Source organism: Phyllobates terribilis, unplaced genomic scaffold (genome assembly GCF_046119375.1).
Source record: "Phyllobates terribilis strain yellow unplaced genomic scaffold, ASM4611937v1 Scaffold_1__5_contigs__length_1240528914, whole genome shotgun sequence".
Taxonomy (NCBI): domain Eukaryota; kingdom Metazoa; phylum Chordata; class Amphibia; order Anura; family Dendrobatidae; genus Phyllobates; species Phyllobates terribilis.
The window spans coordinates 252,968,353-253,256,710 of record NW_027362761.1 but is presented as its reverse complement, the minus strand read 5'-3'; the positions used below and the strand labels follow the sequence as shown (position 1 = coordinate 253,256,710).

The 288,358-nt window shown below is 44.1% G+C and overlaps 4 protein-coding genes across 4 annotated transcripts; 2 read left to right on the top strand and 2 right to left on the bottom strand.

Annotated features, from left to right (window-relative positions):
* Window positions 1–122,867: 122,867 nt before the first annotated feature.
* POLE (DNA polymerase epsilon, catalytic subunit) lies at window positions 122,868–189,953 on the bottom strand. The gene is made up of 49 exons (XM_073671173.1): window positions 189,799–189,953; window positions 187,253–187,388; window positions 186,891–186,971; window positions 186,487–186,531; window positions 186,320–186,412; window positions 185,099–185,253; window positions 184,163–184,304; window positions 181,419–181,499; window positions 181,228–181,335; window positions 180,783–180,893; window positions 178,251–178,336; window positions 178,060–178,179; window positions 177,273–177,405; window positions 169,912–170,025; window positions 169,606–169,818; window positions 169,292–169,399; window positions 169,058–169,186; window positions 168,841–168,943; window positions 166,356–166,502; window positions 166,113–166,258; window positions 151,038–151,186; window positions 150,292–150,384; window positions 148,532–148,676; window positions 148,090–148,247; window positions 140,939–141,134; window positions 140,425–140,639; window positions 139,468–139,570; window positions 138,400–138,480; window positions 137,365–137,487; window positions 134,996–135,208; window positions 134,690–134,902; window positions 134,468–134,611; window positions 132,665–132,805; window positions 132,295–132,448; window positions 132,103–132,209; window positions 131,838–132,014; window positions 131,531–131,754; window positions 130,634–130,854; window positions 130,088–130,289; window positions 129,746–129,919; window positions 128,773–128,898; window positions 128,564–128,696; window positions 128,279–128,477; window positions 128,064–128,195; window positions 127,145–127,338; window positions 124,666–124,866; window positions 124,452–124,577; window positions 124,281–124,370; window positions 122,868–123,570 (listed from the first exon to the last, which is right to left on the bottom strand). Exons 1-49 carry the CDS (start codon window positions 189,861–189,863, stop codon window positions 123,457–123,459), a joined length of 6,864 nt encoding a protein of 2,287 aa, XP_073527274.1. The 5' UTR covers window positions 189,864–189,953; the 3' UTR covers window positions 122,868–123,456.
* A 357-nt stretch (window positions 189,954–190,310) lies between these two features.
* Window positions 190,311–199,794, top strand: PXMP2 (peroxisomal membrane protein 2). The gene is made up of 5 exons (XM_073671172.1): window positions 190,311–190,629; window positions 194,711–194,827; window positions 196,403–196,565; window positions 196,805–196,924; window positions 197,993–199,794. The coding sequence occupies exons 1-5, from the start codon at window positions 190,511–190,513 to the stop codon at window positions 198,059–198,061; spliced, it is 588 nt and encodes a 195-aa protein (XP_073527273.1). The 5' UTR covers window positions 190,311–190,510; the 3' UTR covers window positions 198,062–199,794.
* A 9,253-nt stretch (window positions 199,795–209,047) lies between these two features.
* On the bottom strand, window positions 209,048–224,091 carry TWNK (twinkle mtDNA helicase). Its single transcript, XM_073671170.1, has 5 exons — window positions 222,646–224,091; window positions 219,105–219,345; window positions 217,107–217,214; window positions 212,708–212,849; window positions 209,048–210,818 (listed from the first exon to the last, which is right to left on the bottom strand). The coding sequence occupies exons 1-5, from the start codon at window positions 223,910–223,912 to the stop codon at window positions 210,576–210,578; spliced, it is 2,001 nt and encodes a 666-aa protein (XP_073527271.1). The 5' UTR covers window positions 223,913–224,091; the 3' UTR covers window positions 209,048–210,575.
* Window positions 224,092–224,117: 26 nt separating this feature from the next.
* PES1 (pescadillo ribosomal biogenesis factor 1) lies at window positions 224,118–257,277 on the top strand. Its single transcript, XM_073671171.1, has 15 exons — window positions 224,118–224,304; window positions 228,999–229,078; window positions 230,159–230,312; window positions 231,354–231,463; window positions 232,348–232,519; window positions 237,988–238,077; window positions 244,093–244,209; window positions 244,713–244,790; window positions 244,909–244,998; window positions 245,733–245,863; window positions 246,351–246,476; window positions 252,015–252,199; window positions 253,893–254,029; window positions 254,104–254,271; window positions 256,892–257,277. Exons 1-15 carry the CDS (start codon window positions 224,281–224,283, stop codon window positions 256,967–256,969), a joined length of 1,740 nt encoding a protein of 579 aa, XP_073527272.1. The 5' UTR covers window positions 224,118–224,280; the 3' UTR covers window positions 256,970–257,277.
* Window positions 257,278–288,358: the final 31,081 nt, after the last annotated feature.

Sequence of the window (288,358 nt, the reverse complement as noted above, 5' to 3'; positions counted from 1 at the left end):
ACCTTTTCTGCGTCGCACAAAGACACGGTGGTTGGAACCAAAGATCTCAAATTTGGACTCATCAGACCAAAGCACAGATTTCCACTGGTCTAATGTCCATTCCTTGTGTTCTTTAGCCCAAACAAGTCTCTTATGCTTGTTGCCTGTCCTTAGCAGTGGTTTCCTAGCAGCTATTTTACCATGAAGGCCTGCTGCACAAAGTCTCCTCTTAACAGTTGTTGAAGAGATGTGTCTGCTGCTTGAACTCTGTGTGGCATTGACCTGGTCTCTAATCTGAGCTGCTGTTAACCTGCGATTTCTGAGGCTGGTGACGCGGATAAACTTATCCTCAAAAGCTGAGGTGACTCTTGGTCTTCCTTTCCTTGGGCAGTCCTCATGTGAGCCAGTTTCTTTGTAGCGCTTGATGGTTTTTGCTACTGCACTTGGGGACACTTTCAAAGTTTTCCCAATTTTTCGCACTGACTGACCTTCATTTCTTAAAGTAATGATGGCCACTCGTTTTTCTTTACTTAGCTGCTTTTTTCTTGCCATAATACAAATTCTAACAGTCTATTCAGTAGGACTATCAGCTGTGTATCCACCAGACTTCTGCACAACACAACTGATGTTCTCAACCCCATTTATAAGGCAAGAAATCCCACTTATTAAACCTGACAGGGCACACCTGTGGAGTGAAAGCCATTTCCGGTGACTACCTCTTGAAGCTCATCAAGAGAATGCCAAGAGTGTGAAAAGCAGTCATCAAGCAAAAGGTGGCTACTTTGAAGAACCTAGAATATAAGACATATTTTCAGTTGTTTCACACTTTTTTGTTAAGTATATAATTCCAGATGTGTTAATTCATAGTTTTGATGCATTCAGTGTGAATGTACAATTTTCATAGTCATGAAAATACAGAAAAATCTTTAAATGAGAAGGTGTGTCCAAACTTTTGGTCTGTACTGTATGTCTAGGTCTTATTCCAAGTCAGTAAAGCTTTGTTGCTTCAGACAAGGATGGATACCTGCCTGCCATACACAGGCAATTCCCGCATGTTTTTTTTGGGTGTCTAACAGCCAAAGAACATGCGGGGTGGATACTCGAGCATGTCACTTGAGCACTCGCTATACTCGGTACATACCCAGGACACAATGCAAACTCGAGTAGCGAGCACTTGCGCTCATCACTAATCATGACATATTTAAAATGACGACCTAATGTTATCAAATTCTGTGTAGTACCTTTGGGTGCAAAATGATCACTATACCCCAGGATAAAATCCTTGCGGGGTGTAGTTTCCAAAATGGGGTCATTTGTGGGGGATTTCTGCTGTTTGGGCACCTAAGGGGCCCTGTAAATGCAACATGGTGATCGAAATATTGCTCCTTCCATTCCAAGCCCGGACGTTTGTCCAAACAGAACTGTTTGACTACATGTGGGGTATCGCCGCACTCGTAAGAAAGTGGGCAACAAACTCTGTGGTCCACATTTTGGTGTTACCTCTTGCAAAAGTAAGAAAATTGGGGCTAAAGCAAGATTTTTGTGAAAAAAATAACTTTTTCAATATGACAACCTAATATTATCAAATTCTGATTCGTACCTATGGGTTCAAAATGCTCACTATACCCCTGGATAAAATCCGCAAGGGGTGTAGTTTCCAAAATGAGGTCACTTGTGAGGGGTTTCTGCTGTTTAGGCCCTGCAAATGGGATATGGTGCCCGCTGTCTCTTTCAGCCAAATTTGTGTTCCAAAATTCAAATATTGCTCCTTCCGTTCTGAGCTCGGCCATTTGTCCTAACAGAACTTATTGACTACATGTGGGGTATCGTTGTATGTTGGAAACATCTGTGGGGTCCACTTTTTGGTGTTACCTCTTGCAAAAGTGAGGAATTTGGGGCAAAATCAAGATTGAACTTTTTCAATATGATGACCCAATGTTATCAAATTCTGTGTCGTACCTGTGGGTTCAAAATGCTCACTATACCCATTGATAAAATCCTTGAGGGGTGTAATTTCCAAGATGGTGTCACTTGTGGGGGGTTTCCACTGTTTAGGCACATTAGGGGCTCTCCAACCGCGATATTGCGTCCGCTCTCAATTCCAGCCAATTTTGCGTTCAAAAAGTCAAACGGTGCGCCTTCCCTTCCGAGCCCTGCCTTGTACCAAACAGTAGTTTTACCCCACATATGGGGTTATCAGCAATCTCAGGAGAAATTGGACAAGACGCTTTGGGGTCCTTTTTCTCGTGTTACCCTTGTTAAAATAAAAAAATTGGGGTCTCAAGTAAATTTTTAGTGAAAAAAAGTTAAATGTTCATTTTTTCCTTCCACATATCTTCAGGTCCTGAGAAGCACCTGAAGAGTTAATAAACTTCTCGAATGTGGTTCTGAACACTTTGAGGGGTGCAATTTTTAGCATGGTGTCACTTTTGGGTATTTCTGTTATATATGTGGCGCCCTGCTGCGCATTGGCGCCACAGAACCCAGAAGGGTGCATGGATGGACTTCTCCACAAGAGGCCCTCACACATTCACACACCTTCCACCTCAGACCAGCAGAGGGAGCCCGTTAGGGATATATAAAGGGAGGGTGGAGAAAGGCAGCTCAGTCTAGTTTTCAGATTAGTATTCAGAGAGAAAGAAACACAGCTCAGAGGTGAGCAGAGAGTGTGCTGACGCTCAGAGATCAGTGAAGAAAGCAGCAAGCTGGCTGCTGTTCTTAGGCGAGCCAAGGCCTACAGCACGTGTGGAAGCCTAGTAAGGGCCTTGAGTGGGCCGAAGGCGAGAGGAAAAGGAAGAAGTAGTGAGGGGGCAGAGGAGCATATCAGGCTCACCCCAATATATATACCGGACACCGGGTCGCGCTTACAGGGACTCTTTACACCCAGTAGGAACCACCGGAACCCCTGGAGGACTACAGGTCCCAGGTTCACCAAACACTGACTAAAGTACCAGGGCTAGGAGTCACGGAGGTCCCAGCATCCAGGGAGACTGATCTCCAAAGAGAAGGCCCTACCACCAGGTCAGCAGGTGCAAAGAGAGACAGTAACCAAGCTAGGCCCAGCTCCAGGCAGGCCAGAAGCTGAGAGAGTAAAGCAACGGATCAGGAAGCCCTATACCCGCTCACTGGGGAGAGTCCAGAAGTGCGCCCTTCACCTGGAGTACCCTGGACCGTGCCTGCAGCATCACCAGTAAAGGTACTGAAGCTTACCCCTGTGTGAGTGTCCATCCTTCCTCCGGGACCTTCCTGCCGTCTCTCCCCTGCACCACCATCCAGTACATCCCCCACACTGCCCTGAGGCCCGCTCCACCTGTGGGGAGCCGTCCCATCACAAGCTGCCCTAACATCTGCCTCAGAGGACTGTAGCAGCGCTGGTGATTATCACCAGGTACCACAGGTGGCGTCACGAATAATTCCAAAAACCCCAAATAATAGAAGTTTCCCCATTTCACTGACCGCCCTGGATCACGGACCGGGCCAGCCACCGTGATATCCCCCAGCAACCAGGGGCCCAGCTGCCGAGTACCCCACGGCCCTGGGGGCGCGTCATATAGACCCCTCAAAGTCACTTCAAATGTGATATGGTCCCTAAAAAAATGGTTTTGTAAATTTTATTGGAAAATTTAGAAATCGGTGGTCAACATTTAACCCTTCTAACTTCCTAACAAAAAAAAAAAAAAGTTTCAAAAATTGTGCTGCTGTAAAGTAGACATGTGGGAAATGTTATTTATTAACTATTTTGTGTGACATAACTCATTAACTATTTTGTGTGACATACCTCTCTGGTTTAAGGGCATAAAAATTAAAAGTTTGAAAATTGTGACATTTTCCAAATTTTTGCCAAATTTACGATTTTTTCACAAATAAACGCAAGTCTTATCGAACAAATTTTACCACTATCATGAAATATAATATGTCACGAAAAGATAATCTCAGAATCAGGGGAATCTGTTGAAGCGTTCTAGAATTATTACCACATAAAGTGACAGTGGTCAGAATTGTAAAATTTGGCCTGGTCATTAAGGTCAAAATTGGCTCTGTCACTAAGTGGTTAAAGCATAGCACACCAATAAGAGACAAAAACTGCAGCGTCAAAAACGTGATAAAATGCACACAAAAATGCATTTAAAAATTTCAGGTTACCTAATTTAGCCCCTTCCCGACATTTGTAGTACATATACATCATCGTTGGGAAGGACTTCCCGACTGATGCAGTATATGTACGTCATGGCGATCGCCTCCACACAGGGAGCGGACACCCGTTACTCAGTGCCAGGAGCGGTGCCCACACCGTTCCCGGCACTTTAACCCGCTAAATGCTGCGATTGCAGAATCTAGCGTGCTGGCAGAGGGAAGAAAGCCCCTCTTGCCCTTGGATCAGAGACCCCGTGACGTCATTGTGGAGCCCAATTGTTGCCATGGTGACCCGATGTCGTCATGATGACATCCGGGTCACCAGAGCTAGCAAAGTTGCTAGATCATGCGCAGTGCATGATCTAATAACTTTGCCCGTCAGTGCAGTACTGACAGTTTATGAGGCATAAGAATGCTGCTGCATCCCTATGCTTTATAAGCGATCAGACTGAAAAAAGTGAAAGTCCCATAGTGGGACAAAGTAAAAATATTTTTTTATAAAAACACAAAATAATAATAATAATAATAATATTATATATATATATATATATATATATTGTACCCATAAATGAATCTTTTTATGAAAAAAAAAGTACACATATTTGGTATCGCCGCGTACGGAAATACCTGACCTATAAAACTGTCCTGCTAGTTAACACCTTCAGTGAACACCATAAAAAAAATGAATCAAAAACGAGGCAAAAAAATATGCTTTATCATGATACTGCCGAGTAAAAAGTGGAATAAAATGCGATAATAAAAGACAAATGTAAATAATAATGGTATCTCTAAAAACAACATATTGTCCCGCAAAAAACATGCTGCCATAATAGCTCCATCAGCGGAAAAATAAAAAAGTTATAGCTTTCAGAATAAAGCGATGCAAAAATAATTATTTTTTCTATAAAATAGTTTTTATTGTGTAAAAGTGCCAAAACATAAAAAAATATAAAAAAGTGGTATTGATGTAATTGTACTGACCCAAAGAATAAAAATGTCTTATCAATTTTACCACATGCGGAATGGCATAAAAAAAATCAATTCCTGAATTGTTGGTTTTTGTTTATTCTGCCTCCCAAAAATCAGAATAGAAAGCGATCAAAAAATGTCACGTGCCTGAAAATATAATCAATAAAAACTCGTCCTGCAAAAAACAAGCCCTCACATGACTCTGTCGTTAGAAATATGAAAAAATTATAGCTCTCAAAACTAGTTTTTGCAATAAAAGAGTCTTTTAGTGTGTGACAGCTGCCAATCATAAAAACCCGATATAAATCTGGTATCGCTATAATCGCACCGACCTGAAGAATAAAGTAGTCGAATCACTTATACCACATGAGGAACGGCGTAAAACATAAATAAAACCAATTCTTCACCTGCTGTTGATTTTTCATTCTGCTTGCCAAAGATCACAGTATGGCTTGGCTCACATTTATCCTGCCCTGAGCGTTTATACCGGGGTTTCCATGTGAATCTCTGAAATACGTGATTCAGATGGAACGCCGGCAGAACATTCCCTCTAATGAGGCAGATGGAGGCACTGTGGACACCGTCTGACCTGTGATCCTGCAATGTCCGTCTTTTTAGGCGTGCATAAAAGTGCCGTTGGCCACAGTTTTGTGCAATTCTGAAAAGGACAACGCTGAACAGTGGCCAGAGTCCAGAGTAACTGCTACCTCATTATAGTGAATGGATCCCTCGGGGGTTTAATCTGAATCAAGTCATTTGGAGATTTAGATGTAAGCCCTGATATAATGGCTCTGCATAGAGTGCCTGATAAATGTAATCCAAAATGTTATGTAAAATGTTCCTAACAAAAGCGTAAAATCAATCCACAAAAAAAGCAAGTTTCCACTCAGGTCCGTCATCTGTCAATGGAAATACAGGGGCTTTCACGTTACTGGTATCACAAAGGCTCTGGAAAAGTGCTATGGCTCCTCGCCCCCCAAAAGAAATTCAGCAAATTCTTCATTCCCAAATCCAAATGCCGCCCCTCTCTTCCGAGCTTCAGTGTGCCTAAACCACATTTAGCGTCCACATGTTTGGCATTTCTGTAGCGATGAGAGCCTGTCTAATTTACAGTGTACATGTCTCCAGAAGCATGAGCTGGGTACAATGTACTGGTCACTACAAAGGACCTGTCACTACAACAGCAGTTTTCAATTTTTACTCAGCAATATCCACTGCTGCTTGTTTCTGGAAAACACCCATGGAATCAAAATCATCACTACACCTGTAGTTAAATTCCCAAAGGGGTATAATTTCCAAAATGGGGTCATTTGAGGGGGAATTCTGCTATTCTAACACGTAGGAGCTGTGTATATGGAGTCCGCATACTATTCTAGGAAAATCAGGGCTCCAGGAAGCAAATAGCACTCTGTCCCTTCCGAGTCTCGCTAAGAAGTACTGTACAGCCACACATGGGGTATTTTTATGTTCAGCAGAAATTGTGGGACGAATTTTGGTGGCATCTTACCCATTTCCCAGTGTAAAAATGTAAAATCTGGGGCTAAAAAAGATTTTGGCTGTAAAAATGTAATTATGTTTTTATTCACTGCCAATGGTTTAAAATTCTGTGGTGTCAATAAGATCACTGCACCCCTAGATGGACTTATTGAGAGGTGTAGTTTGTAAAATGGGGTCTTTTATGGGGGGTCTGCTGTTTTGGCACCTCAGGGTCTCTGCCAATGTGACTTGGCACCCTCAAACCAGTCCAGCAAAATCTGAACTCCAATATGGTGCTTTTTCCCTTCTGAGCTTTGCACTGTGCATCAAAAGTAGTTTTTGAGTACATATGGGGTATCGGCGTACACAGGAAAAATTGCACAACAAATTTTGGGTTCCATTTTCTCCTACTATCCTTGTAAAAATTAAAAAATTTGGGGCTAAAAACATTTTTGTGGGGAAAATATATATTTTTTTCATTTTTACAGATCCACGTAGTAAAATTCTGTGAAGCACCTGTGGGTTCAAGGTGCTCAACATATATCTAATAAATTCCTTGAGGGGTCTTGTTTCCAAAATAGGGTCACTTGTTCCAATGTTTAGGCACATCAAGGGCTCTCCAAACGCGATATGACATCCCAGACCATTCCATCAAAGTCTGCGTTCCAAAATGTCACTCCTTCCTTTTTGAGCCTTGCCATGCGACCACATATGGGGTATCTGCGTGCTCAGGAGAAATTGCACAACAAATTTTGGGGCCCATTTTCTCCTTTTACCCTTTTGAAAATAAAAATAGTGGGGATAAAAAACATTTTTGTGGGAAAAAAAGTGATTTTTTTTTATTTTCACAGCTCTACGTTATAAACTTCTGTGAAGCACTTGGTTTCCTGAGGGTCTAGTTTCCCAAATGATGTCACTTATGTGGGTTTTCCACTGTTTAGGCCTATAACGGGCTCTCCAAACGTGACATGGCGTCCGCTAATTGTTCCAGCAAATTTTACATTCAAAAAGTCAAATGGCGCTCCTTCCCTTTCGAGCCCTGCCGTGCACCCAAACAGTGGTTTCCCCCAACATATGGGGTATCAGCTTACTCAGGAGAAATTGTACAACAAATTGTATGGTTACATTTCTCCTGTTACCATTATGAAAATGCAAAATTTGAGTCTGAAAAATATTTTTGTGTGAAAAATGTGAAAATTTTATTTTTACGACTCAATGTTAGAAACTTCTGTGAAGCACCTGAGGGTTCAGGGTGTTCACCACACATCTAGATAAGTTACCTGAGGGGTCTAGGTTCCAAAATGGTGTTACTTGTGGGGGGGGGGGTTTCCACTGTTTAGCCCTATCACAGGCTCATCAAACACGACATGGTGTCCGTTAATTATTCCAGCAAATTTTACATTCAAAAAGTCAAATGACTCTCCTTCCATTCTGAGCCATGCCGTGCGCCCAAACAGTGGATTCCCCCATATATGGTGCATTGGCATGCTCAGGAGAATTTGCACAACACATTTTTGGGTCCATTTTGTCCTGTTACCCTTGAGAAAATGAAAAAAATTAGGGCTAAAGTAAAATTTTTGTGAAAAAAGGTTAAATGTTCATTGTTTTCTTCAGCATTCCAAAAATTCCTGTGAAGCACCTGAAGGGTTAATAAACTTCTTGAATGTGGTTTTAAGCACCTTGAGGGGTGCAGTTTTTAGAATGGTGTAACTTATGAGGAATTTTATGTCAAAGGGCCCCTCAAAGTCACTTCAAATGTGATGTGGTGCCTAAAAAAATGTTTTTCTAAAATTTGGTTGGAAAAATGAGAAATCACTGGTCAACTTTTAATCCGTATAACTTCCTAATAAAAAAAAATTTTGGTTCCAAAATTGTGCTGATGTAAAGTACACATGTAGGAAATGCTATTTATTAACTATTTTTTGTGACATTTGTGACATTTCTCTTTGATTTAAGGGCATAAAAATTGGGAAATTTTCAAAATGTTTGCCAAAGTTCCGATTTTTATACAAATAAACACCAGTCATATCAAATAAATTTTACCACCATCATGAAGTACAATATGTCACCAAAAGCTAATCTCAGAATCACTGGGATCCGTTGAAGCGTTCCAGAGTTATTACCTCATAAAGTGACACTGGTCAGAATTGTAAAATTCGGCCCGGTCATGAAAGTGAAAACAGGCTTGGGGTTAAAGGGGTGAAACAATAGTTGCATAAATGGTGCAGAAATTCTGCAACAGTAAAAATGCACCAAAAGCTCACCGTGGGAACTTAGTCTTATTCTTTTTTGCAGGTTTACCTATTTGGACTACATTGGATTCGGAGAACATCATTGGACAAGTGTGAAATCCATTTCATTAATAAAATGGTCAAAGAGGGATGGTGTTGTAGAATGTTTTTTCTTAAAGTATTTACATTTTTTAAACACTTTATTATAACATTAGTAATGGAGGTTGCTGACAGGCACTTTTCCATTACTTTCGCCGTTGACTGATGTCAGCCAATGTTGTGCCACTCAAGGGTGACACTAACCCCGGTCACTATTACCGTAGTAATTATTTATTCAAAATCTAATATAATAGATTCTACTATATTGGTGTCGTTTTCTAGTATTAGAAATAGTTCTATATATTGAACACTCACTGTATAAAAAAGAACACCCACTGGACCAAAAAAATCACAGAAATAGCACAGGTTTAAATGATTAAAACACAAGTTATAGTGATTTTTTTTCTCATAAAACTATGATATATAGTTTTATGAGAAAAGATTCACTATAACTTGTGTTTTAATTATTTAAACTTTTGCTCTTTCTGGGATTTTTGGTCTAGTGGGCAGTCCTAGCAGTGATTGACAGCTATCTCTGTATGTACACAATTGTTTGTAACGGAAATTTTCTTGAGATAGCATTACTTCTTAGCAAGTGTGACAGCACACTGAAAAAAACAACATATAGTATTGATGAGGTTGTGGCAATTAGTGAAAAAACACACCTACAGAGCAAAGGAAGAGTGGCTTAGTGATATTTTTATGTAAAACTTCAGTCAGCTATCTGATTGTCATAATGGCAAACATGGCGAAAGACAAAATAAGTCAGGATGTTAGAAGTTCAGCTTTGAAATTGACAACACACAAGATATTGTTCAAGAACAGTGCAGTATAATTTTGTGTTATGCTAAGGACAAAGTTGTCCACTAAATTCTTTTTTTTTCCCAATGTCAGAAGTGTAACAGGGGACGGGGAGTGGCCATGGCCGAGTGGCACATCTGCTTCATCACCCCAGCCCACTACAGAAATAGGGGACCCTGTGAATCCCTGGGTGTGTGTGGGAAGCAGTGTTTCTGTGACAGTCATTTTCACACTCACCTCTGATTCACCATCTGCGGCGCCAATTTTTTCGATTTCCAGAATGAGATAGTCGTGCCAACTTGAAAATACAAAGTCATTTTTACTTACAAACACGCTTACATACAGGGTATGGTATGAAGTACATTTTCTTTCTTCTTTATACACAGTAAATGGCACTTTCCCAGTGGTCAGGGACACACACAGTTTGTGTAATAAAATAGTTGCAGAGTGTTTCAGATCTAAGGGAAACTCCATTCTCTGGAATTTAGACATAAGGGAGCTCCTACTACCACCCTACTGTTCCCGCTACCCAACTTTCCTGGATCCACCTTGCTGATAAGGCTGTCCTAGTCCTGGCACATTTGTGGAGTCCCCAAATTGGCTGACTTGAGGTATACTGTTCTGCTTGTCCCCATTGCTGCTGGTCCCTTGTATTTTATGTGATGCGCCCTCTGGGTCGTGGGGTACTCGGTGCCGGGCAGGTGGTTGCTTGGGGAGATGTCACAGTGGCAGTGACCCGGTCCGTGACCCAGGGCAGTCAGTAAAAGGGGGATTTTATAGTTTTTATGTATGCAATTTGTGACGCCACCTGTGGTATGTGGCTATAGGTAGCCGCCGCTGCAGCGCAGGTCCTCTGAAGCTGGTGTTAAATGCAGCAGAGTTGGTTTGGCTCTCCACAGGTAGGTCTTAGCTTCAGGGCAGTGTAGATGTTGTAGTGAAGTAGATGATGCTGGGCGGGGTAGTGCAGGGGTGATGGCGCAGTTAATAATCAAGCCACAACTCAATGGCGGTTTCCTCTTGTGTTTACTTGCGGTGGTTAGGCAGACCGGGACACGGGTGCTGGCTAGAAGTGGAAGTCCGGAAGCAAGTAAGGAATCCACCTCGCCAGGTGGAGTTTTAGGCCTTCCCTTTTGCACTAATCTCTCTGGCCCTGCTGCTTGTAGCTGTGCTGTGGCCCTCGTCCCTGAGTACAACGTCCTTGTGCTCACCCGTATGGCTGGCAACTCGGGCCTTGCTGATGTGTCGCTCCCACGTGGCAGTGCTGGGCCCTGCGGTGCTGCTGAGCCTCCGGGCGTTTGGTGGGGCCAGGAGACCTGCAGTCTCCTGCCCTCCGGTTTCTGCTGCTGGGCTTTCGGTGCCCCACAACCTCGGACTCCAGTGTCCAGTTCTTTTGCGCTTCCCTCTGGGTTGAACTGCCGTGCAGCTCCACTCCCTAGGTCTTTCCTCGTCGACGTCCTGACTTCAACTCCTCTCACTAAGTCTAACCCCGCCGCCAGATCCCAGTTGCTAAGGGGAGGAGCCCCCCTTGCTGGTCTGGAGCCAGGAACGTGTTGCATGTTAGTATACCTGACTAGGGGACCCCTGCTTGCTTCCAGGCATGGTATCACCTCTTGTGAGGGAGGCAATGCCACTGTGGCAACCGGACTCCTGGGGTGCCACATATGCCACACACACCCATCTCCTCTTGTTCTTGTCTAGTTCATCTAGCACAAGTGTCTCCTCTGAGACCCTCTCACTGTCTCCTGTAGTTGCTGAGTCTCACTACTAACTGAACTCAAGACGGCCGAACCCAACTCCCAGTAATAATTCAGTCCCTGTCACTGGGGGTGGCCCAAACTGCTTAACTCCATGTGTTCCAACTGACATACAGGTGACAGTAGTATGAATGTGCAATCCACTGCCATCTAATGGCTGAAACACTGATAACATCTTTTGTGTTTACACATGTAATACATATCTACTAAATTAGCTTTAGAGGGGAGTGGAGTGGGAATCTTCAATCACCCCCTCACATCCTCCTACTCTTTAAATATTGCCATCCTCGGCAATATGGGCCTGCAAAAAGAGGGTTAATACACAATCAAACATTTTAATACAGTCAGATTGAAGTCTTCCTCAGATGTCTTCTCACTGGATGTCATCACTCACAGGACATCTTCTCTCAATGGACATCCAGCCCTTCTCAGTTAAGGGCCCCGGAAAAACAACCGACATAGTCCATAACTTTACCAGCACCGGTCCTTCTTGGTAAGGACCCCGGAGCAAAGTGTCCATGTCCATAATTAATAGAGGCCCATGAGCCAACACAGTAGCAGCCCTTCCTGTCCAAGGGCACAGTCCTCAAGGTTCCTGACCTGGCTGGAACATCAGGTCGTCCATCCGCCTCCCCCAAACATTGGTCCTTATAACCAGGACACAGTCTATGGGGGGTACAGTCCCTTGTTCACCATCCTTAGTTGGGATTAGGTACAGTCCTTATTGAAGGGTGTTCAACCCTCTCGCAGCTGCAAAATCCTCCAATCAAGCAAGGGGATAAAACATAACATCAGCCATCCACAGCTATTACAGGCCCACCTGGCCTCGAGGATATCTTGAACAGTCCCTCCGATTCCTTTTAGGAAAAACACACAGGCCTTCTCGCCACGAAGGTTCCAACAGTCTTTCCAAAAATAACAAAGACCAAAGACGTGGCACCTTAAACTTTGTTTCTTGAGACTCAACTGGTCTCCAGCCTTTAGATAGGGGTTCCTCGGGACTTGAACCCTCAAAATAACCCGCTGGACCAACTGAGTACCTGCAACTGCCCAGAGGGCACCTTAGTCACTGCTCAGGTGTCTCCTGAACTCTCTCCATCTTCTTCAAGACTCCTCTCAGGCAAAGTCAAGCCACTTCCACAGTCATCACTGGAACTACTACCTGCACATCTGCATTAGGCTCCCATAGTGAAGTCAAGGCCCAAAATCCTTCATGGAGCTCCTGAACTATGTTCCTCCCCTCAACATACCACTGCTCAATGCTTCTGAGGAATTCACCACAGCTTCTTTGGGTTGACAACTGAGCACAATGCAATAGTTGCTGGCATGCGTCCGGCTTACGGGATGGAGCTGAGGCTTGTATACCTTTTGCAGTGGGCTCCACTTCTTGGTACTCTAGAGTGGTCACGGACTTTCCGGTCCCCCGAGCGATGTACACTGAGTGTCTCACTTCAGGCTGAACCACAATAACTGGTGAGGTGGCATCTCCAGAACTACTTGATCGTGGTAATCAGGGCCCCAGGACAGGCAAAAGACTCCAATCCTCTGCCAGTACTCGTCCACTCCATACGTTTCCCCATATTGACTGTCACCGGTCATGTCCTCTGCCTCCTCGTTGTCACTGCCAATGCTCATTCGCCATGCAGGCTGTGCTCTTGCCTCGTGGTCACTGTGTGCCATCACGACTGATGTCTTCCCCAGCTCCTCTCTCTCTCTGAAAGCTGCAGGGAAAATGGCGCCAGCCTCTCACTCACTATGCGTTTCCGGTGACCTTCGACTTGCCTCTTCCTGGGCGGGACTTCAGACGCGGCCGACGCGCCACCTTTCACTCTCGGCGACTCCGCCTTCGGCCACACCTCCTTTACTTGTTGTCTCTTACCCGGTGAGCCAGTCTTCATCTTGAACAGCGCCCTCCTCCGGCTCAACACTCCCTTCTGTGCCAAGCCTTGGCTTTTGGACATCCTCTTCTCCGGGTCAGCCTCCCAGTGGGTTGGGGATATTTTTGTGCCTCCATGCGTCGTCTCTGCCCACGACAGGCCAGTCTTCTCCACCTGAGACCGCTAGTCGCTGCCATCTTGGGATCACTGCTTTTGTTTGCCATCTTGATTCATATACCTTCCTTTATTTTCCATTTCCTATGTTCATCTTCAGACGCTTCTCCTGCGCCAGGGGCATTTTTCTCACGGTCCATATTCGTCTTTTTCTTGCGTACGCCACAGGTTCTATTCACTCTGTTTGGATGCAATGACTTGGCATCCTGCCGACTATGCCAAATGTAACGGGGAACAGGGTGGTAGCCATGGTCGAGTGGTCCGTCTGCTTCATCACCCCGGCCCGCTACAGAAATAGGGGACTCTGTGAATCCCTGGGTGTGTGTGGAAGGCAGTGTTTCTGTGACAGTCATTTTCACACTCATTTCTGATTCACCATCTGCGGCGCTGATTCTTTCGATTTCCAGAATGAGTTGAGCCAACTTGAAAGTGCGAAGTCCTTTTTACTTACAAACACGCTTACATACAGGGTATGGTAAGAAGTACATTTTCCATCTTCTTCACACACAGCCAACGGCACTTTCCTAGTGGTCATGGACACAGACACAGTTTGTGCAATAAAAATAGATGCAGAGTGTTTCAGCCCTAAGGGAAACTCCATTTTCTGGAACTTAGATGTAAGGGAGCTCCTACTACCACCCTACTGTTCCCACTACCCAACTATCCTGGATCCACCTTGCTGATGAGGCTGTCCTAGTCCTGGCACGTTTGTGGAGTCCCCAAATTGGCTGACTTGAGGTACACTGTTTTGCTTGTCCCCATTGCTGCTGGCCCCTTGTATTTTATGCCATACACACCCGTCTTTTCTTGTTCTTGTTTAGTTCATCTAGAACAAGTGTCTCCTCTGAGACCCTCTCATTGTCTCCTGTCCTCTCTGAGACTCACTACTAACTGAACTCAAGATAGCCGATCCCACCCCCCAGTAATCCTTCAGTCCCTGTCACTGGGGGTGGCCCAAACTGGTTAACTCCCTGTGTTCCAACTGACATACAGGTGACAGTAGTATGAATGTGCAAACGGACAAAACACCAATAACATCTTTGTGTTTACATATGTAATACATAGCTACTAAAAGAGCTTTAGAGGGGAGTGGAGTGGGAATCTTCAACCACTCCCTCACAGAAGCACAACTGGGCAAGATCTTTTCTCTTGTATGAACCAGCAATTAGAGAAGTGTCTATTGAGTGATACTGATAGTTGGTTGTTCTTTTGATGGGGTTGCAAATATAACTAGATGCTACAACAGTGTTCAGGCTCAAATAAAGTATATACTAAACCAGGTGATTGTTGATTAAATTGTTCTTTGACGAAAAGACAGCTGTCTTCTCAAAAATGCAGTCGCCTATAAAAGATCTGCTGTATGGACTCAACATTTAAGATCATAGACTGAAAGTTATGACAGATTAATTAGACTTATGAAAATTGGTGAGACTGGATTGTGGAGTAAACCAAGGGCCTTATGTACAATTTTTGGTTCCTTCCACGACCATTTGAATTCTACTGTACACTATTGTACTGCTTACATTACAACATGCCCTGCCTTTGATCACAAAATAATAACTGAGACAAATAATCAGCTTCATTGCTGGACACAGTGTGAAACCTTGCTTCTTACATTTTTGCTTATCCAAATCTTTGCAGTTGCTACCCCAATTTCAGATCATCTCCAAACAATGTGGACTGGATGTTTTGCAGGCAGGGCGCATGGTGGATAATGCCAAAAGCCAAATCCTGAGGCTTATTAATATCATTTCTGTTAATTTATTTATTAAAAAGGTAGATTCCTCAGTTGACGAAGACTCCATAAATGCTGTTATTTAAAAAGCCTAACCACACTAAAAAAATTTGTCTAGAAAAAAAAAAAAGACAATACCTGGTGAGTTAGCAAATGACGAGCCTTCTTCTGGCCCTCAGAAAACATGACTAGGGCATTGAAAAGTGTCCACAGCATCAATAAATAACAAAATAATGCTGAGCGATGTTGGAATACACATGACCACAGCAGCCTTTATTAAATACAGCATGTATATGAACAAAAATAAACATCATTCGTTTCCTGAGGAGATACTGGATGGCCCACCACCACTGGACAGTACCAGATAAAACAATCCCCAGTCGCACCACTTCACCTCGGGGTTGGCAAACCGTCATTGTACTGCTCGTACAACAATTTCCTGTTTCCCGGGAACCGTCATAGCGGGAACTAATGACACATAATAATGAGGGGTCACCATATCTCCGATGGGGACCCCGACCCATTATCCAAGGCCATCCCTGACTTCCTCACCTCTGACTGCCATAACATAATTCTAACATGACATGGAAAATCCTGCACCCATCACTAAAGTCTGGTCGGTACCAACCAAACCTAAAGAAGAGCAGGTGGGCGGGATGTACATTGGTCCTTTATCCAGAATGACAGCCGTTGCCCCTGGGATCCTTTTCTTCATATAAGGTACCCGGCGATACCCCACCCACTATAAGCGTATTAACCAATTCTGATCCATACCCACCCCCTCTAACTGGTGTATGTGCCAAACTATTGTTCCACCGTTACCTAGCCTCCTACTTTCAAATCCCTGTCATGTCCGGGCTGTTCCAGCCCTATATTGATGCTGAAAACTTTCCAATGTAGTCAGACTAAGCAACAATTCGTAACAAGTTTTCAAAAAAACTAAAACTTGAACCAAGATCTAACATACTTTGACCTCAGACAGTTTGTACAAATGGTCTACAATGACATTCCAACAGAGGTTTTAAAAACTGTAGCCGAACTGTCAGAAGTCAATATTATTTAGCTTAAAGTTGACCTAGCTAGTTTTAAAGAGAATTATGCATTTCTAAAAATTCCATGCCCTTGCTTGAAATGACAGAAGAAATAGAGGACGATGAAGAAAAAATTAATTGATGCCAAAATAATGGCATGTGCTAACTGCCTTACATACTGCTACCGACTTTATATGTCTAGAATTTACACTTTGCTACTTACGCAAACCTTTTTACAGTTTACAAGACGCTTATTACAGTTGTTTGTGTTACAGGTCCGGGTGGTGGAACATCTGTGCTTCGGTGCAAGGAGGGACCAGAGGGGCGTGACTAAGTGCCTACTCGGCCTGAGTACGGCGGCTCAATCGACTCCGTGAACCAGGGAGGGACCGAGCAGGGGGACCAGGTGCCACTCTGGGACCGACCTTGTGTGAGAGCAGGTGACTCCCACGGGTCAGATGGCAGGAACTGACCGGTACAGCGGATGCGCACGGCAGGAAGGCTGACGGGTGGTCCGGAGAGATAAGCAGGCTGGTTCGGCAGATAGCCAGGGTAGGCAAGCTGGCGGACACAACAGGTAACAGGCAGGTGCTTCCAGGTAAGCAGGCTGGCGGGCACGGCAGGTAACTGGCTGGTGCTTCCAGGTAGGCAGGCTGGTGAGCACGGCAGGTAACTGGCAGGCAGACTAGCGAGTGTGGCGCCCCTGAGGGTTCAGTCGCCACAGAGGTACTGCATCTCACCCAGAGGTGTGGTATCTCACTCTTAGGTAAGGAAGGAGTACTGCCCGGGACCCTGGAGAAAGGCTCCAGGAACGTGGAAGGGACCCCAGGGGTACGGGAAATGCTGGAGGCCACCCGTACGCCCGAATCTGCCAGGAAGTGGAGGGGTCAGGTCGCACAGAGGGGACCGGTCCCTAAACTAGCAGAGTTCTTTAAGCCTCAACTAGGAAACCGGAGGCTGCAGTATTTCAGGTACTGCAGCCACAAGCCACATCTGTCTCACCAAGAAGGTGGCCATAGAGGACCCAGGGGACAGAGAAGACGTCACCCGGCAAGGTCCGCGGTCACTGGATTGGGGCACTAGGTGTGAGGTGCAGGGAGACGGCCAGAGCACACACAGAAGGGGGTCCTGTTATGTACGCTGGAGGTACCTGAGGGTTGGCTGAGCCCCTGCCCGGTGAACGCAGCACGTCGTGGGAAGTTATGATCTGCAGTTGTAACCAGGAGCAGAGTGAGAACTGTGAGTAAATCCGGAAGACTGCACCCCACTGTCTCTGTCACTTATTACTGTTGCGCCATCACCCCCTGCACTACACTGCACCACGAGTGCTACTTCAATAACAGCAACATCTACACTGCCCTGGAGATAAGCTCTACCTGTGGAGAGCTGAACCAACTCTGCTGCATTTACACCAGCTCCAGAGGACCTGCTCCGCAGCGGCGGCTCCATATAGCTGCATACCACAGGTGGCGTCACGAACTGTATATAAGAACTATAAATCCCCTGTAAATAATATTCCCCTTTTGATTGACTGCCCTGGGTCACGGACCGGGTCACCGCCACTGTGACATCTCCCCTAGCAACGACCGGCCCGGCACTGAGTACCCCACGGCACAGGGGGTGCGTCATCTTTGGCGTCACGAACAGGATATGAACCCACCCGTTATCACCGGGTATTGTGCACCTAGAGACTGTGTTGTATACTGAATGTGGCGCTCGCCCCAGAAGAACGAGCGCCATTATGTGCGTTATCAAGGATGACAAAGAACCTCCCATCGTGGGCCAGGTCCCAGAACGGCGCCAAAAGCGCAACCCGCCCCATGCGCCTGTGGCCATATACCTGGATCTGTCAATCAGTCTGGGGAAGCCGCCTCCGGGTGTGGCCAACAGCAAGCAGCCATGCGACCGCCCCAGAAAGGGGAGAGGAGAGAAGAAACCTTGGAGACAGGTCGGAGTCTCCAGCAATCTAGACAGACCGCACCCGGCAGGCAGCATGGACAGGAGTCAGGACCGAGCTCCCGCCCATAGCCTGCAGCAGCCAGAGACACCCCTTACCTTGGAGGAGGTGGTCTCCAAGTTATCCCTGGAGGATGCGGAGTTCCTCCACGCTGAGATGCAAGAACTGGGTCGGCGGATGGAGAAGGCCCTGTAGGCAGCCATCGCTAGCTGGAAGGAGGAGATGCTGGAGAAGATGGTGACCAGGCAGCAGCCAATGCTGCGTGCTACCGGCAGCGCCCCAGCCCCGGCGGAGCCTGATCAGAACCAGGAGGCAGCGTACAGCACAGGAGCGGCCACGGGAGCAGGTAAGAGGAGTCTCCCTGTCCCAGGCGCTGAAAGCGCTGACCTGCTCCTGGGCCCTCTGGCGGAACCCCCAGTCCCTCAAAGCGCTGACCTGCTCCTGGGCCCCCTTCTGGAACCTCCGTCCCCTGAGTCATCGACCCCTGGCACTGCTGACGCAGACCTGCTCCTGCGTCCCCTGCAAGAGCCACCTACCCCTACACCCGAATGGGTGTACGGGCGCCTACCCTGGGACTGGTCCGCGGAGGTGGAAGACCAGAGTCTCCCACTGCTACCCGCTCCTGAGCCCTCAGCTTTCTACGGGAGTGAAAAGGACCAGTTCCTGTGGGATAACCCGGGGGAGGACCTCATGGGTTTTCCCCGGGAGACCCGAAGGGAAGCTGCCCGATGGGAGGAGCACTGTCGGAGGGAGCTCCGGCAGCTGGAAAAAGAGCGGCGCATCCGGCGGGTGCGCTGGGAGAAGATGGAGGCAAAAAATATGGAGGAGAAGGCCTGGGCCCACAAGGCAAAGTCAACCACGCCTGAGCCACATGCAGAGGGGACCGTGGTAAAGTTTGATTTAGAGGCCGGGTGGGGATTTATAAGAGAGCCCCACATGGCGCGGGACTTCTTCGTCAATCGGCGGGATGTGGAGTCCCATCTCCAACAGCGACACCTCGACCGAAATTTGTACCCCGGTGACCGAGTCACTTGCACCCGGCACAAGGGGGAACGGGGTTGGTACGCTCTCCGTGTACACAGGGTACTGGAGGAGGAGAGTGTACCCTCGCCGTCTAAGGCTGATGACCTGGCTGGGTCAGCCTGCAGGAACCAGGTGTTCCCCAGGAGGGGGCACCACTGTTGAACTGTTTGTTTGAAAGGACTGTAAATAGTTACCCGGAAGGGTATAGCAAGAATGCTACAAGTTTGAAAAGTATAAAGTGTGTGTTTTGAAAAGTGTGTTTATTTAGAGTACCCGGTAAAGGTACAAAGACATTTAGCTTGTGGACGGTGAGCAGCTAAAAACTTTTAACTATAAATAGTTGCACTTCTTAAGGTGCCCCTTATTGGTTTTATACAACAAGACTGACCTCAGAACAAAAACCCGTTTGGCGTGGCCGAAGACGTGGTCCAACACCTGGATCACCTATGCCCAGCAGCCATGCCCAGGGCCTACGTTGATAGTTTTCGGATGGGTCCCTCATGTTCATCAGAATTGCACCTTGTTTAGTGGAATGGACACCCGGTTACAGATCGCGCTGTAGCCTGCTAAAAATGTTTTATATGAGAAATGTGTTTTATATAGAGAAATGTTTTATATGTGTGAAGAAAAAAAAAAGTTTTATATAGTAACCTGTAACGTTTAAGTAATGTGCCTCCCATAAAGGGAAGAAACAGTTTGTTTATGATCTTATATGCGAATGCATTCTAAAAATTGTATGTCTAAAAACGTGTTTTACTCTGTTCCAGCCCGCGGACGTGCTGTGTTTTACCAGGGGAGTATGTGGCGCCCCTGAGGGTTCAGTCGCCACAGAGGTACTGCATCTCGCCCAGAGGTGTGGTATCTCACTCTCAGGTAAGGAAGGAGTACTGCCCGGGACCCTAACACCTGCATCCAACTCCACACTACTCCAGACCAGCAGGAGGGGCAAGATGCGTCGCTTCCCTGCTGAGCCCTGTCCCTGGCTGGAGTGGGGGGAACCAAGAGAGGGGGAACCATGTAGTGGGTGTGGGTGGAGGAAGGAAATCAGGGGAGCACTTGTTAGGAATAGTATAAAGAGGGAAGCCATCTTGGGAGTTCAGTTCAGTCAGAGGAGGACAGTGAGAGGAGCAGGAGCTCTGTAGGAGCTCTGCTCAGGAGGAGGGCATGGCCAGAGAGGCCCAAGACTGAAGAGAGAGAGGAGCAGGAGAAAGGCTCCAGGAACGTGGAAAGGACCCCAGGGGTACGGGTTGTGCTGGAGGCCACCCTTACGCCCGAATCTGCCAGGAGGTGGAGGGGTCAGGTCGCACAGAGGGGATCAGTCCGTAAACTAGCAGAGTTCTTTAAGTCTCAACTAGGAAACCGGTGGCTGCAGTATTTCAGGTACTGCAGCCACAAGCCACATCTGTCTCACCAAGAAGGTGGCCATAGAGGATCCAGGGGACAGAGAAGACGTCGCCCGGCAAGGTCCGCGGTCACTGGATTGGGGCACTAGGTGTGAGGTGTTGGGAGACGGCCAGAAGGAACACACAGAAGGGGGTCCTGTTATGTACTCCGGAGGTACCTAAGGGTTGGCTGAGCCACTGCCTGGTGAACGCAGCACGACGTGGGAAGTTATGATCTGCAGTTGTAGCCAGGAGCAAAGTGAGAACTGTGAGTAAATCCGGAAGACTGCACCCCACTGTCTCTGTCACTTATTACTGCTGCGCCATCACCCCCTGCACTACACTGCACCACGAGTGCTACTTCAATAACAGCAACATCTACACTGCCCTGGAGCTAAGCTCTACCTGTGGAGAGCTGAACCAACTCTGCTGCATTTACACCAGCTCCAGAGGACCAGCTCCGCAGTGGCGGCTCCATATAGCCGCATACGACAGGTGGCGTCACGAACTGTATATAAGAACTATAAATCCCCTGTAAATAATATTCCCCTTTTGATTGACTGCCCTGGGTCACGGACCGGGTCACCGCCACTGTGACATCTCCCCTAGCAAGGACCGGCCCGGCACTGAGTACCCCACGGCCCAGGGGGCGCATCACGAGCAGGACTGACAGGCAGACTGGTGGGCAGGACTGATAGGCAGACTGGACCTGAGGGCTGAAGCAAGTCTTAGCACACAGATCAACAACCTTGCATAGACACCTCCATATTGGAGGAGGTGCTTTAAATAGGGGAAGTCCTCCGGCCATTGGCTGGGGACTTTTTAGGACGGCGCGCGTGGCCCCTTTAAGAGGGAGGGAGCGCGCGCCCTAAGTACAGTGCCCGGGAAGCTGCGCGCATTGCGCGCCACAGTAGCTGCAGGACTGGAGCCAGTAAGACACCGGACCAGGGCCGTGGCGGTGAGGGGAACGGCGTCTCTGCCTGGCAGAGACGCCGATGCTACAGTTTTCATATGAAAGAGTTTTCTCAAACCTGAAAATGGTAAAAAATCATGTGAGGTCTTTGATTTGTCAGGAACTTTTAGACTACGTTCCCACAATGAGCTTTTGGTGAGTTTTTAAGTTGCAGATTTTTTGCACCATTTCTTCAATTAATAAGTAATTTAGGTTACCTGTGTTTTTTCATTGCTTTTTGGGTTAATTTTTTACATGCATTTTTATTGGGTTTTTGATGCTGCGGATTTTGTCTCTTGTTGGTGTGTCATGTTTTAAACAAAGCTGCCTTGTTTTTGATCCTTCCTGGTATTGGCTTTAACAAATCTTTATTGACATACTTAGGTTTGGATTACATGCATTTGTTTATGTGGTTTCACTGTGGAAACGCACTAAAAATGCATGTGCATTTTTTCTTGCTGATTATCCTCATCTAATGCAAGTCTATAGGGAAAATTTGCACAGAAAATTCAGCGTACCCACACGAGAAATTGATATGATGCAGATTTGAAACACGCATCTCTATAATTCCATCCACTTAGCTGAAACTTGTTGATGCTGTGTTTTTGATGCAGCGGAAATACAGTGTCAGAAACTCACCAAAAGCTCACTGTGGGCACACAGTCATAGAGTCACTTCTTCTGTTGAACATTGATCTTGACATTTCAAAGAGCTTTGACTAGGATGACATTATTAATACATTTGCAAAGCGATCTTCTGTTCTGAGAAAAATGCTTTTGTGACATTCCTATTAGTTTTGTAAGGCTATGTTCCCACGATCAGTCAGGAATGGTAGTGTTTCGAACACCTCGTATTTTTTCTGCGTCCAAAACGCAGCATTATATTAAAATGCATGTGTTTAGGTACTATGTGGATTTACCACATCTAATAACAGTGTGTTTGGGAAAATACGCAGCCGAGACTAGCGTCACCGCTACCGAAATTTACATGCTGTGTCTCGTAAACCCGCACTGTGGTTGAGTTTACGCAGCGTTAAAAAGAAGCACAGTGGGCATGGGATTTCTGTAAATCCCATCCACTATGCTTGCAATGTAGAACGCAGCATTTTGGACGCAGCGAAAATACATTGCATCCAAAACTCTGCTATTCCTGATCGTGGGCACGTGGATGTTTATTTGTTATTAGGTGCTTTCAAAGTGGACCCATCACTACCTATTGGCAGAGGGAAAGCATGTGCAAAAATAACTTCAAAAAAGCTTACAGTATATGCTTCTTTCACCTTTTCCAGTTGGGCAGTTTTTGACATACTGCTGCAAAAAGGGTGCTGGGTTGGCAGCACATATTCTCAAAGTCCTTTACGAAAAATTAAGTGCATTTACATTACACAGTGGATGCTGCGAATGTGCTTGGAGGCAAGTTTGTTTTCCAGTTTTCCAGATCAGGAAAGGTTCTATTTTAAATGGGAATTATACCGGTACATCATATCCCTGCTCCTGGACTTTGATGCAGGCTCGCACGCCGAGCCTGCATCTTTCCCCGCACATATTGGCTGATTTAGGCAGCTATCATGGGCCTCTAAGGCCCCCTTCACGCATACGTTTTTTTTTTTTTAAGCAGGAGGGCCATTTTTACTATTCGTGTGGTTTTCTGTTGGCCATCCATGTGTACTTGTATTCCATTTGTGTGCCGTCCATGTGACATGTACCGGAGTAGAATGCAAAATAGAAATTACAGATTTGTATGTGTTAAGGATGTGCAAAGATAATAGATAGATAGATATTTAAGTTGTGCCTTACTTGTGTTGCTTACTGTACATCTTAAATAAATAAATGAAAACAATGACGTGCAGTGTCCCCAATTTTTGGTAGCCAGCAATGGTAAAGCAGACAAATGTGAGCTAATATTATCAGGCTGGGAAGGTCCAAGGCTTTGTGGCCCTTTCCAGCCTAAAAATACCAGCCCTCAGCCGTCCCCGAAGTGGAGCGTCACATGAGATGCTCCAATTCTGGTGCTTCGTTATGGCTCTTCCTGATACCCTGGTGCGTTGGCAATCAGGGTAATGGGGCTTGGGGTTGATGTTAGCTGTGAATTGTCCAAAAACACAGCTGACATTAAGCTCTGGTGTTCTTAATGGAAAGGTGTCTATCAGACACCTCCATTACTAACCAAGGAAAAGAAAAGAATAACACACAAATAAATACTTCATGGAAATAAACACTCCTGCACACGTTCCCTGGTTCATCTCTTTATTTTAAAAAAAAAAATCTCTCGCAGGTCCGCAATAGTCCACCGAATCCGACGTAGTTCAGCGAATGGAAATCTAAAAAGAACATACACACAAAACACAGAGAAATAAAACAAAGACGGATTTTGGTAAGAACTTACCTGTAAAATCCTTTTCAGCGAAGGAAGGAAGGGAGACACAGATCCATTACTAGTGGGTAGGCGGAGCCCCACAGGATAGTTCACCTCAGATTAGAAAAAAGTGACGACCGGCCCCTCCAGCTTAGGCTCCTCCTACTCCCATGTCCTTCAGTCCGTACACAAGCTAAGGAAGAGCAGACAACACCAGCAAAACAGTACAACCCCTTGTAATGTGAGAAAACAGGTTATGCAAATAACAGCAAGAAAAAACACACAGTCCTAGGTACAACTCATTGGACCTGACAACTGCGATGAGCTGGCGATGCTGGAAAAGAGCCCTAGTGCGCCAACCCCAGACCAGATGACCGCCATCAGGAAAGGGTCGCGCCGCATCTAGAAACAAAAAAATACTTCTGCCATGGGAGGGAGCTGTGTCTCCCTTCCTTCCTTCGCTGAAAAGGATTTTACAGGTAAGTTCTTACCAAAATCCATCTTTCAGCAGCAGAAGGGAAGGAAGGGAGACACAGATCCATTACTAGAGGGACGTCCCAAAGCAGTCCAAAACTCTAGGGTGGGAAATAGTGGCAGAATCTCCAACACCCCAACAACTTAGGTAAGTGCGCAACCAGCGCCGAACAAAAAATAAAATAAAATAAAGAGGTAACTTAAACCACCGCCGCCAGCAGGACCCTGCGTCCCAAGGCCGCATCGGCGGAAGCACCCACGTCCACTTTATAAAATTTAGTAAAGGTGTGAACGGAGCGCCAGGTAGCCGCCCGGCAGAGCTGCGCTGCCGAGGCCCCCTGACGAAAAGCCCATGACGAACCAACAGCCCTCGTGGAATGAGCTCGAACTTTAACCGGACAAGGCTCGCCCTTGAGCCGGTACGCTTCCAGGATAGCCGAACGTATCCACCGAGCTATAGTGTCCTTGGAAGCATGCTGACCACGTCGATGACCAGCAGGAATCACAAAAAGAGAGTCGGATTTCCGAAAACCTTGCGTGATTGTAAGATAGAACTTCAATGCCCGCACCAAATCCAACGAGTGCAAGGCCCGCTCCTTTGGACTCTTCGGCTTCGGACAGAGAGAAGGTAACATGATGTCCTGATTGACGTGGAAATGCGACACCACTTTAGGTAAAAAATCTCCACGGGTACGAAGCACCACACGATCCAGAAGAAATTCCAGAAAAGGTGGCGAGCAAGACAGTGCCGCCAACTCCGAAACCCTTCTCAAAGAGGTGACCGCTACCAGGAAGGCCACCTTCCAAGAAAGCAAGTAAAGCGTAGCCGAATCCATAGGCTCAAAAGGCCCATGCTGAAGAGCTTCCAGGACTAGATTAAGCCGCCAAGGAGCCACAACCGCCCCCCGAGGCGGAAACTGACGAGCAACCCCACGAAAAAAAGAACGCAAGTCCCTACGTGAAGCAATAGCCCTTCGAAAAAGCGCGGATAGTGCAGATACCTGACCTCGTAAGGTACCAACTGCTAGACCCTTGGCCAAACCATATTGCAGAAAAGCCAAGAAGTTGGGGATGGAAAAAACCCTCGGGTTCCTTGACGATCCAGAACACCAAGAATAAAAAGACTCCCAAGTTCTGTGATAAATCCTAGTCGTAGCTGGACCTCTGGTCGCCCGCAAGGTAGAAATAACCTCGGACAAAAAACCACGACGGTTCAAGATCTCGGTCTCAAGTGCCACGCCGTCAAACAAAGTGACTTCAGGTCCGGATGACGAATGGGCCCTTGGATTAACAGGTCCGGGCGAAGAGGCAGTGGAAACGGAGGCGCCGCCAGAAGAGACACCAGCGTCGAATACCACGTCCTCCGTGGCCAATCCGGCGCTACCTAAATTGCTGATACTCGTTCCAGTTTGATCCGCCGAATCACCAAAGGAAGTAAGGATACTGGCGGAAACACATAGATCAGCTCGAACTGGTCCCACGGGGCCACTAGAGCATCTACCGCCACAGCCTCCGGGTCCCTGTACCTGGACATGAATGTCGGAACCCTGGCGTTCAGCCTGGATGCTATCAAATCCACCTGAGGAGTCCCCCACCGGGAGCACAGCAGTGCAAACACTTCCGGATGGAGACTCCATTCCCTCGGATCCACCTGCTCGCGACTGAGGAAGTCCGCCGAGATATTCAGCACACCTGGGATATGAATCGTGGAGATGGCTGGAACCCTGGACTCGGCCCAAACCAGGATCCGAGAGACCTCCATCATCAGTCTGGAACTCCTCATCCCACCCTGATGGTTGATATACGCGACAGCCGTCGCATTGTCCGACTGAATCCGGACCGGCAGACCGCTCAAAAGGACCGTCCAATGTCGGAGGCAGAGAAAAATTGCTCTCAACTCCAGAATGTTGATCGGTAGAGACGACTCCTCTGACGACCAGACCCCCTGAACCCAGAGGTCGTTCCAAACCCCCCCCAGCCAGTCAGGCTGGCATCGGTGGAAATCACCCCCGGGTACTAAAAGAATTAAGTAATGTGATAGACAGACCGCTGTATCTTATATTCAAGCACTCTTTATGGACAGGGACTGTCCCACTAGACTGGCGCCAAGCAAATGTGGTACCAATATTCAAAAAGGGGTCTAAAAGTGACCCTGGGAACTATAGACCAGTCAGCTTAACGTCTGTTGTGGGTAAATTGTTTGAAGGATTTCTTAGAGATGCTATTTTAGAATATCTTAATGATAATAACTGTCTAACTCCATATCAACATGGATTCATGAGGGATCGCTCCTGCCAAACAAACCTGATCACCTTCTACGAGGAGGTGAGCTCACAGCTGGACCGGGGAGAGTCAGTGGATGTTGTATACCTTGACTTCTCCAAAGCGTTTGATACCGTGCCACACAAAGGGTTGGTATATAAAATGAGAATGCTTGGTCTGGGGGATAATGTGTGCAAGTGGGTAAATAGCTGGCTGAGTGATAGAAAGCAGAGGGTGGTTATCAATGGAGTAAGCTCAGGGTGTGTCAGGGTTACTAGCGGGGTGCCTCAAGGGTCTGTCTTGGGCCCTATATTATTTAATATATTTATTAATGATCTAGTGGAAGGGTTGCATAGTAAAATAGCAATATTTGCAGATGATACTAAACTTTGTAAACTAGTTAATACAGATGAGGATAGGGCACAGCTACAGGAGGATTTAGATAAATTGGGGAGTTGGGCCAAAAAATGGCAAATGGGGTTCAATGCCGATAAATGTAAGGTCATGCACATGGGAAAGAAAAACAGCAGTCACCCATACATATTAAATGGGAAACCGTTGGGGAAATCTGACATGGAGAAGGACCTGGGCGTCTTGGTTAATAGCAAATTAAATTGGAGTGCCCAGTGTCAGGCAGCAGCTGCGAAGGCAAATAGAGTCATGGCATGCATCAGAAGAGGAATAGGGGCATATGATGAGAACATTGTTCTTCCTCTGTATAAAGCGCTGGTAAGGCCGCACTTAGAATATTGTGCACAGTTCTGGGCTCCGGTGTTCAGGAAAGACATATTGGAGCTAGAGAGGGTACGAAGGAGGGCGACTAAGGTAATAAAGGGAATGGAGGGACTAGAATACCCAGAGAGGTTGTCAAAATTAGGCCTATTTACGTTGGAAAAGAGAAGGCTTAGGGGAGACCTCATAAACATGTATAAATACATCAGGGGGCAGTACAGAGATCTCTCCCATGACCTGTTTATACCAAGGATGGTGACAAAGACGAGGGGGCACACTATGCGTCTGGAGGAAAGGAGGTTCCTGCACCAACATAGAAGGGGATTCTTTACGGTCAGAGCCGTGAGACTCTGGAACTCTCTGGGAGAGGAAGTGGTGATGTCCAACTCACTTAAAGAGTTCAAGAGAGGCCTGGACGCCTTTCTTGAGAACAATAAAATTACATCTTATGCTTAGTTAATTAATCCAGGGATTTAATCTGACTGCCAGATTGGAGTCGGGAAGTGAATTTTTCCTCAATGATGTAAATTGGCCTATACCGCATGGTTTTTTGTTGCCTTCCCCTGGATCAACGCTGCGGAATAGCTGCAGTGCACAAGAAATAGGCTGAACTGGATGGACGCTTGTCTTTTTTCGGCCTTATAAACTATGTAACTATGTAACCTTGGGAGAAGAAAGGATTTCCCCAGGGCTAGAGTTTCCAGACGTAACCACCATCCAAGAGACTCTCGCACCCTGCGGGAGATAACGACCGAGCGATCCAGTGAAGTCGGCGATCGATCCCAACTGGTCAGAATAAGATTTTGGAGATCCCGGGAATGAAATTGTGCAAATGGTACGGCTTCCATTGCCGCCACCATCAGACCCAGAAGGCGCATGCATTCCAAGGGACATTGCCATCGCCGACCTCATAGCCTGGACATGGCGACGAAGGTTCGTTTGTTTGTCCGGAGGCAGGGACACCACTGCCCGTACTGTGTCGAAATGCATCCCCAAGAACAGGATTGACTGCGTCGGTTTTAATGACGACTTCTTCCAATTGACCAGCCACCCGAAGTCCTCCAGGTGCTGGAGGGAGAGATCGCGAGCAGTCATCGCCTCCTCCGCTGTGGGCGACACAATCCACAGGTCGTCCAGGTAGGGTAGAATCGTAACTCCTTGTTTTCGAAGAAGCGCCATGAGCGGCGCCAGAATCTTTGTAAAAACCCTGGGTGCCGAGGCCAACCCGAATGGTAGGGCCACAAACTGGTAATGAGCCTGACCTATGGCGAAACGCAGGAAACGCTGGTGAGCCCTGCCGATAGGGACATGCAAATAGGCGTCGCGGATGTCGATCGACACCAAGAAATCGTACTGCGACAGGGCCGCTACGACGGAGCGGAGAGACTCCATGCGGAATTTCCGGGTCCGAACATGAAGATTTAAATCTGTGAGATCCTGAATGGGGCGAAACTTGTCCTCCTTTTTGGGGACCACAAAAAGGTTGGAGTAAAACCCCCTTCCCCGGTCCTCTGGCGGAACCGGGACCACCACACCCTGCTGCAGAAGAGTGTCTACCTCCCGCAGCAGTGCTGCAGCCAGCTTGGGCTCGGACGGGGTGCGTGACTGACGAAACCTGTCCGGGGGACGAGAGTGAAACTCTATGAAATAGCCTGCCAACATAACACGCGTCACCCAGGCGTCCGAAATGTGGGACGCCCAAATCGACCCGAATTGTAGCAGACGACCTCCCACCCGAGAGCCCTCGAGCGGAATCCTGGCGTCAGTCCGCCTTAGCGGGCTTCTTGTCAACCTCCCGTTTGTCCTGACGGAAATGTTGCTTCCAGGGAATACGGGATTTCTGGGTGGACTTCTTACCGGAAGCCGAGGGACGACCCGATCCCCAAGAAGGCTGACCGAACCGCCCCCTGGTCCGAAAGGACCGACGACCACCACTGGCACTTGACCTGCCAGACGTGGAAGCCGCCGCCTTCCGCTGAGGCAAGGCAGCATCCTTAGCCTTGGCCTTAGCAATCAGCTCCGTGAGTTCCGAACCAAAAAGATGACCGCCTTTGTACGCTAGACTAAGCAAACCTTGTTTGGATACTGCGTCTCCAGTCCACTGTTTAAGCCACAGTGCCCTCCTGACTGTGACGGCCGAAGATTGAGCCCTGGACAGAACGGAAGTAGTATCCAGTACTGCGTCCCTGCCATGACGTGTCGCCTCTTCCAACAGTTGGAAAAGCCTTTCTACTTCTGACAGCGGAGTTCCATCCTGCCATGCCGTCCGCAGCTGGTCCAACCACCGCAGAGAAGCCTCACCGGCCCACATTGCCCCCAAGGCTGCACGGAATCCATGACCCGCGGCCTCGTAGATGGACTTCGCCGCTAACTCCGTTCTTCTGTCCAGAGGTTCCTGAAGACTGGCCTTCCCTTTAACAGGAAGCAAGGAAGATTTGCTAAGCTGAGACAGAGGAACGTCCACTTCAGGGGAGGGAACCCAATTAGCGATCGTCTCCGTGGCGCAGGGATACAAGGCATCAAAAGCCTTAGTTACTTACCGGTAATGGGATTTTTCGGAGCCCATGACAGCACCACGTGAGAGAGAGGATCCGCCCATCAAGGACAGGAAACCTACAGATTAAAAAGGGCGGCCCTCTCTTCCCGCCTCAGTTTAGTTAACAGAGCATGAGAGTACCGCCAAGGTTAGTTACAACAAAACATAATCACATTAAGCACATTACTTTTCATCAATTTCCCGCAAGGGTGCACAAAAAGAAATCAACTCTACGGGAGTGCACAACACCAGTGAAGGGAGGGAATATACGGGTGCTGTCATGGGCTCCGAAAAATCCCGTTACCGGTAAGTAACTAAGGCTTTATTCGGTCTCCCATGACAGCACCACGTGAGAGAATTACAGAGACGAAGGAAATTAGGGAGGGACCACAGCTTGAAGCACCCTTCTACCGAAAGTGAGATCTGCAGAGCCACCCAGATCCAATCTATAGTGCCTATAGAAAGTAGAGGGAGAAGACCAGGTGACAGCCTTACAAATTTCCTCAATGGAAAGCCCTGTCTTCTCCGCCCAGGAGGTTGACACCGCTCTGGTAGAATGCGCCCTCAATCCCTCCGCTATCTCTTTATCCCCTGAGGAGTATGCGAGGGAAATGGCCTCCTTGATCCATCTAGCGATTGTAGCCTTTGAGGCCTTACAACCCTTTCTAGCCCCCTGATAGCATATAAATAGGGACTTATCCTTTCTAAAGCCACATGATACTTCTAAGTACTTTAGTACGCACCTCCTAACGTCTAAAGTGTGAAGCCTCTCCTCCTTTTGATTTTTGGGCAGGAAGCAAAAAGTCGGGAGAACTATCTCCTGGGTTCTATGGAATCGAGTGGCTACTTTAGGAAGAAAGGCTGGATCAGGATTTAATATAATCCTATCGTCCAGAATTTGCGTAAATGGAGGGCATATTGAAAGGGCCTGTAGGTCACTGGCTCTCCTGGCTGAAGTTAGGGCTACTAACAGGACCGTCTTTAGGAAAATAATTTTCGGGGAGACTAAATCTAGTGGCTCAAAAGGAGGACTGGTCAAGGCATCTAATACAAAATTCAAATCCCAGGGAGACATCCTTACTTTGGTAATGGGTCTACACCTAAAGGAAGCTTTTATAAAGCGGGCTATCCAGTAGTTATCTGCAATATTGGAAGAAAATAAAGCTCCCAACGCCGACACCTGTACTTTCAAGGTACTGGTAGTGAGACCCAATTCTAAGCCCCGCTGCAGAAATTCCAGAATTTTCCCAATAGGGGGCCCCTCCTCCACCTTAACTTCTGCAAAGGACAGAAATTTCCTCCAGGTCCTGGCATAAATACGAGTGGTAACAGGTTTTCTGCTAGCCAGGAGAGTATTCACTACATTTGCGGGGAATCCTTTGTTGGTCAATAACACCCTCTCAAATTCCACGCCGTCAAATGTAGACTCGGGGTTGGAGGATGGAAAAGTGGCCCCTGAGTGAGGAGGTCCGGAATCTCCGGAAGAACCCAGGGATCTGATATGGACATCTTCCGGAGACAAGGGAACCACGGTCTTTTGGGCCAAAAGGGGCATATGAGTATCACTCTGGCCCGGTCTGCCCTGATCTTTCTTATCACCGCTGGGAGCAGGATCATGGGAGGGAAGGCATATGCCAGAGGAAATCTCCAGGGAACCATGAAGGCGTCCACTGCCAGGGGTTCTTCTCTGGGGTCTAAGGAACAAAAATTTTCCACTTTCCGATTGGCTCTTGTTGCGAATAAGTCCACAGTCGGAAGGCCCCACATTTCTACGATTCTGGAGAATATTTGCGTATTTAGGGACCACTCTCCCTCTTTTACGGAAGTACGGCTGAGGAAATCCGCAGTGATGTTTTCCTTCCCTTTTAGATGAGTAGCTGAAAGAGAGGGACAATGATCTTCGGCTTTCAGCAGAAGTGTGTTCGCTACCCTCATCAAGTTTCTTGAGCGGGTTCCCCCTTGGTGGTTTATGTAAGCTACCGTGACTTGATTGTCCGAGAGTATACGGACATGCTGGCCCTGTAAATATATAAGGAACTCGTTGAACGCACGCTGCACCACCAGAAGCTCCTTAACATTTGATGACAACTGTCGCTCACTGCTTGACCAGGTTCCCTGCACTAATCTCCCTTCAAAGTGAGCTCCCCAACCTGTAGCACTTGCATCAGTGGACAAGACTGCAGTTGGACTACATTCCCAGGGAACCCCTTTAGCAAGATTGTCTTGTCGCAACCACCAACGAAGGGACCTTATGGCACGAGGACCTAGCGTAAACTCACGGTCTAGATGCCCCTCTAAAGCTGCGTTATTGTACAACACATCCCACTGAAAAGCTCTTGAATGTAATTGTGACCAACGAACCGCAGGAAAAGTGGAGGTGAAGGTTCCCAATAGTGACATGGCCTTACGGAGTGACATAGAAGGTTTACGTATACATTGTGCTACCAACCCCCGGATTCTATCAATTTTTTCTTCTGGAAGACAACATAGCTGTTTCCTGGAATCTAATATGACCCCCAGATATTGTTGTACCTTGAGTGGAGATAATGAAAAAACAGGGGGAAAGGGAAAGGGAAAACGTATGTCAGCTCACCATGTAATAGCCAGACTCATCCAGTCCCAACGGAGTCTTGCAGCGGAGACGCCCAGGTCACGGGCTACCAAGGTTCAAGTAATGAGAAAGCAAGCAAAGATGTCTCCAGCAGGACCAGGGTTGTATGTATCTTGTTAAAACTTCACTTTTAATTTCAAATTGTAAAAGCCAAGGATGAGTTACAGAATGAGCAATATAGCGGCTCTTAGGTACAGCACATTCCAACGCGTTTCGGCTAAACCTTATTCATGGAGACATCTTTGCTTGCTTTCTCATTACTTGAGTGGAGATAGTCTAGACTTTTCTAAATTTAGAAACCACCCCAAGCTCTTTAAGACCGACATGGTCTCCCGCAGGTGGGTCTCGCACTGAACCAACGAGTTCCCCACTATCAGGAGATCATCCAGGTAAGGGATAATTAGAATGTCCCTTTCTCTTACATGGGCCATAACTTCCGCCATTACTTTAGTAAAAACTCGCGGGGCTATAGCTAAACCGAAGGGGAGTGCAGTGTATTGAAAGTGTTTAACCACCCCGTCAATTTCAATGGCCAGCCTCAAGTATTTCTGATAGTCACTATGAATTGGGATATGGTAATACACATCTTTGAGATCGAGCACTACCATATAGCAGTGGGGAAAAAGTAACCTTATTACGGATTTTAAAGACTCCATTTTAAAGGTGTGTATTTTAAGGAAATTATTCAGGGATTTCAGATTTATGATTGTCCTGAAACTTCCATCCGGTTTCGGAACCAAGAAGAGCTGGGAGTAGAAACCAAGACCCTTTTCAGCCTCCGGAACCTCAATCAGGACGTGCTTTCTTATTAGGGTTTGTACTTCCGAAACGAGGGCAGCCTGGCGTTCTGAGGAAGAACTGGAGGGAACAACCATGAATCGTTTGTGAGGCAATGCTTTAAATTGAAATTTAAGACCATACTTAATCAGGCTTAAAATCCAATTACTATGAGAAATCTGTTCCCAAGCTGGGACAAAAAATGACAATCTCCCTCCCACCTGGGCTGATTGTGTATTCCCTGGCTTCTGCTCAATTTTTGGAGACGGACCAAAGAGTAGACCTCTACCTTTTCGACCCCTTTCGTCAGACTTGTCTTGCTCCCTGAAATATCTCTTCCGGAAAAATTTCCTCTTCCGGAATGATCTCTTAAATGAGGGTAGAGGTACTGATGGAAACCCCCTCTTAGGGTCCCCAGCTTTCTCCAATAAGTCATCCATGGTCTGACCAAAGAGGTATACTCCTTCGCACGGGATTGTGCACAGTCTGGATTTAGTCTGTAAATCCCCTGGCCAGCATTTAATCCACAAGGCTCGCCGAGCCGCATTTGACAGTGCTGCTGATTTTGCTGCCAACCTTACTGAGTCCACAGATGCATCCGCAAGAAAAGCTGCCGCCCCCTGAACCAGTGGAAGGGAAGAAATAATGTCTTTCCTAGAAGTCCCATCCTTCAACTGACTGTCTAGCTGTTCAAGCCACACCATCAGGGCTCTGGACGTGCAGGTAGCTGCTACTGTTGGTCTCAGTGCTCCCGCAGCTGTCTCCCATGCCCCTTTCAAGAAAGTATCAGCCCGTCTGTCTAGGGGGTCTCTCAATGCACCCATATCATCGAACGGGAGGGAAGTTCTTTTCGCTGCTTTAGTAACAGCAACATCCAGCTTGGGTGCTTTTAACCAGAAGGAACACATAGCATCCTCAAATGGATATTTCCTTTTAAAGGATGGAGGAACACTACCCTTCTTGTCAGGTTTCCTCCACTCCTTATCAATGAGGTCTTTCACATTTGAATTTACCCCAGACCACCAAACATAACATCCTCAGCTGACTTCTCTGCCCTCGTGTCCACTATCCCCATTGTAGATCGGACGGCTTTTACTAGGGCATCGACCTCCTTCAGGGGAAAGCACTGTCTATCTGGCTCACTGTCAGAGGAAGAGAAGGCGGAGGAGGAGGCGACCGACAGTTCAGAGTCTGAACCCGGCTGGGTTTCTTGAGGAATATGCCCAGACTCTGAACCCTGCAATGCTTTGCTTATTTCTTCCCTTATTAAAGTTCTTAGGCCTAGGGAAAAATCTGGGGTTTCCTGCGACATCATTTTGCTAATACAAAGCTGGCATAACCTCTTGCTATATGAATCAGGGAGTGGACAGCTGCATAAGGCACATTCTCTGTGCTTGGATTTCGAGGAACATTTCTTGCTCTAAAAGAAAGTTATAGAAAGAAAGAAGGAGGAAACATTAGTAGAACTTTCACGAAGATTCCACTCACCCCACAGAGCCTTCGGTACCGTAGAAGCAGAGGAATCCAACATGCATGGCGAGGAATCACGCCGCACCGGGCCATCCTTCCTGCTCTTAGTGACAGCTCTTCTAGCTGAACGACCAGACCCTAGCCGGGAATGGCGCTGCGCCACTAGTTGTGAGGGCTCCCCAGAGGGCTGCTCCTGCAGCAGATGTTGTTGCCTAGGTGACAGCTCTTGTGAATCTTCCATAACTTACAGTGTAAGAATGGGCTGGGAAGCACCTCCGTATGTTACCAGACCCTTTATATACTGGCCATACCGGTACCATGTGTGGGTGTGTGCTCTTTTTTTTTTTTTTACCTAGGAGGGCGTTACCTGCTCCTTGGTCTTCCTCCCCAGGTGGGCTCCTCGCCGCCACTTAATCCCCCGGCGTTCAGCTGCTCGCGCGAAAAATTCAAACGAGCTCCGCCCCTTCCGGTGACGTCACAGGGACTTCCTGCCCAGCGCACCGGAAGTCACGTCAGCAGGTCGCGCCTGTCACGTGCCCCGCCGGCGCGACCTGGATCTCCTGCAAATTGTAGCGGGGGGAGGAAGCCCGCTAGCGGCCCCACACCTGGCGGACATCTACCTCCCCATGAGGCGATGTCGCGCCCGCCGCAACGCTCACGGAGGCGCCCCACTGAGCCCTACCGTGGCGTCTCCAGAGGACCGGGACGGACCCGCTCCAACCACCTGCTGTGGCCCTCTCTGGGACAGGAGTCCATCTTCTGCAGGTAAGCCTGCGAGGTCTCCCATCATGGACAGGAAACCTAAACTGAGGCGGGAAGAGAGGGCCGCCCTTTTTAACCTGTAGGTTTCCTGTCCTTGATGGGCGGATCCTCTCTGTCACGTGGTGCTGTCATGGGAGACCGAATAAAAACCGCATCCCCTGGAGGCATTTATCCGGACACCGGCGTTCTTTCTCCACTGCCTCGTTAAGTTCATCATGCGCCGGTAATGTTGAACGAGCCCGACGCGACTCCTGATACAGCCGGGCCGACTTGCCAGGCTTTGTCGGCTCTTCAGACAGCTGTAACGCTTCCCGCATGGCTCCAATAAGAGCATCCACGCGGCCCGAAAGCGAAGCAGAACGACTCTGCCGATCCTCATCCTCAGAATTGGAGATTTCACCAACCGAGCTTGTTGGTGAATCCGAAACCTCCGATGCACTGCGCGGAGGAGACAGCGCCATCCTGTGGCGCTTCTTGCCTCGTGGTGTCGGTTGCGATTTAGCTGACACCCAATGACCCAGGAGGTTAGAAAGACTGTCAATGGAGCGGGTGAGAGCCTCCACTTTAACATCACTAAGGGTCGAACTCGACGCCGTCGAAGACCTGGGTGTATCAGAAACGCGAGACCGATCCTGAAACGGATCGGGAGAGAGGTCCGCGCCCCCTGGTCCCTGATCCGTCATGCCTCCCACATCAGATGCCAGCATGTTAGAATGAGTATGGTAACCTAGGGTGTGCGAAAATAGCTAACACAGCCTGCTTCCACAAAAAATTCCTTTTTTTTTTTTTTTTTTTTTTTTACTTTTAAGGCACTGAAGGGTTAAAACTCTCCCCTAGAGAGAGTTACCCCAGCCCTGCAGAGCAAAAGTTAACCTAACAAACTGGGGAGAAGCGCCCTCTGAAACAGAAGCGTGCACCCCCAGAAAGAGTTAACAGCCCTGTTGAGCAGACCCCTTCAGAAGGGGTTAATGCTGCTGACACACTAAATACCTCACTGCCTTAAGAGGTCAGAGAAGTGAGAGTGTCCAGAAAAGCGGTAGCGGCAAATAGCACCTTGCCTGCCTTAGCAGGTCAGCCAAGGTGCTCTGCAATGGAAAGAACAAAAAGGGAGCTTCTGCCTACAGGCAGAAACGACTCACCAGTGCCGCGGTGACTGCTCCCTCTGAGCTGTGTGGGCGGTAAACGGGGAGCAGAGAGCAGGAGGTGCACGTGGAGGGAAGCCGGAAGGAGGGAGAGGGGCGGAGAGCTCAGCGCGCGCTAAGCCAGGAGCTTCCTGTCAGAACTACAATGACAGGAAGCCGAACGACGCGAAGCCCCGCCCCCCGAGCTCACTCACAGAACCCGCGCTTAGAGAGAAAGCGCGCGCTCTCCTGAAGGCTTCCTGCCTAAAAGTGACGGCAGGAAGCCAAGATAATAAAGCCACGCCCCCCGTTCCAACGGAGCCGTGCTCCTCCGTCCCTGCTCCCCAGCCCCCAGGGTCAGAGAATGCAGCGGTGATCCTCATACACCGTCTGCAAATACAGAAAAGCAGAAAATCACCACATGAAATAACGGCGGCTGCCGCAGCAGCCGCTGGAGCACTCATACACAGAGCACTTACCCCGCTGTGCGCCACAGGGACCCCCAGGGATGTGTGGCGCTGTGGCCCTTACTCCCCCCACGGCGGAGCGCGCAGGGACCCCACAGGCGGTGTGCGTCTCCGCCAGGAAGCGCCCTATGTCCCCCTTAGCCGGCAGGTTACTGTGGGGACCTCCTTAAGGGGTACGCAGGCCTGCCAGGGGAGGGCAGGGGTCTCGGCCCTGAGACCTCTAGACCACGGGGGGTCCAGGTCTCCTTTGGTAAAAATAAAAAAATTTCTGAGGAGCTGCAAAGGCAGCGACTATCCTCTGCGACCTCAAATTTCAGACTGGAGAACATGGGAGTAGGAGGAGCTTAAGCTGGAGGGGCCGGTCGTCACTTTTTTATAAATCTGAGGTGATCTATCCCTGTGGGGCTCCGTCTACCCACTAGTAATGGATCTGTGTCTCCCTTCCTTCCCTTCTGCTGCTGAAAGACACTTTCCCTCGTTCACCACTTTATTAAAAAAAAAAGTTCCCACGCACGTCCAACATCAGCTCTATGCGCAAAAAAATAAGCCAGCGCAAAATTGCGGAAAGAGGCCCTAAGGACCAGACAAGTGGGCAATGAGCACCAGAGGCAGCATGGGTGCTGGGACAGGTGAGAGGTGACGTGAGTATTGTTTTTTTCTCTTTACATGTTAAGTGGTTATTGTACTCTGGGGTCTGGTCAGACTTCAAAGCCTAAAGCCCCCGTCTCACATAGCGAGATCGCTAGCGAGATCGCTGCTGTGTCACGGTTTTGGTGACGCAACAGCGACCTCACCAGCGATGTCGCTATGTGTGACACTTTGCAGCGATCAGGCCCCTGCTGTGAGGTCGCTGATCGCTGCAAAGTGTCCTGGACCATTTTTTGGTCGTTGCCCTCCCGCTGGTCAGCACACATCGCTGTGTGTGACCAGCGGGAGCAGCGATCAGGCTGGTAACCATGATAAACATCGGGTTACTAGGTGCGCGTGTGCCCCTAGTAACCCGATGTTTACCATAGTTACCAGCCTGCTCCTGCTTCAGCAGGCTCGTAACCAGGAGCAGGACATCGTGGAAAGATTCTTTCCACGATGTCGCTGCTCCCTGATCGTTGGTGAGCCTGCCTGTTTGACAGCTCACCAGCGACCACATAGCGACGCAGCAACGATCCCTGACAGGTCGTATCGTTGTCGGGATCGTTGCAGCGTCGCTAAGTGTGACGGGGCCTTAACAGGGAACATTCATCTCACAAACAATAACTTCACTGAAAATGGAATATTCCAAGAAAATTTGGGTGGTTTGGCGAATTTTAATTTTATCAGATCTTTTCATCTGTATTGGGCACCTCAACAGATAACAAAGCTGTTGCTGAATAAAAATCACTTTAGAAAGATTAAGACTAATATTATCATCATAAACTGACAGCATACTGGTAGATACCAGTTCTGCAGACTATATCAGAGATGACAGTATGATTATATTTGGTGACTCCAGGGGATTACATAACATTGGTGCCACCTGCGCAGTCGCACAGGGGACCAAGACGTAAAGGGGGCCACTTCCACCTCCAACTCTGCAAACAGCTTCTGTCGCAGAAATATTATGGTGGACTACATAGGGCCCATGTACTGTCTTTACATAGGGGCCCTCTTCTGCCTGTGTCCGCTTCTGAGTGACTCACAGTTGATGTTGTTTCTGATGGAATTCACTCTTTTGCCTTTTCCATCAGGTCTAGACCACCATGACAACTTTTTCCAACCATGACTTGTCTGCATAATTCAAAACTAAGTCACACTTGACTTTTTACATTTTCAGCACCATCCCCATCTATTTCCAACATTCCCACTTATTGTAATAATGCCCCTTGAGTTGCCAAATTTAGAAATAATGTCCCAGGTGCACCCAAAGAGCAATTTTTCCTTATCAATGCACCACAGAAAATAAAAAAGACCCCCCTGAGTTCAACACATATAGTAATAATGGCCCCTAGAGTCCCTTTAGAAAAAAAGATATGTGCCAGAATATTAATAAGAACATAATATGTTATTTTTATATATTCAACTAACCCCGGTTCCTGACCAGCCAATAGAACAGTCAGATTCCTGATGGAGGCACAGTGATACGGTGATGTTATCCACTTGCTTCAAGGACACATCCTGCGCATACCTCTGCCATTATGTAAGCCACCTGCGGGCTACAAAATGGAAAGTGGTAGGATATTGTGCCCATGGCTCCCTGCTTTTTTGAAGGGCTTAACTTTATCAGTATTCTATGCAGGATAATACAGTTAAGAGTGGAGGTCGATCCAGGTGGGCTCCAGTGTGTAAGTAGGCCTGTGGCCACTGTCCCTGGTACCTTCATTACCACTCTTTGGTATTGGGTTTCTCTACTACCATATCTGCCTTGGGATAGCCAGAGTTAAGTGGAGATTGTCACTATTCTAAAATCTTCTCTCCATCTGATACCAAAGAGTCATCCATCATCATAAACCATTTTTTACTGTTCATTCCAAGTTTCCTTTTCCTTCCTAATTTCATTTATCTAGTCATTTTCCACATTTCTTCTGGCGCGTTGCGAATTTCTTTTCTGATAGCAATAAATTCTCTTATTTAATTATACTCTTGTTACATAGACACTTGATGTTACATCCTAAATTATGACCAATTACTGAACACCGGTAATTGTTATGCATGTGATGGAAGACAAATGAGAATGAGATAAAGGAAAACAAATCATGTTTAATAGATATGAATATGGAGAGAAAAAGAGAGAGAGATGCACATTGATGTAATTGGTTTTGCTCAGACTTGGTTAGACTCTTCAAATGATTGGGCTTTATATCTTCCTGGTTTTCTCCTCTTTAGGAAAGAGAGGTCAAATAGAAAAGGAAGAGGAGCAAGTTAGGAGTGATCTGAAAGTGAGGGTGGGAGAAGCAATAGAGAGGGATGATTGTAATTTCAACAACAAGGTTTCAACTTCCTCACAAAGAGAGGTAAACGCTGAAAAAGTTTTTTGGTGTAATGTATAGACGCCGCCAACATCCCTAAGGAGTTGGTAGGTCGGCTGTATAATCAGCTGGTGTGGGATGCCCAGGCTGCTACAGTAGTGATGGGAGATGTTAACTACTCAGATACTGACTTCTACTTCTATCTTGAAGGATAATTTTATGGGCCAGTTTGTGGAAGACCCGATAAGAGGCGATTGTATCTGAATATCTCTAACCATACATAACTTGTTGGAAATGTATCATTTCATTTTGTATACACTGGAAAAAAACACTCTGGCAGAGAGGCAAAAACTCTTTATTTTAAACAAACCAATTTTCCAGGTTGAAGGTTGCACTTCAGAACATTGACTGGGAGCAGTTATTGTCAGATAGCGATAGTGATGAAAATGATAAATGGGAGTGCTCTAATTCTATGCTGTTCAATCAGACTGCAAAATATATTAGTAAAGGTAACAAGTGTAGACAACAAAAATTAAACCCCACATGGCTTATACCCAGCGTCGGACTGGACTACCTTGGGCCCACCAGAGAAAATCATTCTTGGGGCCCACCATGCAGTTATGTAAAAATACCATACAGGATAGATCCTATATACTACACCACACAGGAGAGCTGACAGATCCTCTGTATACTACACCACACAGGAGAGAGCTGACAGATCCTCCATATACTACACCACACAGGACAGATCATCTATATACTATAATACACCACACAGGAGAGCTGACAGATCCTCCATATACTACACCACACAGGAGAGCTGACAGATCCTCCATATACTACACCACACAGGAGAGCTGACAGATCCTCTATATACTACACCACACAGGAGAGAGCTGACAGATCCTCCATATACTACACCACACAGGACAGATCATCTATATACTATAATACACCACACAGGAGAGCTGACAGATCCTCCATATACTACACCACACAGGACAGATCATCTATATACTATAATACACCACACAGGAGAGCTGACAGATCCTCTATATACTACACCACACAGGAGAGAGCTGACAGATCCTCCATATACTACACCACACAGGACAGATCATCTATATACTATACTACACCACACAGGAGAGCTGACAGATCCTCCATATACTACACCACACAGGAGAGCTGACAGATCCTCCATATACTACACCACACAGGAGAGCTGACAGATCCTCTATATACTACACCACACAGGAGAGCTGACAGATCCTCTGTATACTACACCACACAGGAGAGAGCTGACAGATCCTCCATATACTACACCACACAAGACAGATCCTCCATATACTACACCACACAGGAGAGCTGACAGATCCTCCATATACTACACCACACAGAAGAGCTGATAGATCCTCTATATACTACACCACACAGAAGAGCTGATAGATCCTCTATATACTACACAACACAGGAGAGCCGACAGATCCTCCATATACTACACCACACAGGAGAGCCGACAGATCCTCTATATACTACACCACACAGGAGAGCTGACAGATCCTCTATATACTACACCACACAGGAGAGCTGACAGATCCTCTATGTACTACACCACACAGGAGAGCTGACAGATCCTCTATATACTACACCACACAGGAGAGCCGACAGATCATCTATATACAACACCACACGGGACACATCCTCTATATACTACACCACACAGGAGAGCTGACAGATCCTCTATATACTACACCACACAGGAGAGCTGACAGATCCTCTATATACTACACCACACAGGAGAGCTGACAGAACCTCTATATACTACACCACACAGGAGAGCTGACAGATCCTCTATATACTATACCACACAGGAGAGCTGACAGATCCTCTATATACTACACCACACAGGAGAGCTGACAGATCCTCTATATACTACACCACACAGGAGAGCTGACAGATCCTCTATATACTACACCACACAGGAGAGCTGACAGATCCTCCATATACTACACCACACAGGAGAGCTGACAGATCCTCCATATACTACACCACACAGGAGAGCTGACAGATCCTCCATATACTACACCACACAGGAGAGCTGACAGATCCTCCATATACTACACCACACAGAAGAGCTGATAGATCCTCTATATACTACACCACACAGGAGAGCTGACAGATCCTCTATATACTACACCACACAGGAGAGCCAACAGATCCTCCATATACTACACCACACAGGAGAGCCGACAGATCCTCTATGTACTACACCACACAGGAGAGCTGACAGATCCTCTATGTACTACACCACACAGGAGAGCTGACAGATCCTCTATGTACTACACCACACAGGAGAGCTGACAGATCCTCTATATACTACACCACACAGGAGAGCCGACAGATCATCTATATACAACACCACACGGGACACATCCTCTATATACTACACCACACAGGAGAGCTGACAGATCCTCTATATACTACACCACACAGGAGAGCTGACAGATCCTCCATATACTACACCACACAGGAGAGCTGACTGTTATGTTCTGCTACCAGAGCTAAGGAAAGAGAGGAGATCTGTCCCTATGATAGAACTCAGCTTAATCCCTACGAAGTAACAGGGAACCTGATCCTGCGATCAGACCTGCTAAAGTCCTAAGCTAGTCTGTACGGAGACCTATAGATGTGGGGAAGGAATCCCTACAAGTACTAAGGACTGGGAGGAAAAATGGGACACCTCCTAACAGAAATAGTAGCAGACAGACGAACAAACAAAATATATAGAACATAGAGGTCCGTAGACCAAGCAAACTAACAGAGTTAGATACAGAGCACAGGCTAGCTAGAAAGTAGTTATACAATGAAGTCCAGCAAAGCCAGAAGGGCGGAGCAGGATTAAATAGGCTAACAAGGTCATGTGACCAGCAAAGGAAAAAACCTAAGAGCAAGGGTCTAACAGTACCCCCCCTTCTAAGAGGATCCTCCGGATCCCCTAGGACCAGGCTTATCAGGAAATCTCCTGTGAAACGCTCTGATAAGTCTGGACGCGGAAACATCATCCGACCTCACCCAAGAGTTATCCTCGGGTCCGAAACCTTTCCAGGCCACAAGATACTGCAAACTACCTCTATACCATCTAGAGTTAAGGATGCGAGAAATTTCATATTCCCCGTCCTCCACCACCGGAGGAACAGAGGCAGAGGCGTCACAATCCGATACAACAGCTTTTTTCAACAGAGAGACATGAAATACCGGATTAATTCTCCAGGAGGTAGGAACCTCCAACCTAACAGCAGATTGGTTGACAACCTGAAGCACCTTAAAGGGCCCTACAAACTTGGGACCCAATTTCTTAGAAGGAATCCTCAACCGCAGATTCCTAGAGGACAACCAAACCATGTCACCAACAGCGAACAAAACCTCCTGTCGTTTCCTATCAAAGTAGTCTTTAGATTTTCTGTTGGCCTCCTGAAGTTTACCACGCACATCCGTCCAAACTGTCTCCAAATCACCGGAAAAATTCTCCTCCTCAGGCACGGCAGATCCCAACTTGGAGAACGACCCAAACGACCGATGTCTCCCAGAACAACAAAAAAAAGGCGAAGAACCAGCAGAAGAAGATGTATGATTGTTCAGAGCAAATTCAGCAAGTGGCAGAAACTCAGACCACCCCTCTTGATTGTCTGCCACAAAACAACGCAAGAACTGCTCAACATCCTGGTTTTTCCTTTCTGTCTGGCCATTAGATTCAGGATGATATCCGGACGAGAACGACAAATGAACTCCCAACCTGTCACAAAAGGCACGCCAAAAACGAGCCACGAACTGAGGACCCCTATCAGAAACAATGTCAGTAGGAACGCCATGAAGTCTGACAATTTCCTTGACAAAGGCCTTAGCGAGAGTTTTAGCGCAGGGCAGTTTGATGAAGGGAACCAAGTGACACATCTTGCTAAAACGGTCCACGACCACCCAGATGACAGTAAAACCCTCAGAGGGGGGAAGGTCAGTTATAAAGTCCATAGCCAAATGTGTCCAAGGAGCACTGGGAACCTCCAAAGGACAAAGCAACCCCGCAGCAGGAGTATGTGAGGACTTAGATCTAGCACATATAGTACATTGACGCACCCACTTAATGACTTCCTTCTGCCATCCAGGCCACCAAAAACTGCGACCCACCAGTCTCTTGGTCTCAGAGATTCCGGGATGACCTGCCAACCGAGATTCGTGACACTCAACAAACAAATCTCTCCTAAAGGTCCCAGGCACAAACAACCTCCCATGAGGAGTGTTAGATGGGGCATTCTCCTGTGCTTTAAGAATCTCATCTTCCAAAACGGAGTCCAAAGCAGCTATCACAACACCTTCTTGTAAAATGTTCTCCTCTTTCTCAGCACCGACTATGGGAGAAAAACTGCGAGACAAGGCATCCGCCTTAACATTCTTAGTACCAGGGATGTAAGTAACGGAGAAATTAAACCGCGAGAAAAACAGTGCCCACCTAGCCTGACGGGCATTCAGGCGCTTGGCAGCATCAAGATATATCAGATTTTTATGATCCGTAAGAACCTGAACGGGAAATTCCGCACCTTCCAAGAAGTGGCGCCAGTGTTCAAATGCGAGTTTAATAGCCAATAATTCCCGATTACCAATATCGTAATTCAGTTCAGTCTCCGAAAATTTTTTTGAAAAAAAGGCACAGGGATGTAATCCATCCCCGTTATCCTGAGACAATACTGCGCCAACCCCCACAGAGGAAGCATCAACCTCAACCAAAAACGGCTTAGTCACATCAGGCAGCATAAGGATGGGAGCAGAGGTGAACCTCTCCTTGAGATACACAACAGCTTCAATGGCCTCAGAAGTCCACTGAACCGCATCAGCACCTTTCCTGGTGAGATCGGTCAGAGGTTTGACAATACTAGAAAAATTTTTTATGAATTTTCTGTAATAATTGGCGAAAACTAAAAACCTCTGTATCGATTTCAAACCAATAGGCCTAGGCCATTCCTGTACAGCTTGAACTTTAACTGGGTCCATCTCAAAACCTTCGCTGGAGATAATGTAACCCAAAAAACTAATTCTCTGTACAGCGAACTCACATTTCTCCAGCTTAGCAAAAAGCGAATTGTCCATTAATAACTGTAATACCTCACGTACGCTCCGCCAATGAGACTCCAGATCCGGCGAATAAATCAAAATGTCATCCAAATACACAACCACATTTTTGCCGATCAAAGGTCTAAGGATGTCATTAATAAGATTCTGAAAAAATGCAGGAGCATTAGTAAGACCAAAAGGCATAACCAGATTCTCAAAATGACCCACAGGAGTGTTAAAAGCAGTCTTCCATTCGTCACCCTCCTTCATGCGCAACAGATTGTATGCCCCCCGAAGGTCAATTTTAGAGAACCACTTGGCCCCCATTAACTGGTTAAACAGATCAGGAATCAATGCAGTGGGTAAGGATTGCGTACAGTAATTTTGTTAATCTCACGAAAATCCAGACAAGGACGTAAACCGCCGTCCTTTTTTTTTACAAAAAAAAATCCAACAGCCACAGGAGACTTAGAGGGCCTAATGTGACCGGCGGCCAAACTTGTCTGTATGTATTCCTCCAAAGCCTTCCTCTCAGGAATAGTAAGGTTAAATAAACGACTTTTAGGAAGAGTCGCTCCAGGGACAAATTCAATAGAACAATCATAGTCTCTATGGGGAGGCAAAACCTGCGATTCCTTCTCAGAAAAAACTCTCCAAAAATCCTGAATAGGAACAGGCAATTCCCCCCTATCCACAGCTGCAATACGCCCGTTACAACACTTGTCATAACATTTATGGCTCCAGGATTTAATTTCACTGGTAGACCAATCCAGTACAGGATTGTGAAATTTTAACCAGGGCAATCCCAATATTACTGGAGAAGGCAAGTTATTCAAAACTACCAAATCCAATTTCTCATGGTGAACACCATTAATAGTGAGAGGAAATTCACAGACCTTGAGAGTAATATTCTTCAAAGGGGAACCATCCACAGAAACCACAGCAATGGGGGATGATAAAGGTTCGGGTTTTAAATTGAGTCTTTCCAAGAATCCCCCATCAATAACATTCAGAGTAGACCCACAATCCACAAACACCCGAAATTCCATTAATTTTTCCTGAGCAATCGTGGAAGCAGCTAAAAATACACCCTTGGAATTTAAACAGGCAATACGGGCATGACTGACCATTTTTTTTTCTTTCTTCATACGAAGCTCACAGCCTTTAATCAAATGACCAGATTTTCCGCAATAGAAACACAAGCCTTCAGAAAATCTACGGTCTTTTTCTTGAGAGCAAGGTGCCATCGCTCCAATCTCCATCGGCTCTCCACTGTCAGTACACACATTCTCATAACCAGAAACTGACATAGCAGAGGATTTGCTCTCATTAACCCTTGCACGCAGTCTCCTATCCACCCGTATAGCTAATTGCATAGCCTGTTGCAAATCTTCAGGTGTAGGATAAGCAATTAGCAGGTCTTTAACCCTTTCACTGAGCCCAGCAAGAAACAGACTTTTCAGAGCAGAATCGTTCCACCCTGTTTGAGTAGACCAACGACGGAAATGAGTACAATATTTTTCCACATTACCTGATCCCTGTCTCAAACGTCTTAACTCAGTCTCAGCTGATGAGACACGGTCAGGATCATCATATAATAGTCCCAAAGCAGAAAAAAAAACTATCCACTGATCTGAAGCATGTATCACTAGGTTGCAAAGAAAAGGCCCACTCCTGAGGCTCTTTGCGCAAAAGTGACATTATGAACCCTATGCGCTGGGATTCATCCCCAGAGGACTTGGGTCTCAAACGAAAATACAATAAGCAAGCATTTTTAAATGAAAAAAAAATTCTCGGTGTTCACCAAAAAATAAATCCGGCAAACGTACCTTTGGCTCCAAGAAATGTGCTCCAGGACAGTTACTCACGTGCTGACGGAGCTCGGCCACCTCCAGAGAGAGTCCCTGCAGGCGTTTAGCCAAATCCAGAACCGACACCATGATGGAACAGAAAAATCTTTCCTTAGAAAATTTGCGGGCTGGACTTACTGTTATGTTCTGCTACCAGAGCTAAGGAAAGAGAGGAGATCTGTCCCTATGATAGAACTCAGCTTAATCCCTACGAAGTAACAGGGAACCTGATCCTGCGATCAGACCTGCTAAAGTCCTAAGCTAGTCTGTACGGAGACCTATAGATGTGGGGAAGGAATCCCTACAAGTACTAAGGACTGGGAGGAAAAATGGGACACCTCCTAACAGAAATAGTAGCAGACAGACGAACAAACAAAATATATAGAACATAGAGGTCCGTAGACCAAGCAAACTAACAGAGTTAGATACAGAGCACAGGCTAGCTAGAAAGTAGTTATACAATGAAGTCCAGCAAAGCCAGAAGGGCGGAGCAGGATTAAATAGTCCAACAAGGTCATGTGACCAGCAAAGGAAAAAACCTAAGAGCAAGGTTCTAACACTGACAGATCCTCCATATACTACACCACACAGGAGAGCTGACAGATCCTCCATATACTACACCACACAGGAGAGCTGACAGATCCTCTATATACTACACCACACAGGAGAGCTGACAGATCCTCCATATAATACACCACACAGGAGAGCCGACAGATCCTCTATATACTACACCACACAGGAGAGCTGACAGATCCCCTATATACTACATCACAAAGGAGAGCTGACAGATCCTCTATATACTACACCACACAGGAGAGCTGACAGATCCTCTATATACTACACCACACAGGAGAGCTGACAGATCCTCTATATACTGCACCACACAGGAAAGTTGACAGATCCTCTATATACTACACCACACAGGAAAGTTGACAGATCCTCTATATACTACACCACACAGGAGAGCTGACAGATCCTCTATATACTACACCACACAGGAGAGCTGACAGATCCTCTGTATATTACACCACACAGGAGAGCTGACAGATCCTCTATATACTACACCACACAGGAGAGCTGATAGATCCTCTATATACTACACCACACAGGAGAGCTGACAGATCCTCTATATACTACACCACACAGGAGAGCTGATAGATCCTCTATATACTACACCACACAGGAGAGCTGACAGATCCTCTATATACTACACCACACAGGAGAGCTGACAGATCCTCTATATACACCACACAGGAGAGCTGATAGATCCTCTATATACTACACCACACAGGAGAGATGACAGATCCTCTATATACTACACCACACAGGAAAGCTGATAGATCCTCTATATACTACACCACACAGGAGAGCTGACAGATCCTCTATATACTACACCACACAGGAGAGCTGACAGATCCTCTATATACTACACCACACAGGAAAGTTGACAGATCCTCTATATACTACACCACACAGGAACGTTGACAGATCCTCTATACACTACACCACACGAGAGGTCCCCTATATACTACTGGCCATATTCAACTGCTTCCGGCAACGATGAGGACAAAAGCAATGTCACCGTGGCAAAAGACAGCGACTGCTACGTAATTTATTACACACAGGGAACTTACATTGCTGATACCACAGCGGTGATGAAATAAAAAATACCCCTGAGTAATACTTTTAAGGAAAATGATTTATAAAAATATTGACATTTGCCATAATTATGTGAGGCTCTAAAGTGCAAAGCTAATTAAAGTTAAGTGTCATTTACATAAACTATGATATCACTGGACATTTTTGTTTCTTTTACTTTGTTTTGAATTTTTTTTAAGTTTCACTGTTACTGTTTGCCACCTTAGGGGACTTGAAGCTGCGATTGTCCGATCTCTTGTACTATACACAGCGATACCACAGCATCGCTGTATATAGCAGAAATCACTGTCTCCTTTGGAGCCCATCCAAATACAGGGTTTTCAAGGTGCACTGTAATGACAGGCACAGGGGTAATCTTTAGACCCCCAGCTGTCATGATAACCCATCGGCGACTCGCAATCACGTAACGGGCGCGCGGGTGGGCAAGAGAATGATGTGCACGCATGTCGGAACGTGTTAAATGACACTGTCAGAGATTGACAGTGGCATTTAACATGCGCCATACATGCAAGGCGGATGTCAAGAAGAAGTGAAATACCTGTGGGCCCCTTTCCCCACTGTGTCACCTAGTTTCCTGTGGGCCCCCTTCCCCACTGTGTCATCTAGTTTCCTGTGGGCCCCCTTCCCCACTGTGTCATCTAGTTTCCTGTGGGTCCCCTCCCTATTGTATCGCCTAGTTTCCTGTGGGCCCCTTTCCCCACTGTGTCACTTAGTTTGGTGTGGGCCCCCTCCCCCACTGTGTCACCTAATTTGCTGTGGGCCTGCTCAGTAGGGATAAGGGGACCCACAATAAAATAGAGGTGATTGACACAACGGAGAAGGGGGCCCACAGGAAATTAGAGGTGAAACAGTGGGTGAGGGGGCCCACAGGCCAATCAGCGTTAGACCACTGCTGTCCAGGGTCCTGTAGTAGAGGAGCCGGAGACACTGGAAACAGGTGGTAACTATGCTCTGTGGATCAGCTGTTGCTTGTTGCTGTGCGCTGAGCAGTGCCTCCTCACACAGTCAGCTGTGCCTGTACTGGCTGCAGTTAGAGTCGGCACCCATTGCAGATCAAGAGAAGCAGGCAGCGGTGGCAGGTAATGTGATGGCTCTGCCACTGCACTTCACATCACTTGTGCAGGCTGCCCACCGCTGCCGGCTACCAAATAAAGTGTGCGCATGCTGTTACTGAAGGAGGCAGGAGCTGGAGCTGGGGGCGGGCCCACCGGAGGATTCTCTGGTATCCCGGTGCCCCAGTCCGACCCTGCTTATACCTATGGTATGGAAGGCTATTAGTGACAAAGGAATCTGAGAGGTCAGTTCTAGCCATTTAACAGTCTATGACTGATTAAAAGACTCCTACTATAAGCCATGGGAGGGCTCTGAGACCTTCTACTTGGATAGTCAACCTTCACATAACACCAGAGCCTTTTCTATTTAATCCTCCAGCCCAGAAATGAAAATATCATATAGAACTTTATCAATGCTATCAACAATGCCAACTTGACCTGTGCAAATCATTAAACTCGGCATGTATAACCAATACTAACAGGCCTTTACTGACTGTTACCACCTCTAGCAAGAGCTCTGGCCAACAAAGACCACAGAAACCTTTGAAGTATACCTCTGCATCTCCAAAGCCCAAGTTTTCACCCACCGGTCAGTGAATTGCCCTATTCGCTGCCCGTATACAAAGGAATGACCCACAATCCATATCAACAGTCGACCATCATCTAAAAAGAAATAAAATGTAATCAATAGCCAAAACTTGATGAACATATGCTTTAAAACAATCTCACTTCCACCTACCCAAACACTGAATCCCATTTTCATCAAGTCCGGGCACATCAGCCTCGGTAGCTGTCCAGATTTTGAGTGAGTGCGTAGAACTTTAACATGATCCATAAATACAAAGGATCACATGTACATAAAATCACCTCTCCAAATCTTTTCCTTAGTTTCTGTGGATAGGTAAGTACGCAGAAGCACAACCCCGCAAAATATTTTATCATGAAACATGAAGTCAGATACATCCGCCAATCGCTCCACTTGGGCCTTGATGACTCTATGTCCAATGGCATTTGTTGCAATCAGAGCCAACCGTCACAGAGAGGGTGCAGGACGAAACTCATGAATGCAACTCTGACCAGGAGCTATCTTTGGATGAAGAAGTTACCACACGTCTAGTTCTTCTTCAATGTTCCCAACAGTCACTCTTCTGACCATGCACCCTCCTCTTTTTTCCACCACCCCTTTCTGCCTCAGCTGCAAAAGAAGACAAAGAGCCAGAAGGGTATTTCGACCAGGAATTGGATGTTTCGCCCCCAGCAGTTCGCCCCAGGTACATTTCGCCCCCGCACATTTCGTCCCCAGCATTTTGCCCCCAGGATGTTTTGCCCCCGCACATGTCGCCCCCAGTTCGCCCCCCCGTTCTCCCAAATGTCCGGGGGCGAAAAGTGCAGGGGCGAATATTCCTGGGGGCAAAATGATAGGGGCGAAATGTACCTGAGGGCGAACTGATGGGGGCAAATTGGTAGGGGCGAACTGCTGGGGGGCGAAACTTCCTATAACCCAGCTGTTATTCCTCTTTTGAAGTTAAGGGGTGGTCCCACAGTACAGTAGAACTGGCTACTCCCTCCGAAGGCTGAGCATGCTGCCGAACACTTCCCAACTTCGCCCTAGTGGGCGGTGACACTGGATCCAGGCCCAAAGAATGCCTTACAGCCTTTGACTATAGATATCTGGTATGGAAGGAGGGTGGAGTGAGGAACGACGACGCTACCCGGAGATCTCAAGGATGCTCATCATGCACTAATCATCTTGGTCCCAGAACCTCTCCGATCTGGAAGGGGAGTCAGCAGTGGGTTAAATGTACAGTGCTGTAGAGCGGTAGTCATGAGTGAGCTGCTGTCTGGTACTTTACAAACAATGGGTGTCTCAATCCTAGTGTGCATCACACTCACTTGTAGGCCGCAGACCTCTGTAGCCTCCAGGCTTTCGTCCTCAGGAGCCGCCGCACACAATGCATGGGACACCAGGTGCTTGGACTGTTTAGTAAAAGTTTGACAGTTTCAAAGTTCATCAGGTGGGCACAAGTGGGATAGGGCACATCAATGCAGACTTCCTTCCTCCTTAGCACAACTCCTCTTCTGTTCTTCTACACTTTCATTCTGGTCTACCCCCAAGCCTGCTGACTCCATGAGCCCCATGGATTAGTTGTCCACTCCGGCAGTGCACCCGGGACTGGTCACCAGCCCCTCATGTAACTCCATGTCAACCGACCTCGTGATGTCGGAAGACGAGGCCTGCTCCATGATACCTGGCCCGAGCCCTAGGCTCCAGACCCTCTTGAAATATCCATCAGGGATCTCCATTTGGCCGTCCACTGCCTTGAACGTTTGGCCCATGCTGCCCCTAGCAACTCACCATCCCACCTGATCTTAACCGCTCTCCACACTTCACTGGCTGACACTCAACTCCCTCTAACCAGGAAGTGCCCCCCTTCTTATCAGCACTAGTGCCCTCCCACTGGGCTAATCCTAGCCTTAACCATTTCCTATCTTATACACTAAACCTATTACCCTATGCTGTCCTAAGCTTATCCTTATGCTATATTCAAATTATGCATTAACACCTTACATACTGTAAATCACCATAATACATCACATTACATTCACGTTACTTTCACATATAAAACCGCACAACTGTATTCACACAGTGAGTCTGTTGTCTTCAGGGGCAGGAACGGGGTAAGATACTCCACATCCCTACATAAACACAGCCAACATACCTAATCCCTAACTTTCCATTTTGCCAGACTTGCAGATTCAGAGGCATCCTGCACTGCATCTGGATCCCGACAACGAGTCAGCAAATCTTTCAGTCAGTCAGCACCTTCCTGTGCAACCCTCTCCCAGATCAACTGTTACAAATCTGTCATGATTGCCTCTGGAGCCAACAAGACAAGGGTTATGACTTCTCGCTAAGTTGCTTCTAAGAGAACCCAATGACCTCACCCCTTCCCTTTAAATACTCCTTGTCAAAAACCCACCTCTCCATCCAATTGGATGCACTAGGGTCTTTTCCCGCCTCAAATGCACCCTTATTTTTAATCCATTGCAGTCCATGGCATTCTGCTTTTGCAGTTCCGGGCCTACAATTCTACCAAACTTCACAAAGTTGTGACTTAGTTAAAAAGTAATTCCAGAAAGTGACCTTTAAATGATTAACTATTTTCTAACCCATTTCTCAGTATATATATATATATATATATATATATATATATATACACACACACATACATACATATACATATATATATATATATATATATATATACACACACACACACACATACATACATATACATATACATATATATATATATATATATATATATATATATATATATATATATATATATACACACACACACACACACACATACATACAGTACAGACCAAAAGTTTGGACACACCTTCTCATTTAAAGATTTTTCTGTATTTTCATGACTATGAAAATTGTACATTCACACTGAAGGCATCAAAACTATGAATTAACACATGTGGAATTATATACTTAACAAAAAAGTGTGAAACAACTGAAAATATGTCTTATATTCTAGGTTCTTCAAAGTAGCCACCTTTTGCTTTGATGACTGCTTTGCACACTCTTGGCATTCTCTTGATGAGCTTCAAGAGGTAGTCACCGGAAATGGTTTTCACTTCACAGGTGTGCCCTGTCAGGTTTAATAAGTGGGATTTCTTGCCTTATAAATGGGGTTGGGGCCATCAGTTGTGTTGTGCAGAAATCAGGTGAATACACAGCTGATAGTCCTACTGAATAGACTGTTAGAATTTGTATTATGGCAAGAAAAAAGCAGCTAAGTAAAGAAAAATGAGTGGTCATTACTTTAAGAAATGAAGGTCAGTCAGTGCGAAAAATTGGTAAAACTTTGAAAGTGTCCCCAAGTGCAGTTGCAAAAACCATCAAGCACTACAAAGAAACTGGCTCACATGAGGACCGCCCCAGGAAAGGAAGACCAAGAGTCACCTCTGCTTCTGAGGATAAGTTTATCCGAGTCACCAGCCTCAGAAATCGCAGGTTAACAGCAGCTCAGATTAGAGACCAGGTCAATGCCACACAGAGTTCTAGCAGCAGACACATCTCTTCAACAACTGTTAAGAGGAGACTTTGTGCAGCAGGCCTTCATGGTAAAATAGCTGCTAGGAAACCACTGCTAAGGACAGGCAACAAGCAGAAGAGACTTGTTTGGGCTAAAGAACACAAGGAATGGACATTAGACCAGTGGAAATCTGTCCTTTGGTCTGATGAGTCCAAATTTGAGATCTTTGGTTCCAACCACCGTGTCTTTGTGCGACGCAGAAAAGGTGAATGGATGGACTCTACATGCCTGGTTCCCACCGTGCAGCATGGAGGAGGAGGTGTGATGGGGTGGGGGTGGGGGTGCTTTGCCGGTGACACTGTTGGGGATTTATTCAAAATTGAAGGCATACTGAACCAGCATGGCTACCACAGCATCTTGCAGCGGCATGCTATTCCATCCGGTTTGCGTTTAGTTGGACCATCATTTATTTTTCAACAGGACAATGACCCCAAACACACCTCCAGGCTGTGTAAGGGATATTTGACCAACAAGGAGAGTGATGGGGTGCTACGCCAGATGACCTGGCCTGCACAGTCACCAGACCTGAACCCAATCGAGATGGTTTGGGGTGAGCTGGACCGCAGAGTGAAGGCAAAAGGTCCAACAAGTGCTAAGCATCTCTGGGAACTCCTTCAAGATTGTTGGAAGACCATTTCCGGTGACTACCTCTTGAAGCTCATCAAGAGAATGCCAAGAGTGTGCAAAGCAGTCATCAAAGCAAAAGGTGGCTACTTTGAAGAACCTAGAATATAAGACATATTTTCAGTTGTTTCACACTTTTTTGTTAAGTATATAATTCCACATGTGTTAATTCATAGTTTTGATGCCTTCAGTGTGAATGTACAATTTTCATAGTCATGAAAATACAGAAAAATCTTTAAATGAGAAGGTGCGTCCAAACCTTTGGTCTGTACTGTATATATATATTGTAAGGATTTGTACTCACTGAGCCGCGTTGGAGGTAGGCACGGGTTCACACAGTGATGCAGTCCACGGGTTCAAATAAACTGGTGGTTTATTTAGTGTCCATACACCAGCTAAGAAACAAAAGTAACAGCCTTTTCCTGACACAAAAAGGAATAACAGAACAAAGCTCAATCTAACAAGTCCACGCAGCACCGCCTCAGCCGTTTAAACAAGGAGCTTTTCTCTGCCTCCTGCAGAGTCTGAGCAGCACATGCAAGGTCTGCTCACCTTGCCCAACAAACACAGTGTAGCATCGGCGTCCCTGCCCTCTGCTAGGCAGGGACGCCGTCCCTCTCACCTCCGCGCTCCTCACGTGGGCCCCTCCAGCGCTCCGGTCTCTGTCGGCGCAGCGGTGTCCCTGCCCCATGTCAGACAGGGACACCGTCTCTCTCGCCCCCCGGCTCCTGGCGCGGCTTCTCCCTGCGCTCCGTTCCCTGCTGTGGCCGGCGCGCGTTCTTCCTCCAGCAGAGTGCTTAGGGCGCGCGCACCCCCCCCTCTTAAAGGGACAGCGCGCGTCTTCCTAAAGAGTCTCCAGCCAATGGCCAGAGGACTTCCCACATTTAAGGCACCTCCTCCAAAATGGAGGTGCCCGAGCAAAGTTGTTTGCACTGTGTCTGATCTGTGCGTCAGCCCTCAGGTCCCGCTGCTAGCCTGACTTCTCGTCCTGCCTGCCAGCCTGTTATCTGCCCGTTACCTGCCGAGCCTGCCAGCCTGCTCACCTGGTGCGCTCACCTGTTACCTGCCTGTTACCTGCCTCGTCTGTCTGCCTGCTCACCTGGGAGCGTCTACCAGTTACCTGCCTGTTACCTGCTGTGTCCGTCAGCCCGCTCACCTGGGAGCGCCCACCAGTTACCTGTCAGTTACCCGCCTCGTCTGTCTGCCCGCTCACCTGGGAGCACCTGCCTGTTTCCTGCCAGCCTGCCTGGAGACCCTGCCGTCACTTGCTGTGACCACCTTCCTGGTAAACCTAAAGACTGCTATTGCCCTGCTTTCTCGAACTGTGACCACCTGTCGGCTACCAGAGACTTCCGCCTGCTTGCCGTGTCCATCCGCCATACCAGTCAGTCCCAGCCATCTGACCCGTGGGAGCCACCTGCTCTCTTACAAGGTCGTCCCCAGAGTAGCACCTGGTCCCTCAGCCCGGATCCTCCCTGGTCACGGTGTCGTTAGCTGCCGTACGACCAGGGTCGGTTCGGGTGGATACTTAGTCACGCCCCTCTGGGTCCCTCCTTGCACCTTGGCACAGAGGTTCCACCACCCAGACCCGTGACAGTTTGCTCGGGCCATGGAACCCGGTGGCACCCAAGCTCCCTCGCTCTCGGACCTATGCCATGAACTATCCCGTCAGAGGTCCCAACAGGAGTCCATCTTGAGTCACCTGCGTAATGTTAACTCCCGCCTGGACACACTGACTGCTTCATCGGGACCTGCTTCCAGTCACACGACTCCTACCCCGGCAGCGTCGCTGCCCATCAATACCATGGCATCCCTTCACGGTCCCCGCCTATCCGCCCCGCCTCGTTTTGGTGGAGACCCCGGTCTGGCACGAGGCTTCATTAACCAGTACACCCTGCACTTCGAAATTTTGGCACACCAATTCACCTCCGACCGGGCCAAAGTGGCCTTCATCATGTCCCATCTCACTGGGGAGGCACTGGCTTGGCTAAATCCCCTATGGGAGAGAGGAGACCCCCTGGTGTCCAACCTGCCAGCCTTTCTCACGGCTTTCCGGAAAGTCTTCGACGAACCAGGACGAAAGACCTCATCCGCCTCCTCTCTGCTACGCCTCCGCCAGGGGAGTCTCACCGTGGGCCAATATGCCATACGGTTCCGTACCCTTGCTTCCGAGCTTGCCTGGGATAACAAGGCCCTAGTGTCCGTCTTCTGGGATGGCCTATCCGGCCGGATTAAAGATGAACTCGCCGGTCGGGACATTCCTACCTCCCTGGATGACTTAGTAACACTTGCCACCCGGATTGACATCCGGTTCCAGGAGCGTACCAAAGAGGTCACCCGTGAGAGGAGGTTTCTCCGCCTTGCTCCCACTTTCCAGAGACCCGTCTCTTCCTCTGTAACTCCCCGGGCGCACTCGCCAGAGCCCATGCAGCTCGACCAGACCAAGATGGTCAAAACCCGTCAAGAGTCACGCCGTGCCGAGGGGAGCTGTTTCTACTGTGGCAGTAAGGAGCACCGGATCCGTTCCTGCCCGGAGAGGCCGGGAAACGCCAGTGTCTAGGATCGTTCGGCGAGGTCGTCCTAGACAAAAGTAAACCCCCTACATCTCTAATGCTGTCGGTCTCTATCATCTGCGGGGAGAACCGCTACTTTGAACTAGCTCAACTCGATTCTGGAGTTGCCGGAAACCTCATTTCCCAGTCCCTGGTAGAGAAATACCGCATTCCCACTAAACCTTTGGCTGAACCCTTATCTGTTGTCTCCGTGGATGGAGGGCTCTTACCACTAACCATCCAACTCATCACCGAACCCATGACTCTGCAGGTGGGAATGCTGCACTCTGAGAGGATCTTCTTCCATGTTCTACCTGGACTCTCTCACGCCCTTTTGTTAGGCCTTCCTTGGCTCCAGAGACATGCACCCGTGCTGAATTGGCAGACCAGAGAGGTCCTTCGCTGGGGGCAGGACTGTCATAAGACTTGTTTAGTTCCTGTTCGTCCTGCTCGTCCTTCTCCTACTCCAGCCAATCTACCCGGCCTACCGGCTCCTTATTGGTCTTATGCTGATGTTTTCAACAAGAATGAAGCAGAGACATTACCCCCGCATAGACCATACGATTGCCCAATCGACCTGGTACCCGGCGCTACTCCACCCCGTGGGCGTATTTACCCGTTGTCCGCTGCCGAGACCCGGGCCATGTCTGAATATATCGAGGAAAATCTGGCCCGGGGATTTATCCGGAAATCTACCTCCCCGGCGGGAGCAGGCTTCTTCTTCGTTAAAAAGAAGGATGGCTCATTCCGTCCCTGTATAGACTATAGAGGCCTTAACCAGATCACGGTGAAGAATAAATACCCCCTTCCGCTCATTCCTGAATTATTTGACCGTCTGAGGGGTGCCAGAATCTTCACGAAGATGGATCTCCGTGGGGCGTATAACTTGGTCCGTATCCGCCAGGGGGATGAATGGAAGACGGCATTCAACACCCGGGATGGCCACTATGAATACCTCGTAATGCCCTTCGGCCTCTGTAATGCTCCCGCCGTCTTTCAAGAGTTGGTCAATGACATCTTCCGTGACCTTCTCTACTCCTGCGTGGTGGTGTACCTGGATGACATCTTGATCTTCTCTCCAGATCTTCCCACACACCGGAGGGACGTTCGTCAGGTCCTGCTCAGGCTCAGGCAGAACCACCTCTACGCAAAATTTGAGAAATGCCTCTTTGAGCAGTCCTCGCTTCCATTTCTGGGCTACGTCATCTCCCAGACCGGCCTACGAATGGATCCTGAGAAACTTTCTGCCGTCCTGAAGTGGCCCGACCGGAGGGGTTGAAGGCTATTCAGCGGTTCCTGGGCTTCGCCAATTACTACCGCCTCTTCATTCCGCACTTCTCTTCCCGGACTGCCCCTATCTCCGCGCTCACCCCTAAGGGCGCTAGTCCCAAAGAATGGCCGCCCGAGGCTGAAGAGGCCTTCCTTTCTTTGAAACAAGCTTTCTCCTCCGCTTCTGTGCTGCACCGTCCGGACTGCAACAAACAATTCTTCTTAGAAGTAGATGCTTCCTCCTCCGGAGCCGGACCGGCGCTCACCCAAAAGTCGCCATCCGGGAGAATGGTAACCTGCGGCTTCTTCTCCAAACTCTTCTCCTCATCTGAGCGCAATTATTCTATAGGGGACCGAGAATTGTTAGCCGTTAAATTGGCACTGGAGGAGTGGCGTTACCTGCTCGAGGGGGCTCTTCACCCGGTAATAATTTATATGGACCACAAAAACTTGGCTTACCTCCAGAGTGCCCAAAGACTTAACCCGCGCCAGGCCCGGTGGTCCTTGTTCTTCGCCCGCTTTGATTTCATTCTTCATTTCCGCCCGGCAGACAAAAATATCAAAGCCGATGCCTTGTCCCGATCCTTTCTGTTCTCCGATCTAGAGGAGGAGCCTAAGCACATCACCGACCCCGCCAAGGTAATGCAAGTGACTCCCTTGGATCTGAATCGTCTTCCACCTGGTAAGACGTTCGTGACAGTACCTGATCGAGAGAAGGTTCTGCACTGGGGACATTCGTCTAAGCTAGCCGGCCATGCTGGCCAAAAGAAGACCCTCCAGCTTATTGCCCAGCATTACTGGTGGCCTACCCTGCGCAAGGAGGTAATAGACTTTGTCTCGGCCTGTGCGTCCTGCGCCCGCAACAAGGTTCCTAGACATCTGCCAGCCGGCCGCCTTCTGCCTCTTCCCGTACCTGCTGCCCCGTCGCAACACATCGCTATGGACTTTATAACGGATCTCCCTGTCTCTGCTGGTTGTACGGTCATTTGGGTGGTCGCTGATCGCTTCTCTAAAATGGCCCACTTCATTCCCCTGCCGGGTCTTCCGTCTGCATCTGAGTTGGCTAAGGACTTTATTCATCATATTTTCCATCTCCATGGTCTTCCTCTCCACATCGTGTCCGATCGAGGGGTTCAGTTCACCTCTCGCTTCTGGAGAGCCACGTGTAAACTGCTGGGGGTCACCTTGGACTTCTCTTCTGCTTATCACCCACAGTCCAATGGTCAAGTAGAGCGGATCAACCAAATCTTAACCAGTTACCTCCGGCACTTTGTTAATGCCCACCATTCCGATTGGGTGGATCTTTTACCGTGGGCCGAATTCTCCTACAATAATCACGAGAGCGAATCCTCTTCCAAATCCCCATTTTTTACAGTCTACGGCCAACATCCCCGGATCCCGTTTCCCGTCTCCGCCTCGGTGGACAACCTGGCCGCGGAATCTCTTGTTAGCGAATTCTCCACCATTTGGGAGAGTACCAGATCCGCACTTCTTCTGTCCTCCGAGCGGATGAAGAGACAGGCTGACAAGAGACGTCTGGATCCACCCCAATTCCGTCCTGGAGATAAGGTCTGGCTCTCGTCCAAATTTGTCCGGCTCAAGATTCCTTCCTACAAGTTAGGGCCCCGGGTCATCGGCCCACTGGAAGTTATCAAGCAAATCAACCCGGTGGCCTATAAATTGAAACTTCCGGCCAACTTGCGGATCCCCAACTCCTTCCATGTATCTCTCCTCAAACCTGTGGTACTTAACTCTTTTTCCAAGTCTTCAGGTACGCCTCCTGCTCCGGTTTCCGCTGAAAACGAGTTTGAGGTAGAGAGCATTCTGGCCACCAAGAGGGTAAGAGGAAAGACCTTTTTTCTAGTGGATTGGAAGGGGTTTGGTCCTGAGGAGAGAACGTGGGAGCCTCGGGAGAACATCCATGCCCCGCTCATCCTTGATAAATTTCTTTCTGGCCTAAAGAGGAGGGGGCGTAAGGGGGGGGTACTGTAGCATCGGCGTCCCTGCCCTCTGTTAGGCAGGGACGCCGTCCCTCTCACCTCCGTGCTCCTCACGTGGGCCCCTCCAGCGCTCCTGTCTCTGTCGGCGCAGCGGCGTCCCTGCCCCATGTCAGACAGGGACACCGTCTCTCTCGCCCCCCGGCTCCTGGCGCGGCTTCTCCCTGCACTCCGTTCCCTGCTGTGGCCGGCGCGCGTTCTTCCTCCAGCAGAGTGCTTAGGGCGCGCGCACTCCCCCCCTCTTAAAGGGACAGCGCGCGTCTTCCTAAAGAGTCCCCAGCCAATGGCCAGAGGACTTCCCACATTTAAGGCACCTCCTCCAAAATGGAGGTGCCCGAGCAAAGTTGTTTGCACTGTGTCTGATCTGTGCTTCAGCCCTCAGGTCCCGCTGCTAACCTGACTTCTCGTCCTGCCTGCCAGCCTGTTATCTGCCCGCTACCTGCCGAGCCTGCCAGCCTGTTCACCTGGTGCGCTCACCTGTTACCTGCCTGTTACCTGCCTCATCTGTCAGACCGCTCACCTGGGAGCGTCCACCAGTTACCTGCCTGTTACCTGTCTCGTCTGTCTGCCTGCTCACCTGGGAGCGTCCACCAGTTACCTGCCTATTACCTGCTGTGTCCGTCAGCCCGCTCACCTGGGAGCACCCACCAGTTACCTGTCAGTTACCCGCCTCGTCTGCCTGCCTGCTCACCTGGGAGCACCTGCCTGTTTCCTGCCAGCCTGCCTGGAGACCCTGCCGTCACTTGCTGTGACCACCTTCCTGGTAAACCTAAAGACTGCTACTTGCCCTGCTTTCTCGAACTGTGACCACCTGTCGGCTACCAGAGACTTCCGCCTGCTTGCCGTGTCCATCCGCCATACCGGTCAGTCCCAGCCATCTGACCCGTGGGAGCCACCTGCTCTCTTACAATGTCGTCCCCAGAGTAGCACCTGGTCCCTCAGCCCGGATCCTCCCTGGTCACGGTGTCGTTAGCTGCCGTACCACCAGGGTCGGTTTGGGTGGATACTTAGTCACGCCCCTCTGGGTCCCTCCTTGCACCTTGGCACAGAGGTTCCACCACCCGGCCCCGTAACACACAGACAGACAGAGACAGGCGCAGCTGTCTTAAATCAGCCTTCCAAGACCTGGAGCTGTTCCCCTCCAGCTCTTTCAGCTGCTCATAAAACCCGGCCCTGTAATCCAGGCCCATTAAATTCCTCTCAGCACTATGTGTGCTGGAGCCTGCTTCTCCGGGTCCTACATCACCGAAGCTTGGCACTTCGGAGACACATACCTCCCGTCCACGACCTGTCCGGCAGCCACCTTAGAATATATATACACACACACACTGTATTAGATAAATTTATATTCATATTGACTGACTGAGTAAAACTTTAACTGACTGGTTCAGCTCCTTGGAGGATATTATTTGAAATGCAAAATAATACCATATCCTCTAAATAGACAGATGATCACTTTAAATTTAGATGAGTGGTATTATCTCAGCTTGAACTATTAATAGCATGATAATGTCATATAATTCTAAAAAGTAAAAAGAAATCCAGAAGATGTGGCGATATACTGGAAATACTGTACATGGAATAAGATAATTTAGTTATCATTGATATAACTTCATACATACTGATATGTTTCTAGTGCAGACTGACAGCACACATTTACCGAAAAGCCTTTGGAACAATGAGCATTTACAGAACACCTACCTAACAACATAAACTCTACTTAAATAAAAGCAAAACACAAATCTACTGTATATTCCAGCACATTCATGATTTTATTGAGAAATATGGTCATTCTACAAGAAGGAAATCGAAATCATGCACCGGATATTTCTCAATTTTCCTTTATTGCATCATCATTAAAAGTTACACATTTGGTTTGTTGACGTTTTGGCTAAAAACGGCCCTTCTCAATCCAAAATTGAAAGAAACAGACAATAATTTTGGCTTGAAAAAGGCAATTTCTGGCTGAAATGCCATATTTGTAAGCTTTTAATGATGATGCAATAAAGGAGGATTTGGAAATATTTTATCCCTTGGAAGTCCGCTCTCTGTTCCTGAGTTGAGCGACTGGGTAGAGAGTTGCTCTTAAGAAGCAGAGAGTTTACAGGAGAGGTGCAGGGATTCCAACTTTGAATCATATGGCAAATTATTCAACCCCATTCTAAATTAGAATTATTGGAAACATATTCAAACTTTCTGCTGTTTGCAATTAACAAATCAAATAAAGGCAATTTAAAAAATTCAACATAATAATATAAAAAAATTACATTTTTAAAGCAATACATGTTTCCTGGAAGCCACACATGTGGCACAGAAGAGCAGTAGACGGTGGTGGATGCCCCAGAATCGGTAATTGGCAAATAAGACATTGGGATATGCCAACCCTGGAATGATAGAAGATTTGTAAGGAGGATCTTAGATAAATACAGACAGTGTTAATGCTGGCTACTGATTAGGTACCTGTAATGCTGAGGACATAAGAAGGCTTCTCTCCCCATGATGGTGACCTGCATTCCGCACAGAACGCAGCTCTGCTTATTCACAGACAACTGTTAGTAAAGAAGAAACATATATTTGTAACATATATAGAACACAAAAATACCTGCTTGCTTAAAAAGGACCCGTCACCAAGTTAAAATAGCCAGTAATTGCTCTTATTTTATTCTTGCTGCTCCTATGGGTATTCTTTTTTGGGGAGGGTGGTTTCATTTTTTTTTATTTTGAAATCCGCCATGCTCTTCCAGATTTATGGGCCATTTTATTTAGTGCTTCTTTTTATAGCCTTAAGAAAGGGGGCATAGCTTACAGGGCAGTATTGAGAGCCTAAATACATGCCCCAGAGTATCATGTGAGCTGCACCCCCTTGTAAAGACCAGAAAAACTACTACTAAATAGAAAGGCTTATGTCTCTGGAACCATTTGAAAAATAACCCAACATTCCTTTCCCCCCAAAAAAAAATTCCCAGGGGAGCAGCAGGAATAAAATAGTGAAATATGGACACTTTTGACCCGGTGACGGGTCTTCTGTAAGTTAGCTATACATATAGACTCATATAATGGATCAATGACAGTCATTAGTGGCCAATTACTGCATACACACATAATTTCATCTAAAAGTTATCTATCATTATAAATTTTAAAACAATTCTGAGCAAAATTATTCAAAATTCAACATTTCATCCAACTTTCATCCTATGACCAGATTATATAGTTACTACATATATACAGGTTGGGCCATTTATATGGATACACCTAAATTAAATGGGAATGGTTGGTGATATCAACTTCCTGTTTGTGGCACATTAGTATATGGGAGGGGGAAAACTTTTCCAGATGGGTGGTGACCATGGTGGCTATTTTAAAGTTGGCCATTTTGGATCCAACTTTATTTTTTTCAATGGGAAGAGGGTCATGTGACACATCAAACTTATTGAGAATTTCATAAGAAAAACAATGGTGTGCTTGGTTTTAACGTAACTTTATTCTTTCATAAGTTTTTTTTTTACAAGTTTCTGACCACTTATAAAATGTGTTCAAAGTGCTGCCCATTGTGTTGGATTGTCAATGCAACTCTCTTCTCCCACTCTTGACACACTGATAGCAACACCGCAGAAGAAATGCTAGCACAGGCTTCCAGTATCCGTTGTTTCAGATGCTGCACATCTCGTATCTTCACAGCACAGACAATTGCCTTCAGATGACCCCAAAGATAAAAGTCTAAGGGGCCCAGATCGGGAGACCTTGGTGGCCATTCAACTTGGCCACGACGACCAATCCACTTTCCAGGAAACTGTTCATGTAGGAATGCTCGGACCTGACACCCATAATGAGGTGGTGCACCATCTTGTTGGAAAAACTCAAGGAACGTGCCATCTTCAGTGCATAAAGAGGTCAACACATCATCATGTAGCAATTTCAGATATCCAGTGACATTGAGGTTTCCAATGATGAAGAATGGCCCCACTATCTTTGTACCTCATATACCACACCATACCATCAAGATACGAGATGTGCAGCATCTGAAACAACAGATACTGAAAGCCTGTGCTAGCATTTAAGCATAAGTTTGATGTGTTACATGACCCTCTTCCCATTGAAAAAAATAACGTTGCATCCAAAATTGCCGACTTCAAAATGGCCACCATGGTCACCACCCATCTGGAAAAGTTTTCCCCCTCCCATATACTAATGTGCCACAAACAGGAAGTTGATCTCACCAACCATTCCCATTTAATTTAGGTGTATCCATATAAATGGCCCACTCTGTATATATACACTATATATTGGATTTCAAACGTGAAACCCAGAATAATCATAAGGAGAAGAAAGATTAAGAAAATGTCAACCAACATTTATAAGCTCTATATATTGTAGTCACCTGACCGAATGCTCCAATTTTCATTGAACACATGCCACAGATCATAGCTTGAGACCTGAGAAAGCCATCCCTGCATACATTAGTGCATCGTAGACCCTACAAAACACACACATGGAATAGTAAGCATATAACCAACAACACCATCAACTTTATAACATGCAGATTTGATGATTAATATTACGTGATCAAGATTGGCAATGCCTTCTGGTTTTTACCTTTAGGTACTGTGCTCTGGTATGGGCCTGGATGGCGTGAGCACGGGGATCTTTTCTCAGGAAATTGACCAGGCGACTGTTCAGCGTGGCTTCCCGCAGGAGTCGTGGCAACTGGTGCACCACTGTGGCATTGTCAGTGCAACTGTACTCATAGTAATCAGTCAGGCTTACTAAATATATATATTTTGAGTTGTCAGGACTTAGCAAACACTCATCCACAGCCTAAAATAAGAAAAAAAATGGACAATTATTGCAAAGTAGAAGCATGTAAGAAGTGTTATTTGGACAAAAACGGTCACACATGCTCCTATCTTTTTCTTTATATTACATACATATAAAGTATCTTCATATTAAAGGTTAGGTGTCTTCATAAAAGTAACTATTGTTTAAATCTAATTTTTTATGTTAAATGTATTTTTTAATTTTGATACGTTTTTTCTCACTTTATCATATCACAATCTATATAAAAAATACATCAACAAATCAGAAATGGCAATTAGACTTTTTACTAGATTTATACTTCCTGTTCTGTACAGATGACTTTTCAGTAGTCATTATCATCACAGACAGAATGACAATGACAGAGAAAACCTCTATATACAGTAGATAACACAGGGTCCACCATAGTTTATTGTGACAGTTCACCTCCCCTCTCCCTGCACAATGACCTTGAAAATTGAAAAAAATTTAATTTTCTGATGACACTTTTTATTTAAAAGGTAAATATATTTTATTAAAATTTTAGGAGTATTCTAGTGGCAGTAGGATTGGAATCTCCATTTTGTAACTAAGAGGACATCAATGCAACTGAAGAAAAGGTCGGCACTCCATCCTCCAGGATGAACTATTGTTCTTTATTTAAAAATCATGTGCATAGACAACATTTAAAAGTACATATCAGAACTAGGTAGGGATGTGCGTACTCGTGGATGTTCAGGGTTTGATGGGTTTGACCGAACTGTAATTGAAAGTTCGGTTCGGGTACAAGAACTCTACCTGAACTTGAACCCAAACACATTAGAAGTCAATGGGGACCCGAACTTTTGTGCTGTAAAATGGTCACAGTAAGGGCTATGGGGCTTCAAAATAGAGCAAAATGGATGTAAAAGCAGGACAATAGCCCTGCAAAGAAATATGGATAGGAAATGACTTAAAATAACCTAGAATAAAATAATAATAATAATAATAATCTTGAACCAGGAGGCGGAGGGTCCAAGTGGAGGAAGAGGATGAGGAGGAGGTGGCTTTTTTTTGAGGAGGTGGGGGGAGATAATTCTGCAAAAAAGCCTCGTTGGGGGTAATGTTCACCCGACTCTGTGGGGGTACTCTGAAAACAGGCTTTGTGAGATCCTTGTTAAAGGATTTAAAGTGTACTCATTCTAATTACAGAGCCTTGAAAGAGTGTTACTTTTCATCACTACCTCACTGGGTTGGGAGTGGGTAATTTGCGCACCTGCTGAGTTCCTTGTATGTGGTAGCCGTTTCTCAGGCTCCCTGTACAGACTTGAAGCCACAAACTGGAAAAATGTAGTGGCGGCTGGGCCTTAGGCGGAAAGCATTTTGGTGCATGTCCAACCACCACCGAGGATTGCTGGATGTTTCTCTGTCCATGTTGCCTCCTCTTCCTCTGCTTCCCCCACCGCCTCCTCATTCGGTCAGTGTAACATCTGCATGACCAACTTCAACACAGCCAGGTGGAAACGACAGCAGGCTGTTCTGAAACTCAACTGTTTAGGGGAAAAAATTCCACACCGCGCAGGAGCTGTGGAAGCGGATCAAACAACAGACTGATGAGTGGTTGGTGCCGCTGAACCTCAAGCCCGGCCTGGTGGTGTGCGATAACGGGCAAAATCTCGTAGCAGCTCTGGGCCTAGCTGGTTTGGCGTACATCCCTTGCCTGGCGCATGTGCTCAATTTGGTGGTGCAGAGCTTCCTGAAAAATGACCCGAGATGTCAGAGCTGCTGCAGAAAGTGCGGACCATCTGTGCTCACTTTTGGCGTTCTCACCCTGCTGCTGCTTGCCTGTCTGCGCTGCAGTGTCACTTCTGCCTTCCCACTCATGGCCTCATATGTGACATACCCACAAAGTGGAACTCCACCTTGTGCATATTGGAGAGACTGTGCGAGCAGCAGCAGGCAATAGTGGAGTTTCAGCTGCATTCACTCTGTGGAATAACACTACTTCACGACCAACGAGTGGGCCTCCATGTGTGTGCTGTTTTGCGCTACTTCGAGTACTCCACGAACATGACCAGTGCAGATGACGCCATCAATGCTTCAGGCGATGATACATGTATTGGTGGCATAGGAGGAAGAGGAGGAGGAACAGGGAACATTCACACCATTATCAGGCCAATCGTCCACACTTGGCTCGGAAGATGTGTTCCTGTACCAACAGTGGCCAGGTACACAACTGTCCAGCCAGAGGACAGTTTTGGAGGATGAGAAGGAACCGTGTTCACAGCAGGGTGGCACTTAAAGCAGCTCACAGGCATCACTGGAGCATGACTGGGGGGATACAGAGGACACATACGATACACCTCCCACCGAGGACAGCTTGTCGTTGCCTCTGGGCAGCCTGGCACACATGAGTGAATACATGCTGGTGTGCCTGTGCGACACTTGCCGAGTTGCCTTGATTGTTACCAGTGCTGATTACTGGGTGGTCACCCTGCTGGATCCCCGTTACAAGGACAACGTACCATCCTTACTTCCGTCTCTGGAGCGTGATCGGAAAATGCAGGAATACAAGCGCACGCTGGTAGTCGCACTACTGACGGCATCCCCACCTGACAATGGGGGCTCACTAAAAGAACAAGGCAGAGGAGGAGGAAGTTGCCAACGCCGCTGGGGCACCGGCACCGCCTTGGAAGGGAGGATTAGCATTGTCGAAATGTGGAAAACGTTCCTCAGCACGCAACAACATCCAGCATCACCATCTGATACACTCCGTATTAGAAGGCAGCAGCGTTTCAATAACATGGTGGAAGAGTACGTGTCACTGTCCACACTTCTCCATGTATAGTGATAGGTCTGCCCTATTTAACTTCTATGTCTCCAAATTGGACACATGGCCTGAGCTTGTCCTTTATGCCTTGGAGGTGCTGGCCTGTCTTGCGGCAAGTGTAGTGTTGGAACGTGTGTTTAACACATCAGGCGGTGTGATCACAGACAGGCGTATCTGCCTGTCCACAGCTAACGTGGGCAAACTCACATTCATTAAAATGAACCAGGCGTGTCTCCCTCAGGACTTGTCCGTACCTTTGGCTGAATAGAGAAGTATACCAGCCGCACCCAGCCATTGTTATACTTCACCACAGTTTGTTCGTTCTATTTGCCATTCCCAATGTTTTGGGGCCTCCTCAAATAAAAAAAAAATCCCCCCCAAAAAACCAACAAGGCTGTTTTGCAGAGTACACCCACAGAAGCTGTTTTCAGAGTACCCCCAACAAAACTATTTTGCAGAGTACCATCAACAAGGCTGTTTTGCAGAGTACACCCACAGAGGCTGTTTTTTAGAGTACACACACAGAACCTAACACTGTCCTTCACTCGAGCTGCATCCTGTCCCTACGCTAGTCAATGCAGAATGGCGGCACCATCTGTGATCCGGCGGTTATACAGGCCAGGCCAGGTCACGTAGTGTGCCAGCCAGTCACATCTATGCCCATACTTAGCATGGTTGTAATGGCTGTGGAAGTGCCCACAGCCGAAAAACTTGTTGACTGGCTGCTCTGCAGCATTTCAACAAGCTTTATTGAGCATCCAAATTCCAAACATTAAAACGGACTTCCAGGAGAAGTCAGTGTTCGGAGTTCAGCACCGGGCACATACAACCCCAAACTTTATAGTTCGAGTTTGCTCATCTCTAATCAGAACATCATCTTAATCGTTTTGGAATTAAATTCCTTAATCATAGCTATGATTAAAGAATTTTATTCCGAAACGAATAACAAGATGTTACATTGAATTTATCTTTATTTTATGTCTGCTCAGGATGGCGAGCACCCGGAATGTTAATGATGCAGGTGTGTTGAGTTGTTCTGTTGACTTGTGGATTAAGAAGACATCAGTGCTTAGAGCAAGGGTCCTCAACCTGTGGCTTGGGAACCACAGGTAGCTTGCAGGCATATGATGTATGGCTTACAGGTCTATGATGCGTGGCTCGCGACGACTGTCTGCCAGCTTGCTGCATTAGCACCTGGTCTAGCAACCAGCTAGACCAGTAAGTCTCCAGATGTGATCCAGAGTAGCCCAGCACAGAAGAGAAAATCTGGATGTGCATATACTTGCAAGTGGGGGGGGGGGGTTAAATATGGTAAGTTGGTGATAGGATGATCTTGCTAGATGGGAGCTTGAAGCCGGATGCAATAGTGTGGAGGGTGTGCTTGAAACGAGAATACCAAATGAGGGCAAAGTGGGAACCTCTAAATGTAATTATACTGCCTATATGGGAGGGTGGCACAAGATCGCATTGTGCTTTGCGGGTCTAATTTTCATATGAATAAAATACGAAATTCTGCAAACGGGACACCAGATAGCGGTGAAATAGGTATGCAAAGAAATGTTTTACACTACCCTATCATGTACTCTCATAGTCTAGGGTAAATGTTAAGGATTTTAACTGTTGGCTTATGATACAAACTTGACAAATCATGATTAGCCCTATCCCACAGGGACATATTTCTAAATATATCTAAATTTGTCACAATAGGCAATAATAAGATGTATATAGGTCTTTCTAGAAAGAAATTGACAATATAAATCTAAATGACGGCACTTGCAACTAGTCCTGCTTAATTGTTCAACATAGATGACCCTATTGGGCGGCCATTCTTCTGTCTGACAGCTCAGGTTGATAATACTGCAAACTGTATTGATACTACACATATGACATGCATACTTCTAATTGTATAACTGTTCATAACCAAAATCTTGATAAAGGACAGGATTGATTTAGTTGGATAGAACATGGAGCACTCGATTTTGGATGACATACTACAAAATATCTGCCATTAAGCTTCACCCATAGTCAAAGTTACCTTTGCTACATTGCCATGAATGAAATGAAGCATGTCTCTCCCTCTATCGTCCCGGCCTACTCGTAGAAGAGAGCTCAAAGCTCTGCGAAGTGATGCCCAATCTATGGTGGGTGTTTCTGAGACACCGTCTAGAGAAGACATTGCTCCTTTCAAGTCTTGCTCAGCTATACCTCCGTGACAGCAATGCAGCAGACAAAGTAGCTAAAAAGAAAAAATGCATAACATTGAACTTTGTGTGGGTTGGTCTAACATCAGATCCTCAATTTCAGGTCCAAAAAATATTATTCATTACTACTGCTACTAATTCCTGTCACCTTTTTCACCCTACTACTGTGGTCTTCCTGCACTAGTCTTTGAATGATACTTTCCAGCAGACCTTGTAGTGTGTCAGGTAATTCAATAATCTTTTTGGTTAGCATCTCAAAACATCCATACACCCGGAGTTCCTCACAGGCAAGCGATATCCACGAAGGGTTTGTAGAAGAGGATTTTCGCAGAAGTTCATGAAGTTGCTCAGTGCTTAATATCTGCATGATATGGAAAAGGGGTAGACAGACACAAACACAAATATCCATAACCAATCAGCAGTAAAACAGGTGAGCAACAACATCTGCCGTCAGCAATGTAATGGATACCCTAAAGGATTTCCACCCGGTTTGCTTTTTTTATACTGTCAATACATTATACCTCTGCCGTCACCTTACTATATTGAGACAAGTATAAGACCGCAAGGCTTCGTGCCGCATCCAGAGACAAAAGATCCAGTTCCAGACAGTTAGATGATGGCATACTGTGGAGAACAGAGGTGGGGGTACAGCTGATGACACACTTGTAAGAAGGAGGAAGAAATCCTTGGGTGTTCAGCCAAGAAAACAGATCAGTGACATCAGACGGAAATGAAAGCTAAATGAAGAAATGTTAAAATTTAGACATTTATACATAACTGTGTTCATCGACAGAAAGTAATGTCAACCTATCTTCATGAGGACAGAGAGTAGGTCTGCTTAATTTCTGTGCTTTTTAACAAGTCTAGACTACTGAATCTTTAAATGGTCACTGTCATGTTAACAAATTTTGGATAAATCAATATAGGTGAACATGCAGGACTTTCTAATATATTTTACCATACAAATATGCTTTTTTCTCCACTTATGAGACTCTGTCACTCCACCCTTTCTTCTAAACTCATTGTCCAAATTTTAAAAAAATATAGTTCAGCTTTGTGTTTCTCAATGCAAGCTGGACTGCCAACATACAGAAGTATCAATTTACAGCTCCTATTAAAGTTTATGGAGGGGAGGGTGAAAAAAGAGTGCTCAGCACATACTGGGTCACCAGGCAGAAACAGGAAGATCGAGATGCAGCATCTAGCAAATTTACTTCAGTGCTGGAATAACAGCCACCCTGCTCAGTAATGTTGTGCAATGTCTTCCATGTTGCTTCTAGTCTGCATCCAAAATAGTATGAATAAAAATATCAATAAGCTATGCAAAAAACTAGTCCCCACTCGGGTCCATAGATGAAAAAATGAAAAGTTATACGTCTCAGAAAATGGCGACATAATTAAAATTTTAGGTTTTTAACCACTCCACCCCCGAGCCTGTTTTCACCTTCTTTACCAGGCCAATTTTTACAATGCTGACCAGTGTCACTTCATGAGGTAATAACTCTGGAATGCTTCATCGGATCCCACTGATTCTGAGATTGTTTTTTTCATGACACATTGTCCTTTATGGTAAAGGATGATATTTTTTTGTTTGTGAAAATATTGGATATTTGGTGAAAATTTAGCAAATTTTAAACTTTTAATATTTATGCCATTAAACCAGAGAGTTATATCAAACACCGTTTTTGAAACAATTTTTCTTTCTTAAGAAGTTAGAATGGTTAAAAGTTAACCATTTTTTCAACAAAATTCCCAAAACCAAGTTTTTTTTAGGGTCCGCAACACGTTTGAAGTGACTTTGAGGGGCCTATATGACAGGAAATACCCAAAAGTGACACCATTTTAAAAACTGCACCCCTCAAAGTGCTCAAAACCACATTGAATAAGTTTGTTATCCCTTCAGGTGCTTCACAGGAATTAAAGCAATGTGTAAGGAAAAAATGAAAATTTAACTTTTTCCCACAAATATGTTGCTTTAGCCCAAAATTTTCCATTTTCACAAGGGTAACAGGAGAAAATGGATCACACATTTTGTTGTGCAATTTCTCCGGAGTACGTCGATGCCCCATATGTGGTGGAAAACTACTCTTTGGGCGCACGGAAGGGCTCAGAAGGGAAGGAGCACCAATTGAAATCTGGAGTGCAATTTTGGCTGGAATAGATTGCGGATGCCATGTCACATTTGAAGAGCCCCTGACATGCCAAAACAGCAGTAACCTCCACAAGTGACCCCATTTTGGAAACTACACCTCTTCAGGAATTTATCTAAGTGTGTAGTGAGCATTTTTAACCCTCATTTGATTTACAGAATAGTATATTAGGCTGAATAAATGGAAAATTACCATTTTTTTCCACTAAAATGTTGCTCTGGCCCCAAGTTTTTAATTTTCAAAAGGGATAATAGGAGAAAATGAACAGTACAATTTGTAACGCAAGTTTTACGGATTATGCCAATACCCCATATGTGGTCAAAAACTACTTCTGAGGTTAAGTGCTAGGCTCAGAAAGGAAGAATCGCAATATTGGAGTTCCGATTTTGCTGGACTGATTAGAAGGTGCCATGTCAAATTGGCAGAGCCCCCGAGGTGACTTAACCACAGAATTTTCTATAAGTGACCCCATTTTACAAAATACACCCCGACAAATTAATCTAGGGGTAGGGGGCATGGCCTGGACATGGCACTGAGAGGACACACACAGAGCTCTCTCTTCAGACCATGATCCTGGGGAAATTATAAGCAATTTACAGCCTCCAACATGACGTCTGTTATGGGAAAGAAAGACAAGAGATCAGAGGTTAATCTGAGGTCCTCCACCTCTGTCAGCATGTCTGATTTCTTATCAGAGGGCTCATTTTTCCGCTCCAGCTCCATTACTGCATCACCTCAGCATGGAACATGAAGCAGTCTTAACTAGTGTTGAGCGAGCACTAAAATGCTCGGGTGCTCGAAGCTCGGGCCGAGCTCACTGTGATACTCGGGTGCTCGACCCGAGCAACGAGCCCAATGTTAGTCTATGGGAGACCCGAGCATTTTTGCAGCGGCACCCCCGGCAGTCTGTAGAAAGCCTAAAAAGTGCCCAAAACAATAGTGACAGTGCTCAAATGACATGGGGACAGCATGGGGATCGCCCCAGGAAGCATTTCTGACCCCCAGGTCACTGCTGTCAACAACGTGGTCAGAGGTATTAAGCCACTTTTACGGGCTCACAATAAAACGTTCAAAAACGAAATTGAAACGGTTTTCCTGTGAAATATGTTAAGGAACATCCTTTCCAGGGTAAAGAATTGTGTATAAAGTAAAATAAATAACCAAAAACAAAAATACTCCTCCACATCTATGTTCACAAGTAGCATTTCTTATGCGTTTTTGCACTTTTGTATTGCTTTCAACCTTGACAAATGCATTCACCGGGAAATGTCATTTTAACATTTTACAACCTTATCTGGCCATGTGCTGTGTGACACATGCATAAAGTGCTGAAAAGACATGGGAACAGCATGGGGAAGACCCCTGGAAGCATCTCTGACACCCAGGTCACTGCCTAAAAGTGTGCCCATCAGAAGTGATCCTTGCCGCATCAGAAGATGCAGACTTGCAACTATCCCCGTGCAAGTCCTTGTCCCGGGGCAGTGCTCAATTGTACCTCCCCCATTCCTTGCAATGCAAGCGCAAGTATGCAGCCTGCCACCCACCCACCCCCAGGCTGCAATACCATACAGCTTGTTTGCTTGCACTTGAAATTGGGCCTTTTAGGCATGTGGAGGCGGAATCTGGCCACCATGTCATGGCTGCGTCGGCGGCCTGGTATCCATACACAGTCCCCAGCAGCCCCGCGGTTGGGTGCCCACACACGGTTCCCAGGCGCCTGGGGGCAGGCGGGTGTCCATAAACGGTCCCCAGCTGCCCCTATTTGTCCCGGTGCGCCTTATACACAAACGCGCATACCAAAACATTACCTGTGCCCTCCCCAGTGCATTTAGTGGGAAGGACAGCCTAACCACAAACACGTGGACAAGTGAATGTGGCCAGGGATGGTCAATCTCACTGATGCCTTCACACTGGGTTAATATTGTGGAAGCCGGGACACAGTTGGACACTGGGATGCAACACATCTTCCAGACATAGAGGATTGTGGGTCCTGGGTCAATCAGGCTTCAACACAAAGTTCAGAAGGTAGATAGCAGCAGTGGTCGGCCTCCTACACAAAGAGTAAATTATTCATGATCATGAGACCATCCATCTCCTTAGCTTTCTGTTCCTTTGAATGCAAGCGTATGTATGTAGTAGCGGCTAGGCCTGAGGTGGTCAGCGTTTTGGCGCATATCCTACCTCCTCCGAGGATTGCTGGATGTTTTCCTGCTACTATCCCAGTTCTATGACTCCCGTTAAAACAAAGCTTCAGGTGATGAATGATGGATGAGGTGGTGGCAAAGGAGAAAGAGCAGGAGGAACAGGGACCATTCACATCAATATCAGGCCAGTCAACCACACATGTCTTGTAGGATATGTTTCTGTACCAAAAAGAGCGGTTCGGCTACACAGTTATAGGGCATACAGTGAGTGCAATGCCTACCAAAAATTTTGAGGCACTCCAATGCCCCTTGGAAATGACATGGAGGTCAGAGGGCCTTAACTAAACCGTTTTTTCCATTTACAGCAACTGGGTCTCCTGTATACTGTTGGCCTAAGCAGTGAATGGAAGGCTTTCCAAACATTATGAGGAACTGCAATGCCCCTTGAAACAGACGTGGATTACAGCGTACTAAAAACCTTCTACCCATTTTTGGGGAGTGGGTCTCCCTTAGTGTTCGCCTATGCATTGAAAAGCAAAAGCTGACTAAAATTAGGAGGAAATGCAATGCCCGTTGGAAGAGTCGTGGAGGTTAGAGTTAATTAAAAACAACATTTCAATGCCCCTTGGAAGAGCTGTGGAGTTCAGAGTGGTTTAACAAGACGGTTTTAATGCCCCTTGGAAGAGACGTGGAGTTCAGAGTGGTTTAACAAGACGGTTTTAATGCCCCTTGGAAGAGACGTGGAGGTCAGAGTGGTTTAAAAAGACGGTTTTAATGCCCCTTGGAAGAGACATGAAGGTCACAGTAGCTTAACGAGACGGTTTTAATGCCCCTTGGAAGAGACGTGGAGGTCAGAGTGGTTTAACAAAACGGTTTTAATGCCCCTTGGAAGGGACGTGGAGGTCACAGTAGCTTAACAAGACGGTTTTAATGCCCCTTGGAAGAGACGTGGAGGTCACAGTAGCTTAACAAGATGGATTTAATGGCCCTTGGAAGAGACGTGGAGGTCAGAGTGGTTTAACAAGACGGTTTTAATGCCCCTTGGAAGAGACGTGGAGTTCAGAGTGGTTTAACAAGACGGTTTTAATGCCCCTTGGAAAAGACGTGGAGGTCACAGTAGCTTAACAAGACGGTTTTAATGCCCCTTACAAGAGCCATGCAGTACAACATATTAAAAACATTATTCCCATTATTGGGGGGTGAGTCTCCCATAGTCTTTGCCTATGCCTTCCAAGCAAAAGCTGCCAAAAATTAGGAAGGAGGAACTTGCAATGCTGGCAACACGGATCACGGTCACCCTGGTGGTATAGTGGTGGTGGAGGCTGAGGATAAGGAGAAGAGCAAAAAACATCCGAAATGAGGAAGCGTATACCTATGTGTGGGTGTGAAGCAGTGCATGGGAATACACCTCCCGAAATAACACAGTGGATTTGACTTTATGTTACTCTGCTGTCATTTGGTGGTGATGAGAAGTCTGGCCCAATCCAGCCTTTGTTCATTTTGATAAGGGTCAGCTTGTCAGCATTGTCAGTTGACAGGCGAGTGCGCTTATCAGTTATAATTCCCCCAGTGGCACTAAAAACACGCTCCAATAACACGCAGCAGGGCAGGGCAGGACCTCCAAGGCGTACAGAGCGAGTTCATTCCAAGTGTCCAGCTTGGATACCCAATAATTAAAAGGCACAGAGGAATCAAGGAGGACGCTGGTACGGTCGGCAAGGTACTCTTTCACCATCTTTTGAAACGTTCCACTCCTTGTGAGAGGCCTCAGGGCCTGTAAGCTGGGCAGGTCTCAGAAAACTGTCCCAGAACGTTGACAGTGTTCCCCTGCCTCTGCTGGATTGGAGTTGCGTCTCTCTCGCCTGTACGCCTTGGTTGGGCAACGAACTGTGACCTCTGCCGCTAGCGTGTTCAGATAGGAATTTTTTTAACAGTTCTGCAGCAAGGGCCTTCTGGTACTGCCCCATTTTTGTAGACCTCTCCACCTCAGGAATAAGAGAGTGAAAGTTCTCCTTGTAGCAGGGGTCTAAAAGTGTCACAAACCAGTAATGACTGTCACCCAACATTTTGACAACACGAGGGTCACGGTTAAGGCAGCGTAACAAAGTCAGCCATGCGTGCCAGACTGGTAACGGGCAAGACTTCAGTCAAGATGACGACTGACCATGCTCTCCTCCTCATCCTCCCTGTCCTCAGGCCACCCACGCTGAACCGACGGTATGACAGTTGTACAGGTACTACCGTCTACAGCGCATGATACCAGCTCCTGTTCTTCCTCCTCCTCTTCTTCCTCTCCCTCATTGTCCCCCAATGCACGTTGGGATGAGATGAGGCTGGGCTGTGTGTAATCGCCCGCTATGGCTTCTTGATCCATCTCATCATACTCTGGCTGCAATACCTCCTCTTTAATTCTCTGCAGAGAGCGTTGCAAAAGACAGACAAGTGGGATGCTGACGCTAATGACAGCGTCATCGCCACTCACCATCTTGGTGGCCTCCTCAAAGTTTGTCAGGATGGTACATATGTCAGACATCCAGGTCCACTCCTGAGGTCTTATGTGTGGCGTCTGACCTGAATATCAACGGCCTTGTTGCAGCTGGTACTCCACAACTGCTCTCTTCTGCTCACAAATCCTTTGCAACATGTGGAGGGTAGAGTTCCAACATGTGGGGACATCACACACCAGTCGGTGTGCCGGAAGCTGCAAACGCTGCTGCAACACAGCAAGGGCGGCGGAAGCTGTAGCCGACTTCCGAAAATGAGCTGACAGGTGGCGTACTTTCACGAGCAGATCTGGCAACTCGGGGTACGATTTAAGAAACTGCTGAACCGCCACGAGGTTAAGTACATGAGCCAGGCATGGTACGTGTGTGATCTCGCCTCGCCTCGGAGCTGCCACCAGGTAACGGCCATTGTCACACACGACCATGCCTGGATGTAGGTTCAGCAGTCTCAGCCACAGATCTGCCTGCTCTTTCACAGCTGTCCACAACAAAGTGTGAGGTTTATCACCTAAGCTTATGAGTTTCAGCACAGCCTGTTGCCGCTTGGCTGAGGCAGTACTGCAATGCTTCCAGCTTGTAACTGATGTAGTGATATCTGAGATGGAGGCTGAACATGAGGAGGAGGAGGATGATGATGCGCAGGAGCTGTACGCTGTGGGGGCAACTCTGACTGACATATGGCCCGCAATCCTCGGTGTGGGGAGGATGTGTTCCGTTCCAAGGTCCGACTGGGTCCCGGCTTCCACTATGCTTACCCAGTGTGCCGTCAAGGAGATGCACCGTCCCTGGCCACAAACACTTGTCCACGTGTCCGTTGTCAGGTGGACTCTCCCAGTAACTGCGTTGTTGAGGGCACGGCAGATGTTTTGGGACACGTGCTTGTGTAGTGCGGGGATGGCACACCGGGCAAAATAGTATCGGCTGGGGACCGAGTACCGAGAACGGCCACCGCCATAAGGTTACGGAAGGATTCCGTCTCCACCAGCCTAAAAGGCAGCATTTCCAACGCAAGCAGTCGTGAAATGTGCAAATTTAGGACTGTGGCCTGTGGGGCATTGGCTGCGAATTTGCACTTTCGTTCAAAGGTCTGGGATATGGACAATTGAACGCTGCGGTGGGACGTGGACGTTGATGCTGTTTCTTGAGAAACTGCCATAACAAGTGAAGACCGAGAGCAGGGGGCATGCAGTATGGACAGGGGATTGCCTTGCGCGCACAACAGGGGGTTCTCTTACACGCACAACAGCGGAAGAAGCAGTGGTGACACCCGCTGACACTGGTCGTGGACCCTAGGGTTCGCCCCACAAAATCGGGTGCTTTGCTGCCATGTGCCTGATCATGCTGGTGGTGGTCAGGCTGGTAGTTTTGTCACCCCTGCTGATGCTGGCCTGGCAGGTGGTACAAATGGCCTTTTTGGGGTTATCAGCAGAGTCTTTAAAAAAATTCCAGACTCTGGAAGACCTACCGGTTGTACTGGCAACGTCCCTCGTGTTGGTGTTACGGGGAACGGTTGCCCGCCTTCTGTGTGCGGCCACCACACTGCTTCTTCCTCCCTGTTGGGATACTCTGCCTCCCTCCCCCTGTGTGCTGCTGGCCTCGCTCTGCATGTCCTCCTGCCACGTTGGGTCAGTTACTAGATCATCCATCACCTCCTTCTCTTCCACTTGCACACCACAGTCCTCCTCCTCACTTCGTGGCAATTGTGTCTTGTCATCGTCCACCTCTTGTGACAAATTGCCAGCGTCGCCTTCCTGTGGCCGTGGCTGTTCAAATATTTGGCCATCGCTACATGGGATCTCCTCTTCCACCACTTCAAGCGGAGCAGGCGAGGGGCCCAAATATGGAAATGGAGCAGTGAACAGCTCTTCAGAGTGTCCAACTGTGGGATCAGTTGCTGTCTGACGACACTCGGCATGGTGGGAGGAAGGAGTATCAGGGTGAGGAGGAGTATGCAGTCGAGACTCACGGCTACTAACACTTGACCGTATGGAAGAAAGACCAGGTGACTAGAAGTATTGTCTGCTATCCAATTAATAACCTGTTCACACTGATCAGTTCGCAATAGTGGTGCTGTTGTGTGCTTCCCTAGTAATTCGGTCAAGAACTGGGAGCGAGAAGATGTGGCTGTTGGTTGTGGCACCTTTTCACCTTGGCCACGTCCCCATCCTCTGCACGCACCATCACCAGAACGTCAAGTTCCACGTCCCTTGCCACGCGCCTTGCCCATTGTAAATGAAGTAAAATAGCTTACACTCGCACTATCAATGGCAAAAGGGTAATATAAAGGAGATTTGAACTGTGGAAGAGGAAAACCACAGTTCTAGTTCTCTGGCCTACACCAGAATCTTTTTAACAGATATATTTGTCTCTGAACAGTCAGCGAGACACTCAAAATGTTCTTTTTATGCAAAAAGGTGGATTACACCCAGATTTGAACCGTGGGAGAGGAAAACCACAGTTCTAGTTATCTGGCCTACACCAGAATCTTTTAAACAGATATATTTGTGTCTGAACAGTCAGCGAGACACTCAAAATGTTTTTTTTTAGGCAAAAAAGTGGATAATACAGAGATTTGAACGTTGGAAGAGGAAAACCACAGTTCTAGTTATCTGGCCTACACCAGACTCTTTTAAACAGATATATTTGTGTCTGAACACTCACAGACACACTCAATTTTTTTTTTTTTTTTGGGGGGGGAGGGACGAAGACAAATACCAAAAGGTTAATAAGACGGATATTTGTACAGTCTGACTGAGAAAAAAAAAAAGAGGATTTAGATGAAAAAGTAAGGATTTTTCCTGGCCCCTGAGACCTGGGGCTAAGTCTAGCAATTTGAAAAGCAGCACACAGGACTGTAATGCAGTGTTTGTTGGTATAACCACTGCGTCTCCTATACAGCCTGCCTGATATCTGGGATGGATATTAGTCCTGAGAAGGACTGTTTGTTTGATTTTGCAGACTTTAGAGACCCTACACTACCTATTTCGCAGTATAAATCTCTCCCTAACTCAGCAGCACTCTCCCTACACCGTCTGATCCGGAGCGACTGTGTCCAAGATGGCGGCGCCCGGTTTTAAATACTCGAGGTGACACTGTGCGGCCAGCCAATCACTGTAATGCCCACAACCAACATGGCTGCGGCATTACAGTGACTGGCTGGCAATCCCTGCATGTTTATTGGCTCTGTAAAGAGAGCCAAACATGCAGGGCGGAGACCCGAGCTCCCGCCCGAGTAACCCGGAAATGCTCGGTGCTCGCCGAACATCCCGAGTAGTGAGATGCTCAGGCGAGTACCGAGCAGTGTCGAGCATGCTCGCTCAACACTAGTCTTAACCCTCATGATGCCAGACAGCTCAAGACTAAGTCTTGCACCAACTTTTCCTCTCGTCGGCCTCACAAGAAAACAGCTCCACAAGTCTCCCTGTACTCTCACCAAAGCCCACATATTCAGCAGCTCTTCCTGCCCAGAGGAATTTATCCCCCAGCCACAGGGGATTCTGATGTGGGGAACGCCATTAATTGATTTGAAACATCATATTGCATCTATCCCTACTAAACAAGACATGGAGCAATATGTACAGATGCTGGAGACCACATACAAAACGGAAATACATTCCCTCACTTCTAGCCTGTCACAGCTTACTGACAAGGTACAGAGATTAGAGGATGATGTCACACAATTTGTGGGCCATCATAATGCTCATAAACAAACACTGGATCTTCACAGCCAGCAAATAAAAAGTCTGTTTAATACGGTTGATGACCAAAAAAATCACAATTACCGCAATAATATCTAGATAAGGGGTATACCTAAAAGCATCAACGCACAAGTGATTATGCCAACACTGCAGACATTCAATAATATCCTTGCTGACCCTATTGATAAGGAGCTGGAGATTGACAGGGCACACCGTACACTAGGCCCTCGTGGGCCAGATCCTGAACGTCCAAGGGACATTATCTGTCTCATACATTTTTTCAATGTCAAAGAAACCATTATGAGGAAAGCAAGGGAGTTGGGCCCTGTTTATTTCAATGGAAAATGCTTACAATTGCTGACAGATCTATCCCGAATTACACTTGCTTAAAGAAGAGTATTGAAACCACTGTAGCATCGGCGTCTTTGCCTCCTGCCGGGCAGAGACGCCGTTCCTTTCACCGCCGCGGCCCCGGTCCGGCGTCTTCCTGTGATCCTGCTGCTGAGGCGCGCACTGCGCACAGCCTCCCGGGCCCTGTGCTTAGGGCGCGCGCGCGCTCCCTCTTATAGGGGCCGCGCGCGCCGCCCTAAAGAGTCCCCGGCCAATGGCTGGAGGACTGCCCCTGTATTAATCACCTCCTCCAAAATGGAGGTGCCTGTGCAAGGTTGTTGTTTGTGTGCTAACACTCTCCTCAGCCCTCAGGTCCCTTGCCCGCCAGTCAGTCTAACAGTCCTGCCCGCCAGTCAGTCTAACAGTCCTGCCCACCAGTCTGTCTAACAGTCCTGCCCGCTAGTCAGTCTACCAGTCCTGCCCGCCAGTCAGTCTAACAGTCCTGCCCGCCAGTCAGTCTAACAGTCCTGCCCGCCAGTCAGTCTAACAGTCCTGCCCGCCAGTCTAACAGTCCTGCCCGCCAGTCTGTCTAAGAGTCCTACCCGCCAGTCTGTCTAAGAGTCCTGCCCGCCAGTCTGTCTAAGAGTCCTGCCCGCCAGTCTACCTGCCGTGCTCGCCAGCCTGCTTACCTGGAGCACCTGCCAGTTACCTGCCGTGCCTGCCAGCCTGCCTACCCAGAGCACCTGCCAGTTACCTGCCGTGCCCGCCAGCCTGCCTACCCGGAGCACCAGCCAAGTTACCTGCTGTACCCGCCTGCTTGTCTACCCGGATCAACCACCAGCCTACCTGCTGTGTTTATCCGCTGTACCGGTCAGCTCCTGTCACCTGACCGTGGGAGTCACCTGCTCTCACACAAGGTCGGTCCCAGAGTGGCACCTGGTCCACCTGCCCGGTCCCTCCCTGGTTCACGGAGCCGACTAAGCCGCCGTGTGATCTGGGTCAGTCCGAGTAGGCACTTAGTTACGCCCCTCTGGTCCCTCCTTGCATCAAAGCGCAGAGGTTCCACCACCCGGATCCGTAACAACCACTACTTGATGCCCTCTGAGAAAATGGCCTGATGACTTGTGGGGGTACCCATTCCAGCTCCATGTCCAGAAAAGTGGAACTTTGTATACTTTGAAAGTTCCAAGCGACATGAGACCATTCTGCAATGTCCTGAACATTCCCAGAATCCATATAATTGACTGGCCACTTGCTATGCCATTGCCACAGAGAGTTTCAGCATGTCGCAGAAAGGCATTCAGTGGATCAGTAACTTGATGGTGATGCACCTAGATGGGAAAGGTACCTGCCAATCATATGAGCTAGATCACTAGCAACTTGCTAATTGTCACTTTATCAGTGGCCGTAACCATGGATACTTAAGGTCCTGCAATGCCTGCACATGAGGAAAGAGACATAGTGAATCAGAAAAACTATAGTACATTTCTAATTAGAGGTATTTGCTATTATTATTATTACACCTACTACATATTGGGATAGGATCTTGGAGATGGGAATACCAGTTTAAATGATAATCTGCTTAAAGACTCACTCTGTGTCTCAGACCTTCATGAGACTATAGAATCTTTTAAAAATATTCATGAGCATGATGAAACTGCCTTACCCTTTCAATGGAAAGCATTCAAATGCATCCTCAGAGGGATACTAATAAAACATGGATCTAGGCTAAAAAAAAAGAGAAAGCAGCTAAAGTCTCCCGTTTGCTTGAGCAGATTGATCTCCTTGACAAACAACATAACATAAACAATCTGCTTCCTGTAGAGAGAAGGACAAGAGAGACTAACTATAAGCGAACCCCACCCTCTGCTAGAATAAACTGTTTTACTTTCACTTTCGTGAAAGTAAAGAACTAAAGAATTGTGTTAGCAGGAACCAAATGGTGCTAGCAGATTTGCAGGGAAGCGATTTTGTGTGCTGGACCTGATCAGGTGACCCAGAGGATTTCCTGGGTATAAAAACCCTGTATGCCAGATTGCACAGGGCTTTTGGCACCAAGAGAGCGCAAGATGTGGATGTGCACCGGAGGAGACGCTGCAGCCAGAGATTTGGTGCCAGGCTGCAGAGTGGAGCAGATGTGCTCCAGAGATACCGCAGAGCCCAGCGCGACAAGCCTCAGCCGGAGGCCTGCGTTGCACAAGAGCCGGACACCGCCTGATAAGCTCCGGACCCCTCACAGAAGTGCCTTGATTTCTGCGCATGTTAGTCAGAGTTAGGACCTGCGCTCTGCATTGAGTAAATTCCCGGAACCCGACGTCGCCTGTCAAGAGCGGAGGTCTGGACCCCCTTACCCCAAGCCTGAGAGAGTACCGTTGGCGGTCAAGCCGAGAAGAGCTGAGAGAAGACTGCGACAGGAGAGATGCGCCAACAGTAGCGGAGGAACAGCGCGAGTGAGCAGGGCCGTCACTTCCAACTTTCACCTACGGTAACGGAGACAGTTGGGATTAGGATTTCAGGTTGGGAGGGGGCCAGTTGGGAGGCTCAACGAGATCTGATTGACTTTATCCTGAAGAGACTTGTGGCCTAGCGGGAAGAACCGGTGACCCCCGCTAGGGACATATAGATAGAAAGAGAACTCACGTGGTGACTCCCACGACTGGGTGCATCACATTTTTGCAAAGAACTCTACTGTTATTCACTGAAAAGACTTCCCATTGTTATTCCAAGTTACTGTTTATTACCATTGCTACTAACCACTTTCAGAATAATTGTTATACATATAAAGTGGTTATATTAACCTCTGACTGTTCCCGCCTCATGGTCTCTGTGCGTTGTATTCCGGCACCTGTGTTACATTCCCTCCAGGTAAATGCAGACCTGCTTAACACGAGAAAGGAGCTAAAGTCTTTAATAGATCAATAGTATACAAAATACCGAGATCACATGTGGAGGTACTCTTATGAATTCGTAGATAAATGTGGTTGCTTATTGGCAAGGAGGATATATCCACGCATGCAAAGGTTATATGCATCCAAATTAAAAGGGGCACCTGGGGCAGAAATTCCAAACCCCACTGACATAGCTGACATGCCACCTAATAATCTTGAAACAAAAAATGACAAATATATTATGGAAGCTGCCCTTCCTTAGAGACACCTGAGCAGGAGGTAGTAGACAAAGCTTTCACTGAACAAGAGATAGGAGAGGTCATTAAATCATTCCCTATCGCGAAGAGCCCTGAGCCAAATGGATTCAATAATAGACTTTATAAAGATGCTTTCACATTGCGTTCTGTGTCCCCGTCAGGGCATACGTCTGAAGTCCCCCTCCAAATGGGGTCCGGACTTTTGCGCCGATGGGGCCATAGAGAAATTTTCAGGAGTGTCCACCTATTGGAGATGGACACTAAGATGTAGTAGACTGCGTACGGGTGTCCGCCTCCAGTAGGCAGACACTCTCAAAATTGATGCACATCAGAGAGCACATTCGCTGTCTGCATCATTATAGGCTATGGCCCGTTTTGCGGGGGACTTCGGACGTATACCTTGCCGGGGACACAGAACAAAATACTCACTACTTCCCTAGATGAATTCCCTGAGAGATGTAGTTTACAAAATGGGGTCACTTGTGGGGGTTTCTGCTGTTTCGGCTTGTCAGCGACTGTTCAAATGTGACATGGTGTCTGCAACCAATCCCAGCCAACATAGGGCTCCTTTCTCTTCCGAACCCTGCCGTACACCAAAGCAGTGGTTTTCCTCCATAAATGGGGTATCCGCGTACTCAGGAGAAATTGCACAACAAATTTCATGGTGCAATTTCTCCTGTTATCCTTATGATAATGCAAAATTAGGAAATGAAAAACATTTTGTGTGGCAAAAATGTGAAAATTTTATTTTTACGGCTCAATATTATAAACTTCTGTGAAGCACCTGGGGGTGCAAGGTGCTCACCACACATCTAGATAAGTTCCCTAAGGGGTCTAGTTTCCAAAATGGTGTCACTTGTGGGGGGTTTCCACTGTTTAGGCACATTAGGGGCTCCCCAAATTTCAACATGACGTCCGCTAATTATTCAAACAAATTTTACATTCAAAAAGTCAAATGGCGCTCCTTCCCTTCCGAACCCCGCAGTGTACCCAAATAGTGGTTTTCCCCCTCATATGGGGTATCGGCATACTCAGGAGAAATTGCACAGCAAATTTCATGGTGCAATTTCTCCTGTTACCCTTATGATAATGCAAAATTAGGGAATGAAAAACATTTTGTGTGGGAAAAATGTGAAAATTTTATTTTTACGGCTCAATATTATAAACTTCTGTGAAGCACCTGGGGGTGCAAGGTGCTCACCACACATCTAGATAAGTTCCCTAAGGGGTCTAGTTTCCAAAATGGTGTCACTTGTGGGGGTTTTCCACTGTTTAGGCACATCAGGGGCTCCCCAAATGCAACATGGAGTCCGCTAAATATTCAAGCAAATTTTACATTCAAAAAGTCAAATGGCGCTCCTTCCCTTCCAAACCCTGCCGTGCGCCCAAACAGAAGTTTGCCTCCACATATGGGGTATCGGCGTGTTCAGGAGAAATTCCACAACAAATTTCATGGTGCAATTTATCCTATTACCCTTATGATAATGCAAAATTAAGGGATGAAAAACGTTTTTGTGGGAAAAATGTGAAAATTTTATTTTTACAGCTCAATATTATAAACTTCTGTGAAGCACCTTGGGGTTCAAGGTGCTCACCACACATCTAAATAAGTTTCCTGAGGGGTCTAGTTTCCAAAATGGTGTCACTTGTGGGGGGTTTCCACTGTTTAGGCACATCAGGAGCTCTCCAAACGCAACATGGTGTCTGCTAATTATTCAAACAAATTTTACATTCATAAAGTCTAATGGCGCTCCTTCCCTTCCGAACCCTGCAGTGCGCCCAAACAGTGGTTTTTCCTCACATATGGGGTATCAGCACGCTCATGAGAAATTGCACTACAAATTGTGTATTCCATTTTTTCCTGTTACCCTTGTGAAAATAAAAAAATTGGGTCTAAAGTAACATTTTTGTGAAAAAAAGTTAAATGTTCATTGTTTTCTTCCACATTCCAAAAATTCCTGTGAAACACCTGAAGGGTTAATTTACTTCTTGAATGTGGTTTTGAGCACCTTGAGGGGTGCAGTTTTTAGAATGGTGTCACTTTTGGGTATTTTCTGTCATAAAGGCCCCTCAAAGTCACTTCAAATAAGATGTGGTCCCTAAAAAAGTGTTTTTGTAAATTTTGTTGGAAAAATGAGAAATCGCTGGTCAACTTTTAACCCTTATAGCTTCCTAACAAAAAAAAATTTTGGTTCAAAAATTGTGCTGATGTAAATTAGACATGTGGGAAATGTTATTTATTAACTATTTTGTGTGACATCTCTCTGATTTAAGGGCATGAAAATTCAAAGTTTGAAAATTGCAAAATTTTTAAAATTTTCGCCAAATTTCCGATTTTTTTTACAAATAAAGGCAAGTGATATCAAAGAAATTTTACCACTATCATGAAGTACAATATGTCACGAAAAAACAATCTCTGAATCAGGGGAATCCGTTGAAGTGTTCCAAAGTAATTACTTCATAAAGTGACAGTGGTCAGAATTTAAAAAATTGGCCCGGTCACGAAGGCAAAAATAGGATCTGGCGCGAAGTGGTTAATGAAGCTGCCAGTTGAGGAGCTGTGAGGGGTTGATTTCTCAAACTAGAGACTCTAATGTACTTGTCTTGTTGCTCAGTTGTGCAGCGGGGCCTCCCGCTTCTCTTTCTACTCTGGTTAGAGCCTGTTTGTGCTCTCCTCTGAAGGGAGTAGTACACACCGTTGTAGGAAATCTTCAGTTTCTTGGCAATCTCTTGCATGGAATAGCCTTCATTCCTAAGAACAAGAATAGACTGTCGAGTTTCACATGAAAGTTCTCTTTTTCTGGCCATTTTGAGAGTTTTATAGAACAAACAAATGTAATGTTCCAGATTCTCAACTAGCTCAAAGGAAGGTCAATTTTATAGCTTCTCAAATCAGCCAAACCGTTTTCAGCTGGGCTAACATACTTGTGCAAAGGTTTTCTAAACATCCATTAGCCTTCTTACACAGTTAGCAAAGACAATGTACCATTAAAACACTGGAGTGGTGGTTGTTGGAAATGGGCCTCTATACACCTATGTAGATACTGCAATAAAAACAAGACGTTTGCAGCTAGAATAGTCATTTACCACATTAACAATGTATAGAGTGTATTTCTGATTCATTTAATGTTAGCTTCATTGAAAAAAAATGTGCTTTTCTTTCAAAAATAATGACATTTCTAAATGACCCCAAACTTTTGAACGGTAGTGTACGATGGAGCATTTGGGCTGCTACAATCTGGTATTATACTCTTTTTTATTCAATTATTTTAGCACTGTGATATACCAATGACTATTCTTTATAGCATGTGTGTTTGCCTTTGGTTCAATGTCTACTATGGCACTTAGCATATCAAATACTGATTAATATACTTGAAGGATACCATTCTCTGTTGGACCATTGTATACACATTCTCTGAATGTCTATGGTTTATGAACCACTCTGCTAGTATATTATTACATTATCTATACCAATTAATGATACCCACCTTGTATACGTTTCCCTGTGATTTTTCCTGTTTTCTTTCCCCAGTTTTACATATGTTTTTATCTGCCCATGTGGCAGTTTTTATATTCTTGATACAATAAAAAATTGTGTTTTTTTCACTTGTCGAGTGTTGTCTTCCATATTCTATTGTATATCATTTTTTAACAGCTGTTAAGTCAATTATTCCACGTTGGGTGAATAGGTGGAAGAGCTGAACAACATTATGAAAATGGAAACATGATTGCACATGATAACAATCGCCTTGAAGCTTTTCATTGCTAATGGACATGTTGGATATTATTCAGTGAAGGGAATGACTTGACAATCGGTTTGTCAGACAATAATACTTAAAATAGAATGTCGTGGTAGATGTAATCTCCTCTGAAGTGCTGGTTTCAATAAGTTGTGTGTTCTTTTTGTTCCCCCCACCTCCTTTTCCATCCCATTCTTTCTCTTTCCACCCTGCTTTCTTCCTTACATTTTTCTAGCACACACGTAATTATTTGGTTCATGTAGAAGCTTATATTAATACCTTATCAAGATGATTATACTTATATTCCTATATTTAACGATAGCTTAATATTAACGACCATCAACTTTTTCATTTCTTTCTATTGTACAGAATTGAAATGTTCTGTTTTCATATCAATGTTGTTAAAACCCAATAAAAATATTTAAATTAACAAAAATTAATCTAAGGGTGCAGTGAGCATATTGACACCACATATGCATCCCAGAATTTTCTATCAATGGACGGTGAAGAAAGAATTATTACATTTTCACCACAAAAATGTTGTTTTAGCCCCAACTTTTTAATTTTTATAAGGGCTAATTGGAAAAAATTAACCTCACAGTTTGTCGTGCAATTTTTCCTGAGTGCCAATACCCTACATGTAATCGGGAACTACTTTTGAGGAGGCAGAATGCAAAACTCAGTAGGGAAGGAGCGCCATATTATAGTGCAGATCTGGCTGTTATAGTTTGTGGATGCCATGACCCACTGGGAGAGTCCCTGAGGTGGTCTCCTTTTTTTTGAGGTGCACAAAACTGTGGCCGACTGCGCTTTTATGCACACTTAAAAAAACGGACACCGCCAGGTCATAAGCCAGACGGTGTCCACAGTGTCCCCATTTGCCTCACTACAGAGAATCTTCTGCCAGATGCTCTGTCTGAATCACATATTTCAGAGATTTACATGGAAACCCCGGTGTAAGAGCTCAGCGCAGAGAGCAGGATAAATGTGAGCTGAGCCTTACTGCGATCTTTGGGAGGCTGAATGAACAAATCAACAGCAGGTCAAGAATTGGTTCTATTTATTTTTTACGCCGTACACCGTGCGGTTTAAGTGACTAGACAACTTCTTCTTCTGGTCGATGTGATTAGAGCAATACCAGATTTATATCAGTTTTTTATGTACTGTCACGCACTAAAATATGCTTATTTTTGCAAAAACTCATTGCCATATTCTGAGAGCTGTAATTTTTCTATGTTTCTGCTGACACAGTCAAGTGAGGACTTGTTTTTTGCGGAACGAGTTGACATTTTTATTAGTACCATTTTTGGCTACGTAACATTTTTCATTGCTTTCTTGTCCGATTTTTGGGAGACAGAATGAACAAAAACCAGCAATTCAAGAATTATTTTTTTATGCTGTTCACCGTGTGGTAAAAGCCCCCTCCCTTTCTCAGCCTCCTAAATGTTGCAATCTATATCTAATACAGCGATCGTAGCATTAGGAGGTTAAATGAGCCGTTCCTAGCCATGACAGCCGGGTCTCAGCTTAAGCCGAGCTCTCGACGGCGATCGCGCAGTCACTGCTCCTGTGTCTACACGATCGCCATGATGTAAATTTATGTCATTTTGCGGGAACCCCTTCCCGACCATGGCGTAAACTTACGTCAAATGTCATGAAGGGGTTAAAGGGAAATTATGATGCCATGTCATTTTACCATAAAAACAACCCCCCCTCCCCCAAAAAAAAGGCTATTTTTTTACGACGTTTCATTGCACTTGGAAATGTTTCTAATTTTCCATTACATTGTTTGTTAAAATGAGTGGTGTCATTCAAAACTACATCTAGTACTGCAAGAAAACAAGCTCTTATATGGCTATGCTGCCAAAAAGACAAAAAGGATATGGCTCTAGGAAAAAGGGTAGGAGAAAATGGAAGAGCAAAAGTTAAAAAAAATCACCTTGTCATGAAGACGCTAAAGGGGTAGCCATAGATTTCGTTAAAACTTACAAAAGAACGAACAATTTCATCAAACGCATAAACGCATATTGCAGCCTCAAAACATACTGCAGAATATAAGATGATGCAAGCTAAATGATGGATTAAAGGTGTACACTCCCTGACAGAAGTTATGTTGCTTATCCATGTTATGTAAATAAAAGCTTATAACCTGACGTTAAATTCATCCATTGGTTTTATAAATTACTCTTTTGAAAGCTGAAACCCTCCCAAATTTGGTTTAGGTTAAGAAAATAAATTGGCATCAATGCTGAAATATTGATAATTTAATGAACACAGAATGGTCAGATTTTGGCAAGACAAAAGTTTTGTCGCCTAGTCATATAATGCACCCAATCCTAGTTTACATCCTCACCAGTGCTCAGTAAATGATCGGTTAATTAGTGGGTGTGTATAGAAAGAAACCCAGCACCCAAGACCTTCACTTGAACTGCAACTTGAGCTCTGACAACATGCCAAATATCCACCCTGTGACCAAAGCCTTGATTATCAAGAGGCTGAAGACCAGATCCACTGCAGAGGTGGCTGGCACCTTTAATGTGTCTCAGCGTCAAGTACAAAGAGTTTAAAAAAGATTTGAAGAGACTGGAGATGTGTTTGACAAGCCCAGGTCCGGCAGACCCCGCAAGACAACTGCTCAAGAGGAACGTTTGTTGGTTAGAAAATCCAAAGCAAGCCCCTCTTCCACTGCAACAGAGCTCCAACAGGCCTGGTCAACTAGAACAGTTTGTAGGATTCTGTCTCGAAATGGCCTCCATGGTCGAATCAGTGCCCAGAAGCCAGCACTAAACAAAAGTCAAATAAAAAACCGTGTGGAATTTGCAAAGTCCCACAGCCTGCTAAACAGATAGACGCTGGAAAAGTGTCAGAAAGTGGATTTCTCTGATGAATCTTCAGTAGAATTACACCACAGCCGCCACAAATACTGCAGGAGACCCACTGGAGCCAGTATGGATCCAAAATACACCCAGAAAACAGTTAAATTTGGTGGTGGAAAGATCATGGTCTGGGGTTACATTCAGTATGGGGGTGTGCAAAACATTTGCAAGCTGGAAGGCAATATCAGTAGCCTCAAATATCAAGAAGTATTAGCTACCTCTTACATTCCAAATCATAAAAGGGGTCAAATTCTGCAGCAGGATGGTGCTCCATCTCATACATCCATCTCTACAACAAAGTTCCTCCAGGCAAAAAAGATCAAGGTGCTCAAGGACCGGCCAGCCCAGTCACCGGACATGAACATCATTGAGCATGTTTGGGGTAGGATGAAAGAGGAAGCTTGGAAGACAAAACCAAAGAATCTAGATGAACTCTGGGAGGCATGTAAGACTGCATTCTTTGCTATTCCTGATAACTTCATTAATAAATTGTATGAATCATTGTTGAACAGCATGGATGCAGTCCTTCAAGCTCATGGAAGTCACACAAAATATTAAATATGACTCTAATAGCACCACAACTTCATTCACCAATGTTATGCAACATATATTTGTATTTTAAGATAATTATTTGTTTGAATATCACATTACTTTCTGTGGGCGACAAAACTTTTGTCTTGCCAAAATCTGACCATTCTGTGTTCATTAAATGATCAATATTTCAGCATTGATGCCAATTTATTTTCTTAACCTAAACCAAATTTGGGAGGGTTTCAGCTTTCAAAAGAGTAATTTATAAAACCAATGGATGAATTTAACGTCAGGTTATAAGCTTTTATTTACATAACATGGATAAGCGACACAACTTCTGTCAGGTAGTGTACAGTATAGAAAGAGTCAACCCAATAATGCATTTATTTCACCTGATTTATGGCATCAATAAATATATAAGTGGAAACGTCAGTGAGATTGGCAGAAGTGTTCAGGACATGCTGCAGTATTTCTTTCATCTCATCATGTCTCCCATAGTTTTTCAGCTTCGTAAGAATATCCTCTTGTCCTGAAAACCATAAGGTAATAAAAACCATCACACAAGGCAATAAAAACCATCACACAAGGCAAGGCTGCACTACTGAGAGATTCCGAGGACATTTCCTGGTTTGATTGTGTGGTGCATTTGAATAATGATAAATATTGGTGTATTAAGGTCATTTTTGATTTGAGGAACTTAGACAAAGGGACCATAGCGCAATCTTAGGGCCATAGCTTCAAGTAAATATATTGAAGCAAAGAAGACTTTACAGATTAAGGGAGCTGTTTGGCACATAAGGAGGTAAGAGGCACTGTTGATGTTGCATTGATGGCCACTGGGCAAGTTATGTGCAGAACCAGCAGACATCTTCTAATTAACAGCATACAGTACCCAAAAGAGACCTGTGGTTATTGAAGCAAAATCAGCAGCATGTCTCTCACCTAGTGATGCAAAAGTCAGAGGCAGTTTATAACCTCTTAAACTAGTACAAGTAGCCCCATGACTGCTAATATGGAGCTTGACAGAAGGTGGTGATCAGACATCCACTTCCTCCCACAAGAGCTTATGACTGAAAGTACAGTATGTACTAAACTTTCAATTTGGTTTTGAGCTACACTTTAAAGGGAATCTGTTGTCAGATTTTTGCTGCCCCATCTAAGATGCTGCCATGTAGTTCTGAGTAAAATACACATATACATCTTTTTGACAAGATCATTTCTAAAACGTACCTGGTCCACTTGGCGTGAGGTTGCAGCAAAGACGCATCACTATATTGGAAAGTTGAACAGATGAAGGACAGCAGCCAACAAAATGGTAAAAGACCCTGATGCCAGGAAGCTGCGTAAACATCCAAGAGCAGATGACGTGAATATGACTGTTTTAGGAAAGCTGGTTGTAACTCTAAGCATGGAAAAGTCTCTCACCTGTTGCACTCTAGATACGCAAGCAGCCATTAAAGATGACTTGCCTCTTCCAGGCTCTGAAACTATCTGGTACACAGGGATCCTCCATTCAGTTGACTTTTTATTTTCCTGCATGGTAGAATCAATTTGATCCATGTGTAGGAACTCTAGGATCTTCTGTACCTCAAGATCGCGACCAAGAAACAACTGGTCCTTTTGATGGAGGAAGATGTGATGGTGAATTAATTCTGTCTCCTGCCTGCAAATAAATACAGAAAACTATTAGCTTTTTTCTTCCGCCTCATGATAACATCCATTCCAGATCTTTCTTTAAAAAAAAAACAGGATGGAACATTAAGCTGTAAATGACTAGTAAGAATGAGATCTTACCACAACTATCTATATATGTACCGTATATTCAATCATCTTACCAAGAAATATGTCCCTTCTGGGATTTATTTTCTGAATGCTTTGGGAATGTAAGAAGAATTCTCTTTTTAAGAAACTCTAAGATCCATGAGGAGAATTCAGAAGAAAAGCTCAATTCCACCTAAAACCATAAAATACATCATCAAAATCTACCGTCACAATGAGCCGCTGAGCTAAGGGATTGGAGCTCCGGTTGTGATGCCACTGCTGTAACCTGTAGACTAAGAATGGAACAGCGAAGGGTGAATTTTTTATTATTTCAATTCATTTCTACAATTCAATTGAGTTATGGAAATGATTAAAATGTAATCCTTATTTAGATATTTTTAAAACAGGATAAGCTGATAATAACAAACACTGAATGAGGGAACAACTCCCTGAGGCAGATAACAGTGGCAATACTAATAAATGGCTCCACTCTTTTACTCTGCCATTATTCCTTTCTACATAGTTTTGCTCAATGGCTTCATTAATTATTACTTTCCCTCTTACTAGAAAGCAAAGTAAAAAATAAGGACTGAGAATAGAACTCACAATTTGATAGACAGAAAACACTAGCTGGCTCAATTTGTAGCCATTTGCCCTATAAATTATGCCGGAATAGAAGATATATGGCACTCCCACTATATGGGTGCACAAGAAGGCTTCCAATCTTTTGAACAAAGTAAGAAGGTACTTGGCACTCTCAAAGTGATTACAGATGCATATGGTAAAAAAAGAGAATCTTGAGATAGATTTCAGACCGAAACGTCATTTTGTGAATTTTGTAGATTGTATTTCTAATAAAACCATTTATATCTGTAATTACTGTGGGAGCCCCAAGCACCTTCTTAGGAAAAAAAAAATTCAACAATTTGAATTATCAGGTGCTAGCAGTGCGTACGATTAGATGATATTATCACAGTAGGAATGTGTTTGCTCCATGCACATACGGGAACGGTTGCTGGCCGTGTTCAGTGGCTCAGCTCCTCCTCGTATATACAAATGGCTCACCCTTCTCCTTTCTAGTGATACCCACCTATTATATCAGAGACTAGAGGCTGGCCCTTGTTGACTAATCAGGGCTAGCCGAACAACTCTCTAGTGGGCATCCATACCCTGTCACCTGCGGCCACATGTACATGGTCCAGAGCAGGAGCAGAGAGGCATTGCTGGAGCAATGGAGGGTGTGTAACAGCTCTTTATAATATCTTAACCTAGAGCAAGGCAATAGGCTTTAATGAGTATGCTTGGTGCATTCAACTAAATACTGCAAGAATGAATACAAAAAACACATGCACAAAGAGTAACATGATGCTTGGCCATAAAGGAACATTAAACACAAACAAAAATACACAAAAAAAAATTCCCAGGAAATCCTCATTTCATTTTCTTTGATCATATTTTGTCTGATATTACTATAAAAACTGTGAAATATATAAAGAAATTTCTCTGTGTGTCTCAGTTCCACCATGCTGTCCTGTGTGTGGCTATAAGACAACTCGCTGGAGCAGAAGCCTACCCACTGATCAGCAGGAGATCCGTCTACGTTCTCTGCAGGATTTCTACAAGACTGTTTCAAGATCATGCAGAAAAAGTTGCAGATTAACAGATCACGAGGACAAAAATATTTCTGGGTTTTAATTTTTTTAAACTTTATTTCTAGGTTTTCTGTTTCTTTAATACATAAAGCAGCACCAATGGGCATTTTAAATTTAACCTCTTCTTTCTCCCTGTGGTTCCATACACATGACCCCACAACTCTTTGGCATCCATAAACGTTGAACATGGAAAAAAGGAGCACTCCAAAAAATAAAAGTAAAAGAAAGCATTTAACTATCCCCAGGAAGCAAAATATTAGAAACGTATAAGTAGTAATGAATGATACACTAGGTTTATTGGGTTTGTCTCATAAATTAAAAATATGGCAGTCAAAGAAATCTATGTTCAAATTCTGCATCTTCTTGATTTTACATTAAATTTGTGAGAATATTAAAAAAACACGCTTAGTAGGCAATTTACAACTGACTGTGTTACTTGCTACTAATTTCATTTTCAAGATTAAAAAAAGATTTGTCCGTTTCTGACATCTGACTTATAGATATCACTATAATGCAATACTCTGTTTAGTATATTGGTATTGCAAAATATTATCTGTGGCAAAAATTTAAATCCTAGTGAACAAATAACCCAATTTCAGATGTTATTGCTAAATGAAAGAATGAGCAATGTCATGTTTTACCTTCCCTGGTCCAGCAGTGGAGTCACTGGCAAGTATCTGGCAGCCATAGTGTAGAATTTGATCGTTTGGAAAACGGTGATGCATTTGTTCCTTGAGAGACTGCATAAACAAAGCTTTATGACCTTTGTCTTGATACCTTGGAAGAACCTCCTCTGGCAACTCGGGCAGAAAAGATGGATCTCGGAGGCAAAATGCTGCATTGGGATTGTAGTTTCTATAAGCACCATGCAGAATTTCTGTTCCTGTGACAGACAAGCCATTGATCCAATGATAGACATCAACAATTTCTTGAGGCACCTCTGTTGCATCTGGTATCCAGCCGGCACTTCAAGAAAATAATCGTTCTTAGTCTTGGCTTTTATTATGCACAATAAGATGGGTTACACAATAAATTCTTCTCTATCAGTCTCGCTACTTCTTGTTACTTAGCATATAAGGGAGTTGTATTTTTATGCTTTTATATTTATAGATCTGGAGAAAGTATTGAAGATGGAAACATAAAAAGTATTTACCGCTCCCCTAGAAGCACCACCATGAACGGCATTCCACGGGTGTCCTGGTGACATCGATCTAGTTCACCAAGGCACGTGGCAAAAATTTTGCCTGAAGGTGTGTCCTTAGGGATTCCCCATCTTAAATCACACTCCACCAAGCACATACTGCGAGCTTCACACCACTCTCTGAGTTCAGGGAACACCTGTAATGTCATGAAGAAACCTAATAATGAAATTATTGTGTTGACTTCTCAATCATCAATACTGTTCTTGTACAACCTTTTACTTACTTGCTTTACGAGCATCTCTCTCTCTGAGTAGAAGTCATCAAATGTGGATGACACAAACACTCTTACAGTGATCCATTCGGAAGGCACATTGTCGGACGAGTGATTATGTGGTACTTCAACAAAAGGCAAGCCATTAATCAAGCTCCACATCTCAGGTAAATCCACAGCTGAGTCCTGACAACATAGAGAAGAATCATATAATAAATAGTGATGAGCGAGCATGCTCGCTACTGCTCGGTGCTCGCCCGAGCATCTCACTGCTCGAGATGCTTGCCGAGTATTTCCGGGGTTGCTCGGCGGGCGCTCGGGTCTCCTCTCTGCAGTTTACAGAGCCAATGAACATGCAGGGATTGCCTGCCACTCACTGTAATGCCGTAGTCATGTTGGTTGTGGCATTACAGTGATTGGCTGGCCGCACAGCATCATCAGGTCTATATCAGACCTGGCACCGCCATGCTCATCACAGTCACTCCAGAATCAGACAGTGCAGCGAGAGGTTCTGCTGAGCTAGGGAGAGATTTGCTTGTTTCTAGTTAGTATAGGTAAACCAAACTATATTAGAGACACATATCCATCTCAACAAACAGTCCTTCAGAGGACTAATCCATCTGCAGAGATATCAGGCAGGCAGTGTATATAGGCAGGCAGGCAGGGTATATAGCAGACTGCAGTGCATATAGCACAAGAGGCTCCATTCCAGTTTTGTCTGCTGTTAGATATTTCTACAAATAGGCCCAGGTCTCAGGGGCCAGGAATAATTTTTTTTGGATCTTAATCCTCATTATTTGCTTAAAAAGCAATCCAGAGAACACCTTTGTTCTACGCCATTTGCCTGTTGGCACTGCAGAATACAACCAGGTCCTTTCCATATTAGAGCGCTAAAAATCCAGCTATTTAAATCTGTGGTTTGTCTGTCACACGGATCACATATAATTGCGCTGAAAATACTGCCATTTCTGGCATCCATTAAAAATTTGTTTCAGTGTGTCAGTGAAGCAATTGACAATTGTTTGCTGTTCAAAATAGTTACCTACACGCCAGGTATTTAAAACTGTGTTTTCTCCGTCACACGGATCACATATACGTTTTCAGAAAATACTGCCATTTCTGGCCTTCATTAAAAAATTTTTCAGTGTGTCAGTGAAGCAATTGACACCAGTTTGCTGTTCAAAATAGTTAACTACAGGCCAGGTATTTAAAACTGTGGTTTGTCCGTCACACGGATCACATTTACGTTTTCAGAAAATACTGTCATTTCTGGCATCCATTAAAAATTTGTTTCAGTGTGTCAGTGAAGCAATTACATAGTAACATAGTTTTTAAGGTTGAAGGAAGACTAAGTCCATCTAGTTCAACCCATAGCCTAACATGTTGATCCAGAGGAAGGCAAAAAACCCCATGTGGCAAACACTAAGCTCCACATTGGGGAAAAAAGTTCCTTCCCGACTCTATATGACAATCAGACTAGTTCCCTGGATCAACGCCCTATCAAGGAATCTAGTATATATAACCTGTAATATTATACTTTTCAAGAAAGGCATCCATGCCCTTCTTAAATTTTAATAGTGAATCACTCATTACAACATCATGCGGCAGAGAGTTCCATAGTCTCACTGCTCTTACAGTAAAGAATCCCCGTCTGTGATTATGATTAAACCTTCTTTCCTCCAGACGTAGAAGATGCCCCCTTGTCCCCGTCTCTGGCCTCAGAGTAAAAAGATCAGTAGAAAGGTCTTCGTACTGTCCCTTCATATACTTGTACATAGTAATAAGATCACCCCTAAGCCTTCTTTTTTCCACAGTAAATAACCCCAAGTGTAATAACCTGCCTTGGTATTGCAGACCCCCCAGTCCTCTAATAACCTTGGTCGCTCTTCTCTGCACCCTCTCTAGTTCAGCTATGTCTTTCTTATACACCGGAGACCAACACTGTACACAGTATTCTAAGTGTGGTCGCACTAATGACTTGTATAGAGGTAAAATTATGTTCTCCTCATGAGCATCTATGCCTCTTTTAATGCATCCCATTATTTTATTTGCCTTTGCAGCAGCTGCCTGACACTGGCCACTAAACGTGAGCTTGTCGTCCACCAATACACCCAGGTCTTTTTCAGTTACAGTTTTGCCCAGTGTTTTACAATTAAGCATATAATTATACATTTCATTTCCTCTGCCCAAGTGCATTACCTTACATTTGCCCCATTAAAGCTCATTTGCCATTTATCAGCCCAAGCTTCTAGTTTACATAGATCCTCCTGTACTATAAAATTGTCCTCCTCTGTATTGATTACCCTGCAGAGTTTAGTGTAATCTGCAAATATTGAAATATTACTCTGTATGCCCCCTACAAGGTCATTAATAAATATGTTTAAAAGAAGGGGGCCCAATACTGACCCCTGTGGTACCCCCACTGTTAACTGAGACCCAGTCTGAGTGTTTTCCATTAATAACCACCCTTTGTTTAATATCACTGAGCCAATTCTTAACCCACATACATATATTTTCCCCTATCCCCATTGTTCTCATTTTATGTATCAAACTTTTGTGTGGAACCGTATCAAAAGCTTTTGAAAAGTCCATATACACAACATCCACTGCATTTCCTTGGTCCAGTCCAGAACTTGCCTCCTCATAAAAACTGATCAGATTAGTTTGACAGGAACGGTCCCTCGTAAACCCATGTTGATATTGGGTCATGAGGATATTCTCCTTCAGACACTCTAGTATAGCATCTCTTAGGAAACCCTCCAGGATTTTACCCACAGTAGAGGTTAAGCTTACTGGCCTATAATTTCCAAGTTCAGTTTTTGTCCCCTTTTTGAATATTGGCACCACATTTGCTATACGCCTGTCGTGTGGTACAGACCCTGTTATTATGGAATCTTTAAAGATTAAAAATAATGGTCTATCTATGACGTTACTTAATTCCTGCAGTACTCGCGGGTGTATCCCATCCAGGCCCGGGGATTTGTCAACTTTAGTGATTTTTAGACGTTGCCTTACTTCCTGCTGGGTTAAGCAAGTGACATTTAATGGAGAATTTTTGTTATCACTCATCATGTTTTCTGTCATGCGATTTTCTTGTGTAAATACGGTTGAAAAAAAATCATTTAGCATATTGGCTTTTTCCTCATCCTCATCCACCATTTCACCCAGACTATTTTTAAGGGGGCCAACACTATCATTTTTTAGTTTTTGACTATTTATGTAGCTAAAGAATATTTTGGGGTTATTTTTACTTTCTCTGGCAATGATTCTCTCTGTCTCAATCTTTGCTACCTTGATTTGTTTTTTACATAATTTATTTAATTTTCTATATTTATTAAATGCCTCATCACTACCTACTTGCTTTAGTTCTCTAAGTGCTTTCTTTTTGTCACTTATTGCGCCCCTTACAGCTCTATTTAGCCATAGTGGTTTCCTCTATTTCTAGCATGTTTATTCCCAAAGGGTATATATTGTGCACAGGTCCTATTCAGGATGTTAATAAATGTCTCCCATTTGCTTTGTGTAGCTTTATGTCTCAGGATATCGTCCCAGTTTATTGCACTAAGATCATCTCTCAACCGTTGGAAATTTGCCTTCCTGAAGTTTAGTGTCGTTGTAACCCCTCTACTACACATCTTATTAAAGGTTACATGAAAACGTATTATTTTGTGATCACTATTACCCAAGTGACCCCCAACTCGTATATTTGATATGCGGTCTGGCCTGTTGGTTAATATTAGGTCTAGCAGTGCCCCCCTTCTTGTTGGGTCCTGAACCAGTTGTGAAAGGTAATTGTCTCTCATAGTTGTCAAAAACCTATTACCTTTGCTTGAAATACATGTTTCTGTCCCACAATGTATTTCAGGGTAGTTGAAGTCTCCCATAATAATGACTTCTCCTTGAGTCGCTGCTTCATCTATTTGCTTTACGAGGATATTCTCCGCTACTTCCATTATTTTTGGAGACTTATAACAAACCCCTATCAGTAATTTATTATTTTTTCCCCCTCCCCTTATCTCCACCCACAGGGACTCTACATTTTCATTAGATTCACATATATCCTCCTGCAAGACGGGTTTTAAGGAAGATTTTACATTTAAACACACCCCCCCCCCCTCGCTTGTTTGTACGGTCATTTCTGAACAGACTATAGCCCTGTAAATTAACTGCCCAGTCATGGCTCTCGTCCAGCCACGTCTCAGATATCCCCACCATGTCATAATTATTTTCCAACAAAATTAATTCAAATTCCTCCATTTTGTTGGTGAGGCTTCTGGCATTAGTGTACATGCATTTTATGTATCTCTCTGTACCTCTATTCCTTCTTACTTTATTGACTGTTCTAACCCCACCCCCAATTTCTTTATTTATGCCCAGGTCACTATCTGCACTATCTTCCCCACCTATAAAATGAATATCCTTCCCCCCAATCCCTAGTTTAAACACTCCTCCAACCTTCTAGCCATTTTCTCCCCCAGCACAGCTGCACCCTCCCCATTGAAATACAATTGACACCAGTTTGCTGTTCAAAATAGTTACCTACAGGCCAGGTATTTAAAACTGTGTTTTCTCCGTTACACGGATCACATAAACGTTTTCAGAAAATACTGCCATTTCTGGCCTCCATTAAAACATTTTTTCAGTGTGTCAGCAAAGTTTTTGACACCAGTTTGCTGTTCAAAATGTGCTGCCTACCTGGTGCTCGAGTCTGGCACATCGCTGATTGGGTTGACAGATTACTGGGAGGGGCTGGTGAGGACCCAAGGGTCATGGTGCACATTGATACAAATGACAAAGTTAGAGGTAGGTGGAAGGTCCTTAAAGATGATTTCAAGAAATTAGGCTGCAAGCTTAAAGCAAGGACCTCCAAGGCGGTATTCTCTGAAATACCGCCTGTACCAAGTGCCACGCCAGGAGGGGTTTGGGTTTCTAGAAAACTGGGCCGACTTCTCAGTTGGCTACAGGTTCTACGCTAGGGACGGGCTGCATCTCAATGGGGAGGGTGCAGCTGTGCTGGGGGAGAAAATGGCTAGAAGGTTGGAGGAGTGTTTAAACTAGGGATTGGGGGGGGTATTCATTTTATAGGTGGGGAAGATAGTGCAGATAGTGACCTGGGCACAAATAAAGAAATTGGGGGTGGGGTTAGAACAGTCAATATAGTAAGAAGGAATAGAGGTACAGAGAGATACATAAAATGCATGTACACTAATGCCAGAAGCCTCACCAACAAAATGAAGGAATTAGAATTAATTTTGCTGGAAAATAATTATGACATGGTGGGGATATCTGAGACATGGCTGGACGAGAGCCATGACTGGGCAGTTAATTTACAGGGCTATAGTCTGTTCAGAAATGACCGTACAAACAAGCGGGGGGGGGGGGTGTTTGTTTATATGTAAAATCATCCTTAAAATCCATCTTGCGTGAGAATATATGTGAATCTAAAGAAAATGTAGAGTCCCTGTGGGTGGAGATAAGGGGAGGGGGAAAAAATAATAAATTACTGATAGGGGTTTGTTATAAGTCTCCAAAAATAATGGAAGCAGCGGAGAATATCCTCATAAAGCAATTAGATGAAGCAGCGACTCAAGGCGAAGTCATTATTACGGGAGACTTAAACTACCCTGAAATACATTGGGGAACAGAAACCTGTAGTTCAAGCAAAGGTAATAGGTTTTTGACAACTAAGAGAGACAATTACCTATCACAACTGGTTCAGGACCCAACAAGAAGGGGGGCACTGCTAGACCTAATATTAACCAACAGGCCAGACCACATATCAAATATACGAGTTGGGGGTCACTTGGGTAATAGTGATCACAAAATAATAAGTTTTCATGTACCCTTTAATAAGATGTGTAGTAGAGGGGTTGCAAGGACACTAAACTTCAGGAAGGCAAATTTCCAACAGTTGAGAGATGATCTTAGTGCAATAAACTGGGACGATATCCTGAGACATAAAACTACACAAAGCAAATGGGAGACATTTATTAGCATCCTGAATAGGACCTGTGCACAATATATACCCTATGGGAATAAACATGCTAGAAATAGGAGGAAACCACTATGGCTACATAGATCTGTAAGGGGCGCAATAAGTGACAAAAAGAAAGCATTTAGAGAACTAAAGCAAGTAGGTAGTGATGAGGCATTAAATAAATACAGTAAATTAAATAAATTCTGTAAAAACCAAATCAAGGCAGCAAAGATTGAGACAGAGAGACTCATTGCCAGAGAAAGTAAAAACAATCCCAAAATATTCTTTAACTACATAAATAGTAAAAAACTAAAAAATGATAGTGTTGGCCCCCTTAAAAATAGTCTGGGTGAAATGGTGGATGAGGATGAGGAAAAAGCCAATATGCTAAATGATTTTTTTTTCAACAGTATTTACACAAGAAAATCGCATGACAGAAAACATGATCAGTGATAATAAAAATTCTCCATTAAATGTCACTTGCTTAACCCAGCAGGAAGTACGGCGGTGTCTAAAAATCACTAAAGTTGACAAATCCCCGGGCCTGGATGGGATACACCCGCGAGTACTGCAGGAATTAAGTAAAGTCATAGATAGACCATTATTTTTAATCTTTAAAGATTCCATAATAACAGGGTCTCTACCACAGGACTGGCATATAGCAAATGTGGTGCCAATATTCAAAAGGGGACAAAAACCGAACTTTGAAATTATAGGCCAGTAAGCTTAACCTCTACTGTGGGTAAAATCCTGGAGGGTTTCCTAAGAGATGCTATACTAGAGTATCTTAAGAAGAATAACCTCATGACCCAATATCAACATGGGTTTACGAGGGACCGTTCCTGTCAGACTAATTTGATCAGCTTCTATGAGGAGGTAAGTTCCGGACTGGACCAAGGAAATGCAGTGGATGTTGTGTATATGGACTTTTCAAAAGCTTTTGATACGGTTCCACACAAAAGGTTGATACATAAAATGAGTACAATGGGGATAGGGGAAAAATATATGTAAGTGGGTTAAGAACTGGCTCAGTGATAGGAAACAAAGGGTGGTTATTGATGGAACACACTCAGACTGGGTCTCAGTTAACATTGGGGTACCACAGGGGTCAGTATTGGGCCCGCTTCTTTTTAACATATTTATTAATGACCTTGTAGGGGGCATACAGAGTAGTATTTCAATATTTGCAGATTACACTAAACTCTGCAGGGTAATCAATACAGAGGAGGACAATTTTATATTACAGGAGGATCTATGTAAACTAGAAGCTTGGGCTGATAAATGGCAAATAAGCTTTAATGGGGATAAATGTACGGTAATGCACTTGGGCAGAGGAAATAAAATGTATAATTATATGCTTAATTGTAAAACACTGGGCAAAACTGTCACTGAAAAAGACGCCAAGCTCACGTTTGGTGGCCAGTGTCAGGCAGCTGCTGCAAAGGCAAATAAAATAATGGGATGCATTAAAAGAGGCATAGATGCTCATGAGGAGAACATAATTTTACCTCTATACAAGTCACTAGTGCGACCACGCTTAGAATACTGTGTTCAGTTCAGGTCTCCGGTGTATAAGAAAGACATAGCTGAACTAGAGAGGGTGCAGAGAAGAGCGACCAAGGTTATTAGAGGACTGGGGGGTCTGCAATACCAAGACAGGTTATTACACTTGGGGTTATTTAGTTTGGAAAACAAAGGCTTAGGGGTGATCTTATTACTATGTACAAGTATATGAGGGGACAGTACAAAGACCTTTCTACTGATCTTTTTACTCTGAGGCCAGAGACGGGGACAAGGGGGCATCATCTACGTCTGCAGGAAAGAAGGTTTAATCATAATCACAGATGCGGCTTCTTTACTGTAAGAGCAGTGAGACTCTGCAACTCTCTGCCGCATGATGTTGTAATGAGCGATTCATTACTAAAATTTAAGAAGGGCATGGATACCTTTCTTGAAAAGTATAATATTACAGGTTATATACTGTATACTAGATTCCTTGATAGGGCGTTGATCCAGGGAACTAGTCTGATTGCCGTATGGAGTCAGGAAGGAATTTTTTTCCCCAATGTGGAGCTTAGTGTTTGCCACATGTTTTTTTTTTGCCTTCCTCTGGATCAACATGTTAGGCTATGGGTTTAACTAGATGGACTTAGTCTTCTTTCAACCTTAAAAAACTATAACTATAACTAAAATAGTTACCTACAGGCCAGGTATTTAAAACTGTGGTTTCTCAGTCACACGGATTACATATAACTTCGCTCCAAATTCAGCCATTTGTAGTGAGCGTGGAAGATATTATCCTCCATTTAAAATGGGCAAGGTGCGTGGCAAGGGACGGGGAACTGGACGTGATGGTGATGGTGCATGCAGAGGCCGAGGCCGTGGGCAAGCTGAAATTGTGTCACAACAAACACCCACATCTTCTCACCTGACCTTCCTGTCCCAATTCCTAGGGGACCGCAGCATACCACTATTGAACCCAGAGCAGTGTCAAAAGGTTGTTGGTTGGATAGCGGATAATGCTTCCAGTCACTTTGCCACCGCCACCACCACCACCACATTCTTCCACAAGGTCAAGTCTCAGTAGCCGTGAGTCTGGACCGCATATTCCTCACCCTGATCATCCTTCCTCCCACCATGCCGAGTGCCTGGAGACAACTGATCCCACACTTGGACACTCTGAAGAGCTGTTCACTTTTCCATTTATAGATTCGGGCCTCTTGCCCGGTCCACTTGAAGCGGGGCAAGAGGAGATCGCATGTAGCTCAAATATTTGAGCAGCCACGGTCACACGAAGGTGACGGTGGGATATAGACAGAGGCGACGGTGGATGATAGAGTAACTGACCCAACCTGGCAGGAGGACATGCAGAGCGAGGACAGCAGCACACAGGGGGAGCGAGACAGAGCACCCCAACAGACAGGAAGAAGCAGTGTGGTGGCCGCAGACAGAAGGCAGGCAACCGTTCCCCGTAACACCAACACAAAGGAAGTTGCCAGTACAACTGTTAGGTCTTCCCGAGTCTGGTTGTTTTTTAAAGACTCTGTCGATAACCCCAAAAAGGCCATTTGCACCACCTGCCAGGCCAGCATCAGCAGGGGTGGCAAAACTAGCAGTCTGACCACCACCAGCATGATCAGGCACATGGCAGCAAAGCACCCGACTTTGTGGGCCGAACCCCAGGGTCCAGGAACAGTGTCTGCGGGTGGCATCACTGCTTCTTCCGCTGTTGTACATGCAAGCAAATCCCCTGTCCATGGTGCATGCAAAGATGCTTCCTGCCCTGCACCTGTCGTTGCACACTCTCAAGTAGCAGCATCAGGAAGCACGTCCACGTCCTTGTCCATACCCCAGTCCTTGGAACGCAAGCGCAAATACGCAGTCAATGCCCCACAGGCCACACTACTAAATTCCCACATTTCACGACTGCTTGCGCTCGAAATGTTGCCTTTTAGACCCGTGGAGACGGAAGCATTCCGCAACCTGATGGCGGCGGCTGTCCCTCGGTACTCAGCCCCAGCCGCCACTATTTCTCCCGGTGTGCAGTCCCCGCATTACACAAGCACGTGTCCCAAAAGATTAATCGTGCCCTCAACAACGCAGTTACTGGGAAAGTCCACCTAACCACGGACACGTGGACAAGTGCTTGTGGGCAGGGACGGTACATGTCGCTGACGGCATAATGGGTTAACATAGTGGAAGCCGGGACCCAGTCGGACCTTGGGACGGAACACGTCCTCCCGACACCAAGGCTTGCGGGCCCTAGGTCAATCAGGGTTGCCCCCTCAGTCTACAGCTCCTGCACCTCATCTTCCTCAGCCTCCTCCTCCTCTTCAGCCTCCATCTCCAAAATGACCACATCAGTCACAAGCTGGAAGCACTGCAGCACTGCCTTGGCCAAGCGGCAACAGGTTGTGCTGAAGCTAATATGCTTAGGTGACAAACCGCACAATGCTGAAGAGTTGTGGACAGCTCTGAAAGAGCAGGCAGATCTGTGGCTCACACCGCTGAACCTACAGCCATGCATGGTCGTGTGTGACAATGGCCGGAACCTGGTGGCAGCTCTGAGGTGAGGCGAACTCACACACATACTATGCCTGGCCCATGTGCTTAACCTCATGGTTCAGCGGTTTCTCAAATCCTACCCAGAGCTGCCGGCTCTGCTTGTTAAAGTATGCCGCCTGTGTGCCCATTTTAGAAAGTCACCTACAGCTTCCGCCGCCCTTGCCATGTTTCAGCAGTGTTTGTAGCTTCCGGCTCAGAGACTGGTGTGTGATGTCCCCACGTGTTGGAACTCTACACTTAAGATGTTGGGAAGTGTGATGGGAGCTAGTTAACCCATCCACAGATGTCCAATCTTCTTCTGCAGGCCCCTGACATGGAAAGGCTTTTTTTACACTGGGATATATAAAATATGACTATCGCACAGTGTCTCCAAGATGAACTTAACTTTTATTCTCACAAGCAGGTTTTATAGAGAATCACACAGGCTATTTTTAGCACCCATTGTTCTCACCAGATAATACCCACAGTAGGCTCCTCGACAGCAGTTATGCAACAACCCATTAATCAGCACATTGTCTGTTTGCACTGCTAAGTGAGCACAGGAAGGTGGGGGCCAAGAGTGCTTCGGTGACATCACAGAATGTCCAACAATATGCGATTCACAATATTCACCCCACTTTATAACATTATGTCCCATTAGCTGCATAGGCGCTACGACAACCCCCATGTGGCAAAATCTTGGAGTACGGGGTTGATCCGTCACAGGAAGGATTTGTGAGCAGAAGAGGGCAGTTGTTGAGTACCAGCATCAACAAGGCCGTCGGTATTCAGTTCAGACTCCACACATAAGACCTCAGGAGTGGACATGGATGTCAGGCATATGTACCATCCTCCAAAACTTTGAGGACTCCACCAAGATGGTGAGCATCGATGATGCAATAATTAGCATCACCATCCCGCTTCTCTGTCTTCTGAAATGCTCTCTGCTCACAATCAAAGAGGATGCATTGCAGGCGGAGCACGATGAGATGGAGCAAGGAACCATACAGGGTGATTACACACAGCCCAGCCTCATCTCATCCCAATTGGGTGACAATGAGGAAGAGGAGGAGGAGGAAGAACAGGAGCTAGTTTCATGCGCTATAGATGGTACTACCTACACAACTGTCATACCGTCTGTTCAGCGTGGATGACCAGAGGACAGCGAGGAGGAGAGGAGGAGGAGGACGAGAGCATGGTCAGTCATCCTCTTGATGAGGACACAGAAGTCTTGTCTGTTAGCAGTCTGGCACGCATGGCTGAATTTATGCTACGCTGCCTTTCCCATGACCCTCGCGTTCTCAAAATTTTGGGTGATAATCATTACTGGTTGGTGACACTTCTAGACCCATGCTACAAGGAGAACTTTATATCTCAGTACCAGAAGGCCCTTGTTGCGGAACTATTAAAAAAAATCCCATCTGAAAACGTTGGCGGCAGAGGTCACAGTTCAGGCGAGAGAGACACAACTTCAATCCAGCAGAGGCAGGGGAACACTGTCAAAGTTCTGTGAGAATTTTCTCAGCTCCTCGCATCGTACAGGCCCTGAGGCGTGGGGAACTCTCACAAGGAGTGCAAAATTTGGGAAGATGCTGAGGGAGTACCTTGCAGACCATACCAACGTCCTCTGTGATTCCTCTGTGCCTTATAATTATTGGGTATCCAAGCTGGATACGTGGAATGAACTTGCTCTCTATGCCTTGGAGGTCCTGGCCTGCCCTGCCGCTATCGCTTTATCAGAGCGGGTTTTTTAGTGCAGATGGTGGAATTATAACTGATAAGCGCATCTGCCTGTCAACTGAAAATGCTGACAGGCTGACTCTTATAAAAATGAACAATGGCTGGATTGGGCCAGACTTCTCAACACCACCGAATGAGAGCAGCGTAACAAACTCAAATCCAGTTTCTTGTTTTGGGAGGTATATTCCCATGCACCTTTTCACACCCACACATGGGTATACGCTTCCTGATTTTGGCTGTTTGCTCTTGTCCTCCTCCTTCTCCTCATCCTCCACCACCATATCACCAGGGTGACCGTGGTCCGTGATGCAACACTCACATAATTTTTTTAAAGGGTGTTTATGATGCCCGTAAAATTATTTTTTTTATACAGTATGTTCATGTATACCCCCCAGGGGTAAATGTTTGTCAGCCCAAACACTTAGTGCATGGGTATTACAAGTATAGGAGACCCGCTCTTTTCTAATGGGAACAATTTTTATGAGACCCTCCTCCACGTCTCTTCCAAGGGGCATTGGAGTGCCTCCCAATTTTTGGCAGCCCTTGCATTTACTGCATAGGCAAACACAATGGGTGACCCACTTCCTAACAATGGGAACATTTTTTTTCAGGAGGCCCTCCTCTAAGTCTCTTCCAAGGGGCATTGGAGTGCCTCCCAATTTTTGGCAGCCCTTGCATTCACTGCATAGGCAAACACAATGGGAGACCCACTTCCTAATAATGGGAACATAGTTTTCAGGAGGCCCTCCTCTAAGTTTCTTCAAAGGGGTATTGGGGTGTGTCCAAATTTTGGGCAGCCCTGCCACTCACTGCATACGCAATAACAGTATAGGAGACCCACTCTTTAGTAATGGGAACAATAAAACATAGCCGGCTGATGGCTCTCTTAGAATAGTGATGGCCGACTGCTGGCCCTTTAAGAATAGTAAAGGCCGCTTGATGGCCCTATAAAAATAGGCTTTGTGACTTTCAGAGTCCCTCCTTCATAAATGAAACACGATGTGTCTGATGATATCTCACACACCACATGGCCAGATAAGGTTGTAAAATGTTAAAATGACATTTCCTGGTGAATGCATTTGTCACGGTTGAAAGCAATGCAAAAGTGCAAAAACGCATCAAAAACGATAAGTGTGAACATAGCCCAAGGTGTGGGGGAGTATTTTTGTTTTTGGTCATTTATTTTGCTTTATACACTAGTCATTACCCTGGAAAAGATGTTCCTTAGCATATTTCCCAGGAAAATCCATTTTGGTTTCGTTTTGGTATATTTTATTGTGAATCCGTAAAAGTGGCTTAATACCTCTGACAACGTTGTTGACAGAAGTAACCTGGGAGTCAGAAATGCTTCCAGGGGTCTTCCCCATGCTGTTCCCATGTCATTTGAGCACTGTTCCCATCGATTTGGGCAATTTTTAGGCCCTCTGCAGACCGCCGGGGGGAGCCACCTGAAAAGTGCTCGAGTTTCCCATAGACTTACAGTACAGACCAAAAGTTTGGACACACCTTCTCATTTAAAGATTTTTCTGTATTTTCATGACTATGAAAATTGTACATTCACATTGAAGGCATCAAAACTATGAATTAACACATGTGGAATTATATACTTAACAAAAAATTGTGAAACAACTGAAAATATGTCTTATATTCTCAGTTCTTCAAAGTAGCCATCTTTTGCTTTGATGACTGCTTTGCACACTCTTGGCATTCTCTTGATGAGCTTCAAGAGGTAGTCACCAGAAATGGTCTTCCAACAATCTTGAAGGAGTTCCCAGAGATGCTTAGCACTTGTTGGCCCTTTTGCCTTCACTCTGCGGTCCAGCTCACCCCAAACCATCTCGATTGGGTTCAGGTCTGGTGACTGTGGAGGCCAGGTCATCTGGCGTAGCACCCCATCACTCTCCTGCTTGGTCAAATGGCCCTTACACAGCCTGGAGGTGTGTTTGGGGTCATTGTCCTGTTGAAAAATAAATGATGGTCCAACTAAACGCAAACCGGATGCCGCTGCAAGATGCTGTGGTAGCCATGCTGGTTCAGTATGCCTTCAATTTTGAATAAATCCCCAACAGTGTCACCAGCAAAGCACCCCCCCACCATCACACCTCCTCCTCCATGCTTCACGGTGGGAACCAGGCATGTAGAGTCCATCCGTTCACCTTTTCTGCGTCGCACAAAGACACAGTGGTTGGAACCAAAGATCTCAAATTTGGACTCATCAGACCAAAGCACAGATTTCCACTGGTCTAATGTCCATTCCTTGTGTTCTTTAGCCCAAACAAGTCTCATCTGCTTGTTGCCTGTCCTTAGCAGTGGTTTCCTAGCAGCTATTTACCATGAAGGTCTGCTGCACAAAGTCTCCTCTTAACAGTTGTTGTAGAGATGTGTCTGCTGCTAGAACTCTGTGTGGCATTGACCTGGTCTCTAATCTGAGCTGCTGTTAACCTGCGATTTCTGAGGCTGGTGACTCGGATAAACTTATCCTCAGAAGCAGAGGTGACTCTTGGTCTTCCTTTCCTGGGGCGGTCCTCATGTGAGCCAGTTTCTTTGTAGCGCTTGATGGTTTTTGCAACTTCACTTGGGGACACTTTCAAAGTTTTCCCAATTTTTCGCACTGACGGACCTTCATTTCTTAAAGTAATGATGGCCACTCATTTTTCTTTACTTAGAATTTGTATTATGGCAATAAAAAAACAGCTAACAGTCTATTCAGTAGGACTATCAGCTGTGTATCTACCTGACTTCTGCACAACACAACTGATGGTCCCAACCCCATTTATAAGACAAGAAATCCCACATATTAAACCTGACAGGTCACACCTGTGAAGTGAAAACCATTCCAGTGACTACCTCTTGAAGCTCATCAAGAGAATGCCAAGAGTGTGCAAAGCAGTCATCAAAGCAAAAGGTGGCTACTTTGAAGAACCTAGAATATAAGACATATTTTCAGTTGTTTCACACTTTTTTGTTAAGTATTTAATTCCACATGTGTTAATTCATAGTTTTGATGCCTTCAGTGTGAATGTACAATTTTCATAGTCATGAAAATACAGAAAAATCTTTAAATGAGAAGGTGTGTCCAAACTTTTGGTCTGTACTGTATATTGGGCTCGTTGCTCGGGTCGAGCACCCGAGTATTCCAATGTGCTCGACCCGAGCATCGAGCACCCATGCATTTCAGTGCTCGCCCATCACTAATAATAAAGAGTAAAAACTTATGGTCAAATTTTATCCTGGAGAAAGTTTAGGATTTAAAGGTAACTGTCAGGTCCCAAATGATCCCAGAACCACCAGCAGTGGTGTCTACATAGCTAAATACCCTGCCTAACAGTCCCTTTATTACATTACACACAAACAGATTTTTAGAAAAAGTGTTTCTAAAGTTCATTTATGATAAATGAAAACCTTTGACTAGTCGATGGGGCGTTAGTATCCCTAGACTAGTTGGCCCACTTAGCATGTTATCACGCCCCTGTGGGTGTGATAACATGACTTACAAGTGCCAGCGTCATCTCCAGCTCTATACAAACCTCGCGCACATGCACGGCATCTTTCCCTTACTGCATTCTCCTCTGAAGCCTGGTGTTCGCGTATCGGCTTCAGAGAGGCGCACTGCGCCATGATTGGAAGTTTTCTGCACTTCCGATCAAGCATCATTCATCTTCATCCAAAAAAATTCAAATCTGTCTTGGTCAAGGCATCACTTGCTCAATAAAGCATCAGGTTCCCATTTAAAAAACTAAGCGACTAACTGGAGATGAGGAGCAAAAGTAGGGAGAGGCAGCTACGCAGGCAGAAAAATAGATCTGTGCTGCAATTTCTAGCAAGTAATTAATCTAATCCTGGAACTGGGTTCCTAACTACACTGCTCAGTTCTGTGCTGTATAATGCTCTAAGGCTGTGTGCCCACTATGCGTTTTTTAAGCGTCTCCTTAGCGGCAATTCCGCTGCAGAAACGCTTAAAAAACACTTGGTAGAAGTTCTGCCATGTTCCCCAATGATAATCCGCAGCATTACCAATTATTTTGCGTAAACGCTGAGTTTTCGCCGCCATTGACTTGCATTGGAACGCATGGAATAAGCATCACTGCATCTGCAGATGCGGAATCCATGCCGTTCAATGTGCGGATGGTACCCGGGTCTGGAGGAAAGGAGACTCTCCTCCGGACCCGGGTACCATAGTACCTGTAAAAAAAAGAATAAAATAAAAAAATATACATTATATTCACCTTCTGATGGCCCCAGGTCTCCTTAGCGATGCGTCCTGGCTTGCCGGCAGCTCGCGATGGTCTGAAAAGGACCTGCCATGACGTCATTTAGTTATGTGACGGGTCACGCAACCGCTGATGTCGGCAGGTCCTTTAGTCTATCGCGAGCTGCCGGCAAGCCAAGGCGCATCGAATAAAGACACTGGGGGCCATCAGAAGGTAAGTATAATATTTATTTTTTTATTTCTTACCATTCTTTCGGTCACACTATATAAATCCATGCCGGTTGCATGGATTTATATAGTGTGACCAAGTTGTCAAGCACTTTCCAAGTGATGCTAAAATCGCTTGGAAAGCGCTTGACAACCCGCAGGCGGAAATGCATGTGAAGAACGCTTCACTTCCGCATGTCCCTGGCAGGAAAACCGCATGTACAATCTGCATGTACAATCCGCATATACAATAAGCATGCGTTTTTTCTGCCAGGGAGATGCAGAAACGCTCAGGAAAAAATCCGGAGCATTTCTGCATCGTGGGCACATAGCCTTAATGCTGCTGCCTTTGTTTGTGTAAGTCATAAAGAACAGGAATCCATTGCTGTGTGTACTGTGTGAGAAAGACATCTTAGCAGCTGGTCTCCACCCACCAACTCAGACAGAACTGAAAATTAAAGATAGAGCCTGCAGGTGAGAAAACGTGTGAAAAATGAGGATGCAAGTCATATAATAGCCAGAAATAGTGTTATACCTCATATAAAGACACAAGACAGTATGTTTTTGGAAAAGTTACCTAAATTACAGGTGTATTTTTAATCTTTGAATTCAGGTTTTTCATTCAGTCCCAGGTGTATAAAATCAAGTATGCAATCTTCCTTTACAAACATTTGTTAAAGAATGGGTCATTCTAAAGAGCTCACTAAATTAGAACATAGTACTATAACAGGACGCCACCAATGTAACAAGTCAGTTTGTCAATTTTTTTCTCTCTTCTATATATTCCAAGAATGAGTGGTCTTACAAAAAAGTGGAAATGTTTAGGAACCACAGGAATGTAGTCACAAACTGGAAGACTGGCTGTGATTTGGCCCATCGGGATCACACAATCACGGTCTCAGGGTGCCAATGGGGTTAAAGAGGGAGCCCCCACACTCTTCAATCATCTAGATGCCATAGTCACTTGACTAAGGGGTTAAACGGCCATTGTTGTTGCCAATATTGATCCGTGACTGATGCAGCGGGGTGTTAGCTATAGTGTACAGCTGCTGCATTTTCACCTGTTGGGGGATGCTATTCACTTATGTCTCAGGTCAGTAAGGGGTTAAGGAGGTAAAGAAAGGGATGCAACCTTATACCTCTGTTGTTGCTATTCAATATTGCATAAGTAAAAAAAAAAATGGAAACGATACGGGATCTGTCGACTTTTGCTCTTCAATAGCCTGACTTCTAGGCTTTGTTTTATAGGTACATGTCTCTCTAAACTTTTCGTTTAGCAAGCTGCAAAAATGTGATAAATATGAAAATCTGCCTTATTGGTATCAGTACATTGTAAGTGGAAATCATATTTATGAGATTCAGACATTTCACTTTTGTATTTAATGCCAGCGAGTCCAGCATGACTGTCCATAGGGGACTCGCCTCACGTGACACTTATTTTACCTTGACACTTCCATGTGCATCGTCTTTCTTCTGCCTCCTCATTGTGCTTCCTAGAACCCCCATAGTAAAACTGCAGCTGCCGGTCAGTTTGGGAACCAGTATACTCCACCAGGAGTGAATTCATGTCAGTAGCATGTCTGCTGGGTAACATGACAACATGCGTCAAGTATAATATACATTGTGTGTAGCCAGGTAACCCGACATACATTACCTGTTCTCAATGTCACTAGGTAAATAAATGGACCTAAACACTACTCTTAAAACACATTTATCTTTAATGCGCAGGTGAATGCAGTCTACTAAGGATATCATCCATTACACTACTGGGAGAAGCCGATCATACTGAATAAAGGGGTAGTGACTAAAGCAGGAGTTTTCTACCGTCCATAGGCTAGAGGAAAACTTACCAATTCCTGGGACTGGAACTCAATGGTCCCCAGAGTCACTGTAGACCCCCGATCCTGGAGTAGAAGTGTATTTACAAAATGGGGAGAACCCCAAAAAGACCCCTCTCTAGCAAGCCATAAAACTTACGGTAGCTTTTATTTCATGTTTGATTAAAAACGCCTAGGGGTATATAAAACTTTGCCCCTAATCTGCCTTTAGTATTTTATAGTGGTATTTCATGTTTGATTAAAAACGCCTAGGGGTATATAAAACTTTGCCCCTAATCTGCCTTTAGTATTTTATAGTGGTATTCATATTTCCATACACACTTAGCGGCACCCGGGGTGCCTTCATTCAAATGGCAGAATAGGACAAACTGTACTCATAGCACAAGTCCCCCCAACATGTTCCACCGCATGTGCGGAGTCATCAGGAGATGGGACATTGGCAAAGATGGCTGCCAGTACTAAATGCCTCATACATATAGCCTTTGTATGTAACACTCAACCAATATGAGCGATCAATGCAAATATCCAACCACTATCTCCATGGCAACAATTAAGCCAGATGCTTCTTATCACTGACGTATCAGGATACATCTTTTATCCAGGTATGAAGTGAGGGGATGGGCTCATTGCTTTGATGCAATTGATTGGTGCCACATACATCTGGGTTACTCCCTTTATTTGCATTGTGGGGTGACAAAAAATACCGTTTCTGTGGCAAAGCCAACAAATGCCATAAAATTGTGAGTTTTAGTCGAGGCATCTTGGGCTGGAATAACAGTTGACAGAAGTTGGTTGACTCTATGCAACATAGATGTGAAGCAGTTCTAAAAAACTGTGGGTGTACAACTAAATATTAGGTTAGTGATTCACAGGAATGCTGAATCCTCAAAAAAAAGAGTACATAGTGTGAGTTTGTAAAATGCAGACACTGCTATTTTGTAGAACAGCCCAATGTTTATTTTTTGTTATTTTCTGTATAGTAGTTAAAAAGTATATACATTTCTCTTCATGTCTGAATTAGAAAACAGTGTGCAATGTTCCCAATGCATGGAAATAAAAACTAGTATAAAGATTTTGTGCTTAACTCATGTTTTGAACACACTGCTATTATTTTGAACACTACTGTATAACCTAAAATAAAAAAAAAACCCCGAAGGAATAAAAATTCTTAAAGCGAATCTATCCTACTAGGGTGTCCTGTTTAAAGGCAGATAACATAGGAACAGGTCCATTGTCTTATTAACTGAAAGGGAACACTAAAAATAAATATGTAGTGCCTTTTGTCTTATATTAGCTTTCGGAGAATACAGCATACTCCTCATTATCAGTCCACTGAATGAGGGGCTCATACTTCCCACCATGGCACCAATAATTGATTGGCTGCGTACATACAGATGTTAGTTGCCTGAGCGAGGTAGTCGTGGGTGAGCTTGTAAGGGCGTGTGAATGCCTGCACATACTCTGCATTGTCCCCTGGCAAAACAGGTACATGTATAGTATGCATATAATTGTGAGATATTGAGATATGTGTGTTAATGTTTGTGACAAAATAATATAGGGAAAGAATAAAACTTGAGAATAGGGAAACAAGGGGTTTGTAATAAGGAGTTATTGAAGTGAAAGGGACCTCAGTTTGTGGAATAAAACTGATATATAGGGGAAGTAATATAGGGGAAGTACTTCCTGATCTAGTTCAGATAGGGTAAGAGTATTGTGAAGTTTGCAACGTTTAAGCCTGTGCTGGAGGCATGTTTTAGAAGGAAGGAAGAAGAGTTCAGGGCCCTGGGGGCTGAAGGTCAGCGGAGATACAGAAGGAGGAAGGAAGGAGAGTTGCGCAGCATGGGGATTAAGAAAGCGGACAACTCTGAGGAAACTTCCCGAAACGTTCGGGGGCCTATGGCCTGCAAAAGGACTGAAGGAGCCAGCCTTCACTATTCCCGAGGAAGAGAAATGGACAGGGATATACCTGTGGAGAGTAGGACCGTGTTCCCAGAAGCTGCGGCACCGGGGGTAGTTATATCTGATGGATGAGGGGATAGAACAGGAGGGGATAGAACAGGAAGGGACAGAAGAGAGAAAACTGTAACGGTGATGTCCCAAAAGACTGTATATGACCAAAACTGAATAGCTAAAAGAGTTAAAGTTGATTTTTATGGAAAAGAAACTGAGTGTGGAAGTGAGTGTTTGCCTACAACATCTGGAATCCTGAAGATGATGGGGACCTCCAGAAAAACTGAGTGTTGGGCACTACACGCAGACCACTAGGCAAACCGGACATTATCTTTTATTTGTGAGCAGTCAGGGTGAGGAAACACAGCAACAGCAGCCCTTCGCCACCACTACCACGCTGCACCCCTCACAAGCTGCTGCTTCTGCACGCTCTGGCACCCTACAGGAAAATGGTGTCCCAGTCCCAGTGTGCTGCTGTGTGTGGGGTGCATTCAAACTTACCTGTGGCCCATAGGCCTCCATTGGTTCCAGGCTTCCATCTTCCAGAACCTTCGCAGTACACAATACAGGGAACACAAATACTTTAAAACAGTCAAACCTTTACTGAGCAGTTTACGGTCATTACAATGAAGCCTGTAGGATAGGGTACAACAGGTTAGTCTTTCCCACAGGTACCGTACATAACTTCTAGTTCTCGGTCTGGGTAGAGCATCCCTCTTGCTAACTCTTCCAGCACTAGGAATTCTTCTCCATCACAAGCAGGGCACCCAGATTCCATTACCTCCCACCTCAGAGTATGAGCCCATCTTTCCCTGGAGCATCACAGGCTTAGTGCAACCAAAGATCCCGATGTCCATGTCAAGATCCCCAGGCCAACAGATGGATTCGCATGGAAGGCTTCTATGGCAATCCACTGCCCCGAGTAACAGGCTCATGTTGGCCCTAGCAGCCCACTACTTTTGACCACTGCTATCACTTCAACTTACTTTCCCCAACTGAACTTGGCACTATCTCTCAGTTCCCTCTCCCCAATCTAGGCCGGTTGTTACAGTTAACCCCATCTAGGCAAAACAACAACCCTAGGGTGTTTCACTTTCAGACAACATACATTACTATAAAATACATCTATATGGAATATGTCCCCCCCTGGGACTTATATGACCTACTAATATGGGCATACAGGTGATAGAAATGTAAATCTATTCCTACCTGTATGCCTCATATTAGAGGTCTTGCTGCTGTGAATTTTTTTTTTTTTTTATTCATTCCGTTTTCTGATGCATTCCAGACTCAGGGCCCGGAAGAAATCCCTGCCTCCTGTGTTAATTATGTCGTCTCCCCCCTCTGCTGCATGTCACAGTGCCCTGTGACGTGCAGTTGCGGCGGCCAAATCCCGCGTCTGCGCACTTCACTTGTACACTACATTTTACTGCAAGGATCTTGTGCGCAGGCGCCGGAGAGTCACTGTGACTTCCCGGTTCCTGCGCACAAGATCACTGCAGTACAATGCCCATAGACGGGAGGAAGAAGTGCGCCTTGTGTAAAGAGTGAAGTGCGCAGGATTTGCCCGCTGCAACTGCACGTCTTCAGGGCACTGTGACGTGCAGGGGAGGTGGGGGACATTATAATTAACACAGGAGGCAGGGATTCCTTCCAGGTCCCGGGTCTGGAATGCATCAGAAACCGGAATGAATAAAAATAAAAATAAATTTCACAGCAACAAGACCTAGGTAGGAATAGATTTACATTTCTATTTATGCCCATATTAGTAGGTCATATAAGTCCCAGGGGGTGACAGATTCCCTTTAACTACTTGGGGCGTCAGAGAGTAGAACATCATCTCCACTACTCCTACACAGATGTAAGGCAACCAGTCACTTACTGCAAACTGGACGCACTCCCATCATGATCTCAAGACTCTTTAGCCAAACGTCACAACATTTTTTGTGCAATTTGGGCTAACAGAAGATCAGAATGGACTTATACTACGAAGGCATTAAAAAAGTGCAGCATCTTCAGGTGACAGATCTACATTGTTCACTACATATATGCAAAGTTATAAAACATTCTTATTACACATGGCAGCTATTCAAATTAATGGCGGGCTATGTAACACACTTAGTCTGGCAAATAGAGGTGCATGTTCGCTATGTCATGGATATGCCTAAAAAGGGTTTTATGACCTATCCATATTTAAATAATTGGAGCCGATCTGCAGTACCTGGAAGTAGCCACTAAATAATGTGAAAGAGCGGTGGTGTTGAGCTCCATACACTGTTTACATCCAGCCTCCGCTAATCACTGGAGGAAGAAGGGGTACCTGGGTGTCTGACACCAACCAACTTGTTATTGGTGACCTACACGTTACAGCTTCTGATCACATGCCCAATTAAAGGCTTTACCCTTTTAGGGTATGTTCACACTGCATCTTTTTTTTTTTACCAGGATTTCAAAACATCAGTTTTTCAAGTAGAATACATTTAAAGTGAATCTGTCACCAAATTTGACCTATCTAAACTATTAATATGGGCATACAGGTTATAGACAGCTGAGGAGAGTGATACCTGTATGCCTCATATCCGATACCTTGTTGTGGATAAATCATCTTTTATGACTTCATATAAATGACCTCTTCCAGGCTATGTAAAATAATCTCCGGAGGCAGAGTTATCTTCCAGGCAGCGTCCTCCCCAGAGCCTGGAAGAGGTCATTTATATAAAGTGATAAAAGATGATTGTTGGACGTACAAATGTGTCTCGGCCACCATGAGGTTTACAAAATCCTCAGGAGAAAAAGACTTTGAAAAAAGTAGATTTCTGTGAGGCCAGTAGTGTCAAATTGGATTCCGCCATCAGGAATCTGTGGCTCATAATCTTTGGGGGGGTCTTCAGTGGGCGCTCGCTCATTTGCTGTCTGGGGGTGTCTGCGTGGTGGTTTGGTATCACTTGAGTAAGAGGAGGAAAAATAAAGGAAGGTGGCGACCTCTCCCTCACTATCTGTGTCTGAGGGAAAGAGGGCGTATGCCTCCTCAGCTGAGTACCATGTTTGGGACGAGTGTGACATTTTTTTCACGTGTGTGGTGTGTGTAAAATAACATTTTATTCAGGTGTGTGTGGGTGTATGCATTTGGTATAAAACTTTATTAATTAGAAGAAAAACAAACAAAAAAAAAAAAGAATAGAATAGAAGAAAAGAATCTAGAAAGAAAGATAAAAATAAGAAAAGACTATAGCAAGTTTGTTTTTTTTATTTTACCAAATTTTTAAACGGACATCAGTAAAAAAAAAAAAGAAAAAAAAAAGACACTAATCCTGACTATATTAAGTAAAAAATACTGTAACAGATGCAGATTACTACAGTATAGTTTTGCTGTCACTAATCTAGCTATATTAACTAACCTATTATTTTTGATTCTTTTTATACACTTTTCTATCTGACATGAACCCTGACCATATGCAGTAAAAAATACTGTAGTAGACGCTGATTTCTACAGTATATTTTTACTGTCCCTTATCTAGAAACAGCAACTTAATTATTTTTATTTGATTCTCTTTTCACAAAAAAATGACAACCGGATGCCGATCAGTGATGTGTGTCACTGATCAGTGCTCGGCAGCTGTTGGATGCACACATGGATGTGGTGCAAAAGGGGGGTGGGAGGAGAAAAAAAAAAGCGTCGTTGCCAAAAGCAAGCACAAACGTTGATTAGTGATGTGCGTCACTGATCAGCGCTTGGCAGCTGCAGGACGCACAAAAAAGTGCCAACAAATGAGCGATCAAGTACTGATCAGCGCTCGGCAGCAGAAGGGGGGGGGGGGGATTAGGAAAATGCAGGGGACAGGAGCAGGTCAGAAACATCTTTTTTCTTTCAGCAGCACAAGAAGTGATGGCACAGGCTTCAAAAAGTCTGTGGAACCACAACGCCCAGCAGATCAGGAGCAGAATAACACAGTGAGAGTTCAGACCGCATCTCTGTTAATTGATTGGTGTGATGGGACTTCATCAGCCGATCGCTCCAATCAGTGGTAGGGCTGGTGACGCTGCTGTTGCCTAGCTCCAGCCTATGATCATAGCTGGACTTCAGTGTTTCAGGCATTTTCATTGCATGAAACTGCTGTGATTGGCTGTTCAGAATTGAACAGCCAATCACGTCGATCATAGTTGCAAGGAGTGGAGGTTTGCAAAACCCCCTGTTGCGACGAGTCCCGATGTCCTGCTGTCAATATCAGAAGGCACCTTAATGCAACCACCGCGCATTCAGTCACAGTGCCGGATTTTCGCCAGGACGTATTCATATGTCTAAGGTCGGGAACCCCTTCCCAGCCAAGTTGTCTGGATACGCCCAAGGTCGTGAAGGGGTTAATCATGGAGCATCTTTCGACAGCCTGAAGCATTAAAATAAGCTGAAAAGCCATACATATGAACAGCAAGTCATTGTTGAAAAGAAATTAATATGTTCATTCAAGTGTTTTATTTTTATTTTGCAGTATTATCAGCTGAAAAAAAAAACAGAAGAGATGCAGCACGGACATGCCATAAAAATGATGACCCATCCCTACAGGTCATATACGTCAAACTCTGGCCCGTGGGCCAAATCTGCCCCGCAGGGTGGTTTTATTTGGCCATCGAAACCAGAACCACCACCCCTATGTGGGGCCATTATTTTATATGGAGGACTATGTAGGGTCAATTATTCTGTACAGAGGACTACGTGTGGCCATTATACTGTATACTGGTTGGCCCGCGACTTTGTCCAAAGTTTTTCATTTTGGCCGTCTGTGTATTTGAGTTGGACATTCACGCTATAGGTGGAGCATGTCCACTTTCAGTCCATTCAAAATAAGGGTCTAAAGAGCTCTTTACTCAGAATAGCTGGTGGTTTTATGCTGTTGTAAGGAGATAGACAAGTGAGAAGACGTAGAGTTAATGCCTAACAAAGTGGCTGCAAGCAAACACTGCTGGTCAAAGACGATAGGGAAAGTAAAAAGAATTGCATTAGTAGGAACTCAAGAGTGAAGTGCATGTTCCCTTGGGAAAGAGATTGGAGGAGACACCAGGTCAGGTAATAGCTGTGGCCAGGAGGGCAGTGAAAGGGAGGAGTTAGTGCACAAACCTGTAGCAGGACACATGCGGTACAGCGAGCTGGCTTATAGCTGCCATTACGAGATACCAGATCCGAGTAAAGGAGCCGAGGGAGACCAAAACTGGGAGAGCTGAGCCAAGAAAGCAGGACCAGGGCAGAGAGAAATCACAAGGCCACAGCGGAGGGACATTTGTGTGAGCCATCGCTTCCAGTGTAGACGTACGGTACAAAGTGGGGACCGGGGCCGTGCTTCAGGGAAAGAAGGCGGCCAGTGACACAAATGTACTGAGTAAATCCTCAATCTGGGACTTGCGGTCGAGCGTGTCCAGTTAGGGACTTTATGAAGTTTTGTGTTGCCTAGAGAGTGACAGTGGGCCCAGTAGTGACAGTGACACCCTGTGGGTTGGGGTATTAGGACTAAGATATCACTGATAACAGTTATTTAATAGTAATAATAGAATAGTGTGTAAATAGCATTGTGTCAATATCCTGTTCATTTGAACTACTATATTCTTCTTGTAACATAACTGGTGTCATTATCACAGTTTGCGCCATACCCTGATATTGTGCCGAAGGCACCCCTTTGATTGGGTTAATCGAATAAACAGCTGTTGGTTTAAGTACCACTGTCTCCTTATTGTCTGCACTGTTACATCCATGTACCTGTTAACACTGAGAGAACCTAGTAAAAAAGATTTCCACACCATGTGTAAAAATCCTCTTCTATCAGAAGTTAAGACTGGCAATCGAAGTTAAGTAACCATGTTTCTATTAAAGGGGTGGCCCAAAACTAACAGATTTAAATCCTAAATGTCTTCTCTATGTATTTAATGTAATAATTAATTGCTTTTCTAATATACTCTAAGAAATAAAAGCAGTTCGATGGAGTAGAGAGGAAACTGTAGGGAATTTTTCTTTTTCTTTACCATCTTCATGTTTGATGACGCTTTGTTTGAGAATCCCCAGTACATGCTGGGATACTCAAATGAAATGCCACTACCCTGAAACGAAGCATCATCAGTGACATTTGTTTCAGGGGCTGTGCTAGTCCCTGCCCTACTAAGCACGAATCTGTTGTCTACTCCAATTTCTGCGCCATAGGGACGTCTGTTTCGAGGGCCGGGCTGATCTCGGCTTTTCCTGCATGCTGTGTTCCATCCTTATAAATGTGCATAGACCGTGCGCTCTATTGATTCTCATCAGAGCCGGCGAGAGAGAGCACTGTCACTGTGCAATAATAAGAATATTGCAAAGTGACAAGATCCTACTGAGCACACGTCGGAATTGACAACAGACGAATGCTCAGTAGAGCAGGAACTTGCCAAGCCCCCATGAAATGGTCTTCACTATGACACTTCGTTTCAGGATAGGAACAGAGGCTGTTTCGTTTGAGTATCCCAGCATGAACTTGGGATTTTGAAACAAAACATAAAAACAGGAAGTTGGTTAAAAAAAATAAATAATGCAGTTAGAGAGAGTAGAGAGGGAATGATAGGGACTTTTTATTTAAAGTGAAACGCAATCAGAGTACTACTTTAAATAGATAAACTTTCAGACCACCCCTTTAATTACATAGTTCTGTTGCAGCGATCATTTATGGAAACATTACAACAGGAAGTGCAGCGATCAGTTCCAACATGAGCTGCGGGGAAGCAAAAGTTACAAGAAATATAGTTGTTCATGTTTGCCACTATAGCAAAAATCGCAACAGGAAAAAATAAAATGTAGAATAATTGTAATTACCGAATATTTATTTTACTCACTTATATAGTGCCATTAATTCCACAGCGCTTTACAGACAGTTGGGGCTCACAATCTACATTCCCTATCAGTATGTCTTTGGAATGTGGGAGGAAACCCACGCAAACAAGGGGAGAACATACAAACTCCTTGCAGATGTTGTCCTTGGTGGGATTTGAACCCAGGACCCCAGCGCTGCAAGGCAGCAATGCTAACCACTGAGCCACCGTGCTCAGTGCTATTGGCTATTACCTTACAAGGGTTTAACTTTTTAACTTGTTTCTGGTTCAGTACTAAAGTTTCTTAACTATTTGACAACTTTACAAACCTTGCAACCATTTGTCACTTTCACAGCACTCACTACATCATACAGATTAGCTTTACATGGCATTTGTGTTTCATCAGGAGGATAAACCAGCTGGGAAATTTCAGACAGAATCCAAATATCTGCCGGGTCCTCTTCTCTAGAATATTAGTTTAGTAACAAGAAACAATATCCATTTTCTTACATTTATTATTAAGTTATAATTTTTATATAAAGCAAACAAGAAGTGAAGTCAGATGCTGACTAGCTACTAAGAGTGGGGCCACACAAAGCCAAAAATGTGCATGAAGTCACACGCTCAGGTGAGAATTCTGTTGGACAAGCCAGTTGATTGTTTCCAAGAGATGAGACATCTGGTAATGTTGAGCGATATTCCGGAAGGCATCTACCTGCTCCATGAGAGTCTGCAAGTCAGAAACAGTCAGGTAATGTGCATTTAGGAGATTCCAAATTCAAGCCTAGTCACCAGTGCCAGACAGCTGCTGACAAGGCAAATAAATTCATGGGCTGCATTAAAAGAGGCATAAATGCTCATGAAGATAAAGTTTTGGCTCTATACAAGTCACCAGTGCAGTTGTACTTTTGGGTTCCAGTTTATAATGACATACTGTAGCTGAGCGGATACAGATAAGAGGGACCAAGGTTATTAAGAGAATGGGGGAACGGCAAAATCAAGACAGGGTCAAACTTGGGGATATTCAGTTTGGAAAAACGAAGGCTTATGGACGATCTAATTACAAAGTAAAAATATATGGAGGGGACAGTATAGAGATCTTTCTAATGATCTTTTTACACCTTGGCCTGCAATGATGACAAAGGGGCATCATCTCCATCTACAGGGAAGAAAGTATATTCAGAATCATCACAGGCAATTCATAACTGCATGAGCAAAAAGTTTTAGATAGTAGATTCCATGATGGGAGGTTTATCCAGAGAACTAGTCTAATTGCTGTATGTGGAGTCGGAAAATAATTTTTTCACTTAATATGGGGCTATTAGCAAGTGCCTGATGGTTTTTTTTGCCTTCCTCTGGATCAACATGTTATAGGTTGAACTTGATGGAGTTCTTTCAACCTTAAAACAATGAATACTTTTATTAGACATTAATAAGTACCTTCATTGAAATAGTAAGACTGAAGTTCCCTGCGCAGGTGCAGTACACTGGCATGTTTGCTTCTTTTACTCCTTTACACTTCAAACATATCTGGAAACAAGACAATAAAACCACACTAAATAGATGAATAACCAATACACAAAGCCAAACTAGAAGATTACACAAACTCACCAAATCCTGCAGCATAAAAGCCATCATCTTCTTCTGCAGAGCTTCCACTAATGACATCTCTATGCTGTCCGTGTCATACTCCGCCTGGCAATTAGAACAAATCCACTGTGGTAGCACAGACCCATCCTGTAATGGTGATGAAAGGTGAAAAAGATCAAACACACTGAAACAGATGAAAAGAAGCCAAGACTAATGCAGACAACACCATGCAAACCTGACTGAGAGAAGGATCCTTGCACAAGTCCAGGTCTCGGCAGAAATTACAGCTTCTGCAGATGATTTCAGGAAGTATGTAGGAGCGGCAAGGATCCCGAAACTGGGCATCTTCTGAGAATTCCCCAACATCAATAAGGCGCAAGAGGTCTCTTTTTAATTTGTTAACCTGGTTGGTTATGTTTGAATCCAGAGAAAGTACCTAAAGAACCAAAAACAGCAAGATAATTCAGACAAACCACTCAATATACAGTACAGACCAAAAGCAGTCATCAAAGCAAAAGGTGGCTACTTTGAAGAATCGAGCACATAAGACATATTTTCAGTTGTTTCACACTTTTTTGTTTAGTATATAATTCCACATGTGTTAATTCATAGTTTTGATGCCTTCAGTGTGAATGTACAATTTTCATAGTCATGAAAATACAGAAAAATCTTTAAATGAGAAGGTGTGTCCAAACTTTTGATCTGTACTGTATGCCTTTTTCTCATTCAACCATGCCTATTGCGTGTGCGGCACGGTGGTTAGCACTGTTCGATGCACTGTACAAATCCCACCTAGGATAACATCTGCAAGGAGTTTGTATGTTCTCCCCACGTTAGCATGAATTTCCTCTGGTTTCTACCAACACTCCAAAGACATAATGATAGGGAAAATAGATTATGAGCCCCGCTGTGGAATATGATGGCAAAATAGTAAAAGAATACTTGGCATGGAATATTATTTATATGTTTAGGGAAATCTACAACATTTTGGACTACAAGGCCATGGGGATTTACTGTACAAATGTTTTCATACTCAAACCACCCACTATTCAGTTATCGCTTTGGGTGTTGTTCTCACTCAATAACCAGCTTCATAAGCCTACGTATCTGGTGAAGGTATTGTCCCCCAAGGCCATATGTCCTGGTAGTGTATAAGACACGTGTTATTATTCTGATGGAGACATTGCACACCTTGCATTGTCTGCAGAGACATCGCCAGCATAAGTTGACATACTGTGGATTTCATTCTGCAGCATGTGAATGAGCTTTGGTGGTGTGCAACGTCAGCAACGTGCTACATTTTTGGGCAACCCCTTTATGGGAAAGTGGTTAAAAAAAAAATTTAAAATCTACAAAACTCTGCATAATAAAGCTAAAAGCAAAATGTGCGTTGGGGTGAGGGGGCTCTAACCATTGGCATGTACACAGCTGCTTTAGGCTACTTACATGCATCTTTATCATTCTAGCAGCTTTTCTGCACTTTGAGCCTTTGTAATATTATGAAGCAGGTTTTGAATGGAGTATTATTTTTTTTTTGTTATAATATAATAGTTTCTACCTATCTGCACCTTAATATGGTGCCAGCTGTGTGCACTCTTTGTAATGGTTTGTATTGATTGTGAAATTTTGGATATTAGAATAGAGGGGCAACAAAAAATCCATGGTAGATACCTGGGCAAAGTGTATATTTGACTGTTTTTCATATATTAATTAATTCCCCATTTTTTATGAATATTTTTATGTACGCCTTTAGATTACATGATTAATAAAATCATTTACATTTATTACGGTGAATTTTGTTTGTGTGTCACTAATTTTGATTTGTAGGTAGTATTCTTGCAGACATCCAGTTATATTACCGGGTATACTGCTTGTTTTGTAGCTTAAGAATTTACAAGTGTCAAGGCTGGGAAGAAAAAAAAAGGCTTAGGAGTGGTTCTTAGTCTTATTGTCTAATTTAGTTTAATTTGTATATATTTTACATGATTAAAAGTTTTTTTTTTTTATTACTGGACAGCCCCATCTCCACAGGAAGATATACGATAGATCGATTGTGCTGCAGAGCTGAGCCTTTATCTCCTTACAGACATGGCCTGACCAAATAGCGAAGGCTGCAGCCAATCAGCGGCCACCAATCGGCTGCAGCGCTCATGTGGCGGAACGATGTCGTGAAGAAACAATGACACATGACGGCAGCGGTATGGCAGGTAAGTACACCATTTTATTTTATTCATTGGGTTGCAGTGAATGAGAATCAAAATACATTTCTCATTAATAAGTGTTCTTTTTAAGTTTTACTACATGAACATAAAAAAAATCATCTATATTCATGACCTAATGCAGAAACCCAAAACCACAAGAGGAAGGCGAGTAACCGATAACAGAACTATGGCGACTAGAAAAGCATTTCTATCTATTATCGGCACTTCATACAGCAAGCTTCCAGGACAAGTAAACCTCTTAAGATCCCTGACACTCTTTAGGCCACGTGTCCATTAAATCCAATACCGTAGTTTCTATTTTAGCAGAAAGTAACTACATAAGTAATGAAGCTTCATTCCTAGTTAAATATCTAACACTATCAGTAGTAATGTAAAAAAAAAAAAATAATAAAAAAATATAATATAATTATATATAATACACACACGATATCATGGTAAAAAGAACAAAACTAAAAGAGATAAAAGAACACAGTACACATTATCCATTCTCACCTTACAAACGTATTTAATGAACTCCAGGGCTGGATTATTGAGGGGCAGATGGGATCCGGGTAAAATGGGGAACATTTCAGAAGGCTCGGTCACATGGCGTGTTCCAGTCACTTTTTTCTGGATCTTCTGTGTGATTGTGAAGAAGTTTTGTGTAAGCTCATTGGCTACATAATCTTGAGAAAATGTAATGAGTCCTAGAAGGATCAGAGACAATTAAAAATCGGTTCTGAATTTTCAGTAGTAGGAAGTATCAGTAATGATTCTACAAAAAAAAGTGTGTTATATAGTGTGCCAATGTGATCAGCATTATCATATACCCAAAGTACGTGCGGTCATTACTCGGCCTAACTACATAGTAATCATATGGCTGCCATCTAACTGATGGCAATATACAGTATAACCATTTACTGTATGTGAACACGTTAACTATTTGGTGCAGACATTTTTGCACGATTTCGGCATCTCTTGGCAGGAAAAACGCAGAATTCACCCATACTAATGCGTGGGGAAAAATCTACACCAAATATGCAAGTAAAAAAAGCAGCAAAAACGCTCATTTTTACTTGCGTTTTGGGTGCAGATTTTCTCCACTTATTAGTATGGGTGAAATCTGCAGCAAAAAAACAAAGAATAGACATGCTGCAGATCGAAATCTACACGAAATCTGCAAGTGACAAACAGGCAACGTCTGCATGAGACTTCAGGATTCTACTTCACTTTGCTCAAGTCAGGAAACCTTTCAGGTTTTGTGACAAATCTGTACTAAAAAAAATGCAGCAAAGATGCCATGTGTGTACACAGCCTTATTGTCTTGCTTATATGCTTCAGTAATGATGGCGTGCACACTGGTTATGTATTTTACTCACTGAAGGGCTAGCATGTGTAAGGTATGATAGCAGCTCTCGGATGTGTTTCTCACCAGGCATGGCCCCCGCTTCTCCCACTGTCTCTTGCGATACTTGGCTGTTCTGCCTTCGCTTTATTGGAGTGCTGCCTGGAGCATTACGTCTTAATTCTTCGCGCATACTATGATAAACCGCCACAATGTATGCTGCAGGAAAATGATGTGATCTAATAAGTAATATCAAAGCTAAAAGAATACATCACATGAACGCCCCAGAGTTCAGTACTAACCTGAGACAATCATCAGGAAATAGCTCTGACATGATGCTGCCTGGGGCAAATACTGAACTATATTCCAGTTGTTCTCCAAGCTTTCCTCCACCTGATCCTCTGGCTGCTCACTGTCTGAGTGTGCGTCTGCGTTATCTTCCTCATCATCATCTTCACTTTCATCCCCTTCATCGTCCTCAGATTTCTTCTTCTTACCACTCTGTCACAAAAGGAGCCACACTCATTCATAATCATGCGCAACAGATCAAATAAGGAATATTTTATAATATTTCTATGGCCACTAACCTCCCCATAGTGCACGCTAGAAGGTAGTTTTCCCTTAATCCCTCCATAGTTTGCAGGGTCCATCCACAGAAGAAACTCCCAACAGCGAGAAAAGGAGATTGTAAGAGAGTGAAATATCTCCTTGGTGTGAATACTGTTAAGAGAAAACTGGAATGACTTCACCAAAAAGATGGACACAAATATGTTTAGGACACAAAGAAGGCACCTACCTCTGGGTAATGTATTCCACATAGGCAATGGCATCTTCTACTCGCCGCTTCTTAGTACAAAGGATGATGCGATTAAAGTTAGCGTACACAACAGACGAGCCAAGCCTTTTAAATTCAGCGACCAATCTACAAGAGAACATAGGGTGTGATCTAACAATTCATACACTACCGTACAGCATCACTTCAAAGTAAGGGAAATCTAATATTTAACTGTTCTATGAAATTAGATCATAGAATGGCTTAAAAGGGAGTTTTCCCACGAACAAAAGTTCATTTTACTCAATAGATCTAGGAATAACACCACCTTTCACAATTGGAGGTGTTTAAATAAAATGTTCCCGTGCTGAGATAATCTTATAAATGTGCCCCTGCTGTGTACTGTGTAATGGCTGTGTCTGACTGTGCAGGAACATGGTCTGATCATATCACATTAAACACATCCAAATTGTGGAACTTATTATTATTCCAAGATCTATTGATTAAAATATACTTTTGCTAGTGGGAAATCCTCTTTAATTATGTGTTGGTTGTAAATCTATCTTAACTGAAAAGTTATGTAAAATTACATACATACCACACTAGTTTTACACTAGATAAAAAGGAAAATCTTTTTCCATTAAAAACATTTACATCTTTAAAATGGAAGTTTTATACGAAGAATTTAATGACTTTCCCTTAAGATATATAGATGACCTATCAGTGGTGTTCGATAACTCAGCTGATACTTGGATATCCACTCATACTGACGTGAATGTGATCTGATGTACAGTACCTGAGAACAGACCCTAGACAACGTACGGAGCTTTGGTCTTCTGGCTCCATACAATTAACTTTTAGTGACCATGTATCAAGGGTCCAGCTGAGCGGTGGAGTTGCCTGGCGTCAAACCCCCACAGATCTGATATTGATGGCCCATTATAAATCAATATCTTATCCCAAATGATCCCTATTTAGACCTAAATGTTTTACTCACTGTAGAAACAACTTTTTCATCATATTGTGAAGCGTTCGATGAAGGGCAGGGTCATAAAGAAGTGAAGATGGGCTCCGTAGCCACCGGTAGAAGTGCATGACTTGGTTATCTGCATATACATTGTGGTACTGAGTAATTTCCTTCACCCAGCCAACCACCATACTCTTCAAAATCCTAAGGAGGTTAAAAAAACAATTCTTCATAAATTACTACTGATCTATGCATCATTGAATGACATAGTTTTAACAAATGGTATTACTACAACCGAGATTCTCAGATTTTTAGGGTTTTAAATGGTTAATGTTGGTGTTCTATACATCAACTCCATATTTAATGCCATACCTGTAAGTGTTGGAACAAAGAGCAGTCTCATCATAACTGGCCACAGCATTGGCCTGATTCCCAGTAACCATATCCTCAAGAGATGCTTGCTGTAGCACATCAAAACTGATCCCAATGCTGCCAGCTCCTTCCAGATCATTGATGTGGTGCGATTGCAGGATACTGTTTACAGCCAGGCTCTGAATATCAAGCTCCACACACACTGGACAAAAAAAAGAAAAAGAATCAAAAAATAGTTTCTGCATGGCTAGTGTATCAAAAATAAAGTGCCACAAAATTTGACAAGTTTATTTGATATTTGAAGAGAAGTCACCCAAATGCTGCTCAAAATCTCCCTTATGCCATAAAGCAAGTGTGCAGGCATGTGAATAAAGACAATCCCCAAATATAAAGAATTTATCACCTAAGACTACATTGCGATAGGTGGTCCCATGTGAGGTCTAATGGAAAAGTAAACCTTGTTAAAAATAAAGTTGGATTTTTTTTCACTTGGATTTACTAAAAGTCACATGTATCCAAAGTCCTATAAAAAAAGAGCAATTTTACCAGTGTTATAACATCCAGCATTATTGATTTCCACAGACGCCTTCTCATCAAACTCCATAACTAAGCGGTTATCATCAGCTTCTTTCCCTCCAAGATCAGGCCGGGAGCTCGGAGAAAGCCAGAGGAGGTGATTATGTCGTCGAAGATGTCTTGAAAAGAACAAGTCTGACCCAAAAGTGGATACGTCATCAGGTAAGTTGCCAATAGGAAGGTGATAATACCTAAGAAAAAAAAAGATCTTCATAAATGAATATTGTTGTATTGTGCTTGTAATTACTAGCAAATTAGCAATTTACTGCTTATTAAAATTATCAGAAGCTCTTAAGATATTTGATTACAGCTCATTGCCTTGGAGCCCAACCACCACTGCTAGACAACAGAACTTGAATAGTGTTGCAAGCGCTTTTCTGTCGAGCTTGTAAGCATTGTTTTGAAAATGGCCAGAAAAGGTGGCGTGCACGTATTTTAATAAGCTGTAAATTGTAGAATTTTTTTTTTTTTTTTTTTTTAGAAGCACTATCTGAAAATATCCATCTATAAAGATGGCCTTAAATGCCTATAATTTAGTCTTTCTGGGATCAAAAAGTGAAAGTTTGCATTCTGATGCTAAAAAGATAGTGACAAGTCTTTGCATTATCAACAATAAAGTTTAAAGACTGAAAAGGCCCAACAACTAACCCTTCCAGAATGGATAGTGCAACCACGAAGTGTCAAAACAAGGCCAAACCTACCAGATTTCTATCTTGTGTGTGTGAGCTGAATACTACATGCTGAGTATTGGTACAAAAAGCAGCCATGATGGTAGTTGCCAGTTATTTAGCGCAGGTTCTGAAACCCACAGCGACGTGGCACAGCTCAGTATTGGATACGCAGATGCATTCTGATATAACACGTTACCTGGCCATCTCAAATGCCTGAGAAAGACAGCTGTCTAAATTGAGATATTGACGAATCATGCGCCGGGCTCCATGGCGCTGCCAGTCCAGGACATTATAACTGATGTCATCTGTGACATGCACAGGGACTAGCGGGAATTCCTCTAGGACAGGCATCCCACTTGTTAACCTCTTCGGGGACCAGTTAGACTGCAATGCAATCAGAGTTGGACCACGTCGCTCATCCTATGAAAACAATGATTGCACAGGCATTAGCCTCCATTAGATTTTACCAGCTCAGACCGCTCTTTTGTGGGTATGCCCCTTACCTTGTAGCTCAGAAGAAGCCTCTGAATGGCCCGAAATACTGTTTTGAAATCAGTCTCTGCTCGAACCTCAAAGACATGTTTCTCAGGGGGCAAAAGCTCAGGGTCCACCCTTTCCTGCATTGCCGTGTGCTCACTAGTATACATACTGCTAAGATTTGGCATCTGGTTACTGCGAACCTATATAGAAGGATCAAAATTAGGGATTGAGGCCTTAAGTCTTGGACTCTAAAAACAATGTTCTTGAAGGAATTAAAACCAAACTTACTGTGTCCAGCACAAATACTGCGGACTTTCTCTGTGACGGTATGAAAAGGCCAAAAAGAGCTTTGTTCCCCTGACAATTGTGGTATAAGTAAATGTGTCTGATACTGCCTGTGAAGAAAAAGGAAATCATTCGGACAGTCTATGATTGTTTTCTCAGTATGTAAGTTGCAGCCTGCAATTTCATTCTTGGTACCTGGCTCCAAGTAGCTGTACTGCGCTAGAGACCTCATATCCAAATGATCCAATTCAAAAGTGTCAGCTTCTCTGCCCGACAAGTGGCGAACCATTTGTTTGTTCACCATGCAAACACAACCCAGCTGGATCACTGCCCGCAGCAAAAGAGGGACCTAAGCGATTGAGTGAAAGAAAATCATTAGTTGATGCCTTGATTCTTAAACCCCATTTTTTTCTCATCACAAAGGCTATCATCAAACTGGGCACATCCACAGGATCTGCCATAAATGCATGATTGGCGAGGGTCCGACAGGTGGGATTCACAGATACACTTCATCTACATGAGACACCATGAGTTGACCTTGGAAGGGCCATTTGTGGCCAAGTACCTGTGTTTCATACACTCCCTCGATGTCTGGAGCAGACAGATCAGCATTAATCTCATTGATGTGCTCCTGGTACATGTCTTCTGCTACAGAATATTCATACAAGTTATACACTGGGTTAGAGCGAGGCAAGATTCTGTTCACCTGTAGAAATGAGAGTGCAAGTCTTAAATTTTATGACAGATGAAGGCTTTGCTGACTGCAGATGCCCTTCATCCAGTCGCAGTCAATATGCATATATACATTAAAACCAATATTTAAAAGGAATGTTTCATCCAAAATTATTTAAAATCACATTTGTGTTAAATTTATATTTTTTGACTTTTTTTTTCCCATATGTGAATTTGTGATGTGAAAATATAGAAAATCTTGCAATTTTCACACTGTTCACGTGGACTTTTTTTTTTTTTTTTAAGACATAATGTGTTTTCAGTGAGTTTACAGTAGGCTCCATATTATTAGAGGCAGGATTACAATGACTGATAACACCTCTATACACAGCTGGTGACACAGGAGCCACCATTCACAACAGGGTAGTCAGTGCTCACTCTGTTTGCTCTACTTTCACACTGACCTTTGCACAAGCTTATTATATGCTTCAATAAAAAATATAGTGGCACAGTCGGTTTATTGTGCTCAATGTACATATGTTGTTTCCCGAAACAGGACGATAACCTCGAATAGCCACAGTGGCCAGTGCAAAAAGTGCAAGTTTACTATATTTTATAATACAGATTGTGATATAAGGAAAATTAAAACTTTAAAAAAAACAAAAAAAACAATATAAAACCAGATTTAACTCCTTCCTGACAAATGATCTAGTGGTACATCATATGTTAGGACCCATTCCCTGATGCTGACTCAGGAATGGAGTCCGCATCTTTGCCAGCGGATAATTAGTTACTATGATTTTTACTATATATACACACACAGCAATACTGTAGAATTGCTGTATTTTGCACAAGCGATCAGATGATTGCAGTCCGCTAAGGAGAATAATAAATACAATAAAAAAGTATATAAAAAAAAAAAAAAAAAAAAAAAACTTTTAAAACCAATATGAAAAACATAAATTATAAAAAAAAAAGTTCAAGTCACCCCCTTTCCCCCTTATTAAATATTAAGAAATAAAAAAAAAGTAAGAAGTACAAGAAGTCCAATCTATCAAGACATAAAACAAATTAATCCGATTGGTAAATGGCGTAACGAGAAAAAAAAAATATATATATAAAAAACGCCACAAATATGTGTTTTGGGCCATGCAACAGCACAAAAAAATCCAATAACAGGCCATCAAAACCTTGCATCTACCCCCAAAATGGTATGGCTAAAAAACATCAGCTCAGCATGCGTCTGTGGCAGTAGAATTTAGAGCAAGCAAAAAAAATAATGTTTTTAAAAAAATATGTATATAAAAACTTGAATCACCCCCTGACAACCTGCCTGTGGTGCCCGTTGCCGATCTCTGCCGGCACAGATTGGTAACAGACCGCTCCTGCTGGCGATTCCCCTGCTTTCGTTGACGTCACGTCGACATAGCAGCAACTGTCTTCGGCCCCAGTCAGTCATTGCTCTGAGCCGGCGCCAGGTAGAACAGGTAGTTGCCTCGGTCAGCCTGTGATTTTTAGGCTCAGAGCATGAAAATAAAATAGTCTGGGACAAGCACTTTGAACAGCTATTTATCTTCTGAGGATCTATTCCCGGCTGCGTGCAACTATCCAAGCTGGATCAGGCAGCCCATTAATCTGAAAATATAAGGCGGCGGGACAGTAGACCACATGTTTATGGCAGCAGGATAGCCCTCACCTTTTTGTACACCACTCCTTCCTCTGTTTTGGGCACTCTCTGGTTGACATAGAAAAGTCGAGGAATGTTTAGCTTAATGCAATGCAAATCGCTGCCAATTACTGCCCACAGGCGGAAGATGCCAGGCTGGCTGCTTTCCCCAATCTGTAAACATTAAAAGCACTTAATGAACTACTTATAGGTCTTGTTGCACACTTTTTTTTTTTAAAGATAAAGCCAAACCTGCACAATCTGCCAGGGCATGTCGAGGATGCTGCGAGCCGTTCGACGCAGGAAACTGCCTAACCCAGCTGCTTGGGTTTCACGGACGACACCTCCTGCTCCAGGGGCTACATCTCCATCATCTAATCTCCGTTTCTTCTGTCGTTCTTTGCGCTGACGTGCCTGTATCTCCCACTTTTTCTTATGATAACGCAACCAGAGAAGTCTCTCTTCCTACAAAAGGATAAATGCAAAAACAATGAAGATATACAGGTAACAAGAATGGAACCTAACTGCAGCCAGAACTCAATAGAAAGCCAAACTCACCCTTGTGGTGCCCAGAGGAGGTGGCGGACCCAAGACCTCTCTCCAAGACTGTGTAAGTGCTACATCTTGGGAGTCACCTTGGCTTTCCTCTGCTGTCAGTACACGTTTTCTCTTCGTGCTTATGGGAATAGCGGGCTGCAGATGTTTCTTTACTCCAAAGTCCTCAATATCTGCAGTTTGGGACGGATCGGACTGCTGCAGTTGAGCAGTAACCTAGAAAATATACAAAACATATTTAACTATTGCAAGACGCTATGTTCTTAGTGTCTAACTAGGGGGTCTCAAACATGGGGCCCAAAATGTCATTTTTTATGCCCCACAGCCAGGGACGGATTATAATGAGACAAACTGGGCCAACACTTGGGCAAGACGCACTGTAGTCTTTTTGCAACACCATTGGCTGCAAGCATTGTTGGGTGGAGAAGACATGTAATTATAATGAATGGGGGGGGGGATGTTTAATTGTCATGAATTTGGCAAGAGGTGCGAGAGAGGACATGTAATCGTAAAGAACTGAGGGGGGTGGTAGAAAGGACACGTGTTTGTAATGAATTTGGTAAGGGGTGGCTGAGAGGACATGTAATTGTAATGAATTGGGGTGGATATTTAATTCTCATGTAAGAGGTGGGGAAAGAGGACATGTAATTGTAAAGAATTGAGAGCGGGTGGTAGAAAGAACATGCATTTGTAATGAACTTGGTAAGGGGTGGCTGAGAGGACGTGTAAATATAATGAATTGGCGAGTGGGGGGGTGAGAGAGAGGACATGTAATTGTAATGAATTGGAGGAATAGGACAGCGGCACAGTGCTGGATTACCAATTCATATTTTGTATGGTGGGATGTACAGTGGTTACTGCTATATTAATAGTGTGGTGCACATATGTATTCCGGCATGCAGTGTGGGGAACTTTGTCTATGTCGTGGCAATATAGCCCCAGCAGTCTAGATTTACAGAAGGGCTTGAATGCCAACAGGATTTTTTTTCTTTTTTTAAGTGGCTCCGGGCCTCATTTTAATTTGAGACCCCTGGTGTAAACATAACTTACGGATAGCTATTTCAATTAAATAACGAAAATGACATAGGGCTACAGGAGACTATTGTAACGCACATACAGTAAAGCTGTTACCTACTGAAATGGTTCAATGATTAAAGTATTAAACGCTCCTATTTAACATTATTCTTCAATAGCACCCCAAGTTAGCCGCCATTTCATCTAGGACTGTATAAAAATCTGGAAAATTCTAGGTGTCAGTCCAATAACCAAAAATCAATGTGCCATTTTATATTTGTGGCCATTTAGAAATAGTCCAAGATGCCAGTTGGAAATTCCTGGCAATTTGGCTCCTATATACATAGTAATAGAGGCTTGATGGGTATGCAGATCCAAACATCTGGAGATGGTGGTGTCTGGGAATACCAAGACGGCTGAAACAAAGGGGTCTCATCGTTCTTCTAAGAGCTGTACCCAATAGCTTGACTCTCCAGTTATATTCACAGATTTCCCACACTAAGTTTACAGGACACTAAGGAGATTTAGTCATATAGTATGACAAAGGCACTATCATTTCCGAAATATCGAACATTCAGACACAATTCAGATTAGTATACAGGACAATAACACGTGCATACAGACATTCATAGTCAAGGAGCTGAACGAGTGACTAGTAATGTATCGAAAATTTGCAGCATATTAAAAAGATCTTCTCTGGGAAACTGCTAACTATTAACGTCAGAGGATTCATAGTCACAGAACCTTTGTAATCTCATTTAACCCTTTTAATAGGCATTTTTCATTCTCTTACGTCTTGGCTCTGCAGGAAATCTCGGATCCACACTTGCTTTTGTAAGGGACATAAGTAGGTTGTAAATTTACTTTTGCATTAACCTTTTGTTTCCTCAGAGCAGAAATTCATCATATAAAGCCTGATGAATCCTAGAAATTTCTGCTTACATACCGCACAACGTGCAATTATCAACAATTAACAGAACACTAAAATAGGAAGAAAAGCAACAGCGCAGCTAGTAAATAACTAATTATTAATGAACTATATCCGGCCACAGCGCTGATTGTTAGTCAAGCATTTACCACTTAGAAGTATGGATTAGTTACACTTTCCAGTAAAATATAGGCCTCTTTCGGAACAGAAGATAAGAAAAAAAAAAAACTATTATTTTATTTTTAATGATGAGCTGTAACCATAATGTTTATTCTGCTGCATAGGCAAATCAAACAGCGCCACCATCTGGACATAAGAGAAATCATCCAAGAGTGAGCAGAAAGGTATGAACAAAATACATACAAGAACAGCAGTTCTAGAACGTCCCAATATGCTCAGCCCTGATTTTAGACCAGGACCAAATACGCACTTGCTTTTTCCCTGCACTAGTGAAGAGCTCATTAATTCTTTTTTGCTTGTAGACGTCATTCTTCTCGAGCAACTTCTTATGGAGCCAATCTGGGTGTCTTACCCGGGGAACTGGATTCTTCACCTAAAACACACGATATCATTTTTTATAAAATCTAAACACATGCGTCAATATTATAAAAAGCCAAAATCTAATAGATTGAAAAGTTATTCAACTTGTAACTAAATTCTTGTTTACATCCAATGCTGACAATCCATAAAGACCAATTTCTGTATGGTAAATACAAATGTGCCAAGTAGATGATCCTCGGAGCTACATAACCCGAGCCATAATAAGCCTCACAAATACAAGGGGACAGCGTCAGCTGAGTTTTAGAGAGAACATTATGCTCAGAACATAATTGCATTTTGCTTTTTAGGCTTGGTTAAAATTCCATTTTCAAGGGCGTAACGACCGGGCCCGTGTGAGAGGGAGCCCGCCGACGCCAGCCTATATTTCAGCTGGATGTGCGTCTGAGGGGGCTTATTCACCTGCATTGTGGCGCAAACACTCGCCGGGTCCCTGCACCGCAATACAAGCTGCCGAACCAATCAGAGGGGTTGGCAGATGATGTCAACATGCAAGTCAGTGGCTGCGTATGGCAATGACATCATGTGGTGCCCCTCACTTGAATGTTGAAGTCAGATGTCTAAAGAGGACACCGCATGGCGTGGGAAAGTGAGCAGAATCGTTTTGTTTCATGCGGTACATCAGCAGGATAGGGGGACATATATACCAGGAAGAGGCCCAGGATGGGGGGCCATGTATACCAGGAAGAGGCCCCAGATAGGGGGGACGACGACATTAGTACAGGATGGAGGACATTACTACATAAATCAGGAAGGGGGGTGGGTGGGGACACACGTATGGGCTTATAGCATTAATAACGCTACAAGGGCCCATACATCTGACCAACATGCAGGGGCGAGGGGGTGTGGCAGATCCAAAATTTTTCACCGCGGCCCATCGAACTCTAGTTACACCACTGGTTCATACCTGTTGTAATGCTGCAGGAATTGTAATGATTTTTTGAATAGCACTACCCAGACGCTCTATGTAGTAATCCCAATCTAGAATCTGAAAGAAGAAAAAATAAATAAAAACACCACGATAAATAACTCACTAGGTCTAAACAAAAAAAAATATTTAATATATATATATATATATATATATATATATATATATTACACACACATACATATACACACAGGGTGGTCGTCCAAAAGTAGGTGGACAGAAAGTGTAATAAGGTTATGAAGGGGGAGATTTATCAAACATGGTGTAAAGTGAAACTGGCTCAGTTGCCTTTAGCAACCAATCAGATTCCACTTTTCATTCCTCACAGACTCTTTGGAAAATGAAAGGTGGAATCTGGTTGCTAAGATAATTCAGATAACACATAATGGCAAATAATTTAAATACAGAAGAAAATGGATTTTAACAGAATATTGGAAATCTCAAAATGCTGAAACAGTTAGAGCAAATTGGGTTGAAACATTTGGTACTCAAGCCCCAAAGAGACAAACCATTTACTGCATTCCTGACAAATTCAATGCCACTGGCTCAATCCTTAATGCTCCAAAAACTGCTCGACCCAAAACAGTCTGTACAGAAGATAATAAACAATTTGTTGTTGAAATATTTGTTCAGAGTCCAAAAAAGTCCCCAGAAGAGCCTCTGTGGAATTGGAAATTAGACGGCTGCAATCTAGTGTTTGATAAATCTCCCCCTTCATAACCTTATTACACTTTCTGTCCACCTACTTTTGGACCACCCTGTATATAAAAAATATTATATAATATATATACACACACACACACACACACACACACACATATTATATATATATATACACACACACACACACACACATATATACACACACACACATATTATATATATATATATATATATATATATATATATATATATATATATATATATATATATATATATATATATATACACACATATACATATATATATACATACACACATATACACACACAAAAGCAGTAGTGACAATTTTACAAATAAAAAAGAAGAGACAGACATTTAACTAACCGAGCGTATATCTAAATCCTGTAGAGATGGGTTTTTCAGCCATTTGCGTAGATAATGTCGCTTTACTCCTAACTCTGCCTGAAATATTGCCAGAGGAATAGCTCTAAAATGAAAATGAAAAAAAAAAAAAAAAACATTGAAACAGGACTAACACAAACTCAGATTTCAGAGGGTCACAGGCTGCAGTTAAAAACATTTCTACTAAAGATTGGAATCAAGTTAATGTAATTTTTTTTTATCATAAGACACACTTTTCAGCAAAAAAATCTTGCTAAAAAGTATGTGCAGCTTCCAGAAGACTGCTGACACAGCAGTCTACTCAATTACTTAGGGAACTGTACTCTCTTCTCCTGCCCAACACTGATCTGTCTGATCAGTACAGGGCAGGAAAGAAAGCTTCCAGAACCTGCATAGCTGAAGGATCTTTTAGGTCATGTGATGCCTGGAAGGCACTGCAAAATGTGATAATGTACAGTGTGCAGATGTGTATATACAGCAGGGCCGAGTATGCATGTACTCTGCATTCAGCAGTGTTATGTATACGTGTACGCTGCAGAGAGTGTACATAATGTAAAGCTATATGTGTGTAATACACATGCTTCAAAGAAACACATACACAAATTACCGCCATATTCCAACCTATTGCATTAAAATTAGTAGAAAAAAGGAGCATTTTTCTTAAATTTTTCTTGCGTTGTTTTTAAGTTCTACTAAAAGGCTGATGGTAAAAAACATAAGGCAACTCCAAACCGAGAGCATGCTGGCCCTAAAAAAATAAATAAATCACAAACCAAAACGCTTTGCAGGTGCGCTATTCAATATTACATTTTAAAATATGCTATTTTACTGTATTTTTTTAACACACACCTGGTCTAGATATCAGAAAATGGGAAAAAACATATCAATGGGACTGCTCTTAATGTTTATTTTTAGTTATTTTTTCTCTTTTGCTCACACCTTTCAGTAACAGGAGATCCCTCAGGCTTGCGAGAAATGACATATCGGCAACTAAGTCCAGCATCCTTAACCATCTGATCACCCAGAAACTCAGCGAGGCGTTTAGCAGTACTAATAGATGTAGATTTTTGCTCCCCATAATCTTCAAGTCGTCGAGACATGGAACGATTTTCAGAGATCAATTCAAACAGCTCTGAATCTGGCATATTGGCAGCCTGAACAGAAAAAAAGGTTGTAAAAAGTACAGAAAAGATGACAATGCATGGAAAATATTGCACATGATAAACCGAGCTGCTAGAGTAGAAACTATATCAGATAATGTATACGCATGCATAAATTCAGCAGCACATTTACAATCTGATAATGGAATTGAGAAATTAATATGGGGCCAACAGGGAAAAGTTAATTTCTAGTATCCCTGGTGCTGACGGCTAAATATCAAACTCAATTGATTTAAATATTTTATAAATCTGTGATGCAATAGAACAATGCTACACAACTTTAGCGCACTCACCTTGCTGTAAAGCACATCCAGCCAGTAATCTGCCACCTTGGCGACAGAAGCATAGACCTCCTCCAATGTGCTCCCCTTCAGGAAAGCCTCAAACACAGAGGACTGGAATATCTTGATCAGCTGCAATTCCCCTCTTCTCTTTACTTCAAACCCTTTAAGCTCAGCAAGGGAACCATCTTCATTAAATACGGCGTACCTATGGCGGTGGAAAATTATAAGACGACACGTACAAGACAAGCGCACCAAGAATGCTAGTGGTGGACATTACTTACAGCCCTGCAGCGATCTTAAGCCCTTTACAGTCCATGACGTATTAATACGCGTCAGTGCCCTGGGCTTTAAGAGCCTGACCCGTATTAGTATGTCATCGCGATCGCGCACGCACACAGGCTGTGACAATCAGCTGACACCCGGTACTATGTGCAGGGAGCGGTCCTGCACCGCTCCCGGCACATTAACCCCCGCAATGCTGCGATCGAATTGCGGTGGCAAGGGGAGGTGATCGGTATACTCACCTCCTCTTCCGGCCACCAGCGCTGTCTGCCGCGGCTTCCCGGGTGTTGCCATGACAACCCGATGTAGTCATGATAACATCCGGGTCACCAGGCAGCAGGAACATTGTTTGGTCATGCGCAGTGCACGACCACACAATGTTCTCACTGTGCAGCGCTGACTGCCTGCATAGCACAGGGATGGTGCTCCATCCCTATGCTGTGCAGGCGATCAGAATAAAAAAAGTTAAAGTCCCAGAGTGGGACAAAGTAAAAAAGTGTAAAAACTGTCAGAAAGTGAAAAAAAAAAAAAAAAAAAAAAAAAAATTGTAAAAATACTTAAAAAAAATAATCCACCAAAAATAAAAATATAATGTACCCATCAATAAATATTATTATGAAAAAAAGCAAACAAACAATAAAAGTACACATATTTGGTATCGCCGCATCCGGAACGATCTGACCTATAAAACTGTCCCACTAGTTAACCCCTTCAGTGAACACGGTAAAAAAAATAAATAAAAAACAAAGCAAAAAACAATGCTTTATCATCATACAGCCAAACAAAAAATGGAATAACACGCGATCAAAATGACGAATATAAATAAAAATGGTACCGCTGAACACGTCATCTTGTCCCGCAAAAAACAAGCCGCCATACAGCTCCATCATCCGAAAAATCAAAAAGTTATAGCTCTCAGAGTAAAGCAATGCAAAAAAATAATTTTTTCTATAAAATAGCTTTTATTGTGTAAAAGCGCCAAAACATAGAAAAACAATATAAATGTGGTACCGTTGTAAACGTACTGACCCAAAGAATAAAGCTACCTTATCAATTTTACCACACGCGGAACAGAATAAAAAAAAAACAATTCCTGAATTGTTGTTTTTTGTTTATTCTGCCTCCCAAAAATCGTAATAGAAAGCGATCAAAAAATGTCACGTGCCTGAAAATGGCACCAATAACAACGTCAAGTCATCCCGCAAAAAACAAGCCATCACATGACTCTGTCTGCCCAAAAAAAAAAATTATAGATTTTTTTTTTTTTTCTTTACAAAAAATGCGTCTTTTAGTGTGTGACAGCTGTCAATCATAAAAACCCGATATGATTCTGGTATCACTGTAATCGCACTGACCCGAAGAATAAAGTAATCTCATCACTTATACCGCACGAGGAACGGCGTAAAAAATAAACTCTCGGGTTAGGGTTGTGATGGGGTTGGGATTTTTTCAAAAGTAAGAAAAAAAGATGACGATATGGCGACTAGTGTTGAGCAAGTCCTCGCTACTTGAGTTTGCATCGGGTGCTCTGGTATGCATTGAGTATCGTGGGTATTTGAGTGACATGCTCGAGTCTCCGCCCCATATGCTTCAAGGCCAAAAAAACGTTGTGGGGATTGCCTGCCATGCACGAGCGATCCCTGCATGTTTTTTTTTGGGTGTCTAATAATAGTGAAACATGCGGGGCAGGGACTCGAGCATGTCACTCGAGCACACGCAGTACATGGTGCATACCGGAGTACCCGATGCAAACTCAAGTAGCGAGCACTTGCGCTCAAGACTAATGACAACTTATTCAATAGGATGACCTAATGTTATCAAATTCTCTGTCGTACCTCTGGGTTCAAAATGTTCACTATACCCCTTGATAAAATCCTTGAGGGGTCTAGTTTCCAAAATGGGGTCACTTGTGGGGGGTTTCCACTGTTTAGGCACACAGGGGCTCTCCAAACGCAACATGGCGTCCGCTAATTATTCAAGCTAATTTTACAATCGAAAATTCAAATGGCGCTCCTTCCCTTCTGAGCCCTGCCGTGCGCCCAAACAGTGGTTTTTCCCCACATATGGGGTATCTGCGTGCCCAGGGGGAAATTGCACAACAAATTTTGGGGTCCATTTTTTCCTGTTACCCCTGCGGAAAAAAAAAAAAAAAATTGTGAAAATTTTGTGAAAAAAGTTAAATGTTCATTTTTTTCTTCCACATTCCAAAAATTCCTGTGAAGCACCTGAAGGGTTAATAAAGTTCTTGAATGTGGTTTTGAGCACCTTGAGGGGTGCAGTTTTTAGAATGGTGTCACTTTTGGGTATTTTCTGTCATAAAGACCCCTCAAAGTGCCTTTAAATATGATGTGGTCCCTAAAAAAATGGTTTTGTAAATTTTGTTGGAAAAATGAGAAATCGCTGGTGAACTTTTAACCCTTATAGCTCCATAACAAAAAAAAATTTTGGTTCCAAAATTGTGCTGATGTAAAGTAAACATGTGGGAAATGTTCTTTATTAACCATTTTGTGTGACATATCTCTCTGATTTAAGGGCATAAAAATTCAAATTTTGAAAATTGCAAAATTTTCTACATTTTCGCCAAATTTCTGTTTTTTTACACAAATAAATGCAAGTGATATCGAAGAAATTTTACCACAATCATGAAGTACAATATGTCACGAAAAAACTCTCAGAATCAGGGGGATCCGTTGAAGTGTTCCAGAGTAATTACCTCATAAAGTGACAGTGGTCAGAATTGTAAAAATTGGCCTGGTCATTAACGTGCAAACCAATTGGGTTGTAAAGGGGTTAAAGGGAAGGTGCCATCAAGAAAAAAAAAAAATTTCAACAACTGAAAAAATTTAAAGTACTAATGTTTTAATTTTTTTAAAAAATATTATCATTTGTTTTTAATGAAGTAAAATATGAAAAATAATTGAAAAAGGTTTTGTATTTCCACTTTTAAACACTAGGGGGAGCAGCAGCTGAAATTTACCATGAAAACCTAGTGTACAACTAGCTAACATTACGACTGCAGTAAATGTGGGCGGGATCTGCTCACATATGTTTGAGGTCGCTCCTCTCTTCCCCTTCTGGGTGTTTGCAAAAGGATAAGAGGATGAAGTTTAGGATCCATTTTGTTCGTGACTGCCACAGTGATACTGACAATTACAGTGTCACCGAGGACGGCCGGCAGCACTGATTCTGTTAGATGGTGCTGCTCGCTACATCATAAGATACGCAGATACTCCCGATGGGGAGTGCATTATACTGTATTGGAGGCAGATGGGGAGTGCATTCTACCGTATGGAGGCCGATGGGGAGTATCGCATAGGACGATGGGATTAGATAAACAAGTCTGGGGAGTATCGCACATTTTGTTGGGGACTGCCAGTGATACTGACAAGTACAGTGTGACAGACGACAGCTGGCAGCTCCGATACTGATAATTGGTGCTGCTCGCTGTGTCATAAACTGGGGTTAGATATGTGGAGTGTATCATGTGTACAATTAGATACGCTTAGGAGTAGCACACACTGGAATTAGATACAGGGCTAAGTGTAGTGTATCACATTATGGGATTAGATTAGATACACAGTAGCTAATGTATGGAGCAGAGTCACACATTTCTATAAGAGCAGTGGTGTAATGCGTGACTATTTATTATAGCGCCATTTATTCCATTGTTCTTTACATGTGAAAAAGGGGTATACATAGCAAGCAAGTACAATAATCTTAAAACGAGTCAGCGACTGGTACAGGAGGAGCAAGGACCCTGCCCACGAGGGCTCACAATCTACAAGGGATGGGTGAGGATACAGTAGGTGAGGGTACAGCTGGTTGTGCAGCGGTATGGTGGAGCGGTGGTTACTGCAGGTTGTAGGATTGTCGGAAGAAGTGGGTCTTCAGGTTCCTTTTGAAGATTTCCACGGTAGGTGAGAGTCTGATATGTTGGGGTAGAGAGTTCCAGAGTAGGGGGGATGCATGGGAGAAAGCTTGTATGCGATTGTGGGAAGAGGAGATAAGAGGGGAGTAGAGAAGGAGATCTTATGAGGATCCGACGTTACCTACACGCAAGTACCGGAGACTAGGCCACAGATGTATGGAGGAGACAGGTTGTGGATGGCTTTGTATGCCATGGTTAGGGTCTTTAACTGTAGTCTCTGGGCAATGGGGAGCCAGTGAAGGGATTAACAGTCGAGAGGCCGGGGAATAGCGGGGGAACAGGTTGATTAGTCAGGCAGCAGAGTTTAGGATATATTGGAGGGGCGCGAGAGTGTTAGAAGGAAGGCCACAGAGCAGGTGGTTGCAGTAGTCGAGGCGGGAGATAAGGACATGCACTAGTGTTTTTGCTGAGGAATGTGCGGATGCGGGAGATATTTTTTGGAGTTGAAGTCGGCAGGGAGTGGAAAGGGCTTGGATATGTGGTTTGAAGGAGAGATCAGAGTCCAGGGTTTCCCCGAGGCAGCGAGCTTGTGGGACTGGGGAGAGTGAACAGCCACTGAGTGGGGGTTGAGTGAGGTGGGGGAAAGATGATGAATTCTCAGTTTTATCCATGTTAAGGTTTAGAAATCTACCAGAGAAGAATGATGAAATAGCGGACAGATATTGTAGGATTCTGGTTAGCAAGGAGTTGATATCGGGTGCAGAGAGGTAGATCTGTGTGTCATCAGTATAGAGGTGATACTGAAAGCCATGAGACTGAGTTATCCCAGGCCAAAAGGTGTAGATGGAGAAGAGCAGCGGTCCTAGGACTGAGCCTTGGGGGACACTGACACATAGGGGGTGAGATAAGGAGGTGGTGTGTGAGTGAGTGGTAGATGTTGAATGTCTGGTCTGTTAGGTATGAAGAGATCCAATACAGAGCCAAGTCTGTGATGCCAAGAGATGAGAGAGCCTGTAGTAAGAGGGAATGGTCCACTGTGTCGAAGGCAGATGACAGGTCCAGGAGGAGGAGGGCGGAGTAGTGTCACTTGAATTTGGAGGTTAGTAAGTCGTTGGTGACTTTAGTCAGGTTAGTTTCAGTGGAGTGATGCGGTCGGAAGCCAGGATTGTAAGCGGTCGAAGAGGGAACATGAGGAGAGGTGGGAGGACAGTTCAAGGTGGACATGTTCCAGTAGTTTTGAGGCATAGGGGAGAAGTGATATGGGGCGATAGCTAGTCAGAGAGGATGGGTCAAGGGAGGGCTTTTTGAGGATGGGTGTGATTGAGGCATGTTTGAAACATGAGGGGAAGACACCGGTTGTTAGTGACAGGTTGAAGAGGTGGGTTAGGGTTGGGATGAAGACTGTGGTAAGGTTAGGGATGAGGTGGGATGGGATTTCGTCAAGTTCGCAGGTGGTGAGGTGTGATTTGGAGAGTAAAGAGGAGACTTGATCTTCTGTAATGGTGGAAAAGTTGGGTTTGGAGAAGGAAAGTTGAGTAGATATGAGGAGGGGCTGTGGGGACTGACAACATCAGACAAAGCTTTTGCTTGAAGAATGAGGCAAAGTCCTCAGCTGAGATGAGAGGAGAGTGAGTAGGCGCTGGGGGGGCGGAGGAGAGAATTGAAAGTGTTGAATAGCTGTTTAGGGTTGTGAGACAAGGAGGATATGAGAGATGAGAAGTAGGTTTGTTTTGCAGCAGTGAGTGTGGACTTGAAAATAGTGAGGGATTGTTTTAATGCGATGAAGTGCTCGTTGGAGTGGGACCTTTTCCATCTCCGCTCAGCAATCCTGGAGGCCCGTAGCAGTTCTTTAGTCAGGTTGGTGTGCCAGGGTTGCCTATTGAATGTGCGAGCTTTGGTATGGTATGGTATATCTATACACTTCTATGGGAGCAGTGGAGTAATGTGTGACCCTGCTCCGTCCACTTCTATGGGTATATATATTATATGTATATACTGCCCCCCATCCTGCTCCTCCTCCTGGTGTATACGGCCCCCCATCCTCCTCCTCCTCCTGGTGTATACGGCCCCCCATCATCATCCTCCTCCTCCTGGTGTATAGCCCCGCCCCCATCCTCCTCCTCCTCCTGGTATATGGCTTCATATATTCAATAAATAGAAAAAAAGAAAAAACTCTTGTACTTACCTTCCAGGCGCTCCCACGCAGAGCTACATCCTGTTCAGGGCATATCAGATGGATGAACTCCCTGCTGTGCCCTGAACAGGTCCAGGTCAGCTGTGATCTGCAGCCTGTACTGTAATACTGACAGGCTGTGATGATCACCGCTCGTCCAGATACTCACCTCACCCGGGACGTCAGCTCCATGGCACTTCCTCTCCCCAGCAGCTTCTGTCATTGCACGCACTGACTGAGCAGTACATGCGATGACAGCGGGAAAATGAAGCCCACAGCATACACTGTGGGCTTCACAAAGATGGTCTCTATCTCTGCCCACAGCTGTGACCCGGACAGCCCAGGAAGCGTGCCCAGGTCGCAGCTAGAGGCAGGAGGAGCAGCCTCTAATGTAAGAGATAGGAGGACGACACCGACCCTGTTTCTTATGGCCAGGGGCTGCCGTAAGGGAGGTGTGTAAGATGCTGCTTAGCTTCTTACACATCCCCCAAATAAAAATAGTAGCCTCCAGTGGCCAATAAAAATAAACTAATAAAGTGGTACATTTAATTTTGTATTAAAAATAATTGATTACATAATCAATAACTATTAATACAAAATTAAAAATCGCAGCATCTTCCCTTTAAATCAGATGTAACCTACCACCAGATGTTTTGGGAATTATGGAATAGTTTATTCTAGAAAATCAACTGCTTTGCTAATTAACTTGGGTCATTTCTGTGTTGATCATTTTGTTTAAATGAACAAGTACTTTGGTTTGTAAAGTCGTACCCTCCGAGTACAATTTTAAAATAGTGAAAATTAGAAATATTAAAAACACACACAAACAAAATCAACCTTTTTTTCAGCTTTTTTCCCTCTTCTTTAGATGCTGGAAGGATCATGGCAAGATATGGCCCATCCACTTCAAAGAAGATACTATTTTCAGAGCGGGTTACGTATGTTAGTGTTGTTGGGTCAACAAGCTCCTGGTACTGATGATTAGTGAAGCCTTCCTGGAGAATTGCAAAACAAGAAAAAAAGTCAGCAGGATATATTTTATGCATATGGTGTAAAGAAGCGCAGAGGTCAATATCACAAACTTTAATGCACTAGGTTACAATAGAGATTATATATATATAATAGAGATCTCTCTCTCTCGCGAGAGAGAGAGCGAGCGAGCGAGCGACACACATATTCATACACACACATCTGTATCTATCTATTAAAGCATACAGGTATGGCACAGTTGTGAAAACAAGCAACACATCACTGTTTTCCAGCTAGTTTCATCTCTTACCTTTACCAAGATATTGAGCATGGCACCTGGATAGGATATGGTCACTTTTGGCTTTTTTGAATTATTGGATTTGATTACAAAGTTCTCAGGAAAACTATTTGGGAGAACACACCATATTCCATCTGTGTCTAATTCCAGAGGTCTCCTATCAAAAGAAAGATACTTTTATCGAAGTTTGGAATAGCAACACAAATATGCAACATATCTAATGGCCGTATGTCAAAAAAAGATTTGTTATCTGAATGAGGCTTGTAGAAATTCTCATACAGGTAGTAGCAACTTCTATACATGTGAAGCAGTTACAGAAATATTTGCACCAATTCTGCCACATATGAGCAGGGCCTACAAAGAGAATTCCCAGGGAGATTCAAGTACACAGTTCTGATAAGGCACCGTACCTGATTAATGTAACACACAAAGGATTTCATATAATTTGAGCAGTAGCATGTTAATGTGAGAGAGGTGGAGGCAATTGAGAGTTTTCTCACCAAATACCGTATTTTTCAGACTATAAGACGCACCTAGGTTTTAGAAGAGGAAAATAGAAAAAAAAAAACGTAAGCAAAAAATGTGGTCATGATGCATTGTTAAGGGGGAGGGGGTCTGCTGCTGACACTGTTATAGGGGTAATGTCCCCCAATTCTGCTAATATACCCCCATCCTGGTATATATGCCCCCCTCCTTCCTGTTATATGTGGCCCCCATCCTAATATGCATGGCACCGCAATCCCCCATCCTGGTATGCATGGCACCCCTCATCCAGGTATGCATGCCCCCCCTTGATCCCCATCCTGGTATGCATGGCACCCCTCATCCTGGTATGCATAGCACCCATCATCCAAGCATGCAAGCCCACTCCCCCCCCCCCCAATCATCCTGTTATGCGTGCCCCCCCCCCCCCCCCATCTTGGTGTGCTTGGCACCCCCTGATCCCCATCACGCAATAAACAATTATACTCCCCTCCTCTCTCCTCCCGACACCCTCAGTGTGAGATGCTGTGCCGGAATAGTCACTGCTCCCCACGCCGGGATTATGTGCGTGGGGAGCAGTGACCATTCATTCTCCTCATTAGCGCGCACACTGTAGCCGCAGCGCGGCTCCTGCTGCAGCTGGCGATCTGTGTACCCGCTATTAAAGACTATGAATATTCACTACAACCCATGGGAGTGGATTGTAGTGTATATTCATGGTCTTTAATAGCGGACACACAGACCGCAGAGCGACAGCAGGAGCCGCACTGCGGCTACAGTGTGCGCGCTATTAAGGAAAATGAATATTCATTGCTCTCCACGCCCATGGACGTGGGGAGCAGTGAATATTAATTTTCTTTAGCAGCAGGCACAGCGTGGGCTGCAACAGGTGGCTCCTGCCTCCTGTGCCCTGCTCATCCCCCGATGCCGCTCCCACCAACCCCCCAAATTTTGGAGGAAAAAAAGTGCTTCTTATATAGTCTGAAAAATATGGTAGGTTTATTACTGATCCACACAATAGGTGATAAGGTATCATCACTGCAAGCCCAATCGACACAAATGAGGTGCACTACTGCTCCACACACACCACACAGGGGACTTTGGGAACCTCATTCTTGAGATTGGTGGGGGTCCCAGTGATCATACGACATCATGAAAAATACGTTCAGATGCTAAGGATCCAAAAAAGGATCCAAGTGTGAAAAAAAAAAACTTTTTTTTTTGTAAAAAGTAAGTGCACTATATTAAAAGAAAAAAAATGAAAAAAATCCCATTTCCGTTTTACTTACCCTATCTGCTCAACCAGCTCCCTTGCCTGAGTGATAATGTTGGCTCCTGTGTAACAAACAATTCCAGCCATCTCCATAGAATACCATCGAGCCCTGATATACATAATAAAAATAAAATCAAAATGTTTTAATATTATATATATATATATATATATATATAAAAAACGACTAAATCAAGAATACAAGTTAGCAGCAAAACAAGACAAAACATACTTCATTTTTAACTTTTCGAGAAATAGTGTCCCTTATTATCTGCTGTCTTTCCCATACAGATTTAGGTGTCATTTCAGAAGGCTTTAAAATATGGCTGAATTTTTAGGGTCCTTATTACCAAAATACTTATATATAAAAAAAAAATAATAATAATAATTGTAGATTTTAAGGAAACTGAACTTTTACCACAGAACCCTAGAACTCTTGTAGGGTCTAGACGCTGTGGCTTTAATATGGACCCTGAAATTCGGGGGTGTGTAGTGTAGCCACTCAAAATAGGTATTGGGTCAAAACTAGCACAGAAAAATAAAATAAAAATGGGCATATTACAAAATTGTGGACGCACATATTGGCTGTCTGGACAACACTACAGTTTACCTTATTCAATGAACACATTTTTTCAGAGACTAAAATAAATGACTGCATTCATTCTACAACATAAAATAGAATGGTATATTCCCGAATGATGTAGAGACAGCTAACTGGCAAGAGAACCATCTAGAATTGCTCTTATATGTGAATTGTAGACATACCCCTTGCGCATGACGTATCCATAGAAGGAGTTCAGGATGCACTTATGAGCCAGCTGCAGGGATTCATACAAAATCTCCATGTTCTTGCAGCGTTTTATTTCGGCAGCATCTCCATTCTCACATGCAGCAGACAATTTTTTCTTCCAAACCTAGGATGGGTTTAAAACACCTTGTATTGAATGAAAGCAGAGGGTGTTTTTTCTATTAATGTCATACACATGTATAATCCAGTAACAAAATCAAGAGAAAAAGTATATTCTAGGGTTCCTCAAACCTTTTAAATTTATTATATATACTTTGCCAGAATTGAGAGATAATTTAAAATACAGAATTCATCGCATTAGCTCTCATTGACTGGTAAGACTAAAGAAATGTTATGTTTGACGATTTGCCAAAAAATTACAAGTGAATTATAAACAATAGGAAACATAATTCTTCTTGTTTTGTTTCTCTACTGCGGTGTTGTCTACAAATGCATAATGGCTACATAGATTTCAAGGAATGCCCATGATATTGCATATTTGCCCCTTGCTAATGTGAAATAGGAGGTAAAAGGTTTTTCTTGGGCGCTTCATTGAGGATACAGGAGATCTCCACTCATCGGGAAGCTGGCACTAAAAATTACAACCAAAATAAAAATTCGGCTCCTCCTTAGCCGGCTACACCAGCCTGCTGGCAAGAAGCTACTCTATTTACTGTAGCTTAGGGTCACATAGGAGGCAGACATGGGTCCGGAGTCCCAGACTGGTTTCTGATTATGTGGTTCATTTTTTTTTTTTAACCTTTTTCTCCTTTCTCCTCTAAAAAGGGGAAACAGTGGAATGGCCTCTGTGGTCAGGCCATATTCCCTCTCGTCTGCATGACAATACCTTTTTGTACCTAGTTGGAATTCATGTACTGGTGCAGACAATTTTACAATTTTTATTCTAGTCCCTTGCCCGCACCCCAGAGTGGCGTGTTGCATCGGCATTCTGATCAATTCCCATGTTTTCCCTTCTTGTGTCATTTCCTTTCTTCTCTTGGCTCCGTTTCCTTTGTGGCCACTTTCGCGGCCCTTCTGGAGTCAGGTTTCAAATCTAGTGCCCTGGCATCTGCTGTGTCTTAGCTAGACTCCTCTTTTTTTTTTTTTTTTTTTTTTTTTTTCAGCCAATTATGCTCTCAAGCAGACTCTCTTTCCACTTTACAGCAGCCCCGCCTCTTTCTCTTCAAGGGGCACCACCATTTTAACTCCACGTCAGCTGCCTCAATGGTGCCCTGTAGTAGATCCACACGTCAGAACCTTGGTTACCACTCTGCTCCTCCCTGCACAGGCAAGGACTCCAGGACTGGTAGGCGGTCTGCCTCTGGGGACCAACGCTGTGGCCTCCAAGCAAGGTTCTCCCCCTCTTGGCATCTATCTTCTTGTTTCTGCTGTCTCCACTCCATGATGTCTGGCCCCAGAGAAGCACTCACACGCCAACAAACCCAGCCCCAACAGATCACACATTTTGGCAAATTCCTGTGAAGTCAACAGGCACGATCTTCTCTGCATGCACCTGCTCAGGAGCCCTCTGTGGACTGCAACAAGAGCATGACCCTCCTCTTCCAGCCCACATTTTGAAGCGGTGGGCTCGGTTTTCCTGAGTTGCCAAAGTAGTTCCTGCCTGGGCAAAACACATGTGGTAAGGCATCTTTTGTGGGGCCCAAAGTCCATGTAGACAAACCCATTGTGGCGATCAGTCTCGTACTTAGGCTCAAGTCAGGGAATGCTGATCTCAATTCCAAATGATCCTTTATGGGCCTTCCCTTCTGGTGTTCTTCATCTGCTCAGTGAAAAGCTTGACAAGATCATTTCGGATGCCACAGGCCATAAGAGCATCCTGTTCCCAGAGTTTAAATCTACACGATCCTGAAACAACCAAAAGCCGCATAAGTTTAACTCCTTTCGTCAGTTGTCGTCCAACTGCCAAGAAAGTCCTACTGCCCTTTAAGAAAGTAAGACAAGCCTTTTCAAGTTGGCTTCCTTCTGGTGTCTACGAAGCCATCCTACCAAATCATCATGAACCAGAAACAATTTTCTTCCCCCAGAAAGGGGCATCCAAACCCGGGAACCTACTTTAGGTAGGTGACTGTCTCCCCCTTTTCTGGGCCGTGTGGCTTCCCTTTCTCAACGACCCTTTGGTAAAATGAAATAGTCTCCTCCGGATACAAAATAGAATTCACCGCTCTTCTGTGCGATGGCTTTTTCTATTCCCGTCCTCCATGGGCGCCATTCTTCACTTCCATTTTTTTCCCGGCCAAGTATTCTCATATCAGGCATTATTGTTATAGTCCCCTCATGAACAATTCTAGATCTTTTATTCAAGTCTTTACGTAGTCCAAAAAAGGATGGCTCCATTCACCCATTCTGGATCTAAAACCCAGTGAATTTCTTTGCTCAGTAGACATCCAATATGCCCATCTCTACATCCCCATTTTTACAGCACACAAAAAGTTTCTCAGATTTGCTGTCAATCAGTCACACGTGAAAGCCGTGGCACGCCCCTTCAGACTAACCACTGCCCAAAGGGTGTTCAAGAAGGTCATGGCCGCAGGCATAGCGCTTTTACTTACCATGGGAACAGAGGCAATTTCCTACTTGGATAACATTTTTATCAAGGCTCCCTCTTACTCAGAGATCCTCAAGAGTCTGCAGACCATGTTGGACACTGTCTTGCTTCAACCAAACAAATTAGTCTCTGATACCGGCTTAATGCCTCATTTTCCTCGAGACGCAGTTTGGCACCGTTCAAGCAAAACTTTCTCTTCAAGAGAACAAAAAGGAGATTTTTGTGTACTCACCGTAAAATCTCTTTCTCTTAGCCTCTAATTGGGGGACACAGGACCATGGGTTATGCTGCTGTCCACTAGGAGGCGACACTATGCTTAATCTGAAAAAGATTAACATTGGCTCCTCCCATGCAGTATACACCCCTGGACGGCATCAGCCATCTTCAGTTTTGTGCAAAAGCAGTGGGAGAAACGTAACACAGATATCATAGTCATACCTATAAAAAGGCAACTATAGATAAATAATATAGTTATGCCTATAAAAAAGGTAACTATATAAGAACTCAAAGGAAAACCAATATGAGAACTCAACTTTAACGGCCCTGAAGGGCAACAGGGTGGGTGCTGTGTCCCCCAATTAGAGGCTAAGAGAAAGAGATTTTACGGTGAGTACACAAAAATCTCCTTTACTCTGTCGCCTCATTGGGGGACACAGGACCATGGGACGTCCCAAAGCAGTCCCTGGGTGGGAAGCAATGGATGAATATCATGTGGGCGGTTCCCTAGGATTGGGATACCGCCGCTTGTAGCACGCGTCTGCCCAGGCTCGCGCCTGCTGAGGACTGGGTATGAACGCTGTAGTGCTTGGTAAATGTGTGTAGGCTGCCTTACACACTTGTTGTGCCAAGGCCTGGTGGCGAGTGGCCCAGGAGGCCCCTACCGTACGTGTAGAATGGGCCTTAATACCTGCTGGAAGGGGAGAATTTTTGAGGCGGTAAGCCTCTTGTATGGTGGACTTAAACCACCTGGCGAGGGTAGCCTTAGAGGCTGGAAGACCCATGCGACCACCTTCCAAAAGGAGGAAAAGAGTCCGATTTTCTGAAGGGCGCAGTCCTAGACACATAGGTACGCAGTGCCCTAACGAGGTTAAGCGTATGCAAAGCCTTTTCCACTCTATGAACCGGAGCCAGACAGAGGGATGGTAAGGAAATCTCTTTGTTGAGATGGAAGCCTGAGACAACCTTTGGGAGAAAGGATGGAACCGTACGAAGGACTACCTTATCCTGGAGAAAATTTAGGAACGGTTGTCTGCGGGAGAGTGTCTGAACTCACGACACTCTTCGTAGTGACGTGATCGCCACAGGGAAAAACCACCTTCTGAGATAGAAGACGGAGTGGAGTTTCCTTAAGTGGTTCAAAGGGTGCTTCCTGTAGTACTGTTAGCACCAGGTTAAGGTCCCACGTTTCTAGTGGTCGATTGAAGGGTGGAATCAAACATGAAACCCCCTGAAGAAAAAGCTCTGACTTGCGGTCTGTGTGCAATGCTTTTCTGAAAAAATACAGACCGAGCTGATACTTGGCTTTTAGGGGAGGCCAGAGATAGCTTTTTTCAATCAGGCCTGGAAGCCAAACTGAGTACCCTAGGAAAGGAATAGGGTAGTGGGGCTTGGTTACAAGATTCGCACCAGGTAAAGAAGGCTTTCCAGGTACGGTAGTAAATCTTGGCAGAGTTTGGTTTCCTTGCTCTGAACGGGCTTGTAATGACGTCTGGCGAAAAACCTGCTTGTGTTAACACCCAGGTTTCAATGGCCGCGCCGTCAAACTGAGGGCTTCAAAGTTCTGATGGTAGAACGGACCTTGTGACAGAAGATCCGGGCGGTCGGGAAGACGCCAGGGAGCGTCTGCAATGAGCCGTACTATGTCGGCATACCATGTATGCCTGGGTCAGTCCGGAGCGATTAGGATGGTTGGAACTCCTTCCTGTTTGATCTTTCTCACCACTCTGGAAATTAGAGGGAGAGGCGGAAAAAAATACAGAAGTTGGAACTTGGCCCAATCCTGAACCAGGGCGTCCGCCGCCAGAGTTCGCTGATCGTGTGATCTAGCCATGAAGTTGGCGACTTTGGCATTGAGGTGAGATGCCATTAGGTCCACATCCAGAGTGCCCCAACGATGGTAGATCTGCTGGAAGACTTCGGGGTGGAGAGCCCCTTCTCCCGAGTGTATTTCTTGTCGGCTGAGGAAGTCTGCTTCCCAGTTGTCTACACCCGGAATGTGGACTGCAGAGATAACAGAGTCCGTTGTCTCTGCCCAGTGGATAATGTGTGTCACTTCTCACATTGCTTGAGCGCTGCGGGTCCCCCCTTGGTGACTGAGGTATGCCACGGCCGTGGCATTGTCCGACTGGACTCTGATGTGGGAAGCTGCCAGTAAGTGCTGGAATGCTCTCAGCGCCGGGAGGATAGCCCGAATTTCCAGAATGTTGGTGGGCAAGTTTGCTTCTGCTGGAGACCATTTGCCCTGTGGTGTAGATATACTGCACCCCAACCCGTCAGGCTTGCGTCGGTGGTCAGGATCTTCCATTGACCTGGGAGAAAGGATTTTCCTTTTGTCAGAGGGGACCGGTTGAGCCACCAATGAAGGGACTTCTCGGCTGACGACTTCAGTTGTAATCTCCTGTTGAGGGAAGGAGGATTCCTGTCGCAAGACCTGAGAATGTCTAATTGGAGAGGTCTGAGGTGAAGCTGAGCAAATGCAACTGCTTCTATTGACGCCACCATCCTGCCAAGGACTCTCGTGGCGAATCGGAGAGATCGGGAGGATTGAATAGCATTCCTTGGAATGTCAAGGATTGGGTTGGTGTTGGTGACGGCTTTGCAAGTTGACTAACCAACCTAGGCAGTTCAGAGTGACGATCGAGATTGAGACGCTGAACTCGCAGTCCCTGAAGGCGGGAGCCTTGACGAGGAGATCGTCTAGGTATGGGATGACTACTGTATCTGTGGAGTGTAAGACCTGCATGGTGGTTGCCATGACTTTGGTGAACACTCTGGGAGTTGTGGCGAGCCCAAACGGGAGAGCCACGAACTGGTAGTGGTCCTGATTGATTGCGAACCTGTAGAATGTCTTGATGAGCAGGTGCAATTGTATGTGTAAGTACGCATCCTGAATGTCTAGGGATGCGAGATATTCTCCTTTTTCCATGGATGCTATGATAAGGCGAGGCGATTCCATTAGAAAAGGACGTACTCTTACATACTTGTGAGATGTTTGAGATCTAGAACGGGCCTTGCTCCGCTTCCTTTCTTGGGGACTACAAAAAGATTGGAGTAAAACCCGTGAAAGCGCTCGGCTGTTGGGACAGGCATTATGACTTGCGCTTGAAGGAGCGAGACCACCTTCTGGTGAGAAGCCTGGGCTTTTTCTAGCGGCTTTTGGGGGCACAGAAATGATGAATCTGTTTGGAGGGAATTCTATTTTGTATCCTGAAGATACAAAAGACAGGCGGGTCAGGGAGCTGGTAACAGGCAGCCAGACTTGGCAAAATAGCTAAAGTCGGCCGCCTACTGGTGGGGACTCCTTTAGAGACGGCGGGCGTTTGATTGGCCTGTCTTTGACCGCCATGTCTTGTCCGACTTTTGGGTCGACCTGGAAACTTCCTTGCGGGTGAAGCGGCTGTTAGTCTGTGCTGGACGAGAGACGGACCAGCCGGAAGAGTTCCGAAAGGACCGGAACCTAGTTTGGTTAAGTTTATTAAAATTGCGTTTTGACTTCAGTTGGGGAAGAAGGGTACTCTTACCCCCTGGGGCGTTGGATATCATTGTGTCCAACCTTTCACCAAACAGTCGACCTCTGAAATATGGAAGATATGTGAGAGACTTATTTGAGGTTGCATCCGCTTTCCATTCACGTAACCAGAGAATGCATCTAATAGTGACGGCATGTGAATGCTACCGCTGCGCATCTTGCTAAATCAAGAGCCGCGTGGATTAGGAAATCTGCCACAATTGCTATTTGAACTGCTTGTTGAGACAGTTCAGGGGCAGAAGCTTGAAGGCTAGTTTGTAAATTGTCAGCCCAAGCTATTATGGCTTTAGATGCCCAAACCGAAGCGAACTCGGGAGCTTGCCAAACCTACCTGCCGATCTGCTGCATCCCTGAGGGTTGAGCTATCTGGAAGAGAAAGAAGTGTCTGTGCTGCCAGCCTGGATACTGGAGGGTCCACTGCTGGGGGTGCATAATAAAGTTGTCGCTGGTGCAGAGACTGTGAGGGCCTGCACCACTTGAGCCATGGATGCCTGCACCTTCCCCGGCTTGTACAGGAGCCTCCAGTGAAAACTGTGGCTCCTGTATGTGCTTTGTCCATTCCTTGAAAGTTTCCTGAGGAAAGGGGTATCTGATTCCCACAAGCTTGCGAGTGGCGAGCTTCTTGTTAGGCTGTAGAAATTGAACTTAGCCGGTTTTGGAGGTCCCTGAGATGAAATTGTTTGAGTGTGTCCGGGGTCGGATCAGAAATGTTCAGTACCCGATGTATGGACGAGATTATGTCCTCCAGTAGCGCTGCATTGCTAGTTGGAGATGGCGTTAGAGATTCGCCAGTCTCCTTATCCGAGTCGGAGTCACAAATGCCTTGTGACTCCTGTGTGTCACTGATGTGTCTGCTAGGCGAGTCAGGATATTTCTCTGGCCGGTGAGCTTGCGACCACCTTCCTGGAGAGGAGAAATATAGTCCCTGTTCCTATTAGGGGACTGTCTAGAAGATCTGGGACTACGGTCTCTGTCTCTGGACATGGATGACCGTGTACTGTGTGAAGACGCAGAACAGCGTGATTGGGTACGCTTGCGTCCTGAGTCTGACCTGGACGTGCCTGGGCCAGAGTGTGGATGGGAGAGACCTTCTGTTTGTGTATGCTTCATAGAAGAAATATGACTTTGCATAGCCTGAAGCAGTTGGATTTTATAGACTGTGACATAGATTGTGACAGCTGAGTGACCGATTCTGGCGTGGCAACATGATATAGTAGGGGCTGCTTGAGACTCTGGCACAGTAGCCTGTATGCAATCCTTACAATGCGGATACGTGTTACCGCTGGGGAGAGCAATGTTACAGGCTGTGGGAAAGCGAGAAGCTGTCCTGCCTGGTTTCGTAGGCTTTGAGCCCAGCATAGTGCACCTGGAGTGGCTATGCCGAGGGGCTGTCTGTGCAGAGGAGGATGCAGTATATGCAGAGTTTCACAGCTGAGGTAAACCCAGGCTGTGCACTTACCCCACCCTTAGTGTGCCCCTGTGAGCGCTGATTAAACCTGGTCCTGTGCCTCCCCGGAGAGCTGGCTGGTCTCGTTCTGCGTGCAGCTAAGATGGCTGCCGACAGCGTGAAGGAGAAGGGGGGCGGGGCACGTGTAACCATAGGGATGCGCGCGCGCTGCAGTTCGGCTCCGCCCTCTGTATGACGCCTGATCGCGTCAAAAGCATCTCCGGGGGGGGGGGGCGTGCCGGGGGGCGGAGAGTGGGCGGCGACTTCGGCTAGGCCGAAGCCGCGGCCTAAATTTAAGATAGTGCCCGAAAAGGGCTCCAGGATAGCGTGGTGGACCGGGGGGAGGTCGGATAAGCACCGGACCCCCCCGGTTCCATAGGCAACATGGCGGTGGGGAGATCGATAAAGGGGGGACTCTGAGGAGGACCTCCTTTTTGCATAATAAAGTTGTCGCTGGTGCAGAGACTATGAGGGTCTGCACCACTTGAGCCATGGATGCCTGCACCTTCCCCGGCTTGTACAGGAGCCTCCAGTGAAAACTGTGGCTCCTGTATGTGCTGCTGGATGACGGCTGCTATGTGCTGCTGGAGGGGTCTGCAGCTGCAGCTCACCGAAGCCTACCTGACGGTGGCTCAACCTAATACCCCCCGAAGGGGGATTAGGGAGGGTGCCGCTGTCACCGTCAGGGGCTTTATCCACCCTCAACTTCTGACCAAGTCGTGGAGAAATGGAGAAGGAGGGGGGTTCTCAACCTCGTACCAGACCATAAGGGCCGGCGAGGGAGCAGTATGATGGCAGCGCCATCTCCACTTCAACCGTGCCCCACAGATGGGGGCAAAGGAAGGAGCCATACCGGGGGTCTTTGAAAAGAGACCCTCTTTTCTTCATCTGTGATCCTGTGCTTGAAGCGAGGAACGAGTGAAGATGAAACGGTGTGCCTCCTACTGACACTAAGCTAAAACTGAAGATGGCTGACGCCATCCAGGGGTGTATACTGCATGGGAGGAGCCAATGTTAATCTTTTTCAGATTAAGCATAGTGTTGCCTCCTAGTGGACGGCAGCATAACCCATGGTCCTGTATCCCCCAATGAGGCGACAGAGTAATGTCAGCACTACAAACCAGCATGTAATCTCTGAGCAGTCCCTTTCCCCTTCGCTTCTGCATGAGTGTTCTGGGCAAGATGGTGGCAGCTATCAATGCGATCCCATTTGCTCAGCTGCATACAAGGTCTCTACAGCTTGCTCTCCTCTCTTGTTGAGACAAAACTGTCTTCTCCCTAGATAGCCTCCCCCTGCGTCAGGTAGTGCCTGATTTTGTGGCAGGCCTTCTCCCTCATTTGTCTCAGTCGTTCCTGCCTGTTCATATACAGATTGTAATGACAGACACCAGCGCAGGGTCATTGGAAGAGTCACAGAGCCCTAGTTCCCATCATACTGGAACGCGGAGCAATAAGCCTGGCCCTGCTCAATAAGCAAGTCCAACTGTTGGACTTGTCAGACTGAATTCAGAGTGGCATCTGCACCACTGTCTGTTCCCCCTTACCGTCTACTTTGGATCCCCAGGACCTAAACTGTGTGCTCAAATCCTTACAGAGTTCTCCTTTTGAACCAATAAAGAAAAATGTCTCCATTTTGACTTTCCTGGAAGGCAACGTTTCTAATTGCTATTGCTTCCAGGATTCACACCTTCACCTCGGCGGATCCAAGTCTGGGCAAAAAAGTGCTGCAAGGGGCAGTCGCTCAGGTTACTACCTGAGGGATTTGCCTTACACATTTATACATTTGCCACCCTTGGGACTGCTTTTGGAAGTCCCATAGTTTTCGGTGTTTCATTGGGGGACACAGCATTCACCATTTTGCCTTTTGTATCCCCGCTGGGCGTGTTTAACCCCTTTAAAGCCCATGACGTACTAATACGCGTCTGTGCCCTGGGACTTAAGAGCCTGACCCGTATTAGTACGTCATATCTTTAAATGTGGCACCGCGACTTAAGTCGCGGTGATCGCATTAAAGTTCCGGCGCCATCTTACCTCTGCTCCAGCCATGTCTGATTGGTGCAATCAATGTCACTAATCAGATGGCTGGGGCACAGCATACACCACAGGGGGTCACAGAGAGGTAACACCTCCCTGTGACCACCCGGTCACCTGTATTCAGGTACTCTGATTGAAGCAATCATTGATGAAATTGATTGCTCCAATCAGTTTACCTGACCGGGAGGTGACCTCCACCTGCCAACACCCTATCATCACCCTGTGACCGCCCTGCAGACCCTCACACTTGGTGAGGATTTCTACAGAGCGGTCACATCGGATGTGTCTGTGCTGGTGTGTCACCCTGGCCTGGATGCCACAAGTGTAATAAAGCTGTGTCTGAGAGCAAGGGGGAGGTTCTCTAGTCAGGGGAACATTAGCATACAGTACCTCCTGTCTCAGGCCAGTAGGGGGAGCAGGCTGCCCCTATAAAAGCTGGTACTGGGGGCAGGGTTAGGGAGAACTTGAAGGCCTGTCTCAGGACTGAGACTTGTCCCAGAGCAGAGCAGGGACAGACAGTTTTGTATTGCACCTAAGAGGAATTGTGGCAGGAGGAGAGCCACAAGCCAGAGACCAGAGGCGAAGAGAGCCTGTCTTGGCAGATAAAAGACTTACTTTACCAGACTTTGGTGTCTGAGGCTGGGAGGATTCTACATCCTCCAGCAGATAACCAGTCCGCAAGGGACTGTATATTCCTTGGCCTAAGAAGCCTGGAGGCCCTGCCACAACCGAAGGGACCAGTAAAGCCATACAAGGCTGGGAGCAGAAAGGAACCCACATCGCAGGCCATACAGGCGAGAATACACGGAAAGCTCGGAAACGTGGGCTGTTACCCTATAACGAGGAGATAGCCAGAAGGAGCGCAGAAAGCACGGTAGGCCTACACCCTCACCCGGACCAGGGCCAATTTCCCCGTTGCTCTCAGACATCCAGGTCCCCTCCTAGCCGGGACCGTTTATGGGTCAGTTTACCTGTTTTAGTAAAGACCCTGGACTGCAACTTGTTGTCTGTGTGCTCCTTGCTCCTCCAGCACCGGGACTCTCACTACCATCACTCCCACCATCCACCACACTGCCCTGGGGCCGCACTCTTCCCGTGGGGAGTCACACCATCCCAGCTGCATATATCATCAGCCCCAGCGGTCAGCCCTGCAGCGGCGGTTCCTAATGACCGCAAATCCACGGGTGGCGTAGTCGGACATAATCAATAGCACATAACGGACTACCACTGGCCTGACCACCCTGAGCCACGGAATCGGGTTGCCATTACTACCCCCATCGTTCCCTATTGCCGGGATCCGAGTGCCCCACGGCCCAGGGGGCGAGTCACTGGGCCTTGTAGTGCCACAGAATATTCTGTGACACCACAAGACCATCTTCTCACCTGTTCCAGTTGCTGCTGCTCCTGGATCTTCTGCTCCTGACCTGCTGTGGTTCCTGCTCCAGAGCCTGCTGCTGATCCTGCAGAGAAGACTTTGGCAAGTCTGTTCGCCCCTCATCCACCCCAATCCCCCCTCCCCGCTCTTTTTACCCCTCATTACCACCATTTTTTTTTCTGCGTCCTGCAGTGGTCTCCAGCTCCGGTCCAGGTCACCAGCGCCGGTCTACTGCTCCGGGCTCCGTCTCCTGTTCCGGTCCTACTGCTGATCCTGCTGACCCCCTTGGTAAGTCCATCTCTGATCTCCCCTCATCCACCCCAATCCCCCTCACTTCAGTGTCCCTGTTAATTCTCTCGCTCCTGGTCTCCAACGCCAGGCTCCGTCTCCTGTTCCGGTCCTGCTGCTGATCCTGCTGACCCCTTGGTAAGTCCATCTCTGATCTCCCCTCATCCACCCCAATCCCCCATCCTTTTACCCCCCTTCCCACCCCAATCCCCCTCACTTCAGTGTCCCTGTTAATTCTCTCGGTCCCGGTCTCCTGCGCCGGGGCTCCCGGTCTCGTCGTGCTGACCCTTTGGTAAGTCCATCTCTCTTCTCCCCTCACCCACCCCAATTCCCCTCCCCACACATCCGTGCGCACATCCAGCGGCCGCCGAGTATTGATCGGTGACATAGTTCACCAATCCACACTCGTGCTCGCTGTTTGCACCACATACAGTATTTCCTTTTCCCCACACACTCTAAATAAAGTACTGACACACACACACTCTAAATAAAGTATTGACACACACACCACATACATAAACAATGTCCCGCTCATCCCAAACTCGCTATTCAGCGGAGGAGGCATATGCTTTTCTTGCCTCCGACACTGACAGCGAGGGCGAGGATCCCACATTTCTTTGTTTTTCTGACTCCTCGTCGTCTTCCTCAGGTTCTGCTGGCCCGCCCCGCCGTCGTCGCAGGAGAGAAGATGATCCAGCGCTCCCCACTACTGATCCCATATGGACCTCGCCCCCCGAAAATTATGAGCCACTGATTCCTGATTTCGTGGCGGAATCAGGAATCAAGTTTGACACCACCGGCCTCACAGAAATAGACTTTTTCAAAGTCTTTTTCTTTGAGGATTTTGTAAACCTCATGGTGGGCCAAACTAATTTAAACGCTCATCAATTTTTGGAACAAAACCCCTCTTCATCATTTTCTAACTGGTCTCCTGTAGACGCAGTAGAAATGATGAAGTTTTGGGGCCTGGTCCATCTTATGGGGATCCTGAAGAAGCCCGAGCTTCGGCAATACTGGAGTGTTGACGTTTTGTATAACACTTCAGTGTTCCGAATGGTCATGATCCAGAGACGCTTTTCAGCCATCCACAAGTTCTTGCATTACAACGATAATGCAAGGTGTCCTGCACGCGATGACCCGAACTTTGATCGTCTTTTCAAAGTTCGGCCGGTCATCGAACACTTCAGCAACAAGTTTGCTGAAGTGTACGTGCCCCAAAGGGACATCTGCGTGGAGGAGTCCTTAATCTCTTTTAAAGGGGCGGCTTGGATTACGGCAGTACCTGCCCAGTAAGAGGGGAAGGTACGGGATCAAGCTGTATAAACTTTGTGAGAGTACCTCAGGGTACACTCACAAGTTTAGAGTTTATGAAGGGAAGGACTCCTGGATTGAACCCCCTGTTCTGGGAGTGAGTGGGAAAATTGTGTGGGACTTGGTGCACCCACTGCTGGAAAAAGGTACTCACCTCTACGTGGATAACTTTTATACAAGTATCCCGCTCTTCAAGTCCCTCTCTGCGCGACGTACCGCAACCTGCGGTACTGTCCGCAAAAATCTGAAAGCCCTCCCAAAGACGCTAATTGGGCAGCTGCTCAGAAGGGGTGAGAGCAAAGCCCAATGTACCGACCACCTGCTGATGGTCAAGTACAAGGACAAAAGGGATGTCCTTTTCTTGACCGCCATACATGGTGATGGCAGCACCCTCAGCACTGTAAGAGGTTCCACTACACAGGTAGCCAAACCAGACTGTGTAGTGGGGTACAACAAGTACATGGGAGGAGTTGATCTCTCTGATCAAGTCCTCCAGCCGTACAGTGCTTTGAGAAAGGCCAAGGTATGGTATAAGAAGCTGGCCGTGCACATTGTACAGATGGCAATGCACAACGCTTTTCTTCTATCACAATGTGCAGGCCAGCATTTCCCAGGGCAGATCCCTCACAGCGAAAAAAAAGGAAAGTCACAAAAGAGGTGCCGAGTGTGTTATAAAAGTGGAATACGCAAGGACACCATTTATCAATGTGACACCTGCCCTGACAAACCTGGCCTGTGTATGAAAGACTGCTTCAAAAGATACCATACTTCCATGGACTATTAAATTAATTTCTGACGTATGACAACCTGACGAACACTACACAGCTGACGCAGTGTTCGTCAGGTTGTCATACGTTAGTTGTGTAGTGTTCGTCAGGTTGTCCTACACAACATTATACAATTCAAAAATCAACTACCACTACCAAAAAGGGGGCACTTGTTGGGCATTTCCACTGTTTAGGCACATCAGGGGTTCTGAGAACGTGACAAGACGCCCGCAGACCATTCCATCAAAGTCTGCGTTCAAAAGCGTCACTCCTTCCCTTCCGAGCCCTGACATGCGCCCAAACAGTAGTTTTCTCCAACACATTGGGTATTTGCGTACTCAGGAGAAATTACACAACAACATTTGGTGTCCAATTTCTCCTAGTACCCTCGTGAAAATGAAAATATTGCGGCTAAAAGATCGTTTTTGTGGGAAAAAAATTATTTTATTTTTTTTTTCACGGCTCTACATGATAAACCTTTGCAAAACACTTGGGGGTTCAAAGTGCTCACCACACATCTAAATAAGTTCCCTGAGGGGTCTAGCTTCCAAAATAGGGTCACTTGGGGGGGGTTCCACTGTTTAGGCACATCAGGGGCTCTCCAAACGCAACATGGGGTCCGCTGACAATTCCAGAGCGTTTTACATTGAAAACGTCAATTGGCGCTCCTTCCCTTCCGAGCCCTGCCGTGCGCTCAAACAATGGCTTTCCCCCACACATGAGATAGATATTAATACCTGAAATTGCACAACAACTTTTGGGGTCCAATTTCTCCTGGTACCCTTGTGAAAATAAAAAAATTGGGGTCTAAAATAAAATATGTTAGTGAAAAAAAAAAAGTTAAAATGTTAATTTTTTCCTTTCACGTTCAATTAATTGGTGTGAAGCACCTGAAGGGTTAATAAAGTTCTTGAATGTGGTTTAGAGCACCTTGAGGGGTGCAGTTTTTAGAATGGTGTCACTTTTGGGTATTTTCTGTCATATAGACCCCTCAAAGTGACTTCAAATGTGATGTGGTCCCTAAAAAAAATGGTTTTGTAAATTTTGTTGTAAAAATGAGAAATCGCTGGTCAACTTTTAACCCTTATAGCTCCCTAATAAAAAAATTTTGGTTCCAAAATTGTGCTGATGTAAAGTAGACATGTGGGAAATGTTATTTATTAACTATTTTGTGTGACATATCTCTCTGATTTAAGGGCATAAAAATTAAAATTTTGAAAGTTGCAAAATTTTCGCCAAATTTCCGTTTTTTTCACAAATAAACGCAAGTGATACTGAAGAAATTTTACCACAATCATGAAGTACAATATGTCACGAAAAAACTGTCTCAGAATCAGGGGGATCCGTTGAAGCGTTCCAGAGTAATTACCTCAAAGTGACAGTGGTCAGAATTGTAAAAATTGGCCTGGTCATTAACGTGCAAACCACCTTGGGTTGTTAAGGGGTTAATGGTTTCCCCAAAAATTTGACCAGGTACAAATTAATCGATTTCTAACTTGAATACATTAAGATCATACCTTGTGCAGTCCTTTGAACTCATATCTGCGATCTCTGAACGCTCGCACAGTGTCTACATAGAAAGAATTCTCACGCTGGCAAATAGTAGTAACACGGTCTTCAAGTCTGGTGACATGGATCTTCTTGTAAGCCTTTCTGCAATAATCTAAGGAAAGGAAATTTGTTGATAGGTCACTGTCAGTCTCCCGTAAAGAGTCAAGCATTAAATTTAGTAAGATAGTCAGGTATTAATTTTTGCTCACCTGCCAATCGCTTCTTTTCATATTTGGCCTGCTCTTCTCGTGTCAGTACATGAAATGCTCTTGGTGGCTGTCCAGGAAAAAGTGGGGGAAACTTCTCAGATTCTAGCTGTTGCTGTATACGATGATACTCACTACGGCTGGCTGGCACTGCGTTTAAAAAGAAAATCATTTACTTGGTTCTAAAATAGAAGAAGATGACAGTTGCTATTGATAAAATTCTATGTAGATTGGCGGTGGAGGGAGTAGCGCTGCTTCTAGCTCCTCCCTCCTCATTCGCTCTTCCCGCTACATAGTATCTTCTCAGTACCAACTGTCATCTTTTATGTAGCGGTGAGGGCGGATAAGGAAGGAGAAGCTAGAAGCAGCGCTACTCCCTCCACCGCCCATCTACATGTAATTTTATCAATAGCAACTGTCATCTTCTATGTAGATGGGCGGTGGAGGGAGTAGCGCTGCTTCTAGCTCCTCCCTCCTCATCCGCCCTCCCCGCTATATAGTATCTTCTCAGCACCAACTCATCTTTTATGTAGCGGTGAGGGCGGATGAGGAAGGAGGAGCTAAAGGCAGCGCTCCTCCCTCCCGTCAACATAGAATCTTAACAATAGCCACTGCCATCTTCTATATCAGTAATGTAATAATCTGTTCTTAAGTACAGATTTTACCAGTGAATTGAGAATTTTGATAATGAATGACCAGTCATGGCAGAGAAAGAAGCAGATTTCTCTGATAAGGTATATTACAAAGTTTCTTATTTTCAAGTGAATATTTCTGTGACTGCCCTGCATACTTGCAGACATTAATTTAATATCATTAGGTTATTCATTGTATTTGCTCAAGTGCCAAACACATGTTAAACTAATCCAGGGGTGTAAACACTATATAGAGATAGCAGATTTTATAATAGAACAGACTCATTTTCTAAAATTACCCAAAAGATGGGCTTCATTTAAAGTTATTCTTGGAACCAGTATGGACTTTATAAATTAAATCTACAAGAAAGCTCTGACATCTAATGTGATAATAATCTGAAATCCAAGTCTCTAATGGCCAGTTTATTTGAGTCCGTTACATCTCCTGTCTGCAGACACCAATAATTGCTTCTGTTAAGCAAGGCAATAAAAATCTAAACTCAGTCTTCATTAACAGAATATGTTCTTGGAGGTTACATTAAAATATAATTGAACTAATAAAAGTTTTACATTTGGGAAAAGTGCAAGATTGTAGGTTTTAAAGTAACTTCAGCAATTTTCTTTTTTCCACATAAAATGCTAACTCAGCAATATGAAGTGTAATTTGCTTCATCACAGCTAAGTCAGCTCTATACATTGCGCTCGTTTTTCTTATGGGCAGCTGTGTTATGTGATTCCCAGCCTGACTACTAGCCCAATACATACTCTCCGGGGTAAACTACAGGATGACATAATTATCCATCAAATTCCAGCTTCCAACTCGCTCTCCTCCTAAGCTTCGCTATCCTTGTTTCTCTGTATGTCCCCATGCAGTGTTGTATGCAGAATCTGAAGCAGCTTCACTTTGCCCCCTGCTTGTAATAACTGACAGGAAGACATATCAAAAGCAGGAGGCAGGGAACGCAGTTGCACCACATGGGATACACAGAGACTTGAGAGCGAGTCAGCGGACAGCACCATGTTACTGACTGATTCATCACTGTGATACTTAGATAGGATAGAAAAGAGTAAGTGCAGTATGACAACACTTCCCATGAGGCCTTTCAAAAGGGTGTGAAGTGTAGTCTGTATTAAGGGAACCTTATCAGACGGGCAGAAGGAAGCAAGCTGCAGCAGACAACACAAAAATGGCAGATAAATTAAAACAGGAATATAGATGCACTGTAGAGGCAAAAAAGAAAAATGCTGGAGTGCTTCTTTAAATGCATAGAAAATAATAGCCCTTCCAAAAAAGATGCAAACATAAAGTGTGCACCCCACTAAATGTTTTAGGGGTGCCAGCCCATCTTGTTTTCTATTGATACATAGCATTCCGTGTGTAGTTTATTGACTATTATGGTCATAAAGTTTAGAGATTCACAACTGGCAGCCTTCATGAGCGCTGACCACTGCTATTAACCCCTTACATGCCACTGTCAAGCACTGCGCTTTGAGTCCATTGTGAGAGAAGTGTAATACAAATGTTGTTTTTTTGTCGTAAAAACAAACCAACAAAAAAAAAAAAAAACCCGCATGTTCGCGTTTTTACCATTTCACTTACTTGGAATTCTTGTTTTCATTTTTAAGCTTACTACATGGTTAAATGAATGGCATTTTTTCAATACTACTTGTCCTGAAAAGAACATGCCCCCATACGACTAGGTTGATAGCCATTATTATTATTAATTTTTTTTTTACTTTTCAGAAAGGGGAAGAAAGAAATGCATCAATGCAGAAATGCATGTTATCAATATCTGGCTAATAAAAATGTTTACTTTACTATTATATAAAAACACTAATACTCTATAACCACTTACTGAACTCTCCCCTCCACTGCCAAGTCATCTTGCGTTGGCATGTGGCTCCGGGCTTGTTGAAGTCACAAGCTGCGCAAGTCACTTCATCAACCATGGCAGAAGGCTAAAGTGAGACAAGAAATAAGAAAATGGGAAGTTTCCAAAAAAAAAAAAAAAAAAAAAAAAAGGAATAGGTTCATCTTTAAATCGTGTGGAAGTGCAGTGACTTATTACTAACCTGTAAACGATTTGTGAGAATAATATTGGGATACATGGCACCCACATCCAGATGGTAAATGAGTGGGCACTCAATTCTATTTGGCACTTCTTTCAGAGAATTTAACTTCCTTTTAATCTCATCACAAACCTAAAAAAGGACAAAGAGGTTAAAAGTAGCCAAATTTAGAAATACTAAAAAAAAGTGTGGACTTGTTTGTTTATTTATTTATTTTTTTTAATAGGAAATCTGAACCTCTTGAAAGTTGGTGACTTCCTCCAATGGGACTTTCTCCTCCTCTTCTACAGCATGACGGAGTGTCATTTCAACACGTTGCAGAAGGAAATCAAAGGCAGCCGGGTTCTGAAAAGGTAGGACACAAATAAGTCCACCGCCTTTTACTACCCATCATCCCAATGATCAGCTTAGCCCAGCTAATGAACAGCTTCCCCGCATGAGTTTACTAAATATTACCTTCCCAGTTACATAAAGCATAACCGAATGCCATACAGGCAAGCTCCCATATAACACCAGATGCATTTGAGCCACATCTTTTTAGAGAAACTCACCATTTTGAAACGGCAAGGAATGTCACTACGGAAGACGCCAGACTCCAAAGCTTCCACATGGCCACCCACATAGGTCTCAGAGTCCAGCACATGGCCATCACTTGTCAGCTTATTGAACACGGCTTCTTGTTTGTTCGGGAAGACTATATTTGCATGATAAGCCTGGACCATCAGCAAAGCCTCACACAGCGTTCCGGAGCCTTTCCTCAACACCTAAGTGCAAACATACCAGCAAGGGGAACATGGAGTAAGGCAAGTAAAAAGGTTAGCATTAAAGTGGTACAATACGCAGTGTCGATATATTACCTCATCAGGCTCCATAGGGATAATGGTGCAGAGAGCGAAGATGAATGGATGTACATACTTCATGTACATGTAATAAGTTGCAACAGCATCAGATACTGAGTATGTGGCCAGCACCTACAAAGTAATCACAGCATAAGAAATAGCTGGGTTTTAAGATATTAAACCAAACCAGGCTCATACAGTGAAGGAAAAAAGTATTTGATCCCTTGCTGTTTATGCAAGTTTGCCCACTGACATGAACAGTCTATAATTTTAAGGGTAGGTTAATTTTAACATTGAGAAATAGAATATCCCAAAAAAAAAAAAAAAAAAAAAAAACAAGAAAATTACATTGTATAAATTAGATACATTTTTTGCATTTTGCAGTGAGAAATAAGTACACTGCTCAAAAAATAAAGGGAACACTTAAACAGAATATAACGCCAAGTACATTAAACTTCTGTGAAATCAAACTGTCCACTTAGGAAGCAACACTGATTGACAATCAATTTCACATGCTGTTGTGCAAATAGAATAGACAATAGATGGAAATTATTGGCAATTATCAAGACACACTCAATAAAGGAGTGGTTCTGCAGATGGGGACCACAGACCACATCTCAGTACCAATGCTTTCTGGCTGATGTTTTGGTCACTTTTGAAGGTTGGTTGTGCTTTCACACTCGTGGTAGCATGAGACGGACTCTACAACCCACAGAAGTTGCTCAGGTAGTGCAGCTCATCCAGGATGGCACATCAATGCGAGCTGTGGCAAGAAGGTTTGCTGTGTCTGACAGCGTAGTGTCCAGAGGCTGGAGGCGCGACCAGGAGACAGGCCAGTGCACCATGAGACGTGGAGGGGGCCGTAGGAGGGCAACAACCCAGCAGCAGGACCGCTACCTCCGCCTTTGTGCAAGGAGGAACAGGAGGAGCACTGCCAGAGCCCTGCAAAATGACCTCCAGCAGGCCACAAATGTACATGTGTCTGCACAAACGGTTAGAAACCGACTCCATGAGGGCCCGACGTCCACAGATGGAGGTTGTGCTCACAGTCCAACACCGTGCAGGACGCTTGACATTTGCCACAGAACACCAGGATTGGCAAAGTCGCCACTGGCGCCCTGTGCTCTTCACAGATGAAAGCAGGTTCACACTGAGCACATGTGACAGAGTCTGGAGACGCCGTGGACAGCGATCTGCTGCCTGCAACATCCTTCAGCATGACCGGTTTGGCAGTGGGTCAGTAATGGTGTGGGGTGGCATTTCTTTGGAGGGCCGCACAGCCCTCTATGTGCTCGCCAGAGGTAGCCTGACTGCCATTAGGTACCGAGATGAGATCCCCAGACCCCTTGTGAGACCAAATGCTGGTGCGGTTGGCCCTGGATTCCTCCTAATGCAGGACAATGCCAGACCTCATGTGGCTGGAGTGTGTCAGCAGTTCCTGCAAGATGAAGGCATTGAAGCTATGGACTGGCCCGCCCGTTCCCCAGACCTGAATCAGATTGAGCACATCTGGGACATCATGTCTCGCTCCATCCACCAACGTCACGTTGCACCACAGACTGTCCAGGAGTTGGCAGATGCTTTAGTCCAGGTCTGGGAGGAGATCCCACAGGAGACCATCCGCAACCTCATCAGGAGCATGCCCAGGCATTGTAGGGAGGTCATACAGGCACGTGGAGGCCGCACACAATACTGAGCCTCATTTTGACTTGTTTTAAGGACATTACATCAAAGTTGGATCAGCCTGTAGTGTGTTTTTCCACTTTAATTTTGGGGGTGCCTCCAAATCCAGGCCTCCATTGGTTAATAAATTTGATTTCCATTGATTATTTTTGTGTGATTTTGTTGTCAGCACATTGAACTTTGTACAGAACAAAGTATTCAATGAGAATATTTCATTCATTTAGATCTAGGATGTGTTATTTGAGTGTTCCCTTTATTTTTTTGAGCAGTGTATTTGATCCCCTACAATCCATTAGGAGTTCTGGCTCCTACAGACCAGTTAGATGCTCCTAATCAACTCGTTACCTGCATTAAAGACAGCTGTCTTACATAGTCACCGGTATAAAAGACTCCTGTCCACAGACTCAATTAATCAGTCAGACTCTAACCTCTACAACATTGGCAAAGACCAAAGAGCTTTCTAAGGATGTCAGGGACAAGATCATAGACCTGCACAAAGCTGGAATGGGCTACAAAACCATAAGTAAGATGCTGGATGAGAAAGAACTGTTGATGCAATAGTAAGAAAACCGAAGAAATACAAAATGACTGTCAATCGACATCGATCTGGGGCACCATGCAAAATCTCACCTCATGGGGTATCCTTGATCATGAGGAAGGTGAGAGATCAGTCTAAAACTACACAGAGGGAACTTGTTAATGATCTCCAGGCAGAAGGGACCACAGTCACCAAGAAAACCATTGGTAACACATTACGCCTTAAAGGTTTAAAATCCTGCAGTGCCCGCAAGGTCCCCCTGCTCAAGAAGGCACGTGCAGGCCCGTCTGAAGTTTGCCAATGAACACCTGGATGATTCTGTGAGTTATTGGGAGAAGGTGCTGTGGTCATATGAGACAAAAATTTAGCTCTTTGGCATCAACTCATCTCGACGTGTTTGGAGTCAGAGAAATGCTGCCTATGACCCAAAGAAAACCATCCCCACTGTCAAGCATGGAGGTGGAAACATTAGGTTTTTTTGGGGGGGGGGTTCTCTGCTAAGGGCACAGGACTACTTCACTGCATCAATGGGAGAATGGATGGAGCCATGCACCGTAAAATCCTGAGTGACAACCTCCTTCCCTCTGCCAGGACATTAAAAATGGGTCGTGGCTGGGTCTTCCAGCAAGACAATGACCCAAAACATACAGCAACAGAGGAGTGGCTCAAAAAGAAGCACATTAAGGTCATGGAGTGGCCTAGCCAGTCTCCAAACCTTAATCCCATAGAAAACTTATGGGGGCAGTTGAAGCTCCGAGTTGCCAAGCGACAGCCTCAAAATCTTAATGATTTAGAGATGATCTGCCAAGAGGAGTGGACCAAAATTCCTCCTGTCATGTGCACAACCCTCATCATCAACTACAAAAAACGTCTCACTGCTGTGCTTGCAAACAAGGATTTTGCCACCAAGTATTAAGTGTTGTTTGCCAGAGGGATCAAATACTTATTTCTCACTGCAAAATGCAAAACCATTTATCTAATTTATACAATGTGATTTTCATTGATTTTTTTGGGGGATATTATATCTCTCAAAGGTAAAATTAACCCACCCTTAATATTATAGACAGTTCATGTCTTTGTCAGTGGGCAAACTTACAAAAACAGCAAGGGATCAAATAATTATCTCCTTCACTGTAACATCATATTTAAAATTCCCAAAAGGAGCATTGTAAGGCCTAGCAGTCTCCTTACGCTGATGTGGCACTCTCCACAATGAGAAATGTTCCTTTCATCTAGCCAAATCAGACCTCTTGCTTTGCACTAATGAGGGTCAAACACCCCAAAACACTTGTCTGCAAATGGATTGTCTTGCTTGGCTTCTTATCATACGTCATGTGGCAAGGCCTATTAGAAAGTCGATATTAATTTTTAGGACTGCTACATCCAATAGGTGCACAAGAGTTTAAGCCCTCTTCCTCTCATTTTCACAGAGCCAATATTCAGGTCTTACTGCATGTGATCAGATCGTTAAAGGACAATCAAATTTCACTTCTAAACAGCTACACATTTGAAACAGTTTAATCAGAAGAATAAGGCAATGTTCACATACAGCGTATTCTTTGCTGTATTTTTTTCATACAAAATGAAATTAAAAGCTGCATTTACAGTGCCAACAAAAGCTATGAGATTTCAGAAATCTCCTGCACACGCTTGTTTTATTTTTTCTGACAGTGAGAACTGCAGCATTTTTCAGATCTGCCGCATGTCAATTCATTCAGCAATTATGCAGCGTTTTTTCACCCATAGAGAGCAATGAAGTGAAAAAAAAAAAAGTTACAAAAAAACACAACTGCGTTTTTGAAGCTTTTGTTAGTGACTAAAACTAAAATTTTTATTAAACATACAGTACAGACCAAAAGTTTGGACACACCTTCTCATTTAAAGATTTTTCTGTATTTTCATGACCATGAAAATTGTACATTCACACTGAAGGCATCAAAACTATGAATTAACACATGTGGAATTATATACTTAACAAAAAAGCGTGAAACAACTGAAAATATGTCTTATATTCTAGGTTCTTCAAAGTAGCCACCTTTTGCTTTGATGACTGCTTTGCTCACTCTTGGCATTCTCTTGATGAGCTTCAAGAGGTAGTCACAGGAAATGGTTTTCACTTCATAGGTGTGCCCTGTCAGGTTTAATAATTGGGATTTCTTGCCTTATAAATGGGGTTGGGACCATCAGTTGTGTTGTGCAGAAGTCTGGTGGATACACAGCTGATAGCCCTACTGAATAGACTGTTAGAATTTGTATTATGGCAAGAAAAAAGCAGCTAAGTAAAGAAAAACGAGTGGCCATCATTACTTTAAGAAATGAAGGTCAGTCAGTGCGAAAAATTGGGAAAACTTTGAAAGCGTCCCCAAGTGCAGTTGCAAAAACCATCAAGCGCTACAAAGAAACTGGCTCACATGAGGACCGCCCCAGGAAAGGAAGACCAAGAGTCTCCTCTGCTTCTGAGGATAAGTTTATCCGAGTCACCAGCCTCAGAAATCGCAGGTTAACAGCAGCTCAGATTAGAGACCAGGTCAATGCCACACAGAGTTCTAGCAGCAGACACATCTCTTCAACAACTGTTAAGAGGAGACTTTGTGCAGCAGGCCTTCATGGTAAAATAGCTGCTAGGAAACCACTGCTAAGGACAGGCAACAAGCAGAAGAGACTTGTTTGGGCTAAAGAACGGAAGGAATGGACATTAGACCAGTGGAAATCTGTGCTTTGGTCTGATGAGTCCAAATTTGAGATCTTTGGTTCCAACCACCGTGTATTTGTGCGACGCAGAAAAGGTGAACGGGTGGACTCTACATGCCTGGTTCCCACCGTGAAGCATGGAGTAGGAGGTGTGATGGTGTGGGGGTGCTTTGCTGGTGACACTGTTGGGGATTTATTCAAAATTGAAGGCATACTGAACCAGCATGGCTACCACAGCATCTTGCAGCGGCATGCTATTCCATCCGGTTTGCGTTTAGTTGGACCATCATTTATTTTTCAACAGGACAATGACCCCAAACACACCTCCAGGCTGTGTAAGGGCTATTTGACCAAGAAGGAGAGTGATGGGGTGCTACGCCAGATGACCTGGCCTCCACAGTCACCAGACCTGAACCCAATCCAGATGTTTTGGGGTGAGCTGGACCGCAGAGTGAAGGCAAAAGGGCCAACAAGTGCTAAGCATCTCTGGGAACTCCTTCAAGATTGTTGGAAGACCATTTCCGGTGACTACCTCTTGAAGCTCATCAAGAGAATGCCAAGAGTGAGCAAAGCAGTCATCAAAGCAAAAGGTGGCTACTTTGAAGAACCTAGAATATAAGACATATTTTCAGTTGTTTCACACTTTTTTGTTAAATATATAATTCCACATGTGTTAATTCATAGTTTTGATGCCTTCAGTGTGAATGTACAATTTTCATAGTCATGAAAATACAGAAAAATCTTTAAATGAGAAGGTGTGTCCAAACTTTTGGTATGTACTGTATACTGTAGACAAAGTATACACAAAATCCAAACCCAAAAACCACTGTAAGGAAAAAAAACGCCAAAAAAGCGAGTTTTGAATGCAGTGTTTTTACTGCCAGAAGAGCAGGTCGTGGCCGTAGAAAAAAAATACCTGCAAAAATGCAGCATATGAACATAACCTAAAACTAAGTGTCATTTTAGAAAATGATGAGGATGAATCCTGCATCTTTGCTACTCACCGTGCAGTCTCACGTGTCACAACAACCGCACGAGAGCCCCAGGCCCGCGAGTGGTGACACCGCTGAAACAACGCGGGAACGGAAGGGGAGTATAAGCTTTTTTTATTTTAAATCGGGGCCAAACATTTAGATCAAGAAAGGGGTTGTCCTAGTAGTGGACAACCCCTTTAAGAGTGACTCCCCTATCCCAAATAAAAACTGAGAAAGAATTTAATATCCATTTTAGAACAATAAAGAGGTCATCACATCAGAGTCCATGTCCTGCAGCAGAGATAGGGAGATAAAGTCCTAAAACATTAGACAAATACTCTACATCAGTGAAGATGAATAGAGTTTGTGAATATTACAGAGATTGAATTGATAGGGGAGAGAGAAATGAGAGCCGTTAGTGTCAGACTCTGTGTTAGTGAATTTAGATCAGCTAGGGAGGTTAGATCAGCTAGGGAGGTTAGATCAGCTAGGGAGGTTAGATCAGCTAGGGAGGTTAGATCAGCTAGGGAGGTTAGATCAGCTAGGGAGGTTAGATCAGCTAGGGAGGTTAGATCAGCTAGGGAGGTTAGATCAGCTAGGGAGGTTAGATCAGCTAGGGAGGTTAGATCAGCTAGGGAGGTTAGATCAGCGATCTTCCATTCCACATCCCTCAAGATTCAATGAAGGGTTGATCTTCTCATCCCAAGTACTATGAATTACTGCTCCATTGTTGCTGTGTTTGATACCCTAATGCTCTATACACCATTCCATGATGCACTGCACATATATTTAATCTTTTATATACTGTAAGATGGCCGCTGGACAGGTCCTTGAGGGCAGATATGCATCATCAAGGCAGGTAGCCTCAGTGATGTAAGCCCGGAAAAGCAGGCTCCAGTACGCATAGTGCTGAGTTAATAGGGCGTGTCCAGGGCCGGGTTTATGAGCAGCAAAGAGATGGGTGGGACTGGCTGCTCACATAACCCTACGCCCAGGGGGGTGAAACGTCAGATAAAGAAGTCCAGCTGTATCATTAGTGCGTTGTGTGCAAGGTGAAAAGACCTTGCTGGTATGGCTCTGTCTGCTAGAGGCTTAGTGACGGTCTGACATTTATGCGGGTGAGCCCATGCTATGTGTGGACTGCTCATTTTCCACTTTGGTGCCATTATACCTTTTGTACCTAGAAGAGGTTGTCTTCGTTTGTTAAGCTGGGCAGTTTATGGACATTCAATAAACTGTACGTTTCTTCTGAACCAGACCCCTGTGTATGCAACAGCGTCTACCTGAGAGACTATCCCGAACAATATCATGTCAATATATTGATTTTTACGGAGAGGGGAGAGGGATGTCTCCTACAATGATAGCCATTGCCACATGACAACCAAAAGTGAGTGAAAAAAAACATTCATCTTTTTAACTACTGTAAATTGGCTGCTCTATATTTGTTATTAAAACCCAACAGTGTCTTCATTTTATAATGGTACAGGTTTTACCTGTGGTTCTTCGGTGGCCATACGACACATCTCCTCTGGATCCAGCTCTACTGGGTCATAGCCCAATTTAGCCTTTGCAGCTGCCTTTAGGTTATGGCTTCCGACAGGAAGGTAACTATCTCTCTTTACCCACCTACAATAGAGAAAAAATAAGATTAAAACAATTCCTCACTCATTAGACAGCTGATGAGAGTACCTTCCTGTTAGGCAAGCAGTTGAACAGTCGGAAACCGCTAATTAAAAGGGGTCATCCAGGATTTTTAGTATATTTTTGTGTATGAAGCGAAGAACTAACAAGCAGATAGTTGCTAACCAATGGTCTGTTCAGCACGGGGACGATCTCTCCCGAATCAGCTGGTAATCCACGTGCTTCAGTTTCACCTCTCGTCAACAGAGCAGCACCTTTTCTTCCAGTCAGCGCTATCGACTGGGTGTCTCTGCAGACGCTATGCTGTTTGTCAGCCTGCTCCCCGCAGTTAGAAAGTGGGGAGCCGGCTGTCAATCAGCCTCATATAAGCTGAGACGCTGCATCAACAGAGCAGAGTGGAAAATAAAACGCTGCTCTATCGACATGAAGTCAGCGGAAATAAGGGAATTGCCGAGAGAAGTCCGTGAACACTTGGTGGAGATCATTGCCGGGCAGAACAGGCAGCTAGTTAGCAACTACCTGCCTGTTAGTTCTTAGCCCCATATGAAAAAAAAAAAAAAAAAAAAAAAGAGAAAGAAAATGATAGAAGTCCCAAATAACCACTTTAGGAGGTATTAGGACAACTTTAATAATATGTACCTGAGACAATCCATATGTATACAGGAAGGAGACTTGTACTCCCCTTGACTGTCTTTTTGAAAGCCAATCTCTTGTAACATGCTCATCCCATGAATTGTGGCACGAGTTTCAACAAAAGGCCTGAAACAGATAAAGATCAGTCTCCATACAACATCCACTGCAAGAATAAAATAAAAATGCTAAATACTTACCAGTCAAAGAAGTCTCCATTGTACGTTACAATTATATTTGGCTTAGTTTCCTGAAGGTGCTCAAACCAACGCTGAATTAGATGTGCCTGAAAACAGGAGGACATACTGTAGACAAACTTGGTCTGTTAAAAACTGTTCTCTCACCTACATCACATAACTGTTCTATATAGTGACAGAAAAAAAAAATAGAAAAAAAATACTTTAAAAGCACTCACATAACTGTTCTATATAGTGACAGAAAAAAAAAATAGAAAAAAAATACTTTAAAAGCACTCAATTAAAAGCCCCTTATAATTGCTTTAAAACTGGAAGTCTGGGGACTTTCATGTGTCAAATGGCAGTCTATTTGCCGTGCATCAAAAGGGTATATGCACATGGAGTACTTTTGAGGCGCTAAAAGCACTTCAGGAAGGTCTCCTAATTTGAGAAGCTTTTCGTTTTTTCCCCCTTCACCCTTTTGATTGGACAGTGCCTAGTTTGGAGCGTATTCAAAGAAGACGTTTCAAAGAAGTGAAATTCACTTTTTCTCCCAAAAGGCATTTTCCAAAATGTGAAGCAGAAGAAAAACTGAACAGCAAGGTGGTTTTCCAATACAAATTAATAGGAAGAATTTTTAAAGCTTTTTTTTGAGCAAATTTTCCAAAGTTTTTAAGAGCTGTGCGTCAACAGACTTTGGAAACTCCATGTGCACATATACACCCTAAGTTTTCACAAAGATTAGTTTTGCAATACAATTTTTGGCAGTGTGGTTTCGGTAGATAACAAAAAGAAGCCAAGGTGGCCAGTTTTGCCTAGCGGCAAAGAGGTGCTGCCATTCTGCACATGTGAAAATATCCTACCCGTAGTCTCACATGCGGCCATATAATGCATTTTCAAAAATAAATAGTTGAAAAACGTGTATTTTGAGGCTTGAAGTGTTCTCTCCAAGCAGCAGCCTGGCCTGTTTTATTATGAAGCATTAAAGGGAAAATCTCATGTTCCCCCCAGGGTGCTTAAACTGCTCATAGGACATTTTAGACCATTACTGGGAATTACAGTAAATGTTTAACTCAAATATTTAAGACAACATATTATTTGGACCTAAAAAGGTGGTTATATGGTATAACTTCACACAACATAATTAGACAAAATGATCATTTACCAACCTCTCTGTAAATGATACTGCACCATTATTATTAAGCCTTGCTATATATACACTCATAATATACAAATATGTAGCAGAGTATCAATGCAAGCCAAAGCATGCCTTAGCTATATTTAAGTACTTATTAATGGAGAATTAGATTGTCAACCATTCAATGTGATATTAAAGTGTTTATATTTTAATACCATAATAAATATTCAAGTACTTGTTATTCAAGGTGACATTAGTACATATATGGGACATTAATCATCTGATATGAGAATAGGATACCAGTCATTTAGTATGACATTAGAACGCTGATCATTCAATAGGATATTAAAATGAAATCATCCAATATAATAGAAATCCAATACTATATGTTGAAAGAGGTTTTCTCCTTCTTGTCCATTTAGACCGCCTAAGGGCGTTCATTTACTAGTTTTACCTGCTTGTGGTACTTAGTATTAAATGTAGATATCTCAACTCAAAGATGGCGGATCTTCAGTAACCACCACCCTTATGTATTCGGACTGAGGATTCTGTAAAACCTAATGATTTTGTTCCCCTTGACATATTTCACCGCTAACCAGTGTGATCAAGAATGATCAGCGTTCTAATGTCATACTAAATGAATGGTATCTTACTATCATATCAGATGATTACAATATTGTCTTACGTCACGTTGAATGACTGATACTCTAATATTTTAATACCATAATAATTATTCAACACTTTAATATCACACTGAATGGTTGACAATCTAATTCTACATTAATAAGCATTTACATATAGCTAAGGCAAGCTTTGGCTAGCACCGATACTCCGCTACATATTTATTTGGGGGACACACACTATATTAGGTGCCAGTTTGGATAATATAAATAAGAATTCACTCCAATTATAAGTGGTGGACAGTGAGGAACTTTTACTTTTACAGTATAAATAGCAGAGCTTTTTAATATTAATAAAAGTGAATTTACAGGGTGGTGGAAGACTGGTAAATTATTGTCCATTTGACTAATGGTTTTGTATGTTTAATTCAGAGGCACATATTTGCGCGAAATCAACTTACATGCTGCTGCTCGCCATATTCCATTTATCCCGGACTAGCCCAGCAAGGTGTTTACTCACCAAGGCTAGTCCAGGCTCAGTAGCCGTAGTCATGTTCTTGATGTCTTCGCTCCCTGGGCAGAGCAGAAGACATGGGCAGTGCAGGGTATGTCAATCGCACCCAGGGTACATTGCCAGACTAGTTTGGGGTAATATGCATACGGCAATTGGGAACGTCCATTTCAGCAACCAGTAGTCCAAGCTCAAAAATCTAATGATAAATATTTCTAGCATATGTAAAACATTTGAAAAGTTTCATAAACTGAATATAGACTATACACTGAGAAGACCATATTTACCTCATCAGGCTCGTTGAAAATACAAAAAGGACCCTCATATTCTGGTTTTGGAGTGAACTCAAAATCTTCAATGTCTTCAGAGACAATCTCCCGGTTTGTAATTAGATAACCCTAAAATAAGGTAAAAAGTAATGAGTAAATGTCTACATACACAAAGGGGCCTAAATAATAGGTATTCACATCTCATAGTGATGGCATATTGCAAGGATATGCCATCACTTTGATTGGTGGGGTTCCAACCTTTGCTCCCCCAGTGATTGTAAAGATGAATGGAAAGTAGGGATACATCTTCCTACATAGCACCGCTCATTCCCTGAAAGGGCCAAAGCTTCAGTGCCTGCTGGATTACTGGGATATACTACAGAAATAGGACACTGAACTCTAGAGACCGGGAATTGTAGAACAACGCTAAAATAATCAGAATGCAGCACAGAGTTAAACTAACCTGTCCATCAATCATGTAGGAGATCATCATAATCTGGTCAGTTTCAGCATCGGGAAACTTTAGTGGCAGCTTCGTGGTTTCAATGTCAAAAGCTAAAACCACTGGATCCTAAACAGACATCAAAAAGGTTAATACATGAAATATTCAGCAGAGAGTATACAAGGACAATATTAATAAGAATTAACGCTTACCGGCCTTTCCACAAGGTCATCACGTCTTATGATTTCTGGGGGTGCAGTGCTTCCGCGATATCTAATATTATACCAGTGAGCCTGATGACAGAGAAGGTGTTAGATGGTGTTCTTTGGAGGACATGTCCAAGATGGAAATGATTAGCAACCGAGTTGCTAATTGAAAACGCACGGAGGTCCTGCTGCTATCCTGGTATGTGTTAAACCACTGTATGTATGTATGTATGTATGTATGTCCGTACAGATCAAAAGTTTGGACACCTTCTCATTTAAAGAAATTTCTGTATTTTCATGACTATGAAAATTGTACATTCACACTGAAGGCATCAAAACTATGAATTAACACATGTGGAATTATATACTTAAAATAGTGTGAAACAACTGAAAATGTGTCTTATATTCTAGGTTCTTCAAAGTAGCCACCTTTTGCTTTGATGACTGCTTTGCACACTCTTGGCATTCTCTTGATGAGTTTCAAGAGGTAGTCACAGGAAATGGTTTTACTTCACAGGTGTGCCCTGTCAGGTTTAATAAGTGGGATTTCTTGCCTTATAAATGGGGTTGGGACCATCAGTTGTGTTGTGCAGAAGTCTGGTGGATACACAGCTGATAGTCCTACTGAATAGACTGTTAGATTTTGTATTATGGCAAGAAAAAAGCAGCCAAGTAAAGAAAAACGAGTGGCCATCATTACTTTAAGAAATGAAGGTCAGTCAGTGCGAAAAATTGGGCAAACTTGGAAAGTGTCCCCAAGTGCAGTTGCAAAAACCATCAAGCGCTACAAAGAAACTGGCTCACATGAGGACCGCCCCAGGAAAGGAAGACCAAGAGTCACCTCTGCTTCTGAGGATAAGTTTATCCGAGTCACCAGCCTCAGAAATCGCAGGTTAACAGCAGCTCAGATTAGAGACCAGGTCAATGCCACACACAGTTCTAGCAGCAGACACATCTCTACAACAACTGTTAAGAGGAGACTTTGTGCAGCAGGCCTTCATGGTAAAATAGCTGCTAGGAAACCACTGCTAAGGACAGGCAACAAGCAGAAGAGACTTGTTTGGGCTAAAGAACACAAGGAATGGACATTAGACCAGTGGAAATCTGTGCTTTGGTCTGATGAGTCCAAATTTGAGATCTTTGGTTCCAACCACAGTGTCTTTGTGCGACACAGAAAAGGTGAACGGATGGACATGAAGGAGGAGGTGTGATGCTGCTTTGCTGGTGACACTGTTGGGGATTTATTCAAAATTGAAGGCATACTGAACAAGCATGGCTACCACAGCATCTTGCAGCGGCATGCTATTCCATCCGGTTTGCGTTTAGTTGGACCATCATTTATTTTTCAACAGGACAATGACCCCAAACACACCTCCAGGCTGTGTAAGGGCTATTTGACCAAGAAGGAGAGTGATGGGGTGATACGCCAGATGACCTGGCCTCCACAGTCACCAGACCTGAACCCAATCGAGATGGTTTGGGGTGAGCTGGACCGCAGAGTGAAGGCAAAAGGGCCAACAAGTGCTAAGCATCTCTGAGAACTCCTTCAAAATAGTTGGAAGACCATTTCCGGTGACTACTAGGGTTGAGCGAGTATGTTCTGACCAAGTATGCTCGGGCCGAGCTCCGAGTATTTACAGATGCTCGGTGATAAGGTTAAATCGCTCCCGTGTGCATGATTTGCAACTGTTTGACAGCTTTATTACATGTGAGGAATGTGTAAGAAATAGACATTCCTCACATGTAATAAAGCTGTCAAACAGTTGCAAATCATGCACACTGGAGCGATTTAACCTTATCACCGAGCAGCTGTAAATACTCGGAGCTCGGCCCGAGCATACTCGGCGAAAGGGTTAATAGAACATACTCGCTCAACACTAGTGACTACCTCTTGAAGTTCATCAAGAGAATGCCAAGAGTGTGCAAAGCAGTCATCAAAGCAAAAGGTGGCTACTTTGAAGAACCTAGAATGTAAGACATATTTTCAGTTGTTTCACACTTTTTTGTTAAGTATATAATTCCACATGTGTTAATTCATAGTTTTGATGCCTTCAGTGTGAATGTGCAATTTTCATAGTTCTGAAAATGCAGAAAAATCTTTAAATGAGAAGGTGTGTCCAAACTTTTGGTCTGTACTGTATGTATGTATGTATATGCGATTCACGACCATTTTTCCCCCTTTTGTGTGTGTCCCCTCCCCCCACCGTTTTTATTCTTGTATAATAAAATATTTGAATTTTATACTTCCTTATTGCCTCACTGACTTTCTATTGGATTTTTTTTGTAGTTTGATTATATTTAACTCACCAATTAGTCTCTTGGCTAGATCGATTCAAACATATGCACATATCTCTCACTATACCTACAGTCTTATGTTTTTGTGCATATTAACTCTGTTAGTTCCTTGTCACCCATTTTGATTATAAATGCAATGTATCACAACCTAAAAATGATAAAATTGCTTCTTAATGCAAATAACTGCTACATTTATGGAGAAGGATACAACATAGTAACATAGTCTTCCTTCAACCTTAAAAACTAAGTCTATCTAGTTCAACCCATAGCCTAACATGTATGCATACAAGAGGTATGCAATAGGCTACAGGCTGCTAACTATAGGCTTTAATTGGCTACAAAATCTGCAAATGAATAAACCACGTATGGTTGAGTTGATGAGTTGGTGGGAGTCAGTTCACATTTTTCTTTGAAAACTTTGATTAGAAATAGATTGGTGATAACGTAACACATACCACATGTATTTTAAGATCGATGGAAAGCCGCACATGGTAGGGGACATCATATTCTCGCATATCAATTATGTTCTCCATCTGATCAGATATCTTCTTAGACGGACCTTCCTCTTCAGGAGCCAAGTTATTACCAGTCAAAGCACTGCAAAAATGCATCACCGTAGGTGAAATATACAATAAGGAGACAACAGTCATTATAAAATATCCAGATCTTCATGAACAACTATTCCCACATAAATTTGGCATCTGGATCAGAGCTTCTCAAGAGAAAACCTGCGACCTAAGCTGTATTAACATTATAACATTGGGATTAATTTATCTGTGTTGCATCTATTTAATCACTGACTGAGACTCAACGTGAATGCCCCTTATAGACCTGGTGCATACCCCCAAAAGTACCCGTACTACAAGATAAATACATAGGGATCAGAATATTTCATATTAAAAGGGATTGTCCAGCTAGAAACCATGTGTCAAACTTCAAATGTTTACAACTTGCTCACATACTGTCTTTAAATCAAATGCCTTCAACAACGCAAATATTAGGAGGGCACCGGACATATGTCAATATAAATGTTGGAGGTGCAAAATCACAAAATTCACAGTGAACACACTGATAATGAAGGTAAAAAAGAAATAGTAACCACAACGCAAAAAAATAAAAAAATGTGTTCACACACATCACTGGCCATGTTCTAGCATAAAAAATAAGAAGTTCTCCGGTGTCACAGCCATCCCAAAAATAGAACTGCTGGAACTCCGGACCAGTGTTGACTACTGGACATTTAATAATGACAGTAGGGTCTACCGGATAACATTTCATTAGTACTATGAGAATTTAAAAAAAATAAAATAAAATTGTGTGTAATTTTCAGACACAAAAACCTAAGTGGGCTGACATACTTGATTGAGTGTAGGTATACGGCGCACTAATACCTGGATAGCATAGCAGTGTAAGCATCACTGGCATGATCTCGCTCCTTGTTCTTTCGCACAGCTGGAGAAATCTCTTTCCTAACTTTTATAAGATCATCCACAGAGTGAAAACATAACTTTATATAACTTCTTTTCAGTCCTACAAGATGATTTGGCTGAAAAATTAAAGTGGAAGGCAAAAGATGTAAAATTCCACCACCATTTGGTAATCACTTACTGGTAACATTTTTTTCCTTTTTTTTTTTTGGAGGATGGGGTTGTAACAACTCAAAGATTTTTGGTCAATTGCAGAAAACATTATAAATATTCACTGGTTCAACCACCCCCTCCCACCATCACTTCAGCACCCACAGTCCAGTGGTCTACGCTGGAAGGAGAAAATCACATCTCGTTTGGAGACGATCATGGAGGTCAACGACTGCCTGTAGCACTCCAGTGAATGCTATGGGAGGTCACCATTGACGTGCCATTCATCAGCCGCCTACTATGAGCAAACACTATTTCTGCTATGATGCAGAATTCTTGTTATCAAAAATCTCAGCATGTAAAGTCAGTTGTTTTTTTGGGCTTAGTATGCAGTGAGTGCTTATACACAGAAACCCATCTTACTAAACATTGTGAAGTATTGGGAAAAGGATACAAGTCAGATGTTGTTAGGCCTTTGTACACAGGCGAATAAATGGCAATGATAAATGTCAGTAAACAATATGGGTAGTTAAATCGGAGCTTGCTAATGATTGGCGGGGGAGGGGTTCTTTACGACCCCTCATGCACTCGGGGATATGATGTTGACAAGTGCAGGACAGTTAATGTTCAAACCAAGCGCACCCTCGCTTCAGTCGTTTCAGGTGAACTTGCAACATGTCTGTATTTGCCTATATCTCATCCTCTGTCATCTATTTCCGTAAGGAGAAATCTGCAGTCACTGAATACAAATTTTACCAATGAACTGGTGGTAAAAGATCAATCAAGCAGGAGAAAAAATAAAGCAGATTTGTGATAACATTAAAGTGTTTCTTATTTTCACATGTACTATTCATTTATGAAATGAAAATTAAAATGAATTTTACGTTCAGTGTAATTTAATAGACCCCATTTAAGGAGCTTGTCCACTACTGTTTGATTGATGACCTGTCCTAAGGATACTGACCGAATACTGACCAAATACTGATAGTGGGGCTGAGGCCTAAAACTGACAACACTAAGCTTTCTGATACTTACCAAATCCAGGTCTTCCTTGGGTAGAGTATCCAATTTTGCTATCTTTCCTTGGAACTTCTTGGAAAGAAAAGAGGAGACTTCCCTCTCGCAACCCTGATAAAATAAGAAGTTAAATTCAGACTGACGACATGGCCGGAAAACAGAAACAGACGGAAAAGGGGAGTTACCTTTTTTGTAGCGACATAAAAATACGGCTTATACGGTAGTGCAACCTGCAGGAAAGTGAAGTGGTTGGAGATGTTGTCATGGATACATCAATAGGGGAAGCTTTTACACATTGATAACATGTATTTACTTTACGCATGCACCAAACTCACATCACAGATACACAGATCCTTCCATGGAGCAGATTAGCAGGTCTTATAGCAATGTGAAGGTATGGCAGATGTGATGTCCCTGATACATTACACATGAATACAAGTACAAAAAAGGGTGATTCACGGAATAAAAAAAGAATGACCCCAAGCGAGCTACTCTCCGAAATACAACACTTATTGGATTGTCTGTTCATGTTACCATTTCTGAAAAAGTCAAGGTGCTTCCTTTTATATAAAGCGGCTTCGGGGTTTACCTTGAACCTGCTCCCATCTTCCTGTATGAAGTAATAATCTACGGCACTCACGAGGCGTTTGTCCTCATCAAGAACTTCAGTCTTAAAAATAAATAAATAAATAATAGATAGATATCTCTCTATCATGATGGAATATTAATATCTGGTATAAATCACTTAAAGGGGTTTTTATCAGAGCAAACAGCTAAAGTTGCAGGCAGTCAATTTCTCGGCAGGGTCCGCTGTGTATTGTATGACGGCCATTCAGATAAAAGGGCGGCAGCCACTGATATGGATAGTGTGTTCCCAGAACATTGTCCCCAACTAGGGGACCCTCTGATGCCGCAGCTTATGTACACGAGGTTATAATAGGCCACACTTACCGGGTGCATGTTCAGCAGCCATCCTGTTTTCTCCCCAGGTTCCTTTATCCTCTCAAAGCCATACTGAGCATCAATCTTATCAGTCCACTGGCTGCGCTCCAGTCTCTTAGCGGCCGAATTTGATGAAGAATCATCTCTAAAATAAAAAAAACACAAAGTATTTCTGTGAGTAGCGGGACGTGCCAAATAAACTTCTGCCCACATAAGGCACCCAAAATTATGATTGCTTCACAGTACAGTTATTAAAGATACCGTACTGTACAAACATTTTACGCAGTAAAATGTTTGTTTTTTGTTCTTTAAATAGAAGTGTTAAGAGTTTATTTGTATCAATTAACTTGATGCAAAGTGAATGAATAAAATATCTACATCAAATCAATAATTGGTGGGTATCGCCACCCTTCAAAAGAGAATCAGTTCTTCTAGGTACAGTTGCACAAAGTCAGGGATTTTGAGAAACCAAGCATACGAAAGTTGATAATGATCATTATTTTGATATTTAAGATGAAACAGTAAATAAATTAATCAAACAGCTGTGTAGGAGGCTTAAAACTGGACGAGGAACAGTCAAACTGCTTAAAAGGAGAAGATTGGGAAAACAGTCTGTCACAGGTCTTACATCATGTCAAGACTGACCACAGCAACAAGACACAAGGTAGTTATACTGCATCAGCAAGGTCTCTCTCAGACAAAGATTGCAAAACAGACTCCGGTTTCAAAATGTGCTTTTCAAGCCATTTTGAAGAATCAGCACGAAATGGGCAACGTTGAGAACTGTAGACGCAATGGTCGGCCAAGAAAGCTTAGTGCAGCAGCTGAAAGACACACAATGTTTACTTCCCTGCAAAATCAGAAGATGTCCAGGAGTGTCATTAGCTCAGAACTGGCAGCAACCAGTGGGATCCAACTACACCCACTGTTAGGAGAAGTTTGTCCAGAAGTGGTCTACATTGAAGAAGCAGCCAAAAACTCACACCTTCTACATGAAAACAAGCCAATGACTCAAGTGTGCATGAAAACATAGGAAATAGGATGCACAAGAATGGCAGAAGTGCTCTGGACTAATGAGCCAAGATTTAAAGCATTTGTCTGTAAGGCTTAGTGCCCACGATGCAGAAATGAAGCAGAAATTTTCCAGAGCATTTCTGCATGTCCTTCGCAGAAAAAACGCATGCAGATTTAACACGCGTCTTTACTTGCGGATTTGCCATGCGTTTTTCCAATGCATTGTATAGGCAAATCCGCATGCGGAAACGCACAAGAAATAGTCATGCTGCGATTTTATCCGCACAGAAAAAATCCTGACCATTTGCACAGAACTTGAAGAATGTCATAGGAAGTCATGGAATAAGGTATGCAATGCGTTTCTGGAGCGTTTCAGTGCTGCAAATCCGCACCAAAAACGCATCGTGGGCACACAGCCTAACAGAAAGCAATTTGTTTGCGAAAGGCTGGACAGTGGTTTAATAATGAGTGTTTGCAGGCAATAGTGAAGCATGGTGGAAGTTCCTTGCAAGTTTGGCGATGCATTTCAGCAAATGGAGTAGGTTAAGTTTAATGGTGTACTCAAATGTCGAGAAATGAGGGAGGCTTGGTATCATGCAATACAAGCAGGGAGGCGTCAGATTGGCTTAAAATTTATTCTGTAGCAGGACAATGACCCCAATGGGCAGCGTTATACCAGGCTGGTGCCCCCTCTCCTATAGCTCACTGTGCATCCTGAATATGAGCAGCGTTATACCAGGCTGGTGCCCCCTCTCCTATAGCTCACAGTGTATCCTGATCATGGGCAGCATTATACCAGGCTGGTGCCCCCTCTCCGATAGCTCACTGTGTATCCTGATCATGGGCAGCGTTATACCAGGCTGGTGCCCCCTCTCCTATAGCTCACTGTGTATCCAGATCATGGGCAGCGTTATACCAGGCTGGTGCCCCCACTCCTATAGCTCACTGTGTATCCAGATCATGGGCAGCGTTATACCAGGCTGGTGCCCCCTCTCCTATAGCTCACTGTGTATCCTGATCATGGGCAGCGTTATACCAGGCTGGTGCCCCCACTCCTATAGCTCACTGTGTATCCAGATCATGGGCAGCGTTATACCAGGCTGGCGCCCCCACTCCTATAGCTCACTGTGTATCCAGATCATGGGCAGCGTTATACCAGGCTGGTGCCCCCTCTCCTATAGCTCACTGTGTATCCTGATCATGGGCAGCGTTATACCAGGCTGGTGCCCCCACTCCTATAGCTCACTGTGTATCCTGATCATGGGCAGCGTTATACCAGGCTGGTGCCCCCTCTCCTATAGCTCACTGTGTATCCTGATCATGGGCAGCGTTATACCAGGCTGGTGCCCCCTCTCCTATAGCTCACTGTGTATCCTGATCATGAGCAGCGTTATACCAGGCTGGTGCCCCCTCTCCTATAGGTCACTGATTATCAGCAGCTTTCACATTGCACGTTTTGTTCTCACTCAGTAACAGAGAGTGAATTGTTTTCAGCCTGAGGAGACCCGACAACTAACCAGCCCCGTATCGCGGATACTCACTGCGGGCCCTCCCCGTCACCCCGCGATTCGCCGGTTCTAAGCTTCCCGCTGTTCTGCAGCACCATCCCGGCACAGCACCGTATTTCCCGCGCTAAGCAATTCCCGCCTGGTGCCGCTCAAGCTCCGCCTACTTCAGGGAGGTCCCTTTACTCTGCACAGCCAATCAGAGGAGAGCTCTGTTTGCCTCCATCCAATGTCTGTCGCGTAACAGTCTACCAATCAGATTTCAAGTACCCTAGTAAAAGCCAATCAGCACGCTGTTTTGTTAGGGATTGCCACTTATGTATCACACTGGACTTGAGTTGGAAACATGAAGCGGCTGCATGTATGTCTTCATGGTGGTCTACGCGCTTCTTCAGCAGGGTAGCAGCTAAAATAAGGGTTCATTCATTTTGAGGAAAATGTCACCGGAAGGGGCGGGGCCTCCTACAGTCCAGGCCGGTACCTGCGCTCTGGAATCAGATCTGACCTGGACTGGGGATGCCCCGCCCTTTCCGGTGACGTCAACCCCCTTTAAAAAAAAAAAAATAAAATAAAACCTTCGCTCTAGACGCTGCCCTACCCATGTGTCATTGCTGCTCCATACCGGACTCTTCAGTTTCCGTCTGATGTCGCACTCCGGAGAGTCCAGGCGGTTGCCATAGTTACGTAGGCGGAGTCAGGGTCCCCTCTCCACACCTACTGACAGCTGGAGCAGGTGGTTAGTGCAACTATGCCGCTTGCATCCAAACCGATCCCTGAGCCCCGCAGCATGCCCCAGCACACAGTGCTCCTGCGGACCTACCTGCAGCTGCTGCACAGCCGTCCTGTCCTTACCAAGGCGCTGACCAGGTAATGTAGCCTGCCAGCACTGACGTGCCCGGACATGCAGGGAGCTGTAGTCCTGCCAGTGCTGATCGCTTCTCCTAGTGATCGGCGTCATGACCCCAAATCTGGAGGGATCTCGTCTGTAGACTTTATGAATCGTACACAAACTCTGCAACAGAATTCTATGTTGCTGCATATGAAATGATAGTAACTAAGCCCTGACTGTGATAAGTTACAGTCCTATCAATCCCATCCCGATCCATGGGGATTAGTCAGTCTGATGTGCTGGGATGATCACAGAAGGTGCTGGGGCTGTGGAGTCAGTAAGCCAAACCTCCGACTCCCTCATACATGGCTCATGTTTAATGATAAATTTACTGCAGCACAGATATATATCCGTTAAAAGTCTAGACCAGTGTTTCCCAAACCCCATCCTCATGGCCCCCACAGGTCATGTTTTCAGGATCTCCTTAGTATTGCACAGGTGAGAGAATTCCTGATACCTTTATGATACTTCCATCACCTGTGCAATACCATGGAAATCTTGAAAACATGACCTGTGGGGGGCCGTGAGGATGGGGTTTGGGAAACACTGGTCTAGACCCTTAGATCAGGAATAGGACATTTCATAACTTTCCCAAATTCTTATGAAAAAATATTCCCCACAAACTGCATTGAACTACTGTACCCAATTTATTATATATATTAGGAGTTTGAGTCGGTCCATTTTATACTGACTCCAACTCCACAGCCCTGCTAGTCAGCAGTCTGCTCTAGATGACTATGGGGGTGCAGAGACCCACGCCCACCACACATAAACAGCCGCAGAATGGGTATTTCCATTTTAGAAATGTTTACAACATAGACTATATGGAGAAAAGTATCGGAAATGGGAATTCAGGTTCTTCATTCAGTGCCATTGCCCTGTGTGCATAAAGTACAGCCCAGAAACCAGTCTTTACTACCTTATGTGACAGGAGGTAAAGATCTCACGTGATACCAGCGTGGTCCTGTATAGGCGCCATTGTTGTAGTCTGAATTTTCTTCCATCCTAAGTACTCCACAATCCGCAATCAGTGGTGCTATAGATAAGTGGAAGCGTGAGAGACGGGTCACATAAAGTTAAAGCACAGGGCTGCATAAGGCAGAAAAGTCCCCATCGCTCTACTGACACAATAAGTGGAGACCAGACCTCCTCTGTTATTAACATCAGCACAAACTGCACCCCGAGTTTTCTAGCCGAGCAGCTGCATACAAGCCTTATATCACCAAGCACAATGCCAAGTGCCAGATGGAGTAGTATAAAGCACAGCAGTAGTGGAAATGTTTTCTGTGGAATGACCAATAGCGCTTCTCTATCTGGCATCTGATGGATGAGTGATTTTGGCTTATGCCGGGAGAACGTTACTTGCCTGACTGCATTGTGCCAACTGTAAGTTTTGGTGGAGGAGGGGTAATGCTATGGATTTGTTTTTCAGGGGTTGGTTTAGGCCTCTTAGTTTCAATAAAGGGAAATCTTAATACTTCAACATCCCAAGACATTTTGGACAATTGTAGCTTCCAATGTGGTGGGCACAGTTTGGGGAAGGCCCTTCTCTGTTCCTTCATGACTGATCCCCAGTGCACAGGGCAGGGTCCATAACGGCATGGTTGGGTGAGTTTGGTGTCAAAGAACGTGGCTGGCCCATAGTCCTGACCTCAATCCCATCAAACCCCTTTGGGATGAACTAGAATGGTGATGTGAGCCCTCTCTGTTTGAGATGGTTTAGTGAATCCTGCATTGAGCAGGGAGTTGGACACTATGACCCTGGAGGTCCCTTCCAACTCTACCATTCTATGATTCTCTCACCCAACATCACTAATAAATGATTTTATGGATTAATGGTAAAAAATTCCCACAGACACACTGCAAAATCTTGTAGAAAGTCTTCCCATAAGAAGAAGCTGTTATAGCTTCATTGGCGAGGACCAGCTCCACATTAATGCCTATGGTTTTAGAATGGGAGATCAGTAAAGCTCCTGTAGGCGTAATGTGGACCCACGTAGTGTATATGAAGCCGGATTTGATCCCGATAATGCACATATCTGCGTGCAGACTTTCTGTGAATGAGATTGAGGAAATGGAAAACGTATGTTGTCTTCTGATGTCACATGGATTTTGGCATGAATTGTGCATTAGATTCCAAGCAGACAATCCACCAGTTTGCTTGATGATCACTAATGATCCAGTAGGAAGCGTGCTTGTGATGCATGCATGCAACATCATTCTTAACTGCAGGACCATTGAATCGTCCATTTTCGCTGTGTGTAAATGCCATCTATGGATATTTACACCTGGAGACGATTGCAACGGATCATGATAACTTGCATGAGTACTTGAGCGCTCGGCCTATTATGACAAGTGACATACATCTTATTTTTATTTTACTCATTTATATAGCGCCATTAATTCCGCAGCACTTTACATACATTATCTTCACTGTCCCCATTGGGGCTCACAATCTACACTGCTCAAAAAAATAAAGGGAACACTTAAACAACGGAATATAACTCCAAGTCAATAACACTTCTGTGAAATCAAACTATCCACTTAGGAAGCAACACTGATTGACAATCAATTTCACATGCTGTTCAAATGGAATAGACAATAGATGGAAATTATTGGCAATTATCAAGACACCCCCAATAAAGGAGTGGTTCTGCAGGTGGGGACCATAGACCACATCTCAGTACCAATGCTTTCTGGCTGATGTTTTGGTCACTTTTGAATGTTGGTTGTGCTTTCACACTCGTGGTAGCATGAGACGGACTCTACAACCCACAGAAGTTGCTCAGGTAGTGCAGATCATCCAGGATGGCACATCAATGTGAGCTGTGGCAAGAAGGTTTGCGGTGTCTGTCAGCATAGTGTCCAGAGGCTGTGCTCTTCACAGATGAAAGCAGGTTCACACTGAGCACATGTGACAGACGTGACAGAGTCTGGAGACGCCGTGGAGAGTGATCTCCTGCCTGCAACATCCTTCAGCATAACCGGTTTGGCAGTGGGTCAGTAATGATGTGGGGTGGCATTTCTTTGGAGGGCCGCACAGTCCTCCATGTGCTCGCCAAAGGTAGCCTGACTGCCATTAGGTACCGAGATGAGATCCTCAGACCCCTTGTGAGACCAAATGCTGGTGCGGTTGGCCCTGGGTTCCTCCTAATGCAAGACAATGCCAGACATCATGTGGCTGGAGTGTGTCAGCAGTTCCTGCAAGATGAAGGCATTGAAGCTATGGACTGGCCCGCCCGTTCCCCAGACCTGAATCCGATTGAGCACATCTGGGACATCATGTCTCCCACAATCCACCTGACGTTGCACCACAGACTGTCCAGGAGTTGGCGGATGCTTTAGTCCAGGTCTGGGAGGAGATCCCACAGGAGACCATCTGCAACCTCATCAGGAGCATGCCCAGGCGTTGTAGGGAGGTCATACAGGCACGTGGAGGCCACACACAATACTGAGCCTCATTTTGACTTGTTTTAAGGACATTACATCAAAGTTGGATCAGCCTGTAGTGTCTTTTTCCACTTTAATTTTTGGGGTGACTCCAAATCCAGGCCTCCATTGGTTAATAAATTTGATTTCCATTGATGATTTTTGTGTGATTTTGTTGTCAGCACATTTAACTTTGTACAGAACAAAGTATTCAATGAGAATATTTCATTCATTCAGATCTAGGATGTGTTATTTGAGCGTTCCCTTTATTTTTTTGAGCAGTGTAAATTCCCTATCAGTATGTCTTTGGAGTGGGAGGAAACCAGAGAACCCGGGGGAAACGCATGCAAACACGGGGAGAACATACAAACTCCTTGCAGATGTTGTCCTTGGTGGATTTGAACCCAGGACCCCAGCGCTGCAGTGCTAACCACTGAGCCACCGTGCTGCCCTAATTTATCTTACTTATCCCTGTAACCGCAGACGACTGCTCATTATTTCTACCCATCGGACAAATGAGCCAGTTACTTGGGGCTGTATATCAAGATGTTTTATAAAGTGTGGACACATCTGTATCATTGTAGAAATCTGCTTTTTGTACTTACATTGAAACATCATTTTTATTTACAGCGCAATTCTATCTGCATTGGGGAATCTTTTATCACAGAGCATAGAAAGGAGACGCCGATGTAAAACGTTGCCGAAAAACGTTGACCTGGTGGCACCACTTCGATTTGCTGCATATGGGTAAGGTTGTCTGTTTGCATGGATCTGCTGAAACACGGGAGAGATCTTCATAATAGAAGGAAGAAAGGTCCAGCATTTGATTACGCATATACTATACATTACTCGTAAATCCAGGAGCATTCAGAAGAAATCCATCTGTAGCCTGCTTACATGTTTCTGACCATGGGATTCTTAGCCCTCTGACTTTGCTGGAAAACTATTTAAAATGGTGAAATCTTTTGCCCTAGCATGCTTTTCTTTTCTCTTGTTCATAAGCTTCCAGCAATGAAATTGTTACTATGTCACGTGTGTGCGCCCAGTTGACCTTTTACAGGCTGCAGATTAGCTTGCTGGTATTTCTCAGTTGGAGGTTTCAGGTCAGCCATCATGCCTCCGGTCAAAGAACAGTGTGAACGGCTAGGGATTCCTTATTAGTGATTATTCTCTTTTCCAACTAGGTTCAAAATGTTTTCGACAGGTCTTCCATATAATCCTATCTAACGACAGCATAAAGGGGAGATGGTCATCTCAATGTGTTCTATGATTTAATTCAATCTTTTCAAATACAAAGAAGTTTTATATGGTCTCTCACCATGGCGACGCATACATGTGCATGAGACATGTATACACTAAAGCAGGAGTGGGCAATTAAATTTTCCCTTGGGGGGGCCACATGAGAGACACTGACTGTTGTGGAGGTCCGAACCAATAGGCTGAAATTAATTGTTCAATATTAATATTAACATAAAATAATTAATATCACTTAATATTGAGCCAAAATAAGTATGCTGACATCCCCCATATACCGTATGAGCCCCCACATAGCCTCTTATACAGTATAAACCTGCACATAGACCCTCTTGTATACAGTATGAGCCCCCACAGAGTCTCTTGTATACAGTATGAGCCCCCACAGAGTCTCTTGTATACAGTATGAGCCCCCAGAAAGACTCTTGTATACAGTATGAGCCCCCACAGAGCCTCTTTTATACAGTGTGAGCCCCCGCAGAGCCTCTTTTATACAGTGTGAGCCCCCACAGAGCCTCTTTTATACAGTATGAGCCCCCACAGAGACTGACTCCGCAGTGTACAGTTGATGCGATGAAATGATGCCATTGCAACTGCTATCTCGCACGCTGTTTGGTGGAAGATGGAGTCCGCAGCTTCATCCTCCACCAATGTATTCACAGCTGTCTGTATCCCGAACATGCTGATTGCGGTGACAGCAGGCGGCGGATGGATTGTGGCCGAGGGCATGGTGCGGCTCGTGGCCAACTGTTTCACCCCTTTGGCTCTCTCCATCTGCAGGCGAGACTTGGAACAGCCAGAGGGCTGGATGTGGCTCACTGGCCACAGTTTGCCCAGGTCTGCACTAAAGGGTTAGGACCATTTTCAAAGAAACATTATTTTGAGGCAATAAAAAAACAAACACATTTTTGCAAGACTATGTATGGCCTTGCTTCCTGACTTTTTACTATGGTGCAGTATCTGCTGTTCAATACAAATTGTGTAGTTAAAAAATATAATCCAACATTTCTTAATATGTCAGCTGTTTCAGTTATGCCGACTTGTAAAGTTACCTATTCTTTCCCCCAGATTATTCTTCACCGGGCCGCTGTCCCATTACTTCTATTTGTTTCTGGAGCAGTGGGTGCCCTCCTCGCTGCCGCTGGCTGGACTACGTCGCCTCCTCCTTGACCGGTTGATTATTGCTCCCGCTTTCCTAATTCTCTTCTTTATTGTAATGAATTTTCTTGAAGTAAGTGTTTCTACTCCTCTTTTCCAGTCTGATCTGAGGGCGGCAGGTATCCTGCATCTGTCCTATTTTAATACAGAGCATAGGTGCACAATGCCTGCTTCTTGTGTATGAGACCTAGGAGGTACCTATAGATGTCCCCTCCCGATGCAGGAGGTAGAAGTAGGATACTTTGCTCCATACTATCATGTTGGGAAATATGATTACATCTTTTCTAAATATTTTTTTATTTTATCCATCAGGGTAAAAACATGAAGTCACTGAATCGGAAACTGAAGGAGAGCTACTGGTCAGCTCTAAAGATGAACTGGAAAGTTTGGACCCCATTTCAGTATATCAATGTAAATTATGTTCCAGTGCAGGTAAGAACAATGGCACAGATTATATAATGGTCTACCTCTACTGGAAAATAAGAAAACGTCAGCTCTTAGATCTGACTAGTAGCTTGGGAATCTTAAAATCATAATTTTACATTGGAATCAGAGAAGACAGCGTTTTTGGAGTTCAAATCCCTTCTATAAATCCATTTAAAAAATGGAAAGTGTCAAGCCTTCATTCTGCCCAGAGGCTCACTATAGCCACAAGTAAGTAATTAAAGAGAATCTCTGCACTAAATGACTGTTCAAACCAAACACACCCTGGGTATAGCCTAGCAGTTAAGCACACCTTCCCGCCTACTTGTTTTCTAATAATCTCTGCTCCCTCCCCTCTTGCTTGATTGACAGCTTTCGCTTTACTGGAGCTAGAGAAAGGCAGAGATAGAAAAGATGAAATGCATGTAGGTGGGACGGTGCAATAAACTATTTGGCTACACCAAGGGTGCACTGAGCATCTGATTGGTTTGAGTAGTCATTTTGTGCTGACAAATTCCATTGTGCACACGACCATATTCTCGGTCCAAGTGCAATGTGTTAAAAAAATACAGATCGCACTCGGACCAATGTTATTCAATAGAATAGTGCAGATGAACGATTTTTTTCACTGACTGAATCTGGGGGGGGGGGGGGAATCAGCCTGCACAATTTTTCTCTGAAAATCGGATAACACTCGCCTCTTCAAGTCTGTGGGTGTGAGGGGGAAAAAAATCGGATGTCATGCAGAGCCACGGTATAACATCCGATTTTTATGGATACATTGCAATTTTGTAACATAGGAAGCTGTAAATGATTAATAGCTGCTGCTGTAAAAACCGATAGTATACGGACAGTACACGGATGACAAGTGAGAAAGATATCGTCCCACTTTTCTGGATGCAACTCTGATTTTGACTCTATCCTTAGAAAGAGAATCACTTGGGACAGGTGTACTTCAATGGAAGTGAAGCCATCGTTCTGACTCCATACCCCCTATAGCTCATTGTATTTTATGTGCATTAAAAAAACAAAAGGAAATCTTACCAAGATTTTTATTTAACTTTCCTTTCTCTTCAGTTCCGAGTATTATTTGCAAATATAGTCGCCTTCTTCTGGTATGCATACTTGGCTTCCACAAGGAAATGACCGAGACAGCCATCTGTGGTGCCAACGATGGGCCAGTCCGAAGAAACTACAATGACAACAGGAACCAACTAATTTTTCTAAGCAATAATTTTTCAAGACTGAACTTTTACTGTAACATTTCTTTAAAAAGTTAATTGTAATAATTTGTTATGTTAAAGGGTCAGTTGTAAAATATGTGCCAGTAATACAGAAGAAATCTAGAGAGAATTATTTTAGAAAACTGTTGTCAAGGAAGAACGGAGCTGCATTACGTCACAAAATAATTGAGATTGAATTTTAACAGGACTTAGTCTTCTAATGTGGAGTCATCATGTAATTTTGCAGTTTACAGCTACTTCTCAATGTCGTGCCAACAGCCCTAAGTGGATTCACCAAGGAGCCACACCATTTTAGACTTATCCAAGGCATGCCAAAAACTGTGCTAGTGTAAAGCTGGTCATGAACTTCAGGCTGGATTCACAAATGTAGTTTCTTTTAGCTAAAGCCAAGAGTGGGTCCTAAAAGAGAGACAAATTATGAACGAGGGACTTTTATTTCATTCCTGGGCCAAGCGTACATGCAGGGTTGCCAACTTGACTTTTTATTTTTTCTGGACGGCTTACCAAAAAATCACGGACAATATTTTTTACGGACACATTGGAAAACCATAACAAATCATTATGATTATAAGTGATACATGTCCCAGCCCATCATTCTGATAAGAAGACATCAGCTGCATTCACTGTAAAATGTTGAAAATTACAGACAAAATAATCTGTATAAGTTTCTGCTGATTCAAAAAAATCCTCAATTTATTTTTTTTCTACGGACAGGGCAAAAATGTGCCATATTTTTATGGACTGTCCTGGAGTTTCTGGACGGTTGGCAACCCTGCGTACGTGTTTGAGAAGGTTATTGAGAAAAATGGCAATTCAGCAATTACCTAAGGCATGTGGCCAGTGTAAGTGTTGGCTTCCAGACATCCCTGGTAAAACATATCTCCCATTGGAATATTTTTCTATAAATACATTTCATATAGGAGACTTTATTAGATCTGTTTTAAAGAGGACCTTTCACTGTTTAACTGCCTACCTCAACATAAAGGGGCTGAAGAATAAACAAAAACCTAAAGAGATGAACTGGAATATAAGTTTTGGCTGAAGAGTTGATGAAAATGTTTTTTATCCACTATAGGCTACTGAATTTTATTGTGACCAATATGCAAATCTCCTGTTTAACCAAGGTGGAATTAACAGAGATTTTTCTCTGGGGGCCTTTACAACTCACCTCTATGATTGACGCTACTCAATCATAGCACAACAGCGTCCTATGGGAGGGGGGAATAAACACAGCCAGAGAAGGTCAAAACACTGATGTCTTACTTTACCACGCTGAGAGCTCCTCACTCCTGTCCCTGCGTGGCGCACCGGAGCAGCATTTGTCACCGACACTGCTCTTCTACTACTCCAGGCATCAGGGAATAAGAAGATTGATGGTATGCCCGATACCTGTACGAAGACCAGAGCATTGTAAGCAACAGTCACTGCTGGACCGATGTGCTCCACTGTGCCTCGCTGTGGCGGTCCTCTTTTCCCAGCACTGTAATGATAGAGTTCTGAGTGTGGTCAAGTGAGACACATCAGTACATAGCAGGTCACGCTGAAGATACTTGTTTTTACTTTCTTTAAGGCTGTTAGTTTTTTTTTTTCTCCCCTGTATGATGTTATCTTTTTATGATTGGGCAGCACTTTACAGGGAAAAAAAAGTAAATGCCCTCAGAGAAGAATCTCTATTAACATGTCCTTAGTTGAAAGTCAAATTTGCTCATTGAATGCACTAAAATTCAGAAGCCAATTATCCCCACAATGGAGTGTTTGGTAAAAAAAATAAATAAATAAATAAAATCAGATTTTCAGATCCTTTATGGTGACGCACGCAGTTACAAATAGAAGGAAAAAAAGCAGTGAAAGGTCTTCGTTAACATGATCAGCGCCAGGCTGAAATGTTAGAGATTTCCTGATTTTTCTCTCTTGACAGCAGATAAGATAAAAATAAGGCGTAGACATATTGTATTTCAATATATCTGATACTTTGTTCCTATGGGAGTTAAGATGCTGCCATCTTCGTGATGGAATGGGGAAGAATAGTTGTTGTCTACATCCAGCTATTGTAAGTTTATGACCTGCTTCAGGCTGTAGTACAGTGTCCCCCAACTCCAGTCCTCGAGCCACCAACAGTGCTAGTTTTCAGGATTGCCATAATATTGCCCATGTAATAATTCCATCACCTGTGCAATATACTAGGGAATTACTGAAAACATGATCTGTTGGGGAACACTGCTATAGTATGTTCATGTTTCTACGAGAATTTAAAACCAGGGCAGTGGATTCAGTAAGCCGAGGTTCTGACTCCAACTCCACTATTTTTCCACAATAAATATCCAGCTACTTCATAAATGGCCAATAAATAGTAATAAGAAATTTTAGTTTAGCAAAATGGTAACATCACTGTTGTTTAAAGGGGTTTTCCCACGAACAAAGTACACTTTAATCAACAGATCTTGGTATAAAGATAGCTTCCACATTTGGATGTGTTTAAATAAAATGTTCCTGTGCTGAGATAATCTTACAAATGTGCCCCTGCTGTGTACTGTGTAATGGATGTGTCTGACTGTGCAGAAACATGTCTGATCATACCACAACTCCTGGCAGAGGAGGAGCAAAAGAGTATACAGACATTACAGCAGGAGATGGCAGCTGATTCTTGAGGTAAAACATGTTTAAAAACAAGCAGCAAATGTTTTACTTGACAGAAAGCAGTAGCTATGATCTCCTGCTGTAATGTCTGTATACTCTTTTGCTTCCTCCCCTGTCCAGGAGCTGTGGTATGATCAGACCATATTCCTGCACGGTCAGACACAGCCATTACACAGTACACAGCAGGGGCACATTTATAAGATTATCTCAGCACAGGAACATTTTATTTAAACACCTCCAATTGTGGAAATTATTATTATTCAAAGATCTATTGGTTAAAATGTACTTTGTTTGTGGGAAAACCAATTTAAATAATATTATTTTTTCTAAACTCCTTATTTAACATTTTGAAATGTGTCTCTATTGCCATGAAAGCTAATAACTTAATTAACCAATATTAATAATGGATGAAATTGATTTTTAAGATGGAATTGGCTTTCTACTGACTCCAACAAAAACGAACTACGATTCCACGGCCCTGTTGGAAATGATGCACACGTTGTCTGCGTATGGCAGGCTGCCTTCCCATAACTCAGAAGTATGTTTGTCTGACTGCTGGTGTAGAAAATCCTTCTTATTGGAGTGATACAAGTAAAGGGTGCCAAAAGGTTTGGGGCATTTAATAACACTTTTCTATGTGGTGAGGCCTTTTTCCTGTAACATATTGTTTTAATTATTAATGCGCACATTCTGTGATTTATTGTTCACTTTTTCAATAAACCAACAGTGCTATAAGGGGTTTTATAGATCGTTGCTGTTTCTTTATGCTTCTGCATGGATTTTGGCTTGGAACATTGGAAAGTTTAATCCTGAAGCTTATTTGTGAACCTGATCGACAGCTACAAGACTTCCAGCAGAACTCTAGAGAAAGTTTACAAATGTCCTAGATCTATGTCATTGTAAGGCATCGCTTATATCACTGTACAACAGAGGCATTTAGACATGGGGATCAAACCAGGTATGTACAATGGTCTGATCAGTGACTTTGTTCAACTCTTCATAAGGTATAGCAGTCTGCTCCAAAATACTTAATGCCCTTCATGATTTCTTGACCAAGTTGTTCTATTTTTGGAGTTGGCGAAGGGCTGTTTGTGGTCCTTTTTTTTTTTTTTTTGTAATCCATGTGGGGCCAGGTAATATAAACTTTTCTAGTTATCTCCTTGCTGTCTTGCACTTTGTAGTGTCGAAAGGAGAATGAATGCAGAATTAGGCTACGAAGGGTTTGCTTATGGTATGTAACCTGGAAACTGCTGAGCACTATATACTAGCTGTAGAAACAAAATGATAGACTAAATGGGCACTGTCATTTCAACAAACTGTGTAAATCAAAAGCAAGAGTAAGAAACTTGGTAATATATCTTGTGAGAAATACTTCTAAAATCCTGATATTCACCTGCCTGGGCTCCAGCACAACGCCTTGCTCCTTTCGCCTGTGGCTGGCTGTTTTTGCCATAGTCCACATGGGGTTACTCTGGTAACTCGGCAAACACCTCTGACATTATCACTAAGTCTGACTTGTGCTTTAGCCAGCTACCTGAGTATTTGGGAAGCATAGTCCCTAGCTACTATATGTTTTAAATGAGTTTGTCTCATTATCGACTTCACTCTGCTCCAACCAGGTGTCTAATCTCCCCCGGAAAACTTCTGTTATTCAGCAATCTGCAACTACTTTCTAGTTCAGTCATGAGGACTGGTGCTATTTCACTATCAATTGTGCTATAACAAAAATGTACCTTATTACAATCTCACCTCTGCTAATGCTGGTGCATTTCAGACCTGTCTCTGCAAGCAAGGTACCAAACTATTCGCCTCTAAAGTTCTCTTCCTGTGAACAACCTCTAATCAGGCTTAAGTTATTAGATTGCCTGTACATCTACTGTTCTTGTGTGTAATCATATCTTTGCAAATAAGTTACCAGATAGATGGATAGGCAATCTGCTGTTCCCTTGTGTATCCGCACATCTGGTTCTGCTTTGTCTGGTGCTTCCAGCTTCATTGGTATGTCATAGCCCCCTGCCCTAGTCCTCGCTGATTCATGTGTTGTACAGAAAGACCCGCTCTGCTGCACCATGAACTCCGGTCTTTTTTGCTCACCCTGAGCAACAGCTTAGCGAATCCACTGCACCGGGTGAGCCTCCAACAAATCCTTTGGACTACCAGTTCACTGAGGAAGCAGATCACAGTGGTCTTTTGAAGTCTATGGAGGGGGAGAAAAAGTGAAATCAACCAAGAGCTGTATTTCTAGCTATAATGCTCAGTACTGCAGCATGAAATCATACTCTACCCAATAGCCCAGTTCACTGAGGGAGCAGATTACAGCAGTGTTTTGAAATATATGGAGGGGATGGAGCAGAATGAAATCACCCAAGAATTGTATTTCCAGCTACACTGCTCAGCACTGCAGTATCAAGGCTATCTCTACCCACCAGCTCAAAAACAACTAAAAATGACAGATGATAAAGCCATTTAATGACCAGATTGGTGTTAATCTTCATGTGCACTCATGACAGCTTATTCTGAAATGACAGGTACGATTTAAAAATAAAGTATTTGCAAAGGTGCCTATTGTTTATGATGTAATAGAGCAGGGAAAAACATACTTATGAAGGTAAACATAAAGGCTTGGGTTCCAGAGGAGTTTTTTTCTACTGAATATATTGCTGTTTTGTAGAAAAATATTGACAAAATCTACAACATGTTAATGAGACCTTTAGGATTCTAGGAGTTTGACATAGACATAGGCAGGAATCTCACCCCTGTATTCCTATCTGCATTTTACCATGGGCACTTTCAAGTTTTGTGGTGTCGAGCACATGTTCACTGAACAAGTTGAAAAAAACCAGACCTAGTTAACCTTTGCATCCTAAGCTCTTTCTACTTTATCAACTGTGAACAATCATATTGAGCAGAAAATTCACTATTCATACACCACGACTTTCAGGATATACACTGTGTTCCAAATTATTATGCAAATAATATTTTCTCAGATTTTCCCAAATTACCTATATGAATTGCAGTCATTGTAATTTTCCAGTCAAATAACTATTAGAGTACAAGTGAAAGGTTTTTGTACAAACTGCCTATGATAACAGTATATTTTTAAAAAAAATCAAAAACTCAAACTGCACTCAAAATGCATGTTCCAAATTATTATGCACAGCAGAGTTTTCAACCTTTTCATTTTAATAAAGAACAAAAAAATGGTCATTTTTGAAATTATAAGCATTAGCAAGTTATTACAAACTGAAATCAAACAGTTTTCAACTCAAAACTTTATTCTAGGTGATGTTACATTTGCACATAGGACCCCTTGGTCGAAAGGAGCTTCTGAACTCACTCATCCATTGAATTTGTCAGGTTTTGGATGGTTTCTGCTTCAATTGTTTTGCATGAGGACAGAATACCCTCCCAGAGCTGTTGCTTAGATGTGAACTGCCTCCCGCCATCATAGACACTCCTTTTGATGATGCTCCAGAGGTTCTCAATGGGGTTGAGGTCAGGGGAGCATGGGGGTCACACCATAAGTTTGTCCCCTTTTATGCCCATAGCAGCCAGAGATGCAGATGTGTTATGTGCAGCATGAGACGGGGCATTATCATTTCAAAAATGACCATTTTTTTGTTCTTTATTAAAATGTAAAGGTAGAAAACTCTGCTGTGCATAATAATTTGGAACATGCATTTTGAGTGCAGTTTGAGTGTTTTATTTTTTTAAAAATATACTGTTATCATAGGCAGTTTGTACAAAAACCTTTCAATTGTACTCTAATAGTTATTTGACTGGAAAATTACAATGACTGCAATTCATATAGGTAATTTGGGAAAATCTGAGAAAATATTATTTGCATAATAATTTGGAACACAGTGTATAGTGGAAAAGGGGATAATACTGTGGTAAAAAAGAAGTTCTGAGGTCCTTGAAGTTTGAAGAATATGTAGTTTATTCTCAACGCATTTCAAAGTCTACCTGATATCTCACATTGCAAAGGATGAAATGCACAGTGAATATCCGCTTCATAAATGTAATATCTGCAGCGACATTTCAGGTTTCATAACTTCTCATCCACTATGCTGGTACAGTCACCAACTACAATTACGACCTGTGTGAACTACCCCTTACAATTTTAAAGACACTATTGATTTGTTAACGGCTAAAGACTTACAACCCCTTCTCCAACTTTGATAAGACTTGACCATTTCAGCCTGTTACGAATTCATGTCATACCCCTGAGGAAGCCTGAAAAGGCGTAACGCGTGGGGTTTCCCTTTTGTACCTTCAGGTTTCCACTCCTTTTTTATTCACAGGTTGCTACAATGCCAGTTTATTCCATATATCTCTAGACACTCAATTGTCATGGGTGGTAGATAGGATCTGATTATTAATCTAGAAACGGACCAAGGGGTACACTACTGGTCTAGGGGTATATTGATATATGTATAGCTATAATTTATGCTAATGGTGTCCATATGTTTAGCTAATAAACTTTGTATATACTTTCTGGTTAACTCATGGTTTTATGGGCTACATTTATTGGTACTATACAAATATTTTATGTTCCGGTGCTTCATATTTCACTATAGTAGGTTACAATTCACCTGTTACGAATTCTGCCACATCTTGGCACCATAGATTTGGCCCTCTCCTGAACCTCACCAATAATACCTTTAGGCCCGATTTATCAATGCCTTTGTTCCTGTGTTCATTCTAGTTTTGTGTTTTTTAGCTCCTTTATTTTTTTTATGTGCTTGCCTATTTTTCTTGTTTCGTGGGTGGAGTTTTGGTGCAATTCCACTCCACTCTCCCTGGTTTATTTTTTGAGCATGCTAAAATTTTCGCACATTTTTTGCGATTGTGGTGCCAAATTGCGACACTGTTTAAAAGTCACAAAAAAGCCCTCTTTTCTTTGTGCCAAATTCATGAATTTCCTGCACTTTTTTGATAAATTTGGGCACGGCTTGGAGTTGCATCTAAATTTTGCAACTTTTGGAGTCTGCACGCCAGAATCTCCCAACTCCAGCAGGTGCTCTCCTGATACATGAAAAGGTATATGACTCCAACATGCCCCCTCAAGACCAGCCTATGACCCAGATTCATCAATCTCTGTGTGCCTTTTCTTTGGAGTAAAAATGGTTCCAATAGTGACTTACTTTTGCCTAATTCATTATTTAATTTGGGTCTTTAAGTTTAACTTTACTTGGTTTCATGTGTTGTTTTTTTTATATTTTGTTCTGCATTTGGAGTATGGTTTTACTAACCCAGATGTTTTAGCCAAATTCATCATTTGCGCTGTTTTGAAATGTCACAAAAGTCTTGCGCAGTTGTACTACAGTACAATGCAAGGTTGTACAAAAATCTTGCTAATTGAGGGTTTTCACACCAGTTTCAGCCGGATCTGAAATGGGCAGAGCAAAGGCAGGACAGGGGTGTGATGGGGCGTAGCAACGCTCGCTAGTTTAATTCACGACGAACTGTGGCAAGGCGCATGCCACTTTTAAGAGTCACCTGATTCAGACAAATACAATTAATTATCCCACATCGAACTCACCAGTTACATAGTTTTACATAGTTTATAAGGCCAAAAAAAGACAAGCGTCCATCCAGTTCAGCCTATTTCTTGTGCACTGCAGCTATTCCGCAGCGTTGATCCAGGGGAAGGCAAAAAAAAAACCATGCGGTATAGGCCAATTTACATCATTGAGGAAAAATTCACTTCCCGACTCCAATCTGGCAGTCAGTTAATTAATCCAGGGATTTAATCTATCACTAAGCATAAGATGTAATTTTATTGTTCTCAAGAAAGGCATCCAGGCCTCTCTTGAACTCATTAAGTGAGTTGGACATCACCACTTCCTCTCCCAGAAAGTGCCAGAGTCTCACGGCTCTGACCGTAAAGAATCCCCTTCTATGCTGGTGCAGGAACCTCCTTTCCTCCAGACGCACAGTGTGCCCCCTCATCTTTGTCACCATCCTTGGTATAAACAGGTTATGGGAGAGATCTCTGTACTGCCCCATGATGTATTTATACATGTTTATGAGGTCTCCCCTAAGCCTTCTCTTTTCCAACGTAAATAGGCCTAATTTTGACAACCTCTCTGGGTATTCTAGTCCCTCCATTCCCTTTATTACCTTAGTTGCCCTCCTTTGTACCCTCTCTAGCTCCGATATGTCTTTCCTGAGCACCGGAGCCCAGAACTGTGCACAATATTCTAAGTGCGGCCTTACCAGCGCTTTATACAGAGGAAGAACAATGTTCTCATCATATGCCCCTATTCCTCTTCTGATGCATGCCATGACTCTATTTGCCTTCGCAGCTGCTGCCTGACACTGGGCACTCCAATTTAATTTGCTGTTAACCAAGACGCCCAGGTCCTTCTCCATGTCAGATTTCCCCAAAGGTTTCCCATTTAATATGTATGGGTGACTGCTGTTTTTCTTTCCCATGTGCATGACCTTACATTTATCGGCATTGAACCCCATTTGCCATTTTTTGGCCCAACTCCCCAATTTATCTATTTCCTCCTGTAGCTGTGCCCTATCCTCATCTGTATTAACTACTTTACAAAGTTTAGTATCATCTGCAAATATTGCTATTTTACTATGCAACCATCATTAATATATTAAATAATATAGGGCCCAAGACAGACCCTTGAGACACCCCGCTAGTAACCCTGACACCCCCTGAGCTTACTCCATTGATAACCACCCTCTGCTTTCTATCACTCAGCCAGCTATTTACCCACTTGCACACATTATCCCCCAGACCAAGCATTCTCATTTTATATACCAACCTTTTGTGTGGCACGGTATCAAACGCTTTGGAGAAGTCAAGGTATACAACATCCACTGACTCTCCCCGGTCCAGCTGTGAGCTCACCTCCTCGTAGAAGGCGATCAGGTTTGTTTGGCAGGAGCGATCCCTCATGAATCCATGTTGATATGGAGTTAGACAGTTATTATCATTAAGATATTCTACAATAGCATCTCTAAGAAATCCTTCAAACAATTTACCCACAACAGACGTTAAGCTTACTGGTCTATAGTTCCCAGAGTCCCTTTTAGACCCCTTTTTTGAATATTGGTACCACATTTGCTTGGCGCCAGTCTAGTGGGACAGTCCCTGTCCATAAAGAGTGCTTCAATATAAGACACAGCGGTCTGTCTATCACATTACTTAATTCTTTTAGTACCCGGGGGTGTATGTCATCTGGGCCTGGTGACTTGTCTATTTTGATATTATTTAGGTGTTTCTGAACTTCCTCCTGGGTTAGGTGGGTGATATTTAGCGGAGGGTTTACTTTATCACTCAGCATTTCCTCCGATAAATTGTTTTCTTTTGTGAAAACAGTGGAGAAGAAGCTATTGAGTAGGTTTGCTTTACCCTCATCGCCCTCTATGATTTTACCCAGGTTATTTACTAGACCTATCACAGTAATGGCCTTGTACAAGGCTTCCTAGTCTCAGGAGCATAGTTGATTCTGCCCAGTCCTTCAGCCCACACTATTACCACCTCCAGCCTCAAATTTCCCTCTCAACTTCAAAATATGTCTGTATATATCCTCATCTTCTTCCTTCTAGACTATTTACAATTGGTGTGGCCTCCAGTCAGACACTCTTCATAATCTTTTAATCCATCACACTGCAACCTGGTTCTTCTGCTTCTCCCACCACTTTGATCGCAAGGTGGCTGTGCAAGCTTCTTTCTTTTCTTTGGAAGCACTGAATTACTCACACATATTATGCAGAAATCGTACTAGAGTTGAGACTGGGAAAAACAGGATAAGGAAACTTGGCACTTCCAAGAGTTAAAACTTGTTTTTCTCTATTGCAACTTCATTAAACGTTACATGCATTGCACCCTTAGAACCTCTGCTGCGTTTATTCCACACCATCTCCGCCACGGCCACTCCCCCACATACATTCGGACGGTAAGACGCACCCCCCACTTTCCTCCAAAGTTTTTGAGGAGGAAAGTGCGTCTTATAGTCTGAAAAATATGGTAAATGTCAAGTTGGGAATACTCCTTTGATTTCTTAGCTGCTCTTAATTTTTTTTTTAACTTCACCATTTTTGATTATGAATCCTCCTTGAGATACTGACTAGTATTTACTAATGTACACCTAACATCCCTTCTTTTGCAGTCAGTATATCTCTGGAGCGGTCTGTAAAGACAGGAAATTTATAGTATACCAAGCAGCGTGCAACCAAATATTCATGTGTTCTGTGAACAATTAGAAAAACCATGAAAGCAGTATTTTCTTGAAATTGTGATTTTTTTTATTTTAATATAAAATACATACAAAAGTGCCATTTCCTGGCAATGTTACACAAGTGTAAAGCCCATAAGCACTTATGTCAGTGAGATATAATGCAATGCTCGGCAGATGAAGTTAATCAGTATTCTTTTATTCACAAACGACACATTCAGATTGAGTGAACATGTTTCAGTCGTACGACCGGCATCAGAGACTGATGCCAAGCTTACAGAATGTAGAATTAGTCTAGAAAAGCAGTGTATGGCAATGCATTGCAAATGGTAGAGCGCTCTACTACTTACACTGTGCTTTTCCAAATTAATTCTACATTCTGCAAGCTTGGCATCAAGTGTCTGATGAAGGTCACAAGATATGGGCCATTTCAAAATATAAAAGAATAGTCCCATTTTGGTGAGCAAGCGTGCAGAACATTGCATTATATACAGGATTGGGCACCTACCTGCCGCACCTCAGCTCTTGTTAACCAAAGTGCTGACGTTAAATCGGTCACATCCACACAATGGAGTCAGCGTCAACGCCTACCTATGATTAGCATGTGTATAAGTCAGTGGTGAATATACATGAAATCATGTAATGTATCGTTCAGAGAAAGGGCAATTTCCTCAGCTTCCACTGACCTATAGTACATCTTTCCCTGCCTGCAGGTTCTCTAACTGTTCTGAAACTTACTCCCTTCTTTAAGGCCTCATTCAGACATGTTTTTCAGGTACTGGCTCTGTGTTTTTTCACAGATAGAACACGTACTCCTTATCATCTATAAAGTTGTTCACATGTCCATAGTTTTTGCAAAACAAGTGTCCGCAAAGAAATAATATGGATAAGTCAGTTTTCAATCTGAGACCCAAATTAAAATTACCCATACAAGTCTATGGGTGCTTGAAAAATCGCTGACAACACACATTGCCAGCCACGTGAAATCCATTTTTAACATTGCAATGGGTAGGAGAGAAGCTTTGTAATTTTTTCTTTTCCATATGAGAAAATCACCAATTAAATTGATGGTAAGAACAGACATGCTGATCAAACACTGATGAAAGTCATTTGCGTTTTGTATATGAGAAAAATCACATCTGAACAAGGCATTAATCTGTAGTAAAGGAAATAGGGTTTTATATGACTGTACTGGTTGGACATTAGAGCTGCCCTCAACCTTCAATAAGAGAAATGCAACTCATGTGGATCCACAACCCACAGGGTGCTCAGCTAATGCAGTACCAGCTTCTAGCTTGGTTTTAACAAGGTATGCAACAGCTGGCTCAAATTTAACATGTTTTTTTTGGCATGACAGATCCTCTATGACATGTATAATACTAAAAATTATCCAAAGTTTGAAATGTAGCTTACTTATAGAATGTGAAATGAGGAATAACCATGTAAAATAGTGTTTTATAGAACAAATATTCAAAAACATAAAATGTTCATCCATATCAGGAGCCGGGGTGTTGTGTACCGGGCAAACTCAGTGCAAAAGGAGATGTCATCTCAGCAGCACACACAAGCATTGGTTTATTTCTTTTTGGAAGGTGTTTCTGGAAGAGGGTCCGGCGTCTCATTTTCTTTGCTAACTTTCTTCACTTTGGCCTTGCTTTTGGAGGAGGTAAAAGTCAGTGTGGACTTGTTAAATTCCAGTGCAAAAACCCCGACATCTCCATCAAAGCGGTTTTTAGACACCTGTAAATGTCTCTTCCCTTGGCCACTAACCAGCTTCCGGTCTTGCAGGATGAGAACATTATCAGCTTCTTGGCTGGCCTAGAATCATGGAAAAAAAAGAACACTCCTAGGTCATCTGAACATCTCACGTTAATTATTTATTTATTTTTATATAAGAAACTGTAGCAAAACACTGTTTGGCAATATATACAAATGTTATGCCAATATAGGTGTTAGATATTATTCTAAAAAGAGAGGATCAGATACTAGGCCATTGCCATAGGCACTCATGTACCTCAAAGTAGGGCTGGACAATTAATCAGATTTGACTAGCCATTTCAAATTTCCAACAACTCTGATTTTGCAATGAGTCGAAAACTTTATTTTAACTCCCCACCCCGCCATGGCATGAACTTTTAATCACTGCAGCTCTATGTGACAGGGCAATCCAGGAAGAAGCAAGGAGCAGAAGGAGGTTTTATAAGTTAACTCCATCTCCACTTTCTAGCCGGGCCATCTTAATAGTAGTCTCCCTGTTACCCTTCACCTCATGGCTCCATTCTATATCCAAGTCATTGCTTTTGATCACCAGCCTCATGCAGGGAACCAGTGCCATGTTCAACTACTCAGTCTCTGAAGCTCCAACTTTTCATTAAAATGCTTGGATGAAATCAACAAGAGATTGGAGAGGTGGGGAGGGGAGCACAGGACACAGGGTCTCCCTTCCATCCACTTGAGTATCAGCCACTGTATGTGCAGATTCCTGGCCTTACAAATCCAGTTATATGGAATAGAGAACAGATCACCCTACTATACATCATTTTACAGTCTAAAGACCCATAATATTCGATATACTGAGAGCAGTGGTGTCCCTCATAGCTAGTGCAATATATATACTGATCAGCCCTTTACAAGTTGAGCACTGTTGATACCCGAGGTTCGTAATTATGTTTCTCACTTATTGTAGGAACAGAGAAACCTAAGTCATGAAGATGCACAGATCTGTTTCACAATGAATGCAAGTAACTCTACATGCTGCAAGTTTTTCAGACAACGTAAGACACCACATTGGAATCCAATAGGACACCATTATAATCAATGGGGACTTCTAGTGCCATTTGCACCCCTTTTATATCAGATTCATGCATGAATTCCGTTTCTCTGTTCCTAGAACAGGAGTAAAAAAAACAATTGCGAAACACAGAAGGTGACTGGGCACAGATGACTTTTGGGTCATGAGCAAATTTTCCCACATTAAAGTATGTGTAATTAAAAAAAAAAAAAAAACAAAAAAAAAAAACACCTAGCATGCCATATTCTGATCCCTTTTCTTGACAAAACATTGCTTGTTTTATCTCCGGCAGCGCCTACACAGGTTCGCAATGCTGAGCAGCGCAAACATCTGAAAGTTGAGAAGTCAAAGAATTCAGATGTTCGTGTTAACCCATCTTAAAGGTGATGATATAGACCTGCCCCTTGGGTACTGATGATTAGTATAAAGTACGGAATAGCTGTCTTTACAAATCTTTTTGGCATTTGGCACATATATACAGGGTATATGTGCCAGTATATATATTTTTTTTTTTTATAGCTGTACTGAGAGAAATAGTGGCCTATACTTTACAGCAGAGGCATTCCACAAAGAAACATGTACGTGTGATACACTGGCCCTTCAGGAAAATGTGTAATTGCATGTGAACTAGGCAAATAAGTACCTACAGGGAATGATCTTTCATTCCTTTTCCCATAGATCTTGCTGTGTGGCGTCTATTTAGCTCTGCTTCATTCAGGCACAGCGGTGATTTGTGACTAGTTAAGCTTCTGTGCCTTAGGGAGTCAGATACATTCTGTCCCAACATTGGCTCAGGCGGCCATTCCATTACTGATACTGAACACTTCTCTACTTGTGGACAGCTGACAAATGAAAGATGGAATAATGCAAAGTGACAAGTGAGAACTAGGAGGTCAGGAATGGATTATCAACTTACTTTTGCAGAGCCAAAAATAGAGGAAGTTTGTAATTCCTTGTCATCATCTTCTTTCCGGGGATGAATGACCAAAGTCACATGGCAGCCATTTTCAGTGGCAAATTTCCTAAATGCCCCAATAATGTGGTCCTGCACTGCAAATCTGAATAAGAAATGAAATAAGTCCCACCTTTGCATTATACAGGCACAGATATATCTAAAAAGTGACCTTTTTACCGGAGTGCGGAAACGGTCATTGCCATGGAAGAAAGCTTTCGGAGTAGCCCATTTCATGATTGTCAGGTTGTTCGCTCTTACTTTACGATGCAAGGACAGCACAGTGTGGGGACAACCAGCTATTGTCCTTTAGCTGATCAGAGCAGTCAGAACACACTGGACATGAGGCAGATTTAAGAAAACTGTCTAACAGAGAAAGTCTTTTCTTGCCAATATCAACCAATCACAGAGCAAATAATTTAGAGTACTGTCAGAAATTAAAGCAGCTCTTTGATTGGTTTCTGGGAAAACAAAACAGTTTTTCTTTTAGACACTTTTAAAAAGTTTCCCCCAAAGTCTGATTTTGGTGCACAAAGGAGCACTCCCCAGCCTGTCCGGGCAGCGATTGGCAGGTGGCTGCTTTGCATTAGGGTAGGCTCACATGACTGATTTCTCCACATATGTGAAAATGGACCGATTATTCTGATCAGACTTTGATTAGAGCGACATCAGTTTCTCGCACATTAAACAAAAAAAAAAAAAAATTTTCTCCACCTTGTCCTTTCTGTCAGAGTGTGGTGCAATGCATTTTGTGGACCAATAGACTTACATTATCAATTTTTATCAGAACACTTAGATCAAAATTGGACATGTCACCGATGCACAGCCCCAGAGAATATACAGGTGCATCTCACTAAATTAGAATATCAAAAAGTTAATTTCAGTTCTTCAATACAAAAGTGAAACTCATATATTATATAGAGTCATTACAAACAGAGTGATCTATTTCAAGTGTTTATTTCTGTTAATGTTGATGATTATGGCTTACAGCCAATGAAAACACAAAAGTCATTATCTCAGTAAATTAGAATACTTTATAACAGCTTGAAAAAGGTTTTTAAAATCCGAAATGTTGGCCTACTGAAATGTATTTTCAGTAAATGCACTCAATATTCGGGGCTCCTTTTGATCAAAATTGGACATGTCACCAATGCACAGTCCCAGAGAATATAAGTACCAGTGCCATCCGTGAAAACCATATAACATACTCGTACGAGAAAATCTGTGTGCACAATCCTTCCTGTTAAGATGGTGAAGAAAGTACTGCACTCATGAATCTGTCAGTCTCAAATTATTGAGAAGAACAGACCACCCCCTATACTATGATGTCCAACATTCTAGTGACAAATCCATTGTACAATAGAAGTCACCATTCATTGCGTTTTGAGAACCTTTAGAATACAATACGAGTCCATTACATCCAAAGCAGAATAGGTTCAGGAAGACTGGCAGTTATTATGCTAGCGGAAAACAAAATTACTATTTTTTTTTTTTAGCCACGTGAATACTCTAACAGTCTTTTTCTATTCCATACCATCAGAATTTGCAGAATTTCAGTTAGAAGGAATGTTAGAATATAAAGTGGACCAGTTGGCTTCTTGACATATCAATCATAGTGTATGGTAACACCCAATTGTTAATGTACACTGCTCAAAAAAATAAAGGGAACACTCAAATAACACATCCTAGATCTGAATGAATGAAATATTCTCATTGAATACTTTGTTCTGTACAAAGCTGAATGTGCTGACAGCAAAATCACACAAAAATCATCAATGGAAATCAAATTTATTAACCAATGGAGGCCTGGATTTGGAGTCACCCCCAAAATTAAAGTGGAAAAACACACTACAGGCTGATCCAACTTTGATGTAATGTCCTTAAAACAAGTCAAAATGAGGCTCAGTATTGTGTGTGGCCTCCACGTGCCTGTATGACCTCCCTACAATGCCTGGGCATGCTCCTGATGAGGTTGCGGATGGTCTCCTGTGGGATCTCCTCCCAGATCTGGACTAAAGCATCCGCCAACTCCTGTACAGTCTGTGGTGCAGCGTGATGTTGGTGGATGGATCGAGAAATGATGTCCCAGATGTGCTCAATGGGATTCAGGTCTGGGGAACCGGCGGGCCAATCCATAGCTTCAATGCAGGCAGCAGATCGCTCTCCACGGCGTCTCCAGACTGTCACATGTGCTTAGTGTGAACCTGCTTTCATCTATGAAGAGCACAGGGCGCCAGTGGCGACTTTGCCAATCCTGGTGTTCTGTGGCAAATGCCAAGCATCCTGCATGATGTTGGGCTGTGAGCACAACCCCCATCTGTGGACGTCGGGCCCGCATACCACCCTCATGGAGTCGGTTTCTAACCATTTGCACAAAGGCAGAGGTAGCGGTCCTGCTGCTGGGTTGTTGCCCTCCTACAGCCCCCTCCACGTCTCCTGGTGTACTGACCTGTCTCCTGGTAGCGCCTCCAGCCTCTGGACACTACGCTGACGGACACAGCAAACCTTCTTGCCACAGCTCGCATTGATGTGCCATCCTGGAGGAGATCCCACAGGAGACCATCCGCTACCTCATCAGGAGCATGCCCAGGCGTTGTAGGGAGATCATACAGGCACGTGGAGGCCACACACAAAACTGAGCCTCATTTTGACTTGTTTCAAGGACATTACATCAAAGTTGGATCAGCCTGTAGTGTGTTTTTCCACTTTAATTTTGGGGGTGACTGTAAATCCAGGCCTCCATTGGTTAATAAATTTGATTTCCATTGATTATTTTTGTGTGATTTTGTTGTCAGCACATTCAACTTTGTACAGAACAAAGTATTCAATGAGAATATTTCATTCATTCAGATCTAGGATGTGTTATTTGAGTGTTCCCTTTATTTTTTTGAGAAGTGTATTAAAACATATTTCAGGAGGAACAATAAAGCAATGGCACAATGCAGAATTCTGCAAAAAATAAATAAAAAAAGCTCCAGAATTGCTATTGTCTGGGAAAGGGAAAGTCATAAAGAGACGGCAACTATTTAAAATGGAGAGGGACATTTAAGAAAAAGCAATGCAAGTCAAGAAAATACATGGTCATGGAATAAAGTGTCTGATGTCAGCAGAACGTGTAAAGAAATGGATAAGACTACAAGTTTTATAATATGGCATTCACCACCTTGTCACCAAGTCTAAAGTGGCCAGATTTTGCTCTTATTTTATTCCCACTGCTCCCCTGAGTCTTGCATTTTGTATTTATTTTTGTTTTTTAACCCGCCATACAGTTTCAGAGATATAGGCCTTTAGAGCTGATTTTTAATGGTCTTTCCAAGGGGGCAGGTCTATTGGATGCTCTGCATAATTACTTTGTGAGCCATGCCTCTTTGGAAAAGATCATAAAAATTAGCACTACATAAAGACCCCCATATCTCTGGAGCCGTTTGGCGTATTTTAAGGTTAATTTTCCATGATGAGTTTTTGGAGAGTTTTTAACATTGTGCATTTTCTTCTCGGGAAAAACGCAGCATCTTACAGTTTCAGCTATGTGGACGGGATTATAGAAATCTCATGCCCACTGATTTTCTTTTACTCAGGGTAAACTGACCTGTGATGTGTTTGAAATCCACAACATATTAGCTTAACTTGGGGGTACGTCGAGTTTTGTGTGTGGATTTTCACCATAGAATTACATTAGATGTGAAAAATCTGAAGGTATAAACCATATATGCTTTAAAAGTGTGTTTCCGATTTGGAATCCACACATGACTATTAATAAAGTTTTGAAAAAGCAAAATATCAGTATAAAAAACAAAGTAGTTTTATGTAAAACATGACATACCAAAGAGACAAAAACCACAACATCAATAATGCTATAAACGGCATGTAAAAAACCCACTCAAAAATGCAATGAAGAAAAACACAAGCAACCTAATAGGTGCAGAATCTTAAACATTAAAAACCTCACAGCAGCCTAAAATAAAAGGAAAAAAAAACCTGCATAATCATGGGAGCAGCATGAATAAAACAGGAGCAAAAAAACTGCCACTTCTGACCTGGAACAGGTCCTCTAGGAGTTGAACAAACTAAGCAGAATTTGCAAGACAGATGAAGGAGAAAATACTCAGAATAGGAAATAGCCATATAGGCATTACTATATAACTAGGCACTTTGGCCTTTGGGAAAGCTGTGCGACTACTGTGGAGGAAGCTGTAAAAAGAAAATCAACCCAATATAGTGCGTTACAACTATATGGATTTTTATAAGAGTTTTTTTTAAAAGAGGGGAATGTTCATAATTCATCAAAATGATATTTGTGACATGTTCCAAAGACAATTTTTGTACCAAACTAATAATGCAACATGTGATAACTTGTCCTTACTTATCTGAAAAGAGATGCTCCTGGCCCATCATGAACTGCAGATTATCGATGAGAACGTGGTTAATGTCGTACATATACACCGCGTGCTGCATGGTTGTAATCACAGACCTAAATGGGGTGGAAAAGAAATTTAAAAAATGAGACTTATCTACTGTGTTTTAAAGGGACTCTGCCAGCACAGAATGACTGATCAAACTAAGTCGCCGCTCGGTGCTTCACGGCGGGGCCAATCATTTATATTCCCACATATTAGTTTTCACTCAATCTCCACCCCCCTCTCTTCTTTGATTGACAGCTCTGGCTTCATAGAGCCAGATAAGGGTGGAGATAGATGGAAACCAAGCAGGTGGGAAGGTACACACTGAAATGATAGGCCCCGCCGTGATGCACAGAGTGCCTGTACTTGGCTTGAACAGTCATTTTGTGCTGACAGAGTCCCTTCATTGTCATTTATTTAGCATCTTTTTGCATTCTTACACCAGGTTTTTTTTTTTTTTGCATAAATGCCAACAGGAAGTGCAGCTATATTGCTTGTCATCTCTGAATTTTCTTCCCAGGAATTACAGATATGCTGTGTCTCATTTAGCTATTTTTCACATTTTTTAATTATATCTTTTTACAACAATAAAGGGCCACCCCATCACCCTTATCTTTTCCCCCTCGACGATCCTGAGACCCATGTTCTGCAGCCCCATCTTGAATGAAGTGGAGGTGAATATGCTCAACCTCCACCTCATTTATGGTGTAAGGGACTGCCAGTGATAGCTGAGCACTGTCCTCAACGGTCCCATAGACAATGAAAAAAGTTGAGGTTGAGCAGGCGTATGTGTGCTCCATCCAGGATTTTGTTTTATTTTTTTTTCCTTTTCCTACTTTATTTTTTTTCTGAGATTGTGCCCCCTCATAAGGTCATAAAAGAACTTTGAGGAAATTTAAATGTTTAATGTAATTGCAGATTTCTCATGTTACTGGGGCTGGCATATTATTCCCAGTTACAGGACAAATTCAGCTTCTTTATTACACTGCCCTTATGATCTGGGTCTACTAAAACCCAGCAGCATCAACTCCCTGCTGATACCCAGCAATCACATGATTTCTAGGATGGGAGGAGGAAGAGATATTAGCGCTTCCAAAACGGTCTACACAAAGATCATTCAGTGATGAGCATTAAGCAATCAAGAAGGCAGAGATAGTGATAAACCATCTCTACCTTCTCTTTGGGGAGCGTCTTTGAAAGCTAGCTCCTACCTCTAGCCATGCAGCCTCTGACTATGCAGTGGTATTCTAAAATGTCCTTGCAGAGTCACATGCAGACTGGACAGACGCTAGGTGATCAGCAAGCAGTGGAAGGGGTATCCCCATCTCCAAGATCCTATCTCAATATGTAGTAGGTGTAATGATAATAATAATATTAGCAAATCCCTCCAATTAGAAATGCAGTACAGTTTTTCTGATTCGCTATGTCTCTTTCCTCATGTGTAGGCATCGCAGGACCTTGGGTATACATGGTTATGACCACTGATCTAGTGAGTTAGCTAGTTGCTAGTGGCCATAACCATGGATACCCAAGATCCTGCAATGCCTGCACGTAAGGAAAGAGACATAGCGAGTCAGAAAAACTGTACTGCATTTCTAATTGGAGGTAAATGCTAATATTATTACACATACTACATATTGGGATAGAATCTTGGAGATGGGAATACCCCTTTAAACAGATATGGTAAAATTAAAACTTTGCTGTGATTGGTTGTTTTTCTTTTAGACAGTTTACATTAGCCTGCCCCAATGTGCTTTGTGTGCAAGAACTGTTCTAACAATAGTGTCAGTGTTGCCTATAGCAACCAAATTATCGCTTGCAATTATGTTAAGAGAAATCAAAAACTGATGGATGCTATAGGCGAGACTCATTTGTTTGCACTTTTTTTTTAAATTATTAATAAAGGCCCTACTTGTACCCCTCCATTTATTTTTGTACATGTCAAGTTGCTGATAACTTACTTTATATTTTGCTCCCCATGAAAAGTCATGAAGAAAAGAGGCAGCTCTTCAAACTGATCTGCCCACTCGTCGTACTTGTCTAGCTGCTCCTCCAAACGCAGCAGAGAGAACTGGGTCAGCATTACTCTCGCCAGGCGGATATTGTTCAGTTCAAAACTCCCCCATAAGGTGTTAACCCCCTGCATACACAAGTCCAGAGCATATTCACTGATGAAAGTCGTTTTTCCACTGCCAGTTGGGCCTAAAATAAAGCAGAAAAACAGAAAACTAAAAAAGAAGGGTAATACAGGGCTAGCAAATCCAAGTAGCTACATGGCCAAAGTACCTAGAAAACAGAACTGATGTGAATCAGAGTTTCCTGGGTTAATACAATGAATTTGCACATTTTAAAAATCATTCCTAAAATTTACAAGCACCAAGTGTTATAATATAAATTAAATGTGTTGTCCAGTTCGTTAAGAAATAGATCCAAATAGGGCATAAAATAAAAAGTTATACAGTTTTTTAAAGATATGACACCATTGGGGGATTTTTTGTTACTTAAATGCATGTATTTTGGCATACAAACTATTTTTGCATTTAGGTTTTGTTAAAACTTTTGCAGTTTGCCCTCTATAGCCACGGTGTTGTACTGTCTATTGCTGGCTGCAGAAAAGTTAAAAGTAGTCAATCAGCTCAGAATGACTGTTCAAACCAAGTACAACCACTCGGTGCACCCTTGGCATGGCCAAAAAGTTCAGTGCACCTTTCCACCCATCTCCACCCTTCTCTGGCTCAATAAAACCAAAGCTGTCAATGCACATATATGGGGTGGGGGACTAAGATTCATCAGTCAACTCTGTCTGACAGGTAGCTTGTAACGCTTACCTGTCTTTTTCTGTGTTCTTATGTGTTGATTAAGGCTATGTGCCCACGTTGCGGAACTGAAGCATATTTTTTACGCTTCTCCCTGGTGGGAAAATCGCATGCGGATTTTACATGCGGTTTTCCCGCCAGGTAGAAGCGTTTGTGAGGCGTCTTTGCGTGCATTTCCGCATGCGGGTTATCAAGCACTTCTCCAAGTGATTTAAGCATCACTTGGAAAAGTGCTTGACAACTTGTTCACACTATGTAAATCCATGCAACCGGCATGGATTTATATAGTGTGACCAAGTAATAGTTAAAAAAAAAAAGAATCAGAATGGTAAAAAATAAAAAAATAAAGTTTATACTCACCTACCGATGCATTCTCTGCCCCGTCCGGAGTCTTGAGCGGCTCACGCTGTTGTGTGCAGGACCTGCGGTGACGTCATTGAGTCATGTGATGGGTCAATGACGTGGCAGGTCCTTCACACAACAGCGGGAAAACACCTGGAAAACATCAGAAGATAAGTATAAACTTTATTTTTTCTTTTTTTTACAGGTTCTTTGGTACCCAGGTCTGGATGAGAGTCTCCTCTGATCCAGACTTGGGTACCATCCGCACATTGATTCCGCTGCGCTTCCGCAAAATTAATGAACATGCTGCGGATTTTTGACCGCAGCATATACACTGCGGAAAAATCCGCAGCATGGGCACTGACATTGCGGAATGCCATTGGGGACCATGGGGTGCGGATATACATGCGTTTTACAAGCGTTTACGCTGCGGAAATTGCGCAGCATATACGCTTGTAATACGCAACGTGGGCACGCAGCCTAATGACCACAGAATGCATCAAAGTTAAAGCACCACTCCAGTGGGTTTTTTATTGCACCACTGGAGTGGTGCTTATAATACAATTTCCCTGCCCCTTGTCTGATACTCACCTGCCGCCATCTTCATCCAGCGTTGCTCCGGTTGGTCTCTGGTGAAGTGACCAGCAGGCTGCTCCAGTGTTTCATGGAACTGCGCATAGGTCACTTTTCAATACAAGTCTATGAGAGCCCTGTTCTGGCTCTCATAGACTTGTATTGAGAGCTTGTGATATAGCTTCTGACTTCCGGCAAGTCAGAAACAGCGGTCACAAGATGGCGCTGTGGGACAGGAGCGGCAACGAAAAAATCCATTAAGATACTGGAAGGCGAGTATGTGACCAGGGGACTTATATTTAAATTGCCACTGCAGCGCTGGAAAAAAAAAAAACAAAAACACTGGAGTGGTGCTGGTAAACTTTTTGGTCACAAGCCAGCAGAGAGGAGCTCAGAAAAAGATATTTAAATTTACAAATTAGATGACTGATGGATTCTCGGTTAATTAGGCATCAAGCCATGTGCAGGGAAATAAAGAGCCTGTAAAGGCAAAATGATGCAAAGGTGTTAAAACCAAACTGTAAAATGTCTTTCAGCCAAAAAATGCATGCATTTCAGCAAAACATATTTAATGTTGTGTTTCCACTAACTAATAGTACACATGAAAATAAGAAACTTTATAATATATCTAATCAGAAAAATCTGCTCCTTTCTCCTCATTCATTCTCAAAATTAACAATTCACTGGTAAAATCTGTATTCAGCGAATACAGATTTTCCTATTACTGGTTTAGGATATGACAATTGGTGCTCATGAAGTTCTATGGAGAATTGTGCCTTGTTCCAGGAGAACTTGCAACAGAAAGTCTCTATCAGCTTCTAGATCCTACTTTCACCAACTGTCATCTCCTATCTCGGTAATGGTAAAATCTATCTTTACTGAAAACAGATTTTACACCTGAATTGAGAGTGACAGATCAATCCTGGAGGAGAAAGAAGCAGATTTCTCTGGGATATATTAAAGTTTCTTAATTTCATGTGTACTAATGATTTAGGATTTATAAGTTTTGAGGGAACCGGTCATGTGAAAAATCGCTATTAACCTGCAGATATGGGGTTATTCTGCAGGTTAATAGCGTTCTGAACCTGCCCAGGGCCAGCACAAAGAGCCCTACTGCTGGGAGGAAACAAACGTTATCCCTCCTGGTAGCATTCGGTTTTCAGTCACCGCTCTGTGTCTAGAGAGTGGTGGCTGTAACCGCATCCCCATCACAGACTGACAGTCAGCCCTAATGCTGAGCAAGCTGTCAGTCAGGGCCTGGGGAAGGGGGTTGTTTACAGCTGCTGCTCTCCATGCACAGAGCAGTGACTGAAACCGCGCAAGTGTCACCCACGTGACTGAAACCTGAAAGCTACCGGTAGGAGTAAAGTTAACTTCCTCCGGACAGCGGAGCTACAAGTGCCGGAGCCGCCCCTGAGACTGGGCAGGTTCAGAACGCTATTAACCTGTAGATTAATAGCATTTTTTTCATGTGACAGGTTCCCTTTAAACGAGTTACTCTTTACATAAATAATACATTTTGCCCTTAGTGTTCCAAGAATATGCTACAGGGGTGCAAGTAAACAGTGAAGGCAGTAATGGAGTTTGAGGTTACAAAATATTACGAGATCATCATGTTCCTGCTTAAAATCAGAATTCCCTCTTTTGAGGGTGGTGCCCTGCTTCTCATCCTCCCCAAAGAATTTTAATCCAGCCATGTCATTATATGCATTTACTCTAGCACTACAACAACCATCCTTGCCTATGAAAACACAGATCCCTAGAGCTTTACCTGTAAATACGGTCAGTTCCCCATTCCGGTGGCCTTTAAGTAGCTTGTTCAGTTCAGGAAATCGTGTCCATTTCACCCCTGCAACCTGCTCTATATTTTCCAGCTGGCTAAACACATCGTTCCTCAGTTGACGGAATGAAATTATGGACTTGTGGCTGGCTGGAAGAGAAGTCTTGAGGAGCTTATTTAGGTTAAGCCCAAGATTTAACCCTTTCAGTGGGCTCGGCTGTTTATCCCCAGGCCTTATAAGAGAGCATCTCTTGATGCTTAATTTCCGAGCGAACAATTTGGAGGCTTCCCAAGCGCGCAAGTCATCACCAAGCCACAGGGTGATGCGCTTAAACTGCTCCAGATAAGGCAAAAGAACAGGGGGCAAACAATTTATTCCACGTGGCAGAGATACGGTCGTTACACCCGTGGCTTGGTGTACAGCTAGACTATCCACTTCTTGGCTAGTGATCACCACCTCTGTGTCCTTCTTACCCATTACTGTAATGCCAAATAGGTTATGGTAATGAGAAGGGCCGGGGTAAACCGTCTCAATGTAACTGACTACATCTGCCTGACACACGGCGGACAGCAACTTTAACCCTTTCATGGTAAGATCTCGCGGGTTGTACCACGGGAACACTAGACTTTTGGTAGGTTGGAAACACTTCACCCCAAACTTCTTCAGGGTATTGTTGGTTATTTTTGAGATGTTAAACATGGCTTTAATCAGCTGAGCATCCTCGTCCTCCAGATCGTGGAGCCATACCGCCTTATTCCAGATCCGGCTGATCTCCAGGTTGGTCAGCTGCCTTTCTCCATCCTCACAGTCGCTGTCCTCCAGGTAACTGGCCATGGTGTCAGGGCTGAGGAAGGAGCAGCCCTCCTTGAGGAGCAGATGCATGCTGTCCTTGAAGTCCTCCCAGGTGCCCTCCAGCAGGGTGTCCTTACACAGGAACCTCCCTGTAGTCTTGTCAATGAACAGCAGGTTGTCTTTGTTAGGGGAGAAGGGGCTGGGGACGTGCAGGCAGCTGTAGCCATCGTGGAAGGAGATGTTGCCGTCTCGGAGATACTGGCGGATCTCTGTGACAGCCACAGGGGCCATGGAGCCATCGAGCATGGAGATGAGATCCTTCTTGAAATGTCTGCGGGAAAATCCAGCGGGGGCGGCGACGCCATGCTTCAGCCGAGCTTGTGTAATGCCACATGGAGGCAGCCGGAGCCCCTGACCGAGACTCACCCTGGGCACGGCCCCTCGCAGCACGGTGCTCAGCCACATGTCTGCCCGCGTCAGGGCGCCGCTGCTCTCACATCATCCCAGGCTCTCAGCCATGTCCGTGCATGTGCAGCACAGGACAGGTCACATGGAGCTGCGCGGGGCCATTATGACAGCTAGCATATGAAAAACCTTGGCGCCCTGACATCACTTCCGGTGTAATGCCCCTGTCTGGGCTGTCAGCGGAAGTACGGGGCCTATTACTGCTGTCTCTCCTAGTGCCTGATAGTGTTTTGCGTTACCGAGGGGGACTTGGTAAATGCCTGCTTGGGGTTCCTTCAGGCATTGCCGTGGTCACGTGTTGGGGTCCTCAGTACAGCGTGCGGAATACACGTGTGGAGTTCCGGAGAGGGCTGCGGCCATAAGTAGTGATGGGGGGATTGGAAAAGAAGAAGGTAGAGTCAGATATGTAACCACTGCATGACTATGTCTGGGATAGTGTATACATGTAGGCCGGGCTGCTCTGTGACCAGCTCTGAGGCTCTCGCTTGGCAATGCCATGTACTCTAGGGATATAGCTATACGTATATGTCCTGTGCTCTGGGGGCACGTGTGTAGATATAGCTATACGTATATGTCCTGTGCTCTGGGGGCACGTGTGTAGATATAGCTATACCTATATGTCCTGTGCTCTGGGGGCACGTGTGTAGATATAGCTATACCTATATGTCCTGTGCTCTGCCGGCACGTGTGTAGATATAGCTATACCTATATGTCCTGTGCTCTGCCGGCACGTGTGTAGATATAGCTATACGTATATGTCCTGTGCTCTGGGGGCACGTGTGTAGATATAGCTATACCTATATGTCCTGTGCTCTGGGGGCACGTGTGTAGATATAGCTATACGTATATGTCCTGTGCTCTGGGGGCACGTGTGTAGATATAGCTATACGTATATGTCCTGTGCTCTGGGGGCACGTGTGTAGATATAGCTATACCTATATGTCCTGTGCTCTGGGGGCACGTGTGTAGATATAGCTATACGTATATGTCCTGTGCTCTGGGGGCACGTGTGTAGATATAGCTATACGTATATGTCCTGTGCTCTGCCGGCACGTGTGTAGATATAGCTATACCTATATGTCCTGTGCTCTGCCGGCACGTGTGTAGATATAGCTATACGTATATGTCCTGTGCTCTGGGGGCACGTGTGTAGATATAGCTATACCTATATGTCCTGTGCTCTGGGGGCACGTGTGTAGATATAGCTATACCTATATGTCCTGTGCTCTGCCGGCACGTGTGTAGATATAGCTATACCTATATGTCCTGTGCTCTGGGGGCAGTGTGTAGATATAGCTATACCTATATGTCCTGTGCTCTGGGGGCAGTGTGTAGATATAGCTATACCTATATGTCCTGTGCTCTGGGGGCACGTGTGTAGATATAGCTATACCTATATGTCCTGTGCTCTGGGGGCACGTGTGTAGATATAGCTATACCTATATGTCCTGTGCTCTGCCGGCACGTGTGTAGATATAGCTATACCTATATGTCCTGTGCTCTGCCGGCACGTGTGTAGATATAGCTATACCTATATGTCCTGTGCTCTGCCGGCACGTGTGTAGATATAGCTATACCTATATGTCCTGTGCTCTGCCGGCACGTGTGTAGATATAGCTATACCTATATGTCCTGTGCTCTGCCGGCACGTGTGTAGATATAGCTATACCTATATGTCCTGTGCTCTGCCGGCACGTGTGTAGATATAGCTATACCTATATGTCCTGTGCTCTGCCGGCACGTGTGTAGATATAGCTATACCTATATGTCCTGTGCTCTGCCGGCACGTGTGTAGATATAGCTATACCTATATGTCCTGTGCTCTGCCGGCACGTGTGTAGATATAGCTATACCTATATGTCCTGTGCTCTGCCGGCACGTGTGTAGACATAGCTATACGTATATGTCCTGTGCTCTGCCGGCACGTGTGTAGACATAGCTATACGTATATGTCCTGTGCTCTGCCGGCACGTGTGTAGATATAGCTATACGTATATGTCCTGTGCTCTGCCGGCACGTGTGTAGATATAGCTATACGTATATGTCCTGTGCTCTGCCGGCACGTGTGTAGATATAGCTATACGTATATGTCCTGTGCTCTGCCGGCACGTGTGTAGATATAGCTATACGTATATGTCCTGTGCTCTGCCGGCACGTGTGTAGCTATAGCTATATGTCCTGTGCTCTGGGGGCACGTGTGTAGCTATACCTATATGTCCTGTGCTCTGGGGGCACATGTGTAGATATAGCTATACCTATATGTCCTGTGCTCTGGGGGCACATGTGTAGATATAGCTATACCTATATGTCCTGTGCTCTGGGGGCACGTGTGTAGATATAGCTATACCTATATGTCCTGTGCTCTGCCGGCACGTGTGTAGATATAGCTATACCTATATGTCCTGTGCTCTGCCGGCACGTGTGTAGATATAGCTATACCTATATGTCCTGTGCTCTGGGGGCACATGTGTAGATATAGCTATACCTATATGCCCTGTGCTCTGGGGGCACGTGTGTAGATATAGCTATACCTATATGTCCTGTGCTCTGGGGGCACGTGTGTAGATATAGCTATACCTATATGTCCTGTGCTCTGCCGGCACGTGTGCAGATATAGCTATACCTATATGTCCTGTGCTCTGCCGGCACGTGTGCAGATATAGCTATACCTATATGTCCTGTGCTCTGGGGGCACGTGTGTAGATATAGCTATACCTATATGTCCTGTGCTCTGCCGGCACGTGTGCAGATATAGCTATACCTATATGTCCTGTGCTCTGGGGGCATACACACGGGGATGGCGCCGCCTAGCCAGTTCCCTAAGATGCTTATTTTTCCTCATACTTATAAACTGATGAGGAGCAATCAAGCTGATGTCCGTTTTTCGCATTGATCTCTTTGGCCCTGTGCTCCCTTTATACTGGTCACATGGGCCGTGTAATATCTATGGGATCTGCTGACGTCTAGGGAGGGATCAGGCTGTCTGTAAGCAGTGCACATATCTGTGTGACGAATCAGTAAAGTACTGCCTATACCAGATGACCTCATAATCCAAAGCGCTTTACAGACATCATCCTCATCACTGTTCCTGTTGGGGCTCGCAATCTAAATTCCACATCCGTATGTGCTTACAGAGTGAGAGGAAACTTACAACCCCTGGCAAAAATTATGCAATCACCTTTCTCGGAGGATGTTCATTCAGTTATTTAATGTTGTTGAAAAAAAGCAGATCACAGACATGGCACAAAACAAAAGTAATTTCATATGGCAACTTTAGGGCTTTAAGAAACACTAAAAGAAATCAAGATTAAAAATGTGGTACTCGGTAAGGGTAATTTTTTTCAGACCAAGCAGAGGGAAAAAATATGGAATCACTCAATTCTGAGGAAAAAATTATGGAATAATGAAAAACAAACATACAAAAGAACACTCCAATACATCACTAGTATTTTGTTGCACCACCTCTGGCTTTAATAACAGCTTGCAGTCTCTGAGGCATGGACTTAATGAGTGACAAACCAGTATTCTTCATCATATCTGGCTCCAACTTTCTCTGATTGCTGTTGCCAGATCAACTTTGCAGGTTGGAGCCTTGTCATGGACCATTATCTTCAACTTCCACCACAGATTTTCAATTGGATTGAGATCCAGACTATTTGCAGGCCATGACATTGACCTTATGGGTCTTCTTTCAAGGAATGTTTTCACAGTTTTTGCTCTATGGCAGGATGCATTATCATCTTGAAAAATGTCATCATCCCCAAACATCCTTTCAATTGATGGGATAAGAAAACTGTCCAAAATATCAATGTAAACTTGGGCATTTATTGAAGATGTAATGACAGCCATCTCCCCAGTGCCTTTACCTGACATGCAGCCCCATATCATCAATGACTGTGGAAATTTTCATGTTCTCTTCATGCAGTCATCTTTATAAATCTCATTGGAACGGCACCAAACAAAAGTTCCAGCATCATCCCCTTGCCCAATGCAGATTCGCGATTCATCACTGAATATGACTTTCATCCAGTCATCCACAGTCCACGATTGCTTTTCCTTAGCCAATTGTAACCTTGTTTTTTTTCTGTTTAGGTGTTAATGATGGCTTATGTTTAGCTTTTCTGTATGTAACTCCCATTTCTTTTAGGCGGTTTCTTACAGTTCGGTCACAGACATTGACTCCAGTTTCCTCCCATTCGTTCCTCATTTGTTTTGTTGTGCATTTCCTGTTTTGGAGACATATTGCTTTAAGTTTCCGGTCTTGACGCTTTGATGTCTTCCTTGGTCTACCAGTATGTTTGCCTTTAACAACCTTCCCATGTTGTTTGTATTTGGTCCAGATTTTAGACACAGCTGACTGTGAACAACCAACATCTTTTGCAACATTGCGTGATGATTTACCTTCTTTTAAGAGTTTTATAATCCTCTCCTTTGTTTCAATTGACATCTCTCCTGTTGGAGCCATAATTCATGTCAGTGCACTTGGTGCAACAGCTCTCCAAGGTGTGATCACTCCTTTTTAGAGGCAGATCTAATTTGATGCAGGTGTTGGTTTTGGAAATGAAAAATTTACAGGGTGATTCCATAATTTTTTCCTCAGAATTGAGTGATTCCATAATTTTTTCCCTCTGCTTGGTCTGAAAAAAATTACCCTTACTGAGTACCACATTGTTAATCTTGATTTCTTTTAGTGTTTCTTAAAGCCCTAAAGTTGCCATATGAAATTACTTCAGTTTTGTGCCATGTCTGTGATCTGCTTTTTTTTCAACAACATTAAACAACTGAATGAACATCCTCCGAGCCCGGTGATTCCATAATTTTTGCCAGGGGTTGTAGAGCCCCAGTGCTGCAAAGTGATAACCAGTGAGCCATTGTGCTTGCCCTAAGCATCCCTGGTTTATATAATAGTAGTTACACATTTTACAAATAAGCTATTCTCAAGCCGCTTTTCTTAGAACTCTGTATTGTGCTGTTCCTCCAATATTCCTCCTAGAAATGTAACTGTGTAGGCATTACCATTCTCGTCAGGTGTCCCTGCACAATGACTCTTTAGTCCTGGTTTCCTGTATTCATTTTTGTCTTTCAGTATGAGAGTGGTTCAGCCACTAACTACATCACAAGAAATAAGGCTCGAAAGAAGCTGCAGCTGAGCCTGCCGGATTTCAGGTAAAAGGCTCTTGTTATCGTCGGTTACTAAAGGATTAATTCAGCTCCTCTCACTTCTGCATCGGGAGGTGAGTGAGGCCGGTGAAGATACTTCTATAGATAGCTGTTGGCTTCCATGCACCAGCAGCAGTTATCGCAACCTGCTACTCCAAGGAATAGGACAAGTGCACAATACCTGATGCGAATGCACGTGAGCCGCAAACAGATATGTGTGGTATGACGTCACCGCCCCGTCACCTCATGATGCAGAAGTGAGCAGAGCCAAATTATTCCTTTTTCTGATGTCTTGGGTATGCACTTTCACGCTATGAGGCTTCTACACTAGGGAGTTAACATATAGAAACTAGTGGAGGCAAAGTGTGGCATTGATGCCCCGAGCAATCGTCTAGATTATATTTTACTTATACCAAGTTAAGAACAAAAAAATCATAACATTTTTATTTATGGTTGTTAAAAAAGTGCATCACCTCCACGCTCCGGCAATTCACATTCTGGCATTGCAATGGTGGTTGGTGTCAGTGGTTTAAGCTTCATCATAAACTGACACATGTCTTTTCCTTTGGCCGTCGCATCCTGTACATCACCCAGCAATCTTGCACAAGGAACCTGTAGATGTGACTTCAGGACAGTGGCAGCTCAGCAGCAATACTCATGATCACTGTAACAGATCAGATTGGAATGGGAACGGGGAACATTTAGTGAAAATAATAGTATGGCCCTTTTATAGTGTTTTCCACTACTTTAGACCCTTTCACAAATAGGACTCACAATCCAATTTCCTTCCACAATCATTTGAAATTTTGGTGTGTGGCAGGAAATGTTAGTTCCTCAAGTAAGCAAACTAAAGATCAGAAAACAAAAAATATATAAAAATGTATGTAGCCTTTAAGTAGTGCTAAACTCTATGTAGCCTATAATTTGTGTGAGAAATGTAAGTAAGCATCCAACCCCAGTGTGTGGTTTCTGGTGTGAGGACACTTTCACGGCACTGTTTTTTTGTGCATTTTTTTATTTTATTTTAAATTAAATAGTTTTTGACATCTATAAATCAGTGAGATATTCTCATGCTTCTTCATTTAGACGTCTCTGCATCTTAAAAGGAATCTATCCTCATGAACCCAAACACAAGAAGAAAGTCAACAAGGGGTCTACAGCACCCCGGACCTTCTATCTGGTGAAGGACATTAAGTTTCTACTGCATGAACCTATTGTGAGGAAGTTCAGAGAATACAAGGTACGTTTTGTAATATCCTGGCCAATTTATTATCATTTTTACACATGTGCTGGAAACAGTCTTAGCATTTACTTAGAAGGATATTGTTATTGGCCGATAGGCGCCATGTCTTCATTTGGAAAGCGCCATCCTCTTGTTTAGTGCAGTCTTTGGCACAGACTAAATACAGGGATCTGGTACAAATCATGGCCTCTATAGTTTACTACCAGATGTTAGAGGAGCCCAAGGGTGATTTAATATTCTCACTCGTTCAGATATATATAATAAAGAAATGATCATGTGGGCAGATTTTTCTTCCTTCCCACTGAGAAACTCCTGAAATGGCAGAGTTCACTTTGTGGATGGACACTGCTACTAGTCCTATGTTTCTCTTTCATATGCCTCTGCTGGTAAAATGTGGTATTACATGGTGGCCAGCTACACAAAAGACTGTTGTACTTGAGCCACCCATGTATGACATGGACAGAGAAGGAGCTGCTCCTGCAGAATAACTTTCCATTTTGGCTTGTGGAGAGGATACTGAATGCGGTGTCTCTCTCTAAAATGGCATGTTGTCGGAGTCAACCCCTTTGAGCTTACGGTCTCGTTGACACTAGTAGACAGCATTAACCAGTTACCATTCCTTATCTTAGAAGGGTTTTCCGCTTTTAAAAAGTGCTCTACAAAAATTGCAGTAATATAAAATAACAAAATTATATAGTGTTTACCCTTACCGGATTCACTCCCAGCTCTCTGCCACTGCTTTTGTCTTTGTTTTGGCTGCATGGTGATGTCATGACAACAGTGCATATCACCACTGCTGCCAATCGCTGAGATCAGCGGCTCCCTCCTTTTAATATAAGCAGTATTATATAAGCAGTACTGCAGCCAAAACAAAGGGGTAGGAGCAGCGGCAGAGACCCAGTGCTGGACCTGGGGAGAGTGAGTGATATCTGATTTATTTTTTTTTTTTATTTTACCTAATTGCCGTCTTTGGGGACCACTTTATAAAAATTTGGAAAACCCCCTTTGGAAATGTAAAATTGCTCCTTTTATTTTCAGGTATTCGTGCGTCGTCTGCGTAAAGCCTATGGGAAAAAGGAATGGGATTCTGTAGACCGAATTAGAGATAACAAACCTACATACAAACTCGACCACATCATCAAGGAGAGGTATGATCGTTTACAGATTTTAGTGCCTGATATAAGATAGTTTTCAAGCAAAAGGCATTCGTCATCTCTCTGCAAGGGGGTAATGGCTGGGACCCCTATAATTACTGGAATGTCCCGAGTCTCCCTTCCTCCTCCGTGCATTGGAGGTTTATTGGAGTGGATTGGCATTCCAAACAATGATATAAAATCTACAGCATTTGTCAGTTTACACTGTAAAAATATTTGAAGTCTTGTACACACTTCTGCTACTGTAAAGCACTGTAATTTTCCAGATGAAAAAGGTTTTAAAGGGGACCTTGCATCACATTCATGCTGCCTGAACCATGGGAAGCATAAATCGGACACTCGCTGCGTAATTGCAGCCAGATATGCAAACGTAGTTTGAAAAGCCAGCCGGGGTGAAAATGTGTTTCAGCTGAATGGTTCGAGACCGGTCACCGTCTGGCTTCTCTCATCCCTTTACAGAGGACTGGCAGGTCTCTTTCTATGTACAGTATGTACATAGGGGGAGAATCTGTCAGACAAAGGGATCGGGGCAGGGAAAAGCGGAGACACACTTCCCAGCTGACTTTTAAAACTATGTTTTCTGACTTTTGTCTGCAAGTTTTATATATTCATTATTTGCTTATTCATCTTCATTTGTGGGGAAAGGGGCATTGAAACAATTTTCTAGTTTTGTAGTTGTGGTCTCAATTGTCCTTGTTTTCAACTTTAAAAATTATTATTTTATCTTTTGAGAGAATAGTGTGCTGTATACTTTTATTATCGCACAATATGTTTGCTTTTATTGTGTGTGTAAGCCTCCTTTAGCTCACATTACAGCCGTTGTTTCTTGAGTCCTATGCCGTATGCAACTGAGCACAATATCTTTACTATATTTGCAGATACCCAACTTTTATTGATGCTCTCCGTGACCTGGATGACGCTCTATCCATGTGCTTTCTTTTTTCTACCTTCCGGCGTACTGGAAAGTGTCATGTTCAGACCATTCAACTTTGCCGTCGCCTTAGTGTAGAATTCCTTAATTATGTAGTTGCTTGCCGTTCTCTACGCAAGGTGAGTTAACTGTCAACACCTTTCAAAAGCTGGAGGAGTTGGATTTGGCTATATGAGTATATATGACTAAATGAAGGTCTCCGTAACATCACCATTGGTCTTACACTAGGTGGCACTAACATATTATTACGAGGGCAGTCAATAAGTAATGCCTCCTATTTTTTTTCTCCTTTTAATTGGCAAGGAATTCAAATGCAATCACATAGGTTGAAAACCACAACATTAACGATTAATTTGTCACTTTTCAATATAATCTCCATCCATTTCCACAGTCTTGGTCCACCGTTTAACAAGGGCATGTATTCCAGCATGGTAAAAAGCATTCTTGGGACCCACCGTGCACAAACTTTTCTGTATCCCAGTTGTCCAATAATTTTCATCACACTGCCTTTACTGAGGCAGATAATGCCACACAATTCATCTGCAGTCACCCGGCGGTCACCACGAATGATGTCATCGACTCGCTGAATGTTGCTTGGAGTCACTGCGGTTACTGGCCTGCCACTCCGCATTTTGTCAGCCAACGGTGATGGCCCTTCAGCTGTGTTACAGCGACGAACCCATCGTCTAACAGTACTGACATCCACTGTTGCATCACCGTACACATTTTTCAGTCTCTCATGAATTCGAATGGGCGTTTCACCGTCTGCATGCAAGAATTCAATCACAGAACGTTGTCTAATATGAACATCGATGTCAGCCATTTTGCAAACGGATACAGTCCTGCCACCTGTTGGTGCAGGAAGTTGCAATTGCTGTGGATTGGAGAAGAAGGTTTGAGGAATTGTGCCAAATTCTAATATTTAACATAACTACCTTATTTAAGGAGAAAAAAATAGGAGGCATTACTTATTGACTGACTCTCGTAGTTCCCTCTCAAGGTTCTCCCCCTTCCACATTCATTTTTGTCCCCCTCCTTGCATTTTCTATCTCTGCCCCACTCCCTATCTCCTTCCGTGCATTCTTGCTCACACTTCCCTCCAGAATTGCTGTGTGGCTGCAAAATAAGCCTAAATCTTCAGCCCTCCACCACCATGCTTGGCAGGTAGTATGTCTGTCTGAGCTGGTGTGCTTTGTTTTTGTTTTCAGCATGTGTTGCACTGTGCATTATGGCCAGACATCTAAAGTTTGGGCTTGTCTGTCTAAAGGACATTGTTCCATATGTTGTGCGGTTTAAGATGCAACGTTGCAAACTTAAGCCATGCTGTCATGTTCTTTTTAGAAAGAGGCTTTTTCCTGGCAACCCTTCCAAACAAGCCATGCTTGCTCAGTCTAGTTCTAATTGTTCCATTGTGGATTTGAAACTTAAAGGGAACCTGACATGCTTCATGCTGCTCAAACAGGCGGCATGTATCAGACACTGGCTGTATGATTTCAGTCAGGCATGTTTGATTCTGAAACGCTATGGCATTTCAGAGAAAATGTATTTTAAAAGCCACCTGTTGCCAATGACTGACATGTCTCTTCCTATACATGCACACAGGGAGAGAGACCAGTTGCTCCAGGAAAGTGGGCAGGGAGAAGCTGTCAAGGTGCAGTCTTTGCTATTGGTCACTGTGCTGCTTGGTCCTTCTGCACCCCTGCAGTGATGTGGGCGCAAGTCTCCCAGGGCTCGTCTGACTCCAGGGTTCTCTAGCAATCAGTGGTCACTATTGGGCTGCTGCCCTCTCACTACTTTCACATGTCCAATAGCAGCTGCTGATTGGCTGCAGGGCTCACATAGCATAACAATGTCATGAAAACTCCGGGTAGACCTTGAACCAACATCATTGAAATGCTGCCAGAATAGGAGATGAATATATGTTTATATTTTACAAGGAGAACTAATTATGTTAAAAATGGGTTGTCCAGGTAATGGACAACCCCTTTAATACTCCAAAATATTTTTCTCGGTATGTGTATTGTACCAAAGTGTTCTCGTTAAACCCACAGCTAAGATCATTGTCTTGTAAAAGTGACTTGTTCTGAGATATTGCTGTAGTAGGATTTTTTTTTAATATGTAGGGTAGATACCTGGTATATGTTTTTCCTCTAGCACATATATCCAGCTTTTTTTTATTATTATTTTTTTTTTTTATATAAACAAACACCACCCATCCTTTTAAAACAGACATAAGCGGTCCGCTGTTCCTTTTCCTTCCTTCTATATCTGTAACCACCCTTTTGCTTTGGTATATTTCATGCACCACTGTACCTTGCCTTTTATTGTTAACTCTGCTTCCCTCCTAGTTATGGCCTATGGGGATCCAGAGCTGTAGGCTACATAATGTTGTCAGACCTTGCAATAACCTGCTGTTAGGCTGTGTGCCCTCGATGCGTTTTTTAAGCGTTTCCGCAGTGGCAATTCCGCCTCAGAAACGCTTAAACGCTTGGTAGAAGGTCTGCCATGTTCCCCAATGATAATCCGCATGTGCTCTGCACATGCTGCGGAAATTTCCGCTACGGATTATCGTTGTCGAAAAATCCGCAGCACTACCAATTATTTTGCGTAAGTGCAGCGTTTTCGCCGCCATTGACTTGCATAGAATCGCTTAATATCTGCATCACTACATGTGCACATGCGGATATTAAGCGATTCTATGTGCGGATGGTACCCGGGTCTGGAGAAGAGGAGACTCTCCTCCAGACCCGGGTACCATAGAAACTGTAAAAAAAAAAAAAAAAAAAAAGATTTTAAAATAAACATTATACCCACCTTCTGATGGTCCCCGGTCTCCTGCACGATGCGTCCTGGCTCCCCGACAGCTCGCGATGGTTTAAAAGGACCTTCCATGACGTCATTTAGTCATGTGACAGGTTACGCGACCGCTGACATGACTAAATGACGTCATGGAAGGTCCTTTTTAGACCACCGTGAGCCGCCCAACACACCGGACAAGGAGACCGGGGGTCTTCAGAAGGTGAGTATAATGTTTATTTTTTACCATTCTTTAACTATAACTTGGTCACACTACATAAATCCATGCCGTTTGCATGGATTTATATAGTGTGGCCAAGTTGTCAAGCACTTTCCAGGTGATGCTAAAATCGCTTGAAAAAGCGCTTGTCATCCCGCATGCAAAAACGCTTGACAAACGCTTCTACCTGGCATGTACAATCCGCATGCGTTTTTTTCTGCCAGGGAGATGCAGAAACGCTCAGGAAAAAATCCAGAGCATTTCTGCATCGTGGGCACATAGCCGTATACTTTACTTTACATGATGTGTCAGCACACTGCGACTAATACATGCAAGAATTACACTATTTCTACCCAAGTTGAAAAGCTTCTTAGTTAACAATTTTTTTTTTCATCAAAAATTGCAAAAGCCATCCAACCACGTCAAGATGTACTGAAGTATGGATGGTCCCGATTAGTAATGTCTTACTTCTCCATATGCCAAGCCAGACCTCATCTGAACTGGGGAAGTTATCGGAAACCAGACGTAGCTAACTTATGTACCTTTTTGGTATAGCAGAGCTCTGCTTGTCCTTGGCCATGACTCCTTTTAGTATAATAATTTAACTGTTTGTTTTCATAAAACCATAGATAAACATGCTATGCTAACAGTACCAAAAAGACGTTTCATAGTGGTTTGAAAACCTAGTTTCCTTTTTATATTGACAATAGTCATCGAGCCAGAATAGAGCAAACTCCTTAATCAACAATTTGTAAAGTTAATTTGAGCAGGCCATGTCATTTGTTTCTAAGGAGCTCCCTGCAGGTCTGGCCAATCTGCATATGAATAACTATCTTATTTTTCCAGCCATTTAATAGTCTAAACGTGACTTCATCTCTAATGACTAGTGACTATACCCACTGTTCTACAGCCCCTGTCTCTGAGGGCACTGCCTCATTTCATATTTATAATGGCCACTGCTGAGCCATGCCTTCATATTGGTGTGTGATTGGCAGTGGTCGATGATCACTGTGCTGTGCCCATTACGAGGGAGAGCACCGAGCACACACAATAGGTATAGTGACTATACCTTAGAAATTTGTAGTAGTTTTATTTGGGGGATAAAAAGTTACCTTCAGGCCCATTTACCATTGCCTTTGTAATTGAAAGTGTTCATAACAATAGCTTTACTTCAAGGGACTCTACCAGCAACAAATTACTGTTTAAACAAAGCACAGGCACTCCATACTCCTCTTGGCATTACCAAGCACTTCAGTTCATCTATCTCTTTCTTGATTGATAACTCTGGCTTTACAGGAGGGCAATGTTAGATATACAGGTGCTTCTCACAAAATTAGAATCTCAATCAAAAAGTTAATTTATTTCAGTTTTTCAATACAAAAAGTGAAACTCATATATTATAGAGTCATTACAAACAGAGTGATCTATTTCAAGTGTTTATTTCTGTTAATGTTGCTGATTATGGCTTACAGCCAATGAAAACACAAAAGTCATTATCTCAGTAAATTAAAATAATTACCAAAAAACATCTGCAAAGGCTTCCGAAGCGTTTAAAAAGGTCCCTTAGTCTGTTTCAGTAGGCTCCACAATCATGGGGAAGACTGCTGACTTGACAGATGTTCAGAAGGCAGTCATTGACACTCTCCACAAGGTCCCAGAGTCTGGAGGAAGAGTGGAGAGGCCACAATCCAAGCTGCTGGAGGTCTAGTGTGAAGTTTCCACAATCAGTGATGGTTTGGGGAGCCATGTCACCTGCTGGTGTAGATCCACTGTGTTTTATCAAGACCAAAGTCAGTGCAGCCGTCTACCAGGAAATTTTAGATCACTTCATGCTTCCCTCTGCCGACAAGTTTTTTTGGAAATTTCATTCTCCAGCAGGACTTGGCACCTGTCCACACTGTCAAAAGTACCAATACCTGGTTTAAAAACAACAGTATCACTATGCTTGATTGGCCAGCAAACTCGCCTGACCTTAACCCCATAGAGAATCTATGGGGTATTGTCAAGAGGAAGATGAGAGACATGAGACCCAACAATGCAGATGAGCTGAAGGCTGCTATCAAAGCAACCTGGGCTTCCATAACTCCTCAGCAGTGCCACAGGCTGATCGCCTCCATGCCACACCGCATTGATGCAGTAATTGATGTAAAATGAGCCCCGACCAAGTATTGACTGCATTTACTGAACATATATTTCAGTAGGCCAACATTTCAGATTTTAAAAACATTTTTCAAGCTGTTGTTATAAAGTATTCTAATTTACTGAGATAATGACTTTTGTGTTTTCATTGGCTGTAAGCCATAATCAGCAACATTAACAGAAATAAACACTTGAAATAGATCACTCTGTAATGACTCTTTGTATTGAAGAACTGAAATAAATTAACTTTTTGATATTCTAATTTAGTGAGATGCACCTGTAAAACATGTAGGTGCACTGAACTGCTCAACCATGCCAAGAGAGCACTGTGCTTGGTTTGAGCAGTCATTTTGTGCTGATTGATTTCCTCTTATTGCTTACATTGCTTGTATTTCTCTTTAACATTAAATTCCCTGCCTGTATTTTCCTTAGGTTTTCCTGTCAATTAAAGGAATCTATTACCAGGCAGAAATCCTAGGACAGACGGTGACGTGGATTACTCCATATGCTTTTTCTCATGATGTAAGTATAGAATGTGTTTTTTGCACGATGTACTGTATTTTTATAAGACGGAACATTTCAAGCAGATTTGCTACATTGAATTCGCCACCACCATGTTACTTCCCTCTCTTATAGTCTCATGGGCATGCTTTTATATAAAGTTTCTGAAGAACACATTGGCAGAAAAAACTTTCTGTGATCTGGAGCATACAGTATGCTTATTTGTGCCTAGTCATTTGGGCAGGCTGCCTTAAAAATCAGCTGAGCATCTAACCCCTGTGGACATCCTCTTTAGTAAAAGAGCTTGTCCATAACCCCACAGTCACACTAACAAATTGTCTGATTTACATTAGACAGTGCGTGGCATTTAGCGCCAACTTCTCTACTGATTGTTGGTCAGATAATTGCCTGTTTATACAGGCAGACCAAACTTCTGAAGCACACTGGATGATCTGTAATGGTTGGTTCAGTGTCATGGTTCTCGGTTTATACAGGATGATATACTGCCGAGAATTGTTGTTTTTTTTTTGTGCAGCACAAATGAGTATTTCACCTGTTGAACAAGTGTTTTGCCCATTCATTGGGTGATCAGCAGCCTGTTTACACCGCAACATTGAGAAGTGAGCGTTACTCGCGATAATCATGTAATGTAAATGGAGATTAACACTTACATTAAATAAAAGTGTACTCATCTGATAAGTTATAGTAGGTTCAAAATTCTGGGATTTCATTCCTAATACATTTTTATATATTTTTCTGGTACGAAGCCCCAAGTCTTTTGCTTCCCTCACATGGCAGTGGAATTAAATGGTACAATTGTGGGTGTCTGCAGACTCGACTAGAAGGAGCTTACCATAGTTGAGGATAACTCCCATTAAGCTCAATAATAGCAATTCAGTATGCAGTAAGCGCTTATTCTCCCCCTAGTGGCGGCAGCATGACGATAGAATTTTATAATTCATTCAATTTTTCTAACACATGCAAGGCAAATATCTGAGTTAAAACCACATCTTTATTAATATTTCTAAAATGAAATACACAGACATTGAGTATAGACAACAAAGAATATGCAAAACAAACAGGATGGGAAAATGCCTGGACAAGAATGTACATCCTGCAATAACAATGTCTACCACAAGATGGCAATGTATACCACAAATGCAAAAAACAAAACAGTGGCTTGCAGGTACATGTGTGGCTTGCAGGCCATCTGCCAACTTGGTGCATTAGCACAAGGTGTAGCAAACAGCTATGAAGAGAAGGTCTCCAGATGAGTTGTCCTGCACAGAATAGCCATTCTGAATGCGCATATACTGGCAGGAGTGATGGGATCATACTGTTAGAGGGGTGTTGAACCTGGATGCGATTGTTTGATGAGAGTGCTTCACGTATGGGGGTAAAGTGGGACACATGGACATTTGTATTGTGCCTTAAATGGAGGGTGGCACAAGGTGTTTTCTGTGTCATTATACCGCTAATTGGGTGGGTGGTTGAGGACCACTGGTTTAATGTGAATTTGTCATTTGGATCACCCCTAATCCGTGTTTATGGGCATGTAGGTCATAGGAAGCTAAATAAAATATCTTGATATCTACAATCTGATGTTTTACTCCAGAGAAATCTCTTTTTCTTAATATGTACATGAGCTGTTAACTTCTGTCAGGGAGTGTAGATCTTATGTCGCTTATCCATGTTATGTAAATAAAAGCTTATAACCTGACGGTAAATTCATCCATTGGTTTTATAAATTACTCTTTTGAAAGCTGAAACCCTCCCAAATTTGGTTTAGGTTAAGAAAATAAATTGGCATCAATGCTGAAATATTGATCATTTAATGAACACAGAATGGTCAGATTTTGGCAAGACAAAAGTTTTGTCGCCCTCAGAAAGTAATGTGATATTCAAACAAATAATTATCTTAAAATACAAATATATGTTGCATAACATTGGTGAATGAAGTTGTGGTGCTATTAGAGTCATATTTAATATTTTGTGTGACTTCCATGAGCTTGTAGGACTGCATCCATGCGGTTCAACAATGATTCATACAATTATTAATGAAGTCATCAGGAATAGCAGAGAATGCCGTCTTACATGCCTCCCGGAGTTCATCTAGATTCTTTGGCTTTGTCTTCCAAGCTTCCTCTTTCATCCTACCCCAAACATGCTGAATGATGTTCATGTCTGGTGACTGGGCTGGCCAGTCCTTGAGCACCTTGATCTTTTTTGCCTGAAGGAACTTTGTTGTAGAGATGAATGTATGCGATGGAGCCCCATCCTGCTGCAGAATTTGACCCCTTTTAGGATATGGAATGTAAGAGGTAGCTAATACTTCTTGATATTTTAGGCTATTGATATTGCCTTCCACCTTGCAAATGTTTCGCACACCCCCATACTGAATGTAACCCAAGACCATGATCTTTCCACCACCAAATGTAACTGTTTTCTGGTATTTTGGATCCATACTGGCTCCAGTAGGTCTCCTGCAGTATTTGCGGCGGCTGTGGTGTAATTCTACTGAAGATTCATCAGAGAAATCCACCTTCTGCCACTTTTCCAGCGTCCATCTGTTTAGCAGGCTGTGGGACTTTGCAAATGCCACACGTTTTTTTATTTGCCTTTTGTTTAGTGCTGGCTTCTGGGCACTGATTCAACCATGGAGGCCATTTCGAGACAGAATCCTACAAACTGTTCTAGTTGACACAGGGACTTGAGGTGACCAGGCCTGTTGGAGCTCTGCTGCAGTGGAAGAGGGGCTTGTTTTGGATTTTCTAACCAACAAATGTTCCTCTTGAGCAGTTGTCTTGTGGGGTCTGCCGGACCTGGGCTTGTCAAACACGTCTCCAGTCTCTTCAAATCTTTTTTTAATTCTTTGTACTTGATGCTGAGCCACATTAAAGGTGCCAGTCACCTCTGCAGTGGATCTGGTCTTCAGCCTCTTGATAATCAAGGCTTTGGTCGCAGGGTGGATTTTTGGCATGTTGTCAGAGCTCAAGTTGCAGTTCAAGTGAAGGTCTGGGGTGCTGGGTTTCTTTTTATACACACCCACTAATTAACCGATCATTTACTGAGCACTGGTGAGGATGTAAACTAGGATTGGGTGCATTATATGACCAGGCGACAACTTTTGTCTTGCCAAGTTCTGACCATTCTGTGTTCATGAAATGATCAATATTTCAGCATTGATGCCAATTTATTTTCTTAACCTAAACCAAATTTGGGAGGGTTTCAGCTTTCAAAAGAGTAATTTATAAAACCAATGGATGAATTTAACGTCAGGTTATAAGCTTTTATTTGCATAACATGGATAAACGACACAACTTCTGTCAGGGAGTGTATGGGCCAGATACAGATCTCCTTGAGAATCTGCCTCCAGAGATTTATTTTTTTTAAAGTAACTGTCAGCACAGAATGATTGCCGCTCGGTGCTTCACGGCAGGGCCAATCATTTATATACACCTTCCCACCTGCCTTGATGGCGCCCACCCTGGTTTCTTGTTACTTCCAGCAGGGATGATGTACTGGCCACTTGCACATGACCTCTGCAGTCAATTACTGGGCTCATCAGAGATGGTAGCATGATCGGCTGCAGGGAGTGAGAGCCTAGAAGAGGTGCTGGAACTGGTGGACGATTAAAGGGGTAGCTTCTGTACTGTACACCATTTCTTCCTCAAGGGTAATTTTCTTAAAATCCTCGGAAAACCCCTTCAAGTGCCAAATGGTTTATGGCTGACAGTCTACTCTATTTCTTAGTTAGCAGAGCAGTTTTGTGTTTTTTTTCTACGTGAAATTAAGACTGCTAAAAAAGGAAATGGTCTACAAGCTAATGTATGATAAAACGTTAAAAGGGTATTCCCATCTACAAGATCCTATCCCAATATGTAGTAGGTGTAATAATAATATTAGCAAATACCTCCAAATAGAAATGTAGTATAGTTTTTCTGATTCGCTATGTCTTTACTCATGTGCAGGTATTGCAGGACCTTTGGTATCCATGGTTACCAATAAACAATCATATAAGAGAGTACAAAATGGAACAGTCCAAGTGGACGTCCTGTGCAGGTAAATCCAGGTAAGGCAGTTAATTCAGATGCCTAGTCCGGATAGGAGAGGGAGGGGGCATTATCACAAGCGTACCACATTTCCCCCAAAGTCCCATAGGAAGCCTGGACTCATCAGGGGAGACAGGGTAAATAGCATTGCTACCATTAGGCTGGGGCTTCAAAATCACCACTCTAAGGTGGTATGAGAAAGTGCCTGTCATACCATACTCTCTCATAGCACTTTAAAGTGGTGATTTTGAGGCCCAGCCTAATGGTAGCAATGCTATTTACCCTGTCTCCCCTGATGAGTATATGACGAAACGCGTCGGGAGTCATAAAGGGCACTTTGTTTTTCCAGGCTTTTTATGGGACTTTGGGGAAATGTGTGGTACGCTTGTGATAATGCCCCCTCCCTCTCGTATCCGGACCAGGCATCTGAATGAACTGCCTTACCTGGACTCTACCTGGATTTACCTGCACAGGACGTCCACTTGGTGAGACTGTTCCATTTTGTACTTTCTTATATAAATTTTTTATTGGTGGACCTAGTAGATCACTGTTTTTACATTGTTTGTCTTTATATGTTTTTTTCAGGAGCCTTATTTTATTGATTAGAATTGTTATATTTTAATATTCTCATCTACCCTGCTGACCATGTACTCCTTTAGTGGTAGACCGCTGAACTGTCTCATATTTAGCTGTAATAACAAAGTTATATTTTTAATATGTACTGTATTTATTAAGAAAGCAAAAACAAATTATTCTTTACTTTAGTGACTTTTTTTTGTTGCTGAATTTCCTTTGCTTCATCTTCAGTTGAAGCTGCCTGGAATTGTCTTCCTTCCTTTCATCCTCATTTTTTTTTTTCAAGCACTGGGACTGATTAGTTTCAAAATGTCTGTTTATATTCCACGTTCTGCTTACTACCGTTTCGTTACACAGTACGCAAAATGGTCGGCTGTTTCTGTCGATAATACCATACATCTCAGTCCATATCTCTTGACAGAGTCTGCTACTTCCACTTGCTCTATTTAATCTTGCTTTTTTATTTTCTGGGTTCTCCATCAGGGGAGCCGTGAAATGAGATGGATAACCCCTAATTGACTGCTGGACTAACAGCCTAACTAGGGTCTCAGCTGAGGTGTTCCCTTCCTCCAGAATTGCTGAGCAGTAACTGTGTTGGGGTACAGTGGCAGCACAGTGAGGTCTTGGCAGGGGTAACTGTCTCTGATGGGGTGTTCTCTTCCCCCAGTATTGCTGAGTGGCGACTGTGGTGGGTACACTGGCAGCAGGGTGAGATTTTGGTAGCTGCTTTAAGATAATGGCCGGGGTGTAAGGAGCACACACCTGAGATGACTCCTATCCACTTGTAGTCACTGGAATGGACCTTGGTCCAGCCGTCTGCCCATGACAGGGCAACTGTGGGGACATCGTTCTAGTGTTCTCAGCTGTCTGGGTGCAAGTCCGCAATATATTTAGTGCGGGTTGGAGCTCTGGCTTCACTGCCTAACTAACGGAGGTAAGATGGCGGCCTTTCCTGCCACGCTCTCAGCAGGAGAGTTGCCCTGCAGCCTTGCAGCGCTGTGGTCCTGGGTTCAAATCCCATCAAGGACAAACTCCTTGCAGATGTTGTATGTTCTCCCCGTGTTTGTGTGGGTTTCCTCCAGGTTCTCTGGTTTCCTCCCACACTCCAAAGACATCCTGATGGGGCTCACAATCTACATTCCCTAATGGGTACAGTGATGATAATGTATGTAAAGCGCTGCGGAATATGTTAGCACTATATAAAAATAAAGATTATTATTATTAGTGTGAATAATGGCTCATCACATAGACGTTGCATCTCTCATCACACTCACCCCTAGATGGTCCATGTGTAATTCCCTATTAGTGCCTCAAATATAGTATTCCTAGAACTTGAGAAGATGATGTTATTCTATTTGTCACTGAGCACAGTATTGTATAACTAAACCATATATTGTGTCTTCTGCAGCACCCTACAGATGTGGACTACCGGGTTATGGCCACTTTCACTGAATTTTACACAACTCTTTTGGGATTTGTGAACTTTCGTCTATACCAAACTCTTAATCTACAATATCCACCTAAGGTAATACATGTAAAAATTCCCAATTGATAATCAGAAATTACCCCCACACTTCTGTGGGAAATGGGAGGAATAGGGAGCATTTGGAGATGTAGCATGCATTGCTGATTCACTGTTTCACCAGCAACTCCACTTTCAGGCTAACCATTACAAGGACAGGAGCCATCACCTTAATCTTGCTGCTTCCTGGGGTATACCAAGGTCCAGGCTACTCAATTCTGGTCAGTCTTTTGTTTGCAGTGAACAGGGTTCATAGTAATGGCTCCAGTCTCTGACATTGACCTGTGGAATTTGCAGTTTTGTTGAGGAAAAAGAGAGGGGTATAATCTCTTAAGACAAATACAGATGCAACTATTGAGTTATTCTATTGTGTCAGCAGCTCTTTCTATTCTTATTTTATGTGAATGTTCTTTTTTTCTTTGTTTTTGTTTTTTTTTTTAACTTTTTTTGTGTTACCTGCATTCATAATATAGCTAATAACACTTGTGGTCCTCTTCACCCATCAGCTGGATTCTCGTTCAGAGGTAGAACTGAAGTTGGCTGATGAAGAGAAATATGCTCTGGAGTCTGAGACCTACATGGAGGTATATTTTTCGGCATGCTATTATGCCTCTTCCTTTTACTCTGATGCCACGCTTTATGCCACATGTCCTTGATGATCGTTTTCAATGTCGTGCATCTGCCCCTTTTTCTATCCTGCAGAAATTGGCAGCTCTCAGTGCCAGCCTGTCCCGTGTCATTCCTTCTGAGCCTGAAGAGGAAGCGGAGGTTGACGAGTTCCCTGCAGATGGAGTGAGTGACCCTTTGTTGTGATTATCGTATGAAAACATAAGAGGTTTTAGACTGATCTCCAGTAGTGACGGCAGAAGAAACTATATCTTATCAGAACATATTATAGGGCTATGCACTTTGGTAATGGGTAAAACAGAATGAAATCAAGATCCTAAAGTGTTGAGCGAGTATGCTCGGGTCGAGCTCCGAGTATTTATAGCTGCTCGGTGATCTGCTTGAATCGCTCCCGTGTGCATGATTTACAACTGTTTGACAACTTTATTACATGTGAGGAATGTGTAACAAATAGACATTCCTCACATGTAATAAAGCTGTCAAACAGTCGCAAATCATGCACACGGGAGCGATTTAACCTTATCACCGAGCAGCTGTAAATACTCGAAGCTCGGCCCGAGCATACTCGGACAGAACATACTCGCTCAACCCTAATCTTAACTAAACAAAGCGTAGAATTAATGGGTTGCCGCCATTGGCACAATTAGAATTTGATGGAGAGAGGAGAACCCTTCATAGTAGCCTCCTTCCATCTGGGGAGAAGTAAAACAGGCTCTATGATGCTGTTAACTGGCAGCAGGCTCTGTCGCCCATACCGCTCTACCCCTGAATAATCTTCTAATTGGATTTATGACCCAATTATAGTTGCTTGGAGTGATGCGTTTTATGTGCGTTGATCTAATTCCTCTCTAATAGCATTATGTAGTACATATTCTCATCCCCAGTTCTGATTTCTGCAGGAGAACTCGAGCCTTCAAGATGAGCAAAAAAAACAGCAGCAGGCAGAGGAAAAACAAAAGTCTTTATTCGTAGGCCTTAAGTTTTTCTTAAACCGGGAAGTGCCAAGAGAAGCTCTTGCATTTGTCATCCGGTGAGTTTGGCTGAGAAGCTCATTAGAATTAATCGCTTATATAACCTCTGTATTACATATTTTTATTTGGATTGAATTTATATATTTATTTTAATGCGGTAACTAGATTTGGATAACGTATTCTTAGGCCAGTGTTCAGTATATGAAGCCATAACACACTTTGTAGTGACAGTTGTTTCATACTGTCATAGTTTTTGTTTTTTTTAAGGTTGAAAGTATACATAAGTCCATTAAGTTCAGCTTCTAGCCTAACATGTTTGGTACTGCTTCTCAGCAGTATTAGTACTCGAGAAGGGCCACTACTTGGCGTATAGAGCCGTGCTTTGCTGGCTTCATGCACTGCATATTTCCAGCAGCTGCAGCACCAGGTATTGGCTGATCGTGGGATTGCCAGTTATTGGACCCCCCACTGATCAGTAAGATAGGTCATTAATATCTCAGTCATTTACAACCGCTGTAATATTACTAATGCTTTTATTTGTCCTAGATGTTTTGGAGCACGGGTATCGTGGGACAGCTCAGTCTGTATTGGTTCAACGTATGGCAGCTCAGACCCATCCATTACCCATCACATTGTAGACAGACCAAATGTAGAACCACAGATCATCAACAGGTAATTAGAAAAATCCAAATTTTTATTTTTCATTTGATGGAGTCATATGAGGGCATTCTTTTTGTAGGATGACTTGTCCATAGTTATTCAATACATTGTAACTCTTGAGGGAAGATGTGGAAATGGTAATTCCACTTTTTTTTTTTTTTGCAGCTTGTGGATGCTCTCTTTGAGTCACTATGACTGTCAATACCAAATTAATATTTTTGTTTTACAACTTCTTGCAAAATAGTTTGTTACTGTAATACAAACACATACCATAGCTTTATCAATGCCTATATTTTACAGAATTACAATTTATCAAATAGGAATAAAAAGCGATTACAAAAATGTTATATTTACCCCAAATGGCACCAATAAAAATTTCAACTCGTCCCACAAAGAAAAAAAAAAAGCTCCTATGTAGATCTATCATCTGTCAATAGCAAAATGTTAGTTTTTCCATGTTGTAGTAGTTTACAGGCTATATGCACACAGTATCTTTCTGGTGAGGTTTTGGAGCAGAAACTTGGCATTAACTCAGCTTTTGAGCAATTTTGCATTTTTTAGGAGGATTTGGAAAGTTTAGCTCCGAAAATTCCTAAAAAAAAAAAAAAAAAAACATTGTGCGCACAGGATTGACCCATGCCTATCTAATAAAATCTACATTCCCAAAAGCCAAATGGATCCCCCTTCTGTGCACTGCAGTGTGCCGAACCCAAACCACTGTTAGTGTTTACATGTATGGCATTGCTACCGAGAGGAGAACCCACTTCAAGGAGTTCTCCAGGGTGTAATCATTGATAACCTATTGGTTGGTTAGGTAATCAATGAGATGCCTGCCAATGAGCTGAAAACTGCTCCAACAGCGACCAGAACTAAAGGGAATCTGTCAGTAGGATCAACCCTCCTAAGCCGTCTATATGGGCATGTAGGTCATAGGAAGCTGGATAAAATGATAACTTGATATGTAATCCGATGTTTTATTCCAGAAAAATTCATGTGTTTCTTATAGGTAAATGAACTGTTAAGATCTATGGGCCGGACATAGATCTTCCCAAGAATCTGCCTCCAGGGCTTACTTTAAATAAAATGGGGCATTACCTGGGTGAGACATGTAGATCAGGAGAGCAGACTTTCAGACTGGTAACATCCCCTATATCTCCAAAGATCTTTGGGCCGGACATAGATCTCAAGAGATCTCAAGAGTTCATTCACTTATTAAAAAAAAGTGTGGATTTCTGTGGAGTAAGACATCAGATCTCCGATATCAAGTTATCATTTTATTCCGCTTCCTATGACCTACATGCCCATATAGACAGCTTAGGAGGGATGATCCTACTGACTCATACCCTTAAGCGATGTACGGGCAGAACACAGAAGTGCCACACATTGCTTAAAGCCCTGCACTCATCTGGGACCACTACCTACTACTGAAGTTAATGTACTGCAGTACTCTGCAGTGGCCACCAATCAATGTACCGGGCTGCTGTGTTCTTAGTTCTGGCTGCTGCTGAAGCAGTTTTCAACTGATTGATGGGAGTCTGATACACACACCAATGTCATATTGAGATAGATCATCAATGAAGTACCGAAAAAAAATTTGGTTGCTTGTCTGCATAAGCATAAGCTGGGCTGCATGTACTGCTCACTAAACCCGCATATTTGAAATTTTCACTTAACTCTATGCACTGCACAATAATTACTGGATACTGCCAGTAGGGTCAAAATAGTCACTAAATCCCACAGGTGATTTCCCTGAGTGTAATTTGCAAAATAAAGTAAGTTTTGGGGGATTTCTGCTGTTTTGGCACCATAGAGGCTCTGCAAATGGTGTGCCTTAAAGGCTATATGGCTTCTCTTATGAACCCTGGTAAAGAAATCAGTGTAACAGGTGTGGGATAATAATGCTCATTACACCCCTACATGAATTCAAGAAAAAGGTGTACTTTCCGAAATGGCGTCACTGTTTTTTTTTTTTTAACACATCTGGGGCTCTGCAAGTGGCGCCTACAAACTGTTACTGCCGAATTTGCACTCCAAAACCAAATAGCGATTTTCTTATTTTTTTTTTCCCCTTTCAAGCCCTGCCATTTACACACGGTAAATACTTTGCAAATACTGGGGTCCATTTTGTCCTATGAGTTCTTGTTAATATGAAAAATTTAGAGCTAAAAACAATGCAAATTGTCTCTTCAGAGAGGAAGAGGACTGGAACTCTACTGCCACCTATAGGAAGTAGCAATCCTAAAAGTCAATATCGACTCTCTAACGAACCATGTGACATGACTTGGGATAAAAGCCAAAACCAGAATCTCAATTTGCAGACTGTTGTTTTGTTTTTTTTTGCCCCTTGTCAGTGCAAAGTGTGAGATCTGGTTTGGCTGGGTGAGAGGCGTCTGACCGGGATCCAAGGGGTAACCTTTCTCCTTGCGGAGAGTGACATGTCAAGCCTGACATGCCAAGGTGTGGAGACTTTTATGTTCAATCTGATGTTATTAAAGTTTTACAAACAAATAACATCACCTCTTGTCTTGACATTGAAATACTGGAACAAATGTGTGTATGTATATAATATACATATTATGTATGTATGTGTGTGTGTATGTATATATATATTTCATGAATTTGGGTTAGTTAACAAATTCAATAGAGTATATGAAGATTATACAATATAAAAATAACCGTAAGGCCTTCTAACTACTAGAGTAAATTCTAAGAAGTGAGGTCTTCAATCGAGGGCTTCTAAAGAGAAATACAAAGCTGATGGAAAAGAAAGACCAAAATAAAAGATAGGAGAGGAGGAAAGAGGGGGTTATGGGGAAGGGGGTCCCTAAAACCTTATGCGTATCATTACAGTGTCTTATGTCCTTTTATGAGTTAACAGAACAAATGTTAAAAGTCTGAGTCTTGAAATAAAATCCATCCGCTGCAGATTCTCCGAAACGTATCATTTGTATCGTTATGGTCTGCTGATAATTCCTCCATTCTACAAATTTTAACCGTCTCTTTATACCAATCAATTAATCAATTATAGTGGGGGGGTCGGTTAGTTGTGTGGAGACTTTTAAGCCACAATGCTCCTCTAGGAAATATGCAAATGGTCTCTTCAGAGAGGAAGAGGACTAGAACTCTGGTGCCACCTATAGGAAGTAGCAATCCTAAAAGTCAATATAGACTCTCTAACGAGCCTGGTCACATGACTTAGGATAAAAGCCAAAACCAGAATCTCAATTTGCAGACACACAAATTTTATCCTAAGTCATGTGACAAGGCTCGTTAGAGAGTCTATATTGACTTAGGATTGCTACTTCCTATAGGTGGCACTAGAGTTCTAGTCCTCTTCCTCTCTGAAGAGACCATTTGCATATTTCCTAGAGGAGCATTGTGGCTTAAGTCTCCACACCTTGGCATGTCGGGCTTGACAGGTCACTCTCCGCAAGGAGAAACGTTACCTCTTGGATGCCGAGCTAAAAACAACAAAGTAATGGAAAAAAAAAAACATTATAAAATTCTGTGAAGCACAAGTAGGTTCAAAATACTCACCACACCCCCTATATGAATTCATGAGGAGTGTAGTTTTCAGAATGGGTTTACTTTGAGGAGAGGGGTGTTTCTACTGTTCTGGCACCTTCAGGACTCTCAAGAGGCGATGGCAAACGATTGCAGGCATATTAGTGCTCCAAAAACCCAATGGCGTTTCTTTTCTTTGGAGCCCAGTAGTTTTTGACCACATATAGGGTATTGTTGCATTCTAAATTGCTGTACGAATTGTGGGTTCCATTTTTTTTTTCTATTACCCCTTTGTAAAAATAAAAAAATTGGTACTAAAGCATAGTTTTAGTGGGGGAAAAAAAACACAATTTTTCATTTTTACGTCCCAGTGTTATAAACTTTTGTGTAGGACCTGTCATTCACTACACCCCTAAACAAGCCTTGTAGTTTCCAAAATTAGGTAATTTGTGGGGGTTTCTGCTGTTTTGGCACTTCAGGGGCGGCAACAATCTATTCCAGCCAAAATTGAGCTAAAAGAAAAAAGTAAAATCACACTTTCTCCTTTAAATGCCATGCTGTGTGCCCAAACAGTAGATTCCAACCACATATAGGGTATATACACACTCACTAGAAATTGTGCCATGCACTTTGGGTGCATTTCTTTTCATTACAGCTTGTGAAAATGAAAAATTTGAGGCTAAAACAACACTTTTTAGTTGAAGGAATGTGATTTTTCTTTTTTTTTTTTTTTTCATTCCATGTTGCATTGATTACTGAAACGACTGAAGGGTTGCCAAACTTCCTGGATAAGGTTTTGAATACTTTTAGGAGTGGATTTTAAAACTGTATCACTTTTGGGAAAGTCGCTTGAAAGCTGAATAGGCCTGTAAAAATGTAAAAAAAAGATTTTGAACATTTTGTTGAAGAAGGGAAAAAAAAAAAATTCTACTAAACTTTTAACCTTTCTTAGTCTGTGTGCCCATGATGAGTTGTTTTATGCTGCTTACTTTTGAAAAAATGCAAATAAACTATTAGTGGATGCAGAAAATCTGCAACATCAAAAACTCACCAAAAGTTATCGTGGGAACGTAGCCTAACATCCTGACAAAATAAAAGGGTGTTTCAAAAATGATGCGGATGTAAAATAGACATATGAGAAATTCTATTTACTATTTTTGTCTGGAATGACGTTCTATAAGGACATAAATTCGAAGATTGAAAATTGCGATATTTTTCAACATTTTTCCCCAAAATCCGATATTTTCATAAATAAATATAAATCTTACCAACCTAAATTTACCACTATCAGGAAGTACAAAGGCACAAAAAACAGTTTCAGAATCATATTCCAAATTTATATCATATAAATTGACACGTCAGATGTGAAAAAAGGGGGTCTTTTCAGGAAGGTCAAAACCGGCTTCGGCGGTAAGGAAGTAAATATTAATGGGTCACTAGAGTAGACCGATATCACAGCAACTATCCATAATGTCTCTGCCACTGACAGCCGTATACAGCCCACCATAGGGCCCCATTGTAAAAGAAAAAAATGTATACTGCACTGTGTATTCTTTTTCTCCTGCACAGTTAAATAAATGGTATGCCAGCGTATCCTGGATAGATGGAGGCCAAAAGAACACTATTTTGGCCTCCACTTGGAGAGTGGAGATCTACTGGAAAATTAAGGTATACATCTGGAGCCTTTTCTGGCATGGATGTTCAGCTAAAGTGCACTCAGCCTAATAATGTTTGCCTTGCAACTTTTTGCATTAACAGACTTTCCAGTATCCCTGCTTCTTACCTGTAATAATGGCAGACTAGGAAAAGAAGCCTATGGTTAGCTGTAGTATTCCTTTCACAGTAGAATAGCACAATAGTATATATTTTCCCTGAAGCTAAAGCAGCTATGTTATGATGCAAGGTAAATCGATCTTTTGTGCTTCCCAGATGGGAACACATTCTAGTTAATTTCTTAGGCCTTTTTTTTTTTTTAACTGTGGAAATTGTGACTGTTTTACATGAAACATAGGACAAGTAAAATATTGTTTGTTCTTTGATCTGCAGATATTACATACAACCACAATGGGTGTTTGATAGTGTGAACGCCCATTTGCTCCTTCCGGTGGAAGATTACTTTCCAGGTGTGCTGCTGCCTCCACATCTTTCACCATTTGTTGAGGAGAAGGAAGGAGACTATGTTCCTCCAGAGAAACAGCGACTGCTAGCCTTGCAGAGGGGAGAGCGAATAGGTAATTTACAAGTTATTTAGAAAGTGTTATGTATTAACTAGAATGTTATCTTTTTGGTCAGAGCAGAGATCTTCAGCATAGAGGTGTTTCCTTAGTACCACAATGGATGTCATGTTTGCCCACTCGTTTAAATAAGTGCCGTGATACCATATTTTCTCCTACATTGGGCTGCTGCAGAAATCTACCATTGCCCCAGCATTCTCCTGGTGGTAAGCGATCAATCCTGGGGATTGTACTGCTGGGACTTCTGGTGATCGGATGATTGCTGGAAATGTATTCTTTTAGCAAGAGCAGTTGTCTGAATGAGATAACTACTTTAGCCTTTGCTGGTGCCTGAAGAGCATCAGGCCATTTTAAAATATTTGTGGGAGGATAGAGTTGTTACACATTACTTCTTCTGCCTGTGCAGGAAACCTTTCTGCAAAATGCAATTTATTCATTATTTTATCGTGTTGAATTCCTAAAGTGGCTCAACACCAAAATATGTCTTAAAGGGGATTTTCTAAGCTCAAAAGGTAGTGTTCACTGATCACTTGGGGTCCCACCACTACATGACCCTGTCTAAATGGAGCAGAGATTATGCATCTTTCCAATGTTTATCGGACTTTTGGAAATAGCAAAGTTCTGCAGAGGTGCACACGTTTGACCTCTGTTGCATCCAGACCTGTTTTTGCTATTGTTGTGGAGGAGGGTCCCAGAGGTCTGACCTCCACTTATCAGTGAGTTTATACCATATTTTAAGGATTGCGGATTACTTTTAATCTTATGAAAATCCATGTAAAGGTTTCCTTGAATTGAAATTCATAGACTTTGGATATTTCTGTGACTGAATATCGGAAGGCATACACCTGTATAAGAGTACACTCAACAGCCATTTCATGGCTAATGTTACTGGAAATGATAAATTGCTCTACTGGGCAATAACACTGTCAGATATCTAGTAACAACTTGTCTCCCTCTCCTGTTCCATAAACATGCACATGAATTTGTTTATGGGGGGATAGCTGTTGGTCAAAGTCTTGTTAGGTTGACAACTATCTTATATATGTGATTAGGTTAAAGGGGTTTTCCCCATCTTCAAGATCCTATCCCAATATGTAAAAGGTGTAATAATATTAGCAAATACCTCCAATTAGAAATGTAGTATAGTTCTCCTGATGACCTATGTCACTTACCTCATGTGCAGGCATTGCAGTATCTTAGATATTCATAGTTACGACCACTCAGAGTGACAGTTAGTTAGTTGATAATGGTCGTAACCATGGATACCTAAGCTACTGCAGTGCCTGCAGATGAGGTAAGTGACAGGTTATCAGGAGAACTATACTACATTTCTAATTGGAGGTTGTTGTTATTATTATTATTCATACTACATATTGGGATAGGATTTTGGAGCTGTGTATGTCCTGCTATAAAAAAGGGGTATTCCCATCACCTAGCTGTTGGGGTAACCCTATTGTACCATGACATCTGGCTATTAGTGGAAACCAGGATCAGGGATGTTGGATTTCAGAATGGTGGTGTGATGAGGCGGCCTTTCTAATTATGTTAATAAACTTGCTCACTCAGACGCTCACAGCAGGCATGTTACTGGTGGGTTGTTTGTCATTTTAGAGTTCATAGCCATATTAATACACAGAAGCAGTATTATTGACATGGACAAAAATATTTTTCTATTTTCCCTCGTTTACAGATGATCATGAAGAGGAGGAAGATGAAGAGGAAGATGTAGAGGAGGAAGAGGATAATGATAACGATGTAGAGTTGCAGAAGGAAAAAGATAGGAGTAAGAATCTTAAAAGGAAGAAGCAAAAGGCATCTGGACTAAAGGTATGTTTTACTTGTGAATGTTCATTAATCTGCCTTTATTTCTTATATATTAACTTTACTTTTCCATCATACAGAAGCAGAAAGTAAAAGTTACTGCTGGCACTGTCAGATTGGAGGACAAAACGCGAACTGCCGAGCGAGAAAAGGATGAGGAGAAACGCTTGGCTATCATGATGATGAAGAAGAAAGAGAAATATCTCTACAACAAGATAATGTTTGGCAAGAAGCGGAAAGTCAGAGAGGTGAGAATAGGTTTAGATAAATCTACCAGAAAATACAGTTACTATGACTGAATAGTAATGCATGTAGCTTAGAAATTCCAGATATGTAAATGTGTCTTGATGATGAATTCTTTTTGCTGTTTCACAGCAGACCTTTAAGGGTATGTGCACACAGTCGGTATTGACAGCGCTTTGAACACAGTATACTTCATGCTGCGTCCAAAGCGCTGCACGCAGCTGAATCCGCATGTGTTCATTGAACCATGCGGATTCACCGCATCCTAAACACTGCATATAATTTCTCTTGCGGCGACTAGCGTCTCCGCAAGAGAAATTGACGTGCTGCGGTCTGTAAAGACACCTTGCATGTCTGTGTCCACGGGTTATCCGCAGGAGCGCGGAGACGTATAGTGGTCATGGGACTTCTACAAATCCCATCCACTATGCTGTGACATCTGGCCGCTGCGAATTGCACGCAGCGCGTGCCATCCGCAAGGATTGCTGTGCACATACCCTAAGAGTTGGATAATCATGGGTTCTGTGCAGACTACCTGTTCAAACCTGCCATCAAAAATATACTTTAGGTGGATCTTCCAACCTTTATCTTAAGACAGAAGGCCCCAACATATTTCACCGTACAGTCATTGGCTTCATTTCTAATAATATATACACTGCACTGTATAAATGCTTTTTGTTGAAGACAGCTATAACAAAGAAAAAAATGTATGGTGAAGCATACAACCCCAACTGAGTCCAAACGAACACGCTTGTCGGACTTGTAAGGAGAAGCTACAGTGGTTACATAAAGTGTAAACACCCCTGTTAAAATGACAGTTTTTTTGTCGTGTAAAGAAGAAAAAAATCGAGAAGAATAATTTCAGAACATTTTACACCTTTAATGTCCCCTATAATCTGTACAATTCAATAAAAAAAATGCTAAAATCTTTTCAGTCTTTTTGGGTAAGAGCCTATCTCCATGGCACATGGCGCTCCAAATCTATCAGATTGTGAAGGCTTCTACTGTGTACAGCACCCTCTTCAGGTCATGCTGAATGGTGAAATTTCTCTTTATCTTCAGTTTTTCAGTAGAGGCCTGAAGATTTTCATACTAAATTGACTGCTATTTGGAACTGTTCATAATTCCCTCCATCTTTACTAAAGCCCCAGTTTCAGCTACCATAAAAGTGCCTTAAAGCTTTAATGCTCTTATGGTTCTTTTGGTGATGTGCAGTGTTGGCTTTGCACCAAACATACCTTTTGGAATTGTGTCCAAAAAGCTCAACTTTGGTCTCGTCAGACCAGAACGTTTTTTCCCACATACGTTTAGCAGACTTGATGTAGGTTTTGGTAAAACAACTTGGATGGGTTTTTTTTGTAATAAAAGACTTCCATCTTGCCACCCTACCCCACAGGCTAGAAAAATAAGGCCATGGCCGTGGCCACACTATCCGTATTCGGTCCGTATTTTTTCTCAGGAGTGGGAGCCAAAACCAAGTGAGGAACAATCAGAGGAAAGGTATAATTAATGCAGAATTGGTGCACTTGTTTCGATCACCCACTCATTGTTTTGGATCCCACTCCTGAGAAAAAATACTGACCAAATACTAATAGTGGGGCCGTGGCTTTAGGGAGATTGTCACGCAACCAGTACTTGCTATAAATTCCTGCAGCTCCTTTACTGCTGCTGTAGGTTCTTGGCAGCCTCCCAGAGCAATTTTCTTCTTGTCCTTTCTTCAGTTTTTGTGAGCCATCCAGTTCTTGCTAATGTCACTGTCGTGCCAAAATTAAGCAACTTCTTGATGACTGTCTTAACAGTGTTGCATAGTATATTTAACAGCTTGGAAAAGCCTTCTCCTGACTGTTAACTTTCAACAATGAGATCCCTTTGCTGTGTTGCAAGCTATTTATGCATTATTTTTATTTTCCTACTCGGAATGATTTGGTTTTTTTTTCTCAATTGATTTGTACAGATTAAGGATGACATTAAATGTGGAAAAAGTTCTGAAATAATTCTTTTTGGTATGATTTTTTTTTACATGACAAAAACCTAGCATTTTAAAGGGTGTGTAAACTTTTGATATCAACTGTAAATGGACATAGCCTAAAGCAGGGTTTCCCAACTCCAGTCCTCAAGGCCCACCAACAGGTCATGTTTTCAGGATTTCCTTAGTATTGCACTGGTGATAATTGTAATCACCTGCACAGGCAATAATTCCATCACCTGTGCAATACTAAAGAAATCCTGAAAACATGATCTGTTGGTGGGCCTTGAGGACTGGAGTTGGGGAACACTGGCCTAAAGCATCAGTGCCTTATGTTCTTATTCACATGTCCATTTTTATCATGCAATCTTTTTTTTTTCCTAAAGGACCGGAAATGGGCACATTATAACATGTGATCTTTTCACCTGTCCATTTGGTGTTTTTTTTTTTTTTTGCAGTCTAATGGTCCACAAAAACATACAGCCATTCATTAGAATGGGCAGGAAACTGCACACACATGCAACACAGATTGCGAATGTGTGCTGATTTGTTTGAATCGCAATTTTGTGAATAATTTCTTACGGAGGAATTTTCGATGCCTACTAATCTGCTTCCAGAGTGTTTAATAAAAAAAATATTAATGACTTTTTTTCCCCTAGGCTAACAAGCTAGCGACAAAAAGGAAAGCCCATGATGAAGCCAGCAAATCTGAGCGAAAGAAGTCAAAAAAGCAATGATTTCTCTACAAATATTTAATCTCCAACAATGTATCCCTATTGAGACTTTAATGTCCACCCAATGTCTAGAGAGATTCAGACAGTTTTTACTGAAATGAATTCTTTCCAAACCATGAACTCCGCTGTACCCATACAATCATAAAAACGGATGTCATCGTTTTCTTTCCTCTGGGCCACAAGAGGCAGTGTCATTGGTGCCTATACTAAATGCTGCTACTGTTTACAGCATGCTGTATTGCAAAATCCAGATTAAACCCCAGGCAATAGACTGCATACTGTGTAAATAAAGATTGCTTGGAGAGTTTTCATTTCTTGTAATATTAATATGCATGTCTACAGTGACACATTTAGGCTTATGGTTTCCATCTATATTCCTTAGTAAAACATAGCCCCTTATTATGTTTATCCCTGCATTATAATGTAATGTGAAAAATGACACACACCTTCTGTGATATATAAAATATTTTCATGTTTGTGCAAATGTGGGAAAGTTTTAATTTGCAACAACTTTTTCCTGTTTAATAAAGTGGTCATACGTTTTATTGATTGTAATATCATGTGAAAGTGTTCTGCCTTTCTTAGAAATAATATTTGCAAACATGTATATACATTTATATATTACAGTGGGCTTCTTGCCCATTTTCAAAATTCTCTGGTGCACCACTCTAAAGCTAATTGACATGGTAGGGGGGTTGTGCGCGATTTGATGCAGAAATTACTTGCATGTCTTGGTGTGTCATGTTAGGATTTTCTGCTTGATAAAATAACTTAATATTTTAAAGTGATTTTTCCAGGATTAGAAAAAAGGAACAGATCGTCTATCCATGTCCAAGTGTTGCAATTTCTAACCATTCAAGTTGAGCTCTAAACTGTGCCTCCAGGTATAGCCCATAGGGGAATAAAGTGAACCTATATTTATATAAAGAAAATGACTTCCAGTAAGGACAGTACAGTGCAGTTACTTTTTTCACATTCTCTTCACCTTTGGCTGGCGATCGTGCAGCAGGGGACGTCAGCTGCATAAATTTCTGCATATACAACTGACATCGTTTGCTGATGGAGCAGGCTGAGCTCCGGAGCCAAGATGTCAACTGCATAAAGTTCTATATATAAAGTTACATATGAGACTGACATCCATGGCTATTAAAATGCTTTTACATAAAATTTTGGCCAAAATTTTGAGATGGACACAAATGTTGGTTTTTCACGATTTTTTGCTTCAGTGTTTTTAGATCTCTTAAAAAGATGTTTGTGTGGTTACTAAAGTACAATTTATTGACAGAATCAAAGAATAAAACAAAAATAAGGATATAACCTACAGCAATGAAATCATAAAATGGAAATTGTACATGGAGTGTAAACAAAGTACCCCATGTTATTTCTAAGTGAAAGAGAAGCTTTACACTATGACCATTTCATAGACAAAACCCAAGAAAAAAAAAAAAATAAATAAGCATACTGATTTACTTGCTGTAGGGAAAATGCTCACTTTCCCCTCCCCCCATGACAGCACACCTTGAGAGAGAGGATCCGCCCCACCAAGGACAGGAAACCGTCTGAAATAAAAGGGCGGTACCTCTCCCTCGCTTCAGTTGGTTTCCTGTCCTTGATGGCAACCTGTCTCAGGAAGAAAGGAAGACTTACCTGGGGCTGTCCCGGTGTGGAAGAGCGGGCACTGGCCTGTGCACCGGGTTCAGCATCCCAGAAGCGCCGTCCGCAGCTTCCCCTGGGGTTTCTGCGCCGAGCGGGGCGCACGCGGTGAGGCAGGCTCTGTCCTCCCGGAGACCGCGGCGCCATCCTCCCCCTGCCGTGCGGCAGCGCTTCCGGGTGTGACGCGCCTGACGTCACGGCGCACGGCACGCTGGGAGCGGCGCGCTGGGTGACGTCAGGAGGCGGCGCCCGATCCAAGATGGCGGCGCCCATCGGAGCATTCCAGGCCGGAGGTTTTTTTCGATAGAGCTACGGCCTGGGGAAGGGGGAGGGCCCACGAACCGGAGGAGGCTGGATGGCCCTATTTTTTAAGGCTATCCTGAAAGCGTGGTACGCTTCTGAAACATGGCTGACCAGGATAACCAGGAGCAGCAGCTTACCCCCCCCTCAGCAACGGAAAAAGCAGAGGGATGCATCGTATACAGACAGCCACTCGAGTAATCGTAGTGGCAGCCGCAGAAGTAAGGCTTCAAGTGCCTCGGGACCATCCAGAATGGAATCATCGGTTCCGCGACAGCCTCCGAATCTGGAGCCTAAGAAGAGTAGTGCCAAGCAAAAGCATAGGATGTGTGCCCTTTGCCAAGCTTCCCTCTCTGTAGAGTGGCAGAAACCACTTTGCCAGGGCTGTGTGACCAAAACCATAGCTGAGAATTCCCGGGATTTCGCTGCAAATTTGAAGTCCATAGTGCACGCAGAAGTTCAGGGGTCCCTGAAAGGGTTCCTTAGAGGGAAGAAAAGACCCCGTAGAGAGGTTTCCTCTGTCTCTGATTCCTCCCAGTCCGAGGAACAGTGGGATTCGTCGTCCTCTTCCTCATCAGGGGCGGTAGACCCTGCTTCCCCATTGAGAATACAGACAGGCTGGTTAGGGCAGTAAGATCAACCATAGGTCTGGAGGAAGAGAAAGCATCTAAATCCCGGGAGGACATCATGTTTGCGGGCTTGGAAGAGAAAAAGAGACGCTCATTTCCGGTTAACAGTAAGATTCAGGGCCTCATTGACAGGGAGTGGAGGAGACCAGAGAGATCAGGAGCTTTACCCTCGTTCTCTAAAAGAAGGTACTCCTTCGAAGAGAAGGACACGGGACCTTGGGATAAGATCCCCAAGGTACACGGGACTGTAGCAAGGTCATCGAAAAAAATCTTCCCTGCCCTTGGAGGACTCTGGCGTCCAAAAGACGCCCTGGATAAAAGAGCCGACTCCTTCCGGCACCACACGTGGGAGGCGGCGGCAGGAGGCCTAAAACCAGCGGTGGCTGGCACCTGTGTGGCAAGATCCCTGATGGTGTGGCTCCAACAGCTGGAAGACCAGCTTAAAGATAAAAAGGTTTCCAGAGAAGCAATTCTTGCGGATCTACCTCTAATGCAAGCAGCATCGGCCTTCCTGGCCGATTCTTCAGCAGACTCGGTCAGGCTTTCAGCTAGGGCAGCGGGACTATCTAACGCAGCCAGGTGGGCCTTGTGGCTCAAAGGTTGCCCAGGCGACCTACCTTCAAAACAGAAGCTGTGCTCCCTCCCGTGTGACGGTAGACTCCTGTTTGGCCAAGAATTAGAAGACCTGTTACAAAAAGCAGGCGGTAAAAGCAAAGGGTTCCCGGGATTTTCGGGGGAATCAAGAAGATTTAGTTTTCGGAGGAGGAAATTTAATCGGGGTCGTCCTCCGGGAGACAAAAGGAGATGGGAAGCCAAGACCAAAAAGGAGTCGGGCTACATGTTTGGGGGACCATCCTCAAGTTCAAAGAGATCCTCCCAATGACGCCAGGCTGGAAGTGGGTGGAAGTCCTTCCCACTTTTTTCCAGCTTGGGAGGCGGTTACAACAAACCCCTGGATTCTAAAAATTATCAGTGGGGGCCTGAAGATTCGGTTCAGCCAGACCCCCTGTCGGACCTTTGTGGTTACCCCCCTACGGAAGGTCCAGGAAGAACAGTTAGCCCTGGAAACAGAGGTATTAGAGTTAGTAGGAAAGCGGGTCCTTCTCGAAGTACCAACACCACAGAGAGGGAAGGGGTTCTATTCCCCATTATTCATGATAAAAAAAACAAATGGGTCCTTAAGGACCATCATCAACCTCAGGAGTCTGAACCAAGTAGTAGAAAACCAGACTTTCAAGATGGAGTCCGTAAGCTCGGCAGTGAAGCTCTTACATCACAACTGGTTTATGGCTGTAATAGACTTGAAGGACGCATATTATCACGTCCCAATCCAGCCGGAGTATCAGAAATATCTGAGAGTAGCCCTGTCTATTCAGGGGGAGCTGAGGCATTTTCAGTTTGCTGCCCTACCCTTTGGCCTCTCCATTGCTCTGAGAATATTTACGAAACTAATAGCAGAAGTGACAGCCTTTCTACGGATCAAGAACGTAGTGATCGTGCCATATTTAGACGACTTCTTGATAATAGGGAAATCACAAGTCCACTGCTCCAGTCAGCTCCTAGAGGTCACGGAAGTGTTGCATCAGCTGGGGTGGCTAGTGAATTTCCCAAAATCAAGACTAACCCCCTCCAGGACTCAGACCTTTCTGGGTGTAATCCTAGACTCTCATCGCCAAGCCTGCTTCCTCCCAGAAGACAAAATCTGCAGGTTGATTGCGTTAGTCTCGAGGGCCATTCAAGCTCCAGGGATGTCTCTGAGAGAGGCAATGTCCCTCCTGGGTTCTATGAAGGCCTGTCTCCCAGCAGTAATGTGGGCTCAGGGGCATATGAGACGGCTTCAGTGGGAGGTCCTGTCAGCACAGAGGTCCTGCAACGGGCATTTAGAAGGCAGGCTCTCTCTCTCCCCAGAAGTAGTAGATTCCCTCTCGTGGTGGACAGTCAGGGGAAATCTGACCGCAGGCGTTCAGTGGTCCAGACCAGTAGATTGGATAATTATGACCTACGCAAGCAGTTCCAGATGGGGGGGTCATCTGGCAGAACTCTCAATACAGGGTCACTGGGCTTACCACGAGAGGGGGGCATCCTCAAACATAAAGGAGCTTTGGGCAGTAGAAAGATCCCTCAGGGGCTTCCTCCCTCACATCCAAGGTCACCATGTCCAGGTCAGGTCCGACAACCGGACAGCAGTGGCCTATGTGAATCACCAGGGGGGGGACAAGGTCACGCCCTCTGATGGTGGCAGACAGGATCCTTCATCTAGCAGAGCGAAACCTCCCATTCCTCAGCGCCCTTCACATAAAGGGGGTAGAAAATGTGAAAGCAGATTTTCTAAGCCGCCATACCCTAAGACAGGGGCTAGTGGGGGTTAAACCCGGAGGTCTTCCACCAGATTGTCCAGTTATGGGGGCAGCCAGACATAGACCTATTCACCACAAGGGCAAACAGGAAGATGCAGAGATTTTGCTCCCTATATCTGTCAGAGAATCCCCATGCCGTAGATGCCCTCCAGATTCCTTGGGGGTTCAGGAAGGCCTATGCCTTTCCACCATTAGTGATGATTCCAGTAGTGGTGAGGAAGATCTGGGAAGAAGGCGCCAGGGTGATTCTGATAGCCCCATTTTGGCCCAAGAGGCCTTGGTTCTTTCTGCTTCGGCTAATGTCGGTGTCAGATCCCTGGATTCTACCAGAAAGGCCGGACCTTCTCATGCAGGGACCAGTATTCCATGCCCAGGCCAGGGGGTTCCATCTTTCGGCATGGAATTTGAGAGGTCACTATTGAGTAGCAAGGGGTTTTCACCAGGCTTAGTTTCTACTTTATTGGGGAGCAGAAAACCAGTTACAACTAAGATTTATAGCAGGGTTTGGGGTAAATTCCTAGAATTTATAGATGTCCCGTTATCGAGCAGACCTCCGATCAGAGGGATCCTGGAATTTCTACAAAAGGGGCGGGACCTGGGTCTAGCTACAGGGACTCTTAAGGTTCAGGTTTCAGCTTTGGGGGCACTCTATAATTGTAATCTGGCTGGGAATACGTGGATCTCGAGGTTTATCAAGTCCTGTGCCAGAGCAGGACCGGTTAGGTCCATGGGAGTTCCTTCTTGGGACCTGAATTTAGTCTTGAACGCTCTTACCAGCGAACCGTTCGAACCCCTACATAAGGTCTCTCCAAAGATTCTCACCCTCAAGACCATCCTCCTAGCGGCCTTAACGTCAGCCCGTAGGGTGGGTGATCTGCAGGCCCTCTCGGTTAATCCTCCTTACACACAAATCTTTGAGGATAGGGTCACCTTGCGGCCAGATCCAGCATACCTTCCCAAGGTGGTATCTAGATTTCACCGTAACATAGTTTGTAAAGCCGAATAAAGACTTGCGTCCATCAAGTTCGACCTGTTAGTTCTGTAATTGCTAAAGTTGATCCAGAGGAGGGCAAAAACCCCAAATGATTTGGCCAATCTTCACCTGAGGAAAAATTCCCTCCCGACTCTGAAACCAGCAGTCAGAATAAATCCCTGTATCAACCTACTATTTTATTTTATTTTTAAGTATATGCTGAAATCTGCCTGGTATCTAGAAATGCATCCAGTCCCCGCTTGAACTGGTGTAGTGAATCCGACATTACCATCTCCTCACTCAGTGAATTCCATATTCTCACTGCTCTTACCGTAAAGAACCCCTTCCTATGCTGGTGCTGAAACCTTTTCTCTTCCAGTCTTAGTGAGTGCCCTCTTGTTACCGTAATATCCCTCCTTTTGAACAAATCCCGGGCAAGATCTCTATACTGTCCCCTAACATATTTGTACACATTTATTATGTCCCCCCTCAACCTTCTCTTTTCCAGGCTGAATAGTTCTAGTTTTGCCAACCTCTCTGGGTATTGCAGTCCCTCCATTCCCTTTATTAATTTTGTTGCCCTCCTTTGTACCTTTTCAAGCTCATTTATATCCTTTCTATATATTGGGGCCCATAACTGAGCACAATATTCCAAGTGTGGTCTGACCAGTGCTTTGTACAGTGGAAGAACAATGTTCTCATCCTTTGCAGCTATACCTCTTCTGATACATCCCATTACCCTGTTTGCCCTTACAGCAGCGGCCTGACTTTGGGCACTCCAATTTAGTTTACTATCAATCAAGATGCCCAAGTCCTTCTCCATCTCTGAATTCCCCAATGATTTCCCATTCAGTGAGTACTGGTGACTTCCATTTTTCCTTCCCATATGTATGACCTTACATTTCTCCTCGTTAAACCTCATTTGCCATTTAATGCTCCACCTACCCAGCTTATCCAAATCCCTCTGTAGGTCTGCACTGTCCTCTTTTGTATTAATTGTTTTACATAACTTTGTGTCATCTGCAAATATTGATATTTTACTATTTATCCCGTTGACTATGTCGTTAATAAAGATATTAAATAACATTGGGCCTAGTACAGACCCCTGTGGTACCCCACTAGTGACGCTTACCCAATCTGAGTATATTCCATTTATAACCACCCTCTGCCTTCTATCCTTTAGCCAGTTAGCTACCCACTTGCAGACATTTTCCCCCAGCCCCATCATTCTCATTTTGTATACCAACCTATTATGTGGCACGCTATCGAACGCTTTTGAGAAGTCGAGATACACGACATCCACTGGTTCCCCCTGATCTACTCGAGAGCTAACCTCCTCGTAGAAGTCAATCAGGTTTGTTTGGCAGGAGCGATTCCTCATGAATCCATGTTGGTTCAGGATTAAAAGATTATTAGCATCAAGATGCTCCGTAATTGCCTCTTTAATGAAGCTTTCAAAAATTTTGCCCACAACGGACGTCAGACTCACCGGCCGATAGTTTCCGGCGTCACTTTTCGCTCCCTTTTTGAATATTGGCACTACATTCGCCTGTCGCCAATCAAGTGGCACAGACCCAGTCTCAACAGAGTCCTTAAATATAAGATATAACGGTCTGTCTATCACATTACTTAGTTCCCTTAGTACCCGTGGGTGTATGCCATCAGGTCCTGGTGATTTGTTTATTTTAATGTTACTGAGGCGTTTCTGTACCCCAGCTTGGGTTAGATTTGTCATACTTAGTGGAGGATTAAGTTTGTCACTTCTCATTTCTCCTGTTAGTTCGATTTCCTTTGTGAAAGTTGTCGAAAAAAAAATATTTAATAGATTAGCTTTATCCTCATCTTTCTCTATGATTTTGCCTTCCTCACTTTTTATCGGTCCAATATTATCCGATTTAATCCTTTTACTATTTATATACGTAAAGAACAGTTTGGGATTTGATCTACTTTCCCTAGCAATATGTCTCTCTGTTTCCTCCTTCACTATTTTTATTTGTTTTTTACAGGTTCTCGTTTTTTCCTTGTAACACATTAGTGCCTCCTTACTGTTTTCCTGTTTTAATCTCTTGAATGCCTCTTTTTTGCCATTTAACGCCCCTTTTACGTTCTTGTTCAACCATATTGGTTTCCTCTTATTTCTGGCCCTTTTATTCCCATACGGTATATATCTCTCGCACTGAGTATTCAGAATTCTTTTGAAGGTTTCCCATTTACTATTCGTATTCCTTTGATTAAGAACTTTGTCCCAGTCAATAAGTTGAAGGCTTTCTTTCAGCTGATCAAACTTCGCCCTCCTAAAGTTTAATGTTTTTGTTGTTCCCTTATTGATAACCCTACTGAAGGGCATTTTGAAGTCGATAATATTATGGTCGCTATTACCTAGGTGCCCCCCTATCTGTACCTCAGTTATTCTATCAGGCCTATTAGTCAATATTAAGTCCAACACGGCCTTCCCTCTCGTTGGTTCCTGCACTAGTTGGGAGAGATAATTATTTTTAATATTTGTCAAGAACCTTTTTCCTTTCTGAGATCTACAGGTTTCTGTTTCCCAGTCAATATCCGGGTAGTTGAAATCCCCCATTACAATCACTTCATTATGTTTTGCTACTTTGTCTATTTGTCCTAATAGCAGATTCTCATTCTCCTCTGTTATATTGGGTGGCTTATAGCAGACCCCCAGTAATATTTTATTATTATTTTTAGTTCCCTCTATCTCTACCCACATGGACTCGACCCCCTCTTCTCCCTCTCCTATATCTTCCCTTAGTCTGGGTTTTAGACATGACTTTACATATAAGCAGACTCCTCCGCCTTTCCCCTCTTTCCGGTCCCTTCTAAATAAACTATAATCTAATAAATTTACCGCCCAGTCGTAGCTATCGTCTAGCCAAGTCTCTGTTATACCTACGATGTCATACCTCTCCTCCGATATAAGCGCCTGCAGCTCATCCGCCTTATTGGTCAGGCTTCTTGCGTTGGTCAGCATGCAAGATAAAACTTTGGGGTTATTTAGCATCCTATTCTTCTCTAACGATCTAACTGTACTATCCCCACCCCCCTCTCCATCCTCATTATATTCACTTCTCCCCTTCCCCCTTGCTTGCCTCACATCCCACCTATTTCCTTGGTTTCCCCCCCCCGTCTCTAGTTTAAAAACTCCTCCAACCTATTAGCCATCTTCTTCCCCAGCACCGCTGCACCCTCCCCATTGAGGTGCAGCCCGTCCCTACGGTAGAGCCTGTAGCCGACCGCGAAGTCGGCCCAGTTCTCCATGAACCCAAACCCTTCTGCCTTGCACCAACTCTTTAGCCACTTATTCACCTCCCTAACTTCCCGTTGGCGCTCCTGTGTGGCTCGCGGGATTGGTAGTATTTCTGAGAAAACTACCTTGGAGGTCCTTGCCCTAAGCTTCCTACCTAGGTCCCTGAAATCATTTTTAAGGACCCTCCATCTACCACTCACTTTGTCATCGGTGCCGATGTGGACCATGACCGCTGGGTCTTCGCCAGCCCCACCCAGTAACCTGTCAACCCGATCCGCGATGTGCCGGACTCGAGCGCCAGGGAGGCAGCACACCGTTCGGCGAACCCGGTCTTTGTGACAGATTGCCCTGTCTGTCCCCCTAATAATAGAGTCACCCACTACCAGAACCTGTCTTGCCTGCCCTACACTTCCCCCCTCCCCCTCATTACTGGAGCATACACTCCCCCGGCGGTCAGAGGATCTGTCGTGCTCCAATAATGCCGGTTCTGAACCAGCCTTCCTATACTTCTTCCCTCTATCCCTCCTAACTGTTATCCAGCTCCCTGCCTGTTCAGCCTGCACTTCCCCTCTATGCTCCACCCCCAGTATTGACCCATTGAGTGTCTGCTCGGTGAGCAGCAAACTCCGTTCCATGTTGTCGATGCTCCTCAGTACCGCTATCTGAGCACTTAGATCCAGAATTTGGGCTTCCAAGTGCACGATATGCTCACATCTCTCGCAGCAGTATGGATCCTCGAGCGGTTGCTCACAGAATGCATACATTGCGCAAGATGTACACTGCACGGCTCCGGCCAAAATGGACGTCATTCTAAATATGGGGATACAGTCAGTATATATATATACAAGTACAAAACACAATTATTTATATATAGGTGTATGGACGGGGATCAATTAGGGATGTGCAAGTGTATCAATTAGATATCGGCGGGGGATCAGTTAAGTATGGACGGGGGATCAATTAAGTATCAAGTATGGACGGGGGAATCAGATAAGTAGGTCAGGTGGATTAATTAAGTAAAAAGTAAAGTAAAGAAAGAATGAAATACAGTCAGCAATTCAGTCCTAAGTCCTCCCTTCCAAACTCCCTGAATCCAAAGTCACTGAAAAACAAGTCACACAATTACTTTCGTTTGCACTTATGCTACCCTCATTCTGCAGCAATCCCAAGAACCCAGGGGAAGTCAGGTTCCATAGCCTAGATATTAGGAGGTCCCTGCTACAGTACATTCACATGACTAGTCTGTGGAGGAAGGACTATTCCTTGTTCCTGGCCTTTCAAGGGAGTAGGAAAGGTCACTGGGTGTCCAAGGGTACCATCTCTAGGTGGCTTAGGGAGGCCATTTGCTTAGCCTATACATCCACAGGGGTTCCAGCCCCGGACAATGTGAGGGCTCATTCCACCAGAGCCGTTGCAACCTCCTGGGCAGAGAGGGCAGACGTCTCGATCGAGCAGATATGTAGGACTGCTACTTGGTCTACACCATCCACCTTCTTTAAGCACTATCGGTTGGATCTGTCCTCTTCTGATCTCACCTTTGGGAGAAGGGTACTTCAGGCGGTGGTCCCTCCCTAGTGTGCTCATAAATTCTCCAAAATTCTCTCAAGGTGTGCTGTCATGGGGGAGGGGAAAACACCAAGGTTACTTACCGGTAGCCGGTTTTTCCTGAGCCCATGACAGCACCCGTAGGTTTCCCCCCCTATTTTTTCTATGTTTCTCACACCCTGGTGTGCACTGTTTTGGGTGGTGTGTATATGTATAGTGTGGGTGTTGGTTATATGCCTAACCCTTTTAGGGAGGTCCTCTCAATGCTCTGTAAACAACTGAAGCGAGGGAGAGGTACCGCCCTTTTATTTCAGACGGTTTCCTGTCCTTGGTGGGGCGGATCCTCTCTCTCAAGGTGTGCTGTCATGGGCTCAGGAAAAACTGGCTACCGGTAAGTAACCTTGGTGTTTTTGTTTTCTTTTGGGGTTTGTCTATGAAATGGCCACAGTGTGAACACGCTCCTACACTTTGACATATACCAGCTTATAGTTCAGCTCAGTTTTTGTTTTTTACTGTTCTGTCTTGTATTTTCTACAAATAGAGGGTTTGGCACCCCTTTCTGAGCAAAGTATTCAATCTGTATAGTTTCTCATGGATGGGTGTCTCAGTCTGGCTCTGTCCTGCTCTGCCCTTATTCACATTGATGTAGTTTGACATATGGTAAGGTTTTAATACTAGAGACAGGTTAGGGCCTTCCCAATGGGTACACCTTGACGTGGTGGGATGGATTTTACGCGTTTATGATCAAAATAGCATTAACTAAGTACCCTGTTATTTACATGTACGATTACCATTTACTGTTTTACTTGCTTTAGGGCAGGGGTCCCCAACCTGTAGCTCGTGAGCCACATGTGGCTCGTGGCTGTCTGCCAGCTTGGTACATTAGCTCCAGGTGTAGCAAACACCAACTCTAGAAGGTGACCTTTTTGTGTGTGTAGTCCTGCGCAGAAGGACAGATCTGAATGGGGGTAAGATAGGAAAACCTGGAGCTTGGCATACTGCCTTGGTGTGATTTCAATAGAAAAACTTTGACTATCATTATACCTGTAATAGGGGGCTCTGGGTGTCACTACTGTGAGTAGGGCAGGAGCTGAATGTGGCTCACGACCCTCTTTCACAGCTGAATGGTGACTCCAGGTCAGAAAGGTTGGGGACCTGTGCTTTAGGGTATATGCTTCCTTTTTTTTTTTTTCTCTTTTGGGTTTTGTCTATGAAATGGCCACAGTATGAACGTGCTCTTACACTTTGAACATATACCAGCTTATAGTCCAGCTCCGTTTTTTATTTTTATTTTGCTGAAATGCAATTTATAAGCATTTTGTAAAGTATCCAAACATTATTATTATTTATTATTCTTAACTAGTGTTGAGCATTCCGATACCGCGAATATCGGCCGATACCCGATATTTCAGTATCGGAATTCCGATACTTAATTCCGATACTTTTGCAATATCGTATACCGGAATCGGAAGTTCCCATAATGCAATGAGCCATTTTCATTTTATTCAGCCAATGAGGATCCTAAGAAGTGTGGGCACATCCTTTTAGGCATGTAGGCATCTTAACTAATGGCATGGCTGTGATTGGCTGCTGAAATGATGTCATGATGCACTATAAAAGCCACCGCCGCCGCCATTTTGAGCTCACTCTGCTGTGAATTCAGTTAGGGATAGGATGCTGTTGTTCTGAGGGACAGTTTTAGCTACCTATTTGGTCTATTCTGCTTTACCCAAGCTACTTTATAAATCGCTGTGCCTTGCAGTGCTAGTGCACAGTTCTCTGTGCTGTTCACCGCTTTCTGCAAGGTCTCTGTGTGTGAGTGCAGCTCACCCTGTAGTGTGTGCTTCAGCCACGTCTGGTTATAGTGCTCTCAGTGTGTGTCACTGCCTCATACATTGTCCTTTTTTGCCAATTCATAATTTTTCCTGATATCTCCTATTAGTGTGGTGGTTCCATCCGTATTCAGCTAAATTTGTTCCAAACACACTATATAGGAGTAGATAGAGAAATTTTTTTGGTCTTGCAGCGCTAGTGCACAGTGCTCTGCATCTGTACTGTTCACCGCTGTCTGCAAGGTCTGGTGTGTGAGTGCAGCTCACCCTGTAGTGTGTGCTTCAACCACGTCTGGTTGTAGTGCACTCAGTGTGTGTCACTGCCTCATACATTGTCCTTTTTTGCCAATTCATAATTTTTCCTGATATCTCCTATTAGTGTGGTGGTTCCATCCGTATTCAGCTAAATTGGTTCCAAACACACTATATAGGAGTAGTTAGAGGAACCTTTCTGCAGCATTGGGCCCTGCAGCCCCAGCCAGATTAGTATTAGCCTATTTTTTTGCAGCCTCATCTATTGCATTGTAGGTTACCTTCCTACATTGTAATAGCTACAAAAAGTTTGTGATACTATCGTTATTACATCTTTAGGCACATCCAGTGTCTTTTTGTGACAAAAAAAACCTAAATAAAGTTCACCAAACACCCCACTTTACAGTTGTGTAGGCCACATTAGCTCATATTAAAGTCTAGTCCACACTTTATAAAATTAGTGTTTCTTATAACTGTTAGCAGCTGTTCAGGAATAAGCACACTAAGCCCTTAGTACTTTTCTGCCTATCTTTATCAGTCTACCAAGATGAAGAAGGCATGTGGTCGTGGACGTGGAGTTTCTGCAGGGAGAGGACGTGAGGATTCTGTGCCTGCAGGGAGAGGACGTGGGGATTCTGTGCCTGCAGGGAGAGGACGTGGGGATTCTGTGCCTGCTGCGGGCACCAGTGACTCAGCATCCCCCAGTTTTACCAGGGAACAGTCCTTTATGCGCAGCTTTGTAGGAGCTAGCCGTACCCCACTGCTGCGGGAGGACCAAATTGAAGCTGTTGTCGGATGGATGGCAGCTAACGCATCGACTTCAATTAGTTCCAGATCCTCTCAGGTCCTGAGCACTGAAGAGCACCCATCTGTCTCTTCACCACCTGCCAAATTGCCCAGGCAGTCAGAGAGCCCTGGACAGGAGCCCTCTCTACTTCTGTTCTCTGAATCTCTTGGCTTGGAAAGAGGAGGCCAGCCAAGCAGAATTCGAGAATTTGAAGAAGAGGTAGTATGCAGTGATGCGCAACCGTTTTGTCTCTCTGAATCTGAAGAGGCGGGTGGGCCAGTGCCTATGGTCAGCAGCACACCTCAGTACGCATCTGATGATGAGACTCAGGTGCCACTTTCTGGTGCGTACTGTGCTGTCGAGACTACCCAGGAGAAGCAGTTGTTTGAAGAGGGTGGTGTAGATGATGAGGTCCTTGACCCATCATGGCGTGAGGGACAGGAAGGTGGTGGGAGCAGCTCTGAGGAAGAGATTCCCCGAACAGCCCAAAAAGGAGGGAGAGGGAGGGGGCAGACTTGGTTGCCTGTAGCCTCCACTTCGGCACCCATTAGGAGCATGGCTCTTCCAAAATCCAAAGCGGGCGCTCCCAAGACTTGCAGTGCCTGGTCCTTTTTTGACACAGTTGCAGATGACATTTGCTTTGTCAAATGCAAGCTGTGTAATCAGAAGGTGAAAAGAGGGAAAAGTGTCAGCAACCTCAATACCACAAATATGTGGAAACATGTGTGGACCAAGCACGTGGTGGAGTTACAAAAACACACTGAAGACCTAGGCCAACCTACAGCGCCACCTACCACCTCTTCAGCTCGTGTTGTAGCCTCTTCCTCCAGCTCACACACAGCTGGTTCGGCTTCCTCACAGGATCGCCATGGAAGAATCTCTGGCACTGTTGTACAGAGACACAGTGTAATTCCACCCACAGCACCACTTTCCCAGTCATCCTCACACTCCCAGGCCAGTCTACAGCCATCGTTAGCACAGGCATGGGAGAAAAGGCGCCCATACTCGGCAAACCACTCCCGAGCACAAGCTCTGAATGCTGGCATTGCTAAACTACTGGCCCTTGAAATGCTATCATTCAGGCTGGTGGAGACTGACACATTCCGTAACTTTATGGCATTGGCAGTCCCACAATACAACGTGCCCAGCCGATTTTATTTCAGCAGGCAAGCCGTCCCTGCCCTGCAACATCATGTGGAGGGAAAAATTAAACATGCGCTACAAAACGCCGTCAGTAGCAAGGTCCACCTGACCACCGATGCGTGGACCAGTAAGCATGGACAGGGACGATACCTTTCCCTCACTGCCCATTGGGTAAATGTTGTGGAGTCGGGTACAGATCTTGAGAGTGGCGCTGTACGTGTTCTGCCAACTCCAAGGATTGCAGGAATCCAGTCTGTACACATTGACTCCTCCTCATACTCCAGTTCCTCTGAATCAGCGCTGCAGGAGCCGTCACCGTCTACCTTCACATCGACCCGTGAACGGTTACCTGTTATGGTGACCAATATGAGCACAGCCGTGGCCAAACGTCAACAGGCCGTATTAAAATTAATTTCTTTGGGGAATCGAAGCCACACAGCGCAGGAGCTCTGGAATGCCATCAAGCAGCAGAGCGACGTGTGGTTTGTGCCAGCGAATCTCCAGCCAGGCATGGTAGTGTGTGACAATGGCCGAAATCTGGTGGCAGCTCTGGGCCTAGGCAACCTCACTCACATCCCATGTCTGGCACATGTGCTCAACTTGGTCGTGCAGAGTTTTTTGAGGGACTATCCGGATCTTGATGCACTGCTTCACAAGGTCCGCATAGAGTGCGCTCACTTGCGGCGTTTCAGCAATGCAAGATCACGCATTGCAGCTCTGCAGCGCCGATTACGTCTTCCGGAACATCGCATCATATGTGACCTACCCACCAGGTGGAATTCAACGTTACATATGTTGGAGAGGTTGTGTGAGCAGCAGGCAGCAGTAATGGAGTACCAGCTGCAGCAGGCGCAAAGAAGTCGCAGTGCGCGCCGTTCACACTTCACCATAGAATGGTAGAGTTGGAAGGGACCTCCTGGGTCATCTGGTCCAACCCCCTGCTCAAAGCAGGATTCACTAGATCATCTCAGACAGATGTCTGTCCAGCCTCTGTTTGAAGACGTCCATTGAAGGGGAACTCACCACCTCTCGTGGCAGCCTGTTCCACTCATTAATCACCCTAACTGTCAAAAAGTTTTTTCTAATATCTAATCTGTGTCTCCTCCCATTTAGTTTCATCCCATTGCTTCTAGTCTTTCCTTGTGCAAATGAGAATAAAGATGATCCTTCTACAATGTGACAGCCCTTGACATATTTGTAGACAGCTATTAAGTCTCCTCTCAGTCTTCTTTTTTACAAGCTAAACATTCCCAAATCCTGCAACCGTTCCTCATAGGACATGGTTTGCAGACCAGTCACCATTCTGGTCGCTCTTCTCTGAACTTGCTCCAGTTTGTCTATGTCTTTTTTAAAATGTGGTGCCCAAAACTGTACACAGTATTCCAGATGAGGTCTGACCAAAGAGGAGTAAAGACCGATAATGACTTCACGTGATCTAGACTGTATGCTTCTGTTAATACATCCCAGAATTGTATTTGCCTTTTTTGCTGCTGCATCACACTGTTGACTCATGTTCAGTCTATGATCTATTAGTATACCTAAGTCTTTTTCACATGTACTGTTGCTTAGCTCTATTCCTCCCATTCTGTATATGCTTTTTTCATTTTTATTGCCCAGATGTAGTACTTTGCATTTTTCCCTGTTAAAAACCATTCTGTTGGTTGCTGCCCACTGCTCCAGTTTATTTAGGTCTTTTTGAATCCTCTCTCTCTCTTCTCTAGTATTAGCTATCCCTCCTAGCTTTGTGTCATCAGCAAATTTAATCAGTTTACCCTCAATTCCTTCATCTAAATAATTGATAAAGATGTTGAACAATACAGGTCCCAGGACGGAGCCCTGTGGTACCCCACTTGAGACATTCATCCAGCTGGATGTGAAGCCATTTACAACCACACTTTGAGTCCGATCACTAAGCCAGTTATGAATCCACCTAACAGTTGCCTGGTCCATTGCATACTTGGTCATTTTTTCAATAAGGATGGTGTGAGATACTTTGTCAAATGCTTTGCTGAAGTCAAGATATACTATATCTACAGCATTTCCCTGATCCACCCAGTCAGTGATTCTGTCATAGAAGGAAATTAAGTTAGTCTGACATGACTTGTTAGTTACAAAGCCATGCTGACTCTGGTTAATCACTTCATTCTTATCCATGTACTTACATACATGTTGTTTAATAATTTGTTCAAAGATCTTTCCTGGTATAGAAGTCAGACTCACCGGCCTATAGTTCCCTGGGTCCACCTTCTTCCCCTTTTTGAAGATAGGAACAACATTTGCTCTTCTCCAGTCTTCTGGGACTTCTCCTGTTCTCCAAGAATTTTCAAAGATTATGGAGAGTGGTTCTAAAATTTCTTCTTCGATCTCCTTCAGTACTCTGGGGTGTAATTCATCTGGACCTGGAGACTTGAACTCATTTATGTTAGCTAAATATTCCCTCACAATCTTTCTGTTTACAGATAACTTGGATTCCTCTATTCCTTTAAAAGGACAGTGAAGATCAGTTGATGTTACATTTTCTTTCTGAGAGAAAACAGATGCAAAATAGGAATTAAAAAGTTCGGCCTTCTCAACATCCTCTCTTACCATTTCTCCATTTTCATCCTGTAAAAATCCTATAGCATCTTTGACTTTTCTTTTACTTTTCACATACCCCCAAAATCCTTTTTTATTGCTTTTGACATCTCTTGCAAGCCTTAATTCATTGTCAGCTTTAGCTAACCTGATACGTGCCCTACAGGATCTGCAGACTGCATTATAATCTTCTTTAGATATGCCTCCCTCTTTCCATTTAATAAACATTTCTTTCTTTCTTTTTAGCATGTGTTTAAGTTCTGTGTTCATCCATCCTGGTTTCCTTAAATGCTTCCCATTCTTCCTACTTTTCGGGATTGTTAACGATTGTGCTTTGAGAATCTCATTTTTAAAAATTTCCCATCCTTCCTGGACATTTTTGTCCTTAAGGACATCCAGCCATTGGATCCCTCCTATTCTCTTTCTGAGTCTCTTAAAATCTGCCTTTCTAAAATCTAACCTTGAAGTTTGAGTCTTCACATGTCTTCCTCCTCTAGTTATCCAAAATTCTATAATAGCATGATCGCTGCCTCCTAGGGTCCCAGCCACCTTTACCTCCTCAACCATTTCCTCCCTGTTTATAAGGATTAGATCCAAAGTAGCAGATCCCCTTGTTTTCTCCCCTACCTTTTGGAAGATAAAGTTGTCAGCAAGAGAGGATAAGAATTTGCTTGACCTGTTAGTTTTACTTGAGAGAGATTCCCAACAAATGTCTGGATAGTTGAAATCTCCCATGACCACTACGTCATATTTTTTGGAGAACTTGGTCATTTGATACATAAAGAGTTCATCCATATCTTCAGCTTGCCCAGGTGGCCTGTAGTAAATGCCTACAATGGTGTCCTTTCCGTTGTTCTCTCCTTGTATTCTTACCCAAACAGTTTCCACAGAACTCCCAGTCTCTGAAGCTTCAATCTCTGTGCAGATATACGCTTTTCTAACATACAATGCAACACCTCCTCCTCGTTTATCAAGTCTGTTTCTTGCAAATAAGTTGTATCCTTTTAGCCTTTTATTCCAATCATGTGTATCGTCCCACCAAGTTTCAGTGATTCCAATGACATCATATTCCTTTTCCTGCATTAGTAGTTCCAATTCTCCTTGTTTGTTGCCCATGCTTTGTGCATTTGTATAAAAACATTTTAGTTTGTGATTGGTTTCTCTTCCTCCCATATTTTTATTATTTAAATTGTTTTGTCTTTGTTCTTCCTTTCCACTTCCAGTAGCATAGATCTCAATAGTATTTGTCAGCTGTATGGCTTTTTCTGGCCTTTTGCTTCCCTTCCCACATTGTTCTAGTTTAAAGCTCTTCTGATGAGTGTAGCAAGGCGACTTCCAAATACATGTTTTCCAGTCTTCGTAAGGTGCACCCCATCTCTAGCAAGTAGTCCATCGTATAGGTAATTCATTCCGTGATCCAGAAATCCAAATCCTTGTTGACGGCACCATCGACGTAGCCAGTTGTTCACCTGTAGAATCTTATTCCACCTCATTGTTCCATGGCCATCCACTGGGAGGATGGATGAGAAGACCACCTGTGCTCCCAATTCTTTCACTTTCTTGCCTAAGTCTTCAAAGTCACTGCAGATGGTTTCCAGGTCCTTTCTTGCGGTGTCATTTGTCCCCACATGTATTAGCAGGAATGGGTAGTGATCTGTAGGTCTGAAGAGTCTTGATATCCTGTCAGACACATCTTTAATTTTTGCTCCTGGAAGACAGCACATTTCTATTGAGGTTATGTCTGGTCTGCAGATAGCGGCCTCTGTTCCTCTTAACAGGGAATTCCCCCATGACCACCACTCTCCGTTTTTTCTTCACAACATTCTTCTTTCTCCATCCAGGAGGATTCTGAGGGCTTACAAGGTTATTCATTGCTGGCAAAGTCTTATTTTGCTGTATTTCTTCATGGTTCTCCTGCGTGAGAGCCTGGTACTGGTTCCTGAGCAGTATGGGTGCTGACTGCCTCTCGATCCTCCTGCTTCTGTGGGTCACATGCTTCCATTCCTCTGTTTCGTCAGGTGCAGTTCGAATTTCTTCTCTTTCTGAATCATGAAGAGATAATTCTGCTCTGTCTAAGAACTCTTCACCTTCCTTAATGATTTTCAAGGTAGAAACTCTTCTAGATTTCGCAACTTTTCCTCCAACAGGGACACAAGCTTGCATTTCTGGCATGTGAAGTTTGGCTTTTCCACTGGCAAGTCTGTGAACATGTAGCAGGATATGCAGCTCACCAAATGGCTCCTGGACTCTTCCATGTTCTTATTGTTAATGTTCTGAAAACAGTGAAAAAAGCTTAAAAAGAAAGCTTCAAAATGCGCGCGCCGGTAGGCGCACGGTTTACCGATGTCCTCTTTTCAGCTCCAACAGCCAAAATCCAGTGTTCTTTGAGCTTGCGGAGACTCTTCACTTACCCCAAAATGCAGTGGGAATATGCAAATTATCTCCTCAGGACTCCTCCCCTGGTTTACCGATGTCCTCTTTTCAGCTCCAACAGCCAAAATCCAGTGTTCTTTGAGCTCGCGGAGACTCTTCACTTACCCCAAAATGCAGTGGGAATATGCAAATTATCTCCTCAGGACTCCTCCCCTGGAGTGGGCCTCTATGAAGGACATTTGCCACGTTTTGCGTGCCTTCGATTATTCCACGCGGATGGCGAGTGCAGATGATGCACTAGTCAGCATGACTATCCCCCTTATCTGCCTGCTTGAAAAAACACTGCAAGCACTAAGGGACGAGGTTTTGGAAGAGGTGGAGGATGAGGAGTCACAAATGCCATCTGCTTCTCTACAGTCTGCGCAACGTGGTTCCTCACAAAGGCCTAGGCAGGGGACACTTTGTGAGGAGGATGAGGAGGAGTCAATGGATGAGGAAGACATCTGTCCAGAGGAGGGAGGTACACAATGCTCTAGTAGTCAGTATCTAGAGCGAGGGTGGGGTGATGCAGAGCAGGCAGAGATCACGCCTCAAGCAGGGGACAGCGTTTCTTGGCCAGTTGGCAGTCTGCAGCACATGGTTGATTTCATGCTGCAGTGCCTGAGAAATGACCGCCGCATCGCCCACATTCTCAACACGGCTGATTATTGGGTGTCCACCCTCCTAGATCCTCGCTACCGGGACAACTTACAAAGCCTCATAACACCGTTGAACCGGGAGCGTAAAATGCGGGAGTACCAAGACGCACTGGTGCATTCCATCATGTTCTCCATTACAACCGAGAGCAGTGCTGCTAGTGCTTTACAAAGCAGCTCAGTGCGTCGAGGCAGTGGAGGAAGCTCTGCACAAAGAGGGAGCAGAAGCAGCGCCTCAGCACAAGGCAAGACCAGTATGGCCGAAATGTGGCAAAGTTTTGTGTCCCCGCCGCCACAAATGTCTACACCATCACAGACGGCTCCAGTCAGCAGGAGGCAACGTTTCCGTCAGATGGTGACAGACTACATGTCTTGCCCTCTTAGTGTACTCCCAGACGGCTCTTCTCCCTTCAAGTTTTGGGTCTGTAAGCTAGATACATGGCCAGAGCTAAGTCAGTATGCATTGGAGGTGCTAGCTTGCCCTGCTGCTAATGTATTATCGGAACGCGTCTTTAGTGCCGCAGGTGGTGTACTAACAGACCGTCGCATGCGACTATCCTCCGATAACGTTGACCGGCTTACTTTTCTCAAAATGAACAAGGCCTGGATCTCTCATGAATTTGCCAGTCCTCTTCCAGAATAAATAATTGTTGGCAAAAGTATCCAGGTCTCCTGTTCTGTTCATGTTTCTACCACCTGAACTGTAATCCCTGAGCTCCAACACCGCCAGTTGGCGCTCGGAAGTGCCGTCTGCACAGTCAACACTTGCTGCCGTGTCATTGGGGTTCAGTAACGTCAGCTGTTCCCCTGCTGTGCGGACGGCAATTTCTCCTGCTCTGTCCACATTCTCACTGCTACAGATTTTAAAGTTGCTCCAATTACACCTCTGGCTCCTCAGTTTTCAGTATTATCCCTGAGCTCCAACACCGCCAGTTGGCGCTCGGAAGTGCCGTCTGCACAGTCAACACTTGCTGCCGTGTCATTGGGGTTCAGTAACGTCAGCTGTTCCCCTGCTGTGCGGACGGCAATTTCTCCTGCTCTGTCCACATTCTCACTACTACAGATTTTAAAGTTGCTCGAATTACACCTCTGGCTCCTCTGTTTTCAGTATTATCCCTGAGCTCCAACACCGCCAGTTGGCGCTCGGAAGTGCCGTCTGCACAGTCAACACTTGCTGCCGTGTCATTGGGGTTCAGTAACGTCAGCTGTTCCCCTGCTGTGCGGACGGCAATTTCTCCTGCTCTGTCCACATTCTCACTACTACAGATTTTAAAGTTGCTCCAATTACACCTCTGGCTCCTCTGTTTTCAGTATTATCCCTGAGCTCCAACACCGCCAGTTGGCGCTCGGAAGTGCCGTCTGCACAGTCAACACTTGCTGCCGTGTTATTGGGGTTCAGTAACGTCAGCTGTTCCCCTGCAGTGCGGACGGCAATTTCTCCTGCTCTGTCCACCTCCACTGTACTACTGATTTAAAACCTCCTCCAAATACACCTCTGGCTCCTCTGTTTTCAGTATTATCCCTGAGCTCCAACACCGCCAGTTGGCGCTCGGAAGTGCCGTCTGCACAGTCAACACTTGCTGCCATGTTACTGGGGTTCGGTAACGTCAGCTGTTCCCCTGCTGTGCGGACGGCAATTTCTCCTGCTCTGTCCACATTCTCACTACTACAGATTTTAAAGTTGCTCCAATTACACCTCTGGCTCCTCTGTTTTCAGTATTATCCCTGAGCTCCCACACCGCCAGTTGGCGCTCGGAAGTGCCGTCTGCACAGTCAACACTTGCTACCGTGTCATTGGGGTTCAGTAACGTCAGCTGTTCCCCTGCTGTGCGGACGGCAATTTCTCCTGCTCTGTCCACATTCTCACTACTACAGATTTTAAAGTTGCTCCAATTACACCTCTGGCTCCTCTGTTTTCAGTATTATCCCTGAGCTCCAACACCGCCAGTTGGCGCTTGGAAGTGCCGTCTGCACAGTCAACACTTGCTGCCGTGTTATTGGGGTTCAGTAACGTCAGCTGTTCCCCTGCTGTGTGGACGGCAATTTCTCCTGCTCTGTCCACATCCACTGTACTACTGATTTAAAACCTCCTCCAAATTCACCTCTGGCTCCTCTGTTTTCAGTATTATCCCTGAGCTCCAACACCGCCAGTTGGCGCTCGGAAGTGCCGTCTGCACAGTCAACACTTGCTGCCGTGTTATTGGGGTTCGGTAACGTCAGCTGTTCCCCTGCTGTGCGGACGGCAATTTCTCCTGCTTTGTCCACATCCACTGTACTACTGATTTAAAACCTCCTCCAAATACACCTCTGGCTCCTCTGTTTTTAGTATTTACCCTGGGCTCCAGTACCGCTAGTTGCTGCTCAGAAGTGCCGTCTGCACAGTCAACGCTTGCTCCAGTGTTATTGGGGTTCAGTAACGTCAGCTGTTCCCCTGCTGTGTGTCCGGCAAATTCTCCTGCTTTGTCCACATCCACTGTACTACTGATTTAAAACTTGCTCCAATTACACCTCTGGCTCCACTCTGTTTTTAGTATTTACCCTGGGTTCCAGCACCGCCAGCTGGTTCTCGGTAGTTCCATTTGCTCTTGTACCTTCTACTACCCATCCGGGTTCCAGTACCGTCAGCTGGTTCTCGGCAGTGCCTTTGGATTAGGTGCCTCCTTCTCGGTATCCAAGTTCCACCAACATCTGCTGGTTCTTGGTAGTGCTTTCTGGCACAGGTACCTCCTGCTTAGTAACCGAGTTCCAGTACCGTCAGCTGGTCTTCGGCAGTTCCATTGGCTCTTGTACCTTCTGCTACCCATCCGGGTTCCAGTACCGTCAGCTGGTCCTCGGTAGTTCAATTTGATCTTGTACCTTCTACTACCCATCCGGGTTCCAGTACCGTCAGCTGGTTCTCGGCAGTGACTTTGGCACGGGTACTCCCTCCTGCCCAGCCTGGTTCCAGCACGCCAGCTGTTTCCGGGTAGTGTCAACGTCACTTTGCCTCCAATGCGTTGTCTTGTCGTGTTGCGGTCGGGTTAGCCGACTCTATGGTGCCTGCAGTTTAGGTGACTCCTATGTGGGCTGCGGGATCAGGCAATGAAGGCTGGTTCCATAGTGCCAATAGGACAAGCACCCCCTGTAGGACTGTGGGTTTTGGTAACTGCGGCCGGCTCGCGGCCTTGAACTTTTTTTTACATGGGTACCTTCTGCTACCCATCCGGGTTTCAGTACCGTCAGCTGGTTCTCGGCAGTGCCTTTGGATTAGGTGCCTCCTTCTCGGTATCCAAGTTCCACCAACGTCTGCTGGTCCTTGGTAGTGCTTTCTGGCACAGGTACCTCCTGCTTAGTAACCGAGTTCCAGTACCGTCAGCTGGTCTTCGGCAGTTCCATTGGCTCTTGTACCTTCTGCTACCCATCCGGGTTCCAGTACCGTCAGCTGGTTCTCGGTAGTTCCTCAGCTTTCTTGTACCTTCTGCTACATTTCCAAGTTCAAGCTTTTTGAAATAGTTCTTGGTAATCACTCTGGAGCTCCCTGACGAGGACCCTGAAGACGAGGACCCTGAAGACCAACCCTAAGAAGACGAGGACCCCGAAGACAACGACCCTGAAGACGAGGACCCTGAAGACCACCCCGAGGAAGACGAGGACCCTGAAGACCACCCCGAAGAAGACGAGGACCCCGAAGACGAGGACCCAGAAGACCAACCCGAAGAAGACGAGGACCCCGAAGACGACGACCCCCGAAGACGACGACCCTGAAGACCACCCCGAAGAAGACCAAGAAGATGACCCTGAAGAAGTTGACCAAGAGGACAAAGAAGAGAAGACAAGCACCAAGATACAGAAGAACAAGAGACAGAAAACCAAGAAGCAGAAATACAAGAAGCTGCAGAACAAAAAGCGGAAGAACATTAAGCATAAGACTAAAAATCAGAGCAAAAGATAATATCTAAATTATAAGCAGAAGATGACTAAGCAGTGTATGGGGGTGAGTCCGTTCCTCCTCGTGGTGCCCCTGGAAAAGACCTGCTGCTGCAGGCCAAACTGAACGCGGACAAATCCTGTTGTAAATCTTTTGTGACGGGCAGAACGAAAGGTGTAATGTCCAACCTTTTATAGATAACAACTACAGGAATGCCTGTCACAAAAAAGAATATGATGAAGAAGAAGAATATGAAGAAGATGAAGAAGTAGAATATGAAGAATGTAAAAAAAAAAGAATAATACGAAGAAGAAGAAGATGAAGAAGGTGAAGAAGAAGAGGATGAAAAAGATGCTGAGGATGATGGAGAAAGTGTGGGAGAAGTAAAAAAGAAGGTGAAGAGCATGGAAGTAGTAAAACATAAATATGTGACAAAATATTAAAATACTTAACATAGTCAATATTTCCGTAACTCAGAACGTCTTAAAAAAAATATTAATTCCTGCTATTCCATTTGATTGGGCTAAACCTCTATGCCTTTATTGTCTCCCCCACCTCCCCCAATACATTCTACATTATTCTTAGTTGTTTTCCTTCATGTAGAATTAACCTACAAGGAAAGAAAGGGTTTATTTTCATTCCGATATTTCTGTCCCATTGACTTGCATTGGTTTCCGGTATCGGAATCGGCGATATCCGATACTTTTTCGGTATCGGTCCGATCCAGTCCGATCCGATATTTCCCAATATCGGAAGGTATCGCTCAACACTATTCTTAACAAATGCATAGTTTATGCAAAGATTCAATATTTACAGTGTTGACACTTATTTTTCAAAACTGATGCAATTTGCTCTGGCATACTGGATAATCCGCTTCTAGGACAAATTCTGACTGATGCCAACTCATGATTGCCTAATCATTGCTTGGCGTTTATCACCATTTCTGTGATTTTTTTATTTTTTTTTTATCCTCCCGCCTTTTGAGGATTAACTACAGGTTCTCAATGGGGAGTTTCCTGGTCATGAACCCAAAACTTCAATGTTTTGTTTACTAGGCACTGAGTTCGACATGTTGCTCCATCATGCTGGAAAAAGCATTGTTCATTATCCAATAGCTCCTGTATTGTTGGAAACAGTAACTCTTTGAAGATATGTAGATACCATTTTTATTAATGGAAATGTTCTAAGGCAAAATTGTAAAATTGTGAGCAAGCCCAGTCACTTAGATGAAAAGCAACCCCAAACATAAGTGATGTTAGGATGCTCTACAGTTGGCGTGACACAGGACTCATGGAAGCCTTTATCTTTTTTTTCGCCAGACAATCAATCTTCCAGATGTCCCAACAGCTTAAAAGGGGCTTCATCAGAGAAATAACATTACCCTAGTCCTCTGTAGTCCAATCCTTGTACTTCCTGTAGAAGAGTCAGTTCATCCTTGATGTTGTTCATAGAATTTGGGCTTATTTGCTGCCCTTCTTGACACCAGGCCAGCCTCCAAAAGTATTCACCTCAATGTGCGTGCAGACGCATGGACACCTGCCTGTTGCTTTTCCTTAGTAAGCTCTCCATTGGTGCTGAATAGGGATGAGCGGATCTGTGGAAGTTCGGGTTCTGGTACCTGACCCGAACTTTATTCCAAAATTCGGTTCGTTAACCAGAACTGTTCCCGGACTTGAACCAGAACCCGAGCTCCATTGAAAACAATGGAGACCTGGGTAAGAAAAAAACTTTTAAGATCGGGTTTGCTCATCTCTAGTGCTGAATCCTCTTTAGAAGACAGTCCTGGCACTTGCTGAACTTTTTTGGGCGCCCTGAGACTTTCTTCACAACAAATGTATTTGTCTTTGAAGTTCTTGATAATCTGATAAATTGTTGATTTAGGGGCAATCTTACAAGCAGTTAAGCCCTTGCTTGTAAAGTCCTATCGATGCAAAGCAATGATGACTACACGTATTTTATTGAAAAATTCTTCATAATAAATATTACAAACATAAAACAATAAGATATAATTCCGGATCCTGTTTAAAACATCCTTAAATGTTCATTCTAAAACAATGTTTGCCGCTATGATATTGTACACTTGACAAAAGGTAACTGTAATACAGTAAAATATATGGATATATAGGACCTTGGACTCAATCTGAAGCATCGGAATTATGCGAATGTAGCAGAGATCAAAGTACACATTAATTCAAGACAAGAGTACACTGTTCTTGATCTATTCAAGATCAGGAATCGCATCCCATGTATTTAGAAAGCTGGAACACATCAGGGTATGTAGCGTGAAAGTTTGGAAGTCTGTGGTTGGCACATAAGTGTGTTTATAGGTGAATCGCAATTTACCCCAAATTTTATGGAATTTTTGAGGAAACCTCCTATTCTTTTTTACTATATTTTCATACAATGTGTCATAACCCACTTTTTCCCCTCACCCATGACAGCACACCTTGAGAGAGGGATCCGCCCCACCAAGGACAGGAAACCGTCTGAAATAAAAGGGCGGTACCTCTCCCTCGCTTCAGTTGGTTTCCTGTCCTTGATGGGAACCTGTCTGAAGAAAGGTGTCCTACTTACCTGGGCCTGTTCCGGTGTGGAAGAGCGGGCACCAGCCTGTGCACCGGGTTCCGAGTCCCAGAAGCGCCGTCCGCGGTTCCCTGGAGCCGTGTCCAAGCGGGCGCAGGCGGTGAGGAGGGCTCTGGCTCTGGCTCCCCGCAGACCGCTGCGCTGCCCTCTCCCTGCCGCAGGCTCCTGGCTGGTCGCACGCCGGGAGCAGCGTCTTCCGGGTATGACGCGCCTGACGTCACGGCGCGGTGCACGCTGGGAGAGGCGTGCCCGATGACGTCGGAGGGCGGCACCCGGATCCAAGATGGCGACGCCCTGTAAGCGCTTGCCGGCCGGCTTTTTTCAAACGACGGCCGGCTTTTTTCAAACATCGGCCGGTGGGTGCCAGGAGGGGGGAGGACACAAGAACTGGAGGAGGTCCGGATGTGCCCTATTTAAGGTGGGGTGGTTGTCCTGGTCAAACGCTGCCTATACTCTTGTGGTGTAGCAGCTATGGCAGACCAGGACAGCCAGGAGCAGCAGCAGCTGACCCCTCCATCTCATCAACGCCAGCGGAAGAAGCAGTCGGACACCTCGCACACGGACGGCCGCTCCAGCAACCGCAGCGGCAGCAGGAGAAGTAAGGTGTCGGACGCTTCAGGGCCATCGAGAAGGGATTCATATTATGTCCCGCCACAGCCTCCAAATCCGGTACCCTTTTGTGACTTCAGGAGTGAGTGATCTTCGTGAATGTCACTTAATAGTAATGGAAAGTTATTATGTGCTTCATTCCTTAGGAACCTAAGAAGTGTAGCGCCAAGAAGAAGCACCGGGTTTGCGCCTTATGCCAGGCCCCCCTTTTCCATAGATTGGCAGAAACAGCTTTGTGAAAGCTGTATTAACCAAACCATAGCAGAGAGCACCCCGGATTTCGCCTCTAATTTGAGGTCCGTAATCCGTTCAGAGGTTCAGGATTCCCTGAAAGGCTTACTAAAGGGGAAAAAGAGAATCCATAAAGATATCTCCTCCGACTATGATTTATCCTCCCAGTCAGAGGATCTTTGCCTCAGTGATTCAGCATCCTCCTCTTCATCAGACAGTGGTAGGCCCTGTTTCCCTATTGAGGATACTGACAAGTTGGTCAGAGCGGTCAGATCTATCATGGGGTTGAGGGAGGAAAAGGCAGCCAGGTCCCCGGAAGACATTATGTTCGCAGGCCTGGAGGAAAAAAAGAGACGCTCCTTTCCAGTGAATCCTAAAATTCAGACCCTTATAGACCGGGAATGGAGGAAGCCGGAGAAATCAGGAGTGTTGCCCTCGTCCTCTAAAAGGAGGTACCCCTTCGAGGATAGTGTCTCTGGGTCCTGGGACTAAATTCCTAAAGTTGACGGGTCTGTCGCCCGATCATTCAAAAGATCGTCCCTACCCCTTGAAGATTTCGGCAGCCTAAATGATGCTCTGGATAAGAAGGCAGATTCCTTCCTGCGTCACACCTGGGAAGCAGCGGCAGGGGGCCTGAAGCCAGCGGTAGCAGGCACTTGTGTCGCTAGATCACTTATGGTGTGGCTTCAGCAATTAGGAGACCAGCTCAAGGTTAAAAAGATATCCAGAGATAAAATCCTCTACAATCTGCCTTTGCTACAAGCTGCATCTGCTTTTCTGGCCGACTCCTCAGCGGATTCAGTTAAACTCGCTGCCAGGTCTGCAAATTTGTCTAATGCTGCCAGACGAGCCCTGTGGCTCAAGGGTTGCCCAGGAAACCTACAATCTAAACATAAGCTATGTTCCCTTCCTTGTGATGGTAAACTCTTGTTTGGCCAAAAACTGGACGAGCTTTTGGAGAAGGCTGGCGACAGAAAGAGAGGTTTCCCAGGGTTCACGGGGGACACAAAAAGGTCCTATTTTCGGAGGAAGAGATTTAACCGGGGTCGCCCTCCGGGAAAAAGGAAAAGATGGGAGCCCAGATCTAAAAAGGACTCTGGTTACATGTTTGGAGGACCATCCTCGACTACCAAAAAATCTCCCCAATGACACGAGGCTAGAGGTCGGGGGAAGGCTTTCCCATTTTATCCCAGCTTGGGAAGCCATCACTTCAAATAACTGGGTGTTGAGTATCATAAAGAACGGCCTAAAGATACGCTTCAGTCAGGTCCCTCACCGAACCTTCATGATCACCTCCAGGAGGAAGTCCAGGGAGGAGCAGATGGCCCTAGAACCGGAAGTGTTAGACTTAGTCAACAAGCAGGTCCTTCACGAAGTTCCAGATTCACAATGGGGAAGGGGATTTTATTCCCCCCTGTTCGTGATTAAAAAAACAAATGGGTCCTAAAGGACCATTATCAACCTCAAAAATCTAAATCAGCTGATAAACAACCAGACTTTCAAGATGGAATCAGTGAACTCTGCAGTAAAATTCCTACACCACAATTGTTTCATGGCGGTCATCGACCTAAAAGATGCCTACTATCACGTCCCAATCCATCCAGACTACCGGAAGTACCTAAGGGTAGCCCTGTTCATCCAAGGGAAATTGAGACATTTCCAATTTACTGCCCTACCTTTTGGACTCTTGATAGCACCGAGAGTGTTTACAAAGGTTATAGCGGAGATGACAGCTTTACTCCGAATCAAAGACATGGTGATTGTTCCCTATCTGGACGACTTTCTGATAATAGGGAAATCAGAGGACCACTGTTCCTCTCAACTTTTAGAGGTCAGGACAGCTTTACATCAGCTGCGGTGGTTAATAAATATTCAAAAAACAAAACTATCCCCCTCAAGGACTCAGATCTTTCTGGGCTTGACCCTAGATTCCCAACTCCAATCCTGTTTCCTCCCGGAAGACAAGGTTTGCAAAATAATCAGCCTGGTCTCAAGGACCATAAAGTCTCCCGTGATCTCCTTGAGAGAAGCAATGTCCCTACTAGGCTCCATGACTTCCTGTCTCCTGGCAGTCAAATGGGCCCAGAGTCATATGAGGCTTCTTCAGTGGGAGGTCCTGTCAGCACAAAGATCCTTCAACGGACATTTATTAAAAAAGACTATCTCTTTCTTTGGAGACAGTAAACTCCCTCTCCTGGTGGACAAACAGGGAGAATCTGACCTCAGGCTTACAGTGGTCCAGACCAGTCGACCATACAATTACAACAGATGCAAGTGGCTCCGGCTGGGGGGGGGTCATCTAGCAGATCTCTCAGTTCAGGGGCTCTGGCTACGTCACGAAATAGAAGTGTCAACAAACCTAAAGGAGCTTTTGGCAGTAGAGAAATCCCTCAAAGGCTTCCTTCCCCACATACAGGGTCGCCATGTCCAGATCAGGTCCGACAATCGGACGACAGTGGCGTATATAAATCACCAGGGAGGAACAAGATCTCGCTCCCTTATGGTAGTGGCAAACAGAATCCTGCATCTAGCAGAACAACATCTCCCATCCCTCTGTGCTCTTTACATCCGGGGGGTAGAAAATTCAAGGGCAGATTTCCTCAGTCGCCACACTTTAAGACAAGGAGAGTGGGCTCTAAACCCGATAGTCTTCCAACAAATTATCCAGCTATGGGGGTCACCGGACATAGATTTGTTCGCCACCAGGGCGAACAGGAAGGTGGAGAGATTCTGTTCACTAAATCCAACAGAGAATCCCTATGCTGTGGATGCTCTCCAGATACCCTGGAAGTTCGGGAAGGCCTACGCATTTCCACCGATAGTAATGATCCCGGCAGTTGTGAGAAAAATTCGGGAGGAGGGGGCGAGGATAATTCTGATAGCCCCCATTTGGCCAAAAAGACCCTGGTTCTCCCTGCTTCGCCTAATGTCGATCTCGGATCCCTGGGTCCTGCCGGACAGGCCGGACCTTCTCATCCAGGGGCCGATATTCCATGCACAAGCCAAAGGTTTCCATCTGGCGGCTTGGAATTTGAGAGGTTGTTACTGAGCAATAGGGGGTTTTCACCAGGCCTAGTTTCTACCCTGTTGGGTAGTAGGAAGCCCATAACAACTAAGATTTATTCCAGGATCTGGGGAAAATTCCTGGATTTTATAGACTCCCCATTGCCGGATAAACCTCCAGTTAAAGAAGTCCTAGAATTTTTACAAAAGGGACGTGACCTGGGGTTGGCTACGGGAACACTTAAAGTTCAGGTGTCCAACCTAGGGGCGCTCTATAATTGTAAAATGGCGGGGAACAGATGGGTCTCTAGATTCATTAACCCCTTAACAACATTAGACGTACTAATACGCGTCTGTGCCCTGGAACTTAAGAGCCAGACCCGTATTAGTACGTCATCGCGATCGCGCGCGCACACAGGCTGTGCGGGCGTGATCGCCGCCGGGTGTCAGCTGATTGTCACAGCTGACACCCGGTACTATGTGCAGGGAGCGGTCCCACACCGCTCCCAGCACATTAACCCCCGCAATGCTGCGATCGAAGTCACACAGGGGCTCTCCAAACGCGACATGGTGTCCGCTAACAAATTGGAACCATGTCGCGTTTGGAGAGCCCCTGTGTGCCTAAACATTGGAGCTCCCCCACAATTGACCCCATTTTGGAAACTAGACCACCCAAGGCACCTA

Excerpts from the sequence above, each read along its gene's own strand:
- PXMP2 (XM_073671172.1), top strand. The coding sequence starts at position 190,511 with ATGCCGCTTGCATCCAAACCGATCCCTGAGCCCCGCAGCATGCCCCAG. Across the intron at positions 194,828-196,402 it reads CTTCGATTTGCTGCATATGG|ATTATTCTTCACCGGGCCGC; the intron begins GTAAGGTTGTCT and ends TCTTTCCCCCAG. Across the intron at positions 196,925-197,992 it reads TAAATTATGTTCCAGTGCAG|TTCCGAGTATTATTTGCAAA; the intron begins GTAAGAACAATG and ends CTTTCTCTTCAG.
- TWNK (XM_073671170.1), bottom strand. The coding sequence starts at position 223,912 with ATGTGGCTGAGCACCGTGCTGCGAGGGGCCGTGCCCAGGGTGAGTCTC. Across the intron at positions 212,850-217,106 it reads GAGCATCTCTTTTCAGATAA|ATTTGCAGTGCAGGACCACA; the intron begins GTAAGGACAAGT and ends TTTCTTATTCAG. Across the intron at positions 210,819-212,707 it reads CTATTTTTGGCTCTGCAAAA|GCCAGCCAAGAAGCTGATAA; the intron begins GTAAGTTGATAA and ends CCATGATTCTAG.
- PES1 (XM_073671171.1), top strand. The coding sequence starts at position 224,281 with ATGGGGGGATTGGAAAAGAAGAAG. Across the intron at positions 246,477-252,014 it reads GAACCACAGATCATCAACAG|ATATTACATACAACCACAAT; the intron begins GTAATTAGAAAA and ends TTTGATCTGCAG. Across the intron at positions 254,272-256,891 it reads AGAAGCGGAAAGTCAGAGAG|GCTAACAAGCTAGCGACAAA; the intron begins GTGAGAATAGGT and ends TTTTTCCCCTAG.
- POLE (XM_073671173.1), bottom strand. The coding sequence starts at position 189,863 with ATGGTGCTGCAGAACAGCGGGAAGCTTAGAACCGGCGAATCGCGGGGT. Across the intron at positions 166,259-166,355 it reads TGAAAAGAAGCGATTGGCAG|ATTATTGCAGAAAGGCTTAC; the intron begins GTGAGCAAAAAT and ends TCCTTTCCTTAG. Across the intron at positions 134,612-134,689 it reads TGCCCTGGCAGATTGTGCAG|ATTGGGGAAAGCAGCCAGCC; the intron begins GTTTGGCTTTAT and ends TAATGTTTACAG.